We start from the raw sequence: 288,358 nt of genomic DNA, 5'->3' as shown, positions 1-288,358 counted from the left end.
TTGGGGGTTTTTAAGCATTTTCTCACAGCCTTGGCAACCTCTGTCTTATCACACCACGCTTAAACCTCCAGCAAATGGAGTGGGGTGACAAGAAGTTTAACCCTTCATTTGGAAAGTAAATGCCCAACCCTTATGATGGTATAAAGAAACTGAAAGAGTAAATACTGAAGACTAAAAGGAGGACCAATTCCTAAGGATTAAACCATCAGAAATCAAATTATAAGAGCCAAACTTTGCTATTAAAAGAATAGTATTAATACAAATGGCATTATTTTGAAGAAAACTCTTGCAGGAAGGGGCTGGCTGTTGGCCTTTGAATTTTGTGGAATTTTCCTCTCTCTACCATCAAACCCAGCCTTTTGTAACAAGTTCTGCCCATTCCTCCAAGCGCAGGGACAGGGTCTGGTCCGTCTTGATTTCACATCAAGTTCTCAACTTCAGACCATCAAATTATACCACTGGGTACCCAACGGGGCAGAGCAGAAAGCGCTTTTCCAGCTCCTGTCCAAAGTCTCAGGGTCTTTCCTAGTACTGCCCAAAAAGTAGCCAGGACCATAAGGACCCTGCCGTGCCTTTGCACTTATCCCAGTCCCATATTGTCATCGACACAGGTTTGCCACCGCGGTGGCCATGGTTGACTGAGACCAAAAGGGACCCATCCCACGTGAGAGCCCGACAGCAGGCGGGGGCAGCGGCTGGGCTGTGGTTCGAGGGCCAGAGAGCACACGCCGGACAGTGGGGTTGCACCAACATGCAGTCCGTTTATTTTTGAGGGTTTTTTTTTCCTTTGTTCTGTGGGGGTTTTTTATATCAAGTCACCACAAACAGTGAGTTGGCTGTCAGCATGAGCACAGAGACACACATCCCTGTACCCGTGGTAACTACATAATAAATTCCATCAAAACAAATTTAAAAAAATAATAAAGAAAGAAACATATTCCTTTTCCCACCCCCAAGCACAAAACACTTTTAAGTCAACAGAATTTAATCTAGTTTATTCTCCAAAAAAAAAAAAAGGAGGAAAAAATATGAAAACAAAACAAAAAAAGCAGGTCTTATCACTAGCAGTAAATAAATTTGTACAACCATTCAGTCTGTATAATAGGATGAAATAAATCTACATCTTTCTTATTTTGGTGCGTTGAATTATACATACAAACAACAATTACAGGAACTTGTTCACAATGCGTATAGACCTGGAGAATGGCTATCTGAAAACCCCTTGTTGGCAATGTCCGCATGTTAACACTGATTGCCTGACACCATTGGTACTTCCTATGTAAAAGGCCCGTGGCCCAAAATGAATGATCTCCCTACAGGTTTTATTTATTTAGTTATTTATTTAGTTAGTTAGTTAGTTAATGCATCATCAAAACCGTTCTAGCCAGCCCCCTCCCCCTCCCCGGAAACAAAAAAGAAACCGAAAAAAAAAAAAAAAACCAACCAAAAAAACCAAAATAAAAATAAAATAAAAGGAGAAGACATGACTGGCAGTTGGTCCATTTGTTCGTAAGACCGCGTTTCCTCTTGGTCTGCATTGTTTGTTTTTCTGGTTTTTAAATTGTCCTCCCGTCCTCTTTTTTTTTTTCTTTTCCTTTAAAAAAAAATCTCTCGGAGTCCTTCATGCCTTTTTCTTTACAGCTCTCCAGATGCAATAAAGTCTTCCTCAAATGTACAATATTTCTTACAATATAAGTTATATGCAATGTTCAGCGTTTTTTATTTTATTTTATTATTTTTTTCACAGCACTAGAGATCCTGTCCAATAGGGAATGCAAGTTCTGAATGGCTTATTCACAAATGGTATCCAGATTCAGTGGGTAAGAATACATAGACGCCATAGTGAGTTCCTTTAAAAAGTGGCAAACATCACTTTTTTAAAACTTTTTTTTTACTTTTTTCTCTTTTTTTCTTTTTTTTTCCTTTTTTGTGCTTTTTGTAGTTTTTTTCTGGGTTTTTTTTATTTTTTTCTCTCTTACGCCTTCAAATAACATTTTTATTTATCTTTTTTTTAATTCTTTTTTCCCCCTCCCATTTGATTTGGGACGTCAGACCCATAACCGCACGCCTGCAAAAATGCAAGTATATAAAGTAAATCTCATTTTGAGACCGTAAGCATTCAGCAGGGGAGTCTCTCGCTAACCCATGGCAGTGACCATACTGGAAGGATGGTGAGGTCCGAAGGAGAGGCTGGATGGAGGATGCATCGGTGTTGGTGTAGTCAGCATGTGGCTGGAGTGACTGAAAGGTGAAATGTGGCTGATGGAGGACATGTGTCTGGAGAGGGCGGCGGGGTTAAAGGAGCTGCTCTTGGGAAAGTCTTCGAGGTTGTCATGGACCTTTTTGCACTTTTTGGATTTGCTAGACATTTTTCGGTTTCTGGTCTGAATTCCTTCTTTCTTCATAGTCAGGGGTCTGTTAATCTAAACAAAAATCAATTATTTTTTTTTGTGCTTCCATTCCTTCTCCCCGAATCACCGCGGGATTCGTGTACCCCATGCCCAGGCAGTCCCGGGCATGTGCCCAGGACCAGCTGAATAGCCAGCAGCCCCCTCCTCCCCTTGTACACCCCGTGTGCCAAGGCTACACAACCAACTCCCCCCCATCCCAAAATTCAGATCCCACCAGGAAATCCCAAGTTCAGTTGAAATTTCTGAAGACAAGACAACAGAAAATTGCTGGCAGAGCTTCACGGGAGCAAAACATACCCAAATAACTCGCAGCGGCTGAAAAATTTCAGCTATCTGCACATTAGGTAATTGCACCGTGTTTAGGAACGAAACCAATCATTATCACCTTGAAATATTCCCCACAGACACCATCTCACCCCGAGGCTTCCTGACTGGTCTAAAACCATTAGCGGCAAGAGCTGCTGGGATGCTACGAGGGGTCTCAAACTTTCACAGCAGCATTAGGGAGCTGGGCAAACTCTTCACAAAAGTGATAAGTATTTGTCTTATTTTTCTTCTTTCAAAAGATTTTGCTCTGACCATCCTTTCAGGTTTACTCTAACAGATCTGATTTTATTTCAAAAGCCTTCTAGGTTTTTTTGGGGGTGCTGAAACAGGTATCTGTGCTGCCTGACAGAGCGTTTTCTACTTGCATGCAAACGTATCTGTAGGAAACCTAAGCATTATATTCTTCTGCATGGATATAAGCAGCTGCAATGACCAACCGTACACCCGTCAGGGTTGGGAAATGGTAGGAAAAGGTCTGTTGGACCTCCTGTAAGAAACTCCTGTTGCTACATGGAGAGCCAGCATCACAGGTGCCGTGAAAGCCGTGAAAGCCCCAAAGACCACACTTGGGAAGAGTTTTATGCATCCAACATCCATAAAAACCCTTAAAAATCTGGACTTGGGAGTCTACATGGGGAGTTATATAGGTCTTGCACTGGCTCCTCTGTGGAATTTCACCCATAGCAGAAGGCAGGAGAGCCCAGCAAACCCCCCAAGGCCGAGCACCGCTTTTCATAATAAATGTGAGCACACGGCAGTGCTGATAGATATTCTGCAAACTTGAGAAAAAGGAAAAAAATGGATCTGCTATCCGCTGGGAACTACTGTCTCAATCCCGGCAAAGGACAATGAAAAGAGGATCCTGCAAGGGTCCTGAGCAGATCTTCATCCATAAGATCTTACATCAGCGCAAAGGACAAAGCACTCCCTTCTTCCAGATCACAGCAAAGTTTTGCTTCTTGTTCATCAGCCACTGCCTGGTGCCTTTCCCCACATCCATTCATGGATTTCTCTCCCTGGGGAGGCAGGGATACAATAGCTCCCTGTTACACGTGGGGATGGAGGCACGGGGAGAGGAAGGACCAGGCTCATCTGCTCCAATTTAGGCATCCCAAAGTTCATCATCCCAGCCTGAATGAATGACCCCAGGCTCTCCGTACCAGCAGTGATGGGAAACTCCATCTCATCCAAAAAACGGGTGAATAAAAGGCTGATTCCTCTACGTCTGGATAAAGGGAGCCAGAGGGAGCAGCCCTGCTTGCTGAAGGTAGGAAGGAGGAATCTGCCCATGTGCAGTCCAACAGCAGCCCTGGGGCACCAACAAGCAAAAACCTCAAATGTCATGGGCTTCAAATACAACATCACCCGTCTCCGTGGCTTCCTGTCCTCACCGAAGGAACGGGGATACACACACAAGGAAGGCCCTTTGCTTCAGCTGGATGGCTGGGATGGGAAAGTTTTGCCTGACCTGTTTTAAGTCAGCCAGCATGGACATGTTGCCCAGGTTCAAGGGCAGGAGGCAGCCCCAAGTGAGCCCCACCAGGCAGTGATGCTAGAGGAGACCTGGAAGTCTCAATCCCTGATGAATCCAGCTCAGATTTGGGGAGGCACAGACAAGCTCCAGGCTCCACAGCTCCTAATGAGGGTTTGCATCATGACACCAAGGCTCAGAGGCAGACAGAACTGATTTCCAGGTGGAGCAGCAAAGGTGCAAGCTCAGGAGCTGGCGGTGGCAAAGTGACAACAGCCTGGTGCTGGGACTGGGACTGGGCTGGCTTTTGGAGCAAGCACAGGGTCCTGACCCCTGTGTTGCTTGGTGTCCCAGTGTTGCTTGGTGTCGTGTCCTGCAGGACAATGACAACTTCCCCAAAGCAACATCTCTCATGTTTCACTCAGTTGCTAAGAACACATTAGCCCAGGTCATGATTTGATGTGAAACTTAAGGACTGCAAAACCAGTTTTGCTCAAGATGGTGACAAAGCCATGGCCAGCCCTGCAACTGGGGTCAAAGATGCCATCCAAGCTGTTAGCCAGACACATCATCCCGGTGTATGTGGTCTCACCCTCCTAGCAGGTACCTGACCCAAGTGCCAAACAGATAAGGACTCAGATAAATGTCAGGAGGAGTGAGACCAGCACAGTCACAGCAGCAAGCTGGAAATTTTTTCCAGTGACTTCAAAGGCCAGTCACAGCAGAGTTAAGGTGGTCTCCAAAACATCAAAGCCATGGACGTCTCTGTTTCTGTGGTAGAGAAACAAGAGACCCGGAGGGAAGACCTTCTCCATGAAAATTCATTGTGATAAAAATGACAAACACATGCTAAATTAAAATTAAACCAGACCAACGCATGTATATGAAATTCATTAATTTCAGATGGAGCCAATTAATTATGGGCAGGAATTATGCTCTTTGTTTTATCATATGCAAAATACTGACTGCTCTGCTCTGCTCTTGGGACTTATAGCCCTGCTTTAGGATATTGTGAAAGAGAGGCCTTTTCCGAGGACTTTTACCAAAAATGACGGCAACTCACTCATTTCTATGGGCACAGGCCAGTCTGCTGTGCACCTCCAGCAAAGTACACTCCTGCCCATCCCTGAAGCAAGTGAAGGCTGATCCTGCTTCTAAGAAGGACTAAAATAACAAGGACGAGAACCTCACATTCAACAGATCAAATCCAGGGGATAGTCTTAGACATTGTAGGTCTGATCTTGCTCTGACTGAAGACAATGGGATTTTGCCATTGACCTCAATAAGGTCCTGTCACTGAAGCGGATTTATCCTTCAGACATAGTCATTACAATGTTGGGTTAATCTTCCAGGCTGGCTGTATCTTAGAAAGCACTCTGGGATGCCACAGGATAAAAGGCACCGTATCAATGTGAAATATTAGTCATTGTTAATACTGGTGTTAATGGAGCCGGCTCTTGTTGAAGTCAGTGGGAGAAATGCCAGCAGCTTCTCTAAATGCACCCCAAGACTATTATGATTATTGCTTATATCCTACTGACAAATGGGTTTGCTTAATCTGTGGGAATCAACAGTAAAACAAACTGATATAGCCCTATGAAAAACATAGCACCGTAAAAAAAATAGCCTTTTCACTGCAATCATTCCTGGTGTGGACTTAAAAACTGAGTAAGTTTCATCTTCAGATCAATTCATTAAAACACCCGAATAATCTGAAGGCACAAGAAAAATTCATTAAACCCAAAGAAAAGACAAAAGGGGGCGGGGGGGTATAAAAAAGCAGCCAGGAATTTCCTACAGTCCAGCCTGAAACAGGGTGAAGGCATCTTCCGAGTGGCCAAAGGACTTCCACTGGCATTGACACAACATCTGTGCAGACACACTCAGCTGCTTGGGAGGGGGGGACATGCCACGATGAGCCTCTCTATTTCTGACACCTCTCCCGATGGAGAACCGATGCAGATAAGATACACAAAAGGAGCAGGACCACAGCCTACACAAACAGGTCTTGCACTTTAACAGACCAGACCAGTTTGCACCAGCCAAGGAACCTCGTCCATGTGCAACCACCAAACCTCCTCTCTGACTTGAGTTGATTAAAGGATGATGCTGGTGCCATTCACCAGGCAGTTAGCGCAGCTCCCCAGGTCCTGCCTCCCAGCAGCCAAAAAGAGAAGGCATCTCTGTGAAGCTATCACCACCTTACCACTGGTTACAAAAAAACCTCACTCGTATTTGGCTTCTGAAGCACAACGTGGCCTTCGCAGTCACAGCCTCTAAAGCCAGTTGGGCTGCAGAATAATGCTCCAATGCTCTGCCATCGTGAACCTCTAAAGCTGAGAGTGGTACGTTCAAGGACATGCCTGTTTATCACCGCAGTCATAACTAAGCATCATCTCAAAAAAGTAAAAAAAAAAAGGATCTACCCGCTCATAGCCAGATTTTAGTAGCCTTGCCTAGTTATATTGCTGCACACAGTATCTCAGTCCTCTAGCGGTTTCATTTAAGCCGGTTCCATTAATGGAGTTGCTCATAAGGCAAGATGCTACTTGACTTTGGTAAGTAGCTGTGCTGAGCTTTTAAGCAGCTGTCAGTGTTTTTAATGAATGTGCAAATGGTTCCAATGTGCTCAAGGCCTGCCCCATGTCACAAGTTTCACAGCTGGATTGGAGTTTCCCTAAACAGTGGGTCTAGGGGTCAATTCAGGCCAACTACATTCAATGTTAGTGTGAAAAAGAAAAGGATGTGCTCTTGCAGGCACAGTTCTGGAGAACCTTGGCACTCAGACACCATTCCAGACACCTTAGGAGGGATTCCTCCAGTCAGATGTCTACCATGCAGGTAGACACATCTGAACTCATCATCCTGGCACCTTTTGTAGTCATGGGGAGAGACTACACTGTCTTCAAGGGTACAAGTCATCTCATCCAAACACAGGCATCTCCATCAGGTCCGATGAATGGCACCTGAGAAGAGCCTATTTTCTTCAAAGGGCTTTGCTGGGGTACAGGGGGACCAGCTCAGGTATAGGTATCCCTATAGGCCTCCGAAGCTACATGATTTAAATCCTACCACTGGTGGCTACAAGGCCAAAATGAAAACATAGCACAAGCATAGACTCCTCCAGTGAAGCTGGCTGACCTTGCTCCCTTCTTGCCATGGAAATAGCAAACAGAGAATACTTTCTTGTGACATTCTGAGAGTTTTCACTCTGGGTCCAACCCCTTTGTTTGCAGTGATCACACAGAGTTTGATGACAAGCTTTGCTTGCTACATAGCACTCAAAACGTGCTGAGACATCTGCCTACTAAAGGGTAAACACATTTTCCTTTTTTCCAAGAGAGATGCCTCTCACAGAACAGGTGAAAAATTACCCTTGTTGGGTTTTTTTTTTTCTACTTAATCCAAACTTGTTTACTCATCCTAAGAAACCAAAGAGCTTGAAATAACAAATGGAAGGGACTGAGACACCACAAGGGTTGGGTGCCCCATGAAACCCGATCTGTCTTTGATGTGTTTGCGTGGGTGGACATGAGGGCAAAACATAGCCAGAGATTTCTAAGTCAAACATAAAGCAAACGACCACTAGGAAAAAAAAAAAAGTTATATCAAAGCAAAGAAATTTAAAGTCTTTTCCTTCTTCTGACATAATAATTATTCTAATGCCACATGTGGAATGAGAGTAACAGGAGTAGCCTTAAGACTCCTTTATTAGCAGTATTATTCCGTAGAAGACTTTTCAGATCCCTTTAGCTCTTTCCCTGGGGCACATATCCCTGGTTCCTGCAAGCTGGCTTTGCATGGAGATATTAGATTAAATCTGCCAGCCATTTCATTTCATTTTTCCTTCCCTTCCATGACAGACGCTTTAAAATTCACATCACAGGTTGAGGAGACTCTGCAACCCGCTAACTAAATCAAGTCCTTTTTGGTTTAGGAATCGCTTGCGTCAACCAGGGCAAACACAAGACCTAAATAAATCATCACTGGGGACGGGTGGAGGGATGGGACAAAGGCAGCCACAAACCCAAGAAAGATCTAAATAGTTGCTGGCATATTTTGCTTTTTTCCCAGAGTTTGTATTTGCTGGAGGAACCAAGCTACGCGTAGAAGGGGTATCGGCTTGCAGGATGCTGTGTTGTCTTTTCCAATGTAATAATGTCGGATAATGTCTCTCTGTGTTGATCCACCCCTCCTTTCTTGGCTCAGGCATGGGAAAGCTCTAACACTACCCATGACCAGCCCTGTCTTAAACCTCCCCAGCCCAGACCAGCTACGTTTGAGGGGATGCCAACTCATCGCTCCAGCCCCCAAGGTCCCCAAAGGGATAAAGGAAGTCTCAGCACCACCAGAGACTGGAAATCCTTAAGTCAAGGAAGAGTTTGGCCCATTGAGCACGGAAACTGAGGCCCGGCTATTGAGCGTTACAGTCACACTTACATTGTGCAGCTTGTAGTAGAGCCCGCAGGCGTTACAGACGGGATCGCCGTTGGCATTTCTCCTCCACAGGGTGGTAGTGGTGGTCTGACAGTTCGCGCAGGACGTGCCCGCCCTCCTGGCTGCAGACTGCGGGAAGGAGGGGGAGAGAGAGGGGAAGAGAAGGAGAGGGAGAGAAAAACACCCGTGTTAAAAAAAAAAATAAAAAGCAATCAGCAAAATTGCTGAGAAAGAAAACATCAACCCTGCAAGACTGACGCACATCGGCAGAGGCCTCCAGAAACTGGCTTGTGAGAACAAATAATAATTCTGAAAAAAATCCCCGAGGTACTTTAATCCCAAATTATATATGAACTGAATCAGGTGCCAAAGGGCATCCTAAAAGTGAGTGCTAAACCTCTGATAGAACTCATCAAAATTAGCAGCGCTGGCACAGCCCATTCCAGAGGGGAAAATATTATTTAAATGCCAACATGTCTTTCCATCTTAATTCTCTCAGACCCCCCAGGGGTCTAATTCTGCAGTCAGGGCCTGAACCAACAATTGCCGGAGTCAACGGCATGAGTCACACCGGCTCCAGCGAGCGCCGGGTGAGACCCGCGCTGAGCTTGGTGGGCAGCTGCTCGCTGGGTCCGACCGCAAGCGTGGCCCGGTCCCGTAAATTCAGCTCAGCTTCAAAGGATACGGGCTCCAGATCGGAAATAACACTGTGGCAAAGAGCGAGAATCCCAACTTTTTAATTACACCCTTTTGCAGCCTAAACCTTCATGTTTATTTAAGGATCGGTAATGAGCCTGAAAGAAGCATTTACCATTTCATAAAGGGGGAGGGACAAGAAAAAAATCTACGTGTCAAGGTGTACAAAGAAGCTTTTTTGTTGGCTGTGATAATGATTGAACAAAGCCAAATTTAGCAAAGTCGCTCCCTTTCACATGCATGAATTCATGCTTATCATTTAAAAACTGTAACTTTAACAAACAAATTGTCCTTCTGCCACTGAAGGAGGAAAAGGAGTTTGCAGATTCCTACGTGAATGCGTATGCATGTTTGCCTGTGTGCAAGTGCCTACAGCTCCTAAAAAAAGACCTTTAGAGCCCCATCCTATCTCTTCTTCATCAATATGACACAGTCCCAGAGCTCTGATTTCATCCCAATGCGTTGCTTTCAATGGGACTGCTCATGTGCTTAAAGTTAAAACATGTGCTTAAGCGATTTGCCAGATCATAGCAATGCTTGGCACCTTGCAGAATTGAGCCTTTAATGCTCTCTTTTGTGCTCTTACTGTTTCAAATTTACCCCTCACCCCACACAGCCGCACACTGTAGCACATCCAACATTTAAAAAAAAAAAAAAGAATACCGCATCTTTGGATACCGTACAACAAACCCAAAATGCAAACATGGACACTGGCACAGCGCTAGCGTTAATACCAACTCTTGTTAGGTCATGTTGCAATTTTAATCATAATTGAATGCGGCGTAGGTGGAGAGAGGACGGGTTGGTTTTGTTTTAGATAGAGTAGGATTTTTTTTTTTAATTACACAAAAAGGACTGTCTAAAATCAAAATAATACGATGCCCATGAGCATTAGGAAGCACCACAGAGAGCCTGATCTGACAGCAAGGGGCTCTCACCGACTGCCCATGGGGACCATTCCATTTTGCCTGACCATAAACCATGCTGAAACGAGCTGATCTCAAGCCCGATGAGGTCTCTAGCTGACTTCTCCGTGCTGATGGCAAGCAGGAGCTGGGAATGGCACGCGGGTCTTTGCTTGCAAAAATCCCAGTGCCAGCAGGAGAAGCTGAAGCATCCCACCACGAACGGCAGAGGCTCCAACAGATGTGCGCGTATGCACCTCGGTCCTGTCCTCCTCTGGACCATGCCATGGTCCCCAATTTGGTTCCCATCAAAATCCATGGGTTAATACGCGTGCTTCAAACACAGCATGGACACAACAGCTTGCAGAGCCGGGCTCTCGCCGTGCCCCAGGGGCCGAGTCTGCAGGTCTCTGCCTCCCCCGGCTCCCACCGGCCGGCACGGGTGGCTCAGGGACTGGATTGAGTCTCTCGGTGGCAGCTTTGCCCTTATCAGACCCAAAAATCAAGCCTGAAGAAATTTCTAAAAACCAGTGATATTTGACTCAGCCCACACAGGGGAAACATCCCCTTTGAAGATATTTGGGGTTTCTACATGGCGCTCGCTGTAATTTCTCTTCCAGTAAGTGCATTTAAAAGACACGCCTGGTCACCACCTTGCTACCTTCAAACAAACTCAGGCATTAAATAAATGAATAAATCACAACGACCACTATCTTCTCTAAAACCTTTTCCATCTGCCACATTTCCCCTACACAAATTCAGCGTCGTTAGCTGAATATTTTAAACTCTGTGCTCTTTCAGTCCCAGACTGTACCTTTCATGCTGTACCAACTTATAGCAGAGACACAGGCAGTGGGCAGGAAACAATGAATAATAATGCCATTGTAAAAGCTCCCAGCAATGGCATCCACTGACGCTAATCACCGACGGGAGCCTGACCATGTAAGTAATGGGATGACTAATAGGGTGCCCCATATCATCTGTAGGACCAGACCCTGTGGCCCAGTTGCATGTGAGCGAGGGCACAACTTCAAAAGCGCCAGCAGTGACGAGAAGGTGGAATTGAGGCGGGTGCAGCAGGAACCAAGCGCTGATAAAGATGTTTAATTAAGAGAGGCATTTTCGGTGTCTGGATTTACACGGGGTACCCGGAAAGCTGCAAGAATCAGCTTGCTAAAAAAAGACTGCACGTGCATGGGCCTTCTGAGAAATCGACTATAATCCTTCCCAAAACCAGCATGGCTGGACACGGAAACGGAGAGCTCTGCATCCACATGGGCAGGGAAAGGAAGAAAATCCAAAGGAAGGTTTTATCTCAGCAACATCCGCGCTGGGGCTGCCACTGGCTTCGACGGGGACTGGAACAGTCTCCAAGAGGGCTGTAGACCTCTTAAGCAGAGCGGTGGCATGGTACAACCTGCTCATTCCTGATGCCCCTGCCAACATCTCCAGATCTTCCACGTTCCCCCCAAAGCAGACCTGTTGAGCCCCCTCGACCGGCAAGGCTCCATCCATCTCCCCTAAAGGAAGCCCTTACAAAGACGCCCATTGAATTTAATAAGGCTTGGGCTGGGTTCTCAGCCGCTAAGGATTTTTTTGCCTCCTCTCTCCAACCCATCGGAGTCCTTTCATTAGTTTCAGCGCGCCTGGGATCAGAGCCTACAAAACCAGCCCAAGGTCACGCAGGAAACTTGTGGCAGAGGGAGAGGAGCGTGCACTGGATCCCCACCCTGAGCCTCCATACATACGCCGCCTTCCCCAGCCCGCTCACCTTCGCAAGTCAGGAAAGCTCGAGTCAAGCCACAGACACGCACACATCTACATCTGTGCACACAAAATGCAAACGCAGGCCCAGCTTTAGTGCCTTCTGATTTTTTTTTTGGAGGTTAGCAAGGGAAATAAATATAGATGCAAACAGCATTAGAAATGTTTCTCTTTTTTTTTTTTTCCCCAGGCAGTGCTGGGAAAAAAATGTATAGAAAAATCAGAAGTTCCCATTTAGCAAAGGCCGCACTGAAAGAACGTGAACTTTTTGTAAGCTAAACTAAAATGCCCAAGATTGGAGTGATTATGCAAGACAAGGTCTCTCTTTAGCTTTTTTCTTTCTTTCTTTTATTTTTTTTCCCCCAAGAATGACCTTTTCCAATGTATTTATTTATATAGTTCATTTTACATGTGCCGGGCTGAGGGTGACTCGGGACATTCTTTCATGGTTCCATCAGACACTTTTTGAAAGCTCTCCCCCCCTTCCCAGCCGCTTTCCTATTCTGCCTCCCCCTCCGCTTGTTTGGATACGCTCAAGCTCCTGTGTGTTTGGGCTGGGGAAACGGAGCTGTTGTTTAGGAGTTATCTCCAGGGCTCAGATATCCGGCAGCTTTTTCCTAGGAAGTTAACTTTACACATAAAGAGAGAACGAGGGGAAAAAAAAAAATAAAAAAGAAAACAAGGTGTGTGTGTTTAAGACAGAAGGGCCGGGGGGAGGAGGAGAAGAGAACAAGAGAGCTGCCCAAAAAAATTAAAAATCGCAGCCCACACTTCCCTCCCTAGAAAGCTTTTCCTTTTTTCTAACAAGGCTATGAAAGACGAGGGAGACCAACATTTTCCTAGACGGGAAAAGCCCAGGGGAAGGCAGAAAGAGGTTTTGCCTGCGGGAAGTTTGGGGGTAAAGGAGCAAACCCACATCTTCCCCAAAACCCACACGGCTAGACAGAGCTGACGCCGCTGCCCCTCGCAGCGTCACCCCTCCCGGGGTCGTATCCTGCAAAAGCTTCCCAGCGCCTGTGGAAATAATACCGGTCCAGTTTTGCAGGCATCTCACATGTGAGGAAGCTAAACCCGTGCCTAAGAGTTGCCGGACCGAGGCCGTGAGCACCTTCACGGGGAACACGAGGCCAATGAACCACCCCCTGCCTGCCTGCAGGATCCGGCCATGCCGGGCACAAGCCTCACGCAACCGGCCGGATCCATCCATCAGCTCAGGAACTCCACGGAGAGGTGAGAGCTGCTTTTCCTCCGCATTTTGAGCGGCTCCCAGGAGCCCATCTGCGTCTTTAATCCTAACGAAACCAAACGTGCCTCGATTCGAAACATTCAATAACTTCTCAAGGAGGGAACATATTTTTTGCCTCGCTTGATATATTTTTTCCCCTTGTGTTTTGCCTGATTATTTGCCAAATATACTTCAACGCATTTATTAGCCATGCCCACAGCTTCCAGACCTTCTTGTGGCTTCCAGGGAAATTCATAAATAGATCGCTGGGGATGCTGTAATGTATTGCCTGTACATAGTACAGTCGTGAGGCTTGCAACTATTATTTCAAATATTTACCCGCGCATTTCATCTTCCTCCAATTTCTGTGGCCCCGGGCACGCGCTCGGCTTTGCACACTCACCGGGCTTTGCCATCCCCTACCTTGTGTCCTCGCTCACACAGAGGGGAATGGCACAATTTGAGACCCACGTGGCTCAGGTGCAAAGGGCCAGGCGAGGTTCAAGTGGCACCAGGACCATCAGCCAAGGGCTTTGCAGGACCAAGGTCCAACCGGTGCCCCAGTGGCACCAGCTACGGTGACCGGTACCCAGCTTGGGTCCCCCCTCCACGGCACCGCCAGCCAAGGAGGATGGAGACACACTTGGGAAGGGGAGGACAGCAGTGTGGAGAGCCCAGGAGAAATCCTGTTCTCCTGGTAATCTCTTTGGTCACTAGGAAATGATTACTCTGCCCTTAGCCCCTGGAAAGAGCCACCGTCCTTGGGTCACCATCCAGAAGCTCTGCGCAGAGGCATCTGCCCTGTTGCGACCTGGGAGAAAACTCAGTTCTGGTTTGCAAGAAGCCCTGGATCTTGATTTTTTTTTTTTTTTTTTAACCTGTTTTGCAGTTTGCAAGAGAACCAGACAACAGGCCTGCGGCAGCCGGGAGCATCTCTCCGAGCATCCCCCCCTCCCAGCCCTCTGACGCAGTGAAACCAGATTTTGGAGCTGGCTGAGCTTCCTTGTCCGTCCCAAGCTGCAGACAAGAAGCAAAAGTTGCAGAAGAAGGAAAAGAAAGAATAAAAAAGAAGGAGACTCACCAGCCTTCTCTTGGGTTTGATCAGGGGCCGGTTCTGCCCATTCATTTTGTGATAGAGTCCACAGGCATTACACAAATAGTGCCCGGTGCCGTCTCTTCTCCACAGAGGGGTTGAGGTAGCCCCACAATTTACACACTCCCTGCCTTCTGGAAACAAGAGAGCACATAGTTCACTTAGGGAAAGCAGAGGTAAAAGGGGCTGGGGAAAGCCCCCCCAAAAAAAACCCCAACCCCCTGAGAGACCCAGCCATGCCAGACCCTGCCAGTCCTCTCCAAGCTCAGGATGTCCAAGCAAGGGTCCAAGGCCATGGCCGAGTGACATCCCTGGCACAGGCTGGGGACCGCCCTGTCCCCCCCCAGCACCACCCCACAGGCAGCATCAGGCCTGTGTCTCAGCAGCAGGGAAGAGGGATGGTGACAATGACAACCCAAACCCCATGGTGGCTCGAGGGCTCCCTGGAGAAGTTCTCACCCCTCTCACGGGTCCCTCCTTTGTGTGCGAGGTGCTGACAATTCCCCCTCACCTCTGGATTAAGGGCTTCTGCAGCCCTCCAGACCCCGTGTTGCCATACGGACCAGGCAAACCTTGGCAGGCTTTGCAAGGAGCCTCCAACCCTCCCCCCCGAGATGGCTGGGTACCAAATTTAAGTCCATGCCCCCCTTTCTGATGTGTGTTTGGACCTCGGGGTCACTCCTGGAGCACTGCTCCAGCTCCCAGGGGGGTGCATGACCCTGGGGGGGGGGGGGGCGGGCCTCTTCCCTTGGCCTCAGGTCAAACCACATCAAGGACCCCCAAAATAACCACAGATCACAAACCAAAACACCTCCCCAGCCCCAGTCAATACACAACCACTCTGCCAATATCCGCTATCGATTGATTTGCAATTAAGCTTCCACCACCCAACTTGCAGAAACCCCCCTGGCTTCCCCACCACATCTGCAGCCTGACGGCCAAATATCCCCGATATTTGGGATCCCAAACAGCCCCGAGCCTGCCTGAGCCCTGATTAAGGTCTTTCTCTCCTTCTCCTCGTCCTTTTCGGCACCTCTCTATCCTCTCCCCAGCTATTGAGGGGGAGTCTCCCCCAGCTCACCCGCTCCCAGCTTGGAGGAGGGAATTGGGGGGGTGCGGGCATGCCTCTCAGCTACTTTCAGAGAGTTGAGTGGTTTTTTGTCGGGCGTTTGGTTTGTTGGGTTGGGGTTTTTTTCTTGCACCTAATGAGAGTCCCAGCCCATCCGAGAGCAGCAGCAGACCTCAGCCGGCCGGAGCAGAGCTAACTCAGCACAGAGCCGGCTCCCCGCTGCCCCAGCCTGCGCTGCGTTCGAGCAAGAGGCATCCGCGCTCTAACCACAAACGGCAACCGTTTTTCCAGGGCCTTTGCACTAAACCCCCCCAACGAAAAAAAATATAAAAGACATTTGCAGCCGTTTCTCTCTCTTTCATCCTGCAAAAACACCCCCTCCCTCCTTTTCCTCCAGCACTAGCCCCCTTTGTCTGCGAGCTTCCCAGCTTGCTAAAATCAACTTTAAAAAAAAAAAGAAAGAAAGAAAGAAAAAATAGGTGTTACTCCCGGGGTTGGTTTATCACGAACCGCAGCTGTCTCTCTAGAAGGTAAAGTAACAGAAAGTGGCAAAAGGAAAACAAGAGGCGGGGTGGGGGTGGGCAAGACGGTTTGAAAATACCGCGCAGCCGGTGCCCCGGCGGGAGCTGCGGCTCGGCGGGCGCCGGGGCGGCCGGGGGAGCGCAGCACCGCCCGGCTTGCACCGGGGGCGAGAATAAAGCGGTCCCTACCCCGACCCAGCGCCCGGTCCGCACCGGGGCTGGGCGGGGAGCCGCTCCCGTTAATACCCGGGTGGTTTTGTTCCCCTCTGGTTAAACGGGGCAGCCGCTCCGGGGCTGTTTGGGTCTCTGTCCCTCTCTTTTGTTTCACTCCATCTCTCTCTCTCTCCTGCTTTCATGTACAAAACATACAGGTCTGGGTTTTTTGTCACTCTAACCGCATCCGGACTCTATTAAAGTTCCTGGCGCTGGATAAACAATGCAACTGTCGCGTGCAGCAGTCTGAAAATAATTGGATTAGCTCAAACATATCAGCTAAATAGAGACAGTCCCTGCTCAGACAGACAGAGTAAATGTCACCCTGGAAAAACCCTGAAAACTGATCTCATTCATGCCAGGCAACCCTGCAGCAGCCTCCTCGGAAAAAAAAATAGAGGGGGGGGGGAGAAAGACACACAAAAAAAAAAAGTTTTGACTAATCGCCCTTTCCTCTGCACACAGACACACACACAAACACACACAAACACACACCCCTGGGCTCGCACACTACCCCTCGGTGCGCACAGACGTCCAAGCCCGGAGCGTTCAGCCACCGGCAGCCGGAGCCGCGCAACGCCCCCCCCCCCCCCCCCCGCTCCCGGGGTGCGCACAGCGCTGGGACCCCCCAGCTCCTCCCCGAGCCGTGCGGCCAGGGGGATGCTTTTGGGGTCCTGCCTTGGGGGGGGTGCTCAAAGAGCCGGGGGCTGCCTGGCCAGCTCCCCCCACGGCCCCGGGGAAAACCCTCCCCGCATCTCCGGGCGCCGCATGGGAAGAGGCCCTGGGAAGAGCGAGGCGGGGGGCAGGCGGGGGAGGTCGGCCGGGATGGAGTACCATTATTAAAATCGGGAGAGAGACACTAACGCTGCGGTTCCCCCGGTTTCGCTTCCTCCTCGGGCGCCGCAGCTGAGCACCCCGTAGGCGCTTGGGGTGGCGGAGGGGGCCGGATCGCCCCCGGGGCAGGAGCCCTGCGGCAGAGGGGCGGGGGGCGGTTTGGGCTCATGCCCGGCGTGCCTGGGGCTGTACCCCCAGCCCGCGTTGGACAGGGGGGAGTTCGGTTATAAACCTGTGGGGAAGGTGAAGTCCCCCCCGGGGGCTTCAGGCCCCGCTGCTTTCACCACAGGGATGCTCGTGCGCATCCCTCTGCGGGCGGAGGGGAGAGGGGGGCGCAGCCTTTCCCCTTTCGCCCCCCGCTTTCCCCCCATAGCTTCCTCTCCCGACCAACGGGGATGAAGAAGCCAAAAGCCCTACCTGTGCTTGACCGTGCTTTCGGTCGCGATTTACACCCGAACCCGGTAGGCGATCCTCCTAAGAGGCTACTGGGGGGAAAAAGTCCAGAGCCATATTCTGGGACATACGGTGGGTAGGTGGTGATGGGGTGATGAGCGGAGGAGGTGGCTCCTCCTAAAGAGGCCATGCTGCTCCGAGAGTGAGAGGACTCCAGCTTCATGGTATCGGCCAGGGACACCTGGTATTTGATGCATTCCTTCTCGTCCTGCCGGGTGGAGCCGGTGGAGCCGGGGGTGGAGATGGACGGATCCGGGGACACATCTTTAGGAGGGGTCGGTGGGAAGGTGAAAAGGTGCGGGCTGGAGTGGCCGGCGGATAAAGTGGAAGAGGAGGCGGGTGGGTAGACGGAAAGGGGTCCCGGTGAGCTGTGATGGATGGAGGTCTTGGAGAAAGGGCTGAGGTTCCAGGGGGAAGCGCTGTGGTGGCTGCTCAGCGCCTTGCTCCCGTCCAGCCAGGGCAGCGAGCCGTGCAGCAGCGGGGGCCGGCACACCTGGCTCCCTGCGCGGAGAAAGCACAGCGAAACGCCCGTTACACCCCCTTTGCCACCCTGGCAAGCCCCCCGCGGGGGTCCCGGCCTCTACCCCCCCCCCCCCCCCTTCCCAAAGGGCTCAGCATGCGGGGGGAGCGAGCAAAAATTGCCCCCGATGCAAAGCCCCCCGCTCCCCTTTGAAAAAGAACGTGTAAAAGCCGCGGTAGCCCGAGGGGGCAGCCCCGATCCCGCTCGGGAGCGGGTCTCCGGGTCGGCACCCCCCCAGCAGGGATGCCAGCCCTGGGACACGGGACTCGGCCAGCCCTGCTTCCCTCTCCCTCTTCCAGGCAATCCCACGCGGACTTTGAAGCGAAGATCCTGCGTGAAATTGCCAAGCCCCGACTGCAGAAATCATTTCTCAGCGGGAAAATAATTCCCCGGACGCAGCCGTGGGCTACAAACCCTGGGAATATTCTGGCCGAAGGAAGACGACCAGAAGATGCCCACAGATGTGATCACAACCTTTCCGACAGAGCTGCCAGACTTTGCAAACCGCCTGGTTTGTCTTTTTGTCTTCCACAGGGCTGCACGTAACTGTCAGGCGGCTTTTTCGTGGCGATACGGCACATGCAGAGAGTACCAACTGTCTCAAAAGAAACTCTCCATCCCCTCCTTATGACAGGAGACCCTTCACTTGTATTTTGAAATGCAGACCTGGGCTTTGCCAAAAAACCCCACTAGATTTACTCAGTCAACCCCTTTTTTATTTTCTTTGATTATAAACGTTCTTAAGGGATGGTACCTAATAGATGAAATTAATCGCTGCCCTTGCTAAAAAACAAGAAAAATGTATCCAAAGCAGCAAATCTACCCAAATCCACAGCAACTTGAGCAAATCGCTATAAGCTTAAAAAACGCAGTTATTCAGCTGGAAGAGAGCAAGTTTGTGCCTGCTAGTAAAGCCCTGGAAACGCATTGACATCTCGAGAGCCTTAACCTCTGTAGGTATCGTGTGTGTATGTGTCTAGAGACTGCTAAATATACAGAAGGAGAGATGCAAACACAGATCTATAGAGGCACAGATAGTTAAAGAGCTGGGGCAGCGTGGACACACGTATGTTTGCACGGCAGCTTGTGTGCGTCTAGAAAATCTCCAAGCTAGTTTTCACCGTAGCAGGCATTTGTGAACAATACTGAAAGTAACTGCTCGAAAGGAAGGGAAGGTGGGTTATACGAATAGAAAGGGTCAAGATTCATTATCTTCTCCAGGAAGTAGCATAGTAAATAATATTCAGGCTAGATCAGAGAGACCGCATTTCCACTTTCTGCTGATATATTGGAAAAAGAAGAAATGAAAAGAAAAGAAAAGAAAGAAAGGACAAAGGCTGCTGATCCTTAGAAATAATTGTTTTAAAGGGACTGATAGCAGAACAATGCAGTTACTGAGCGGAGCCTAATGCAGACTCGCACTCAACAAGTAGCTGAGGGCCGGGAGCAGCCCCCTGAGCCCGGCTCGGCTCCATCTCCACTTGCTCGTCCCACTTTCTTCTCCTTGATTTTGGGGTGATCTCCGCCGCAGACCTCGGGCCTTTTAGATTTCGCCACTACAGAGGTCACTGTCCGGCTTGGCAAATCAGCGTCTGCTTTTTTCCCCTCCTTTTTCTATTTTTCTCTTTTCCCTGTTTTTTAACTGTACAGGTAAATTCCAGCTACAAACACCGGGTCTCTCCAATTCTTCTTAAAAAGACAGGACCAGAACACCCATCCCTCCACAGACCTGGGCCGCATCGGCCCCAGGTATTTCACCTCCTCCCTAAAAGCTGTGACCCAGGAACAAAATTCACATTGTGGCTCATTACCTTCCTGCAGGACCCTCAGGAAAACACACCAGGTCTGATACCTAATTACACCAAGGGATTTATTTTTTTTTTTCTTTCTTTCCTGTTTTTAAGACACGCCGTGGCGTGGCCCTGGGTGCGTGTGCGAAACTTTCGACCCAAGGCTAACAAGCTCACCAAGTGCGAATGAACTAGCCCAAGCGTGAGGACAGCAGGGTCATTTTCACACCCCTGCTCTCCAGCTTGCTTTTCTTCTCCAGAGCAGCTTAATCGTGCAAAAACTAAACACCGTATGAAAACCTAAACTGTTAACCTAATTAAAGGGCGGGGAGGGGGGAAACTAAAGTGAAAGAGAGAGGGAAAGAGGAAGAAAACAAGAGAAAGATGAAAGGGAAAGAAAGAGAAAGGAGAGCAAGAGAGAGGGGGGAAGGGAAAGAAAGAAAGAGGGAAAGAAAGAAAGAGGGAAAGAAAGAAAGAGGGAAAGAAAGAAAGAGGGAAAGAAAGAAAGAGGGAAAGAAAGAAAGAGGGAAAGAAAGAAAGAGGGAAAGAAAGAAAGAGGGAAAGAAAGAAAGAGGGAAAGAAAGAGGGAAAGAAAGAAAGAGGGAAAGAAAGAGGGAAAGAAAGAGGGAAAGAAAGAGGGAAAGAAAGAGGGAAAGAAAGAGGGAAAGAAAGAGGGAAAGAAAGAGGGAAAGAAAGAGGGAAAGAAAGAGGGAAAGAAAGAGGGAAAGAAAGAGGGAAAGAAAGAGGGAAAGAAAGAGGGGAAAGAGGGGAAAGAGGGGAAAGAAAGAGGGGAAAGAGGGGAAAGAGGGGAAAGAGGGGAAAAAGAAATAGCGAAAGAAAGAAATAGCGAAAGAAAGAAATAGCGAAAGAAAGAGAAAGAAATAGAGAAAGAAAGAGAAAGAAAAAAGGAAGGAAGCCTGGATTTTGATTTATTTCCAATAAGCCAACCCCAAAATCCACCCGTGACGTAGTTTCCCCGCCGGCAGGAGAGAGAGGGTCTGGCCGGCGGCAGCCGGGCCGGCGGGGCCCGGGGCAGCGCGGAGCCACCGGGGCCGGGGCCGGGGCCGGGGCCGGGGCCGGGGCCGGGGCCGGGGCCGGGGCCGCCCCGTGGGAGCCGGGGTCTCGGCGGGGCCACTCACCGTGGTGGGCCGTGGGGTATCTCTGCACGGTGGCTCTCACGGAGTTGCCGTAATAGGGAGGGACGGGGTTGCCTTGTCCGTCGATATTAAAAAGTACATCCACTTCCTCGGCGAGAGGATACTGCGTGGGGTCCATGTAGGTATGGCCAAGCGTGGGGTGGTGCGAGTCCGGGTGCTGCCCATTGAGCACGGCCGGGTGGTGGTGGCTCACCCACCGCGGCTGGTCCGTGGAGACCTCCATCTTCCGCGCTCGCTGCTCCGCCGCTGCTCTTCCTCCTCCTCCTCCTCCTCCTCCTCAGCAAGGCGCGGAGGGCTTGAGATAGGAGGGGGAGACGGTGCTGGAGTTATGCAGAGGAAGGGGGAAAGTGCTCGGCGAGTTGGGGGATGTTTCTGGTTAGGTTTGGTTTAAAGTGGAGGGATGGGGGTTATGGTGATAAACGATCGATTCCAAAAAAAAAAAAAAAAAAAAAAAAAAGGAAAAAAGAGAGAAAAAAAAGAATATAATAAAAAGGGGAAAAAAGGGGAAAACAAACAAACTCGGGGAAAAAAAATCTCTACGAAGTGAGATCCCCTCGGTATCTTCCGCCCTTTTGCAGATGTTTCTCTTCTTTGATCACCTGTAACGAGAAAGAGGAAAGGGAAGGAGCAGAGAGAGAGAGAGGCAGAGAGAGAAACGTGCTTGAGGAGTTCTGAACTTTAGCACCTGACTTTTTAGGCAGGAGAAAACCCATCCCATCCCTCGGCAGCCATCCCTGGGAAGCGCCTGCTCTGCCCTGGACCCACCTCTCCCCAGCGCCTCTTTCTCTTTCGCTCTCTCCTCTCCCGGCTCGGAGCGGAGCCCGGCAGCTCCAGCCCCGCTCCTGCCGCCTCACCTCTTACCCTGGCTTTTTTGGTTTTTTTTTTTTTCTTGGCTTTTTTTTTTTTATCGTCGCGGTTGTTTATTTATTTGCTCAGTTTGCACCTGAGAAGCTCCAGCGGCTTGAGCCGGTGAGAACTTGTGCCATTCGCTGCTCCGCAGCCTGGAGTCACTTGGATTGCTCATTAATTATTATGCAAACCGAGACAGGGGGGAAGAGGGGGAAAAGAGAAGGGGGGAAGGAAAAAAGTATCGGGGGGGTGCGCAAAGCGATGGAGAGGAGGGTGGGGGTGAAGGGAAGGAGCGAGGGGGAAGGGGGGGGGAAGGAAAAAAAAAGCGACAAGTTGCTAAAGAAATTCCGCACAAACCTTGGTGGAGAAGCAGTGTGTGACCCAGGAGGGATGAAGCTGAAAGTGCTTGATCAGATCAGATTGTGCTCGCTCGCTCGCCCTATTTTTTTTTCCCTATTTTTTTTTCCTCCCTCTCTCTCTTTTTCTTTTTTTTTTTCCCTTTCTTTTTTTTTTTTTTTTTTTTTACAGGGAAGGCATTCTTTCTGAAAGGAGCAGGATGGCGCCAGCCGGCTCAGTGCTTACAGACAGCTGTGGCGAGACGCAACTTAAGGAGGTTCCAGTGTCATAAGCCCGGGGGAGGCGGAGCCTGTCCCCGCCTGAGGAGGGGACCGGCGGGGCGCACCGGCCGCCTCCGCGCTGCCCCCGCCGCGCACCCGCGGGAACCCCCCGTTACCAACTTCTTTTAACCCCCCCCCTTTTTTTTTTTTTTTTTTAGCTTTAATTCTCCCTTTATAAGGGGCAAAATAACTTTTCCCGCTGGCCGGGAAACTCTGCGAGCGGCCGCTCCGGGAGGCCGTGCGCGGAGGGGACCGGTTGGGTTCTGCTGCCGACACCCCGGGGGATGCGGAGAGGGACCGGAGCCCCCCCAGGAGCGAGACCGGGCCCAGCCGGGGATGTGCCGGCAGGTGCAGGACCCCCGGGGGGGCTGGCCACCTGAAATAAAGCTGCCTCTCCTCCCGCGCCGGCGGGTTCAGAGCTGCTCCGTCTCACCAAGGGTTGAAATACTGTTTTTTACGGGTGTAAGCGCGGAGGAGCGGCCGCGCCTGGAAACAGCACGATTTTGGGGTGGTTTGGGGAGTTCTCCTCCCCCTTCCCAGCTCCGCTGCAGATGCCAGCGGGGCTCCAGTGGAGACGGGGAGGCTGCGCGGGGCTCAGGGCAGGGGGAGCGGGAGGCTGCCCGCCCCAGGTGGGGCTGCGGGAGGGACCCCCGGGCGCCCCGGCCCCGGCCCCGCCGACCCCCCGCGGGCTCCGCGCCCGCAGCGCCGCCCGCCGCCCAGCGGGGGCCGCCGCCGCCGCGCCCGCAGCCAATGGGGGGCGAGCAGGAACTGGGGCGCCGGCCCCGGGAGGCGCTGATTGGCTGCCCGCCCGCGCCCCGCCGGCCGGCCCGGCCGCTGTGTTGAGCCAGGGCATCCCCTAGCGGCCCCGCCGGCACCGCCGCGCGGCCCGGGCACGGCGGGGGCCCCGAGAGCGGGCACGGCGGGGCACGGCACGGCCCCGGCCTCCCCTCCCCGGGGCACCGGCCAGGAGCAGCCCTGGGACCGGGGGACTAGCGGGGGGGGGGGGGGGGGGGGAGGGAGGAAGGGAGAGGGACACAGAAAAGGGAGAACGGGGGAGAGAGGGAAGAGGAAAAACAGAGCAAGAGAGAAAAGAGAGAAAGAAAAAGGAAGAGGGAGAGAGGGGAGGGGGAAAAGAGCGAGAGAAAGACAAAAGACGCAGAAGGAAAGAAAAGTGGGGAGACAGACAGAAAGCCAGGAAAAAAAAAAAAAGAAAAAGGAGAGGAAAAATAAAGGAGAAAAGACAGAAAAGGTAAAAAAAAGGAAAGAAAAAGGAAAAAAAGGAAAGAAAAAGAAGTAAAAGAGAAAGGGGAATAAAAAGAGGAATAAAAAGAAGAAGTAAAAGAAAAAGAAGAAGTAAAAGAAAAAAAAAAACAAGAAAAAGAAAAGGAGGAAGAAGAAAAAAGGAAAAAAGAAAAAGGAAAAAAGAAAAAGGAAAAAAGAAAAAGGAAAAAAAGAAAAAGGAAAAAAAGAAAAAGGAAAAAAAGAAAAAGGAAAAAAAGAAAAAGGGAAAAAAAAGGAAAAAAGGAAAATAGGGGGACGGAGAAAAGAATTAAAAAAAGAACCCGAAGAAGTCACTTACAGGGTGCCTTTGGGTGCTGGCTCCCCGCACGCCGGCGAGAGAGCGTCGGCCCGGCTGCGGGAGGAAGCGCCTCTCGGCAGTTTTTATACAGGGGCTCTAATTAAAAAGCGGAGCTCCGCGGCCGCGCCGCGCCGTTGCCGCTGCCCCCGCCGGGTGCCGCCGGGGCGGTCTCCGCTCCCCGCTCCCGCTCTCCGGGGCCAGCGCCGTTCCCCGCGCCTGGGCTCAGCCTGGAAATGCCGGGGCGGCCGGGGGGGTGCTGAGCCTCCCGATGGGTGCCCCGGGTCCTCGCGCCCATTTTTAGCCCGGTTTTAAGCCGCCGGTGCGGCCCATCCGCCGCTGGGCGTGGGGACGGAGAAGCCCCGCGGGGGTTTCACGTTTGCCGGTGGGGACGCGCCGCGGGGGTGCCGGTGTGTCTGATTATTTTATTGCAAAAAAAAAAGAAAAGCCGCCTGGGGCAGGTAGAAAAGCCGGGGAAGCAGCCGGGCGTTGGGGTCGGTGCAGCCCCGCCGGGGCCGGGGGGGAACGGGGGAAACGTGCTGGCTTGGGAGCGCCGGGGGGGGGGGGGTGGGGTGGGGTGGGGTGGACAAGCCGGGATGGGGGTGACAGGCCCGGTCCCCCCCCTCCCCGGGACTGACCGGGGAAGGGGGAGGCAGCGGCGGGGCCGGGCTCGGCGCTGCCCCTCGCTGTCCAGCCTCGCCGACGCCGCCGGGGCCGAGCGCCGAGCCCCGCCGCCCGGGGGGAGCCGGGCACCGCTCCCGGCAGCCCATTAGGAGGACGGGGCGGGGAAGCGGGGGGGATGCTCATGACCCTCCCCGAGCCGGGGGCTTTAACTCGCTCCGGGAAGGCTCGTGTTTCCTCTCTCCCCCCCCCCCAGTTAGACAGGAGCCGCTTCGCTGCAGCTTGGGTTTTTTCAGGGTGTCCCCCCCCTTTTCCCTACCCCAGTTTTTGGGGTGCACTGGGGGGGGGGGAGGAGGGGAACCAGCGGCATCTCTCCTGAAGCGCTTGCCGGGATGCCCCGCCGGCTCCCCCCGCACCGGGTGGCCCCACGGCCGCTGCCCCGGACGCCCCGGCGGTATGGGGGGGTGGCGGGGTGCCCCAGGACGGGGAGGAGGGGGTGTCCCTTGCCCACCCCCCCTCTGGGGGGGGGATTTCTTTGAGAGGAGGAGGACAGTAAAGAGGGGAGCATCGTTTGCAAAGCATTTATTTGCAGGCAAGAGCACAAACTTTCCGCGCCCCCCCTCCCAGCTTTAAGCGTTTTATGGACGTGAGGGCGAAGTGTCTCCCCGAGATTTGCCCCTTTATCCCCGCTCCCCAAATTTCCCCAGCCCCCAGGCAGATCCTGCGGGCGAGGGTGGTCTCCAGCACTTGGAAAAAGTAACTTAAAAAAAAAATCTCTGTTAACATCTGGGGGAGGGCGGGGTGTGTGTGTGTGTGTGTGTGTCTTAGTGCCCAGCCGGGACCTTTGGGCAGGTGAGCTGAGATTCCCAGTCCCCCCATCCCGCAGTTACAGCCCTGGGACCTACAGCTGTGGGATCCCAGGAGGGAAATTTTCGTCTGGAAGTCACAAAATTGTTAAGCCATAGAGCAAACGTGCCTTTCCCCCTGGCCGGGGATAGGGGAAGGCTCCCGAAACCGCTTTCCTTCAGCTGTTGGGGGGGGGGGGGGGGGCACGGAATGTTTAATGCAAAATAAAATGAATAAAGTAAAAAAGTAAAGTAAAAAAGTAAAATAAAGGAAAATAGAGTAAAATAAAATAAAATAAAATAAAATAAAATAAAATAAAATAAAATAAAATAAAATAAAATAAAATACTAAATCAATAGCTACACCAAGTCTGATCACTGGTGGGGGGGTGAAGAAGTGGGAACAGCCCTGAGGGCCCCGTCCTGCCCCGACGCGGGGGCACAGGGGGTGGCACGGGGGGGGGACCCTGCGCGCCGCCTCCTCCTCGCAGCCACAGCCCCAATTTCGGGAGAAGGACACCCTCTTTCAAAGCTGGTTTTCTCAGCCCGTCCCTACATTTTCACCCCGGCCTCGCAGCCGCGATCGCCCTATTCCCTTCCCAGCCTGGGGGAAACCGCGGGGGGAGGGCAAAAACTCAAAAAAAAGGCAAAAAAAGCGCTCAAACCCATCTTTTTGTCCCCCCCGTCGGATTAATCTGTCATCCCCGGGGGTTTGGCGAGGAGCGCTGGCCTTGACCGTCCTTTTCCCAGGCTGTGGCTGCAGATCCATCACCTCGCCCCCCCCCGCCCCGCAGCCCCAGCAGGTTTCCAGTGACAGCTCGGCGTTAATAGGAGCCCATTGTTGGAGCAATTAGCCCCAAGCTCGCCACCAGCCGCCAGATAAGGCCCGGGGGCTCGGGGGTTAATTCTGTCTCGGGGGGGGGGGGGGGCGGGGGGGCAGCGCGGAGAGGGGCTCCACAATCCCTCCTAGCTAGGGATGGGGCGCGGGGGGAGAGAAAATGGGGCTGGCTCCGGCGCTGAAAGGTGGGGGGAAACGCTTTTGAGCAAAGTCACTGCAAGTCCCAAAAGGGGGGGAATTTAAAAAAAAAAAAAAAAATCAAAAACTGCGATGCCACCCCCCCGCCCCCCAAACCCGGGGAGATGGGGCGGTTACCCAGCCTACCCCTCCCCTAAAAATGACCAGTCAAAGGGCACTAAAGCTGCACCCCCCCTTTTTTTTTTCCTCCAGGTCTTCCTATTAAAACAGATCCAGGGCAGGATTTTCTGGTGCCACCCGGGGCCACCCGCTGCCTCCGGCCCCCTCGGTGCCCACCGCTGCCACCGGCACCTCGGGGCGGGGACAGGCAGCAAAAGCCCCCTCCTCTCCCCCCCGCCCCCCCCAGCTCTAGCCCCCTTTTAGGCGACAATTGACTGAAAGCGGATTAAGTTACGGTTGCCGGGCTGGGTTTTTTTTTTTTTTACAGGGGACCAGAATAGCACAGGTAAAGCTGTACAAACAGCCGGGAGCGACGGGTCGGAGGGTTACGGAGAGGACACGGCCCAGGGCAGAGCTCCGAAGGGGCTTTTTTATTATTTTTTTTTCTTTTTTTCCCCCTGTATACAGCAGCGTGCTCCCTTGCCGAGGGAGAGGGACCCGGCGTTGCCGTCCCCGTGGCCGGGCCGGCGGAGGGAACCGGGCTCAGCCCTGCCCGCCGGCCGGGGCAGCCCCTCCCGGGGCGCGGAGCCTGCCAGCCCCCGGGGCCGGCCCCGGCCGGGGATGGCTGGGCCCCGGGAACGCTGCTGAGATCATCTCGGGTTCAGCGAAGGCGGAGAGAAGAGGCAATATTTTGTTTTCCTCTTTGGGTTGGGGTTTTTTTTCCCCTTCGTGTATCAGGCAGAAATTATGATCTGCTTCCCCAAGGGCACCCCCCTCTCTTTATCAGGAAAACGAACCACAACCAGCAAAATAATAATAATAATAATAATAATAATAATAATAATAATAATAATAATAATAATAATAATAATAATAATAATAATAATAATAATAATAATATCCAAGAGAAAGAGAAACGGAGATACTACACTGGCATTTCTGCGTCTCCCCTTTCTCATCCCATGTGAGCCTTCCCCTCCGCTTCGAAACCAGCCACATTGGGCGGGTTTTCTTTTTTTTTTTTTTTTTACTCCTTTTTTTTTTTTAATTATATGCATAGATATTTCCATTCTCTTCTAATAATTCCTTTATCTCTCCTTCGCGAAGATGGGGAGGAAACATAAACACGCGCAGACAAAGAAGTGCCGAGCCATGCAAATTCAGAGAGAGAACAGATCAACGGCTGATTACACCGGGTCCAATTTTTTTTCTCCCTTCGTGCACCACTCCCCCCCCCCAGACACACACACTTTTTTTCAGAGCAAATGATGCTATTTGATGGGGGGGAAGAGGGGGGAAAACCCTGCTCTGCCGAAGAAAAGAAATTCGAAGAATTAGAATTGGGAGGAGAGAAACTGGGACTTTTCTTTCCCCTCCTCCCCCCCCTTCTTTGAAGCAGAGAGGAGGGCGACTGCCCCGGGACACTGCAGGAGTTAAAAAAGAAAAAAAAAAGTCTGAGAAAGATCAAAAACCGGCTCCGCAAGTCCCAGAGGCGACCTCTCCCCCCGACACATTCCCCAAACTGCGCGGCAGAGACGCGGAGAGGAGCCGGGCAAAGGGGAGAAGGGGGGGGACGTGTCACCCCTGCTGCCGGTGCCCCGTCCTGCTCCGGGATGGGAGGCAGAGTCCAGCTCCCTTCCCTCCCTCCTTCCTCCCCTCCTTCCTCCCCTCCTTCCTCCCCTCCGCAGCACAGCCCCGCTTTCAAGCTCAGCCCGGTAAGTCCCTTTCCCCCCCCTCCCTTTCCCGTTCTCAGACAGCAAAGGGGTGGCTTGAAAAGGGGTTCTCCTTCTCCGTTTTGGTTCTCCCCCCTTTTTTTACCCCTTCCCCCCCCACCCCCCCTCCAAGCTGCGTGGAGCGGCTCCGCGACCCACCGCGCTGCGCGGATCCCCGCCGCGACACCGGGCATCGCTGCCGCCCGCCCGGCGCTGGGCTCGGGGCGGTGGGGCAGCGCTCCGGGAAGGCTTCTACCCCGTAAATTAAAAAAATCAGTGAAGAAAAAACCTAGAAATCCGCCTGAACAGCCACTCCGAATTAAGGTGAGGTGAAGTAAATGCGCATTAGCAAAAAAGACCCCCCCAAAACAAAGGGCGGGGGGGTCGTTTTATTTGGGGTTTCTCGGCTTTGCTTTATCGCCCAGGACCGTTTTGAGCGATGGATTTGAAGGCGGATTGCAGCGAAGGCAAAGCATCTTGCGGGCTTTAAACCCGAGCCGCGCCGTTTTCCTCGCACCCCACGGAGAAGGCGAAGCTGCCGTCGGGTTTAATGACTTTTTTCATTATTTTTATTTTTTTATTTTTTTTTCCCAAAAGCAGAAACTACCCTGGGACTTAGATAAAGCAGAAAACCCAACTCGCCAGGCGGTTGGCGTGAGAAGAGGCGGCAGAACTAACACCGCTTCCTCGGCCGTGCGCAGGGGCATATCCCGACCTCCCGAGATTAAAACCGGAGCGATTTACTCCGGGAAGCGTCCGGCTGCCGCTACTTTAGAGCTTTATCCCCGGCACCCCCCAAAATAACCCCCCCGTATCCACAAACACCCCCCCCCCAACGTATAACCCGGCGCGACACGGCCGCCTCGCACAGCGGCACACCCCGCTCCCTGAATGTGGGGTCACATTTACTGTCCCAGGCTCCCAAATTGGGGGGGGGGGGGGGGGGGGGGCAAAATCAGCACGATTTCTTTTCGCTCTAAGGAGGGGACTAGCTCACCCCAAATGCCCCTGAGGTGCCCACATAGGCACCCCTGAGATGCTGTCCCCCCCCCAAGCACAACGGAGGTGCTCCCCGCATCCCGGGGGCGAGCGGAGCCCCCAGCAGGGTCCAGCCCCCCCCGCCGCACCCCGCTCCCTGCGGGGAAGCACCTCCTCGTCTTTTTTTCCCCCCTTGAAATTAAAACACCCCCCTCGGCTCTGTAGAAAAAAAAAACAAAACACCAAACCAAACCAAAAACCAAACATCCCCAGGGAGAAGGAAGCGCTTTGCCCCAGGCGGGAGCAAAGAGCCGGGGGGGGGAAACTTCCCTCTCCCCCTCTTCCTTCCCGAGAGCCTATTTCCCGTGCCCCCCAGGCCGCCGGGACCCTCTCTGTCCCCCCCGCCCCGGCTGCCCCGGTGGCCTGGGGGTGCCAGCCCCGCTGCGCCCGGGGAGGGGGGACCGCTGTCCGCCCGGCCGGGGCAGCCGCCGCTGCGGCCCCTGCCCGCGGCACCGCCGAGCCCCGGCTGCCCCGTTCCGCACCTGCGGCCCATAAATAATGGAGAAAACAAGCGGGGCCGGCGGTTGTGAATTATCCGGTTGCGTTAAAACCCGTCACCCAGAGCCCGCTGCCTGTGTACGGACACGTGAAGGTAAGAGGAGCTGGGATGGACGGATGGATGGATAGATAGATAGGTAAGTAGACAGATAGATATTTTCTCCCTTTTCTGTTTTGAAGACGCTCAATAACAGCTAACGCGCATTTCTGGACAGCCCGAGCCACTTCCATTCTCCCTCCTAAAATACCCTGCGCCAGCGGAAAAAATTCCTACAAGGAGGGAAGGAGCTGAGAGACCTAAATCCAGGGGTGCCGGGAGAGAGGGGAAACTCTCCTCTCGTCCTTCGGCACCGAGTCCTGCCGGGGCCCGGCCCGGCCCGGCCCGCGGATCTCCCCGGGCGCTGCGGGCAGCGCTGCCCGGCGGGGCCGGGAGCCGCGGGGAAGGTGCGAGGTCCGGGCCCGGAGCGGAGCCATCCGCCGCCTCATCCTCCGGCACATCTCTCCTCCGCGGCTGGGATAGCTGCGGTTTGGGTTCGCGCGGTACAAAAGGAAGAATATCTGCGGAAAGGGGCGGAAGACGGCCCTGATTAGACCCTGTGAGAAGCACGGTGTGCTTGTTACACATCATACACTGTCTGCTTTTTACCATACAGACAGACAGGGCTAAGCATATATCGTGCCCCACACGGCACAGCCCGACCTAACGTGGTCGGATGAAGCCCGGTGAGCGGCAGGCGGGAGCGGTGCGGAGAACGGGCGTCCTGCCGCGGGCAGCCGCGCCGGCGGAGCTCGGCCTGCGCGGGCGCGCACGGACCTCGCTCTGCGCAGCCACAGAAGCGACACGCGTATGCGGGGCCCTCCATAGCAACCTATGTGCACACAGGTAGGGAGCCAGGCCCCGATCCCGCCTAGGCAGATGTATCCCTTCCCGTCCTGAGGTGGGTATTTCACATCCCGGCTGTGACAGCGCCGTGGCCCATCTCCCACCCGCGACCGTCCCAGCCTCGCTCCTTTGCCCCTAACCCCCAGGGGTAAATTAGCTTTTTCTCCGCCGCTTCCCCAGATTTCGGCTCCCTGCCGGGGCGGGGGGATGCCTTTCCCCAAGGTCACCGGGAAAACCCAGCTCCCCCGCCCCGAGGAATAAGGGGGGGGCGGGTTGAGTTCCAAGCCGGCGGCTGCTGCCCTCTGAGCCGAGGTCCCCGTCCTAATTCCCTCCACGTGGAGAAGGAGTAAGAGGAGGGGGCGAAGGAATTAAACAAAAAAACAAAAAGAAGACGAAGCAGAAGGGTGGGGGGACAGGACAAACAGACGCACGGACGGGAGTAGCCACTGACCTGGGCAGACGCCTTTCGCTTTGTCCCGCTCCGCCGGAGCTCTCAGGGCAGGAGCGCGGGAGGAGCGGAGCCGCGGCGGCGGCTGCTGGCATGTCGCAGGCTGCCAGCGAGGGGGAAAACCTGGGGGAGCCGCATCCTCCAACCGCCCACCCTTGCCCTCCTCCTCCTCCTCCTCCTCCTCCGGGCTGGGCTGAAGATCAGAGCTCTTCCGGGTTGGGAAAGGGCAGAGAAAGAGGGAGGCGAAGACGATGGGCCATCTCTTTACACAGCCGGCCCGGGAATCACATGGGGCGGGGAGGTGGGGCGGGGGGGGCACGGGGCAGGGCCGGGGGGGCGGCAGGTACTGGGGCTCGCGGCGGTGGGAGCGTGATGTAACCCGTCCCGGGAGCGACTGTCACTGCCGGCAGCCTGCGACGCCGGGGAGGGAGGGAGGGAGGGAGGGAAGGAGGGAGAGAAAATAATTAAGCGTATGATCATCCAAATAACGGCGGGGCTCGCTCCGCTCGCATCGAAAGCTTTCGAGGAAAGGCGGTGACATTAGCTACCAGGGGCTGTTTCTTCTCCTCTGTCCCCCCTCCTCCTCGGGAGGGACTTTTACTCACCCTAGTCTCCTTTATTTAATTTTTTAAATTATTATTATTATTTTTATTTTGTGTATTTGTCTGTGTAAGGCTCCAGGATCTGGAAAGGAAAAAAAAAAAAATATATATATGTATATACATAACCCACACGCATCCCCTGGCACTCTGACAGCGGGGGGGACTGTCCCCCTGTCCCCTTCCCCCCCCTCTTCATCGGGACGAGGAAGGCTCCCGGCCGCGGGCAGGAGCGCGGCACATCTACAGGGAGACCCCGACCTTGGGGGTGGGTCCCAGCCCGGGGGTCTGTGCCCCGGCCCCCCCCCGCCCCGGCTCCGTCTGTCCTCCCAGAGCTGGACGGGCTTGAACCCAGGGCCGATCTCCGTGCGGAGCTGCAGCCCCCTGCCCGCTCCCCAATCCCCCCTCCCTATGAAGACCTGGGGGCTTTCGAGGGCTGGGGGGGGGGGTAAAAGCCCCCCCCCCCCCCCCCCCCCGGACCTGCTATAGGGCCGGGGAGAAGCCTGACAGCCGGGCCACGCCGCAGGCTCCGGGGGATACCCCAAACCTTGCACCGATGAGAAAGAGATGGAGGGACGGGGCGGGGTGTGTGTGTGTGTGTGTGTGTTGATTTCCCACATTTAAGCCCCCACTCGTGTCAGTCCCCAAAAGTGCTGCCGTGCCCCCCCCCCCGCCCTTGATCCACGGGCAGATTTTCTCGCAAGGAAACTTCCCCGCGGTTTGGGAATGCTCTTTTTTATTATTAAGGGTGGGTGCTCACTTCTGCAAAGCCCCCCCGGGGTGGGTGGGGGGCTGTCAGCAAAGCCGGACAAGTCCCGGAGGATCAGCCGTGGGGGGGACATCGCCACGGAAAACGCGTCCTGGGGTGTCCACGCTGTTCCACCGGGGTGGGCAGCCACTTCCCGGCGTGGGAGAAGAAGTGGGGAGGGGGAAAAAGTGGGGAGGAGGGGGAGAAACACCCCCCCTCCCCTGATTTAAGGTCAAACCCCGCATCCCCCACTGGCGTGAAATGCTCCCACGGGAATAAACCAGAAGTTTTTTATTCCCAGGGCTAACCAAGGTGCGTGCAGCAGTCCCCAGGCCCCACGAGTGGGAGACCCACTCAGGCTTGGGGGGGGGGGGGGGTGCAGAGCTTCCCTCCCCGGCCCGTCTCCGCGGTACCCGGCGGAAATCCCGCGCATCCCGGCGGCTCTGAGTCCCGGCGCAACCGACGCTGCAGAAACGGGGCCGAAAATTGATCACTTAGGGAAAAAAAAAATAAAAATAAAAATAAAAATATATATATACACTCCCGGTCCTGGGGGGATATTGGGGTTCTTTTCTGCTGACGTTGGGGGTTCGCGATCTCCGCTTCTAGAGTGACTCTGTAAGGCGCAAGGTAACGCGATCGCCTCCCAATTCTATCTTTAGAAAACACATTCAATTAAGGGAATAACTTAAAGCTCATTAGAGCTGCGAAGGGAGCCTTGCCGCCGCGAAACACCCATGGAAAGAGCTCGGGCACCCCAACAGCGGGGGGGGTGGGGGGGGTTGAGCCCATCTCCCCTCGCCGAGAAATGTGGGTTTTTCCAGGGAAAGGCTTCAAAAAAAAAGAGTATTTTAAAGCCACGAGGCTTGTGTGGTTTGCACTGAGCCGAGTCGGAGCTAAATCCTTGCAGGGTACGGGATCAAAAAAGGAGAATTCGGCTAAAATCAGTCGGGGGGTGTGTTCCCCACCACCGGGCAGGGAAAATCCCTGGGAAATCTGCTCGCCACGATTTCTGCTGCCTCAAATAGTGCTGTGTGAGGGAGGCGAGATCAGCCTGGAAGAAGATGTTGTCGGATCCCTCCAAAACTGCCCAGAATAAAAAAAAAAAAAAAAAAGGGGGGGGGGGGGGAGGGTGCGGGAGCTGGATCTGGGATGTCTGAGCACATGGTGGAAGTGGGGAAACGAAAAATCAAGGATCCTCCTGCAAAAACCGCTTGGGAAGCCCATGGAGATGGAGCCCCTGCGCTGTTGTCTCGAATTCCCCCGGCCGGGGCTTGCTGGGGCGGGGGGAGAATTTGGGCAGAGGCGCAGGCGCACCCACACTCATACCCCCCCCCTACACCCCGCATTCACCCCGCACCGTGAAGTTCATTTCCAGCTATGATGGCTGGTGCTTCAAAGGTTAAACATAACTAATGAGGCTTTAAATGGCACCCGGGGCTTTATCATAAATATCACAGACCTTCCTCGATGCCTGCAGTTTAGGTCCGAATATATATTAAAAGCAGTAGTCAGGTAGCCAGCGGTCATTTAAATACATCAATACATGCATATAGATACACAAATAGATATTTTTCCTTGTGTGTGTGTATATATATATATGAAATATATATATACGGGGGGGGTGCGCATATATATATGCCATATATGGATATTTATATATATAAAATCTGCATTTTTGCCTTGTGTTTTCCAACTCACTAGGGGAGCCTGTGTTTCTCCCAGGGCGTGTGGCTAATCCCACCTCTTGCTCTCCTCCTGGCACACATTTAGACGCCTATACATCGAAAGAAATACCTACACACACACACACAATCGATTCCCCCTCCGCCCGAACCAAGATTTGCAGTCGGACCCTCCAGAAATAGAATCCATAGGTTATTGTTAGTGATAACCGCTCCGGCTGTTGCAGAAAGGAGGTTGGGGATGGTTTATTCGCTATAATTAAATTGCCTTGTCTGCTCTGGAAATAAACCCCCTTCTCCGCTCCCCCCCCACCCCGCTGAAAAGTTGTCAATAATCAATAATTTCCCCCTCCCCGGCTGCGAAAACACAGTGTCGGGTGGGTTATTTTTTAATACCATCGTTGCAATCTTCACTTCCATAGGAGGGGGAGGAAGCCCCCTCCGTCTTGATCTCCCCAAATCAGCCGGTTTGGCATCGATCCTGCGCTTTGTGTGTGCCGAGTATATTCGCTTTAAAACGATTTCCATTAAAGGCAGCCTCCGACATTGGTGGGAGCGACCTAAGGACTTTGTGTGAACGGTGGGGAGGGAGAGCGGGGCCGGGGGGGGAGCCTCGGAAATTAAAATAATCCCCCTCCCCTCCTTCCACCTCTTCCATTCACCCAAAGCAGGGACTTGGAAAGAAAGTCAAACCCAGAAGCCCAGCAACCAGCCCCAGCTGCAAATTCCTACCCATCACAGCCAAGGTGCAAAATGTATTTATAAAAATATATAAAGCACGTGGAAGTGGAGAATTTTAATTAAATCTTACTGCGGCTCTAACAACATCGAAGTGATATTTCATTCGGAGCCCGCCTCTTGCTTGTGTTTTATAGCGTTTTCTTGCCTCTGACTTTATTTAAAATATTAGACGAGGTACAGAATTATAAATGACTCTTTCCTTATCTGTGCTGCTCACATATCCAGGATCAGAGGAGCTGATTAAGAAAGAAGTCAGAGGCAACGTTGGATTCATAATGATTCGGAATAATGAATCCTTATCTCTGCTTTCCAGATTATCACCCTTTCAGCTCCCAATGTTTTGTTACATGGGATAATTTATTGCATCTAATACATCACAATGAATCTGATGGCGGAAAGCGATGGGCAACGTTGGGGAAAAAAAAAAACCCAAAAACAACCGGGGGTCCTTATTTTAGTTCAGTTTTATCCTGGGGGCAGCGAAACTGATTTTTTTTTCTTTTTTAAATTGGGAAAATAGAAGGTAAATCTGATAATAATAATAATAATACCAAAAAGAAGTTGGGAGGGAGGGATGAGGCGCTTTAATTAGTGTGTCACTTTCAGACTGAAATTAAGAAAATCGACCGGAGCTTTTCCTCTCGGTGGCTGCGAGATCCTAATTTTACATGATTTATTTTTTATTTAAGGGGGAGATAATGCATCATAAACATTGAATAAAGCAACGAGCCGGGTTAAGATAAAACACAATTTGCATCTCTCTCTATTCTCCCCCCCCCCTTTTTTTTTATTTAAAGGGAGGGCTGCCAATAATGTTCAATTTTTCTCCCCGCCCCGTTGCCAAATAAATACATGCCGAGCAAAAAATCGATAAGATTTCTGCTCGCAGTCTCTCCCTTCTCTCTCCCTGTGTCTCTGCCTCCCTTTTTTTTTTTTTTTTAAGGCATTTCTCATAAACTGGAGAAACTCCGCGGGTTGCTTTGTATGCAAATGAAGGCTGCTCTGTGTTTCTGGCTGCAGAAATGAAAAAGGGGGGGGACATAATTCACCTGAAATTATTGATATTCGTGTGCCTGAGGAGGGGAAGATCTGCTGATATTTTGCTGGATTTGAATGTATTCGTTTGAATCCTTGAAGGGAAAAAGGAGCCGGGATCTGCCTCCTCCCCTGCGCGGGGAAAAGGCGCATTTAATTTTCTGCGGCGAAGAACCCCCTTTAGTCCCCTCTAAGGGATGGGGGTTGGGGGGGGATTCCCATAGCAATAACAACTCAGCCCGAAAGTTCATCATCTCGACTGAACCATCGAGTGGGGCGAATCCGATAAGGGCTCAACACCTCCCCCCCAAAAAAAAAAACCCTACCGAGGGGCTGGGGGTGCTCCTGCCCCTCCTTAGAGCATCCCCGCTTCTTAATTTCTTGGAGAGAAAATGGTACCTAAAATCCTCTTCCCGGTCAATTTGCTGTGCCTGGCTGGGTTGTTTTTTTTTTTTTCCTTTTCTTTTTTGGTTTTTCCCCTTTTTTTCCTTTGTGTGCAAGCACTCCTGATGCTAAAATTTCTGGGGAGAGGTGCTGGCAACCCTGTTCTGCCCTGGTTTGAGCTTCCCTGGCTCCCTCTCATCCCTTCTTGGCTCTGACGGGCAGGGACGGTGGTTAATCATTACCCAGGTCTAGCACGGTCCTTGTTTTTTTTTTTTTCTTTTTTCTTTTTTTTTTTTTTTCCAGGAAACGGGAAACGCTTCTGAAACGGGGTTGAAAAATAACTTGGTTTTCCCCTTTGCCTAAAGGGAAAGGCTCTCTGGGGTCTTGAGTGGGGGGGGACCTTCCTCTCCCCCCCACCCGTGTGCGCGTTGCAAACGCACGTCTCCCTGCTATAGGGGCATCTTTTTATATGCGGTGTTTCCCAAACCCCAACCAAACGGTGACCTCTGCTTCCCTACTCCTCCTCCGCCGTATATTCCGTGCAATATTTGTCAAGGAATTTCAAGTATCAATTATAACCGCAATTTTTGACACCCCCCCCCCCCCAATTTGAAGTGTAGATGATTTGATAGGAATATCCATATATATAATACCGGTTCTCCCTCAGATGAATTTATTGGACCGCGTCCCACCCTCAGCTGAACATTCAATATTCCAGCATTATCTCCGCACTTAAACTCGCTTTCTCCAGTTCTGTGCCAAGATAAATTTGCATAATATTTGCAGTTGTAATTAGCTGATGAACATCTCCCAGCCTTCCCCTTTGTTTTCCCTGCGTTTGGTCTTCAATTGATGCCACTTTTGATCTTTAATATTACAGTATCCCGATAGAGTATTTTATATCTTATCTGCAGCGCATGAAAGTCGCGCAGAAAGGGAGCGAGGGGGAAATAAAAGGAAAAAAAGAACCAAAACAACTGGGGGGAAGGAGAGGGAGGAAAAGGCGCTGAACGAAGCTGAACTAATCGGAGTTTCGCGAGATGGCTTCGGATGCCTGAACCCGCAGTTACGGGGCAAAGGCGATAAGGGGTGGCATTAGAGCCATTTAAAATGATATAGGGCTTGAGCAGGTGAGGTACCGCCAGCACCTCTGCATCACCCCAGAGGGGCTCCGGGGGCTCCCCCGGCCGGGCCGGGGCTGGGGGGCACGGGGGGGCCGGGAGGGGGGGGGCGGCGTGTGTGTCCCCCCCCGCTCCGGGCTCGGGGGCCTCGGGGGGGAGGCGCCCCGCGGACTTTTAGGGACTCGAGCACCGAAGTTGGGGTTTATGGTTAATTCTTTTTTTGGGGGGTGGGGGGAAGATGCTTTTCTTCATCCGGCAATTGCATCAGGAGCAGCCCGGGCTGGCTGGCCGGTACCCCCGAGCCCCCCCCCGCCCCACTCCCCACCGGAGCATCTCGAGTGAACCCCCCCCCCCCCCGGGTCACCTCCGCTGGCAGAGCCGGGAGTAAAGGATGTTATCACGTCGGGAGGGTTATTAAACCGCTAATGAATGAGTGTCTGTGAGACTCTGGACGGGCTGGAGAGACTGCGGGAGGGGGGCTAGGGGGGGAGAGGAGGCAGAAAGGCTCGATCTTCATGCCAATCTCTGGAACAAATAGCTAACATTTAACGTTTACACCCTGCTTGGCGACGAACTGGCGCTCCACGGACCCCTGATCCAGGCTAAAATGTCCAGAAAGCCTTTGGAGAGAACAAGTTCCTAGCTATCAGGTTCTTCTGATCTCTCTCCTCCTTTCATAGGGCTTTGGTTTCAGGCTGGACTTGTCCAATGTCTGCTTTACCGCTGCGCGCTCCTAAATGAGTGTCAAGGAGGCGAATATCAAATAGCAGAGAGGTCAAGGCGATTTGGTTAACCGTTGGCTGGGCTGATGGCTTTAAACTTGTGTGGGAGGCTGGGGAGGTGGCGGGGGGGAGGGAAGGGAAGGGGGGAAAGAGTGGGAGCCGAGGGGAAATAAGCCAGAGAGAAAGGAAAGCAAGGAGGGGGGAAGGAAGAAGATGGAGCGTGGGGAGAGATGCGGGGCTTGGAGAGCCCCAAAAAGCCAGGGCCAAGGGTTTCATGGTGGTGGAGGGCTATGGAAACCCTTGGTGGAGGGTTTACTGGTGGCTCTGGCTAGGCTGGGGGTGTCCCTGTCCATCGTGGTGCCTGGGAGCGTTTGGGCAATGCATGTATTTTGATGGCATCTACGTTTGGGCTTGTGCGTGCTTGATGCCGGGTGTTTTATATGGGAGGCTGCAGGGTGCGGGTGGGCGCACCCCGGATGAGCGGGTGCAGCCGTAGGGGTTTGAAGACGCGGGGAGGGGGGAGGATTTTGTAGCGTGTGGGTGGAGGGGCCACACGGTGTCTGTGTGAGGGGGGAAACCCCAAAGATACACCTGAGAAGGTACGTTTGTGCAAAGGGTGCGTGCGGGCAGGGCTGGCCGGGAGGGCTGAGTCCCTGGGTGTGGGTTTGTGGGCCTGGGGTGATGCAGGGCACGTGTGTTTTGGCACGAGGGCTGTAAGGGGGCTTAGGGAGATGCCATATGTGTCTGTGCATTAGGAAGAGAGAGGGATGTATGGAAGCATTTGCCTGTGGTGATGGCGGTATGGCAGGATGGGGGCAGGTGAAGAGCCTGAGCACCTATGGAACATATAGGGGTGTTTGTAAAGCAACTGTGCCTGTAGCTGAAGCGCAAGGTGGGAATCAGCTGCGGGTGTAGGATGAGCTGTGCACGGGGCTCAAGCAGGGGTGCAGGACCATGGGTGCGAGGGGCCCGCGCTGTGCCGACGGGCGGGTGTGAGTGGCGTGTGCTGGGCGATGCGCACAGGGAGAACCCTGGGCTGAGGCGGGCTGGGTGATCCAGCGATGCTTTCAGGGGGCAAATCCCTTCCTTGAGTGCTCTTGCACTCCCCGGCGTGGGGGCAGCTGGCAGCTCAGCAGGCAGCGAAGACGCCAAAGAGAAATTTTACTTTCCCTGTAATAATCATCTGCTCAAAAAAAAATAAATAAAAAAGAGAGAGAGAATTTCCTGGAAGAGAAAGTTTTCTATTACCGAAGTGGCCAATGAACAGAACAAATACTCGAGGCCTTTTCCAGCCACACTCCTCAGCTCCGAAGCCGCAGAAGTGCTCCCTTCCCAGCAATTACATTTTGCTCCCGACATTAGCAGAAAACTCACTCTGGTCCCAGGTAATGTAAAGCTCGTCAGCTGAATCAAGGCAAACAATCGCCATAGGAAATGTGTGCACAGCTACACACGGCTGAGCAGCGCCGGGGCTTGTAACTACCAGAGAGTTTGCAATAGCTAAAACCAAGAGGGAGTTAATCGTGGGTTTAGTTCCCATGCCCTTGACCTACAAGTTGCAGGGCCCAGGAGTGCGACGCTCATGGAGGATATTCAGGTGAAGCCGTCGAGGCCCTCCGTCTAAAGCCACCGTCTCCGTATCGCCCTGGCTTTGGCATTTTGAGCGTGTTATAGGTGAACTGATTCCTTCTGCTCTCCCTTTTGGAGGCGCACAAGGGAATTCAGGGGGTTCAGCCCCTGGGCTGTCCCGCAGGAATGAGGGATGCCATCAGGGACACTTTAACAAAGCCCGGTGAGGACGGCAGAGAGGATGAGCAAATCTCAGGATCACATATGCATTTTGGATTATTTTAATTTTTTTTTTTTTTTTATTCTAATGGGTTTCATTTGCTCGGCTGCTCAGGGTAGCACGGAGCCCAGCGAGCATGGGGCCGAGCATCGTATAGGCATTGCAAAGGTGTGTCCCTATGGAGAGATGCCTCATGCGTGTGTTTGGACACGAACATATAGGTAGCGTGTGCGCAGGGGGTGCTTGTGCATGTGCATGCCAGTGCTCGCAGATATCTTGCGCTATACATATATAAAAATATATATATATCCCAGACGAGGCTCAGAGCTATACATCTCTCCATCATGCCTGCATACATCCACATACATACACCCACTAAGGTTGCGTTTCCGGAGACATTCTCAAATAGAGCAGTGTAATTTCTCCGCTGATTTTGATTGACATGCTGTCCCTGGGATCATGTGTTAATCCCTTCTTCACTCAAGCCTTTTCATAACTCATTTCTCTCTGCTAGATGGAGACTCTGATGGTTACCGAGGCAACGATGATAGCACTAAGCCATTTCCCTCTCTGCACGGAGACCATTATTCCGCATGCATAGGCCATTTGCAACAAAGGTCGCCACAAAGTCATCCACAACACAGCACACGTTTATTAAACTTTTATTCTTTTTTTTTTTTTTCCCTAACAGAGAAACTAGCCGGCACGTGTGCAATCTCTCTCCTTTTTTTTTTTTTTTTGGAGATCTCTGTAATATAGGTAACAATAACTGTAGCAGATATTATTGTACCCAAACTATATATCACAGAGATCAGGGGCTTAGAGTTCCTGGTCCAGAAAGATCACGCTTAGATGGCGAGGTTTTGCACCAATGATTCCTATTTGTCTTTTGTTCTCCTATCAAATAGTAACTTTAATAGCAGTTGGAGGAAAAAACAGCCAACAGCAATGATATGAGAGCAGCGTGAGGTGAATATCTGAATGTAAAACCCACATGGAGATTCGCCCTGCAAAACCAAGCGCCTCCCAAGCATGAATAACTAAATAACCATGTGCGATGACCACCCTCTCGCCGGGGTGATTTTCTTTTTAAGTCCAACTTCTACCTGGATCCTTACCTGGCCTTCCTGGCGCTGGGTATAAGTTATAGGAGGTCCTTCTCATGGTGTTAGGAGCTGGTTTAAGGCTGTTAAAAGCCAGCTCCGGCTGTAAGAGGACAACGGGTTAATGTGCTGCTGGAAAGGGTCCCTGCTAACCTGAGGTGCTCCCTCCCCACCAGCGAGGCTTTGCCCATATGGGGCCACACTGGTGGATTTTATTTCAGCCCCATCTTTCGCCTCTGGAGACCGAATGTGATGCGTCGCTTTGGGCTGGCTTTTAGCGAGCAACCCTTTCCCACCGGGAACAGCGCGGATAAACGCTCAAATGTGTTTTGGTGGATCCGTGAATTTAGCACTGAAGCCAGCCCCAACAAGTGTGCACATTCAGTATCCGCTGGCCACCAGCCCCACCACCTCTCAGCGCCTGGGATCACGAGTCCTTGGCCTGAAGTTATTTATCACCTCTTTCTGGCTTTGTTTGAAGGCAGTTAAATGTCTCTGGAGGTCTAAATTTCCGACCATGTCAGCACAGAGACCCCCACCCTGCTGCCATGGGTCTTGCAGCCGCGGTGCAGTGGGGACAGGCGAGGGCTGGGCGGCTGCTCGGACAGTCCTGCGGCACCAGGTCTGCCACGGATGTGAAAGAGGAGGAGAAGATGGCCCACGGTGATAAGCTCCCAGGAAATTTCTATGGTGCCTCCTACTCTTCTCTGTCCAGACAGCTCCAGCACCGCTCCGGGATCTTATCTCTTCATATTGCTGCACCTCTCTGGCCTCCCTCCTACAGTGTCCTGCTCAGCTTCGTGCAAAACACACTCCTAATTGCACCGGCCTGGCCCAAAGCTCTGATCCCATCTGCCCTCTCCGACTCCCGTCACTGGCTTCACTGGTTTTATCACCTATTTCATTTAAATTTTTGATGCCGCCTCTTCAAATCCAGGCAGAGGTCAGCCCAGCCCCAGGTCCTCCACTGTTTCTCCCTTTATTTTTAGTTTGGGAATTAAGAAAAAATAAGAAATTAACGACCTTTAAACATTCAGCTTCTTCTCTTGGATACACGGAGCCACTGAAATGACTGGGAAGTCCATGTGAGTACAACCTCTGCAAGTGCCTGAAGCTCGGGGCTTGGAGATCCACCTAAAGGAAAACATCTCCCAAGAGCAAACCATCACTTGGAGACAGCCACGGTGGTTTCCAAACCAGGCCGTGTGCTTGTTTACAAAGTTTCTGTTTTGCAAGATATTCAAATAATCGGAGACAAACAGGAGTTGGGGTTAATCCTCCCAATCTGTCATTTATCCGAAGAATCACTTTCCCACTCCGATGCAACCATCGCGGAGGAGGGTGAAACACCATCGGTCCAGCTGACACGGGAGCGTGGTTTATGGTGTGGGGTGAAGCGGCTCCTCTGCTGAGGTGGTGATTTAGCAGAAGTGTTTGAAGAAAGCGGCTGCCCTGGACCCTCGGTGGTTGGTGTCATGCCCACCCCTTTGAGCTGATGGTGAGCAAGAGCGAGGCTTGCTCCACTAGTGTGACATTACAGCGGGGGGACCCAAGAGGGGCTGGTCCTGCGGACAAGGTCTTACTCTCAGGATGGCACACCGTCTCATGGCGTATTCCCAAACCACATCCAGCCTTCCTGAACAAAAGCCTGTTTCCCTTTTCCCCATCCCCTCCAGCATCCAGTGCCCCATCTGCTCTTGCACCACTCCTTCCACGGAAAGTCTCCAGCCTGCCTGGCTTGATATCAAAAAAAGTGTGGAAAAAATATATTTACCACAATTTCTTCTCGTAACGAGCTCTCCCAGCTCACACAGGGATGCTCGAGGCCAGGAAACGCACAGGGATATTTGCTTGTGATGCAGCCCTAGGAGGGTGCTGGGACTTTTGAGCGAAGCGTGGCAGGTATTTCTGAGCCCCCTGCACTAATTGATGGGCTCTCTATATATCATGCCAGATAAAGGGCTCTTGTGCAGTAAATGCTGATGTTTAGAACATCCTGATAGTGTTTTGTTAACAAGAAGATAACGGGAGAGCAAGATACGTTTGTTTAGCTGCCTATAGATAAACCCAATAGGGTCTTTGTTAAGTTTTCATGACTGATGGCAGGTACTAAATGCGATAAATAATACCCCAGGTCCTGATTGGAGCTACTGTAGCACAAATTATAACCCACGACGCTGACCTGCGAAGGGGGGATGGAGGGGTTGAAGGCTACAGGAGTGAAGACCTGGGGTTTTTTTTGGGTGGCAAACTCTTGTTTCCGAACTGAAAGTGGTCTGCTAAGGCTTTTCCAACACTCCTGCAAAGTGGTACCTACCAGAAAAGCAAGGGATGACAAGGATGTTGGCAATAAGGTGTTTGTGGCAGCAGAGAGGCAGAGAGGATGCAAAAATTCACGGGGAGAGGGCGGCAGTGGACAGCCCCAGTTTAAAACCGTCGGTGACGTTTTCTCCAGGGCTCTTCACCAGCTCATCCAGCATGGGATGCCCCAAGAGTCTTTGGAAGCAGAGGGTGAGCAAGGCTATGTCGCAAAATCACGTCCAGCAGATCCCGAGCATCCTTCTCCCCTCACCCCAGGAGGACGCTGAGTCAAGGCAGCGTCCGCCTCCCTCCCAGGTTCGCCTTCTTCAGGGTGCTTATTAGCATTTCTCCCCAAACAACCTGCTAATTGCAAGGTGGGTCGCTCTCAGCCCTCTTACAAAAGACGGAATTGTTATTGAGAGGCGCTGTGGTCGCCTTGGCCCCGAGTCATGGGAGGAGAAGAGGGGCCACGGGGTCTGCCCGTGATGCTCCCGGGTGATGTCCCAAGGGTGTCCCCACCGACACAGCAGCCTGCGAGGCCAAGGCTCGCGTTAAGCCCGTGGCAGGTTACCAGCAGAGGGAGAGCTGCTCGGCAGAGGCGCTCCGAAGCCTACGGTTGCAAAACCTGCCAAGGTTTAGAAGTCAGGCCATGAAACAACCCAACTCCTCTCAGCTGTTGAAAGGGATTATAATTACACTATCTTCAGCACGATCTTCCCCGAGAAGTCAGTAATTTGCTCCCATTTTTTTGTTTAATTCTTCTCGTGTCATTTTTTTGTTTTATCCTTCTCGTGTCTTTTAGGAGAGGAGACTGCAGGAGCTGCGCCGGGGTGATGCTAAAAGCCTCCGTGACCCCCAGGTTGGCACCCTCCTGGCACATCCCACCGAGCAAGGGAACGAGGAGGGCTCCAAGCTTGCCTCCCTGGCCGAAAACATCTGGGATGTTGGGAGTCTCAGCTGCTTTTCTGATGGAGGTGAAACAAGAAAGCAGCCGTGGCACCTCCAAGCTGGTGCTGGCTTTGCACGAGAGCCTGCTGCCCGGCCTGACATTGTGTTTCAGCTCCCAAGGAACTGGGAAAGAGGAGCTCAGAGTCCTGGTTTCCACTTAAAAAAGGTGTCACCAAGAGGTGAAATGGGTCCTTGGGTAGGCTGTGCAGTTTGGGTTTTGTTTCTCCATCCCAGCTGCTCACATGCATATTTATTTATTGGGTTTTTTTAATCCTCTTAAGGAGGTGCAAAAGGCTAGAGAAGAAAGCAATGAGCCAGGTTTGTGTAGTGTCCCAAATTATTTATGTTAATACCTGGACCAGCCCCACTCCTTGCCCACGGAGGTACCAAGATCTCCCAATTTCTACTCCTGCATCACACACATCCCTCTGGTCCAGCACCGGGGCTGTCGCAACCCCCCCAGCCCGCTGGGCAAAGCTCGCTCCTGCTGCGGCGGCGATAGCGATCTGGCATTCAGGCAGCATCTCGCATCCCGGCGGGTCCTGGTGAGCGCCGCGCATGGGGGCTCCCGCTCGAAGGGCAAATGGTGCCGAGGTGATGCTGCTCTGGTTGAGCGATCCAGCTCGCAGGAGATGACTGGGCTGGAAACAATGCAGGGAGAAAGAAACGGGGAATTAAGCAAATTTTGGAGGATTTTTTGCCTTCTTTAGTTTTTCGGGTCATCAATAGCAATGGCCAGAGCACATCCATTCCCTTCCTCTGACCAGCTCCATTTTTGCAAGGCCAGCTGTAGAATTTGGCTGTAGATAAACCTACTCCTGGCACCCATATTAATTTCCAGCTATGGGTTCTCCCCAAGCAGAAATATTGAAAGAGGAGGGCGAGTTTGTACCGAAGGCTGGACCAGACACATTTAAACGCTCAGAGCTTGAAACTTTATGGATGGGGTAGAAACTCTGCCCCGTAACCGGTCGGGAAGATCCTGAATTTCCATTTCGCAACCATCTGTGATGCGGGACTCACCCCGCGCTCCCGAGCGAGCGTTCAGCCCCAGCGCCAGAGCCGGCCAAGAGCGATGGAGAGATGTAAATGAAAAACTAGTGGGTCTTCCTGAGAAAACTTTGAACAGGCATCCAAAATATGAATGTGTTTTCTTCTAATTAGGAGTGTTCGTTATATCTCATGGTGATCTACAAAACAAGCCACATGCCAGTTATTGTTGGTACAAGCACAACAATTCTGACTGTGGGAAAAAAATATTTCCAGGCATGTAGGACACAAAACGTACTAAAGGCATTTTAATGACACTTTAATTAATCTCTAGGCATAGGTTAAACAGGGAATATCTAAAAAGGTGTGTATGTGTGTGGGGGGTAATAACGAAAGTTAGGACTCAAATCAAAAGATGCTTCAGTACCTGCAAAAGCTATTAAATATAATTATATTCATTTAAAATATCCCCACGCACAAAAAATGGTAAACTGGAACGAAGGTTGCAAGCAAATCTCTGTAAATCAAGGCTTAAAAAAAATGTATCAAAAGAATGTTGTGATTATGATACGAACAAAAACAAACTTGAATAAATTTAGAGTTAAGGTGAGACTTAAAAAAAGAAATCCAAAGAAGCTAGGTGTGGAAAATTACAGTGGAGGCAGCTAAACCACTTCAACTTGGAGATGCCATACAATAACATAAAGAAAAAGCAAGTGTGGGTTTAGAAACACATTATCCTGACCTGGGACCACAGAAATGGAAATGCCTTTCTCAGATGTCTGTTGGCTGATAGAGTTTATCGCAACCCGTTGGGAGACTCTCACTTCCAGTTTGCTCACCAGACCACAGTCCTCTCTAGGTGCACACCTGAGACAAAGTGACCAGGGTGTCTGCAGAGACTTGTCTTTTTGTTCAAGAAATGAACCTGATTTGATCCAAAATCACCACTTCCTGCCCAGTTCTTGCAAGTGCTTTGCTGAGCTCGCCTTGCGTTGTATCCCGGTTGTGGCTGGGAGGTGTGTCAAGCCGCCTCGGGGGGAGCCCACGTACAGACATCTCCCCGTGCCTTTGGTTTGGAAGGACCTTGCAGAAGGATCCAGACTCCATCTGCATGTCTATTATATGGAGATCTTGGCAGCTGAGACCTACTTTTGGGATAAAAACTCAACTTAAGCTGGTGCCCGCAGTGATAGGTTCATATAAAGGTGCTTGGAAAAGTACCTGGAGAGGTACCCAAGGATGCACAAGGCTCAGAGGTGTATTTTGCAACAAATGTCACTATTAAAGCATGGATTAGCTGGTAGAAGGGACCTGAAACTTAGAAAGCAGAAGAAAGTTTCTCTTCTTGTATCATCAGGCAACTTTTCTCTGCAGGTACTTGGCCTCTTGGCCTCAGACGGCTCCGGCACCAGCCTTGTCTGCTTGGTGTTGAGGGGAGCTGGGAGCTCGGCGGTGCCCGTTCCCATCTCGGCTTTGCCCCTGACGTGCTCTGTGACCTAGCACAAATCACTTCACTGCCCTGCTTTGGTTTCGTTGTTCATAATGCCAGCAGAAAACAAATCAGTCCTTGTTCACAGAAATTGAGTGACGCTAGCCTGGCCCCATGATTTCTCCAGGCACATCTGATGGGAACTATCACAGCTTTTGAGTCCTTAAGCCATTAAACTAATATCCACGCTGAATAGTTATCTGTTTTTATTACCCTCTCCCAGCGATTGTTGGGGACATCCATCCACACGTGCCAACTGTAGGTATGGCATGGTGGGACGTGTTGCACCGTGATGGCAAAATTTGACTAGATGTCTCAGCAGGTCCCCTTACGTCTTAAATTCATATAAATAGTGACCAGTTATGTTCCCTGGCTGTAGAGTGTGTTGCCAGCAGGGAAGGGGCAGGTTGCTATCTGCTAAGGTCTGATCTCCAGCAGCTTCCATACTCCTGGACACCAGAGGTGTGGAAGGTGTATCTCCAGCAGATGACAACAGGTACTTGTCTTGCACAGAGGGGAAACATCCAGTGCCAGACAAGAAAAAGTGAGGGACCCATTGCAAGCAGCAGGACTCTTCTGACTGAGATAAGGATAACTCAAAATGGAGATAAACAGCTAAATTACTAAGTCCTTGCAGAGAATTGGAGTACCTTGGGGGAGGCAATGCCAGGAGCGTACTCAGCTCTGAAACTATTTTGCAACATGTGCATCCAAGGCTGGACTCATACCAGAGGTCCGAGTAATACTATTTGGTAAGTGTTAACTCCATGACCGGTGCATGCGCTCCAGAAGCGAGAAGAAAAACAAAGACGTGATGCAGCTCTTGAGCCCTTTAAGCATGGCTTTGGTAAACAGAGCTGGTATAATACTCACCGGAGCCTCAGGCACGGGCTAAGGCACTGGCTCCTCCCTCCACCCACCTGCACACTGGATGACTTACACAAAACTGGGCCTAGTGGGAGCCCTGGCAATTAATCTGGTCCCCCCGCGTCTCCCCACCGCCCTCCTTCCCAGACACCAAACCAGCACGCTCGGCTCTGCTTGTAAACACAACCAGACCATCAACCAAGGCCAACTGAAAATGAGGAGTCGGGCGGGCATCCCGAGATCTGTAGCCTGTTAAAAGCCCGGGGAACGTTTTCCAGCGAGCTGGTGGAGCGTAGCTTTGCCAACATGGGCACCTGGGTGTGGGAAGAATGCTGGCAGGGCGATGAACTCATTAAGGTGGAGCTCTGTCACCACCTCCTGAAGGAATCTGAGATGAGTCCATCACGCCGCCGTACCCTTGTGCAAGCGAGTGTAGGAAGGATCAGTCACTGGAGCTCTGCGCTCCCCTGCTCTACACGCCGAAGTCAATTCCACCAGGAGAAATAGGAGCCCTTTCCATGTAAGTGAACTGATCTGGCTGATATCAGGTGACTCATTAACGGCTTACAAAACTTAAGTAGACCATAGAGTTGCTCTCTAGTAGTAGGAACTTCTTGGCTTGAAAGGAGGATCTGATGCCTGCCAAAAGCTGACCTTGGGCCCAACCATCGTTAGCAATAGCAGATCTGCCCTTGGACCTGTTTGCAAGAAGTTGCAAACTGCACCTGTTTTAACTCTCAAGAATTAAGTTTTCCAAAGGTCCTGGGGACAGAGATGAGCTGGACCCGCATGGGCTAATGATAAACTCCAAAGCCTGCAACGCAGGCGATGAGGGGTGAAGGTGGAATTGAGCTGTTCTCAAGCTGGACAAATACGTCTACTCAAGCTGTGTGTTTTCTCAGTAGTTTACGACATTTCACCCTCTGCTCGCCCCTTCATCCTTTTCCCATCCAAGCCCCTCCAAAGAATGAAGATATCCCATGATGATATCCCACTTCATCCACAAACGAATCTCATTTTCTATATTTACAGAAGCCATGTGAAGAAAAATATGTCCATGCCCTTAGTGGTACAGAAGAAGCTGTGTTTGGCCAGACGTGGAGAAAAGACTCAAATTGCTGGGAAGGTCACTGCCGTGTATACAGAGAACAGCTGAAACTTTGCCACCAGCAATAAGGATCATATAAGAACTACCTGTTCCTCCTACACTTTTGTTACCACAATACTAAAGAGGAAAAAGGCACCACAAGGTCCTGAGCATTGGTTTCACCACGTAGCCAATGCTACCTGTGTGCTATGGGTGGAAGATTGAATACACTTCAGATTTACTCCTTCCAAGGCATATTTGCTTTAGCAGCTGCTAATCTAGAGGCTACCCAGAAAGGACAAGCTTGCCATGAGTTGCCTCAGTGTGCTGCTCTTGAGTACATTTCTGTTGTCCGTGGCCCAGGTGCATCCTTGCTTGAAAGGGGAGGTACATACATTGGCTTCCAAACAGCTGAATAGTCACCTTAAACACATCTAAATTGGAATTACTGTGACTTGGAGGCACAGGGCAAAAATAGTCCATCCTTCTGGCCCCCATAGCTCACGTAGCCAAATCTTGCAGAGCACAGAAATAACAGACGTAGAGAATCAAATGGAGCAGGATCAGCTTCCAAAGGGGGTGGTAGGCAGGAGATGTTTTCTCCAATTCTAAGGGACACAAGAGTTTTGCAAAATAGGTTGCTTGTGATCTGATTAAAATGAGTACTTAGAGTCTGAATAAAGGTTAAGTGGATGCACTGCAATGGTTGCTTGAGCTCATGGCTTTGCCATGTTTGCTATGAAACCTCCAGGTAGACTTAAAAAACATCCCAGACAGGATATACGTATGACACCTGAAGCTTAGGTTCAGTGAGTTTGAAAGACACTTCTCCATTGCAAACTGTCCACCAAACCAGAGCATCTCCAAGGGACTCTTTCGCTGGTTCAGCTCAAGACTTTGCATAGGTCATGGTTGTATTCCCTAAATGTCATCTCATGAATTAGATAGCTATGACACCTTCAGTGGGATCCTCAGCACAAAACTGCTGAACATCCTTGCTTTGGGAAACTCTTTTTTTAGCCAGGGCAGAGCAATTCTGAATCAAAAGAAATGCAACATTTAGCCAGTGGCAACTGGGAGGGCTGAAGGGATGTGCTTCCTCCTGAGCCGTGGCACTGCAAATCCAGCCTTTTAGAAAGTAGGTGGCACTAAGAGTCAATGGTCGGGCTGGGTTATTAGATACTGAGTCCAAGGCCTGGATTTTGGGCTTGACTGAGCATCTGTCTTTGCAGAAAATACAGAGAACAGCAGCATCACTTCATCCTCAGCATCTTAATACACGCCAACTCCAAGCACTCAGACATTTCACAGCCCACAAAGCTCAGAGAAGGCAGCTATTGTACAATTTATGAGAGGTGTATTTTGACGTCCCTGAAGTCATTTTAAGAAAGAAGATGTAAGCCCCACCAGATACCCCTGGAAGCAAAAAAGAGCTAGTAGCAAAATAAGGTCTCAACATGAGCCCAGACAGGCTCCTTCGACAGAAAGGCTCAAAACCAGCGGATGAAAAGAGGGTTGGATTCATGTTGGAAAACTTGTTGGAAGAGGGTCAACTAAAACCTGCAAAGCCAAAGGATCTGTCTGGTTCAGGAGTGTAGTAGATGGCTGCCAGCTCCCAACCTCAATGAAAACACAAGTGTGGAAGCGCAGAGAAAGGCTCATTGAGGAGCAGGTTCAAGGACAGACCCGGCAGTGGAGGAGATCCTAATAGTTCTGCAGTTTTATCCACCCCGTGCGAAGGGTGTTATTCTAGTTATTTAACCCGTGGGAAGGTCTGGGCTGTCTTTACAAGCTTCACATCACCTGGGTCCAAGGCTGAAGCAGAGCTGCCAGAGCAGGAAACGTTATCCTCCTCCTGCAGATGGAAACTGGGACACGCACCGATCCTGCGCCCAAAGGCACCAGTAAAGCCACGACAGAGCTGAGAACTGCGTCCGACTTTCCTGATAACAAGACACTGTTTCTCCCTTTGAATGCGTGCAATGGTTACCATGCAGGTAACAAAACCTACGAGCGGATGTATACCCTAAGATGACAATTCTTACAGCATTTATTAGAAAAGTGCTGTACATATCTCTGTTAAAAATAAACATTTGCACACTATTCTCTGCCCCTATTTGTTTCTGTCAAAGGAAAAAAAAATTTTTTTAGAATTTGCACGCCAAATTAAAAAAATCCACAGCAAATTGTGCCCAGTCCCACATCTGGGGAGGCATCAGCTTGACGGAAGAAGACTGAATGTCTCCTGCATGTAGCTAAGCAGTGGTGGTGCCGGAGGCCCCGGGTGACACCAGTGTGTCAGGCCAGTGACACCCCATCACACTTGTCATTAGTCCCACAGTAAGCAAACGACAGGCACAGTAAGTTGTCAAACCCACGCTGGCTTAGGGAGGAATTGACAGGCAAGACTTTCGAATTTGTAAAACAAATTCCTACTCATGACAGGCGATGAAACCTTCATTTTTGTAAATGTGTTTTAAGTGTCTTTCTCCCTCAGCCCCTCGTTTAGGCAATAAAATCATCTAAGTATTTTCTGTTTGGTTTTATAGATCTGTTTCAAAGTCCTCATGGGAACCCTCACGTTCAGAATGCAACCGGGAGCTGTGTATTCATTAGAAAGGACTTTCTCCTTGTGTTTTAAAAAATACAGGGAAGATCTTCCACCTATCTTGCGTTCACTTGACATTTTGCGTTTTGAAAAATCGGCCTTCTTGGTCGAAGCTCTAGGCAGCAATATTCCACCGAATCCCAACTACCAGCACCTGCCCGGTGCCACCACATTTGAATGCAAGTCCCCCTTTGTTCGAGGCACCCAACAGCCGCCGAGCTGCTGTGGTTTCAGCACTGGCCACCAGAAACCTGAGTTAAGGGTCAGGGTCTCCGGAGCAAACCAGGACTAGAAGGAAAATTAAGGGGGAGACTGCCACGGGGGAGCGGGCAAAGGGGGCATGGTGATCCGGTAGCCCCCGGCTCTCCTCCTCTCTCCCTGCGGAGAGTATCACAGCATTTAAAGTCCTGGTGCAAAAGGTCACTCCATAAGCACGAAGGGCGGCACCTTGGCATCGTAGAATGGTTTGGGTTGGAAGGGACCTTTAAAGGTCATCTACTCCAACCCCCCTGCATTGAGCAGGGACATCTTCACCTGGATCAGGGTGCTCAGAGCCCCGTCCAACCTGACCTTGAACGTTTCCAGGGATGGGGCATCTACCACCTCTCTGGGCAACCTGTGTCTCACCACCCTCATCGTAAAAAACCTCTTCCTTATGTCTAGTCTGAATCTGCCCTCCTTTAGTTTAAAACCGTTACATCTTGTCCTATCGCTACAGGCGCTACTGAAAAGTCTGATCCCCCTTCGCCCGGCGCAAACCTTGAACAGGCTGAAACAGCACCTTCGAGGGAAAGCCCACCAGGATCGGCTGCCATAGCTCACGTTTAAAGGCTTCTGCTCACATCAGCCAGGTACGAGCTGTTTGCCGGCCGTAAATCTCCCGTTACAGCCTCCTCTGCCATACAGCACACACGGATTAACAGCGGCTTTCCACTTTTTAGGTTACAGCTGATCCGAAAGTCCCCAGAAGAAAGGGAGAGTTTCCTAAGTAGCATGACTGACAAGACTATGAAGAGGGAGTTTATTCAGAGCATTATCTAATTCATTCCCTGGCGAAGGAAACTCATCTACTTTTGAGACTTAAAACTTCTAAAGAAAACTGCTATGATCTAAAGAGATTGGCCATAAAACTATTTGTATTGAAAACTTAGCCAGCATGCCTTTAGTGAACTTCATTCATTAACATTCTTCCTGGCAAGGTTTCCATATCTCAGCGTTCATTTTATACTTTAATTTGGTTAGTAGGTCTTTGTTTAATCGTCCTATTGAAAGGAGAACAAAGAAGGTTTAGGTGATACAGTGAAGTAATACACTATATTTTATCTCTGGAAAGCCCAGACAAAGTCAGCAGGCTCTGATACCCCCTGATTCGTTTTTTTTTCTTTTCCTTTCTCTTCCAGGACATTTGGAATCACAAATCAGTTGCGGAGCATAAAGATCCTCACTGTACTCAGCTGCGGACACCTTCAGAAGAGAAACACCTTGTCAAGCAGAGAAATGGGGCTTTGAGCACGACATACAGCCCCGAAGGAAGATTATCTCCGGAAAAGTGCATCCCCATTACTCCGGGGATGGATGCTCTGCATTTGTATCTCTGTCCTCCAATAAAAATCAGTGTCAAGACAGTTTCTTCCATTTCTGAGCTTGTGCTTACCATCTCGGTATTAACGTCATGGTTTTTTGCGGGTGCAAAACTCATTAACAAGTTGCAGTTTTGCCTAATGACTAACACGCTTTGCAGCGAGCACCCAGCACTGCCGTTTTCTCCAGCGACCTGCAGGCACAGGCTGCCCTAAAGGAGGATTTACAGCATAAAAAGGATAAAAACCCCACCTCGTTTCACAATAAACGGAGCTGCTCCCCAGCCCCAACGTTGGCCACACGAGCGGGCAGCTCCTGGGCTGGTGTAAACTGACACAGCTCCAACTGACTCCCAACTGACTCCAGATAATCATCTGGCCCCAGAGTAAAGGCAGGATCCAACAAGCTTTTCTCACGGAATAGCTTTTACACTCTTTTCTTGAATATTTGCTACCCATACTCGCTGTACCGCTTAAATCCACTACGTACGGTTCATCAGTGAAGGGGGGGAAATGGTATCTGTCTTCTCTTTATACTGCGGGCAGATGGCGAGTTGTCTTCTCCTCACTGAAATTTCCTTAATTCTTCACTTTCTAAACTTTTAACCAGTTCTACTCCAACTACCTGTGGAAACAGATGTTTTCCAGAGGCAGTGCTCACAACTGGCTTCCCTCTCGGATGAAGCTGCCCTCCGAGGCAGGAAAAGCATTCAGAGACACTGATGCTCTCCCATGACATCCAACGAGCAAACCAACCTGCAACCCACCCGCCGTGCCCCCTTCCCGTGGACGGTGGTGTCCAAAACCCAAACTGTAAATGGATTCCGAGGAATACAAATGCCCAACCATAAAATCCCGCAGCGAATCAAGGGAGCAGCCCTAACTCTGGTGGAGTTTATGGAGAAGCAGCACAACCCGTGAAGTTATAGCAGCAAATACAAACATCTGGGGAAGCAGCTGGGCTTGCTCAGCCTTGGGTGGTGCGAGGGGCTGTAAGGAAGGTCCGTGCCGCATGGCTGCTCAGGGGGTAACTATTTTTGGAAGCTGATTATTCTTTTATACCACCAATTCCTGATACAGACCAGTGTGAGCGAAAGGGGAGGCAGGCTCTGTATGGCTACGGAACCAAGGCTGGCTTCAAACTGATGACCCGGAGGTGAAGGGCCCCTTCTCCTGTTACTAATCCCGTCAGCCACACAAGCCTCCTGAAAATGATGCTTTGGTTTTATTGCCACAGGGGTCATTTATAAAATCATAAAACCCGGGGTAGGAAACAAACCCGGCGGCGGCAACGCACGAGAATGCATAGAAATAGCTGAATGGCCATCAAAATGGCCAAGTTCAGCCCTCCCAAGGCACCCTGAATAATTTAGTTGATTAAATGTGAGAAGTTCTGATTAACGGAGGGGAGGAGGAAATGGATAAACAACTTACCAAAAGCTAGTTCTTTATTATTGCAACCAGAAATGACCAAAGACTGTGTATTTTGTATGTCTGCACATTACACGTGGAAAAAAACAAGAATCAGTTTTGCAACATCCAACAATTCAAAATAAAATTAAAAAAAAAGTCAAACCCAAGAACTTTCTTGACTGGTAATTAGCAGGGACGGAATATAAATGAGGTGGCATTGAACAAAGAAGGTAACAGTGCACTTTTAATAAACCAATTTCATCCATATCTCCACTGATTTGCAATTTAACAGTTCTATCAGCAAAGCCTCATTTCCCTAACTAGACTGGTACTTTTAAAAACATGACTAATTCATTCTCATTAATATCAATTTGGATGCATTTAAAAAATAACTCTTAATACCTGCGCAACAGGTTAAAAGGCCATATTCTCAAACATCAGATGTTTCTCACTGTACAGTTTAAAGTAGAAATATCCCCGAATTAATCACTGAAGTCTAAAATCGCTTTGGAAACAAAAGGTATAAATCTTTTTCCAGACTTATTCTTGTATTTTATTTAGCTCTGAGACCCATTGCACTACAATATCTAATACTGCCTTATTTTTTTTTTTGCTCTGCAATTTCCCCCCTCATTTTCAATGGGGACTACAACTCGTATTCACTTTATTGGTCTTTCCAAGGGGATACACAAAGCAGAGCAATGCATCTTCCGCGTGACGCCATTCTGCATCTTCTCCATCTAAACACGAGCCGATTGTTTTGGCAAACTCGCTACCACTTGTTAAAAAAAAAAAAGGGGGGGAAAAAAGAAAAAACCCTCAGTTCCAGCTACGGCGGCTACAGATCAACACACCGTAGCTACCGTTAAAAGCGCAGAGCCCCCTGGCCTAAGCTCTCAATTCAGCAGGCGTTTAAGCACATGTAGAACGAAGTGTGGGAACAGGCTCCTTGAAGGCAATAGGATTACTCACTTCTTAAGAAGTTACCACATGTTTAAGTATCGGAATCGAGGCCTAATTACGGTGCTGGCCGACTCCTCGTGCGCGCACCGCTGGGGTGGATCTCGCCAATCCCTTAAAGCCATAGGGACAGGCGTATGTCACGCGGGCTTTTAATAGCTGCTAGGTTTGTATTCTCAGGCAAATGAAAATAAAAATCCTCAAGCCCTAAAAAATAATTAACAAAAAAAAAATTACTTTATAAATATCAGGTATTTACACGTGTGAAAACCTTTTAATGGGAAGTGTTTTTACACACCAATGAAATGTACAAGCAATGAAAAGGTACGTTGACAAAGACTAAAAAACCAAAGTATAAAATATATTACAGGTCCACCGAAATAAATTCACATGGAAGAAAAAAATCGACACAATAGAAACTTTTTTTTTTTTAAAAATAGAAGATATATCACAAAAGCTTGAACGTGTTTATTTTATGTTAGTACTAAAAATCAAGGAAAAAAGCTTCATATATTCTTGTCACAAAAATATTTACCGGTCACTTTTTATTTCCACATTATGATTATCTGGCTCAGCAGGAGTAGAGGCTGAACTGTATCCAGACTACAGAAATTACTCCAGAAGGTCTCCTCAGTTTACAACTTACTGCAATTTACATTTTCTCCTCCTCTCAGCACCTTACTGCAAAGGCTCAAGAGGGATTAATACCAAATCGAGAAAGAATGGGACAGATATCTGTATTTACAACATTCATCTTTGCTGCTGCCGAGCCACGGGAGCGGGAGCGGTACCGCGAACTGCCGAAGTCTTCATATCGCTCTGTGCAAATTTCCCTCGGTAGGTGAAAGACAGCATCAGAATGTACCAAAATCCAACGCCCTGGGCTCGGACGGTCTGCGAAAGGCAACAGCCCCCAGCGGAGAGCATCTCCTCGCCCCTGCTTCACTCCAGAGTCACAACCCTACCAGCTGGCGACGGAGGGTGAGACACGAGCAGGCTGGATCCCCCCTGCAAGGGAGTCAGGGCAGAAGGTGCCACGGCGACCGCACGACTTCGGTCCGCTGAGAAGTCTTCAGTGTGCCCTGTGCTTCCTCTTCTTGTGTTTTTTATCCTTCTTTTTGTTGGCACACTTGGAGCAGAACCATTGTATCTCTTCTGGGGGTGCAGTCGTAATCCCAACGCAAGGCCTGTGAAGGACAGGAAGACATCGTATCATCTCAGTGGAGTAACGCCACTTTTGTTTCTTACCCAAAGAAATGAAACTTTTCAGTGGGAGACGGGATCTGGCCTTCAAATAAATATAGCAATTATATTATCATTATCTTAATGAATATAATGATCGAACAGAAACCTAAAAAAGAACTTGCTTTGAAACAAAGAAAAAATGTATTGAAAGGACACTCAGATAAGAAACGTTATTTTAATAGAAAATACGAGTGCACTTTCAGGTATAATAGTCTAGGTTTAAAATAATTTCAAATGCTTCTTTAACACATCTGCAAAAAACCTTATGATTTTATGTAGCTGTTAAAGAAAACGCCTAAAAAGTGATTAATTCCCTCCAACCCTTTTATAAGAGCCGACATTTATATTACCGTTCATACAATGCTTCATAATTTGAAATGTCTATCTGTATACACTATGCTCATAATCCTGCAGTTCTCACAAAACTACCGGAATCAGCAATATTTCCCAGCAGTTTCAAAAACAACTGTTATCACCAATGCCCATTAATTAAAAAGTAACTCTCCTTCACAGCTTAAAATCTGCTTCTTCAAATTCCAGAGAAACAGAGATAAAAATATCTTCCAGATTATTAAATTGGACACAGTAAAGCCATTTAAATATTCCCAGCATCACGAACCATAAAAAAAAAAATGGTTTTTAATAATACAGCCCCAATCTGCCAGGGAACAGCAGAACAGGATGGATGAGAGCAACTTACCAGTGATACCAATCATCGCAGTCATCACAACCTATCATTGGACTGCCATCATCTGGCTTGTTACAGCCAGGACAGATCCAGATCTGGTTACCCCACTCGTCTCGGATCTGGTGCAAAGAAAAGGAAAGTTAGCTGGTTTTCAGGGCGAAGCAGGCAGCAAAATTGACATTTAAAAAAAAAAAAAAGTTTCTTGCTTATCTGACAAAGCTCTTCACCGGCCACCGTTGTTATTTATGTATTCTCTGCTCCTAAGTGCTCGGCATTATGTTTTAATTGATTTTCCTATACATGATGATAAACGCATGCATTTTTCTGTATCGTCCTGTAAACCAGTAAAGCCAGTTATACCACCCGACCTAAGCATAGGCATTCGCATATAGCAGCCAGGGCTTAAGGACACAATTCCTTCTCTGTCTCTACTATCGCGACTTTTTAAATTCTACCCTGTTAATGGCGAGAACGAGCAACGGCAGCCTCCCGCGTAAGATAACAGTCTTATATGCGTGTAAAATATACAGTACCATGTGTACATCTTGCCGTATTACTTATTAGCCAAAGTCTTCAACTTCAACTAGCTGATAAGATCAGGATATAAAAAAAGTTGTTACTGAGTAACTTTCCATTCCCCTTATGACATTTATGTCACAGTACAATTTACTAAAGGGTAAACGAAACAGCAGAGGCAGATCATTTACAGTATTAGGCAGCTGCTTACTGGATTTATCATATTCTGAGCTTTATGAAATTTTTTTAATGTTTATATCCTGCTAGACCCATTGTTTGTATTTTTCAATTTCAAGTGGTTTCTTTAACAGTTCTTCGGTAAAAACATACATGCAAAATGTCACAAAATCCACCCAAAGAAGTGCAATTAACAATACAAAGTACAAAATGTCTGGGTTACTACCCGGATTTCATCATTCCTTTATGAAGAGTCGCACATTATCACTGAATCTTAAAAACATAAACTGTTTTGTTCTCAGCTTTTGTGTATTAGTGCATTTACACATATCTAAGGCAATAACTTTTTGCTTACAAAAATGATATTAAAAAGTAGTGGATGAAAAGCCCCAAATGCTCTTAGAAAAATAAAAACCACTACACGGTGGTCTGTACATCTTACACCACTTCCCAAAAAATCAACAAGAATGTACCAGAGCTGCAACCAACGCACCACTCTTGACTGACTCCTCTTAAAGTCCTGATTTTTTTTTTGTGATTTAAAACTAGAAAATACAAAGCTCAGGAATATTAAGCAGGGAACAATCCCCTTCCCAACAGCAAAATGGAGTAGGCAACGTCATACAGTGAACTCGACTTTAAAGCTGATTGATTGCAATAATCATTCCTATCTACACATCTAATCTCACATCTGTAAAGTCTTTTTAAGTTGGTAGAGAAGCATCTGCTCTGCAGGTAAACCGTCTGCGCTCGGCGTGAAGAGGCCGTAGTCATTTCTGTGGGGTAATCCTGCTGGGGAAGGAGGAGATGCTGTGCCCCGGTGCTGCAGAGAAGCAATGCTGTGGGCTGTCGGGCTGACAACTACAGCGCTTTACGACCTGCTTGAGCAACCCGTCTGCACCGGCACCGTCCTCCGGCACGGGCACTGGCACTTGGCAGGCACCCCGTCCATGGGGCTGCCTCTTTTAGGCACCGGCGGTGCCAGGTGTAGGCACCGCTGCCTGATGTTTCCCCATTAGAACTTTCCCAAATTTAGCTTTTCAGGGGGGATGTCTGTCTGCAGAATACTTGTCTCAGGCTTTCAGGGGCTGCAGAGGGGCAGGGTGGTCTATAATCAGTGAAACTTCTGCCTCTTTGTTAAACAAGAAATTGGACTGCTGGATGATGATGTTAAAAATATTGCGTCACTTCTCATTCCTTAATGAGCCAAGGGTCGTGGAAGGAGGGACAGTATGTGATTGCTGAATGCTATTTTAGTACAAACCGCTGAGAGTTAATGATCAGAGCACACTTACTGAGATGCTATCTTAGAGGGAGATCCCACATCGTATCTTATTTTTTTTAAACTATAAAATCACCCTCCTGTCCTCCCCCGCAGAAGGGAGTTGCGCACCTCTGTCACACTGGCTCCAATCTTATCTCTAGAAGAGCTTTCTCGTGCGACCTGGGGAAAGCCGTTTCATCATTCTGTGTCCTGGATTCCCTTTGTACAAGACGCTACTGGCTATCAATTATTCCCTTCTTCCTCAACCTCTCTCTCAGCTTTTTGACTTATAAACGTCTCACATCACGAGTCTCTCTGCCTGTGCACGTAGCTGGATCCTAATGCAGTAAAGCCCTGGTTTCAACCATCATGTTGAAGAAAGAAAGAAATAACCTGGAGCCTACATGTCCATTCCTACATTCTCCACAAGGTGCTAAGAGTGTTACCACCAGAAGTACCTAGGTAAAATTCTAGGTTTTCTTTCTTTAAATTAACATCACCTCCAAGTTATTTGATGGTCACTGAAGAAAAACGGACGTAGGACAGTATTTTGGAAATGTTTCTCTCTTAGAGTGAATCTCCAAGCTTCTGGGCGCTACTGTAATACGTGAGCGACACTGCATTTACACCTGCGATACAGAAGGTGAGGATGTGTATCCTGCACCCTAAAGATATGCACAGCCTATATGAGGTCATCTAGTGCTGTAACCAACTCGGGAGTGAAAGGTAGCAGCTGTTTAAATAGAGACGGGTAACACGATACAACAGTTAAAGTCCAGCAGAGAAGAGCACCTTTTCCATTAGAAACGGCAGAGGAGATTTACACTAGGAATCATTAGAAAAACAGGAATAAAAACAGAGAGAAAAATCATGCATATGTTGCAATTAAAGCATAGGGAACTCTGCAATAAAAGCAAGTTTCAGGTGTTTTAAATGGTGAGATGTTTAAACTGCCACCCGCTACAGATAAGCAAGGTGTCACCAACCAAGCTGGAACTTAGCCAGGACAGGGAGGAAAACGCTACTGCTGTTGTTAATGGTATCTGCTGCTCTTCGATGACCAGAAACAGTCAGGACTTCCATTTTACATTGCATCTAAAGCAGAAATTTTCAGTAGCACAGCAATCCTAGTCCTGCCTAGAGGTATGTCCACGTCCTTTTAGAGAATGCAGTTCCTACATCATGTTGGATGGGAGACTTTTCTAAAGGAATGAAGAAGTCTCAGTGCTACCAGACAGAGGCCAAGTTCAGAGCATATGTCAAACAGGCTGATGAAATAGCTACAGACTTTCTGCAATGCACAAACATTTGCAATTTCTGTATGTTGAAGAAACCAGAAAAGAGATTAGTGAACTCTAGACATTTCAAATGAGGGCTAAGTCAAATCCTTGATGTTGTATGAGGGTTTTGTAGTTCACCTGACTGACAGCAAAATCTATGGCGAGTTTTGACATCTGAGGTTTCAATTCAGCACTTATAAAAGCATCTATAAAAAATCTCTACCTCCAAAAATAAATGCTCTTGCTCAGTTAGCAGAAAATACCAAGTGGAATATAACTGGACTTGTTAGAAGAAACTTAAACAATGAACTGGGAACAAAGAAAAATTCAGTCCAAGTAGTAGTGTTTTAATTAAGTTATTAACCCCTCAAAACGCGTGCATGGAAGCAAGGGCTGGATAAAGAGTAGCTTTATACAGAGCAACATCACAAGTCCACGCACCATCAGTTTGAGACAATGAGTCACCCAGGAGGTCAACAATTCAAGAGATGAATGTCACTGGCACTGGGACAAAACACGGCAGTGTGTGCTACCTACCACGTAAGTACTGACGGTCTCGGTCACCACGCTCCTAACCGGAGCTTTGGAGCCTCCTGCTGCGGAGATGGCTGGAGAGGGCGGTGGGATCAGGACTGGTGAGACAGTAGCCTGTGGAGGAGGAGGAGCTGGAGCTGGAGGAGGGGTGACATGAACGGGAGCTGGTACCGGTGACGGCACGGGTGGAGGTGTTTTGGGCCGGCTCACAGGAGTAGAAGGTTTGGCCTCTGGAGCTGGCACCACTTTGCTGATGACTCTGTAGGACCAAAAATGAGAATCGTTAGAGTTGATGGGAAAGAAAGCAACGATCGATCACCGACTGGATATAAAGAAAATATAGTTCAGCTAATTCACATCACCTTTGAGTCATCAAAGAGGCTGTTTCAACCCAATGCAAGGACTGTTGTTGCTACACCCATCCATTGGACAGGACAAAGCACAGAGCCATTAGAAAGTGAATGCCAGGACAGCCTGAACCACTCCACAGCTCGCTGTCATAGCAGTATTCTCTGTGGCTTTACTAAACCTTGTTTCATTAAGTTTTATTACATTAGCTCAATTTGTGGGAAATATTAGAAAGGAAAGTTAATCAGCTGTGAACAGCACTGATTTTAATCTTCAAACTGAGAGACGATATCATCCTCTTAAGATCCTACATTAGGGGGTTCTCCAAATATTTGCTAGTTTGGTATTTCTTTCCCCAAATGTTTATGAAATCAGCAGTGGATCTAGTCAGCACAAATAAATGACGCACACTATATACTCAGCAGTTAAAATATTGCTACTTACTCGAGTAGCTGAAGTAGACAGGATGTAGCTCTAGTAAATACACAGTATAGAATAATCTTGCCCAGGAAGGGGGATACATAGAGGACCCAACATTTATTAATGAATGTTGATACACAGTCTTATTGATGTGTATGCAATTTAATGGACAAGACAGAAAAAGCCCTTACTATAAGGCTCTAGATTAGAAACATAAAGAGAAGGAAAAGGTTGGTTTAGAAAACAAAACCAAAAAACCCTCAACTAAAACACAGGATAGGTCTATTTGTTTTACCACATTTTGGTAAATCATTTAACTAACTTATTTATATTTGAATGGTAACTGTGGGAGTGCAATTGATTTGTGACGGGACTGTAGGAAGAAGGCGATTTAAAGAAAGGTTAGACATTCCAGAGAGGAGAGTATCTGAAGAAAGCAAAAAACGGAGACATCAAGAGGAAAACCATGACAAAAATCAAATTCCAACAACTCCTGAGAATCAGGAAAGTCCAGCTGCTCCACCGTCAATGGGAATGTTACATTCAACTTTAGAGTTTACTCCAACTCTCTTATGATACTCAAAAGGCAGTATCACTGTGATCGGAGACACTGTCTGCATTTCAAGTCAATAATCTAAGCCACCATTTGAGAAAGGTCTGGAATTAAACAGCAGTTAATGCTTGGCTGAGACAACAGTGTTTTTCTCCCAAGATATGCCACTTGCACTACTACGTGGGAACTATGGCAAGTTATAGTAAAACCAGACTTAGTAAAAGGAAACGGAGCAACCTGCCAACTGCAGCATCACACCTACCTTCCCAGGCATACTATGAATGACTAGGGGAAGAAAACCAAACCCAAGGAAGTTCAGAAACTTCGAGTGGAGCAGCATCTAAAAGGCGTTAGATGAATCGCCATCAGCAACACTGAAGGCTTTCACACCACTTAATGTCCTAGTGATTGCTTCAGGTACCTACTCTGGGAGGTCAGGCTCTTTAAATGTGTCATTAAGGTGCTAGACTGTGAGTCGAAGTACAGGACTCGTAACTTAAACTGTCTGTGACTTGCAGAAGGAAGGAAGTCCTATTATCAGGCCATCCTGGGAGCAACCTACACATCAAATCCAGTCTCTTTCTCCTGTTAGCGGGGTACATCCGAAAACCCACTGTTATCTCCCACCAAGAAAGTTTTCTCTTTGACTCTCGAATGTCCATGATGTGTTTCTCGTTTAACGAAAAGTCTTAGTGCGCGGCTCCCTGGGGCTCCTGCCAGACTGGCCACCCCGACTCAGGTGCTTCTTCTGTGCCCTCTTCCTTCCACTGCTCCTGCAGAGAGCCCTGGCTCCCAATGCTGAACGCCCAAGACCTTGGTTGGCAGCAATACTCCCATGGTTTCCAAAGTTACCCTCACGACTTGAGAGCCACCTCTCAATAAAAAAAAAAAAAATCTTAGCAATAATAAAAGCAAGGAGAGGGCCAGACAGCAAAATATTTGGCACAGCAAAAGTCATTTGGACGGTTTCAAACATCATTACCCCTTCACTCCCCGCCTCCCTCTTCTACCCCCTCCAAGTAAACAAAGTCCTGCTATGAGTTCTTCAGGGAGTCAACCCTCCCTGCGTCTAGACTAGGAAATGTATTAGCTAATAGGATTTTAAACACAACTCTGCACACAGTGTAAACAGTTTTAAAGAAGTATTAGCTAATATAATTTGAATAGGAGTGATCATGCCTGGCTAACATATGAAATGAAATTACATAGTTTCTTGGTCTAGATAAAGCCAGGTTCTCCTCCTGGACAGGGTCTTTGAAGCCACTCTGCCGATAACTGCAGAAGCTACAAGGAACATCACATACGAAATCTTCCAAAACTACAAATATTCATTAGCGGGCGACACACACTCATTGATTGGCTGGGTTGCTTGAAGTGTGCAATTAGGACACGTTCAGTATATAGGGCAGCTTGTTTATCTTGATTTTAGAGCTCAGTTATCAAAACAGGAGATCGGCATTTCGGAGCACGCTTAGGCCTACCACTCCCTTGGGCTAATAAAGTTCAGAGACTTTAGACTCCACAGTGGAGAAATGAATGGCTTTGTGCTACACCATTAGAGGTGATGGAGTAATCTCAGCGAGGGTGGTTTAGCCTGTCCTCCTTCCTGACGAAGGGGCTGCATACATGGCAATATGGAGGTGGGGAGAAATCAAAGGGAAATAGCAGTCCCACGACTAATAATTAACGTTACTTCAGACTTGGAGAGAAACCTGATATCAAAACACTATGTAAATGATGGCAAGATTTATGAGCTCTATTTTATAGATGGGAAAAGTGAGGCACAGAGCACACTGCAAGTAGGCGGTACTTACTACAGCAAAGCTTCGATCCTCCTGGTACCTAGGTCCCTGCTAGGAACTAAACTCTACATTTGGACATCACCATACATACATTGTTACCTCCTTTCCCAAATGTGTTTTTCATAGGCTTCCAGAATCAGCACTGCAAGTACATTAAAAGTCTGCAAGTACAATACTAAATAAGACAAAATTTCACCTCCTTCCTCACCCCAATCCAAAAACTCTAAAACTGAGGCTGGATTAATATTTTTTGAGGTAATCAAATACAAATGAACATCAACCACCATCGATACACTCAGCGGCCCAAGACAAGAATTATACTTCTCTGCAGGCTGTTTGCCTGACAATATATCACAAACACCTTCTACACTGAAAGATAAAAAGTCAATTAAAGTTGTTTTTGAATCAAAATTGTTCCTCCAGAATGAATGGGTGTGAGAAAACCCTTGGAATAGATGTGGTAATAAAAGTCTCTATAAATCATAACTAAAGGCTACCACTCCCTTTAAAAAAAAAACCAGAATTAATGTAAACACTGTGTATCTGGTTGTGTCTAACCTAAATTCACTTCGGATTTCTTTTTAAACGCTAGCAGGAACTGTATTTCTTACAGAACCTTGATGCATTTATAATCGAATGCCTGTATCGATACACCTCTTCATAATGGTAGAGCAAATGAAAACCCATTTTCATCATTACCCTGGGGCAATCACCCCATTCACAGCTACAGATGCAAACTCAAACAGGATGAAAATGGAGTGTTGGCTTGCAGGCAAAGCGCAAATTCTACCAAGATTTTAAGTGTGGCGACAGGTCAGTTGGTTTGTCATCGGCTCTAACTGGCATCAGCTGTAACACGCTACATCTGGAGCAAAATGAGGCTCCAAGGTGTGAAATGGTTTCCTATCTTTGGAAGTAATTTATTTGATTTCATTCTGATCCTTACGGCTGAAAGCCCCATTGACTGCTTCATATAAACACAGGGAAAAGACATGTGCACCGAAAGGAAATGGCTTTTCAAAAATAGGATATGAGCCACAGGGCTGAATGATTGCTGTGGGTGATGAGCTCCAAAAAAATGCTGCATCAGTACTTCGAAAGGTCTAGTTAAAAATTACAGCAATCTTCGTTTCTCAGAGGCAAAGCTCCAAAGAAGCTGTTTCTTTGCCCAAAGGAAAAACAACATTTGAAAAATCCTAATTCTTTTCTGAACCCATTTTTAAGCAAGGAGCAGGAGCTAAAGGGGTCTTTGTACCTAGGAAAATGACACCATCAACTCACTGACATAATTAAAATTAGTACAACTCACTTGGATTATTATGAGTGATATTATTATCTATTAGTATTGATATTCCCTTATTAAGTTCCTTGATGCTAGAAAATTAAGTGGTGTAACTATTTTATTAATGAAAAATCTGAGAACCAGAAAAAAAATGAAATACTCTAAGACCTATGGGTAACAGTGTCAAAAACACCCAGGGGAATTAGGAAGATTTCCATATGGTTTAGATTCTTCACAGATTAGAGGTGATTTTGAAAATTTTATTCCAACCCTGGAGGAGAATCAGTGTAATTTAAGCCCTGTAATGTAGGCTAATTCCCGTATTACTTTTAGAAAGGGAAATTTAGTTTTTATCTCCTATGCCCTGCTGAATATTTTATTCTGTACAAACAAGTCATATTGGCAAATACAAGCTCCACAAACACACGCTATGACCAACTTGCGCGTTTGCAGAGTGCCAAAATGTATCAAACCTCCAGCAGAGCCCTGAGCAATTTTGCAAGTGAAAAGACTTCAGTACTTAAACCTGAAATTAAAAAAATATAAATATTTTCATGTGATAAATTGTCTGCAATGTGATATTCTTACCTAGCAAGGAAAATGAACTTTGAACACTTACTTCAAGTTATTATCCATTTTTGGGGACAGTACCTGGTCTCATACAAATGGCAGAACTTCCACATAAGTGTGTTGACCTTCAGTGGTGCACATGGAGCTCAAAAGCCCATTCTCCATTTCATCAGTATGGCAAAACCACGCAAATATCCCTTCCTGGACAAATGAGTCTAGTGATTCTGCAGGCATCGTGTCACCTAATCCCATTCACAAGTTTATTGAGCTTCGTCTTAAAACCGGTTAATCTTTTTGTCCCCACCATTACCCTGTTCCAGGATCTCACTGCTTTGGTGGCACAGCAACCTTTTCTAATTTCCAGCCTACATTCATAGCCAATTAATTCCCATTTGTTTTTGTGCCAACATTGTTCTTTAGCTTAAATTGCTTTCTCCCTCCAAAATGTTTACTCGCCTGATGTATTTGTAGCCAGCAATCATATCCCCTCTTCACATGCTAGACTAAACACACAAAGTTGCTCTCCTCTTCTATCATAACAGAGACTCCCCTATGCTCCCCTTAAGAGCGCTCCGAGCCCTCCTCTGCACCTGCTCTTCCCAATTCATCCTTCCTGAATACAAGCTGCCTTCAAGAACTGAATATAACATTTCAGATGAAGTATCAACAGGTTCTCATACGATGGCCCGGACACTTCCACTATCTCTGCTAAAATTACCTCTTGCAATGCATCCTACGGTCACACTTCTATCAGGTTGGCAACTCCGTCATTCTGTGATCAACTGATGATCCCTCACCCACTTAATGCACCTACCGTAGTGATACATCTACTAATCAGCTCTTTACTTCTGGCTCAAGTTTCTCTTGTTTAAACTTCAAATGCAAAGCCTTAACTGCAATTTTTCATTTACTGAATAAAATACCATTTTTTCCCTTCTATTCAAGGGGATTCAGTTCTTTCCAGACAATCGTCGGATCCTCATTTGTACTGACATGGTCCTTCAACCTTACTGCCAACAAAACCCATCAGCGTTCTACCTCCTTCTTTGACAAAATTCTAAAGGAAACTATTAAATCAAACCAGTCCTGAAATACATCCTTGAGTGTGTTCACTAGCAACCTCCTCTCCGGTTAGATAAGCTCTCTTACAACTCAGTTGCTTTGAGCTAGTTCCTTACTACTGAGCCGTTCCTCTGCTAATCCTGTCTTTGCCAGCTTCACTATGAATGTCCTCTGTGGTAGTATTAAGCATTTTCCTGAAATCCAGCTTGGATTCGCCATCCTTTATTCATCCAGAAGACAGCATCCCTTCTCCCAGTGGTAGGACAGATGTCAACTTTATTCCAGCTACGCACATGCGAGTGTCCCAGCTCTTCTCCACTGCAGCTGAGACTTCCCCTTGGAGGGCAAGCGATTTGATCCTGCACCCAGCGACTGCTTCCCCAGTCCAGCAGAAATCACTCAGCAGTGGGAGGTGGAGGCAGCTGCTCACAGCGTTGGTGGTGGAAACAGATACCCGAGATGCACGGCAAAAAAATCAGCCATTGCCAGCCACAGCTCTTGCAGGGACTGCCAACCAGACTAGGCTAACCTAGAAAATCAGTTGCTTTATCAAAGATTGATATCAAGCCTGTTGGTACGGCTCACTTCCGTTTTGTGTTTTATTCCATTACTTCCAAGCCTTTAATCAACCCTTCCTCCAAAATTTGTTTTATGTGTACTGCTGTCACCGGTTGTCTAGATTACTCTTCCTTTCTTCCCTTCTTCAGCACTTCTGCTTTTTCTATTATTTCTTAAAAAAAGATTTAACAAACATTGCATTTTAAAATATAAAGAAATGTATTAAAAATTACTTGTCACTGAGTCTGCAAATTCACGACCCAGTTCTTCCACAAGCTGGGAGAAAGATTCTCCTATTCCTCGATTTCAGTGCGTAAAGGTCCCTATATTTTGCTTCCGATTCATTATGGTAATTTCCACCACTGTCAACCTACTGCTGTTATCCATCTTGTCCTAGTAGTTCTCAGTAAAGGACAGAATGAACATGGGATCTTTCTGTTCTTGGCTCATACGGATATTATCCTTCATCTTCTCCCTGTCTTCATTTCCACAGTCCTCCTTCTTCCCTTCTTTTCCTATTTCCTCAACATCCTTCACAACATTTAATTCAGCTTGACTTCTGCCAAGCCTGACTTCACCTCCACAGTCTTTTGCCTTGAAGACGTAACTTCTTTGCTAACAGTCCCTTTCTCCTAGAGGTATGACGCTTCTTTCCAACATCCTTTTGGAAGGAGTTATTGCACAAGTCACTCTGTAGTCATTTTGCTACAAGTGCCCCCTTCCCACAGGCAGAAATCACCACTTTTGAGTCCATTAGTTTTTCAGTCCAGCTGACATTTTTAGCCAACTCCTTTGGTTTATGGACATTTGCACTCTTGAAATTGAATTACAGGTTTTCTACTGTTTATTTTTCCATTACTTTAAGTGAAACAGAGTTCTGCCCTTGGCCTCCACTCGCTGTATCTGTTACACCAGGGTATTTCTCCCAACAACCACAAACACCTTTCTGCCAATGACTCCTAAACCTCCCTCCCATTCTTTCTCACCATTCTGACTTACATCTCCGGATGGTTCATCGCCAGTCTGACAAAACAAAACTGAGCTGGTAGCGTGGCGTCTTGGTATCTTTCATCTTCTTTTCTCTCTTATCATCAATAACAAGCTGCTCAGAGCTTTGGTGTGAAAACCACCTGGCATTATCCGCTTCTGCTGAGCTCTCAACAGCAAAACCAGAAGCTGGTAAAACATGTTCATGCCAATGAGCTCTTTGCAAACTTTCTCTTACATGTTCCTTGCAAACTGCCCTTTATTGTCATTTGTTTTGGGAAATGTTATGGGACGCATGATCTAGAAGCTTGCCCGTACACCAGTCCTACATCTATCCTCTTTAATGGGAACTAGTGTAGAATATGAATTTTATTAACTACCAGAAAATTATGCCAGCATGGGTTTAGAAACCTCTAAAATAGTGATTTCCAGCTTGTTACCAAGACATGTTTTTGTAAGAATCAAGTGAGCTGCCCAGTCCTGAACTTGGAGGCTCTGTGCGGCTACAGATCAATTGCTCACAGGACAGCTTTACTAAATTCAGGTAGGACCATATTTTTCTTTTGTGTCTACGGATGGCTACTTCTCTACGGCCCTCTTGTCTACATCCAGCTCCCAGGAACTATAGAGTGAATAAAAAGAAGCACGTCTGTCAAAGACAAGAACAAATCAGTACCCTTCTCCTGCGGTCATCTTCTACGGAGGCAAAGTCTATTTTTTAAACAGAAACCCATCTGCCTTTCTAATCTTTCACACACATATTTGATCGGTTTCTGTTGTGCTTTATAAGGGCAGCTGCTCATGCCCATTTACACAAGCAATTCGCTTATGTGTCTAAACCTGCCTGAAGTTTTTTTTTTTTTTTTATAATTGCGGTATACAGTATACAATTTTTTTACTCTTGAGCAAGAAGCAGTGAAATCAAAGAATCTCACAGTATGTTGTTTTGTTTTCTAATGACTCAAGCCTTTTTATGGATTCGCTTTTGGAGTCATCACCCAGTGTGGTCAGCAGCAAAATGAAAATAATTTGCCACAGCCTACCACCTACCATAAACAGGATGAATAATTAGTTGGGGTGGCTTCAGTAATTACAAAAAAAAAAAAAAAAAGACGACAAAAGCTAAGGACTACAGCTGAAGTTGGAAATAACTCACAGTCAAGGAAGAAAAAACTCTTCGAAATCACCTCTAGAAATACAAACAAAAACGATCATTTACTTGTTTTGGTAAAAGGGATATGGTATTCTTCAGTTTTGTTTTTTTTTCATGTAAAGACTCCAATCCTGCAGCAAGGGAGAGGCTGAGGAACCTCCACCAAAGTGAACGAGACTTCTGGATGGATACAAGACCACACATGGGGATTTTACTGCAGGATCGGGGCCAATATGTTACACTCAAAAAGAACGATCGGGAAAGGGATATGAATCATACCCGAGACAATATCTTCATTAAAATACATCCAGCATTGAAAAAGGCATTGAAAATCAGTCCTCCAGCTCTTATAATTTAAAAGACTACAGAACAGAAAAATGCGGGTATGTATATACGCACACGAACACACACGCACAAAGATTCATGAAAGCTGTAAAGGTCACTGGAATTCCTTAAGCACACTTCTGCAGCCTTGGAGAGGAGCAAGATAATTTTCCATCACTCTGCCTCCTCACTTAGGTGGTCTATTGATCATATCAAAAATGATTTCACCATTACACGCTCTTTTCCGTCTTACAGCAAAAGTTGGGTTGACACCCAGAGCGTTAATTCTGTTAACGCACGGTTAACGCCGTCTTTCTCTACTAAGTGCTACACTGTAAAATAATTGGGATACCCATTAGTACTGCAATAAACACAGACTTTCGCTGCCCAGACTCTATTGTTTAATTTTCCCAAACAGTGGTTTACCCTTCTACATTTTTCTCCCTGAAGTATCACTTTTTCCCTCCTATTTAATTCCACAATAAGTTCTCCTCCAGAGCTTTCTGTTGAATAAGCAACGTCTCGCAGGGTAACCAACACCGCCCACAGCTGTGTCCCACAATAGCCCCATGCTGCTTGCATTACGTCTTTCGGAGGATTTGGTCACGGTGCCTTAACTGCTCCAAACACTGCTCTTATTCATGAAAACGTGCGGAAGGAGGGGCTTCCAGCAGGATTCCTTTACCTGTTTCCCCACCACAAAACAGTGAAATAAATGGAATGGGTCACGAGCTACTTGGCCGGTAATGCAAACCTACGGCTTGACAAGTCAATAAAAAGCCAATCCTTTCCTCCCCAGCCACACGTAGGGAGCTAGAGGCAAACAATTTGGATATGCCTACACAGGGAGGTTAATGAACCCCATTATTCAGCTATTGTGGGCAAACACTATGAAGACAGTAATCTAAATTATCAAAGTCTGAGTAGCTCTCCACTAAATAGCACCCAAAGTTCAAAAGTTTCTTCACACGGTCTGATTTATCCATACGAGAACAATCCCTTTAAAAATTAAAGCTCCTTGAATATCCACCAAAGATCATACTGTAAAAGTAAGATGCATTCTTGGAAACTACACAGGGCAGAATTCTAGTTTAATTGAAGGTAATAGCAAAGTCCTGTCTTAGATATCTAGCTTTTTTTTCCCAACTCCCAGGGAGTTTGAGCAGTTTTCAAAAAATACATAGTAATGTCACAGCACCAACTACAGATCCCCAGTGAGCTTAGGGGAACACCAACACAGTTCTTGCCTAATTTCTTGTCTTCAATCAGATCAATAAAAAGCGTATCAATGGATTTGCTAATACGTTCTTCTTCTTCTCCCTTGGTGCCATTACCTTTTTAAAGTCTGATTGTGTATGTGTGTGTGTGTAGTTTTCCCAAGCAAATTCAATCTCTGGAGAGTCTGCAGCTCAACTCTTACGTAAATTAAGCTCTTTGCAGATAGAAGATCCATCATTTAGGCATCTGTTTTTGGAGAACATTACCCTGTAATAAACTCTGCGGTACTCTGCATGCTGCGGGTTAGATAATAAAGTTTTACAGAATTTCAAAAGGTATGACTAAAGAACTGTTTTACTGCAATCCTGTTGCCCAACTGCAGTTGCACTTAAAATAATGAATTCTTGAGCAAGTAGCAGTGATGACCCAAACCATGTAAATTTAGGAAAAACAAACTCTTCCAACAGTCCAGCTGTGTTTCAGGTAGGGTTATAGCTTCAATGAGGAGATTTTCTCAAGCTACCTTTCCTTTCAGACTTCTACTTTTTCAGACACGTGCTATTTTGCCAGCCTATAAAAATGCATGCTCTGAGCACCTTACTACGGTAGAAGTTCTTAGATGGACAATCACAGAAACTTGGTGTAATAGAACAGAAAGCAACAGGACAGTTTCCCCTGTCCCCTTAGTCCCAAAAGTAGGCTTCTGGGTCACCAATATTACACAGAGAGGTCACAGCCACTGGTCACAAAATAATATGGTCTATATATATGCCACTTGGCCTTGAGATTCCCTACAAAGCGTGTCAGCTAGCTATGCTGGTGGCTTTTGTCATGGGGATATCATGCAGTCGAGTGAGCCTCCAAACGAACATAAGTTAGGCTTTGGACTGATAATATCCCTACCAAGCGATAAAAAGCTTTAGTGGAGTCAATTAAATATCTGGATAACAAAACTACTTCTATCCCTTAATCCTTTTAGGATTTTATTTTACAATCCACAGGTTATTTAATATACATTTTTTATAGACACATATCTGAGCATGTGTGCCATTTTGGGGGGAGAAAGTTACATATCTACTCACTTTAAAAATACGTAAGACAAGGGGCAACTTCATTAGAGTGGCAGGTCACGTTTACAAGTTAAACACTGTTAAAATACCTGTCTTTCCCCCTCTCATGTCTGGTTTCCAGCTTCCCTGCTGAAGGCAGAGCTATGGTACAATGCAGTACAAGTCTGGAGCAAAAGCCTGACATTTTAAGTTAAATTTGGAGACCTGATTTCACAAAAAATTCTATATCCTGCTTCTAAGTCACAGGAGCACTGAAACAGCAACCAGTGAATGGTACTCTGCTTTGTGGTCTGGCATTAGTGTCAGAAGCCATGTCGTTTTTCTTAAAAACTGTATTTAAATGTAGAATAAATTTATCTGAAGTATCAAAAATTACAGCACATAGTTTTGCTGAAGTTTATGTCAACTGTAGTAGTAGCTGGAATGTCTCATCAACAGATATGCTTTAAAAAAACCTTATGTGTAGGAAAAATTATTGTGCTTAGCAAAAATAACTAGACAAAAAGAAACCATGATGCAATCGAATAAAAGTATTAAAATCTGCTCATCATTTGCAGTTGATTTAAAATGTAGAAGTCTATACTAGCTATGTTTTTTTGTTTTTTTAAAAAAAGATAGCATCTCTAGTTCCTTCCTATTGCTAACTAACTCAGTTAGCAATCTACCTTGATAACACTGGAGTGGAAAAAAAAAACCCCAGTGAAAAACCCTTCCAACATATCATTCAAATCATATCTAAAAAGGTGGTCATAAATATTTTAGAGCACAAGCAAACTAATAAGAGCTAGGCCCATTAAGGATAAGATCTTTTACAACAAATTAAATAAAACAATTTATTGAAGCCTGGACTTGAGATAAACTAGATTTACTAGCTGACCTTTTATTCATTTAAAGAACAAAATTAGCTCTAATTGCATTAGAATGGAATCCAGTAAATTTCTTCTAATGTGGCATCCATGCAAGTATTGCTGTAATTGTTTACAACTAAGATGGAAATGGTTTGATTATAATCTACTTTCTTCTTGTTTTACTGTGCAGTTAAAACACTTGCAAAAAACCCTAAAGTAGAACAGTTTTTCCAATATTGGCTTCTCCATCCTTCAGCAACGGTACATTTTCATGTCTATTAACCAAACGTTATTAATAGCCATCTCTTTTGAACTGATGTGTGTTGTAAGAATATTTGGACACCAGACAAGCTCGAATGCAGAGATCACTTTGAATCCAGGAGCAATACATACTCGTATTCACAGAAACAAGAACGAAGGAGACTTCTCTGCCACTACCATCACCGCTTGCTATGTTGGTCCAAGCAGAGGAGCCAAGAAGCAAAATGATAGAGAGTAAACTGTTTGCTACACCTCACCGCTGCTGCATTATTTGAGTAAACTTGTGTTACCGCCCTTGTGCTGTGTTTATGGTGTGATGCGAATCTCCATTTCAAGCACCATCAATCTGACACTTTTTCTTCAGAGACCTGAAAGACACTGTGGCCTCACCAAGATCTGTAAGTACTTCCATTAAAGACAATGTTTTATATGATGTTACCCCAAAACAAACCAACCTCCAGTTGAACAGGTACTTAAGTACCTCCAAATGCCTCCAAACAGCTCTTCTTTCTAACAGTGAAAATCGATGTAACTCATTAGTCCATCTAGTTTTTAGTCATTAAATTCTATGAATCCCCAAAAACTTTTCTCATACCTTTCCATGGTGATTGGCAGTATTCTCAAAAAATCCGGTGCTAGTGAACTGCAGAGACATGATAACTGAAACACAATGTTTCCATATGATAATTACCAGATATTCAGAACTTCATTACCAACACAGATGAAACAAAAGTTTAACTTTCCCTTAACATAATACGTCACAAAAGCTTTTGTTTTCTGCCTGTTAAGAGCTACTTAGAAGGTTGATCACAGAATCATTATGATTGGAAAAGACCTGTAAGATCATCAAGTCCAACCATCAACTAACACACACCACCATGGCCACTAAACCATGTCCCACAATGCCACGTCCACACATTCCTTGAACACCTCCAGGGAGGGTGACTCTACCACCTCCCTGGGCAGCCTCTTCCAATGCTTCACCACTCTCTCTGTAAAGACATTTTTCCTAATATCCAGCCTGAACCTCCCCTGGCGCAACTTGAGGCTATTTCCTCTTATCCTGTCACTTGTCACTTGGGAGAAGAGACCAACACCCACCTCTCTGCAAACCCCTTTCAGGTAATTGTAGAGAGTGATAAGGTCTCCCCTCAGCCTCCTCTTCTCCAGACTGAACAACCCCAGTTCCCTCAGCCACTCCTCGTAAGACTTTATGATCCAACTATGGGCTTTTCAACTAGTACCTTTAAATAGAGGTCGCAGAGATTTCTGGTATTACTTCAGACGTCCAAGCCACACGCAGAGCTTTGCCTCTAAGCCACACCAGTCCTTTTCGTAATGATCACAACACATGAAAATTAAAATATGCTCTGAGTTCAGGCTGAATATTAATAGTTGAGGATGAAAGCAGAAGTATTATTTAGAGTAGGACAGCTCCACTGCAAGCCCTGCCGCCTTGGACACCAGATTGACACGCAACACAAAACAGTTCCCAGAGTCGCGTGGCGTATCCTGTATTTACTTGTGTAACAGCAAATTTCTTCCTGGATTTTGCCTCAGAAAACTATGACAAATCCTAAAAGCTATTACAAAGCTCCGTAAGTTCTTGTTTGCCATTAGTCAGAAGGTGCAACTGGGTGATACAGTCATTACAATGGGACAACTTTAGGGTGCCAGTATGGTGGGAAGTGAGGAGATAACGTAAAAAAGGCAAACCAGTAAGCAAATAGAGATGGAATACTAATGACTCAAACTTCGTTTGGTTACGCAGCCTAAAGCAATCTCAAGGACGAGTGTCAGGTGGAGAAGATGAAGCTCCCCTCCTAGGCCCAGTACAGATGCTGCAGAGAGCTGCAGCACAACTACTTTTTAGCAGTTGCTACCAGCTGCCTCCAGGACTCCCCCGCCCATGAAGATCTCAGCCTTGGTGTTTAATTCTCCCCTAATTTAACTAGAAACTTTGAGCTAAGTCAGCTTTGTGTATCTCCCATCCTGGAGGTCGGGGTTTAAATTCTAGGCTCTGCCATGCTAAGGATCACAACACCCGAGGTCTTCAGTTGGAGGTCAAGGTGCCACGATAGATGCACAAAGGAAAATGGAATAGAAGTGAGTTTCCCAAAAGGTGATAAACCAAGATGTCAGTATCTGTGACCCACTACGGGCTGGCAGGGCTGATGATGATGCACCCATATTGATTTGTAGCAAGCAGACGGAGTCTGAAGTCGCTTCTCAAAATGTGTGTGGGTATGAGAAAGACAGGTGAGATAAGATGGGAAGCAAAGTCAACTCTTTGGTGCTAAAATATGGCTTCAGAACTTTAATTTAGAAGTTCTGCCTTGAAAATATGACTTAATTTTCCCCATATAAACACCTGTACAGTCCTTGAAAAAGAGGAGTTCAAAAATATCCATAGCTCCTCAAGGGGGAAAATGGATTTGTGGGCTTTAAAGGGACAGTCTGTCCAGGCATGCACATTCAACCCATGCACAGCAGGACAGACAACCGTTCTGAGAAAGCTGGAGCTTTTGTACAGCAGTCTGAGCACAGAAATTTTAGATCGCTCTCAAATATTGTGAAAGGAAGAAAGCAGAAATGGTTGAAGAGCAGGAAAAAGCCCTGATATTTGGGGTGGAGGGGTCCCATAGAAACCAAGAAATGACTGAAATCCCACAGCAACTTCAAACCAGTAAAGCTCACAGTTACCTACTGAGGAGGAGTAGGACAGCACAGAAAAACAGAGTAACTATCAAAGATGCCATTTAACTTATAAAGCAGAAAAATTAGGAGATTTAGTTCAGAATTGCTATGAAAGAGAAACAACTATATTAGCGATATTTAATGTGATGAATGGAAAGGAAAAATCTGTTTGGTGCTCATGTTTACCATCAGACATGAAAGTATGGCCTGAGCCATTAAAAACATGAAAAACCTCATTAAAAGAAACCCTTCACATACAACATAGGACGAGCCTAAAAAGCCCAGTGACGCATGGTTTCCCCAGCCTCTCCAGCCACCTGCTTATGCTGTATGATCTCAGGATAGGGATCATCCTATTTACGCTCATACAGTACAAAGTAACTATTATTTGTACAACAGCACCCAATAATTAGGGAGCTAATGAACCAACACTTGAAATGCTTTAGGTACACTCATGAATAATCATCAACAGTTATAATAAAACAGATGCGTATAAAGGAATTTCAACTGTTATGTTTTAAAGCATAAAACAACTGTTAGCTGAAAAGCATTATGAAATTTAGCTGTAGGTTACACTAAGGATAACCATCCATTACGGAAACCTCGCTAAATGTCACTGGAGGCACCATACGAGTCTAAATGGAGCCTTGTAATCCATGCCCTAGAAAGGCATGGAGTGGGAAACACAGTAGGATGGATGGAAGATGGTAAGTCCCACTTGGAGAGTAGAAGAAAAAGGGCAAAATGTCCAAAAAGTTTCTGCTGGTAAGTGTTCTGCTTGATTTTTCATTAGAACGCTCAAAAGATGTCATAGCTTTATGAATACCATTTGCCACTAATTTTAAGTGTTTGCCACTGAAAATAAGAACTACCACAAGCGACAGAGGAAGACCTGTGGTAAGCATACACCTTTCAGGTGGATTTATTCGTACTTACATCTTGTCTTGGCCTGCACCCACTCTTAACGTCAGCCGAGGAATAACCGGTGATGGAGCCGGAACAACTGGTTCCACCTTTATCTGTACAAGGGAATGCAATCATCAATCAAAGACTGTAAGCAGACTCCCAAAATATATTAATTACATGAAAGCACTGATGGAGTTAACCAAATAGAATATATCGGCTTAATGAGACAGACCTATGACAGACTGATCACTGCTCTCTCACGCTTCATGCTGTAGCATGGACGGTCAGAGTTTGTTGGGAGCTCCCAGCCATAGCTAATCACAAATATGAATTCTAGACTAAAAAGTCAACTTGAAATTTCATTGCATTTGTACCTGCTCATACACTTTATTAACAAATCTTCCTGATTTAGTATTTTTCTAGAGACACAAAAAAACCCAATATGTTTCTGAACAATGACATGAAATGCTTCGACCTTAGTATTCAAACTTGATAGGTGCCCACTGGTGTTTCCACTTTTTTCTGAGATTTAAATTCAATTATTTCCCAGGTTCATCACATAAATGTACTGTGACCCTCCTGAATCAAAATTAGACACAGAGGAAGCAAATAAACACCAAGCACCAACACTGAATACTTTATGAAAGTGCTTATCCACATAGGTATAACAGAACCACTGCTTTTTAATGCAATTAGGCTGAGGTTTCTAATGGCTATTTTTCAAATGGCCTGGTTTCCAGCCTCAGTATCTGGTGGAGTTTATGTCCTTAAACTCTTTAAACCAGTATCTGCCAAAATTTTGAGCATGTGTGTCATCGTATTTAATAAAATAACCACTTAGCTGAATCTGGTCTAGGAACTTAAAGAGACAAAAGTAGTATACATACACTAAATGGAAACCCCAGCAACTCTCAGTGGGAGAAATCTGTTTTAAAAAGCTTTCATAAAGAAAAGGAGGGCAAACAATCAAGTCAAAGCACAGAAAGCAGTGCAGGAGAGAGCAGGCCAGACTGGGAGGACTCGGTTAGGACGTACATTGAGGAACGGTAATGACAAAGTCCCATGCCACGCACCTTGCCCAAAGAATCGGAGCTGCTCCTTAGGAGATGTCTACTCCAGAGAGAGCAAAGGGCTGCAGCCTGAGTAGTATTTCTGTTTTGACACAGTTAACCATGCTTTTCAATAAAGCTCTCCATGGATGTGTATTAGCCTACTTCACAGGCCTCCCTCTACGCTTTTGTTTACATAGCACAATTTTTTGCTATGTCATTCCGTTGGAGTGTTGCAAGAGGTTTTTTCCTCTGGAGCTCCTAATGCCTGCCACAATTTCACTGCCACTTGCCATAGGTAAGTCTCTTAACCGCTTTCCCGGCACCTTAACCTGAGGCATCGTCCACTGGATAGAGACACAGTACAGGAGGCTCAGGCACATGCCTTAAATTACCTTACCTCTTTTCCTGCAGGTTTTTCCTCCTTCTGTAGTGCCTATTTCAAATACAAAACTTCCTAGGACAAGCACTGCTACTCAGCTTCCAGCACACAGCACAGAAAGATACTCATGTCATCCATTCTTTGTATTAAGGTCTTTTGTATTATTGTTTGCATACCACCAAGATGTTCTAAACAATGGTGGTGTGGGCTCATGTGGCCGAAGAAAAGCACATAAACCACGTCTTTATGCTCAGATACCAACATCGCAGTCTGCTGTGAGAGGAAAACCGGGCTCCACGACAATCCTACATCTTATCCTTTGATACAAGAGGAGAGGAAACATCTCTCTACAACATGGGTTTGTGTGTAGGGTTTGCATGACTGGAACAGAGGGAAAATTAAGGAGCATTCACAGTTATATCCTGGATATCCTGGGTTTCCTCTACATCGACAATAGGATTTTGATTCACGAATAAGGGCAGGTTACTTTGGGGCATCTCCAGCAAGCCCTGCCCCGATGCAAGGATGGCTCTATTTCTCATGAAGCAGTGCCTCAACGACTTTAGTTTACAGCTGAGTGTATTACGGTTAGCTGAAACTGGGTCAGCAGCTGCTTCGTGAGCTGCTCAGTCACTCCTACAGCACGCCCGGTAATCTCCGTCATGGAAGTGGGGTGTAACTGCTTCAACTCTCTGCTTTTAATTCGGTGCTGCATGCAAGGCAGCAGCCCAACACTTACTGCGGAGCACAGAGCTGCAGGCAAGCCCTACGCAAAAGCTCCTCTTCCTCGGTCCCACCACCGAACCCTTCCAGCACGCAGCCCGCAGCTTCTGCTTTCTGCCATTTACGCAGAGTGTTGGTTGCTGTTCTATGTCTTCTAGCAGCTCGGGGCAAAATTACAGGGAAAACTTGATAAAAAGCTTCAATTCCCCAACAGGATGGGATGCACACTTAGGTAGTAACTACAACAATACTCAAAAATGGAAATATTACTGTTGAGTCACTCTTTTGTTTAAGTATAGCAATAATAGAAATATCCCATATTTCCTACTGGCCATCGAGAGCTGAAACCGCAGTTAGCCCAGGAACTCATCTTTCAGGTCGCACCTACGCCTCGGAAGCGGACGCGCCGTGGAAGGTTAAGCGTCCGAGCAGTAACTTGATCATTTGCTCTTACACCGCAACTGCTGGCTAAATAAGTCATTGTGTGATCTAAAAGCTAAATTAAGGAAACATGTACTTTTAGGGGTTAAAATGAAAGAGCAGCATTCTGGAGTAATACTGGGAATTGGGGCCAGCAGAAGAGCATTTACAGTGGATTACTAAGCTTCCCAAATCACCAAAGAGGTAAAGTCCAGCAATATAAGACTCCTTTGTAGCTAACTAAAAATACATTGTCAGTGGATTTGTCCAGTTTTATGTATAAGCAATACTTCTTTCACCTGAACTAATACTAGTAGTCATATAAGCCCCTTATTGCCATGTGCTGCATTTTTTTTGCTAATCTTCAAGGATTTAGCTTCTTTGCCATATACCTCAGGGCACCAACTGATAAAGCTCTAACTCTCCATTTTTCCAGGACACCAGCAGTGCGGCCTTGCAAAAAATGAAAATCGCTCAAGAGATTTAAAGGGGAAATTTATTTTTAAAATCCTGACTTGCAGCAAAGAGGTGGATTTAAAAAAAGCTTATCTATCAAGAATCAGTTTAAATTTTAATTCTATCTGGGGACTCTTTCATGCATTCTAGCTTTAAAGTTTATCTTTTGACAGGGACTTTTTGCCAACGTAATGGGCAGCTTTGTCAATTTAATTTGTCCAAGTTTTTATTACTGTTGAACTCCTTTTCCTATATATATATATGTCCAGCCTATACCGAAGCTTTACCAGCTTGTATTTGTTTGTGTATCTGTTCTATTGCTCTAAAGCAAACTACGTACAGAGATTTGCAGAAGAAATGCATAATCAAATGTAGGAAAAACAAGCAACTCATTGTCTCTAGTCTATAGACACATGTATTTAACTTAAAAAGAAATCTCTGCAGAAATTCTCAGTGAAATACTGACAAAACATCTCAGGCATGAAGGGCAGACAAACAAAATGGGGAATCCATGAAAATGTTGCTGCAGTCTAAAACTGGACAATAAATTAACATGGAGAACTGGAGCACCACCCTGTCGATCACCGACTCATCCACAGCAGACAAATGTTAGTTCTCCAGATCACCCGGATTCTGCACGGAAAACCCATTTGTCAACTTAAAAAATATGTCAAGTTTTGAAATCAGCAGTTTGTTTCAAGTCTGGCAGGTAGCACAACCGGGTACAGTGGCAAAAACGGAAAGTGAGGAAAGTCCCAAATTTGAGCTTGTACGAACTGAGTATTACATGCAAAGCAGGATGTAAAGAGCATCTTGGTCAAACCAGAATTTACACAGTGCTTCCTAATGCTAAGGACAGAGATTTAGGAAATCCTGTATCCAAGGTTATCACATATGAAGACAATCTCTTTCTTTTCTTTTCTTCTTTTTTTTTTAATATTAACAATTTAATGCGTATTACAAGGTGAAGTGACAAAAAATTAAGAGCAGACCCTGAATCAGGGGAGCCATTTCTAATGGGATTTCAAATCTGATAACATGCAAATATGCTGGTTTCATTTCTTAAATATTAAATATATTCTCAAGATTAGGTGATATTGGAAAGAAGAAATCATCTTTGCCTGATGAAAATCAGTAAGAGTTACAGGAGAGGAAGGGAGCTCAACCTACTTGAAAACTAGCTCTCTCTCTCAAGCTTAAGACTCAAAACGAAAGGTGACATTTGAACATTTAGACCACCATTTGAAAACAATTTTCTTACTTCAAACAAATTGGAGCAACAAGGGGGCGGTCTTGCTAAGAGAGGATTCAGCAGCTCTTCTGAACATCCGAGATAACTGGTGGACTTGTTTATTTGAAGGCAATCTGCTCCTCATTTCTGTCCACCTGGTAATTTACGGGCTTCTACAAGCTTTGAAACAGTAGACTTTTAGAAATTAAATTTAAAGTTTATATGGAAGGTATATGGTTGCTGGCCCTACTAGGGGAAATCTACAGAACAAAATTTGTGCATTGCAACACTACATACATATGTTGTGTGTGTGCTGTTGTTGAGTCTCAGCCCCAGCTTTTCACAGTGAAAAGTAAGTTGAAGAAAACCAGAAAGACAATCTCACATTTCAAATTCACAGAATTGAACTTCCATTGGTTTGTCTCCCAAAGAGGTGGGACAACCCCTGAAATTCTTGGGGAACACCTTCCTTGGAGCTGTTATTTTTAAAAAATACCAAACCTATAATCACACATCTCCTCAAAGCTCTTAAACAATGCTCAGCAGCAAATACAGGAATCCATGCGCATTTTTCAAGCAAGTATGCCATCTCAACTCATCTAAAGAGCTTACCTTTTCATGTTTGTGTTTCTCTTTTTCTTTCTCTTTCTTTTCTCTTTCTTTCCTCTCCTTTTCCTTCTCCTTCTTTTCCTTTTCTTTGTCCTTCTCCCTTTCTTTCTTTTTCTTCTTCTCTTTTTTGTCTTTCTTCTTCTCTTTTGGTTTCTCTTTGTCCTCAAACAGTTTTTCAGGAAGCATTGGAGACAAGGAAGGTAACATGCTGGGAAGCCTCATGGCAGTTGGTGTGCTGAACAAGGGCAAAGACATTTCTTTGGGAGGTAACACAAGAGGTGCTGATGGAGCCTTTATCTTATCTTCCTTACCCTTATCTTTAAGCTTCTCTTTGTCTTTCTTATCCTTGTCTTTTTTGCCTTTCTCTTTCTCTTTCTTTTTGTCTTTATGTTTTTCTCTCTCTTTTTTGGTATTGCCATCTTTCAACTTTACTTTTGTGTCAGCATCCTCAAAGTCCTTTAGTTTGAATTTATAGGGATCAAGATCGTCATCTTTGAGTAGTTCCTTCCACTGAAACTTTGCTTCCTTGTTTCCTTCCTTGTCTTTATCCTTCTCCTTGTTCTTTTCCTTCTCCTTATTTTTCTCCTTGCTTTTCTCCTTATCTTTTTCCTTTTGTTTTTCTTTCTTCTTCATTTTTGTCTTCAGCTCTTTTTTCAATTTCTTTTTCACTTCTACTGATGAAGCCAACTTGGTTTTCTCCTCATAGACTTTGAGAAGAGGTTCTGGAGTTGGTGGTGAAGCAGAAGGAGAGGAGAAATAAGTGAAGTTGGTAGGTGGATTAGAAGGTGTCCCCATGTTTGCTTTTCGAATGACCTCATCTATTGAGTCATCCATTGTCCATGAAATGTCTGAACTTGAAGTCCCACCTGAGGGAGGTACTGGAGTCGCTCCTGCCTTATTTGCATTATTGGCAGAAACAGAAGGTTTAGGAGTTGTAGTCTCTGAAATAGAAAGTCTTTTAGGACTGGTAAAAATTTCCCCTTCTGATTCGGAACCAGAGGAAAACTCAAAGGGATCCGGTTCTCGTTCTGCACATGCACGAGCAATCACAGCATCGATTGAATCATCAATGGTCTTGTCCATTACTGGTACTTTCTTAGTCTGGTTTTCAACATTTGGCTTGGTGGCAGGCTCAGGTGGTGTCTGTCCTTGTTTTACTTGAATGTTTTCCTTTCCTATCTTGTCACTTAATGCAGCCAGAGGGGTTCTACTTGGTGTTTCAGGCTTGACAGGTGGCTGGGGAACATGAGCAGGAACCTTTGGACTTTTAGGACTTTTTGGGCTCTTGGCGCGACCTGGTGACTTTTTTTCTTTGGATCCAGTTTTTGGTGAACGTATGGGACTTCCAGTAACCACTGGCGAGGGCGTAGTTTTAGGTGACTTTGTCTTCTGTCCTGGAGAACTTGTTTTGGACTTTGTTTTGGGTACGAACGGCTTTGCCTCTAAAGTTTTGGGGGTTGGCACTTGCGATTTTGCAATGGGAGCCAACATTGGTGGTTCTGGTGAAGGAGGGGCTAAGTCTGTACTGTCCTGAACATGAACTGGAGAAAGCATTGGTGGTACTTTTTGAGTATTTATTGAGCTAAGAGGCTCACGTGGCTCCAAAGCTCCGTCCAAGCTGTCCCCTTTGGAAACAGATAGTTTTGGCCGTTTCACAGGCGGAAATTCCTCAGCATCAGGACTTTCTAACGGTCTCTTGCTCAAGTAGTTCTCATCATTAATTGCCTCATCCTCTTCCATATCTCCCTCTTCTTCCAGTGGCACCTGCATGGCCTCTGCAGATGTACCTCCATCGGTAGGCACCTGTTCCTCTTCCTCTTCTGTAACAAAGAACATTTTAAAAAAGCATTAGGATAATTAAAAATGTGTTTTACAGAAACAAACAAGCATCAGAGCAAATGTTCACATGCATCTCAGCCCGTAAGAGATAACCGGCCACCTAACAGCTTCTTACTAGTCTACTTGGAACGAAAGCGTGGCATCTCCTCTGTCTCGCATCAGCCACCATCACAACTGGCAGGTGTCCTCATCGCAGTGGAACGTCAAACCCATGAGCAAAAGATATGAGGGTAGAGCTCACCAATGGTGGTAAACCTCGTGGAGCAGGTCCAAAGTGTCAGTTCTACCTAAAACCATCCTGATTATTTCTTACTGCAGTTGTTGGGATTACAGTAACATGAACCTGCTTCATTAATTTTAAATTAAGGGAGAGAGGTTGAAGCATTTTTTGCTGTAACAAAGTGGACTGCAAAGCATACATCAAAGTAAAAGTCCCTGGAATTAGCTGTCTTGCTTATATATCACACAATTTTGACTGCAGATTAACTACTAGGAAAATGTCTTCCTAAATCTGGTTTGTTCTTCCTGAAGCAGCACCATCTGAAGGTTAAAACAGAGGACTAAGCTCCATTCAACCTGTCAGGTTCTGTCTCTGACACCATCTTAAGAGCTTGCTGCACACGGACGTTATCTGTTACGATCACATGCGAACACCCCAGCATTGCCTGTGCGCGTGTTGGCTTGGATCAGGAGCACGCCTTTGAAATGCATCTTCCCATCATCCCCGCTTACTGTTGTTTTGTTTGCATCACGGAGCAATCCTGGAGTCCATACGCTGGCTTCCTGCTATAGTGAAACCAAAATGAAAGATGTGTTGCCAGAGGAATACACCTAACACGCTCCAGCTGCAACTGGGTGTTCGGGCTGTGAGACCAAAAAACCAGCTTTTGAAAATAAAATAAAGCATAAAACTTGCACAGCGTGGACATCGGGCACCACCTGTTTCAAGCCAGCGTGGACATCACCTGTGTGATTGCTCTGTTTTTTTGTTTAATAGCAACTTTTTTCCCCTACATATATGACCATCTTCAGTCCTACACACGTGACGTTATGGCACAGAGAAAGGAGAAAATTCTCTTGAGATCTCCCAGCAAATCCATGGCAGGTTTGAGAAGAAGAGAACCTCTGAGCTCCCCAACCACAGGCAAGCACTTTATCCTCTTGGATACACTTCCTCACTTTCAAAATGGAATTATCCAAGCAGGAAAAAGGATACTTAGTCTGGAATAAGAATGTCCACACTGGCGTTAACCTGACACATTTATATTTGCTGTAATTATGTCATTATGCCTATGCCGGTGAACATTGCTGCTTAGACAACCTCAGTTCACTTTACCCCATGTCTCTGTTTACCCACCTGCAAAAACGCATGACATTTTGTCTAGCAGGGTTTCTGCGGAAAGATATCAAGTGCTCCAAGATTCTCACATGAAATACGTAGTAAAAACCATTTATTATGACAGCGGATAAACCCCAACTTCTTAATGAGCAGGTGGTTTTAAAGAAGCAAACACCGACAAACTTATAACATTACACTAACACAATTTAAGGCTTTGTAAGACAGCATCTTTCTGAAATATCTTTTTGAGGCATTTATTTTCAGGTTTTCTGTGCTGGTGTTTCTCTACTGTAATGTGTCAATGCTCTGATTTAGAGGAGTTGAGTCAAGAGCCCTGGGCTGCAGCACAAATCTTGCCAGCATCACAAATTAAGTAAAATGAGCTAGCAAGTCTGGCTTTTGCCAGGGCCCAGAGGATTTACAGCAGCCAGCCCAGAGAGGAGACTTTGCCTGAGGATAAAGTCTTAGCCTTCCGTGAAAAACAGAAATGTTAGGGAGTTAGGTTTTGCCTGGCTGGGCACTGACATTAAATTTTTTAAAGTGCAAAGTTAGAGTATAACTGAGAAATCACTGTGGACTGAGCCTGCACCTGCTACGGGGGAAAAAAAATCTGCTTCCAGATCATGGAAGTCATTTCAATCTCTCTTTAAGCTGTTGCAGAAATCAGCTGCCTTCATCTGCTCAAAACTGTTTTGGGGATGAAGAATTAGCAGTCATCAGATGTCATACAGCACCGGTTGCTACCGAGCAATCCCCTCCCAATCCCATCCAACCTAGATCACCACTGAGAGTTTGTTTTCATTTAAAATTTTAAAGAGCGATAAAATTTATAACAAACGCCGTATTTAAAATCAGGATTTAGAGACGTCTTCTGCCTCAGCTACAAGATGAAAAGTGTAGCCAAACTCAAACGTTAGGAAAGACAGGGTTTGATCATGCAGAGTTTAGAGACAGCAACATAAACAAACCATTGTAATGTAAAAAACACGGGGGTAAAAAGAGTTAATAAAGTGGAAGAGAAATCACTGCAACAAACAGTAAAAAAACCCCCATTCACTAGAAAAATCAGAACATTTATCTGCTAAAGATTTCTGTCCCGTGTCCGCTTCAACAGCCACTCTGTTTTACCGTGTCTCACAGAAGCGCACCGCAATATTTCATATTTTTGTAACTCCTTCTCATCCCAAGGTGCTTCTCATGTTTTACCTACTCAGGATTGCACAAAACCAGCAGCTGCTGGATCAAAGGTGAAAAAACAATTTCAGAGGAGGTTGGGGGAAAAGGGACCGGAGTTTTGTACAATAAAAAAAAAAGAGCAATGCCTATTTTTTTTTTTTAATAAGGCCAAGTAAAGTTTGCACCAGGCCCACGAAGTTTCTGTGATCTTGTGTGGCGATGCCAGGAAAGGGCAGAAAAGGTTAAAGTGCAGTTTGTAGAGGTGAGACTAGAAATCGGGGTGTCTTGGCTCCAGCTTTCATGCACATTCCTGCAAGCCACAAAGACAACTTAGTAAGGAAGCAGAAGCATTACCATCCCTTTTATATGGACTTGGATTCCCCAAAACATCTGGAAAAAATTGCCTGGGTCAGTCCTGAACAATCCAGGGACTAAGGAAGTTCACGAGCACTTAACTACTGACACACATTCACCACTTTTCAGACATGCTCAGATGACAATCTGGAATCCTATCGTGGTCAAATGAAACCCAAATTTCTCTTGGAACAAGGCCACGGTCTGAGCCTCAGCGAGGACTGGTTTTCTGCCAGGCAGCGGCTTTCAAACCTGAGCCACCACAGCTGTGGCCATGGCAGAAAACAATACAGCACTTTTTTTTTTTTTTTGGGGGGGGGTTAATTAGAGAAAGCGAAATCTCTGTCTTACGTTCAAGAGCTACAGGCTCTTTTTCCTCCAGAAGGATTCACACCGGACCAGGAACCAAATATGGGAAAACACCAGCTTTTAAGCGTAATCTGCTTGACTTGGCGATGAGCATTTAAAACCATGCAGCCGCTTTTTCACCTCTGTCCATCTCATTCGCCACCCGGCACTCCTCGACGTGCAATCCTTTGTGCACAGGATTGCTTTTTAACTCTCTTTACTGCCATCTCTCCCTATCTTCGGCCACCTTATTAATGATCTGACTCTTGAGTTAGCATCTATAGGTCAAATGGATATCACCTCGGCCATCTGCCCTAATAACTCTCTCCTGTAATGAAAGGAGACTAGAGCTGTTTGGGAGGTTTCTCAAGATAACAGATACATTTTTTTTTTTTTTTGGTTGTTGTTAGGGAAGTCAGTGCCAGATCAATATTAATGCTGACATTACTAAAGCTATACAGAGCAATTGTTTATTATGTCAGGCAGCCCCATGCGCAGAGCCCGGGTTCAGCCGACGCACAGGTTACAGGAGGGATGGGCTCGGCCGTCGCAGCGCAGCCCCAAAGGTGAACTTGTCCGACGCTGAAATAAAACAAGCTGACAGCTGTTAGCACGCTGCTTCTGAGAAAACGCTGTGTTAAGACAGCGTTTCATACTGGAGCGCATTAAGATGTGTAACGTCGCCTGCGTCTATGTAAGGAGGCAAGTTCTTCGCCTTCATCAAAGGATGACTTCGAAGTTACGGAAGGAAGGAATCCGCTCCTCTCTTGACACGGGTCTGCAGCGCGATCTCAGGCAGGTCACACTACGGACTGTTGTCTTCCCATCTGACAAGCGATGATAATTTCATCTCACAGAGGCACTGTAAAAGTTGAACTTGATAAATACGTAGCTTCTCGGGATCTCTTCAGAGAGCATTAGAATCCCAAATACAAGCCGTGGGGATCCGTCACCACTTCAAACGCTGGAAAATTTCTTAAGCTGAATAGTTCAGGCAAGAAACCAAAACTGCTGCACCTTTTTAACAAAAAACCACTAAAGCAGCACAAAATTTCTTTCTCTGTACATCATGATCCTGTAGCACAGCAGGGACTCCAAAACCAAAGGCTTATTGAATATATACCTTCTTAATTTGGCCACGGCTCGGTTTCAGGACAGCAATACTCAACACTTCAGTAATGAACTTCCAAGTTGACGATGATCAAGGGACTGTTTGTCCCTAAAACTGACACAGGGGTACAAAGTAACAGAAATTCTGTCTTTATTGCAGAAAAAGAAGTGCAATCACCCGTACCACGCTATCAGGCTCTCCTGGCTGCCTCATTAGAGGAGGCTGCACGCATTGCTCTTTCAACAACAGGTCAGATGAAAACGAAGGCAAGAAAAAATAGATGCAAACCTCTCCTGATTGAAGAGAAACGCACCTATATATAGACATTCTTCAAGCAAGAAACCTATGGCGCACGCACACACACACACACACATATACATATATATAAAAACATATAAAATTAAAATTGTCATCGTCTTGGTCATTACCAGATTTTTACTTGGTAGCTTCAGAGTTAGCAGCATAAGCACTTACTAGACGATGTCCTAAGGAACACGGCACAGATTGGGACAGACAAGATCTCTGCTCAGCTCTTGACCTTGCCAAAAACTGTCTGTTGGCTGGTATTTAATGTGAGCAAAGTTCCAGTCTCTCTTCTGGAAACTGGATTAATATTTTCCTATGTCACAGGGTGGTGGTAGGATAAAACCATCCAGCTAAGACCTGGAGATCTAAGAATAAACCAGTGTTTCTTAGGTACAAGATCACAGAATCACAAAATCATTAAGGTTGGAAAAGACCTGTGAGATCATCAAGTCCAACCATCAACCCAACACCACCATGCCCATTAAACCATGTCCCACAATGCCTCGTCCACACATTCCTTGAACACCTCCAGTGATGGGGACTCCACCACCTCCCTGGGCAGCCTGTTTCAGTGTCTCACCACTCTCTCTGTAAAGAACTTTTTCCTAATATCCAGCCTGAACCTCCCCTGGTGCAACTTGAGGCCATTTCCTCTTGTCCTGTCACTAGTCACTTGGGAGAAGAGACCAACACCCACCTCTCTGCAACCCCCTTTCAGGTAGTTGTAGAGAGCGATAAGGTCTCCCCTCAGCCTCCTCTTCTCCAGACTAAACAACCCCAGCTCCCTCAGCCGCTCCTCATCAGACTTGTGCTCCAGACCCCTCACCAGCTTCGTCGCCCTTCTCTGGACACGCTCCAGCACCTCCATGTCCTTCTTGTAAAGCGGGGCCCAAAACTGAACACAGCATTTGAGGTGCGGCCTCACCAGCGCCGAGTACAGGGGCACCATCACTTCCCTGATGAAGCAGAGTCACAGACATGCTGGCCTAAAGATGGACACCACTTGCTGAAGAAAGCATACCATGATGTTAGTAACAGCAGCCCCTTACCTCTGATGCAAAGGCTAACGTAGTAATTGCACAAAGCTCTGGCAGGTAACAGTTCCTGTGGAAGCCAACTCTTGTTATTGTAATAATGCAAGATTCTGGCATTTGGTATTTGGTATTAACTTTAGCATGCCAGATAAACAGTATCAGCTATCAGAACAAACCCACCAAGGATACGATTCTGAATGAGCAGATGTTTCCATGCAACTCATACACGTCTATTTTCAACAGTTAAATTTCTTCCACAACCGTTTTCTTTTTAAACAGAATTCGAACATTTTATTTTCCAACAGAATGCAAACTGGCCAAATAAAGATCTATCAGTAGATCACGCATTTCTTTCACGCACAGCTCAGCTCATATCAGGTCTCTGGGCTCCTTTGCACTGCATGGTACCAAGTACCTACGTACGGAAGTTGAAAGCGTCAGGGTTTTTAAGGAAAATTAGCACTTATGAAAGGAAATACCGTGGCAGTGCCTGCACTGAAATCTTCAACCCATCTTTCTTTCCAAGCATATGCTGAAGATTTTATACACAAGCCAGCTCAGCCTCTCAAATGCAAGAAAGGAAGTGATCATTTACAGCATATGAAAATTTTTAGTGGAAAAAAAACCCCCAAATTTTCCTGCAGACTTCCAAAATAATTTTCCTATTGTCTAGATAAAGCATGAGATTAAGCCAAAGATATCTTTTGGGAAATTTTAAGTCACTAAGTCAAGAGCTTAACATCCCTATCGTATCCTAATAAGTAGGGGCTTTTGACTTCTGTTGAAAGTGAAAAGATTTTTTCTTATGCCATGATAGGTTTTATCTCTTTAACTTGTAACAACAATGGCCTTTTCCCAAAACAAACAGAAAATGTGCTTGTAGTCCATAAAGGAAATTAATGGAAGAGCGACAAAATTCAATCCTGATATCCTGCAGGCCAATATCCTCATACCCTAATGCAAAATGAACACACTAAGATTCCTGCAATACATTTTGAGCTTAAAATGCCAGATTTTATATAGATATCTGTGTGTGTATATATATGTTTTATATATATTATTATATATATAATTTCTCTGCCATATGAACACAATTGATCACTGATGTGACTTGTTTACCAAACAGGCGATACACCAACAGATTTCTCTTTTACTGTATAAAGGAGATCAACCAACCCATTACCAAACCCTGACATTTTCCAATTGACACTTTCTATGGGAAGAGAGCTGGAAAGAGAGCACCTTCGAGGAGCTCATCTTCCACGTGTCTCAAATTTTTCCACTGACATTGCCAGTGAGTTTATTCCAGTGCCTTTTCGGTATGTTCTACCGAGAAACCACAAATACATTAAAAAAAAAAAAAAGAGCTTTCAAGCGTGGCTAGTGATTTTGCATACATAACTGAAACACTGTAAAGAGGATGTTAAAGGTGCCTGAAGTTAAGCATCCAGGCTCATTAATCACATTGGAAAAGTTTGGCCCAAATGGTTGGGTGGTGCCTTCAACAATTGGTATTACTCTGGACTGAGCCTGGAGGTGTTCAGCAAGGCTGACGGACTTGGTGTACACGTTTATCAGTCTCTCTGCAAGTAGTTCTTAACCTGTCCAAACAGCTACATGTGGTCAACAAAACCCCCCTCCATCCCTCATGAGAAAATACATCCATCCACCTTGAAATACAGATGATAGCAATAATCTGGTTCACGACTCACAAATTTCCAGACCAATTCGGTTACCTCTCCACCCTGTTGAACAACTGCTTCACACTCTTGATTAGGCATTTCTCGGTATGAAATCAACGGAGAGGAACTTTTGAATACCAGCATGAGAGTAAGATATTGATAGTTTGCCCAAAACAAATCACAGCTACTAAAGCTGCAGTTCTACATCACAGCCTTGCTTTAAAACGAAACAGTCCTACCCTTCCTTTTGTCCTGGTTCAAGCATTTGTGCAGAATGAGGAACTAATTGAGGCTAAAATAAGAAAGATTATGTGTTAGTCTGAACTCAAATCACCAGTCTGGTCTGTCATGATACTAGTTAAATAAGCCAGAGGGAAGTCCTGCACCTCCTTTCTTACATCATCGTCTTGCCCCTTCTCCATAATGAAGTGACTTAACAGGCTAACTCAGATGGAAATATATCTGGGGGTAGAAGAAAAAGAAGAAAAGAGAAAGTATTTTTCTGTCCAGTTGGCAAAGTAAAAAGCCCACCTCAGGATGACACAAGCGTAAGGGTGTGGGGAAAAAGAGGAGAGAGATACGGAGCATCATCACTCTTCGGGCATCAGATCTTGGCTTAGGGTATAATGTACAACTACTTTGGCTTCCAGTGCTGCTTTAGGATACTGGATGCAATGAGAATAACACTTTTAAATACTTACTAGTGGCGGTCCTTATTCAAATACTTTTTAGAATATGCAATGTTTATGAAGCCAAACTACCCAGGATTCTTAAAATGACACACCCAGCTTCCTGCTGAAGGCAGAAAAACACAGTTGGCAGATTGTTATCAGCTACACTCACAATCTCTCTCTGACCTGACAAAACATCAGTCCTGCATTTGCGCTGCATACAGCAAGCAAAAAAAAAAGTCTAAATACGAAGAGGGAGACTTTATTTTCACTTTGACGTTCTAGTAGGGGCTCAACAGTTTTTGTAGATCACACATACATACACAAATCAATGCATGTGCACAGCAATGCTATGCTAATGTGTCTGGAGCTGTTACGCAGATTTTGGATGGAGAGTAAAAACAACCACAGAAGCATCTTTAGGAAGTGATGGAGCGAGAAGACGTGTGAGGATCAGCCAGCTCCCTATGAGCAGGGCAGCCTTGGTTCAGTCGCTTTGGTGTTGCTCTGAATTACCTGTGATTGAGTGTCTCCCCTGAAATCTGCAGAATGGAGCGTGACGTGAAAACCACTGCCATTCGATCAAAACATACAGCCGGAGACAGAAAAATTCTATAACAAAATTTGGATTAATCTGCATGCTTTTTATTTTACTTTTTACTCCCTCTGGGGTGTACGACCCTTAACAGAACTGGGAACTCGCCCTGAAGTACATGTGCAGGCATAGAGGTTTCCTCTTCAAAGGAACATTTTGACTTCTAAAAAATGAAATTATTAGCAAAGACAAGGTAATTAGGCAATGACAATTCATAGAGTACAACCTATCAATAACAGAGTACATTAGCAAGACTGACAGAGGTGTGAAGGCAATACGTTATAAATGGCTCTATACTGACCTGTAAAAATGCAGCGTTTCCCTAACATTCGGCACAATAAAAAACTAAAATGCTATATAAGCAAGCCAACCTGAAATGACACCTAGTATTATAAATGGCCTAATCTATATGTTAATACTGTTGTATCACATAACTGCAGCAAGACTAAGATAACAATATGACTTTGGGGTTTCTATGGCTACATCCTGGGCTAACGTGCCTGAAAGGGCTTGCTGCTGACACCACACAAGCTTTCTGAGTGCTTCTCTTTGGTTATTTATGATATGATTTATGATAACGACAACATCTCCTATTTTCTCCTCTCGTCAGATACAATAAATTGCCATCGTTAATCACCGTTCTTGCTTCAGCTATGATTACAATAGTATAATAGGGCCTAGCTATGGTAATACTGTGTATTAAGGTGTTTTTCCCCCCCTTTAAAGAAATATGCACAAGTAGATCTTTGTAGCCGATGTCAGTACCTGTAGTATTTTAATAATCTTCCTGGGAGTATTTCTGAATGAGAATTTCTGTTACAACTACGATTCGGCATCACTCCTCTTGCAAGGATCGAATTTATGATCTAAAGACTCGAAATCCACGTTGTATTATCTGCATCTAACAATTCTCAAATGTAATACGAGGGGTTTATCCCTATTTTTCTTGACAAAAGGAAAGCAGACGGTCAGCCTTTTCACTTTGCACCTCCGTATCTAATCTTCCTGGCTGAGCTTTCCAAACCAGCTTTTCAAGTATCACAAATCTTACTAAAACCAAAACCACGGAACCTATACAAACATTTGGAAAGATTTTATAGTGTTTTTCCTTTTATATATTATGGTCTTGTATAAGAAAATATACTGCTCTACCTTCAATAAAAGTCTGTGCTAAAGAAATCTCAGACTTTTACAAATATTTTAGGAAGCAACTATCTTTACCTCCTAGCAGAGGACGAAACGAGGTATTTATTACACTGTACTACCCGTACTTCTGCCATACTAATAATTTTTACCTGGCATTGCAGAATTTGTCCTTCACAGATTTGCAACCTACGTATGCTTTCGGGTACTTGGATTTGGAAGGGAGAAAATACAGAGCTAAAGAACCTGAAAAAACGTAGAGCATAATTGTCCCATAGACATCACTTATTTCTTTCACCAGCTAGTACATCAGGCCTCACCCTTTCTTCCCAGAAGTTTAAAATTTAAAGCCCAGAAGCTTTGCTTTCTGTGTAACGCACCCGTGACAGCAGAACTGTGGTTTAGGGCACGGGTGCTAGAACTTAAGAGTCACATCTCTTGTCCTCAGGAGTCTCAGAGACAGCAAGTAAGAGACAGCCAGGATGGCATGATGGGGTATTTTAGATTGTAATAATAAGCATATTTCTATTTCTATTGCTGCTATAAATAGCAAACATGCCCTTCAGCCCAGTGATCATCAGTGACCAGACTCGTTGTTGGTTTTGTGGCAAAGGTAGAAGAGATGGGAGGGGAGATGGTGGCAATACTGATCAGCGCAGGGAAGATGTTTGACGTGTAAGTGGTAGCATGGAAGAAATGGGAATATGAAGACAGTGGTCTCCTATTTAAGGATCAGCTCATCTCCAAGTTCGGGAGATAAAGACGGACACCGCTGTGCTAGGTGCGGCATAAAGTCCAGGTGGAGAGAGAACACCTCTGCCAGACGAGGTCTGCAAGCAGCTGCAATTACCTGTGATTTGCTTTACTCCCTTGAAAGTAAACCTGGGCTATTTTGGGTATTAATCCGTTATATACTTGCTCACGCGATGGAGCTTCTGCAAAAAAGTGTTACCAGAAGGATGCTTTGGCTCAACGCGACTTAAAGACCATCATTACTCTTGCTATGCAGGACAAAGATGCTGTGAGTGTTTATATCACCTTCAAATAACTTTTTAGTTCAACAACTCATTTGGCCATTAATTGCCTTTCTGCTCCTCTTCCTATAGCGCATTACTTGCTATTGCAAGGGCATGTCCTAAACCAAATGATAAGCTGCTCGGGGCAAGAACCGTATCTGTATTTTTCAAAGTGCTTTGGTTACTTCTGGGCACTATAAAAAAAAACCCCAAACAACAGAGCACGTATTTAGAGACTCTTCCATCCATTTGATTGTCTTCATTGGAGAAGAAAGGGAAATGAAGTATTTTCCCAGCAATAAAAAAATATTATATAAAAATGAGAAAGGACTGGGGGAGGGAGAAGTTTATTTTCAATATATGAATTGAGATGTATAAAAAGGTCAAGCAGAGCCTGTGCTCTAGAATAAAATGGGAGAAGTATGTTACACAAACCCCTGATCTGCGCTATCTATCCATAGTGGCACAGATGAACGTAAGTCACTGAAATTTAATAAGAATAAAAAAAAAATATATAAAAAAAGCCCTGCCATTGACTGGAAAGTCCCACTAATGCAAAAAGAGTTACGACATCTTCAAAGTAAAAAGAGGCATGTGTTCACCCTCTCTCTTAACAGATCTATGCCCACCATACCCAGAAGTATTTACCAAATATTCCAGCTGTTGGGAATGGGTATATCAGCTCATTTCTTTAAGGATACCAGCAGCAGTTAGGAACGCTTTTGCCACCCAGAGCAATGCGTTTATTTAAATACTTGCTAACTCAGACATACAAATGCAGCTCCACCCCACGACTTTGAACAGCATCCAAAGTCTTCATGAATATGTGCTGACAACGCACACCCCGGGACTTCAGTACTCTGACTTGGTAGTGGTGTGTCTTGGTACACACGTGAAAACCCACATTTGCTGGGAAGAATTCTGAGATACAATACGAATCCCATAACAAATATAATCTTCTTGATCTAGCAGAGAAGGATATCACTGATGATAAGGCTTTAATAAAGCTTGACAAGTCTCAAAATTAAATTTGCTGGGAAGGGTTCACCCCCGAAACAGATACTTTCAAGCTGTCTTCACGAAAGAAGCCAAGGAAAGACTTAGAGAGAGAAAAATGTTTACTTTAAGAGATTTTTTTTCTTATAGCTACAAATCCAATTAGTGACTCTCCTTGTCTTTCAGCCTCTCTGCTTTTAGTCTGTATGGGAGCACATGTGTGTCCCCGGCTCTCCCTGTAACCCTGCCCTGCAAAAGGTGCCCATAGGCAGAGAGAAAACTAATCAGGGCAGCGTGATCACATACATCTAGACAGCAGCACTTCTCAGGCGGCACTCAACAGCCATTTGAAACCGGATCGGACAGCCCTACGCTACGGTGGGTTCAAAATGCTGCTGTCAGCACCGCTGGAAAAAAAGTGCTACAAGAGCATGGGGTGACCGCGCTGAGTAATAATTCTGCGGGCGGCTTCCCACTCCAGCAAGGAGCCCAACTCAGGAGGCCGCAGGAAAATTTAAACCACATCCAATTTAAAACCTCTGGTTTTTTTCTGTCGACCTTATAATTTTTCAGGGACAGCTGCTAAAATCTATTGCTTCTTTCTGTAAGACCTCATGGATCACAGCAACATCTTCAAATAAATCTCACTTCCAAGGGAGCTCAAGAGGCTAAAAACAGAGCAAAGGGGTCTGTTAGATGCTCTCACCATACAAGAGCTTTTTGGGGGACAATTGGAAAGACCTCGTGGTCTTTTGCAAAGCCAAAGCCACAAAACAATCCTACGCTTCTGCAGTTGCTGCAAGCCTTTGTAGGACAGTTAAGCTAAGCAAAAAGCAGTGTAAAGAAAGAGAGAAAAAGAATAGAAGAGAGATTCAGATATCAGAGTCCTACTAGGACTACTACCCACTAGGAGATCTGGGGTGACAATCGCACAAAGGTGAAATGATTTGTGATACGCTCCTCTTGGGATCGCTTGTGATGGACGCAAAATAACAGAGGATGTTTTTGTGGAAACATTAGGCAAGTTTCAAAATATTGTCTCTGTTTAGAAACATTCCAACCCATTTTTTTAAGTAAGAAATTACAGCTCCGACAAGGACCTCAAAGCCAACGTTGGGTGATGCTGCACTTCACGCTCAACCCACCTTAGGTACGCAGCAGCCGTCATTTTGATGCAAGGTCTGCCCCAGTGCTCCCCATGACCTTGGCAAAATTCTTAAAACAAAACCAAAACAAAACCAAAAAAACACACAGAAAAACCTCCAGGACCTCAGGCTCTAAAGCTATTTTAGAATTAGCTTTGAATAATTGTCCCACAATAGGAGTTTTCTTGATTAATTGCTTAAGATAAGGCCTCCTTTTCCTTGCTGGCCTCCAGTGGCTCCCTCCACTTCCCATAATGACTTTTGTCTCAGTCTCCTGTTCACTGGGAACTGCTGAGAGAAAAATCAGAGCTACACCAACTCCATTACCTGAGGATTAGCCACGAGATAACCCTATGTATTCCATTACTGACCATTATTTGAGTAATTATTCAATCGAGTTTAGACCATGTGAAAGATGCGCTAATTGTTTTGCAAAGCTTGCCCAAGCTGTATATCTAAGGGATGCAACTTGTGTCCTTTAACAAAACAAAAATGATGTGCCCATCGCAAAGGAAAATGAGAAGTCGTTTTGTATCGAACACTGCTTTTGGAAAAAAAAACCTGATTAGGCTTAACTAGAAGTTAAGGATCTATTTTGATCAAGTTTCCGCATAAGCTGGATTGTATACATACTTGATTACAGAAATTTTGCAGGATATTGCTTTTCCATCTGAATTATTTAAAAAATGGTACTCTGCCATTAGGTTTCTAGCATTTTATGAGATAAGCATCCTGAATATAGGAAAAGCAGGGATAGTGGAGAAACAAACAAAGAGCTAGTAACCAGCAGGCTTAATTTAAACAAGAAACTTGTGCACGCACATCAGTACTAGACTCAGAGGTCTTGATACCCTGATTTAAACTGAATTAATGTCTTTTAGCTAAGTAATATTTTTCTTGGACACAAGGGAGAAATGAAAAAACCCTATGAAAACAAATTTAGCAAAGGAATTGGCTTCAGCAGGCAGTTTTACGTAACATTAACTTTCCACTCAGACACACACACACAAAAAATCTTTCATTTTAGAGTTGTCGAGTTCCCATGTAATCTTCCCGTTTCATGGACTCAAGACTGGTACGCTACCAGGTGAGGTCCTACCAAGAGGGAACTGACATTCCCAGGGACACCAGTTGGTGCTCTACAAAGACCCCCAAAGAAGCCACAAACTAAAGACAACTTCTTCATCTTGAGATACTAAACTTCCCTTAGCTATCAAATGCAGCAAAAGCATTTACAGCTGATGCAAAATTAATCTGTAATGATTTATTTGATCATGATCTTCTTCTTGCCACACTTACTAAACCCATGTTCTTAAAACCACCACCATCAAACAGAATCTACAGCCTTTATTTTTAAAAGCCCATCAACCTTCCAGCTCCAGCAGATCCCATGCAATACCTCATATAAGTTATTTTCTAGACATACGTTTCCTCGTAATTGACATTCTGGTAGATGGATATAACCAGCCCTTGCTAGCATCCGGAGGGGTAGTTTGGCAATTTTTAACCTAGCCTGCTTGACTGTATTCCAGCTCTTGGCTAACGCAGATAAAGCTTCCACATGGCTTCCATAAACTCAGACCTTTACCACCTCTGTCTTCATGAGTTTTGGGGGGTGGAGGGGAGATTTATCTATGGGAGTGAGCACAAACTGTTGGTATTCTTGGAATTCAGGCAGAACGAAGCGTGCTCAGCCGTGGCAAGGGAGCTCTTTCCAAGCTAGGATTAAAGCCAGTGGTAGGGAAGCTTGGGTTTTAATGGATAAATTGTTGCAGAGTACGCTCAGCCAAACACCTTTGCTGATGAACGGGACTTGAAATTCGGTGGGGAGGGGATTATCTTCCTGCCGTGACATGTAATTTTTAAGAACGCCCCCCTATTTATCTAGTTACGTGCCAAATAGTAAGCAGCAGTTTGACCCAAATCTTACTAGCAACAACAATCTGTCGTCACCTCCCTCTCCCCAAAATGAAATATGCTCTGGGATGTGTTACAGAGAAATAAATTGTAATGCGGAGGTTTTCTGCATTAATTTCTCCCACTTCCCAATTCAAATTGTAAATTCATGGGGCAGGGACCTGAATCATGTTTGTAAAGCACTACCTTCACCCACACTGCTGCATGAATAAATCATGAACAAAAACAACACTGAAGATTTGCTCTCCCATTTGTGTATGTCTTCTTTTTGTTCTGATTCTCTGTTTTCTCTCATCCTTGTATTTTCCTCCTTTTGTTTGGTCTTCATTGCCCACCCCTTCCAAAACTCAGAAAATGTTACAGTTTTTCTGTCTTTTTCCTGTCCCTCATTCTAAGCTTTCTCTTTTGCTAACATTTAGCAGAAATATAAAAACCAGAAGAGGCAGGAACATACTTGCTTTTTGTGTCACTCCGGATATTTTCGTGAAGGAGACTGGTGGCCAAAGGCAAGACTGAAGCAAAGGGTAAAGGACAAAACATCCAGGAAGCCCATGAAACACTGGTCTGTAAGTAGTACTAGAGAAGAAGGAGAGGAGATAAAGAGGAGTTCCACTAAATAAGTATTTCAGGGGCAAAATGAGGAAGATGGGATGAATAAGGATGTGGACACATAGTCAAAGTGACTGGAACAAGCCAGAATGCGAATGCGCAGCAATTGCTTACTAGTTTGGTTTCTCCATCATGTAGTGCTAAATCCTGCAAGTTTTGGTCCTCAAACACTCGTCTCGGGAGAGTCTCTTCACTCCCGAGTTCTTCCATCTCACACCTGCCACTGCAGATACTGTGGCTTCATTTCTTATGCACATCCAGAAAAATAAAAAATGCCTGAGGATACTCTTAGATAAGAAGCTGTTCAGATGTGACGTATCTCAGCAGTTATTAAAAAGTAATTACACCTCATATTCTCATGAAGCATTCATTACTTTCAGAAGGGATTTAGATATCTGACTTTTAGATATAACTTTTGCAGATCCTGCTTTATTATTCATATGTTATAGTAGAAACCAGGAATAGCTGAAGAATCCCAGTTTGGTCACTAAGTTATAGATTGTCTTGCTTAAAATGGTGAATTCAGCATCACCTTGCCAAACCATGATAATGTATCTGCCTAGTGCATTACAGCCAAGATGAATTAGCTTACAATCACTTGGGGTTTTCTGGTTTCTAATATAATGCTCAGAAGGATGAAGTTGCTTGCAATCAGCAGCAGCCTGGGACACGGGGTACCAACACCGTCTAACGTTGACTGCCTTAGAGCGTGGTTGCACGCTACCCTGGCTTCAAGCACAGCCATACTCTGACATTCGTCCCACAGCATCCAGCGGCCGTGCAGCCACAGGGCAGCTGAGTTCAGTGAGCTGAAGGAAAAGCCAAATTCTCCTCTCCCTCCTCCCTGAAAAAAAACAACTTTTAGCCTAATCAACTTGTTTAACCAACTCAAAGGAAAGGGGGAGAAACAAACAGCCAGAGATGAGAGCATGCCCGCTCTTCTTGGCAGTATCCCACAGCTACAGAAGACAAAACTTCCAGCCAGCACAGAGCATCCCATGTCAGACGTGGGGTATCAGTCCTCCAACTTAAAAGAACAGCACACGATGAAAACACAACGTTCAAGGTCAGTATATCACAGTATACATACACGATTTCTGTTGCTAACTTTGCTTTTTGTATTTTAGTAGACCTATGAGCCCTTTCAGGTGAGATAGAACTGCTTTCATCTTCTCTTAAGGGTAGATAGGGACGCTTGTGTACCGATTCAGCCTCTTGCTGCAGACGGAGAAAGTTCAGGAGAAGACTTATTCAGATCTCTTACTTTGCAGTAGGACAGAGGATTCCTTTTCCAACTGAGACAGGAAATTTATTTATTTTTCCTGAATGGCATCTCCGACTCAGCAGAGATCACTCCTCGATTTACCTTCTTAATTTTGTTTTGTTTCCCCCTCTTTACACCGTACCATTCCCTAATAAAGTGGGAGAAGGAAAACCCTTTCCTCTCTCCCTCCCGCCAAGAACTGTCACTGTTCCAAGCTGAAAGACAAACAGCAGAAGAACTTCAGATAACGTCTAGAAACCTCTCTCAAAGATGAAATATCACTGAAACGTACAAAAAGAACATGCCGCTACTTCTTTTACAGGGAGCTAAAGAGCCTTTAACAAAGAATTTCAGATCCACAAATATGTAAGTTGAGTTTGTTTCAAGTGCTTGATAAGACCCTGGCAGACATCAGATTCTTATTTTATTTCTGAGCTTCTTCCTCCTCCTCCACCATTTCTGGGCTAGAGAAACAAACACAAAATGTTGGTGTACTTTGTGTACACCCAGGAACTCATTAAGTTAAATCAACATGACCTCCAGAACTGTGGGATGAAGTAACAAGAAAAATAAAGCATTAGGAATTTTAATACAATAACTACTTGCTTCCTTTTGCCGTAATTTCTTTATGGGTCTCTAAGATACCTCTGCTACCGTGGGATAAATACCTTGTGCTCTGGCTATTAAAGGCTTCCTACAAAAAAAAAATATCTAAGATTTACTCAGCTATCTGCACAGAAAGCTGTTTAGAAAATCTAGGTGCCTTACGGGGAGAAAGAAATCTAACCGTCAAATTTGTGAGCAAGAACAAGGACACCTTCTTAATCCTCTAAGTAAGAAAGGCGTTGTCAGGACTTGCAGCTATGCCTTCTGCAAATTAGAAAAGAAAAAAAATAGTCAGTTATGGTCAAAAGTATAAGAAACTGGGAGGAGAAAAGACAGGTAACAATTTTAGTCAGGACACCTGAGAAACTGTAAATACATTATATCCATTGTCAGTACGCTACCACCGCAAGAGAATATTACCCTTGACATATACCAGACATGCTGAATAACAGAGTGGCAAAAAATATCATTTATCACAAGCATTATGATTAACAGGCTCTGTGACTGCTCAAGAATAGCAGGTATTTAGAGGCACAAGATACTTAATTCAGAATAAAAGTCTAAATTCATTCTTGCTCAGGAATAATATTTTTGCTAAGCCACTGTTTTGGGAATTTTCTATTACCAAGACCAGGTATTTCAGGACAACCTGCTCATGCCACAGGCACATATTTTTGCAGGCTCTTCATTGAGAAACGGCAAAGAATTTGCACAGACAAACAAAACCAGTGGTCTCCTCTTACAGAGGAAAAAACAAACACGGCTCAGAAAGGACAAACTATTTATGTATGCTCACTGTCACACAAAATACTGGCGGCAGAGCTGAAAATGAGAAGTATAGGATGAGTTTGGATATCTAACACAGAACCTACCAGTTTACCTTTTGCTTAAGAAAAAAAGTGTAATCTGGTTAATCAGTTTTTTTTATACAGTCAGAAGGAGAAAGAGTCCATCTCTCACTCCTTGGATTAGGGGACATGTCTTAAAAAACCAGGAAACGTTGGTGTTTGTTCATCTGCAGTATGATTTGCATCTCTGAAAGACACCATAAGTAGTTTCTTCTGGCAGAGAGAGCAGTTTCATTCCTTGCAATTCGTTAGCTACTTTGGTCACCAGGCTACGACCGACTTGGGAATGACCATCCCTTTGTGGTTGACACCCCATTCAGAAAAGGTACAGTTTTAAATTTTAAAATAAATCGCAAAAGGACTGTGAGATGGTAACATCCACACTTTGTACCACATCCTTCTCCCTGCCTCTGCCCCCCCCAGCGCGGATTAGGATGGGCAGAGGGATGAATTATCTCTGGAGAACTATAAAAGATAGAATTGATTTTTGGTAAGAACTCCAAGGAAGTTCTTAATACCGCCTTATCTTTGCGAGTAATACAGAAATGTTCCTCCGCTGAGTGAGCGCCTATCTTCGAAGCTATCCTTGCCAATGTTATCTCTACAGAAAGCAGCTTTGAAGGATAGAAAATAATATATGTTCCCCACTGGTTGAAATGGAGTTGTGTCAAAACTTGTAATACAGAGTTTAGGTTCTACACTAGATATTTCCATAACTTACGGGAATTCAACAAGTTCGCTGCTGTGACGCTAGCATGAGGCCAAGATAAGATTTGCCCATCTCGCATAATGAAATTTAATAACTCTGATGCACTTCAGAGCACCGGCACAAACCTAATGATGTGACATTGCCCAAATTCACAGAGTCTTGCACGTTAATGTTTTTATTACAGCGTGAATTTTTGAAGCTTCTTTAAATCTTAAAATAAATTGTAAAAATTCATCATCTTTAAGCATTTCTTGAAGAAAGGGAGCAAAGTCTAGGTTTTTAAGGGGAAGCAATCTCCTATTAGACTAGTAAGAACAGATGGTTTTTTTTAAAGAGATGTCATTTTGGACGCACAAGCTATTTGCCAAGACCTTGCCTGCTTGAAAGTTTTTTGTTTTGGTTTTTTCCTAACCACAACAGGAGGTCTAAGAGGAGATATTACCTCCTCCTTACAAGCTGTCTGATCCTGGCTGCAACGTCATCAACGCAAATACTGGACTGTCCCACCCCTAATAATTTAGGGTAGTCCCCCTACCCAACTTCTGAGCGTTTATGTCAAATGGTCAATTTTCTGAGAAACAGAAGTCTTTGATTCAAAAGTTCCTGTTTCTAAGACAGGCTCATTTAAATGTGCATGAACCTCTGAACGTCATCTTCTTGCCAGTCCAGGGTTATGCTTATGTATAATACTTTCGTCTTCATTTTCAGCTCTTGATGACTAACAAGGAGAATACATACAGAAAGCATCTTGCAGCTTCTCTGAAAACAATCCTCTGCTGCAGCCGAGCAGTCTCTCCTGAGAAAAAGAAGAACTTTTTGGTCATCTGCTCAAGCCAGTAATTCTGTTCTTTGGACTCCCAGGATTTCTGCTATCTGATGGAATATTTAAGCGGAGACTTCATTCCCCCGGTGGAGTGCTGACGGCTCAGCCACTCCACTCCGCTGCTCAATGAGCTCTTGTGTTCTATTACAGAAGAAATGCGATTTTCTGCCCAGCTGGAAAATGATACTTCTTCCTAGTGCAGAGATTTGTACCCCACTCTAACCCGTCTAAATAGGTCACAGTCACATTTTCACAACACTACCAATATATCCCTTCAGAAAATGCAAAAGCTTTTTGCACCCAGGGCAAAGACTATCTAACGTGGAATACAGCAGACTCTCTCTTAGCGAGGAAAAATAAATAAATCAAACTAAGGAACACGTCACATCTCTCTATAAAACGTCTTCCTCCGATCTGGGGGGTTTGGAAGAGCCCTCCTGTATCTCTTTCTCTCATCGACTTTCCTATTTCAAGCAGATTTGAAGGCCCCGCTCTGCCAGTGACCAGCTCAGCGGTGCCTGACAAGACACAGCTCTGCGCCTTACTCCCACCCTCCATCAAATGGGGATTATTGATATTTTTCCTCAAGTGCTTTGAGCTCTTTGAGTGTACTAGGAAGCCTGATTTAGTCATTTGCCTGCCCCAAATGGAACAAGCTCTGTCAGTCCTACTGGGCAGGATGCTATAGCGTTACTGTTCTACACGGTGCAAGTGTGCCAAAAAACCAGAGATGTCCAAAATTATTAGGAGTTTGAGGTCTAGGGAGATGTCTTGAGGAAACAATGCAAAAGTGCCATGTTGTTTAAGTTTATTTTCTTCTTCAGATGTCTCCTGTGCATGCTTTTCTTACGCTGCTTTACCAGTCAAATACAGAAATTAAGCAGTGGTTAACGTGCCCTTCAAAAGGACACGCTGTTCCCAGCTACCCTGGTGTAAATCTGGATTAAGCTTAAAAAAGCCGAGAGAGTTAAATCCTACATGTGAGTGGACTGAAACTTTCAGTGTCAAAATACATTCGAGGTAAAATGAATCAAAACGTGGAGAAAGGAGATGCTCGGAATTGATTTTTCCAACAAGGCATTTACAGACACTCCAAACACGATCTCCACTTCAAACATAAAATAGTCATTGTGCTGATTTGTTACAGTACGACTTGCTAATGTATTTGATTCCACATTATCTGAAACTCCTAGTTATCCGAGGTCTCATCTTCTTAATGGAAGGGAATGTACAAAAGCGGAGCACTCACTTTAACACACAATATATTATCTATACAAATTGGTACTCATTCAACAGACAAACTTAAAAACCAAATTATGGTTGACTATCAATTTGATACTCTGCAGCAGAAAACACTGCTTAAAGCCTGATAGCTTATAAAGCCTTTTAACGACATTTCTTGGCATTATAAAATACCAGATCTTGACTATGTGCTAGAACTCGGTAGAAAGCTCCCACGAGAAGAAAATTTTTGCTACTTGGTTGTTGCAGCTGAGATCTTCCCAAATATTAAACAGATACTGTACCGGGGGGCTAAGATACCAATATTCTAAAAATGTTTCTTGGCATAATACCCCACTGCTGTGTCAAAAGCGAAGATTCCTGCTGAAGCAACATGCTGGGTATCTCAAAGGAAATGATTTGGAAGCAAATTTCACAGGCAACCCTGCACCTAAGACACCAATCCAGCAGCCAGTGAATTTAAACTTTTACCTTTGCTTTGCCACAGATGTCTCTAAACTAAGTTGCCTGCAAACCAAATTCCGAGCCTTGCCTCAGTTTCCCCAATTTTAGAGCCAGCAGAACCTACTTGAGAACGATGAATTAAAACTCAAACATGGAAACATAATTCGCCAAACACGCATATGTGCACGCATGCAGGAATGCAAACTGCTTTTCCATTCCAACAAACTTTCTGCATTTAACAAAGTCAGATGCTAGACGTATCACTATTTATTCAGATATTTCTACGTGGTTGTAAATACTACTTTCTAAAGCACATGGGGTTTTGCCTTCAGCGTTGATACTTTTGAACTCAGGGCCGTATTCTCAACAGCGCTTCAGTAATCTAGGAATAACAATCCCAATAACTTTCAGCAGAAATACTATTTTGTATTTCTCAGGCACTCAGAAGAACCTACCTTAATTTGCCAACTCCTTTAATTAAAACTTATTAGAAGTTGAAACTTGCAATCAAAATTCTGTAATAAAAATGGTAAACCCCACATCTCATTCTACAGGTTTCCATCAGGATGTAAGCCAGATCCCAGTCGTACAGTATCAGCCATGCTATTAGCAACACAGCACACTCCACAGTTTACCGAATAAAAATTCAAGTCCATAGTACAGTGACAGATATTTGGATGCTACTGGGCAATTCATGTTATAAACAGAGGCATTTCTCTTGAAAGTTCAATAAGGTTGAAAGCCAAAACAGTGATACGGCATCAGGGATTTATCATCTAATAATAAAAGAGTGTTTGTTCTTCTGGATCTGCTCCTAACAAGTGGAGTCTCATGCGGAAAGAGCAGGTTCAGTAGGCATACAGCTTTTCAGTTGCACTCCTTATTGTATGCTTTATATTAAAGAAAGCAATTTAGCTTTTGAGGACAAGAAAATTATCTTGAAACTGAAGTCCTGCCTAAGCTCAAGGCCAAGCTAGAAAAGAACATATAAAATTATTAAAAGGTCTTCAATTATTACTATAGTTGGAACCCTCGCAACAGCTATAATTCAGGGTGCCTACACGTTTTAATTATAACCCCCATTTTCAGCAGGTTATAGCTTTCCCTATCATGCTAAAAATTATCAGGTCTGGCCTGTCATAGCCTTTAAAAAAAAAAGTTTAGGACATATTACTCACTCCTGCTCAAATTATGGGAAAGTGGAACAAAAGTTTAACTGCGGTTCTGCTGCCCCAAGGGTGACAGAGCAGAGGTGGAAACCACCCTCGTAATGGTGCGTTGGAGTTTTTTGGTGAAAACTAGGTATGGTATCGTTGAAGCCATCCATGTAAATTCAGTATAGTATAAAACAATGAAAGCTAGAATTTAACATGGCTGTCACAAAATCACAGAATCACTAAGGTTGGAAAAGACCTGTAAGATCATCAAGTCCAACCATCAACCCAACACCACCATGCCCACTAAACCATGTCCCACAATGCCATGTCCACACGTTCCTCAAGGGTGAGGTTGAAAAGCTGAAGACGTCAGAGGTCTGAAAGCCAACGACACATTATATAGAAAGCAAGCATAAGCAAATCGGAAGAATTGTTGAGAAATCTGACAAGGTGAAAGCTAAGATCATGAAGAGGAAGGCAGAGGGGGATGAATTATACAAGAGCTGTCAAAGCAATGTGAAACAGAGGGACACCATCCTCTGAGAAGCTTTGTTGTACCCGGCATGTACGTGAATTAATTGGCCCTACTTCCAACAAGTACAAATGAGATTTCCTACTTAAACAAGTCAGGGCTTTTAGATCTTTGCCTCACTCCTTATCAAGCAAAAGTGAACAAACTGGACTCTGCAGAAATTATCTAGGACAGCATTTTCTGGACCTCAACTTTCTACTCATGGACTTTCCTACAGCAGTAAAACCCCATCCCTATCCATGCACGCTTTGATGCAAGGCACAACTCTGGTCATGTACAGAACAGACCAATCTGCTAGTGTGCCGCCAAAATTAATCCTTTTTTTTTTTTTTTTTTAAATATCCAACAAATTTCACATAAAGCCATCCTGAGACAGTGTCAGGGATGCCTGCTAACTCTCGAAAGACCTGAAGTGCTCTGAGTTGAGTTATATATCTTTGACAGTGCAGATGGGCCCAGTTGATGATCTGCTGGTTGTGTATCTCTTGCCAGAACAGAAAAACCAATCTGCTGCCCGTTCTTCTACAGCAGCACGTCTGGGGAATACTTGGAAAATCAGAGCAGGCTGAATGACTTGCCCTGGCAAAGGCATCTCGCTCCCGTTGTTTTCTTTTCCTAGGTCTGCTCAGAAAGGAGCAGGGATTTCCTGTGCACAGAGGCCGGGTTGCAAAGGCACAGTCAGCTTTAAACTGGGAAGCACTGGACAAACTGGGCGTATACAGATCGCTTGTACTGGGCTTCAGCAGTAGGTTCATTCACATGATATACACTGAGTAAAATTTTGCTGTTCTAAAATGCTCCTCTGGATTCTGAAATATTCAATGTAAAGTATAATATTACAAGTGAATAAAATGAAAGCAGAAAAGAATTTCATACACACACAATGACAAGTACCTACAAAACCATACACCAATGACTAAAGTAGATATTAGGTGCCTGGATGTAAATATCAAGCAAAACTACTACATTGTAGTTTTGTAGATCCAGTTTGCCAAATCAAGCTCCAGCAAATCACTGCTCGGAGTACACAACATCATATCACAGAATCATTAAGGTTGCAAAAGACCTGTAAGATCATCAAGTCCAACCATCAACTAACACCACCATGCCCACTAAACCATGTCCCACAATGCCACGTCCACACATTCCTTGAACACCTCCAGTGAGGGTGACACCACCACCTCCCTGGGCAGCCTCTTCCAATGCTTCACCACTCTCTCTGTAAAGACATTTTTCCTAATATCCAGCCTGAACCTCCCCTGGCGCAACTTGAGGCTATTTCCTCTTATCCTGTCACTTGTCACTTGGGAGAAGAGGCCAACACCCACCTCTCTGCAACCTCCTTTCAGGTAGTTGTAGAGAGCGATGAGGTCTCCCCTCAGCCTCCTCTTCTCCAGACTGAACAACCCCAGCTCCCTCAGCCGCACCTCATAAGACTTGTGCTCCAGACCCCTCATCACCAGCTTCGTTGCCTTTCCTGTTTACAGAGTTCTGAAATGTCAAATATTAATGATATTGTACACTTGAGAAACACGTTGCGACTGCAACACAGTCGTGCAATGGCATGTTAAGATTCTATGTCCAACCTTACCACTGGTATTTCCTGAGTTTTTGAGCTTAACAGGTATAACCTCATATGTCTCAACGTTTAAAAGAATGATGTAACATAATAGTAGCTTTGAATTTATGATTGTTTTTATTAAAGAAGCATCTTGGAGACCCCAGCTAACAACAGAACTCCATTGTGGTAGATGCTGTCCAGACTTAACCTGAAAAGCCCTCAGTCAGAACAGTTTACAAATCAAATACAGAAGACATACCTAAGATGAAGGAAAGGAAATATTATTGTAATAAGACTGATTTATGGAGGAAGTGACCTACCTAAGGTCACAAAGCAAGTCTGACCCCAATCTTCCGAATCCCCGTCCACTGCACTAATTGCAAAACTGTTCTTCATCTTCCTCCTGAGATGAAGAATTGGCACAGCAAGGCTGGTGCTGCTCCCGGAGAGCTCAGGGCTCCAGTTGGGCAACGCAACAAAAGAGTTTTACAGCTGCAGACAACAATGATAATTTTAAGGATGGGAAGACAAAAATCTTTAGTTGCCTTCTCCCCTTGTCATTTTGTCTCACTTAATATTTTGGTTTGGAAAAATATAGCTCCAACAGTCTGTGCAGGCTCTGAAAGGGTTGTCTAAATGAGGTACGGTATCCTCAGTGGACTAAAAAGTTTTATTCTTACACAACACTCAAAAACCACAACTGTACTGTCCCTTCTGCATGCTCTGCGTCCGGAAAATTTAGCATATACCGTTGTCCTACCACCCAGCAGCAAGTTCTCTACACATAATATCCTATTTGTTTGCAGGATATACTAGTGTATTAAGTGCATTTTTTTAAGCATTACATCACACCCATTTCACAGGTGAACAAACTGAGATTAAATGATACAAGATGACTGCGTGCAGGATCAGCCAAAAGCTTGACACAAATTCAAAGAGTTCTTGAATTAAGACATTCTATACACAGTGACGAACTTGCAAGATGCGCAGAGAAACCTGTTAAAAACGCATTTTTAAAATGCGTAACAGGATCCACAACACAGAAAACAGTTACTGCAAAGGTAAGAGGTCCAAGACCTTCAACTCACACTGGCTGAAGCTGATGTTGAAGAACAGCAAAACAGGTCACCTTTAGGCTAGTGCAGAAGTAGCCACCCCTGCAGTGGCTCTTCAACTCTCCTGGATGCTGATATGGCGTTTGTATTTAAAAAACACAATAACCAAGGTATTTTAGGTCAGTCCAAAGGAATTTAAGTACAGGTTTCACTGGGAAGTTCTATATATTTAAGCTGTTAATGTAAATCATCATTATGATGATTAAACCGTAAGCATCACAACACCCTTTCAGCAGAGTCTGAAAACATCCCGAGTTTGCAAGCCGACAGGTGTCCTTGTTAGTTTATTTTTGTCTCCATCTCCTTGGAAGAAAGCAAAAAGCTCCCATTCTGGGTTAGCACAGGATCAATTAAGAGCCTGTTTTAATTGAGTAGAAGCCAAGCTTTCCCTCAGAGCTATACAGGCTGTGTATTCGCTGATCAGAAGAATTTCTCCCTTGTGTGATTCTTCAGGAAAGTTTCCTTGCGTGTACGCGGGAGCTGGAGAGACTCCGACGTCAAACCTTAATTGCCGGGCCAAGTTTTTCTTTAAGTTGATTTTTAGGTACCTTTCAACTTTTAATTTAAAACACTAAAAACAAATAAGAGGTCAACTCTTCAAACACAGTCCATGTTAAACGAGAGCATTTATAGGGTTACAACTAAGGAAACAAGCACATTTATAGGGCTGCAAGAGAAAAGCAACTTAAGCTTCTGCTAGAAATGAAAGGGGTGGGTGGGCAGGGAAGGGAATAACACGAAAGTTTTGGGCAGTTTTTGCATTACCTGCATATTTTGACTTCTGATTTTTCTGCCTATCAAACAGTAACACGCACAGACTCAACCAGTAAAGCTCATCAGGGATTGAAATCACCGCAGGAAGAAAATCCTGAAAATACAGGCCTGTTATCCTCTGTCAGAGCGGCTTGACTAGAAGACGCTGCCATGGGGGAGAAGAAAGGACCACTGTAGTTAGGAACCCAGAGCAAGTAATGCTGGTGACTCTTAAACTGCAGCTGGTCTGCAAGCCATGCACCTCACTGAGCCAGGAAAGCACCGGGATGTCCTTCCCGTTACCTGGACTAAAACCCGTTTCATCCAGGGCTACTACAGAACAAACCAAGGACAATCAAAATCAAAATCACACGCATTGTCCACCCCGTAAAACCCACAAGAAGTTTTGCTCTTCCCTTCTCCCTGCAGCCTGGCGCCAGGCTCGACCCAGGGAACAAAACCCACGTCCTAACGACTGACGTTTTCCGACGCGAACCCAATGACAACGCGCAGCCGTGAATACCTTCTCCTCTTACTGTAGGGAATGAAGAGTGGTCGGGTGGCGTTACTGCTTTTACCCAGTCGCATCCTCGAGCCTGTCATCGGGTATAGAAGAAGCCTTTATGCAGCAGTTGTACCATCCCATTTCCTGGCTTCTGTCAGGCTTAACAAAACCCAAGTACTAAACACATTTTATGCCTTGGAGTATCAAATGTTCTTTGCTATCAGTCGAAATGGAGCTCTGTTCATTTTCATTATTCCTTCATATGAAAATGTTAGCTCTATTCATACTCCATATTCAAGATGTTTAACCTGGGTTCACTGTATGAAAAGTCAATCATGTGTGCATAAATTCAATATATTTTCCCCATTTATCGCAGTACAATGAATATCTTACGGAGAGCAATGTTTGTGTACTGATTCAAAAATATTATCTCTTTCTTTTGCCCAATTTATTTTGTATTTATTTGAGGTGAGGCAGGTATATTTGGGTTAAATAAGCTTTATCATTGCTCAGGGTTTATTATGTTTAGCACAAGAAAGAAAGGCAGCGTAAGAGAAGGAAATAAAAAATCCATCTTCGAAATCATGCCAGCAAGTGGGAAGAAACACTTTTGCTGATAAACAGGAAATATTTTATTTCTAAAGTTAACATTCTTAAGTAAAAAAACAAACACTTCAGCTAAATTTGTGGGTTTTAAAACAAACTGTGGAAAACATTAAGGGAACTAAATAGAAACCATCTTTCAAGCTGGTAAAACTAGGACAACTGCAAACATGAGGTATTAAACAAGCCATGACAATGAACGTACACAACAGCCAATTTTAACACCAATTAAACATATCTGCAATCAAAACCTGAAAGAAATACTGTAAGAAACGTCAATCAAATTATTATACCATAAAACCTTTACATTATAATTTATATTTCAGGAAATAGCACACGCTCCAACTAGTGCCCAGTGTGTTCAAAGCATCCTACAACCTACAAAAAAGATAAACGAAGAGAATCCTTGCTCCAGAAAATGCATGGCAGACTCGATGCCTAGAGAGAGCTGGGGTAGAAGGGCAAGAGAAGAAAGATTAATTGATGCAACTCATCTCAGAAAACCAGCAAATGTTGGTAACGTCCTGCCTGGGTTCTGCTCTAACTCTGCAGAAGCACCGGTTTTGTGCTGTTCATGGGAGTTTTGATCAAGACGGCGACGGTACATACTGCTGAAATTGAAATAAAAAAAATACATAAGCAGAAAACCTTCAGTTTTCCCCCCCCGCCCCTTTCTGCAAGTTTGCTTGGTAATTTAAATGACAGATCTAAAGGGAGTTTTCCATCTCTGCCGCCCTGTGCCGAAAGTGAAAACTGGATTTCAGACACTCTTTAATAGATGAATTGTAAGGTTTCCTTCTGAATTGAAAAAGCAATTTTGCTGTATTTTTTTTGCACAGAAAAAAAAAAAAATCAACTACACACACGATTTCTTTCCATCAATCTGTCCATTCTATCAAGTTTTTCCACCTAATGGGTAAACCGACTGAGCCCAATTTTTGGAGTACAGATTAACATGCAACACGCAGTGACGGCAATCAACTGCCCATAACAGGCACAGGTTTCTTATGGCTAAACATGTTTTTTTGTGCAAGTAAAATTAAGATTTTTATAGTCAGCGTAATACAACACAGAGCACGTGCTAGGGTGCAAAATAAGTGACTGACGTCCGTCGGACTCCTGCCCACCAGTGCACCCACTCCAGGCACGCTGCTGTACTGCAGCAAGGACTGGGCAGACTGGGACGTTGGGGAGATCAATTAATGGGTGAAAAGTGCTTTGAAGCTGAAAAGCAAGAAGTAAGTGCTAAGTATTATATCCCGTTTCAGCATGTCATTTCAACAGTTGCTCAAGCTTACGATAAACACCAAAGACCTTGAAAAAAGGGCATGCAGGTAAGGAAAAATTAGAAATTCAGCCCCAAGTTTCTACCTGAACAATTCCTGATGCGATCGGACACCAGGCAGCCGTTGTAACCAATTCATGCTGTCCGGAATAGGCGCATGAGAAGATCCTGGAAGTGCTAACACACACCCAAACAAGCATAAAACTTTTCTTTAAAATATCGGGGTCGAGTCAGCAGCTGCGCATTTGCTTAAGCATGGAGCATTAAAAGCAACTTAATATTCTTGCAAGGAGAGGTGATACGCAGGAAGCACTGCTCTAATTTCTCTCTTCTGTTTAGATTCGTATACCAACGCCAAAACGTCGACGACTAAAGCAACACGAATATTATGCTATCATATTATTTACCTATGGTGGGGGAAGTAAAAGAGTTTTAACGGAGCGAAAGCAAGTAAGAAAACTTCGACTTCAAAGCAAAAACTAATTATGTGCTTTACTAATTACATTTTAAAAAGATACACAGGGCATTACCAACGAACCCTGCAAAACTGAAAACACAACTGTGTCTCAGGCTGCCTTGGCCTGGAAAAGAGCTCCCGAGAATTACCAAGGGATTCCTGCTTCCCGCAAACACAGCGCCACTAATATTCTCCAGATTTGCTGGCCCTGCTACGAACCATCTCAAGAAAATGTTTACATTAAAGTCGGGTTCAGCTAGGAGGTCAGCTAACTTTAAGGCTTTAAGAAATCAGCAGCCCTCTTGTCTCCCTAGCAGTGCAGGGGGATGGGGAAAGGTTGGGTGTTTTTTTTTTTTTTTTAAAAAAAAAAAAAAGAAAATCATTAACTTGCTGCACGGACAAAACCTCAGTTTTTCACTCCGTTTCATTTGCTGTCAGTGATGTGAAAGTTTTGGGTTTTTTTCTTTCCTCCCTGCCTTTAGGCGTCCATCAATAAATTGTCAGCACATCTCCACAGTTTCTGCATACTTTGAAGCTGCTTTTAGACGAAGCCATGACATCTCACGTTTTAAACCTATAATGAAAATAATAGGCACTATCTCACACAATTAGCTGTGATTTTTATCAGGTTTCTGACTTTCAAACTGCACGCGTATATCAAGTAAACAAGATAAGGGATTTATATTGTACGTATTCAGCCTTTATTCTTTAAAAATTGCTTCGATGAACACCCAGTGGATGTCAGATGATTTTCCGTTTCATTCTGTACCACACAAGAATCAATACAATCTGGTTTTATTTGAGCCAGGCTCCTAAGCTTACGTCTTATTTACATCTTGCAACTGATAAATGATAGCAATAAAAGTGTGGCATTCCACAGGAAGAAAGTGAGATTGCACTTCATCTAATTGTTTAAAGTAGGAGAAACAGCATTCCCACTCGGAAATAAATGCCTTAAAGGCTTCCATCGATATAATTGTATTGCAAAGGTCTAACAACTCAACGCTGAGCAAGAAGGGCTGCAAATACAACAATAAAAAGTCAGCTTTTTTTTTTTTTTCTAGCTGCGTATACACGTAAACATGTCAGAAAAACACAGCCTTCGTTCCAGGTTCTTAGAAACACTCAAAAAACCTCTGTGGCAGTGTCTGTGTAAGAGGCTGTTCATGTGCACTGGTAAATGACATCAGATGCACATTAGCAAAGAGCACGAAGGCAACTGTTAATATTTGCTTCTAACACGAAATGCGTTTAGCAGATCCAGGGTTATACAGAGGGTACAACTTACAGCAACTGTCCCACGAGATACGGACTTGCATTGTGGCTGATGGAATTTTTATTATTTTTTTTTTTAATCCCAGAACCAGTTCCTAACAGCACACAAACAGAGGGAAGGGAAATACCTGCCCCGTGTTCTGGTTCTGTCTCATTAACTTTAATTTATCTCTGTGTTAAGTGCAACTATTTTAACAAGGAAAAAAGCATGAGCACGCATGTGCGAGCTACACAGGTAAAAAGAGAGGTAGCAACAGACAAGCAAAATCCAAATTAGAAATAATTTGTGCACAGAAATAACCTGAGTAAGTTAAGAGATCGAGTTAGCACAAGGAACGGATGCAAAAAATTTTCGGAAAAGAATTGTTACTGTCCATTTTTAACTTGCGAATTTAGCCTTTCCGCAGGGTCTGACTCTTTCGAGCAACTCCTTTTCCTGCTCAATGAATCCCAAAATGATTGCCAAAGCTTTCACTCATTTTGACACAAAGGATACAGGAGACTGTTTAGACTCCTAATAAGCCAGGAGCCCTTAAAGCTGCACAGTACTGTTAAACACTGGATGGCGGCAGCCAAGAAAACAATTCCTCGGAGAGGAAAACAGCCAGCATGTGCCCTCGTGTAGGAATCACATACCAGAGGAAAAGAACTTCTCGGGGCTGGCGTGTGACGTGACTGTAAGATGCTTATTGTGCACGGAGGGGCTCCGTTTCCCTGGCATGTCCCTGGAACTGGAAAAGGGGCATTTATTTCAGCCACCCAACCTCGCCACCACCTGCCGAAGAGCCCGGTGCTTGGCAAGTCAACTGCTGTCAACTGGCAATTACTAATCAATGTTAGTGATGTAGTAACATTGAATCTTCTCAAAGTTATGCAGAGATTTGTTTCTAATTCTACTAGAAATGTTCCTTCCCCCCCCCACCCCGAAAAAGTCAGACACCCCTTAAGAGCTCCTTAGAGTGCATACGAAATTGCGCTCATCGAAAGTCCAATAATCTCTAACTATACCATAACAAGGGAAAGAGCCCAGCGCAGTAATTAACACATCACTACCATATTTCTTTCAATTCCGCAAATTTACAGCTGAAAACAATTCCGTGTAACCCAATTTCATTACATTAAAAATTATGCAACTTATTTTATTAAAACGGGATTGATTGCTCTACAAAGAATTTAGATCCAACAATGACCTTCTGTGCTACTCTAAAAGGTGTTCAAAACCCAATGAACATACAATGAAGGCTCTAAACCAGAAACTAATTAGCTCACAAGCAAAATATTAAATCTGTTTCACAAATTATGTAAATCATATAAAAAATGAGGTATAATACCAATGGCAAACTTTATAGTGCCAAAATGGAATAAGCTGTATGTATACCTGCCTTCAAATTAACTAAAGCAATTATACTGTAAAATCATTAGCCCAAGACATAGTTTAAAGTCAAGCTTTAATAACTTAATGCTACATGTATTTTCTAACCACAGAAAAAGCATTACATACGTTTACACTTCCCACTAAATTTAGAGGAGGTTATGCTGCATTAAACCAAGCAGGAAAGATAAAGTATTCAAAAAAAAAAAAAGAAAAAAAAAAGAGGAATGCCAAAAATGTTTATGGCAGAAAATATGCACAAAATCAAACCATCATTTCCTCTGGAGCTCTGTTTCCCCATAAGAACAACGCATTATTATGCTTTTTGAAACACTAGCACATTTATTATAACTGCTACCGTCAAAAAAAATTAAACAACTCTCCTGAACGATAGAAAATAAAACACAGTTTTACATGATCCTGGCAATACTTTTAAATGCCAATTATCTGGTCTCACGGCTCTGCAAAATCTCTTACTATTTCACATCAGGGTAGGTGGAAGAAACAGCAACGCACGGTACAAGCGTCTCTGCACCGCAAGGAGCGGTGCCACCTCCACAGTCCTAAGGGATGGGCTGAAATGTTTAATTTTTTTTCAGATGTGGAGTGCTCAGAGACCCTCGTGCGGAATCCTAATGGGATTTCCAACCTGCTCTTCATCCTTTTAAGGTAACTGCTGTGGAGCTTGATGCATCTACGTAGGAGTGAAGGGATTGCAAGGCAAAAGTAAACAAGCTTTTTTACTCTGCTCAGATGTTAAATTTATTATTGCAATTTCCACAACACTAAGATGTATAAGACAAAGTCCTTCGTGCCATCATGCAGGAGGAAAAAGTTTAGGCAAAGGGCTGTGAATCATCTACCTGTAACCTCTCACAAGAGATGGCTCTACTGTCCCTTCATGCAGCCTTATGCAGGTGTGATTTTTCAGATGCTTTGGGATTCCCTCAGCATAAACCCAAGACACTGCATGCGTGATTTATCTCTGAAAATGAGCACATACAACACCTACATTAGTTTTCCTGGCCTGATTTGAGATAACTGCATTTTGTGCTGAAGCACAACTGACACATGTGTGTACATGCATTAAAAATAAAGACCAGAGCTCAGCTTTAACAAATAACAACTCAGAACTTTTAAATTTTCTTCTAGCTGTTCACAGCCAAGGTGTTACTGTCAAACTTTTAATGGACAGAAACACTTTTTGGATCACTACAATTCTTTCTCATTTAAAAGAAAACAGCTTTTTTGTACATCAACACTAAGTCTGATATATTGTAAACTACACGAACTAAAATTTGGTGCTCCATACCCCTTCCGAACAGCCGGGGCAATGTACCGTCACGATACACAGAACCTAAACACTGCTCCAGGAATGGATGTGCCTTCGGTGTGAACTGCGGAGCATCATTCAAAAAATTGAGTAAGAAAGGGGAGAACTTTTCCTCTGTTTCCAGAATACCAATTAATAAAAAAGCAATTTCCGGAATTTGTTACGGAGCTTTTAATACTAGAAATCCAATGGGAGACTGACCAGCAGTGAGGTCAACTGGCCGAAGACGTACAACAACTATTTTTGTGTGTATACATATCTACGGTCACTAATGCCGTGTAATCAATACACACAGACTCCACATTTACTATGGGCTGCTATAATACTGTTTTAATATCACCTACCTACAAAGGAGACTATAAAAATGATGCGTATATGCTGCGAAGAAGTACTTGGGATGAGGGAGAGAATGGAAAGAATTGGAGAGGGAAGAAACTGGGAAAATCTGAGCCATATCTGGGCAAACCTGTAGTGAAAATTAATAACGTCCTCGCAGCCAACTGAGAAAGGCGGGCTGCAAGGCAGGATCGATGATTGAATCTTCTAATAAAATGCATTTGATTGGAAAAAGTATTTCCTTGCCTCAAAGTATTCTCACAGTGATTACACTACGATAGATGTTGTCTCCTAAATATCAACTGCCTCTTGATGTTGCATGACCACCTCCCTCACTCTCAGCCATATAAACAGTATGGTAATTACGGTGACTGATGACATGTAAATATTTAATACAGTTTAGTTTTTGTCTTTAAGATGCGTTTTAGAAAGGAAAGTAAATTAGTTTCCGGAGCTGACTCCGGAACTTAGTTATGGAGAATAAGCATTGAAAAGAAGATAGTCAAGGCAAGCCGTTTTGCCTGCCTGGCACTCTAAATTTAAGAGAAAAATACTTGCTGGTGTAAACTGTATCTCTAGTTTGTCAAAATAATTCAAAATTAGATCTTTGTCATCAAAATAGAAGCAACAAAGCCAGTTCCCTGACAATATTTTATCTGTGTCTTTTTGACTTATTGCTTGAATCTGCACACGTGCCAAATGCCACAGTACTTGCTAACCACTTAATCTGTTTCCTTTGAAACTCATCATCAAATGCTCATTTCTGTACGGTTAACGGCAGGGTCTTTGTAATGTGTTTTCTTTTTAAAATGTAAATCCAGTGTCTTGGGAAGGCTTTTTTTTTTTTTTTTAAATAAAAAAAACCAAACCCCAACACGAACCTATGAAGTCCCATTCCATGCTTTTAAACAGCAACGTTAAGTATAACACATTAAAGGCAAAAGATGTCACTGATCTGAAAATTCCTTAGAGAGTCACACTTCCCCTTCTACAAACTTCTAACATATTATTAAAAATTTTCTGAAAGAACAAAATGATAGCCTTTCCATCTGTTGTTTAAGCAGCCCTAAAACCCTCTTTCTCTTTAGCTTTGAGAAATTTATATTTTTAAGGGAAAAAGGGAGAGAGAGAGAGCGAGAATGAATGAACGGATAGGTCATGAAATATCCTAAAAATAAACAGCAAGAACAACATCATTTCGGCTGTATTACAGCTCCAATTTCTACTTACACCCCATTTTCCTGGGTTAGACTGTATCTTGATCAATGATATCCCAGCTGGTTTTAGTTGAAAAAGTTTCCATTTCTATCTCTACTAATGGTGCCGCTGATAAAGAGGGAGAAACCCATCGCGTCTGCTGCAGAACTGAAACTCCATCGAGGGATATATATTCATATACGCATGCATGAACTGAAACCGTCAAGGAACATATATATTTATGAACCCTTGTCCATACACATAACATTTAGAAATATAGAAATCCGAATGGGAAAGTAGAGTGCAAGAAGCATACCAGTGTTAAAAAATACGCCAGAAAAAGGACTACAAATCTTACCTCTCTAAATGCTGAATCGTTTCCACTGAAAGAGCAGTGGAAAGCAGAATGTTTCTGCAAAGTTACGTGAGAAACCCCCAGCTTTACCATATCATCCTGTAGCGCAATATTTAATTCCCACTTCCAATTTTTCTAACAGCACATTGTCTGCAGATACATATGCAACAGTTAGAGAAAAAGAAAATAATATATGCAAGGTTAAGCACCCTCGGGAAGTGACTGCTATAGCTCAGCTGAGCCCTACACTGTCCCTTTCCCTTGTTTTACTGCTTTTCCGATTTACAGTGAAGTACGGGTATAAAAATGCCTCCGGAAGGGTGGCCGGAGGATATTCTCCCTCCCTGCATCAGTACAACTTTGGCAGAGAAAGAAGGCACGACAAAAACGTGGTAACCTGTTTTAAACAACCAGTTTCCTCTTCTCCGCAAGCTGAAAGCCTTACCGAGTCGGTGCCGATCTCTGCTGTGCCTGGGGATCGAAAGCACAGCCGGGGACCTGCAACCGGACACAGCGAGTCGCAGCCGTGACCTGAAGCATCCCCATCCCAACCAGCGAACCCGCCTGGGAGCTCGGCACATCTCCCTGCAGCCGCAGGCTGCTCCATCTATAAATTTGCAACAACATTGGCGTAGGGGAAAAAAAAAAAATAATAAAACTCCAATCAAAACTCGTCTGAGGTTTTGTTCATTTTGCTTCTCTCCGCTTGTATTGAGGTTTTGGGGTGCTTGTTGCCTTTTTTTCTTCTTTTTGGGGAGGGGGCAGAGGGGAAGGCTTGGCCCGTGTTTAGAAACTGTACATAAACCATGAAAATATCTCACCACATGCACCAAGGCACTGCAAACTTTTGTTCTCTTAAACGTTGCTACTGCATGCTTAAAAGACAAAACAGCGGAGCTTGAAGCAAAGATTTGGCTAATAGGAGTAAGCTGGAAAGCCCAATTACTTTAACAGGGTCCTTTTCAAATTCACATTCATCTTCCAAGCAAAGCCAGTCTGGCACAGAGGCTTCAACAAGTTATATTGTAACTGGGTACTTGTGTGTTCTTAAAATAAACATTTCTTCTCCTTGCATGAAAATGTCATCCCTTTCAATTTACGTCTTTGGAAACAAAAGCCCCTGGAAAAGTATACAGAAAAAGCTGGAAAAACTCCATCCTAGTTTGCAAAACTGAAGTAAGATATACAAAGGAAATGAACCTGTGATACTATTGCTCTAACACAAACACTCACTGTCCACTGCCACATTTAATTCACGTTACGTGCTTTTTTTTAATCCCTGGTTCTTCAGTTTAGCAATGACGAGCCGCATGAAAAATGAAAACTTCAATAATGGCATTTTTGTAGATTGTGTTGTGTTTAAGGCCAAAACAATCTGCGAAACAAAGAAGGAAACGGCCTTTTTTTTTGCTAATGGATTAGTTTAAATCTCTGTTGGAAGAACAGGGTGGGAAGGAAAATAGGGGAGAATTAGAGATATTTGTATAATTTTCTTTAGACATTTAGTTTAGATATCCAGTGTGTTGAATCATCTTCCCTGTCTCTCTGTTCAATGGCTTCACAGCAATCTTTGGTTCCCATTTGTAATCACGTGTCAAACAACTTACCTCTCTGTCTTAGCCTGTATTAGCCAGTGTGAATATTCCCATATATGTTTAAAGTGGATCCTGAACCAAATCCCTCAACAGGAGCGATTTTGATTTTTTTTTTTTTTTAAAACATTTAGACCTAAATTTCAGAGCTGAAGTCTGCCTCCATATTCAATTTGAAGAAAAGTTAATGAGATTACAGTCAAGCAACCATATGAAGGCCTGAAAATACACTTTGTAGCTGAAATTACTTTGTTCAGGGTTTATTTTTGAATATATATTTCAACATAAACTCTCCTGTACAGGCAGCACCTTCCCGTCTATCCATCCCAAGAACTCTGTGCACAGGTGTTCCGCAGCCACAACCAGATTTCCCATCCATGCAGAGTTCGGTATACCAAAATCCATATTCATGTTACAACCAAAGCACAAAATTTAATTTGTGGACATTTTATGAACTACGTAGCCAAATTAAAACAGCTACCAAAACCCCAAGCCTGATGTCCTGCCTTTTCTGTTCTCGTATTTCTACCGCATCGTGTTAATAATAAAGTTTTTCCATTGGATTTCCTCTTGTCTAAGGAAGGGACCGACCTGCTATGGATCAGCCGTTCAGGCATGGCACAGTTTATTTGACCGAGCAACGTGAGATTCAAATGAAGGCGCTGGCTACGCCTGAATGTACTCACACGTGTACAAGATCACACGTTGAAATAAACACGGCGGGGTTGAATTTTGATGCGCTGAGCGCTCTAAAAAAAACCACGCTCCCATTACACTGGAGGTGAAGATCTGGAGGGCTACAACTTGCTGCATGAAAAGCTATTGTTTGGTGAGGAGGGAAATACGCACCACGAGCAGCCTGTAAACACACAATTTAGCATTAGTGAAAAACCTGGGAAAAGCCACTGTTTAGACCCAGAAGGAAGGAACCGTCCCATGCCATCACTGAGTTGAGGCTCTGGGGTTAAGAATAAGGAAGTGCAATCCAAGTGTTCTGCTTCTGCCCTTCAAATAAAGTTTTATGGTCTATAAACTACATTGCGAAATGGGATTCCTCCACCACAGTTACACAGCTGCATTGCTTTGGCACTAGCCAGACCAAGCACAGGGATGCTGTAACAAAAAATTCTTTACTTGGAGTTATCCCACTGGATAAACTTCTGGAAATTGATTCACGCTTTGTACTGCTACGGAAAAAAAACCACACCAAACCACATGGACATATAACTCATTCCAAGTACCATGAAAACCCAATTTTATGGTATATGTGTTGCTAAGATATTTTTATCATCTCCATTACCAGGGAGGATGCACCTCCAATCTGATTGATGTGGTGAGCAGCCACATACCAGAACCATTATTTGGGAATCTGTGGCAGCCTATTGCTATAGCAACTGCCAATAACTAAGAACATCAACAAAGTTGTTTATTCATCTGTTATAACTATGATTTTGCTTGTTTGGGCTGAGACCTCTGAACAGATGACTGCCAAAATGAAAAATATGCAAATATTATTTTTCTTATTAAAAACCCTAACAAAACACCAATTATTTCAAAATTATCATGCTCTTAAAGGTCCAGTAAGAGGCCAGGAATTAAGAAATCTTAAGTGCTAATACTAGTCTGGCCACTGATTTGCTACAAATTGACCTAAGCTGCCCCAGCATAGTCTGGGAATGATACCTGGTATTGCAGCGACAAATATGATGGATGATACCTGGTATTGCAGCGACATGTATTTACAGGGCAATCCAAAAAGATCGATCATTATATTAATGAAGTACCTTCTGACACTGTTTTGCTTTAACACAAATAAATGCTGATGTTGCACATATGGTAAAGGAAGCTTACCGGGCAAGCACACAATTTAGCAAACGCTAAATTAGCAAGCATCACTGGGACCATGAGGTTGGCTTTTGTCTAAAAGATGAAAACCCAGCGTAGCCTCCTTGAGCCACCACCACTGTGTCTCACGATGAAAACCCAACGTAGCTTCCTAGAACCACCACCACTGTGTCTCACGATGAAAACCCAACGTAGCCTCCTAGAGCCACCACCACTGTATCTCACAATAAAAACCCAGCATAGCCTCCTTGAGCCACCACCACTGTGTCTCACGATGAAAACCCAACGTAGCCTCCTAGAACCACCACCACTGTATCTCACAGGTGCCGCAGCTCGGTGCCTCTTTTTTTTCCCTCCTCGCTGCTCTCTATACATGCAACTTTCCAACCAGACTGTTTTCTCTGGTTTACCAGCACAGCTTAATGAAAAGGCATAGTCATTCGGATGAAGAAACTGAAGTCCACCCAGGGAACCTGGGCCAGGAAGAGAAGGCACACGAGTCGACCCAGTGACAACTTCCATGCAGCGTTACAGCAGCATTTCCAAATGGAAACTCTGGTTTCTCCCTTGAAAAGCTTTTGCTGTATCAACGTTTGGTGAAAACGTCACATTTTCCAGGAAAAAGCCAATGTAACCTCCTCCTGTTTCCCCTCCTCTCGTCCCACACATTTTTAAATGTTTTAGGCAGCTGCCGTCTCCATGCAGGCTGCTGCAAGTGGGACCAATAAGCACAGCTTCAGAGGAGAGAAAACAGGAAAGCACTGAAGCAGCTAAAGCTCTCGATAACAACTTTGGGGGCAAAAATACCCTGGGATCTATATTTTATTTTATTTTCTTCCTCTTCTGGGGTACAGGCAAAGGATAAAAAAGCAAGGACCTTTCCTGCTTTCAGTAAACCTCGCATAATGTTGACAGTTTAGCATTTAGTTTCCTTAGAAGTGATGAGAAAAAAAACTGTAAGTGGTCTTTGCTATCTCTGTATTTTAAAGCTGGTCAGAAAATGGTTTCCTGCGAAGAACCCTTCCCTACAAGAAAAAAAAATAGTGTTTTCCGGTTTACCACAAAAAGTCAATCTTCTACAGAAAGCAAAATCCCTTTCAAGAAAAGTATCAGTGCAATTGAGAAGCTCGTTTTCTGTTAAACAATAGCTTGCAAATTTTTTTAACCAGCTGTTGCAGTTAAAACTGTACAGAATTGGTCATCGATTACTGCTTCCTGCATTATCAAATCCTACATCTGATGCCCCAAGACTGAGTTTTCAGGGCAAAAGACCGCCCCTTTGTGTGCATACAAAGCACCCAGCAAATGCTTCTTGACCGCTAAGTAAGTTAGGGAACTAATGAAGTTATGGAAATATGAAGATAATGAACTCTTTCAAGTGCTATTTCATTTTTTTTTTTTTGCCATACAAAGCATCTATTTATGCCCTAAAACTCTACCATCTATAACTCTAAAGCAAAATATTAAGTTGTTAACATTTTCTCTATAATAGAAGTAGGCTGCCTGAATTGAAAAATACACAGAACAGTCACATTTACAGTAACAGCCTTTAAATCCACAGCGAAAGCTTAACCCTCTGAAGAAAACATCTTCTGAAATGCCAATATAGAATATTAGTTTCTATTTTACTGACATGCCACGAAAAATAACCACACAGTGTAATCTGATGCATTATCACCTCAGAAACTAAACGTGGTGTCAAATTTACTGAGCCAATTTAAATCTGTAGGAAACTGGAACTCTTTTATTATTATTATTATTAACACAGCTTCATTCTGGTTCAAGTTTCGAGCTCTGCGGTGTATTTGAGGTTCCTTCATACTGGCCAACAGCAAATCCTTTGGAAGGGAGTCAATGGCAGAGAGAAGATAGCATTTCGGTGGCTCTGATTCCTGGGATAAGCAAAAGGAAACGGTTTAAACCCAACGGCATGCTGATTTCTTTGCTGAAACGTCTCTGCTTCTCTCTCTCCCCACCTCCTCGGAGCCGCGCGGCTCCATTTGGCTACCCCTGCTGTTGTCTGGGCAATGCAAGGGACGAGCCAGCATGGAGCAGAAGCTAATCCTGTTAGTGGCAGCATTAACTTTTCACCTGGATATTCATACAGGGATGAAGGGGGTGTATCAATCTACTGCCCAACCTCTTCTCCCCCGGCAAAGCCCCTGATCTTCCCCGTGCCTTTGAAGGGAGCAGAGCAGAGGACCCCATGTCCAAGCTTAGGTCACTCCTTCAAAAAAGCGTCTGTAAAAATAAACAGTTATCAAACGCAACTCCAATACATCTCAAGCTGAGAAAATAATTAGTTCATGCTACAATTGTTACAAAAATGAAGAGGGAATAAATGACCTAATATAGCTCTGCACATGCACTGCTCCAACAACTGTGATCATGAAAAATATTCCTTAAACTTCTCAGTCTAGTATTAACAAGCAGCAGAAGAGGTAAAATGTCAAATTGTTCAAGAAAAATATACACTGAGGAAACAGGCTCCACATACAGTGCCAAGGTGTTCTTATATGAATTTGAAGGTGTCTCTTTATTTAGAGTACATAACTCTGGTCCCATTGCCAGAGGATCATTTAAATATCAAATAGCAACAAAAAAGTCATGAGAGACTGTCTCATTTTGGTAACATACGGTTATATACACGTGTGTGTTTATTTCTGTGTGCATATGTGTTTTGTTTTACCCTAAAAGACTGGTTACACCGTCAGCCCATCTGGGGCAAACCCCAGTTCAAGTCACTCAAACTTCACGTCCGTGGTATCACACACAGCTCCCGGGCAAACACAGCGGAGCACAGCGAGGCCTCGGTCCTGCCTGCGGCTGCCGGGCATTGCTCTGCCCTCGTATTTTAGGAAAGCAAAACAACTGGAAAGATGTGACTTCATTGTTCGACACCCATGAGGCCAAAGGGCCCTAAAAAGTAAATGTAAAATGCAAAAATATTAAAGCAAAACCAACAGGAGTTTGACTTGCACTCTTCTGAAGACTTCTGCATCAAGAAAACATGCAAAGAGCAGTTTAGCCTCAGAGGTGAGAAGCCCGTGATACCACACCAGAGGTGCTTTTAGCAGCTAGGGATCAGAGACTGCTGGGAGACTTAGCTGGAAATGACATACAGACTCAAATCCCGACCGCAGATCCGAACAGCAGAGCTGTGGATGGAGCAGGGAGCAGCTCCGACCCTCGGCACGTCTCGGTCCCACCTAGGTAAGAAGGAAACGCGGCGCCATGTAAGGGGGAATCAGCTTTTTGGAGCTGTTGACAGCAAAGCTAAAAGGCCAAATCTTGACCTGAAACACAATTATCAAAGAACAGGAGAACGAAGAACGCTGTGTATTGGTCAGGGGGACGCGCAGGACCTGGTGTATTTGGGCAAACTCTCATGGTCCCAAGGAATGGTGCTGACAAGCGGCTTCTGGCGAGCTCCCTGTTCTTTAAAGCAGCCCTGGCGTTACCTCCAGGCTCGGAGCAGGGGCACAACGCAACGGTGGAAGAGAACGGGAGAGGGAGAGGAGCCCTGAAGTTAGAGGAAAGGAGCAAAGGAGAAAAAACAAAACAGACGTAAGGAGTAAGCAACAGAGTCACTGAAGTGGCTTCAGTGAAAGGCGATCACCACCTTCTCCCAGCAGCACCTTTAATCATCCTTGATGCAATTTCACTAAAGCAAATTCTATTTAATTTCATTGTGCCTGACCAAGCAATGCAATTCCTACTAGCTGGACACTTTCTAGCCTTCATCAGGCTTTTGCAATAGCACTCATTCCCTCGAATTTATCAGTGCATTTATCACAGCGGTTCCAAAAGCGCCAGCTCCATGAGGCAGAACCTGGTGCTCAATACTTTATTTGTATTCAGCAGATCGACCTTTGCATTCTGTCCTGGTACGCTGATAATTTCCCCTGTTTCCAAGAGAACTCCTACTGCCCTGCCACGTAATCACTCCCTCGTTTGACGAGCAGAGCCCTTTCCTTCACATAAGCTCCGGCGCCTTGCATATTTATACAGCTTTTAGCAGTCCAACCAGCCTTAAGTTTAACCCATAGATACTTCATTTTGTTCTGCTACAAGAACAACAAAACTTGGCTATACAGATGACCAGATTTAATACCAAATTTAACAATTTTAGCGATCCTTTTGAGGAAAAAAGAGTAATAAATCATGTACGACAACCTAAGAACAATTTGAGGATCTCTACATATAGGATGCACTTAAAAAAATACCTATCTTGTAACAATAAGATTTATACTGCCAACCTGAAGGACAGGGGCACTCAAAAAAACCCCCAGAGAATCTTTCCCTTCCAATTATTTCAGTACGCAATCACTTGTTAGCAAGGCAGCAGAAGATTAATGGTGAAAGGAGATTATAAATGATATCGAGGTGTACAGAAATAGGTATGAGCTCTAAAAAAAAAAAAAAATTATTATTCAGCTATTGCTCATGCATTACTCTCAAAATATATCTCTCATCATGTCAACTCTTCCCTTGGAAGTCAATATTTCTTAAATTTTGGGGTTTACACTTGCACCATTTGCCATTTAACAGTAGAAAATGTGATCTATGTGGCATAATTCATCTTTAGCTTGGATTGGATCCAGGTCAAAGAGCTCTATATTTTCAGCCCATTAGTCATGGGAATTAGAAGTATTATACAGTTGCTTTTAATTGGTAGTTCATGCTCAACCACTGCAATCCAGTCTATGATTGCAAAACTAGCTAAACTATATTCTCAATAAAACATCATCCAGCCTACAAAAAAACCTGTCCCAAAGCAAACTACATCTCACATGCATAAGTAAAATATAACTAGCTCCACACTCAACGATCATGGGAAAAATGTTGATGACCAGCCACAACTGGCCGCCGGAGCAAAGCTCCAGCGCAATGCCACGTTCCACCCCAGCTCCCTTTCAAAGGAAAGTCGTTCTCAATGCTCGACTGGTCAAACACAACATTAAGTAGCAAGCACTAAAAAGTTAATTGAATGTTTGCCAGGAGACATATGCCCCGTTTTTATACTGGATAATTAATTTCTTTGTTTTTATAAGAATTTTAAAGAGTGACCAACACGCACCCTGAGGGTAATGATCTTCATTCAAGGGAGACTTCTGACTTTTTGTGACACGGGACTTATTTGTATTTGGAAACACTCCAAGATTATTCTCTTGTAGGTGCTTGCTTTTAACTTTATACAAACTCTTGCATCTGTTTCATCTTAAGTAGCTGGTATCTTCACACACCTCATCTAAAATAAGACCATTTCAGTTCAAGGATCTCGAAAATAAATTTGTTCTTAACACTGTTTTACAAGAAAGGTGAGAGAGGCACAGGTGAAGCACCTTAGGCTGGGGGCACACTGGAAGACTATGGATGGCAGCGGCGAAGGGGCTATCTCTGCTTCTCGTCATGTACTTTAAAATTACAAGACCCGTCCTTTCTCGTCACGATAGTCTCTAAACCCTATTACACACAGTAATGGGGCTTTGCTGTTGACAGCATGAGCTACTCATTAAGATAAACTGCAGTTTTGGGGTTTTTTTTTTTAAGAATTTTCTTAGCTTACTACCAACCCCATCAGGATTAATGGTTTTAAAGTATACTTAAACCGTCAAAACAGTTCCATTTTTAGAGCCAGAAAGGAAATATGGACTATTAGCATCTCACAACACAGGCCAAAGCTTCAACATACCCGCAGACTTCTGGTCTACTACTGTTTTGGGATAAAAATCCAGGATGATCTTTACCATGATTATGCCTTTGCTGCTTACGATAAATATCAATATAATTTAAAACCTTAATCGTTCCTAGACCGCTGCAATCTATGAATAACTTTTATTGCTTCTGCAAACAAGTACTTCAAACAGTCAATCCCCCACACTAAAGAAAATATTGACAAGTAAACAAGCAATATTGCGCCCCTTTCTTCAAACCCTCCCTGTGATGACTGTAGGAACTACTGCTGATTAGAGCTGTCATGAAAATATACTAGCTATGCACGTGGCATTTAACTTCTTTAGGCTTTGCCATTAAACGTGACCAACTATCAGAAGGACTGCAGAAACACCAAACTCCTGAACAAGCGAACTCTAAAATTTCTTTAAGCTGTCATCTGTTTTAAATAAAAGTTTGCGCAGTTTTTGGACTCTGAGTTTTGATTGTCATCCCAACTGCTATGATGAGATGACATGGTTTTTATAATGAATAGAAATAGAACCAGGACAGGAGACTGAAAGGGTAACAGGGCGATGACATGAGTTTAGCTGCTAACCTGGGCTAGCTCCTGCAGGTCTGAACAGGTCTCCGCTCCAAAATAATCAACAGGCATTCACTCTGCATGGGTACCTCCAATCTTCTTACTGCTATCACTACTAGAAGATCTTTAAAGAAGGTTTTCTTCACTGCCTGAATGTACAAGAATTGTACAATGCTCACTGTACAAGAGCAAATTTTAACTATCCACATCATAAAAGGCAAACTGGTGTAAAGGTGTTCGCTGATGAAGCATCTCGCTACTGCTGGCTGGACCTTCTTCTAACTCTCAGCTGGAATTGCTGCTGCCAAGAGGAGAGTTGTCAGCAAAACAACTTCTGCCGTCCACCTCCCTTTGGTCTGCTCATTCTCTACATTTCCTGTACGCTGGTTTGGGGTACAGTAGCTGGGGTACAAGCATTCACGCTGTCATGACAGACACACCTTCCAGTTTTATGACTCTTGGGATTACAATTGTCCTGCTTGAATGGAATTACCCTCAGCCTTTACAGTGCAGTAAAGGCTCCAAGTAAGCCAGAAGATCTGAACTGAAAGGCACAGTGGTGTCTCCGCTGGTGAAACTCTGATGATGGCACAAAGGTTAGCGTGGATATTCCCACAAGGAAGCCTGATCTTTTTGTCCTTACTTGCATCTGGAAATGTAGCCCACAGTTATTGATGTTGAGACAGACAGTCTAGGGCTCTTTCCCAGTCAGCAAACCCAGCTGGAGGAAAATTTGCTTGTCCTTCCAGGAGAGCAGTGGGGAGACACTGGAGCATCACCAGCACATGGATTGCTGCCTGCAGCTCATGGACGCATCCACACATCCCAGTCTGAGTGAAGGCAGCACCTGCCCCCCAGCAGAGCAGCCCAGTCCAGGGTAAAAGCACCTACAAATCAGATCTGCAGGTCTTCTGCATGTGGCAGAGGATTTCACTTCAAATCTACGTAAGGCAAACTAGAAGGAAAATCTCCTCTCTTTACACTACCAAAATGACAGAGAAGATGGAAACCTAGTGACTAGGTTTTTTTTCAAAGCAAGAAAAACCCGTACTCTGCCCTCTCCAGATCTTTGTTGACATGATGACAAATAAAAGAGAAAATCTACTGTTTCTTGTGGAAGCGGAACTATTTTTAATAATGTGCGCGCACACAAATACTTAGGAGCAGACAAAGCTGCGGTGTTCATGAGGGGCTCACGGTGTCCCACCACCAGCCCACAGCAATAACTCACTTTATTGTAGCATGTCAACTGGAAGAGCTGGAGAAGCTACTGGGCTGGTGGCAGCTTATGTCTGAGGTTGTAGTAAGCTCAGGTTTATACGCTATCTTCTGTTCTAAAATAAAGCACGCGCTTTATTGATCAAATAAGAATTACTTAAATGCAAATGCTTTCATAGCTGTAGCCTTTCCAGACACTGTACTACCATGCTATAACACTGCCATAGTCGAGTTAAAGCCGATATTCCACTCACCCTGGCAATTTTCCACTAACAACAAAACCAAGTCTAGTAGATGCAACATTTCAAAACGCATGTAAACTATTTAGATGAATTCTTTTTATTGACAATCCCAGGGGAATGGAGAGAAAATGATTTGTTTTACCCTCAGAGCTCAAAGCTCTCTTGGGAGGTAATTCAATTGAAATTTCACATTCAGTCTAGCCAGGCAGTGATAAACAGATGCTTAAATTAGCTGCATTACACCATAATCAAATATCTTTAGGGGGGGTGGGGGGGGAAGTTTCCAATAAACAATGGGGGTGGAGGGAGCTTCCCAGTATTTTTAGAAGGAATGTTTTTCATACCTCTCTAAAGCTCCTGCAGCAGCTAGCACTCCTTCAGACACAGAAGCATCTAACAATGCAGGGAATATACACACAAACACAAAACCAAACACGACTGGCATTGCACTGAGATCTCTAGCAGATTAGGCTACCTGCACCCCCAACACTTCCTTTATCTACTATACTTAAAAGACGATTTCTATCACAATGTCCTGCTACACCACGCTACCTCTTCTGCGATTTTACAAAAACGTTTCTCTTCTTTTTGTTTAAACAAACTGTTGCATAAAACATTCACGCACAAGGAGAACCAACCAGACCGGTGCTCAGATCCAAACACCTCCATACAGCCCTAATGATACTTTGCATCTCCATCCCCTGCTCCCACCACCCGCCAGGTACTCCCTCTCCCCCTTCTTGGTCCTTCCCCACCCTGCCAAGCAAAAAGGCAGCAAGAGCAAGAACGCCTGTGTCTTGCTCCTGCCCCAACTGTCAGGAATGAGAAATTTCTCCAAAAATAACTAAATGCTTTGTCCATGCGGGAGGGTCCCCTTGTTATTCCTGAGAAATCCCTGGAAGGGCATGAATGGTCCGGCAGAATATTAAAGATACAAACCGTATATAGTTCTCCCAACTAAACTTCCTAATCCAAGAAGTTAAGCGAAATAACAGAGAGGAAAAAAAACATATTAGAAGTTTCCTGAATTTTACCACTTTTCTTTTTTTTTTTTAAACCTGAGGTATTTACACTTCTTTCTGGACTTTATGTGCAGGTCCGTGAGACTGCATGAGTGATCCTGGCTTTCACTGCAAACATTCTCTAGTTCTCATGGTTATGAACGTAATGTGTTTTAAGCACATCCAGAAGTTTCAAAAAACAGAAGGAACAAAATAATCAAGACTATAAGCAAGATATTCCAACAATCAAGATGTAATCACTTAGGAGTTTTCAGTTGTGGGGTTTTGTGCTCACTTGCTGTGTTGCTGCAGACCCGCAGCCACCCCTTTGCATCCAATACAAACAAAATGCCCTGAAACAGAGGGTCAAGTTAGCAGAGGTCAAGCTTTCAAACACTGTGTGTTTTAGGTTTTATTTTGTTTTGTTTCTTTTGAAGTTCATTGTCACTTTTCCTTATCAGTAAGTGCTCCTTAGCCTGGCCCTGCCAGTGAAAGCATTTGCCTGCTGCAAGAGGTGCGCACAGGCAATATTAGAGGGGAAAATAAGATTTAAAATTCCAAACCTCCTGGTCTCCATATAAAGCAAGCCGATGAGAAATCTATGGCCTGTTATACTGAAGGTTGAAGTAAATGCTGTAATGATTCCTCTGGCTTAAAAAAAGAAACCCATAAATACATTAAGTTTGGTTGAATCATCTTGTGCATCATCACAACTGTAAAATCCAAACCGTAAATAGCTCCTTGGGTTTGTAATACTCAAACCCAGAAGGTACTAGTTCACAAAACTTATTTTTCATTGTTTGTCTTGTCTAATTTGGAAAGTACTAAGTTTTAAGCAAACCCAAATAGTAATACTGGGGGAAATTCTTCAAAAGGCAATTAGTCTGTCCTCCAGGTCAGCTACCATCTGAATTTTTAAACTCCCATTTGAACGAAGCATGTGTTTAGTATATGAATGCTTATAACAGAGCCATTCCTACAAAGATTGGATCATATTTTAAAGCAGTATGGAGCACCACAATCTGAAAAATGAGGCTAGGAGTTAGTAGTTACTTATGGAAAGCTGGGTTTTACTGTTACTGATTTGAACACGAAGTGAGCATCAAAAACGCATGTGCTGGATCAAATAAAACGCAGAATGTTGCCTCGAGTTTTTTAGTCAACTGTAGCACATCCGTGGTAAAAACAAGCTACATGTTAGACACTTAACAAATCCTATCGTAAGATAAACATGGCATGCCAAAACATATTTCTCTTTAAATCTCATTACTTCCCATCACAATAGCTCAGGCGAAGTTCTCAGCAGTGACTGAAACGGGAAGGTAAAAGCTCCTTCCGACCGGATGAGGCAAAACCAGCAGATGACATGTATTCCTCTTCTCTTTCGTGCCAAACGCACCGGGAAGGAGCTGCTTTGAAAACTCAGCGGCAGCAGCGGCGTGTGAGCCCGAGTCAGCAGCGCAGGGAGCGCCGGTTCACAGGAAAAGCTTGATAGACCTAACGACAGACCTAATGCTGCAGTTCAAGTTCGCCTGACCCTTGGGTTACCACCACACTGCAGGCGACGGCGGTGGCGTCTTTCTCTGAAACCCAATGCACCGAAGTTGGTTTTGGTTTTTTTTTTTAAGGGATAGCTGAGTTTCCAACTTCATTTACTTAGAGGGTTATACAGTAATTGCAGCAGATTAAAAAGCAGCAAGGAAGCGGTCTTGAATCAATCTCTCCTTCGTATTCCTATGCCTTATATCTTCCATCTGCGCTTCCGTAAACTAGACAGACTCCAAGTTTCTCATCTCCTAAAAAAAAAAAAAAATCAACCAAAACTCCCCAAACCCACAGCTTTCAGGCACCCAATGCTTTTTAGTGCTAATATTTCCAAACGGACCTCATGGCTTTAAAAGGCTCCATGAATTGGAATAATGACATGAAATCAGTAATTTAAATAAAGTAATATTTTAATTGATTCTGACATTCAGAGACATTTCTTAGCATTGCCACCTCTTTCTGACCTTTCACTCAAGTGTGTTTCACTGCAATGACAGGGACCAGAGCTATTTATTGCTGTCTTTGAAGTTATAAATGCACAGAAGCAAAAATCTGCCCCCAAAGAAATAAGGGGGACATTTCCCACTAATCTTATTGAGAACAAGATTTGGCTATGAGAAGCATAATAAAAATTGCTTGAGAATACTGTAGTAATGTACACAAACACATCCAGCAAAAGGGCTACAAAATCAGAGGCCTCTTCAATTACTGTGGTTTCCCTTTATAGGAGAGTCAGGAAAAAAATCATCATAATAGGTGGCTGTTACATGCCAAACAACATAATATGGCAATGTAACAGGGCAGCTAATTAGACCTGCAAGGGCAGAACTCACTGGCCAAAGCTGTCACAAAAGTATCTGGTCATTTTACATACTTGCTTAAAAGAAAAAAAAAAAAAAAAAAGCTGTACAAGTAGAGGTACAGAGAATGTAAAGATAAGTTAGGCATTTAATTCCCAAAGACAACAATATGAAAATGCATCTTTTTCTTCCTCCATCCCAAAAGGGTACCACAAAACGCAGGAAATGTATTGCCAAAAACTTCTAAAGTTTTTAACAAACTTGAAAGTATTTGACACATTTAATAAGACTAGCCAAAGTTCTAATAAAAAGAAAATTTCTAAGCCCTTGTGATTCAGCACACAAGCCTTGCAGGGAGAGGTAACGGAAAATAATTTTTTTCTTTGGGGTAGGATGTTTTACAGTTGTGCTCCAAAGGACATTTCATACTTTTCTGTGATATACTTGGAATTTACCTATCACATATGGGATAACAAACCAAATCCTCTATCAGGATACAGACCTGACATTACAATACCTGGATTTCTGCATTCTTAAAAGAAGTTAGAGATCTTTGTCATTCCAGCTCCTGCTGACTCCTATTTTCACTTCTGTTAATTACCGAATTCTGAAGAACTTTGTCAGCTTCTGACTCATCCTTTACCTAGTAGTCCTCCTCCTCCGCCAACCTTCATGTGACATACCTTCCTAAGTGCTGTCTAATGATTTATCATTTTTCTAATCATCAGCTCTCCGGAAAAGACAGAACTATATATAATCACACACAACAGTACGGACATTTTAATTTAAGACTTTGGTAGCCTGTATATACAATGTCCCAAGTGGTTCCGATACATAATACACTACCACCTTCAGCAGATTACTTCTTGAGCAAAACTACCTAACAGAGAAGTAATGTTTCCATGTTTTCCCAGAGTGAATATTTCTTGAGCGCAGTAAATTTTCAGAAAATGAGGCAACAGGGGCAAGAATTCAAGCAGCATGTATGAGAGCGTGAAGTCTGTGAAGGTCTGACAAAAGCATGAATGCCAATGCATACCTGAAATGCAAGAAGCTCCATGCAAGCTTTACAATTCTCTTTTAGCTCTCCTTTAAAAATAAAGGTTATTTTGAAAACTTTTGGTTTCTGTGCTGTTGTTTGTGAAGTCAATTGTTTGTTTAAGCAACAGCAAGTTATAATCCTAAATCATTTATTTGCAGCCATAAGAGTATTTTTATAAACTTATTATTATTTACAGTTCTACTTGGTTTTCCTAAACATCTTTTTCCAAAGCTGTGCAACATACCTTTTAAATCAAGCACACTTAGTTTCACGTCAATTAGATATAAGCAGTCCTGAAATTAATAGCTGAGCGCACAAACCCCTGTACTTCCACCACCCTACGACTGACGTAACCACCCTCGAACGGAAGAAGAGACGAAAGTTTCTCCCTCACCATCACATTTCTACCTTGTTTCTCCCTGCTTTTTAGAGTATCACGAGTCCTCCTATCTCTTCAAGCAATAGCAACATTCATTTTCACAAGCACGTGACACAAACAGGCACTTTAACAATCCTACTTTATATTTCTTTTACCTGCAACCTCTACTAGCATGCTTTTGAAGCCCAAGATTAAAATCAACCGTAAAAGAGAAAAAAATACAATGCAATTTATTTGTATATACCATCCACATGACAACGTACCTCCTTTGTCTAATCAACTCCTGGGGAAAAAAAGGAGGTCAGGAGGTGAGATCTGAAGAGAGGATGGAGCTCAGTGGGATGGAGGAGAGCAGAACGCAACACAAGTGAGATACTGTGGAACCACAGGAAGGGGAAAAGGAGAGACTAGAGGTCAGATCCCGGTGTTTTTGCACATCAAACTCGCACCAAGGCTGGTATTTTGCACAAGCAGTTTCAGGCTGCAATCCCAGGACACCAGAGTCGAGGCACACGGATTTTAACAAGGCATGGTGCTGTGTGAGGGGAGCGGAGCATCTCGGGATCTGCCCGAGCCTTGCCCTAAAGGGGTACGCAGTCAGGCAGGGGAAAGCGCGTTCTGCACAGGGAGCAAAAAATGGAAAAGAAAGCAAACAAGGACGAGAAATGGAGAAAATGAAACAGAAGAGCAGTTTGGCTCTTGCTTTCTGGCCTCATAAATCCTTACTAGCAGAAGAGAAGTCGTATGGAACAAAGCATAAATAAAGTATGAGGTGAGTTTTAACCATTTTTCAGGGCAGGGAGAAGGAAAGCTAAACAGACTGCACCTCTCCACCCTCATTGAGATGCAAACCACACAAAGGCGAAAAACTCATCTTGATGCACTGGTAGTTACGCATGTAAATTCCAGTGCAGGGAGCAAGATAAGCCCGAAGAATGCAGTTTCTCTTACCAGAAAGATTCAGCTTTGTGTATAATGCTGTAGTCTAACTACTGTAACCATCAGGACGACTCTGTTTAATATCAATAAAGTGAGCAAAGTGTTCACCTCGTGCTAAACAAGCAGAAAACCCAGAGCAACCAATTCCCACAACCTAGAAACACCCATATGTGAAACAGCATCCAACTTTGCTTCAATACAAAAAAAACCACCACCACTTCTTTCCACTTCAGTCTCTTCTTTCTTAACCGGAGCAGCAGAGAGGAGTGTGAAATGAGAGCCCACCTGTGCAGCGCAATGTCAACCTGCAGTCTCCTCTCCTAGTGGAAAATAAAGTTTTATTTTAATAAGACAGGCCCGTGACATGCCCTTGCAGGAGCGCTGTATGATAACACCGACAGTACCACTTTGCAACCTCTTTCTCTTTCCACTGCCTCCTCTGTGGCTAATTTTTTTTAGTTATTTTGGCAGCTGCAGAGCGTACAAATCTGCACACAGCAGAACACTAGCTTAGTTATCTAGATGCTAAATTTTTTATTTTAACTATTAACAGCAATTATGAAGCGTTTCTTTTGAAAGGCCATAATTAGGGATGACAGACAAACAGTGGATGTGGCAGAAAAAGATAGTACCAGTTCTTTGATAGTACAAAGCAAACCACCAAGGCAGCGTGATAGTACTAGTTTCATTCCTTTTGGAGTTCATCAGTTGTGAGCGATTGAATTCTGCCTCGTGACTGATAAATGCATATTTTGATTTGTTTCCCCTTGAAAGCCAAGTACTCTTTTATTGGCAGGCTGATTAAAGTCGAATTAAAATGTTCTCTGAGGAAAGAGGTGAAAACTTGTCACCTTTTCTGCAATGCTCTTTTTTCCCCCCTTAGTAGATAAGGGTTTTTCTGAGTCACAGACACCGGATACTTGGGGGTAAATTAACCAAACTAGTCATGTTTTAAAAGGACAATTGTTCTATTTTTAAAGCTGTCATTTTCTGAATATTTGATTAGGGCTGCGTTACAAAAGATAACTTTTGCAAACAGTCTGTTCTCCCCACACCCCCCACCCGTTATTAATTTTACATTAGATTTCGACTCTGTTCCAGCAAACCCCACGGTGACTCCCTGCTCCAGAGAGGCTTCCGTACTACAGCGATCTCTGCAGGATTTCAGCATGGCAGAGTTCAGCTACATCAGCAAACAGGCAGCCAGAAACCTCAGGACCCAAGCCGAAGTGCAGCTGAGCTTGAAAGAAATACAAATATTTAAAGACAGCGCAGAGAACCAATAAAAAGCAGGAAAAAAAAAAAATCAACTGAGCATTTACACGACATAAAGCTACTAGACTAAAATAAACGTGGCCCTTGTGAATTTGCTATACCAGAAGTTTATGCTTCCCTCAATTTAAAATTTTCAAATAAAGAGACTAAGTACAAAGCCCTGGAGAGAAAAATAGTAGAAAGTAATATAATTATGAGTGCAACATCAGCCATTGCGAGTGATATTGTTATTCTCCATCAAGGAAGCAATAACTTTGATGAATAATCCCCTTAATGAACACCAAGATGGGGTTCTGCCTCCCTAATTAAATTAAATTAAAAAAGTGTCAGGTATCAAACCTCCCTGGTAAAGACGAAGAGAAGCTACACAGCAGCTTCCAAACACGGTATTATCAATGCCGATTTTGAATTTCAAAGTATTAAAAATACGAAGAAGCAATCTTTGGGTGCTCTGGAGCCTGGAGGGGTAGAAAACATACCTACAAAAGACAACAACGGGACATTACTAAAAGACACAAAAAGTAGGCGACTGTGGAGAAGGTGGAAACTTTCTCCTTAACTTAGTCCTTATGCTACCATGGCTGCATCGCGTGGTTTAAAAGATCAACTACAGAAAACAGAGAAAGCAAAATGAGTTTGAGCGAGCCACGCAACCTTATCAACAAATTATCTTTACCGGATATAAGTCAGATCTTCAGTATTACTTTAGTAGGATTTTTTGTGGGTTAATTTTCTTACTCTCTATCTGATGCAACAGAAAAATACAAAGCCTGAAGGAAAATAATCCCTATAATTTGCATTTTTAAATGCCCCTACATAAAATACATATTTAAGTAGATGCATCATAATGGCTGGAATTATTAAGTTACATAAGTATTTAGAGAGATTATGAAATACTTATTGATTTAACTGCATAAATATGTACCTAGGGAAATTTATATCACAAATGAAACTGGCCTAAGCCACTCTGTCAAAGCCAAAACAAAGACAATTATCTTGTCAATAAAAAAATGGAAGGTAAAATTCCAAAAAACTATTACAGTGCTAAAAATAGAGCAACTTTATAATCGTAACAGGTAGCTTGGGGATAAGCCTCATACATACCCTATACAGGCACCCAAGTGATTGTGTCCTAAGAATCTGTTAGGATTTGGGGAAGGAGGAGCATAAAGCTCCATCCCTGTTAAAAAAAAAATGAAGCTGTATGTTTTTTATTTTTTAGAAGTACCTAACTATATAATTGCATAGGCCCCGTTACAACCAACCATTTAGGGCACCCACACTACTCTGGCCGAGTCTTACAAGCTTTAAAAATTCATTAGGATCTTGGCAATAAATATTGCCAATGTATTTTACTGTAACTGTATCGATCCTAATGCACTTGACTTATCTATAGAGATAAAACTTATCTTGACCTTGTCGAATACAAACAGTCTGGACTAAAAACCTGCGATAGCCTCTCATGGGGAAAACATACAACAGATAACAGCTACAGAGATGATACAGGAGCAGTACATCAGTATTAATGTTTCAGATGAAACAGGAATTTGCTTGAATATTAGCCTACCAAGCAGATGTAAGGAGACATTAATAAATAGGAAACGATATGAAAGAAAGCTTTAAAGAACAAAACCGTGCATTTAATTAGAGTCTTCTTGGGCACAATATTAGTCCCCTTAGAAAATACGTAACGCCAGATCGTTACAACCCGCTGCACAGCAATATTACTGAGCATGCTTTTTTTTTTTTTTGGAGGCAACTGCCTCTCTTTGTGAAAGTAAAAGCCAGTTGCATTGCACTGCACCGACAAAAAGCAACGCAACCAACTTTTGCTTTTGTTATTTCAAGTCGCTGTCTCCAGCTGCAATCCTAGCGGCGACTTTAGACAGCGGCATTGGCCTTGAGACACGAGTCCTGCCGCAGGCGGCTGGGCGGTCTGCGGACACGTCCTGCAGCGCGTGGGGCCCTCCGTTCCGAGAGACCCTACAGACCACGAAGGAACCAGGTCTGCAGCAGGATCAGGCCCCGACCCCCGGATTTCCTGTGGAAGCCCTAGAAGTGAAGAGCCGTACGGATCCGTACCATATGCTTTCATTTCAAAGTCTTTGGTGCTGCCTTCCTCGCAACCCTCCCGACTGTGTTTAGCTGTCGATAACTTAATTAACATTTTCAACTACCAACAAAAACAAAAATTCCCTGCTATTTCTAAGGCAACAGAGATTTTTGGAGATGATGTCTTTTGTGGTTGATTTTTAAATGAACATAAGAGTATCCTGCCAGGCAGCGACAGAGCACGTCCCTCGCTCTTTAACGCAAACTTCTCCAGGTTGTTCGTCTAACTCAACCAGTTACGGACAAAGAGTCACTTTCCGAAAGAAAACTAGAACATGGTTTTTGTAATTAATTCTGTACGTATTTGCCCATTTAAGAGCCAAACATATCAGAATATTAATAGACTTCCATCTTCCAAATATCTTCACTTTACAAACAGTAAGAGCATTCCAACGTAATGTAAGCATTAAGATTTAAGTTCTCTAGTACCACAGAAAATTACTTCTTTCTGACACAATGTTTTGTAGCTGGTCTTCATAGATTATAGAAAAATTAGTATGTTTACAGGTATTTGGACAAGCAAACTATTTCTAGGTCACAGTAATTACTTTGCATTTGCAATTAATGAAAAATAACTATGCCTGATCACTCTGTAATTAATATTTCAATATACTAAACAGCACCAATACAGTACAACTTCTTGCAAAGATACAGAGGAAAACAACTCAAAGAGGGAAAAAAAAAAATCTGCCAAATGAAATCAATAGGTTTCCCACATAATTAAATATTACGGGTTGCATATATATTTTTAACAACCCGCAAGTACTGACGATCCAAAAATATTGTAATACACATTCGGATCCAAAGGTAAAATTATTATGGCACATTATCTCTGCTATTTCCCAAGTCACGAGCAGGAATTTTAAAGATTTCCTATTTACTCTGACCAACTAAATGAAACTAACTACACAGTTTTATATTTCCACCTTTAAATACTCCTTAGCTTTGAGAGATAGCAATAAAACTTTCTATGTTTTGATAGGCAACAGTATTTTGCATTGACCGAAGGCAAATAGAGACAAAAATAATACTATCCACAGCAGTGGCACAAAGAATAAGGCTCCATTGCTAATTATACAGGGAACTGAATTTAATTACATGGAGAACATTAAACACTTTCCAAAATAAAAAAAAAAATATCAAGAAAAGCTGGAGATGAGACTTTCAAGTGCCTTTAATGCTACAACAGTGCCCTCTGCTGAGGCATCAAAATAATGCTGAATTATTGCATGAACACCGAACAGGACACAAAACCAGGCGTCGGTATTTTGGGATCATTTCTGCTTAAAATTAGGCACCCTCAAAAAACTGAATTAAGCCAGCTTTCCGCAGGACGAACAGGCCAGCGTGGCATTGTGGTAGGCGTGTGTTTTCCAAGGAGACTGCAACTAATCTTTTCAGAAGACAGCCATAGTTCAAAGAAATTTAAAAAGCAATGTCTGAGGTCTAAATTGTTTCGTGCGCATTCACAGGACCCATCTAGCAAGGATATTCCCGAAGACTAATCTGTTTAGGATTCCGTACTAAAGCACTGCTTTTCTTAAGATCCAACTCAGTTTTCTTATGCATTACAATGGATGTAGTTAGATGATACTAGAAAAGCAAACGGACTACGAAATAATCTAAACCAAACAAAAAAATTTGATTCATTATTCAATGCATTTCAACAAGAAAACTGATTTTTTTCCCCCCAGATGGTAAATACCCCCCAAATACTGTTGTCTGCCTCCTGACAATAAACCAGCCAAATAAACGCCATCCCAGGCACCAAGGGGAAGCTGGCACACGTTTTTCGAAATTCCAGTTTCAGATGGCCGAACAGAAAAGGGAAAGGGGAAACAGAAATGGGAGGCAAAGGATCTTAGCACGACTGAAAAGTAGCATGGAAATTTCTGCCAGCTCCCTCACCATTCCTTTTTTCTTGAAAAAGAAAAAACAAACAACACCCCCCCATCCCACCCCCCCATTACAACTGGGATTTTAAAAGGACCAAATAAAAGTAAACTCTTCCTGAAAGAGTGGATTTTCACAATCTGGTTTCAATGCAATTGTTCTAATTTTATGTGTTTGGGGGAAACTATTTCAGCAGCACAATTTTGTAGCTATAAAAAACAAGGTTCTCAGACATGAGGTAGGCAGACCCTCCCTTACACCCCTTGGCTTTCCTACCTTAATCTGGGAGAATAAAAGGAGCGAAGGAAGAATAAAAGGAGATCCCACTTTAATGTTTTTTTCTTTAACCAAAGTTTTAAGAATTTCAGCTTATACAAATGAACGACAGTTTTGAAAGTCCGAGCATTGCCTTTTCCCCAAGGTCACAAGTTATTCAACAGCTCTCTAACTCTTAACTCACAAATAATTTTTGTCACCTGCAAAAAAACCCTACAGCCACAAGCACCCAGATATTTTGGCTTAGATCGTAGGCATAAAATTTAGGTATGAGCAGACACTGCGCTCTCCGGGTACGCAGAGGAGCAAGGTGAATAGCATGAAAGGGGCAAACAGAGACTAGGTTAAAACTCCTGTCTTTCCACCTTGGTGACACCTTTTTTAAAACTGGGGCTAAATGGTGATCTTCCTGCTTTCATTTTAATAGTAGTAATAACCTCTCCCATCCTGCTCTTGAGAAATATGAAATTTATGTGATTTTAAATGACAGAGAACGTTCAATGTAAAACATAAATCCAGGCTGGCAGTCCTGAGGCGAGTGTTTTGCACGTACTGTAGATTACAGTAACTTTTCCACCACCTCGCAAGCGTCCTGAGAGGTGGCAATCTTTCAGACGCTCATCTAGATGGCGATGCTGGAGAATGAGAGCGGGATGCTCGCTCAGGCTTTGATATGGACACCGTCTTCTGCGATCTTTATCGAGCATGATGGTTTGAAATCAAGATGCTAAAACTAGGTATAAACCTTCAGGGTTGGGAGTACCTACAGGTGCTGCTAATTTCAAAGAAAGATAGGAGTTCTTAGCAATCCCGACAGCCTTTTTTATTTACTACATACTGTTACAAGCCCTGGGCTTTCTGCATCCAGATCTACCTCTCTTTTGCCTTTGTTTCACATCAGCGAAACTGGGATACTTTTGGTTAACTGTGCCCTGAAATAAAAGCAGAAAAATAGTATAGAAAAAGCTGAGAGATCAAAAGCATCTTTTTGAGGAGGCACCCTTCCTCACACACCACTTATTTAAATTCCAAATCTGTGTTTTGAGCCTAATTTTCACAAGTCTAATTTTTTATGAAGCTTTTTTCCGCCCCCCCCAAGAGACCACTGCACAGATCGCAGCAGGTGAGCCTCCGCTGGACATGTATTTAAACTCATGCGCACCAAAGGTTAAGTGGAGGTGATAAAATTACTTTAAGCCACCTCAGCGGATAAGGGGTATGTAAGCCAAGATAAGCACATTTAATAGGGAAAAATAATTGGATGTAATAGTAAATCTTCTATTTGATTAAAAAAAAATGCAGTTAGCACTGATGCAACAGTGTCAAAATAGATGTCAAAACTTTTTTCAATGTTAAGGAGACATAAACATTCAAACCTCTAAGATATGCTAAATCTGGACCACAGCAGCCATCGAGTTTGGCTATAACACCAGCCAGACAAATTAACCGTCAAAGACTCCTGCACTGTCCAACTATGCAAGAAAAACCCTTTTGCCTTTTCAAATGAACACAAACTAGAGAAATAAAAGGAAGCTCTAGTAAGAAAAGACTGAAAATTATTTTATATTTGTCTTTTAGCAAGAACTCTAGAGCAAAACATTTGCCTGTAAGGATGGTCACAGGTTACAGCCACATCTCCGTATCAGCAACCACATGCGGCTGGTCCCAAGTCCGAACCCAGGGCAAGTGTCCAGGAAGGCAAAAGGGGATGGAAATACAAACTGCAACACTTGAACACTTTAAGCCTCTCTCTCTCTCTGCACATTATGCTGAATTTTTTGAACTTCCTAGGCAGTTTCCATTTTTGGCTGCTTCTGCTCACTTAATAATATCTTCACATTTCTATAATAAAACGTGTATAGAAGAAAAGCTTTTTCAGTGATGTAGAACTAACATTCTTTTGTTTTGCCTTTTTTTTTTTTCATTCTGAATAGTCCTGGACTGTAACCATCACTAGCAAATTCCAGAATTATAAACAGCCAGTCAGTACCAAATGGTGCGCATCACGAACCCAAGAAACCTGTGTGTAGCAGGCAACATTGTTCTGATACTGCAGCGAAGAGCATCTGGATCATTTTGTCTTGCTGCTCGAGAAAATTCATGTCTCAAACTATTGTGCTGTCTCTATCAGGAGTTCACTAATTACTAAAGCTGCTTGTTATTACATGTATCTAATTAATATTATCAGTAAGTCCAGAATATACACACACTTCAAAAGAATGACCCTAACAACTACCACTTCAACCCATAACAGAATTAGGATGTATTAAGAAAAAAAACACTACAAGATTAGACAGAAAAAAAAAAAGAAAAAAGATAACTTGATCAATTTTCAGATTCTTCTGAAAGAACTACAAAAATAATAGATAACTGGAAACTATAATAGATGCTTTAAAGTTCGATATCTGACAGTATCACAAAATCTTACTTGAAAAGTCTTGGACAAAAAATTAAACATGCTGAAATAATGCAGACAAGTGGTAATGAACAAGCGGAGAGAGCTATCTAGGAAGGAACCAAAAGAATATAATTTAGGCATGCTTTTATTGCGGCATATTCTAAAACCAAGGATGATCTCATTTAATGAAAGCTGTCAGAAAGTATAACATTGAAAGTGTGGTGCAAACATTCATGTAAAACGACAGCTATGAGAAATACATGCATAAATAAACTATTATGCTTAGAACAATGTAAGCTGATCTCGGCATGCAGAAAAAAAATATTTAATGCATTTCAAGAAACTTGTTAATTGGAAAGAGAAGCACGGAATACTTCGGAGTGGTAACTACTAGTAAGAGGAATGCACTGGCAGTGAGAAAAGGCACAGCAAATTTGACCATAGCATTTAGGTCAGTCTTACTATTAGAAGACCCACAACACTGCATGGAAACAGTAAAGAACTGTACCTCAAAACCAGGTTCCAGTTTCCAGCTGGGGAAATTGCACACAAATTAGAAGGGGCTTAGGAAAACTGAAAATTCCAGAATGCTGGGAAGACTGAGCTTTGAGAAAAAAAAATTATTGCTAAACATTCTGGTTTAGCAAAGTAATACATGTGTAAAAGTTAAGATGGGGAAAAAGGGTATACAAGGTTTGCGAAAACACTAGCTAACACAGAAAAACAAAACTCACTGAGTACCAGCAGCACTCAGGCTTTTTTGTCCCTTTTGGTAACGTATACAGGCACATACATACAAGGTCTATTTTGCATTAAGAGTGAAGCATATTTAAATAAAAAGACTGCGAGATACTATCTGCTAGTTCTATTGAATCTATTTTATCTCCCCGAATGGTTTAACTATAGCAAATTGATAGTGACACTACGGTGAAGGCTACGATGCTATTTCCATTTTAAATCATGCCTCAGACATTTATAATTCTCAGGGGAAAAAAAACCCCAACCCAACTGTATCTATTAGAAATACAACATCTTATGCATGGATTCCACTTAGGAGCTGAATTTCTCTGAGTAAGTTGCCATAAGACTTCAGCTATTTGAGTTCACAAAATATTTCCTTCCACATTCCTTTTTCATTAGCAAATGCAGCTAAAATATAAAAAATGTTTTAAATCAAGGTTTATTGAATACATTATTGCACAGAATAACTAAAGCTTTTGTTGCATGTGAAGAAGTGTTTAAAAATAGCAGAACTTGCAGCTGTCTGAAAAACTACATGTTCAATAGCCTTAAGTCATAACTTCTCTCAACTTGAGGCTTGGAACGATGCTATAAAATTTTTGCACGTGTGGTATCTGAAGGTAGAAGAGTGATATAGACCTTTCGGGCTTTTACACCTCAGGATTTTCTAGCTAACGTAAAGAAAGCTTACTGTGCTTTTAAGTTGGAAATTCCTCTGAAAATAGTGTGCAACCTACGCATTTCTGCAGTGATTTGTAAAATATTACTGTTAGAAATACACTGATGCAGTTAGTGTGTAGAAGTCTGAACCAATATGACTACTGAATTTGCATTAAGCAACAAATGAGATACGATAACTATGGTGAAAAAACCACAGCTGTGTTATTTGAAAACAATTGATCTCATCTGATTGAGTTTCAAGAGGCAAAAGGAAAATATGTAATTTTCCAGGATATCTAGAAGATTGATGAAGAGAAAAACCAGTGGAACGTGTGTTTTCTGCATAATTTGCTCATTAACAGACTCCAAACACTGACCGACAGTGTGCAGACATGTAGCCCACTTGTTTTGCAGGGAGAAAGGACATCTCAGAACCTCTAAACTTGAGAGTGGTGTACCCACGTCCCAAAACCTTGCTCAGCTAGCAGAGCAACTGTAATCCCCTAGCACGGCACTCCACCTGGACGGATGTATTCTGCTTCTCAGCAGGGATTCCTGCTCTTCCTTAGATGGATCCGTCAAGGAATATCGAACAAAAAGACGTGGCTGCAGTGTCTGAATGAAGAAGTCCTTCAAGCAGATATTCCTACATGTGTACATCGTAGAAGGGTATTGTGCAAGCTCTAATCCAAAGCATTCTCCACCAAGTGCTCCCATTACAGTGCACCCGCCCAGACAGAGGTTCAGTTTGCCAAGCACAGCTGGCCTTAGGTTCTTCTCAACAGTGTAAATTGACCTGACAAAAGTGTCCTCTTAACATGGCTCTGCTGTTTCTAACATCCAAGTTAATTTATGTAGCACCATCACCATTATCTGTCACTTCAACAGACCTTAGGCACACACTTCAAGTCCTGGCTTACATCTCTTTTACATCACACACCAAAACCTCCCCTTACTGAGCTATACACCAGAACTACACCACCACCATAAGTCTGTGGGAAGGGTTTGGCTCCCTCCACGTCATCACCTCCCTTCCCCCAGTATTACCATGTCCTCAGCACCTCAAATTGACAGGGATGAAACTGGAGACAGGCTGTGGTCCTGTGATTTTCCCAGAACTGCAACAGGAATGGCGATGACGTTGCTGACAGCTTGGTGTGCCCTGATGGCTCTGGTTCAACTCAACCGCAGAACATGTTCCTCCCTAGCATGGATAGTGTATTAGTTGTTTTCCCTTTCCTCCAAACTCTAGCAACTGCTAGAGGCAGACCACTTTGGTGTGTCTTTTTTTTGGTCTCCCAAGGACAGAGATTGCTAGGAGCAAACCGCTGGACCGCATGCTCCAAATTGTGCCAGGTGTATCACACACTAAGCTCTTGTTCTTTAGTAGTGATTACTGCACAGTAACTACAAATACAACCTCCAGGAAGACACACCACAACTGTAATTATCTGATCTCCACTGCTCAGATCAGGCTGAAACATTTAAATTTTCTTTGCACGTGCTCGTCTAGCTCCTCGCGGCTTCCCTCCTGAAGCTTCCATGCTGAAAGCCAGCATGTAGTGTACAAACAATCACCCTCTCTGGATATATGCTGCTGTCTTTTGGAGCAAGAAAAGAGGCAGTGGTAGAAAGAGCTAGTAAGCAATTTCAAGTAAACTTAGAAATAAACACATTCAATTAATTTTAATTAAAATGCAGCAAATATTAATACTAGTCTTTTAATGATGCTAAATTTTCAAAACCTGCAAATTTTAACACAACACTTAAAATATTCCACTTGTGTAACTCATTTTATAGTCACATAATACGTAGCAATATAAGATGTTATATGGACTCGATTAGAGAAAGCCTTGATCTTTCGTATTATTTCCTTTGCCATATGTAACCAGATTATGCTGCTGTTATTTTAAGAACACATATTTTGCTATGAATGCTGTAAATGAGACATGCACATAAAAAGCAAAATAAAAGCTAGAGAGAAAGTACTTGGGTTTTGCAGAATAAAACTTTCACCCTTGACACTGCATCAGCAGAGTGAAGGTAGGAGTGATATAACTCAATATAGACAGCTAACATTAAAGAAATGTAAATTCTTGATGAGTACAGTATTAATATGTGCTCAAATAGAAGTGGGGGAAAAAAAAAAAATCTTTAAAATTTCCACTTAATATTTCTAACTTTCCTTACATTAAATCAGAAGGTGTGATGACAGAACAGTTAAGGTGCCTCACTCTGCAACAAGAGGCAACGAGGCTGAGTATTGCTCTGGATTTTTGCCAAATGTCATTCTTTGTCAGCTCTGCTGTAATTAGGAAACCGGCTCTTTGCATGAGGAAGCAAGACTTTTCTTTGCATACCGTTTCTTAAAGAAATTGAATTGCCTTAAATATGTTCATGTACCATGCTACCTATGACCAGGAGAGGTTCCTGGTTTAACAAAGCTTTGGCTTATTAAAATGAAAGGTTACAGCTGCTGTCTTAATGCTAAAGAAAGAAATGAACTACTGTTCAGAAAAAGAATGGCACTTATGCAGCTTCGGCTGCTCAAAAAGCAACCCCGACCTTTGCAAAATGCTGGGACCGTAAATGCAGGAAAGGAAACGAAGTTACCTAATTCTGGAGAATAGTGTTTAGCGTGTTATCCGATAGCTCGCGTGTTCTCTCCCTGTTAATGCGATACTAAGTGGACACGACTTCTTGACGGGATCTCTCACTCTGAAGCTCGCTTGTTCCCTCATCTCACTGCCCTTTCATAAAAGATTATCAGGGAAAGCAAAACTTACACCAATTAAGGCAAAGAAACGGCAAACCTGGATGTTTAGAGGCTGCAGTAACTCTGAGTAGTCTGAACTGCAGTCAACTCGTGACAATCAGAAGAAAGCAGGTTTTTAAACCACGTCTAAGCTTTTCCTCGTAAAACCAGCATCTGGAGTCTTTCCCTTGAGATACTACTACCAATATTTTTAATCTCTTCTAAACAATATTAAAAGGTAATAACAGCTTAATGCACAGATGCGCTGCATTGAGAAACAGATCTAAGACAATTAGACTGTAGCAGAAACCTCCTCTGCTGTTTAACAATACGGAATGAAAACATTTTCATTTATTTTCACTTAAAAAGAAAGTCAGAGTCCTGTGACTGCATTGATAGGAACGATGTACACATACTTCTGGGCGTATTGCCTTGAACTAAGGAAAAAGGAGCTGGTTCTTTCAGATGGAGTGGCAGTGCACAGAAGTCTTCGGCTCTGACTCCCTTTACTCTCGATAAAAGCTTGGAGCAATGAACTGTCAGGAGATTAGCGTACACACACACTAGCTCCAAAAACTTTAGGCAGCATACATGTTCCTTTGAGTCTTGTACATATGTTGTGTATAATGTGCTCTTTTTGATATTAAAAAGTTGCTAAGTTGTTCTCAAGCTGGAAAGGGTTTTCCATTTAGATAAGGCCAATAGCTACGGCATAGAATAAGCACATGTGTAACACCGGAGTCTGAACGCAGCACAAGTGTTAGCCGTTTTACCAGGGGCTGATAAGAATTATTCCATTTTACAAAAAACCTACTGTAAGTTATTTAACCCCAACATGCATCCTTCTGGTGGCACACACACCACTGCCAGCATCACCTTCCCACGTCACACGCCTTTCACAGCGCATTATAACCAGTTGTACTTCCACTTGGCTATTTGCATCTAATTACTCTAAAAGTCCACACACCTTTTCTATACATTGACTGCTAAAAATACCGCATGGAAATTATTATCTATATTACGCACAAAAGCAGCCTGCAACTGAAAGGAAGAAAACTATTTAGATAAAAGGAATCAACATTTCTGTTTATTTGCCTGAGTTTCTTCAGTATGTTAGCAGCACCTGCAGATCACATATGGTTCTCTCCTTTGCAAACACAGATTTGATACCAGGATGGGCTCTACTCCCTGTCCTGAAGGAGTGTAATGACCTCGCATTTATCCATCATCACGCATACATACAGGGCTAACACTAACCTAGAAAACGCACACACACTGCTGGATTTATCCTTAAAAAGAAAAAAAATGCTTGTGCATGCATTCAGTCGACAGGACCTGGCCTCAACTCAGCACCACTTCAATTATGCTAAAATGCAGTCATCTTGGTGGGAGGATGTGGCGGCTATTCAGCGGCACAGAACAGCGCTGAGCGGTTTCTCCTCCACGAATTTGAAACTGCTCGGGGCATTTAGGTTGGCAGAACTCTATAACCCAACTGGAACCACGCCAGCAGGGTTAGCATGCTGCTCTTGAAAAGTGAGCCACCGAGGCTTTAATCACCACAAGTGGCAAGGACTTAATTTTTCATCTCATTTGAAATATGCCAGTCTCAACAGCAGACCAAGCTTCTTATAAAATGCGATCTACTAATCAACACTATTTCCTGCTTCATTGGATTGCCTTGGATGTCTCCTGTTACGAGTACTGCAGCAACCCTACTTGGCTTAGCCCATGACCTAGGAAAATCATAGCCCGCTACGGCAGGGCACAGGACAGACGTCCCGCACACAGGACATACGGACCACTGATACTGCAAAATTTAAGCTCAAATTTCTTCTAATATTCTTCACTTCCTATACCAGTGGAAGCATTTTGTCTAGCAGGGCTAGTTTTTAAGACCGCAGCTTTACACTGGCATCCCATCTGTATGAAATTACACCAGGGGGTCTAGAAGATGTGTTGGGAGTTTGCCTCACCCAGCTCGCTGCCTCTGCACAGCAGAGACGAACCAAAAATACTCAGCTAGTGAGCTCACGTGAGAAGGAATGTCTGTGTGAAGGAAAATCTCCTTAAATAGATGGGCCATTTATAAAACTAGGGTTTTGAAGAAATGCAGGGTTTCAGCCTGAATCACCTTAAGTTCTAAAGAGATAATATACATAAGCTGTACTCCGTGAAAATCAGCCCATCTAAGAGAAGGTTGTTACCTGCAACATAAGATACTTACCACTTTTTAATTCACATAAAGTTTACTTTCCCCAAGAGTCCTAAAAAAAATACTGAATTGTGTCAGTATATGCAATTGGTGACAAACCCTTCATATGCTGCAGTTGTGCAACTGAACTATATAGCAATACTGTAACAATAAAATTCCACCTTGATTTTTCAGCTCATCACAACCAATGTGATTTTATATCATGTTGTTAAGGTCTCTGAAAAAAAAAAAGTTAATGTATGATGCTAAAGGAGGATAAACAGATGACTAAATCTCACCAAAAATCAGAAGATTTTCACTTGTAATTCTAAAGCTTCTTAAAAAAAAACCCATCCCAACTCAAGTTCCCTGGACAAGGATAGGTGATTTTAACTGTAGCTTTAATCTTAAAAAAAATAATAAATGAATATATGTGCATGTTTTGATCACATTGCAAATATTTGTTTTGTAGAATATTTTATACACCCCCCCCCAAAAGGTAACTGAATTACAATAAACCTTGCTGATCTGAACATGTAAAGCCTGTATTACAGAAAATTAAAACTGTTGCACGTAAGAATGGTAAAAATCCACCAATTCTCTTTAAAATAGCAAAAGAAACTAGTTATCTCAGAGATTACAGAAGAGCTATCACCTTCAGCAACATTGTGATTTGAAATATTCAGAACAGAAAGAAAGCCTCTTTAACAGATGTGTTAAAGTTTCTCATGCAAAACCAAACGCATCCTTGTTTCGTATTTAATTTGCAATAGGATACCCAGCAGCTGAGCTATGAGAGCTTTTCTGCCTGGTGACTAACTGCCTGCTGAGACGGGCTCCACACGTAGGTAGCACACGATTGAAGACCAAATCCTCAGAGCTGCATCTCGGCTCCCTTTAAAGTTAAACTGAACACACTGGACTCGAAAGGAAATGAAAAGTGAGTTTCTCTCCCTTCCTATGGCACCGGACTTCCTGTGGTTTAGCAATTGGTCAAGAAGTATTATTTCCTCCATGCTATTCCCAATTGTGACTGTCAGACGTAATTAGCGTTGTCCGCACACAAGCGCAAAACATTTGTTTAAATACGCCTGGAACAAAAGTCCCACATGCACAGAAACCTGGAGAAACGTGGAGAAACTTGGAGAATATTAAGATTCAAGTATGCTGTACCTGAACGAACATGCTGCTCTAAACATTTAGAAATGCAAAGTTCATTTGCTGAGATGAATATCCACAAAAATCTCTGCAAGATAAGGGGTATTAAAATTATTCACTCTCCAATTCAGGATGGATTATTTGGCCAATCTGTTAAGCCGTACCTCTCAGACGCACAGAATCAGTACCATCCTCCTCCCCTCAGGGAAAAGAGCTCATAACGTTTGAAGAAAAGTATGCTTCATCCCAACTGTAAGAATACACATGAAACGCAGAGTCTTCCTTTAACACAACTCTTTGGAATGGGAAAGCAGCAGACATCAACAGTGTGAACACAGAGGGCAAACAAGTTCACCAGAGAAAATAAATTAAGCAGAATGCTGCAGATTGTAAAGTGGCCAGAATAAAGGCCATTTAAGTTGTTATCGGACTGTTTTAAGCACACACACGCAGAGTTGAACTTCAATTTATCTCTCCATATGAAATACCACCTCTGGCAGCACGGCGTCATCACTTACAACCATGATTGAAACATTAATCTCAAATCAAGTCAGAGAAATTTGTGACTTACTGTGTTACCACCTGAAGACCCTATGTTTTCCAGCCTTGGGCTAAATACAAGCCAGATCCAGCCCTGCTCAAGTTTGACATTGCTTCTCAAAAACACAGGTATGCTATGGTAGCTTTTGCTTAACCGATCCAAACAATATACATTTATACACAACATGCAAACAGAATTACATTTTACCCAGTCACGCAATACACAGCTGTTCAAAGAAACGAAATCCAAACTAAAGAAATACATAAAAATACCATCTTGTCAAGTCATCAGAAAGCCACTAATGGGTGCAACTACAAAAATGAAAGATTCCAAAAAAACTCAGTTACAGATGAACTTTAGTTATCCAAGCACCTTGCTACATGAACCAGGGCCATGTCTCCAAGTGCCTTCTAACTTGAACTCTCCCTGTTATCCATCGGACTTTACATTTCTCAAGCTCTTGCAGAATGAAGTGAAACTGCCTACAAACAAAAATGAGTTATCCCTTCCTAATGACTTACCCACTCACTAATATTCCCTTTAGTTGAGAGTTGGAGAAAACAGGAACAGGTACTCAAAGGTGAAGACTGGAAGAAGACACTGAAGTTAAGAGCTGTACAGTAAAGTTATAGTGCTTATCTGTGTGTGGCAAAAGACAAATAATTCAAATGAGCTTTCTTAGTCATAATTTTAAAAATTAGAAGGCAGAGTTCCTTGGTCTTAACCTGGACTCTACCACATACTTGTCTGCAGAAGCTTGTAATGAGTCATTCACCTGATTAATGCAAGAGAGATACGGGTCCCGTAATCCACTAGTGATCTTTGTCTAGACAATGGCTTGTTCTGATGCTAAGATCAAGGTTAGGCTCAGCCACACTTGAAAACATGCGTGTAAATGCCGTGCAATGTCTATTCCTGAATAGCTCCAAGCATGGATATTTTTCACGGGAGGAAAGAAATGTTTCAGACACTTCAAAAGTGTTTAACCAAAAAAAGTTACTCTGCTAGTAACTCTTCTCCAGGCAGTAGCATTACTCAGAACAACTACCCAGAGTGCCAGCTCCTGAACTCCAGGCACGGACCCTTCCCCGTGTCCATGTAAATGCCACAGCTGTTAATCAGCAGTAGGAGGATACTGGCCTTGTTGGAGAAACATAAGGCCACAGGCCTCAAAATCAGATATACATATGAGGTCTCAACCAACATGTTCTACTTCCATGTCCTTCCCGAACGATTCTCGCAAACGTAGGACACAATTAAGGCTTGCTCGGGTTGTGAGCCGTTTCTCAGAAAGCTGGGCACAAATTCCTGTGCAGGGGGGTAACAATCTATTTTGTGGTCTTCCTCCCAGTAGCTAAAATGGTTTTTATTTGCTTCTTACAGGCCAGGAATTGGTAGTAACCACTAACATTTTCATCAAGTTAAAGCATCCTTGGTGGGAAAAGTCACAGGGAAAAAAATAAAAGCACTTGATGAGAAGAAAACCAGCAAAGGCTCCCTGCATGAAGCAAAAGCACTAAGAAATAATAAAGTTACAAGGTCAGCCCTTAAAATAGGCCAGTTGCACTTCTCTTTTATCCTGCTTTAAGTGGTGGCTAGACTTTCCATTTCCCACCCCCTCCCCTAGAGTCACCAAAAATACTCAGTGCAGTAAGGGAAAGTCTGAAACGCTTGAGAACAGTAACACACAGCTATCAGACGATAACCTAATTTGAAACTTATGCTTTCAAAGGCACAAAGGTGTCTGATAATCCAGATGAAATAAAATCCTCAAGTATAGTAGCAGTAGACAGCGCAGGAAGCAACGCAAGCGCTAAACAAAGTCATACATTGTCAGAAAAGGGAAAAAAATGATCTGACATGACGAGTCAAGACAAGTGACAAAAGTTTTGCTGAAAAAGGATCAGTAGGAAATTAAAATCATGACAGCATTTCTGTTCTAAATACACAAGACAATAGAATCCTTATATCATAAAGTCCCGTTTTCTCCTCCAGTTTTATTATAGCCAAAATTGCAATTTGCACATCACAGTGCAGTGAAAGAATCCATGACTTTCATTTCAATGTAAATAATTTACTGCAAAAGACTGGCTTTTATGAGTCAACTTCTGCATTGTGCAGTTTTTATTTTGAATCCTTAAGAATCACTAACAACTTGTAAGTTATCTAAACAGGTCTGAAAAACAGAAAAAACAACTTTGTGGGAAGGCTTTAAAAGGATGATATACCCTTGAAGAAAAGTCACTTTAACTTCATTTCATTTGCTATATGCAGCGAATAAAACTAGATAGCTAAAGCAGCTAAAGAAACACATTTTCACAATGCTGAATTTTTATAGTTAGTGTTACTAACTCCTCGTTATTACTTTTAAAAAAACTGGAGTCAGCATCTTTATAAAATATATTTTCTGATTTTCTGACAGCCAGGTTCCAGCTGGTTTATTTGTTTTGAAGGATACAACCCTTAAAAGACCCCAACAAACCAAAACACAAAACCCCATCACAAGCCAAGATGAAGATTTCCCCTCTCCCCAAAAACCAATGCAAACTCTTTTAATCCATTTCTTCGATTCCCCACTTTCAGCAGCCACTATCCTTCTTGCAAAAATAGCAAGAGGGTTTTTTCCAAAGACACGAATGATTAGGAAAAGTTACATACGAGCCTCCTATAGAATATAAAATAGCGTATGCCTCCGTCTGCACAGTCTACAGATCCCAGCTATGTGATTTAGTTTCTGCCACCGATAAAATTTTACTATGGCACTTATTACGTTGATTCCTCCCCCCCCCCCCAAGTGCTGCAAATTAAATGAAGCTCTTCACTGAAGGTCTATTTAGCTTCACATTTTAAAATTAAAAAAAAAAAAAATCTTCCTCATTAAATGCTTTCTTGCAGTATTTCACTGGAAATTATGCTTTCAATGATGATACAACTTCTTAAGAAAAGGTAAAGATACAGTTGTCTTCCCAATTACAGCTTTATCAGCATGCCTTCTATAAAAGAGTTATTTTTCTGTCTAATGGCAACATTTAAACCAGGCAGATTTTCTATACACGTTTTTGTTCCTGTCTCATATTTTCCTTTTTCTTTGAAACCTGCCTCTCCTATTGGCTCTTTCCCAATGCCTTTCTTCTGTCTGCATCTCAAGCTTGGCTGCCTTTCTCATTTTGTCTGTTTCTCCTGTTGCTTCTTCCTTCCTAGGCTGATACATACGTGAAGATTCATTCGCACAAAAGCAATCAACGTCTAACACTCAGCATAGTGCACGGACGGCTAAAGGATGCTTGCAAATACTCAGCAACCAGGCACGGTTAGCAGCCAGAAGCAAAGCGGTCACAGTCTGGCAGTGGTTTAACTCTTCAGACTGGTTGACTACATAGTACCTATTTGTTGATGGGTGGTGGTTTCCTAACCAAGTATAGTGGAAAAGCTCTGTTGAAAAGATTACTGCTGCTTTTAAATCATCGGTGCAGCTGTTAGAACGAAGAAGAGTTAGTCTGCGGGGTTAAACTAGATCCGGAGAAAGGCAGAAAGGCTTAAAACCAACAACAGCAAGATCTGTGTTATCAAAATGGCAAAGTTGATATCCCAGTATCCTTTTTAAAGTCCATCACGTGCTAATTTAGAAAGAGGTATTGGCTTTGTTTAACCCTTGAGGAAACCAGAGATCGAAATGACGCTGGTCTGAGATCCAAGGCTTGCTACACTCAGTTCTGGACCATAGCCAAATAAAGCACTGCTAGACGGAGGGGCCAGTGACAATTTTAAAATCCGATATATCTAGCCACTGGAGCTAGACACTAATGCTTTATACCATCATAATGCTTAATGCTTTATACAGTTACAATTCTAGCACTGGTAGACCCCAGATATCGGATGCAAAAATCATGTTATTTTGATTAGCACCTTGCTTCACATCCCACCCCCCATTCTCATCAATTCAAATGTGATTTTTAGCAACTAACACTGTATGAAACAACCAGAGATGATCTGAGATGATGTATAATCTGACAGCTGGGTTTCCACGCTTCCAGGTGGCTGCAAGTATCAGGTTTTGGTGGTAACAGGTCCTAACATCACATCAACAGCAAAGAGGGGAAAAGGCAGGACTGTAAGAAGATCAACAATTTTATGCTTTGATCTGCCAGGGAAATAAAATGCTCTGACAGAAAAGGCTACAAATAAATCTGAATTCGTACACCATGCCAAGAACTGGTCCTGACTTAACGATCAGAGATACAATGCCAGTGCTTAAACACACGTTATCAGGAATGAAAGACCACAAAACTTAATGCCTAGTAAAAATGACATTTGTTTCCAGATCATCTTCAAGGGAAAGGAGCTGAACCTCTATGAAGTGGGAGTGAAGTGGTATGAAGCAGAAGACAAAAAACATGAAGCAAGAATTGAGAAGGAAGTTTAACTCCCTAAAAGCTACCCCTCTCCCCACAAAAAAAAATCTCAACTACTGGAAAGAGACTCTCATGTCTTCTCCCTCATATCCTTCAGATGTACTCCAGCACAATTACAGTGTAAGAGAGGAATGAGGGTCTAATGCAAATATAATAGACTGTGAACAGTATTGCATGCACAAAAGCAACATGTTTTCTTCAGTCTTCCAGTGAGAGAAACATGGATGGACTACCTGTGACTTCAAAAAGTCAGAAAAAGGAAGCAGCTGACATAAAGTGGTGAGTTTTTTTTAAAAATTGTTATTTAAAATGAGGTAATAACAAGAGGCAGCAAGCACAGGTAGAAATTCATTCCAGGAAGCTTAAAAATAAGGTTACCATGGCACACGTAGGATTCACACTTCACTTTTCTTTGTTTTAATTATGGAGAATGATACATGTTCTTAAAGCATCAGGACCCAGGGCTCTCAACATCATCACAAAATGTAACAGTGATTATTATTAGCTGTGGAAAAGTATCTGGGCTTTCTCAGCTGGCCTAGTTTCAGCACAGTACTGTTTTGCTTCAAATGCAATCAACAAATTCTATGAAGTTGATGTATTATTGCAAAATGTATGTTCTTTTACATTAAAGCACAAGAAATAAAGCATGACCATCATGTTTTGCAACTAATTTATTTTTTTCTCCTTTTTTAATCTGTCTTACAAGTTTACCATGACATTTTAGTGACAACAGTGCTAAAATAACTCAAAAAAACAAAAAGGAGACTAATTAAAAATAGGAAGACAGTGAACATCATGATACATTGGCATAAAATTATCCCTTCAGTGTCCTTTGTAACAATACTGCTAAAAACCCAACATTTGCCATGGCAATACTGAGTCAGATTGTTTTATAAAATATTTAATTTTTTATGCAGATCCTTGCAGTGCAAGCATTTGGAATCTGCACCAGATCATTTAGTTAGTGCACATTACTGAAATGAGGCACAGCATATTTAAGGTGAGAAAACATTTTCTGCTTTCTTGGAACAAAACTTGTACCACTGAACTGAACTTCCAACTGACACAAATTACAGATCTTGAAAACCTATTTGCCTTCCTCCCTTTCCCCCACAACTTCAGAAATCATTCAGAGAGCTGTTTCAGCATTTCTTACTATTGAGTATATATGAAGGAAAGGGCTCCTCTCAGGCTGGACAGGATTTTTTGCTCTTATCAAGTCTTTGGCAGTGATAACTAAGACATCGCACAAGCTGCTGGGTAGATTGTATACTCTGAACACAACACCACCAGTTCTAGAGTAAGTGGAAATAAGAAGTTGGTTACATGCACAGAACTAGAGGACTTTTGAGAAGGAGGTTAGCAACACCTACTGGTCATGGTGCATACTGAACATTGTTCTTTTTTTAAAAAAAGAACAATAAAAAAAGCTTTTTCTTACTAAAGCACCTAGCTAAAATTACCTGTGAAGTCAGTTTGTCACCAGAGGTAATACCTCTAATTAGATCAAACTGATAAAACTAAAGGATATTACCTCTCCCAACAGGCCTTGTTCTGCTCATACCCTTAGACCGTTCACGGCTACATTATTGCTAAAATATATTAGCACTAGTAATTTCTGAATCCTTTCAGTAAATAAATATTCATAACATGAGCTGAGCTCTAGGCTTCCATATAAAATGGGACAGAACGAGTCTTCCTGACAGTTCTTTTAAGTGACTGAAAGATTTACATTATACATTGTAATGTGCATGAAGCCTTCCTTCATTACTGACTAATTATCTTTATTGCCTACTCAAAGCAACTCAAATGTTATGAACTGCACAATCTTAGCACCAGCACATTTTTTTTCTACTCTGTAAAGATCTGTGAACTATTCAAACAGCTTCTGCAATTCTTCAGTATTTCTACGATGCATTCCTTTAATCTGCAAAAATAAAAAAGTTTTCCTTCCAAATTTTACTTGGAGTAAAATACAACAAAACATATACAACCGAGTTTCTTGATCGAACTCACCCCTTCCAGAAAAAAACATAGGGCACAAAAATCACAAATAGCATTTTCAGAAAACATTTAGTTCAAAATTAAAATGTCCTCAACTATAAGTATTTTAAATCAGCTATAACAAACCTGCATTCAGCAGCTGTATTTAATGCTTGCTTGAAATCTCCATTAAAAAACCCAATATTGTAGTTTTTGAAGTTGTGTCTATAGGTCCTCTGATACACTAGCCTTAGGCATTAGAAGTTTTCCTGGTTCTCATCCAACTTTGGAAATAATATCTTCTTGCTTCGGGTGTTAAAGGGATTCATACATTATTTATAAGGACTGCTAAAATCTAACTCCTGGATCTAACTTGCAAGAGAAAGAGTATAAAAAGTTACATAGAAAAAAGCACACAACTGTCCCCATTTCAATTTTTAGCCTCTCTTTCTATGTCATATATCGCCAGACTGAGTCTGTAATACGCTCATCTCTTGCTCCCACCATGTTCAGATATTAGTTTACAGCCACTTTGAGCCTTGCTGAATTTGATCTTTCTTGCATATTTTTAAAGTATGATTTTCCAAGTAAAAAAAACAAACCCAAAATGCAAGACTGCTGGGTAACTTGTTACACTTCAAAGATGCTGAATTTCTCTGACAGAATGGTGTTTGTTTACCTCCTGAAAAAAAATCAGGCTAACGTGTTTCAAGAAAGTAGCCAGAACAGGGTAGCTACAATCCCTATTCACTTCTCAACATTTTCTTCCTCTATACTTTTCTGTTTTTAATGTTGTCTACGTAGATGATATTTACATTCTGTTTGTCTCTTCCTGGTTTAGGAGAGTTCATTGTTAGATTTTAAAAACAATCCTTTTAACAAACTTCACATGGGGGAGGTTTTAGTACCTTCTTATCAATCCAATAAAATATTTCTGCAATTCCACTGAAACCAGCAGTTTCACTTCCTGGGTTATATCAAGGCAAGACACATTAAAATGCTATTGAGCTATAACACAACTATGTATTCTATGCAATTAAAGAAAACAGAGAAGTCAGGTCTACAGAGCTTCAGAAATATTCATCAGCCTGAATAAGTCCTCACACTGTTACTGGAAATAGCATATTGGTTCTGAACCCACCAAAAACATTGTATTCGATAGCCCTTTACACTCCAGATACCTGTTCCTGACTACAGTTTCACTTTGGTGCAGTTACTATGTGCTCCAGTTAGACTATCTAGCTGAACGTGATGTGTGGAAGACTGAACCTACACTTACTACAGCTTACTAAATCACTGAAAAACTGCCCCATTGGACGTTTGTACCAGCACAGCACTGGATCTCGTTCACCCAGTAAGGTGATGTCACTTACATTCATCTTTACACTGGGCAGAATTTTTACACATATTTCAATGTTCAGACATTGAGACCTTAGTTTTTAAAAAACCCAATATGCATAATAGACCGTGATATCCATTCTGTCCCCACGGAAATTATAAATTAAATAAGTATCTTGTGAGGATTGCACACGTTCGTTACAATCTTCTGGGAAATAAAGTTCTTCTGTCTGGGATTATGTGCCCGGTCCACAAGCTTACATACATCTATCTCCCCAGAAAGTATTGTTGTGTGATGTTCGCTATTCAAAGAGAAAGTTAGACTAGGTCACATTTCTTCAAGGTTTATCTTATTAGCAATCAAGTCTCATGTAGCTGGAAAATAGAAAAAACAGTTTTGCTTTTTCCACTGCCACTGTTAAAATTCTCAGGCTAACTGCAGCTCGTAGCATTTGTTGGTTTCAGTGTTACAGGGATCCTCGACCCCTGTCTCCACGGACTTTTACACAAGAAAGGGAAGGAGAGCGGTTGGAACAGAGTGATGATGAAACCCTAATCAACATTAGCAAAAAGAATTAAAAGCGAACACCATGCCTCTAAATGACTCTTACTTCCTTATTTTAAATCTGACTTCATTTTAATTGGAAGAGGATTTGTTTGGGTTGGGTTTTATTGTTGAATTTTTTCAAAGGAAGAAGAAACCGCTGTCAGGAGCTGGGAATGCTGTGCCAGTCTCGCCAGTCTTCCTTCTTCTACCTTTACCAAATTATGTAAGCTCTTGCAGCACATATAAGAGGGAGGCTAACACATAAAAGGTAATGTAAAGCATTCATTTCTATTGTCATCCGAAAACTTAAAATTTAAATGCATTATAGAAGCGTGTATTAACATGGTGTATTTTGACACCAGTTAATCTTGGAGGAAAGTAAAAGAATCGAAAACAAACTTGCCACAGCACTGCTACCTGTTTTGAAACAATGCTTGTGTAACACCCAGCTAGTGCTTTCTGAGCAACTACTATGGGGCAGCACAACTCGAACTGCTCAAGGATGCAAACAAATACGCAAACACACAGGGACCAAAACTTAAAGCAAAGGATTAATTTCGCACCTTCTTGAGAGGAGACAATAGGTGGCATATAATCAGGGATGTACTCCTTCCTTTCTTCTGCATCTTTACTTCCCGGCTGGGGAAACTGCAGGACATTGTTCTTGCTGACAGGAAACGAAGGGATTTGATGTGCAAAAGTGACAGGTTCAATATTGTGTATATAATCTTCTAGCTCATGCAGGTTAACCCCCATAAGCTTGAAGGCATCACCTACATCATCCAAAATCGGATCTGTGCGGCCATCTGCAACAAAAAAACAAGAACATTTTTGCAAAAATCCAGTTTAAAAAATTGACCTGCATATCTACGCTTAGAGATTACAATCCACCACAGCTCATCACCAGTAATGGAGATTACTGTCCCACAGTTCTGCCAGGTTTACCGTTCATTGGGCTAGACAAGGTTTCAGGCTAAGAATGCACTCTCATTTAAAAGTGTTTTGTTTCGATCCATATCACTTTGTTTCAATTCATACCATTAAAGAACTGCACCTCAAGAAGCAAATCAAGCAAAACTGAGGGAGCAGCAACAGGCAGCTTTACTTGGCAACAGTCAATTAACATCGTGCAACACCACTTAAAATAGTTTTCAATTTCATAATGTAAATTCAAAGGAATGAAACAAGCTCTTAGTATGCAGAAAGTGCCCCTTTACCAGTATGTAACCGACCAAAAATTATTTTTCGACCTAGAAAAGGAACAATTTCATTTTGTTGAGCTGACTGTAGTTTACGGGTAGTGAAAAAAGAAGGTATCTGGTGTATCTCGCTTGATAACAAAAATACTTCACATAGTATCTTTCTCCCAGATGAAATCTACAGGCTTCATAAACTATGAGTCACTTTACCTACCGGTTAGATATACCTCCCAGATGAAACACAGGAATATTAAGTAGTGGTCTGATGAGGAGAGAATATTTTATACTAAACTTCAGGGGCTGATTTCCTGGGAGGTAATTTAAGTTTGACTCTACAGCAAAAATCTTTTCCTTACGAAAAGCATAGTGAATGAAACCTTACTGGCCAAGCAGTCAGGATCTTTATTTAATATGACCTCCAAGAAAACAGTCCAAGAGAGGATGCAGTTTGTTCTACACATGTAATTTGGCTCAAAGATTTAAAATATACAGTGTGGAAGTCCTCCAAGTGACTCGGTTTCCCTGACCTGACAGAGGGAAATCCCTCTGAAGGCCTCCGGAGGGAGGACTGGGCACCTGGCTTTGGTAGCCAAGGCAACAGTTTGAGTCTCATCCTAACTCTTCATAATAACAATAACGCAAAAAAAAGATGCCTTAAACCTCAGACATGATTTTTTTTAAATTCAATGAAATTATACTGAATTATTAAAACTCTGTATAGTTGGCTTATGAAGATATTACATCCCTACATGATGATAAGCTGTGATTTACTTTAAAAAGTAATTATGGGAAACCAGCCCATGCTTATTGAAGGAACACAATCGCTATTGTGAAGTCCCAGCTTCGGAGAACCGGGGGGATGCTCTTTTGTTTGTCCTTTAACCTAATCTCTTCTTGGTTTATCTTGAACCTGAAGCAGTCGAGCAGGCTGGTTCTCACATCACTGGATGAATTCAAACCCTCAGCCAACTCACGCCTGCAGGTACATTTAGAAAATAAGAATTTTGTTCCTAGAATTTCTCTTCTTAGTCTTGCAGTGAAGATAAGGGTAATACTCAGATTATGGTTTTGATTCCTAGCTCTGTAACACTGGCCTCTTGTGTGACTCTGGGCAAGTCGTTTGTGTTTTAATTCTCTCCACAGCTAAAAGGGAGATCAGACCAAGTTATCGCCTCTTTTGTCCGTCTGTATTTAGAACGTGAACTCCATACAACAAGAACCATCTCGGATTTTGTGTTTGTATAATATCTAGTACAAGTGCAATAATAGTTTCCCCTGCAGACTCTAGGGACAGAGAAACGTGGAGACTTACATAAACATAATTAAAGGAGAATATCACCACTCCGGAGTAGTTACGAGATCCCTATAGTTATTAGGCAGATGGAATTAAATTAAAAAATTAAATTTAGACAATTGACACAACTAAGTTTTGTGTTGTCACTTTTAGTTGCTCTACAAAGATACCTTTGAACCTACTGAACCATTTTCTAAGGTGTCAAGGCTTAACAGGTCCAAGTTGGACAGCCAGTTAAAAAGAAAAACTTGGGGAAAAACTTTTCAACAAGCCCAGAAGTAGAGCATGTGTATTCCCCAGACACTCCTGAAATCACTGGCTGTGCTGTTTGCAGGATGGGGGGATTCATGGTGAGCCTCACAGCAGTCATTCCCAGGTGGGCATTGCCTAGACCTGGAAAGCATACCGACTGGCACGGACACACACCACGCTCGTGTCCAGTTTCCCTTGGAAGAAAAATCAAGCACGCAGGCAGGGAAAACGCTGCAATAGGTTTCCCAGCTGGACAACCTGGGGTGCAGGACTGCAAGATGCACCACACCAGTGACCCCATTACTGGGGGTCCGTGAAGGTGTTTCAAGTACCTTGTTCAGTGTGTGCCTCTAGACACCAGCACCGTCATGTACTCAGGGTGAAAGTTTAGTCCAGTTTATCACTGCGATAGGAAAAAGTCTTTTCCTAGATCTGCACATGACCTTTTTAACCTATTAAAAAAGTGTACTAACATGATTAGCAAGTGATAAATGCTAAAAAGGACTTCTTCCTACAAGTGCTTATTAAGAACATGGGGCAGAGAAGCAACTACTAAGTGTAACTGAAGCATGGAAATATTTAAGCAACCATATCAAAAACCAATTATGTGTGTTAGAAAGCAGGTTCAAAAGGTGACCAAAAAAACCTGAAGAAGATTCAATTTTCCCATACCTTTGACATTTGTCTCCAAAGAGACAAAGCCAAGTCATAAGATTGATTAAAAGCTAAAAAAAATTTTTAAATCTGCAACTGTCACAGGGACAAAAAGACAGATCAGTTAACCTCTTGTTTTTAAGAAAGAGCGTCGTCAGTGGTAAAAGTGTGCAAAAAAAAGTTTCAGGTCTGTATTTAAATCAAAACACTTATCAGTTGGAAATATACACAGCACAAAAATGCATTAAATGTAATTTCAGGTGATTCACCAAATAAAGGCTTATACCTTTATACTTTTGTTTGAACAGTTTAGCATTCCCTTCTCTCTCTGGTTTAATAAAATTCACTAAAATAGCAGAAGCCAGACACATGAAAAAGAATGCTGACAAACACGTAATATACTCTTTCCTGGTCTTTCATTTAGGCTTAGGCTTTTTTCTGTAAGTAAACGATGCCAAAAAAAAAGTTTGATTTGTGCTATCCTCATTTTAAAAATTCAGATGCTGAAGCTTCCCAGGGAAATAATTAATCTAACGTCACACAGCAAGTCAGTGCCAGATCACAAACAGCTTTGGAGCTTTTGGTTTCCAGCTTCTTGCTGTTCCCTATACGATGACACTTCAAATACTATCTGTTGTCCAGGATCAGGAAGAGATGGAAGGAGGTGGGAATAATTCACCCAGCAAGTTACAACTCTCCTCCTTATCCCGCAAACAGTGAACTAAGAAAATAGCACAGCTTAAAAGCTTGTGAGAAAGATATCTCCCTGAATGGGAACTGTGCTCCAAAACTGATATAGTTGCAGCAAACAGCAGAACTAAATTAAGACCATTCTGTTTCCAAACAGCTCACCAGAAACTTGCGGGAATGGCCGTGCATTTGCGATACTCTCAGCTTCCCTATGCATGAGAACGAACACCAAGTGAGGAAGAATCTGCACACAGAAATGGATCCCAAAAGAAGTACAGCACCGAAACTATGGGCAAACATAATGCACACAGAGCTGAATATTTGTGTGGAAAGTTATCCAGCCCCCAACCCTGCCGCTCAGCATCACCTGCAGATAAACTTAGCTGTCCACAAGGTAAAACAAATCAAACAGAATGAGGGCAGTGCACTAACTCCCCTTCAAGCAGTAAAAGCTGGCTTTTGGTTTGTGGGGAAAAGGAATTTTCAGAAGCTACCAAAGCCTAGTTATTTTTGCAAACGTCACGAGAATTCCTCCAGCAAACAAGCTGACCAATGCTCATGTCATCCAAAGAAACTGGGAGGGGGTGGGTGGCGGTCAAGGAAAAACTATCTAACTTTCCTTAAATTCAGTCTCAGGAATAGCTGATTTGCTTTTGTCAAACTCATCCCCATCACCTCCTCCTTCCTGGCCCAAAATTCGTATGCATCAATGAAAAATATAACAAGCAAATAAGTACAGAACAGAAGAGCTTTTAGTTTCATGACAGTTTTTTTAAAGGGAGCAATTACAGGTCTGTAATAAATATATTGAGAAAAATTAATGAGTCATTACCCATGCAATCCGTACAGTCTATTATAAATGGCTCAGCATTCACCCTCACGTCTGCTCTAAAAGAGATTTTTTTTAAATTTTGTTTTAACCAGCAAATTATTAGGTATCGCTCCTCAGTAGCTTTATTACAGGCTCTATCACAGATTCCTTGTGCTCCAGCATGTCATACAACCCTGCCACACATTAAATACCCATGTCTCTATGCTAAATAGTTACTCCAGGATAACTCTTTCAAGCAGACAACACATCGCTTCCATCCAGCATCCACAAGAAAAGTCAGAAGCGTACACAGCAGATTATTTAATATTAAAAAGTATATATGCCTTACTTCAGTGCACTTAACTGGGGAAAAAGTGTCCTATTAATGTAGTCACCAGGCAGGCAAAAGCATCCTCTTGCTATTGCTGCTCAGAGTCTGCTCCTTTTCCTGGTAACCTCATAAACGTCAAGCAAAAACCCAAGTTGTCCTTCTTTATTGGTAGCCAGTGAGAAGTTAATTAGCTTAAAAACATCAACGTTTAAGCTTATCAGGACATAAAGAGGTACACTTCTTACAACAAACGTTATGGGCCCTGGATAGATACTTGTTACGACAGTCATTCAGCATCAGTATAGGGAATCAGCTCATTTAAACTGATCATCAAAATTTAACACTTTGTTAGACTTTATTATTATACATTGACAAGAGTGAAGGAACTAAAAAAAAAGAACAAAAATGAAAAAACATATGAGGTAAATTTGACATTTAATTAGAAAAAAAATATTTGGTTGATGCCAGGTCATTTCTCTCCACTGTAATAATTCCCAGTGAAAATATTGGTCTGTTGTTTGCATTCTCCAAAGAAGAGATGTGCTATAACAAAGTTAAGTTTTCCTTTACAGGAGATTTCGCAGTGACATTGGAACAGGTTTTGAGCCAGCTCTATCTTGGCAAAACATTTTGCAAGATCTGTCATTTTTCCTTCCCGTTACAATGTTGTGCTCACCAGATCAGAATCTGCCCTTTTAATATAAATGCAGTTTCATTATTAATATAAATTTTAATATATTTACTATTATTTATATTTCATAATATTTTTATGTATCTATATAATTAGCTTTAGGTAGTCCTGCAAGGAGCAGGGAGTTGGACTTGACCCTTATGGGTCCCTTCCAGCTTGAAATATTCTATATTTACATAAAAATAATCTTCACAGAAGTAGTCACACAACATGAAACTAAGGAGCAACTTTTGAACTTTATTTCCTCACTGTACGCAAATTTCAGCAGAAAGAATAAGAATAAAAAAATAATCACAGCCTATCCAAGCATATGCTCAACACTGAAATTTCAAGGAAAGAGCACTGAAACACCCACTTCTAGATCCAACATACCTCCAAGTTAATTATCTAGTTTATTACACTTCTAGTTTTAGCAGCAGATAATCTAAATTTGCCCTGCTGAAATAAGCCCAGGTGCCCTCAGTGATGATTAAAGTTAAGCAGCTTCTACCTGGTTCTTTTTTAAAGCAATGTAGTAGAAAAATCAGGCTTTTGGGGGCATAAACTGTAAATCCCCTCCTCATCCCTCTCATGAATTGCAACCACCCATGTGAATATACTGGAAACTGAAGTCTCCTACTGCATGTGCTAAGTTAAGAGGTAAAACACAAGGTATTCTGCATGTCTATAACCAACCCTCCCACTACCAAGATGCATTAGCTAAATTCATAGCAAATGAAGCAGATACCAGTCTGTCTTCACTGGACAGTTCCCCAATATAAAAAAAAAACCACCACCACAACGTATGCAAGAAAATCCAGAGCAGTTAACCCAAAGCACCAAAGCACCAGCTGTGCTGCCACCTCTATCAAACCACGTGAACCGTCAGTGCAAAACGAAGCGACACATAGCAGCAAACTTTTCCCCTCTGCTTAAAACAAACAGCAACAACAACAAAAATGTAGAACTCCACTCTCAGAAACCACACAATGTCAGTTTGTTTTGTAGTTCAACACCTTAATTACATACTCCAACACTGTTTTTCAAATACTTTATCTAAATTTTAGGATAACAACATGTGTGAAGTGTACAGCACATTGAATAGGCTTCCTCTTACAAGCTTTCCACAAATTTGAACAGCGTAATGTGGTGTACTTTAACAGGAAACCCCTTATTTTCTCCCCTGTAAGTTCACTCTCTCCTCCACCCCCAACACAGTGTTCAGAAGCATTTCACGGCATCAAACACATCTCAAGCCCGCTTTGCAAATCCTTTTGCCTTCTCTTTGCAGCTACAGAAGCTCCCATCAAATACAGCTACTGCAAATGCAAAGAAACAACAGCAGAAAAGTAACGAATATCTTGAATGTCGCTCTCCTAATGGGATGTAACAGCTGGAACAAAGATCTAACGTAGCTGGGAAAGCCATCATTTTCCTTTGCAACTGAGAAAATACGTGAACAGCAATGACATGCTTTTCAGAGCAATACCACACTGTCTCAATTACGTCAGAGTAAATCCATTCAGTTTCGAATACAAAGATTATGTCCCTCCAGCTGACAACCCTGCTAACTCAAACCCCACTGGTTTGACTCTGAGATAACACACTGACAATAAAGATGCTACAATTGGAATTTAATTAATTCTACTTATGCAAAAGCATGGCAAAATTCAGCTCATTCATCCAGAGCTGGGTTTGCACAGTAACTTATTTTAAAAGCAAAAGGAAACAATTCTGAAAAAGCAGCGAGACATCAGCTAAGCATTAAGATGTCTTTTTACAAACCTTTTAAAGAAATAAATACAGGGATCGTTTTGAGAGAGGTAATACAAGAAATACCATATCACTGGCATGAAAACAGCATATTCCCCTTCTCCTTCAGAAGAGAAAACAAACAAAATAAGACTGCGATATTTCCGTCACCATTTGAAGAGGGGGGGAAAAAAATTCCTTTCCCCACCTTCAGGAAGCACACCCAAAGCAAGAAAGGGATACCTTATTTCTATGCACTTCCAACTTCTCAAGCACTGAAAGGAAAAAGTTGAATTTTCACCATCTCTGGGTCTTTTCCTCACAGTCTTACAAACACTACGGTACCTGTAGCAGAGTCAGCTGAGCTCAGGGGGCAACGCTGCTCAACAACTCATCTCTTGCACAAGCAGTGATCTGGTTACAAAAGCATCTCTGCAAAATTTGTACTAATCATATCGAAGGACAGCTATGACCCAGCCTAGGTTAGCTCCCTTCTCACCCCATAACCCAGTTCTCCCAAACTCTCTATGTTGTCCCCTTTAATCCCTTTACAGATCATTTCTGTTTGGATTGAGATACAGACTTCACAGGTGCAGCAGCTGCACTGGTGCTGCTGGTTTAATATTGCACAGTCCCGTTTCCAGACTAACCATACACAGCTTCACATCCAACTAGCTCTCAAATTTGCTGAAAGCTTGTACGAGGAAACCTATTCAACCTAGAACTCAAAGAGTTTGCAGCAGTATTAACAAGTTCCTCCTAAGCTCAGTTACGCTGGCAGTGCCAGACTCGATGTCAATTATTCCTGAAATGACAAAGCAGAGGCAGGACCAGGTATCAGGTACCTTCAGCTCATCACTCTGCTTTATCAGGGGTCACTGCAGCAGTGAGAACTTCTGCTACAAAGAAGGGACATGAGCACAAGCAGCGGCACCTTCAAGCCATGGCTGCTTGTCTCCCAACCAAGCCGATCATGCCATGCTTCCCAGCTCATGGGTCTTTGCTCCACACACTCTCCAAATTTACTCTTGGAGAGGAAGATGACACCTCCAGCCTTCACAGTTCCTCTGACCTTGAAGCTGCATCCACCACCAGTTGACAGCAACATGCCTCTGATACTCCTCTCATCTGTGGCTGTGACACCCTCATTAGCACAGCTCCCACTACTTGGACAGAAGTGCTGGCGAACTTCTCCGTTTACACAGTTCAGAGCTGCCATCCCTGTTACCTCTTCCTCACAACCTCCCGCAGTTCCCAGCACATTCTCTGAACTGGTGGTGTCTACCCGTAGCCCCAAATCCACCACCAGTGAGTCACCCTCTCCTCAACCAGCACTTCAGGCAAGCAATCACATTATCCATCACAAATCCAACCCCTGCTTCCTCTAAACGCCTTCCTCACTGCCAGACCCAACCACAGCAGCTCTGACCTCTGCCCCAGGGGCTCTCCAGGACTTCCCCCTCCACAAGCATACACAGATAGGCAGAGCAGCAGCAGCCCACAACCCCACAGCTCCCCAGCACACCAAAAGAAGGGGTAACAGGGAACAAGTCCCTCTCGGTACAGGAGGCACAAGCAGCCCTGTTTCTCCATGCACTCACAGCCTATACCCACCCCTCCAGGGCACCCTTGCTCCCCCCCAGCCTTTCCACTATGTGAATCACCCTCAATACTTACAGATCCAGCAGCAGCACTGGCAGCCGCACCTCTGCACAAACATTACTACTGTCCTCCCCCGCCACGTTACACCCTCCCTGCCCCACACACAGGGCAGCAAAGGCCTCCGCACACACAGACTCATGACCCTCCAACCACACCAACTGCCTGAGCCTTGCTCCACATCCCCTGCAATACTCCCTGTGTTCAGACCCAGCGCTGACCCCAACAGCCTCCCTCTCCCCACATACCACCACCTCCCCACGCCCTCCTTGACCCAACAGGACACTGGCACCCCCTTCTTGATATTCCCACACCATCCTACCCCAGTCAGCGTTACTGACCCAGCAAGCAACTGGTCATCCCACCCTCCCACACCCCCATATTCTGCAGGTACCAGCAGGTCATCTGCCCCATTCAGTACCCTCACTGCAGGGACACAGACAATCCTGAGGGACACACAACATCACCCTCTGTCGCGCTCCCAGAGTCATCAGTGATACTTGTTCCTTCCCCATCCTGTCCACACACACACACTCCATATTCCTGTGTGACCCAGCCAGCCGTCCTTGCACTGACTCCCAGATCTCTCTTCTTTCCCTTCTCCCGCCTGGTGTAAACTCACCCCTTCCATGCTCCCACTCCAGCACAGCCGCACCCCAAATCCAGTGAGGCCGTGGGCATCCTGTCCCCCACCATTACTCCCAGCTCCTTCTGCACATGCCACGTCAATGGCAGCATTGGCTAACTCCAGTCCCCAAGATATCCAGACAAACTATGCATCCACATGAAAACACTCACACCTCATGTCACATGCACTAAAATTATCCCCAACCCCATCCCTCCATTCTCCATACACATACTCCACACCTCCCACATGCAGCCCCGTCACCCTCCCACGTCCTGTGCACTACCACTCCGCTGCCCCCAAAAAACGCTCTAGTGCATCCCTGCCTTCACACACTGCAGCCCCACATCCCTCAGACACACGTTCCCAGCCCCACAGTACCATCACTTCACCCTGTACGCACATATCCCCAGCCTCACGTATATGGCCCCGTGCTGCCCTTGTACATGTGCATCCCTGACACCAGGCATCACAGCCCCACGTCATCCCTATACACATACACCCCTAACTCCGCACAACATAGCACAAGTGCATCCCCTGCCAGGACTAAAGCCCCACACCTCTCCCTGCACACGTGCACCTCCAGACCACAAACTGCTGCCCTTACACGTACATACCCAACCCAGAGCACTGCAGCCTCAGCAATAGCATTTCCAACCACATCTCTCTCTCCCCATGCAGGTGACTCCACTCTCCCCAGGCACACCTTTCGGACCCCAAGCACTGCAGCTCCATCTCTTCACTACTTACACACACCCTAGACACAGGCACTACAGACCCAGCCATGGGGTTTAACACCTCCCCATCCCGTACACCCAGCCCAAACCTTGCATCCTACAGCTTCAGCACTTCCACTTGCGCCCACATCCTGGACCCTACACACACATCCCCACCTGCAGTGGGCCCCCACAGCCTCCTCAGCATTCCCACCAGGGCACAGACCCTGATCCAGAGGTGAGCCAGGACAACACAGCAGCAGCATCACGTCATCCCATGCATACACCCTACCCAGCAAGAGGGCTGGCTGCCCCTTCTCCCCTGCCAATATCGCCCCCACCCCGATCCAAAACACTACAGCCCCAGCAGCAGGGCCCACAGTCCAACCTTCCCCTCCTGTACACATGCACACCCTGCTACACTGCAGTCAGAGCAAGTGGGACAGCTGCTCCATCTCCCCACACCCCAGACCCACTGCTTCAGAGCTCCATTTCTTCCAAGACCACAGCCCCAGAGTCCCAACTCCTCACTCTTGCCCACACCCCAGACCCACAGCCCATCTCTCCCTCGCAGCAGAGCCCCTGTGTGCCAGCACTGTCCCATGGCTTCCTTCCTTGTCCTCTCAGCTCCCTGCACTGCTCCACAGCCCAGGTCCCCTTTATCTCCCCTCAGATAGAGTACCCCACAGCCCACCTCCCCACAGCCCGATCTCCTCCACGGCCCCTGCACTGTGTCACAGGCTGATCTCCCCCATGCCCTCACCTCCCTGCCAGAGACCATTTCACCCTGTTCTCTCCCTACAGAATTGCCCCACAGACCACCACAACACCGCCCCACAACCTGGTCTCCCTCATGCACACACCTTGCACCCACTGCCCCACACAACACAGCAGTGCCCAAAGCCCACCTCCCCATATCCTCCTGCACTGCCCCACAGCCCACATCTCCATGACTCCCCCCCTGCAAAACAGTCCCCAGCTCCCAACACTGCGCTACAGCTTCCCACCCCACAGCTGCCCTCCCCATGACCCCACAGCGTTACCCCACAGCCTTCCTTCCCACAGACTCCCCTCCCTACGGCCCACAGCACCGCTCCGCAGCCTCCCTTCACAGAATGGCCGAGGCTAGCAGGGACTTATGGAGGTCACTTAGTCCAGACCCCTGCTCAAGCAGAGCCACCCACAGCCGGCTGCCCAGAACCGTGTCCAGACCACAACGACTACGTTCCTTCCCACAGCCTCTCCCCACAGCACTATCCCCAGCCCCCGGCCCGGCCCGCACTCACAGAGCTCGCAGTAGCGGTGGCAGCCCCGGCCCAGCCCCTGCAGGTACCGCTGCAGCACGTCGGTGAGGAGGTCGCAGGCCGAAACCTGCACCGAGTCCCAACCCAGCGCCTGGCAAATCTGCGCCACCGACACCCGCAGCAGCCACCGCGAGTAGGTCTCGCACATGCCGGCTCGGCTCGGCGCGGCGCCGCCCGGGCCCGCCGCCCGCCCTGGGCCGGGAGGGCCGAGGGAGGCTCACGCACAGCCCGCCGCCGCCGCCATCTTGGCGCCGCGCCTCCCCGCCGCCCGCGCCAGGCCGCGCTGCTACAGCGCCGAGCGCATCGAGCGGGACGCGTCGCGTCGCATCAAGCGCTCGGCCGTCGGCAGGGCAGCGGGGCGGGCGGGAAGAGGGGTTGTGGCAGCGGAGGCGGCCGGGCCTCGGCGCGGAGCAGCTCGTCCCCCCCCGGCCCCAAAACCGGGGTTTCCTACAGCGGTGTGAGGAAAAGTTAGTCTCGGGCGGCCTTTCGGAGCGCTGGAGGCTGGTGGGCCCTGGGCTGGGCTTCCCCAGGGGCGCAGGACCGCCGCCTCTCCTCCGCAGGCCCAAAGCGGCTGGGCGGGGGCTGGGCCCATGAGGTGCTGGAGCAGAACCCAGGCGCTTCATTTAAACAAGCAGCAGTGCCACGTGTTACCAGAAACCTGAAAATTCTTGCTCAAAACAGTTCATCCGAAGCCCTGTTTAATTATTTTTATCTTTTTTTTTTTCTTTTCAGCTGGGTGGAGGAGGAAGATGTCAGCCCTCACCACCACTGGGTTTTCCCTCCGCTGCAGGACCTAACTCATCCTCAGGTGGCTCATACCTGCAGACATCAAATGTTTGCTGTCCAGACCTTGCCATTAAATCTTTTGGGTGAAGGCCTTTAATTACTCCTCATGCTAATCCTGTCAGTTGGTCACTTTTTGGTTTAGAGATTGCGGTTTCTGGCTGTCAGGTCCCACCTCATCACTCCACAGCTGTGTGGCCTTGCCATCCGTGTTGCCATATGTGTCACCCATATGGCCAACACTGCATCAGGTTTGTTTTGGAGCAACCTCCTGCGCTGAGGTGGAAGTTGCAGGATTAGGCCTGTGCTGTGAGGAATGGGAATCTGAGAAATGGGAGAGGACATTTGAGTGTAACAGAATCCTTTGACAGTGAAGAGACTTAAGGACACAGGAAGGAGGCTGATTTAAGACACTTTAAACCAAAATTGACTTTACTGCCAGAGGACTTGTAGATATTTCTTTTCTGCAGCAAAAAAGTCTGATTTGTTACATTTCTCTCTAATTTTAGTAATTCCTCCAGAGACTTTTGTGAATCTCTTCTGCAGATGCAGTTTTTTGCACATGGTGGAGCCACCAAAAAAAGTAATTTTTAAAAGCCAGTATGAGCCAAATTGAAGGGAAGTTAGGGGGATCTTTTGGGGAAGCAGAACCTTGCAAGGTCACCTGTATGTAGGCAGGCATATAAATAATTACATATAAGGCTGAGATTGCCTAGGCAGTAGAAACATCCGCTTTGGGAACAGATGTAGCAAAACTGGCAACAACGAGGAAAAAGTTTTTATGGGTGAGTTGTTTATTTGGGAAAAAAAAAAGCAGGGAAAGGATGAAACCGTCATGGCAAAAAGGAGGATCGAGAAACAAAAATAATGGTTACTGAGTGGTGTGGGAGGTAGAATGAGGAGCAATGGAGCTGTTACTCAGTGGTAGATGTCTATACACTAATACCACAAGTGCTAAACTGTAACTCAGTAATTGTGTGTAACTAATCAGAGCGTGAAGGACAGAATTGTAAATAATAGCGGTCTATTATTAGAAGTTAATTAGTTCACAAATTAGCTCTTTGATTTATGAGACCATTAGTAGTGTGTTGATTAGTCAATAAACAGCCCGGTGTCTTGTATCAGTCACATCTCGAGTCTGCAGCCTGAGGAGAGGGGAGCTGGACCCACGGCAAAGCCCTGCAGCTCATCATTTGTCAGGGCAGGCGGATGTTCTTTGCTCACTCCCTTCAATCCGTTCACAAGCTTTGGGCAGTTTTGAACTGGCACCACATTTCCCATCTTAGAAACGTATTTTTTGGAGTGCTCTAGAAAGCTGCAAATGCACGGGCCCCCTTTTTGAAACTTCGCAAGTATTCTGAAGGGAATTAACATGCAGTTTTGACACAGTCCCCCACAACATCCCTCTCTCTAAATTGGAGAGAGATGTATTTGATGGGTGGACTGTTCGGTGGATGAGGAATTGGTTGGATGGTCACATCCAGAGGGTAGTGGTCAATGGCTCAATGTCCAGATGGAGATCGGTGATGAGTCGTGTCCCTCAGGGTTCCGTATTGGGACCAGTAGTTCAGTATCATCATTAGTGACATAGACAGTGGGATCAAGTACACCCTCAGGAAGTTTCCAGACAACACCAAGCTGAGTTTTGTGGCTGATGTGCTTCAAGGAAGGGATGCCATCCAGGGGAGCCTGGACAAGCTCAAGAAGTGGGCCCACGTGAACCTCATAAGGTTCGCTAAGACCAAGTGCAAGGTTCTGCACCTGGTTCAGGGTAACCCCCGGTAGCCTTATAGGCTGGTGGATGAAGGGATTGAGCCACCGTGTGGAGAAGGACTTGGGGGTGCTGGTGGATGAAAAGCTAGACATGAGCTGGCAATGTGCGCTCGTAGAGAAAGCCAACTGTATCCTGGGCTGCATCACAAGCAGCGTGGCCAGCAGGTAGAGGGAGGCAAGTCCACCCCCCTACTCCACTCTGGTGAGACCCCACCTGTAGTACTGCATCCAGCTCTGGGGTCCTCAGCACAGGAAAGACGTGGACCTGTTGGAGTGGGTCCGGAGGAGGCCATGAAAATGATCAGAGGGATGGAACACCTCTCCTATGAAGACAGGCTGAGAGAATTGGGGTTGCTTAGCCTGGAGGAGAGAAGGCTGTGGGGAGACCTTATGGTGGCCTTTCAATACTTAGAGGGGGCTTGTAAGAAAGATGGGGACAGACTTCGTAGTAGGGCCTGTTGCAATAGGACAAGGGGTAATGGTTTTAAACTAAAGGAGGGCAGATTCAGACTAGACATAAGGAAGACATTTTTTATGATGAGGGTGATGAGACAGTGGCACAGGTTCCCCACAGAGGTGGCAGATGCCCCATCCCTGGAGACATTCAAGGTCAGGGTGGACGGGGCTCTGAGCACCCTGATCTAATGGAAGATGTCACTGCTCATTGCAGGGGGGTTGGACTAGAGGAGCTTTAAAGGTCCCTTCCAACCCGAACTATTCTGCAATTTATGAACATGGGGTTCAGGGACTTGGAAAGAACTTCCCTCTGTGGACACCCTGCTCCTTAGGTACATCGACCTCACCCAGGCTGCACATGAAGTACTCCTTTGTGTCTTGGAAGGGGGAAGAAGGGAAGGCTGGAGGTTGCAGGAAGGATTTCCTGGCCTATCTGACAGGAATTAAAGGACATGTTGGGGGGGGGGGGGGGGGGCAAGGAAGGGAACAGTCAGATGGGCTGGGGACAGCAGGAAGGTCCCTGATGGACCCAGCTGGCTTGGCACACTGCCGCTGGACCAGGCAGGTTGTAATTTCACATGGAAGAGAGCACAGAGGATGGATAAATTTACAGAGGAAAAGGGAAACACCCGCTTATATATTTCTGCATGTAAGATACATTTTGTAATGTAGAGCGCAGCTTTTAAAAAAATTATGTTTCAAAGAGTAAGCAAGTCAAACCCAGATATTTAAGACACCAAGAACATTTGCTCCATGGCCAGGCAGAAGGATTTGTTTCACGTGGGTGGTTTATTGTAAGAATTTACAGATTTCTGCGGCTTTACCACTTCTTCACAAAATAACAGAGCAGTCTTCTTAACACAGACACAGGCAAGTTAAACCATATGCTCAGAAGAGCTCTTCTTCACCTGTAAGGAAAATTGAAGCAAATTAAACCTCTTTCATTTATTTAATTAAAACTTTTATCTCCTCCAGTTTGACTACTTCAACTCATTAATATTCCTTACTTCCTCCCCCCACAAATTTTCTATCAAGTCTATTTTTCCCTGAAGTTTTAAATTTTCAATATGCTTATTGTGCTACAGAAACCTCTTTTGGTACAACGTCTTACACACAGACGTTTTTAAGTCATTGCGTTAAGGTCAGGGCACTATGAAAAAATTAAAACGGTAATTGCAAATGAATTCAATAACCCAGAGATGTTTAAAAAAGCCAGAGAAAATGATGTCAAATATGGATGTATGCTATCATAGACATATGTTGCTTAAAATTACTGGTGCTTAACTTCTTGTTCAGACACATTCAAACTAGCAATGGGCAGTTTCCCAGCAAAATGGAGAAGTTTCTCTGACCAACCACACTGAATTCCGACTTCCTTGTTTGACTTCAAGATTGTTTGTGTGAATTCATTTTAAAACACAATCCAGTTTCCGTTTCATAACTTTACCTCTTGGATTTGGCTGAACCGCTTTTTCCGATTAATCCCTGGTTATGGTATTACGAGAAAAAACAGAACAAGCAGGTTAAGGAAGCAACTCATGCAAATTCAGGCAAAACTATGCACATGTTTATGACTGCAAATGTATTGTGAGGAGCACAATACAGCAGGTAACTGCAACATCGTATGTATTCCAGGCATTTTGTAAAGACACAGGCTATTACCACATGTATTTGCATCTGAGTATAGCACAAATTTTTAGCTGTTAGATGTAATATGCATTAGCTACATGCAGTTACAAATTGTGGCCTGAGCCCACACATTTGTAACCTGCAGGACACACCTTCACAAAACATCTTTCTCAGAGAAATAAGCATAATACTGAACTTAAAGTAAAATACACATTCCGTATCAACAGACGCTAGAGATTCCCTCCTTCCAACCCCACCCTCAAACTCTCAGCTGCTGGCCACCACCGCTGGCTGATTTCTCCAAAAGCGTTTCAGCCAGAGCTGCACCCCCCCACACCCCCCCACTACTGGGCTGTTTAAGCAGACAGAGTAGGAGTCGTCCAGGTAGAAGGGAGGAGAGGGGAAATCCACTCAAAAGCCAAAAAGGAGGAAAACCACCGCCTGTTCAGGCGAGGATGTGTGTGGAGGCTAAAGATCTATTTTACCAGCTTTTTACCTTTACCTGGCCAAAAAAGACTACCAAACTTCACACTTGTTAGTAGAACTGTGCAAGCTGAAGAACTTGAGAGTCATGCCATGGACTGTCTTCCCATCGGTTTTACAACCCACGTGCCCTAACCTTCCCCGTGAACCTGACTGAAGCAGGACGTACAAGCATTACACGACTTTGCAACGACTCCTATTTCACATTTGTACAGGTACTCACAGAGCAGCAGCACCAGAGATGATCTCAATAAGCTCCTTGGTAATGACGGCTTGACGGGTACGGTTGAATGTCAAGGTCAATTTGTCAATCATCTCAGCTAGAAAAAATTCAGGTTGGAATTTAAACATAGAGTAAGTATTCAAAAAGAGAGAAAGAGAAGCTGTATGAACAGCATACCAAATAGTCTCATAAATCCATGCAAACGATCAAGAGGCTTACTGCACTTTTCTGTTTTTTCCCCCTACAGATAACACTACTAGTAGACAATCTAGCAACTTGATAATTGGGCTTAAGGCATCAGAATTAAACATCTGAAGAACAGCTGACAGGCTAGTGAATACCGTGGTATGACATCACTTATTTTACCATAACAAAGCATGCGCTATTTTGCTTTTAAATGAGATTTCACCGTCAATAACTACATCAGTATTTCCTTCAAGTTACTATTGTTCTGGTAAAGGGAGCGAGATTTTTCAAATTTCTTTTTCTTCCCTTTTTTTTTTTAAATGCAGAAGGTATCACCTCTCTCAAGATGGGGCAGTCAGTGGACAGCCACACCTACATTTCCAGGTAGCCCAACTGCATATCACATCGGCTTCACTCAGTCACCAGCATCCTTAATGCAACACTACCTTCTTAGGACTGAAGTCTTAACCACCATGACACATTTAAAGCTCCTAGCTATCTGCCACTAATACCAACTGCGTACTCTCTGCACTGCGCTCAGTTTGGACACCTTCCAAGGAATACCTGCATATTCTCAACTTGCTGCATGACAGGTGGTAAAGTATTTAACCACTGTTTCAGTTTCCCCACCTTTAAATTGGTGCAGTACTAATTACACTGGGCTCACAAGTAGGTACAGGTTTATAAAAATTTTGGAAATCCTCAGACCAGCCACATGAGAGGAGTGTAAAGAATTTTTGGCCATTACAAGATTAGTTTAGTATTTCAAATTCTTGGTAAGGAATCTGTTATTTCACTTCCAGTTACCTAGTCTTGTTTCTCATATACTTGACAGCAAACCCTCCTTCCAGGGACTAAATAAGGTTCCCATGTTCAGAAAAGAATCCCCGTTGAATTGGCTCAAAAAAACAGACTCAATTTGGAATTAAGAGAGAAACCAGCTAATTTCTTATCATTGTGGAAGCCAAGAATTACACAAAGGGAGGTCAGTACTTTCATGCTAAACTGCTGACGTCCTGGGAAACCCACAGAGTAGACTTACAAGCATTTTTGCTAGCGTTGTCCATAGCGGTCATCCTAGCACTCTGCTCGCTGGTGGTGGATTCTTTCAGGGAGTAGTACAGAATATTTGCCAGTGTAAATTCCTGGTAGTTTCTCAGCACATCAGCATCAATATCATCATAGATACTTAGGCTTTCTGTAAAATATGAAATCTAAGATATACTACTTCTAGCAAAACAATATAATGCCATGTGCAAGACTATTAGGCTAGCCTGTTTTTCTACTTAAGGCAGTGCGGAGGGATTTTCCCTACATACATAAATAGCAGAGAGATTAAGCATTTTATGTTTTTTTTAATTCAATTTAATACTAGGAAGGTCAGACTCTGACCAAGCCCAAATACATTATTGGTGTATTTTATTTAATCTTCCCATACAATATTGCAAAAACATTCTGGGGTGTTTTTACTGAGTAATGCAAAATTACTCAGTGCCCAGGCTATTCACTGCCGAAAACACTGAAACTGGCAGAGTTTGGCACATGCGTAATTCTTGCTTGAGAGAGAATCTCAAATCAAAATTAGTAAAACTGTTCTTTTTAACCTCCTTGCCCCACAGCACCTTGATAGGTCAGCCTTGGACTGCCAGGGTAAAACAACCTGTTAAACTTATGATACACACACCATAAAAAGACGTTTTAATACCGCATTCCCATATTCAGAATACTTTTTCTGTGATTTATCACTTCACATAACTGGTGGTTTCTAGTTTACTACTTACCAGAACCAGCAACTGTTTCAAGGGAGAAGATTGGTTTTTCATCAGTCTTATAGGAGATGACAGACCTGTATAAAAATAGCATGATAGGGTTAGTTGAACTGAAGAGCCAAAATTGAGTGTTTAAAATCAAATTAGAATAGACAACTTCTGGCCTTCCAATTCTACAAAGTTTTGCGATAATCCTGATGAAGAGGTCTCAGATACTACGTGGATATAATGACATGCTGACTGTAAATACAACAGCACCCACTGTACAAGTAAAAAGAGAATTCCAACCACAGCGATTAAAAAATCCCAGCCAAACCAACATCTCTTCACACACAACAAAATGCACTCACTCCTCAAGAAATAAAGTCAACATGCCAATTCACGGTCAGTTTTCATATTACTTCATCGGGCCAACATGCTCTTTGAAGCTGTCTACCCAGTATTTTTGCAGTGCAGTTTCAGTTTAATCTTACCTGAACCGATTGTAGATGACAGAGCCTTCATCAAATTCATACCCAGAGTTTAACAACTCTAAGGCAATGACTGAAGCATCTCCAAAGCTCGGAGGTCTCCGTCCCACTTCTTTGAATGTCAGCAGGAAGTAATTGCCATGTGTCCTGCAGTAACATCAAACCTGTGTTAGAACAAGTGGATGCTCTAACGTACAACTACATGGCACCAAGAAGCAATGAGTCCGGTAACCTACTAGTGTTCAGAACCAGGCATTTTACTGAATTAGGGTCTGAGACAAATTTTGCTTTTTTTCCCAGTTAAATTATTATGATAGCTTCAGTGATAAACACACACTTGTAACAGCGCTAGTGTTGCTAGCTTTTGGACTTTCATTTCAAAAATAGAATAGTGCTGTGCAGCAGTTTCACGAATGTCCCGAGGACCAAAACCCCTTTTAGCATATTTGCAGATTTTTTTTTTTTTAAAGGAACTTGAATTTAGCACAGTTCCATTAAATGCAATTGCCTGTGAAGGCCACACAGCTTTGCAAGCAGTCTTGAAATTTCTACCACAGAAAACAACAAAAATCACCAAACCCAACCCTTCTCCCTTTTACCTCTGAAGTAGGCCTCTGATCTTGTCACCTACTCCAACCACCATAACTTCTTTCCCTGCGTTTGAGAGGTTGGTAATCTCGTTCTTCAAGGTCTTAGCAATAGACGTATGGATAGCACCACACAGACCTCGGTCAGAGGACACACCAATAAGGAGGTGCTTCTTCTTGTCCTCAGGTGCCTTTATTTCTGCCTTCTCATAGAGAGCTAAAAAAAATAAAAAAGAAAAAAAGGATAAGTTATTCAAGGGTGCCAGGAAGCAAATAAGTCATATCAAAATACCTCTGACTTACTCTAACTAAACTAATATCTAAAGGGGTTCCAAATCACAGCCAGATGAATTTTATCTCCCTCACAATCATTCAAATTTGCACGTGATCTGACCAGAGGTGACAAAGAAACAATTCAAAGCCAGCCACATCTCTGCATCGGATATCACACAATCAGTGTCATTGCTTAGTTAAGTTTGCTGTGCGAGTCCACTGCCTCAGGAGCAGGTGCAGCCCAGGAGTTCACAAGAAGGTTTGGCAGTAGCTGTGCTACAGAGATGGGACACAATTCCATTAACAGATAGAAACAGGCCAGAAAGACTGAATTGTGGTGCTTTTATGGCTAACAACCACACAAAGTTAAAAAAGTAATCAGAAATCATAATGAACTTCACATTAGAACTCTTAAAAATAGCTATCCATATATTACTTGTAAGGAATACTCAAGGTGACAGTGGCCTAGCGATACAAATTCTTTTGGGAAAAATCTACTAAAAGGTTAAAAAAGTCTAGGCATTTTATCACCACCATGAAAGCCTTCCTCTTCTGTTCCCACACCACACAGTGCAAGAGCCTTCTCTCACCCAGTGCTCCTGTGCCATAGACTCTAGCAGGCTTCAGCTCCCTCTCAGCTCTTGCATATTTTGCTGCAGAAACCATCTTCATGGACTTGGTAATTTTCTGAATGTTCTTGATGGACTTCAAACGCCTGGTAACTACAAGATTAATAGTTGAAGGTCACGGGCCGTACTGGGCATAATGACATCAAAAACAAGCAATAAAATGCTAGCAATAGCCATCCAAAAATATCTTGCCAAGTTCCTCAAAGAAGAAAAAATAAGCAAACAATACACAAATAAACCTCATAAAAGACATGCCCTTAGTATTTACAGTAAGAATGCAACAAGAGTAGTAATCTGGCTAACCCAAATGCATCTTTACAACAGGTCTTTTCCCCCAGACGTAACATTTATTTAATATTTAGCCCAACATAAGATCTATTTACTATTCTTTTTCTTTCCACTTCTACCTGTTTCACAAATATACCATTTGAGGTATATTGTCATCCTTTCCTAGACAACAAGGTCTGTGGAGGGGAAGACCCAATACTATAATAAGACAGAATAAACTTCCTCCTCTTTAGTTTGTGGCAAAATAAGATTCATAAAAATACTGATGCAAAAAGAAAACAGAACAGGTGTCCTAAAAACAAGCACAATTCCAAGACAATATCCCTGTACAAAAACCTACGAGGAACATCTTAAAGAAGCATTATCAAAGTGGAACCATTTTCCCCCAATGCTGGATAAACACACAGGGAAATAAACATAACAGAAACCAACTTATTCTTAAAGGTGAGCAAAAAATCTGGTTTAGCACATATGCTAACGTTATTTTGAAACTGCATTTGAGTAAAACTATATTGGTTTGCTGAAATGACTTCCAAATTAGTGCTGCAAACATTTTAAGCAATGCCTTTTCTGAAGGACACTTGTTTAATATAAGAAGCGATGGAGGCTCATATATCAATGTTATGGTGTACCACAATTAGTTTATCCAACAGAGGCTAAACAAAACTGTATTTTAACATATGGTTTTCCAGCAACACTTCCCCTCAAAAGCGAACAAAAGCAGTACTTACTGTCTTTTAGAGTTGCCATATTCCTGACTTGGCCCCTGAAAATGAATGCAGGAGAAATTAGGATAGCTCACCAGCTCTCCAGCAAAGCAACACCTATCAAGGGCAGGTCCCTTTCAGAGGGATGAAAATTTAGGAACTGCTGTTCCTTAAAAAGCACCTGTAGCAGGGACAAGCCACTCTAAACCATGCCTTCCGTCCTTTCCCTCATCTCCTGTATCACTAAATATATTACCCACTGCCTTGGGTAATGGCACGATGTAAACGAGGGCGAGACAACAGGGCATCAGAAGGGTACAACTTTCAAACAATGTAAATGTTGTGTAAAAACGATTAAAACGAAGTAGACAAGGCTACACCATTTCCTGACAAGAGCAGAGTCTCCTCGCACCGCCTGTCATCTACGAAGCTGTCTTTTTTCATTCCTCTTGCCTCGCCCATTCGCCTCCCCTCGGCCGAGCGCCCTTTCCCTGCGAGCTGCCCTCTCCCCCTCGCCCCCCACCCACAGAGCCGCGGCTGAGAGGAGGGAGCCTCCGTCCCCAGCAGGTCACCGCCATGCCCCCGGGAGGCCGCTTCCCCCCAGCCTCACGGTCACCGCTCCTCCAGCCACACCAGAGCTCGCAGCACCTCACGGGCTGGGCCGGGCGGCGGCCCCGCCACCCCTGGGTGCTGCACGGCTGAGGGGAGCGTCGCCCCCTCAGCCCCCCGGGGCCGGCCTCAGCCTCCCGGCCGCCCCAAGGGACCGCCCTGCCGCTTGCCGCCACCACCGGGACGCATCCCCCCCGTCCCCACAGGGTCCCTCTCAGCACGCAACCCCGCCCGTTACCATTGCGGCTGGTAAAGGGCGACGGCGGCCCCCCGGGCGAACATGGCGGCACCTCCACCACAGCCCCGCTGAAGGTCAGCGCGCCCGCACCGCGCATGCGCGCAGCCAGGCCCGGCGGGGACGGGAAGTGCTTCCGGGGCGCGAGCGGCCATTTCCGGCAGGGGTAGGGACGGGGGTAGGGGTGGCGGAGGGTGAGTGCCACCGCCATGGGGAAGTCAGATTTCCTCAGCCCCAAGGCTATCGCCAATCGCATCAAGTCCAAGGGGCTTCAGAAGCTGCGCTGGTACTGTCAGATGTGCCAGAAGCAGTGCCGCGATGAGGTAAGCCCGCCTCGGTGGTGGCTGGGCCTGCGGCTGGGGAGCGCGGCGGGCCCCGATTCCTCGGGGGGGGGCTGGCGATCTTCCATGAGGGGGCTCGGGGGGCTCCGGCCCCCTTGTAGGGAACCCCAGTGCCCTTGAGGGGGGCGGTTCTCCTGGAGATAGGCAGCGGGGTCAGATCCCTTCGGTTGGGGTCCTCAGTCCCCTTGTGGGGGCTCTTATCTCGCTTGTAAACGTCCCCAGTGCCGTTGAGGGGCACACGGCGGCGGCTGCGATCGCCCTTGTAGGGATCCCTAATCCTCTTACGGGGGCTGCTATTCCTTTAGGGGATATGAGGCCTCATAACCTTCTTGTAGGGTTCCCCAGTTCCCTTGTGGGGGGGTACAGGGCTGGCTCAGATTCCCCTTGTAAGTGTCCCTAGTCTGTTTGTAGGGGCTCTGATCCCATCTGTGGGGTGCAATCCTTCTAGGGAGCATCCTGGTCTCACTTGCTGGGAGCATTGGAGAGGGTCCTTATTCTCCTTTGGGGGTCCTCACAATCTCTTGTGTGGACCACAGTCCCCTTGGGGGCAGATTGGTGGGACCTGGAGGGTTCCCAGTTGCTGGGGGTGGGGTGATCTCATTGGGATCCTCCATGGGAGAAGTCCTCATCCACTGTGGAGAAAGCATGTTGGCCCTGATCCATCTCTGGGGATGTTCAATCCCCTGCAGAGTGGCTGATCAACCCCGGGTGAGAGGGAGCACAGGATGGCCTCAGCCCCCCTGGAGAGGTTATTCCCTCATACATACCTTGAGACGGTGATGGGGTCAAGAATTAGGTGGCTACCATCTGCCTTAGGGAGGAGTTAAGGGTAGCCATGACTTCCCTTGGGGACAGGGTGGGTGCAATGACATGTCCAAGGGGATGCACGTCTAGGGTACTGTGAGGTCTTTTTTCATAGAATCATGGGATGGGTTGGGTTGGAAGGTATCTTTAAAGGTCATCTACTCCAACCCCCCTGCAATGAGCAGGGACATCTTCAACTAGATCAGGGTGCTCAGAGCCGTGTCCACCCTGACCTTGAATGTCTCCAGGGATGGGGCATCTGCCACCTCTGCGGGGAACCTGTGCCAGTGTCTCACCATCCTCATCATAAAAAATGTCTTCCTTATGTCTAGTCTGAATCTGCGCTCCTTTAGTTTAAAACCATTACCCCTTGTCCTATTGCAACAGGCCCTACTACGAAGTCTGTCCCCATCTTTCTTATAAGCCCCCTCTAAGTCTTGAAAGGCCACCGTAAGGTCTCCCCACAGCCTTCTCTCCTCCAGGCTAAGCAACCCCAATTCTCTCAGCCTGTCTTCATAGGAGAGGTGTTCCAGCCCTCTGATCATTTTTACGGTCCTCCTCTAGACCTGCTCCAACAGGTCTTTCGCGTTCTGATGACCCCTTCCTTCTGCTTCTGGCTCAGTTTCTTCCCTTCTTCTCCTGTTATGAAGAGATGCTTTTTCTCTGAAGTTTCCCCCTCTTCTTTTCACTTGTCTATTCACTTGGACCACGATGCCTGCGGGATGTGAGTGTCCTTCCTGATTTCCACCAGAGTTGTGCTCCAAAAGTACCTCCACTGGGGCTAACTGCTTTTTGTTTTCCATCCTCCATGAATATCCTCTTTAACGTGCCTTAGAGAAGTAAAGCATCCTGTGGATGTTTAATTGTCTCATTCTTCAGCTGTTTCTGCCCCCCTCTCCCTTTCACCCAAGAAGCTCAAATTCTGTTCTCTTCCCAGTGACTACAAGCAAAAAAGCTTCACTGCCTTACAACCAGATCTTTTTGTAAGAGGGAATGGGGCTTCCATGGAATGAAATTTGCTGTAGATTTAATCATACTGTGATGAAAGAGCATTATATAGACAAAAAAAGAATGTGGTTAAACGTCCTATGTCTGGGTCCTTTCTGGGGAGCTCTGATGACTTCAACCCTGTGTCAGAGGTGGCCAAACTATCACAGTCCATAGCTTGAGCACTCCCAGGACACCATCCCCGCCTTACACACATTTGATGTCAGTGTTGGTCAGGTAGGGAGCCAGCAAACATTTCCAGTGCTCTCACACAAGCACCTGGATGGGTCGTGGGTGGACCTGGGTGGTGCCACATCTATCCCATTCCACATGGGATGAAGAGGACTGCTGGAATGTCCTGTCTTGTAACCCCTTTCACAATTTGTCTTAAGGCTTTTGGCTTTGGGAAGAGTTTTGTTTCTGGCTTGCCCGGTCAGGAGGAACAACCACCCCGTGCAGGCTGTGGCTGAGTTAAGGTGTTTTCTGTGGAGCCTCCAAGAAATTTCATTTATAAAACATTATTTTTAATACTCAGCTGTGTGAGTGCTGCAAATTGAGACAAAGACAGACAAAGTATTTATTTTTATTTTATAGAATGGCTTCAAATGTCATTGCATGTCTGAGTCCCACCAGAGGCAATTGCTGCTGGCTTCTGAAAATCCTCAGCAATTCATGGATTACTTTTCTGAGTAAGTATACTATATATTCTTACCCAGATATTAATTCCTGTATCACATCTGCACAACCATACCTCTAAGGCCCAGTCATGTCCCATCAAAGACACTTTATTCTGATACATTTTAGTGTCGGCCCTTTTTTTAACGGCAATTTGAAAATTTAGGCGGTGCCACTTTCGAATGCATGTATGAGGTTTCAGGGAGCCATGATGTTTAATCAAATTTGGCAGTTTTATCGCGTGTCTGAGTCCTGTTTTAAGTTGCTCTGTGTTACAAAGTATGTCATCCTTCTGCCCCTGCTAAGTGACTGCCACACACGAAGAGTTACAAAGAGCTAAAAGAACCATTACAGAGAGATAAGAAGTCAGGGGTGTGACTAACGTCCCACAGTTACCCCCAGTCCTTTGTCCAGCTGACCTACATGACAGCTGGGTTGACTGGAGCTGTCTTCAGCACGAGTCTGAAGCGAGGCTTTATACTCAAGCCCTTGAATGAGCAGTGAGATGAGTGATCAGTCTACTCCATCTGCCACTGCTGCCCTTTGTCCTGCCCTGTGTTTTGTGTCAGTCAACCTGGGAAGATACCTGGTAATGAAATACCAGCAATTAGTGGGAAGTGTTTAGATTTCGTTCTTTCCATTTTATCCCTTTGAAAGGCTATTATCCTTTTGAAGATTTAACTTGTATGTGCAGGTATCATATTGTGTTTGTGTATATATACTGCATTTAATGCTACTTTACTGAAAAAGGGAAATGAGTGTGTGAATTTCATCACGCTCAGTTCAAACAAATACTCATTTTTATACTGCAGATACTTCATTGTTAATGACAGTAGAAAATTGCTTTGTAATCATTAATGTTTTACTAAAATACTTTCTTTTTATCCCCTGAGGGAGTTCCGAAATGATTTCCTAGAACTGCTCAGGAGGCGATTTGGTAAATATTTGTTTGTTTGTTTGTTTATTTTTAATGTCTTCTATTAGTTCAGTGCAAGAAGTGTTGGTTGGTTTGTCCTAGGTCCCACACTTACATTTAATAATAATAATTCTGTATTTCAGGAACAAAGAGAGTCCACAATAATATTGTGTACAATGAATACATCAGTCATCGAGAACACATCCACATGAATGCCACACAGTGGGAGACACTGACTGATTTTACTAAATGGCTGGGGAGAGAAGGTAAATGTAGTTGCTCAGGGTTGGGAAGTTTTAAAATCATTGGGTAATTGCATTGCTGATAAGTGATCAGTAAACATTTATGTTAGTTGTCCGGTTTCCTTTTTCTTTCTTCCCCTACCCTCCTGTATATATATTAACAGATGTCCAAACATATTTCTGCGCTAACCATTAGGGCTTTGCTTATGAAAAATGTCAGAAGTCTGGCATAAATGCGTCAATCATGAACCTTTCCTTGTTTCATTTGTTGGTCCATATTTATTGGAGGTATTGCTGAATTCTAAATGAACTTCCAAGAGTTGCCATTTAAAAATTAAAAGCTGTGATAGAACATTTCTTCTGACTATAGAGTCCTTCCATATTTAAGGTGACAAGAAGTGAGCAGTCGTTTTCATTCCTGGCCAAGTGAAAGAATTAAAGCTTGAGATCTGCAGTTTTGTGTTCGGTGGAAGGAAGAGAGATTAAATGGCACCGTGGTATGACAGAAAGTTTACTTTGGCTCTGATTGCCTGTGTCCTGCAGGATATGTTCATGAGTCATACAGTGTTTGAAAAGTCACTCGAGCGAGAGTTAGTAACAATAGCGTAGCATAGTACAGTTTCCTTTAGTACGATGCTATTAGTGTGTATTGCTTATATATGTTAGATTTCTGTTTTCTTCCTTGTTAAAACAGTGGGAAGGAAATATTTTCTTCAATAAGGAAGGTATTATAAAACACTCCACTTCATTATGTACTCTGGCCTATTTCCAAATAGAACTGGCTAGCTGAAGGGCAGAAACAGATATTAAAGAAAATTCAAAGTCAATTTTACCAGGCCAGTAAGGGGTACATTGTCTGTGGTAAAGTATTTACGTTGTTATAGTGAACAGGGACTGTGAAAATGATCGTGATACTTTCTTTGTCCCTTGCTTGCTTTTGTGAGTATTAATCTTACTTTATCTTTCATTGCCTTTTTAGGTCTTTGCAAGGTTGATGAGACTCCAAAAGGCTGGTATATTCAGTATATTGATAGGGACCCAGAGACTATTCGCAGGCAACAAGAACAAGAGAGGAAGAAGAAACAGGACCTTGATGATGAAGAAAAAACTGCTAAATTCATTGAACAACAAGTTAGAAGAGGTTTGGAGGGGAAAGAACTGGTGAGGAGAATTGTACTGTACGTCAATCTTCAGCTCAAAACTCCTCTTGGTTAAGTTAATGGTGAATTCAACGCTGCTGGGATCCTCACACTGGTATTTCCTTTGCAGTCAGAAGGTGATGAGTAAGCTTCATGCTTCAGGTTATAAGCTCATCACCAGTTCAAACTGGGGAACAGTGGGCATATTTGGCTGCGTTGCTGTTCTTTTCTAAGCCACAAGGAATAGTCTTCTCCCAGCTACTTCTGATAGCAGCCTTGACTGACTTGTTTTTGTTACATTTCCTTGACTAACCAACTTGGTGGTGGTTTTTACAGCTGATGAACATCGGGGTCCTCTATGGAATCACAGTTTCAAAAAACAAATAAATAAAAGAAAGCAGATGTTTCAGCCCCTTTTAGATTTGATGTGATTTTGAAATCTACTAGAAATGTATCCTGTGTCCCTGGTGTCTGATCCTGGCTGTTTCAGACTTTGATTTAGACCCTCTTCTTCCATACTTGGAATCACCACATCAGTTCACTTATGTTCTGAATTTTCTGCTATATGGTTTTTCTTAGATGATAACCTGCTCTGAGGAAAACTTGGAGTTACTTTGTACCTGGTTTGCTTTAGTACTAAAGGAGTAATAATTACTACTTTTCAAATGATTAGTGATTTTTAAAATCACTCTTGAATTTAGGAAGGGAGAGTAAACAATACAGTAACCAGCGCAACGTGTCTTCATTTATGGTATTTCACACCTTTTAGGGCTGCAAATAACAAGTACCTTGTACAGTGGGGAGGCTGAGGTAAATAACCAGGAGGCGGTGACATAATCAAATTTGCATAGTGAAAAGTTGTATTTTGATAGTGCTGGTGTGGTATTTGGGATCTGTTTATTTGGCCTCATTCCATGACTTCCATACACATTGTTGCCTGGGACTGGAACCTCCCATTTGATCCTGGGTATTGATAGGTACATTTAAAAGCTGTTGTAAACAATTATCTTTTTCTTAATTTAAAACTAATTGAAATTTAAATGGTCTGAGCCTTCGGTGCTAAAAATTTGGAAAGATTCCAGAATTTCCTTCTTTGAGTTATCAGTCTGTGCAGAAACCAGTCTCATCACGCTCGTTCAAATAGAGAAAACTGCTACAGTAGGGCCATTTTCCTTTCATACTGGAATCAAGCAAGTTTAGACAGCATCTCTGTAGAGAGTGTTAATTAGATAATTTTGCAGAGGAGCCTGTAATGAGATAATGTTTTCAATTTATAATCTTCTTATAATCAAGCCAGGTTGAATATTACAGTTACTTGTAATAATCTCACAGTAGTCTGTAAAACTGAGCTAACCAACGATCACCAAAAAATGATATCTTGGCTCAGTTTTCTGTTTGTCTCTTGAAATGTATTTTGTGGTTTTTTGGCAGGAAAAGCCAGTCTATACTGAACTGAACAGAGAAAATGAAGAAGAAAAAGGTAACCAGATTTTGATATATGTAATTTTCTAGAATCTACTGAAGCTGCTTTTGTGATTAAAATGAGATGAGCACTGAGGCCTGCTTGGTGCTTCGTAAAATGCTTTGAGATAAGTTATAAAGAGCACTGGAATATTGAAATACAGAGTATTCTTTCTAATAAAGTTTAAAGTAATTTATTTTAAAAACTGAACCAAAACATAGATTAGTAAATATTTGCAAATTTATGATCTTTTCCATTTGCAGATTTTTAATATTGTAACTTCCTCCAATGCAGTTATTTTTAAAGATAGAAATAGAGTAATGTCTTTTTATTTTTTAGTTACATTTAATTTAAACAAAGGAGCAAGTACTTCAATAGCAGCATCTTCTAAAACAAGGTGAGAAAAGAATTTAAGGGCAACCCTTACTGTTGCAAAGCACTTATGTGACAATGATATTTGTATGGGCAGGAAGATGTATCTTGTCCTGAAATACTTGGAGTCTACTATCTCATCCTGTCATGTTATTCAGGAGGGGTACTGGGTGACTTCATGTTTCCTTTTGTATTTAAAATGGATGAATGGCTTTATCTTAAATGTGTGCTGTGGGGAGCCTTCTTGAATTCATGGTGGTTCATGGCAAATGCCCATAAAGTAATAGGCAGTTATAGGTTCCTCTGAGTAGATACTGTTATATGTGAAAGGGTGGATAAGGGATCCAGTCAAAGCATTTGAAGTGAATGCCATCTAGTCCAGCTGCCTCCTGTGAATGGGTGTTCATGACTTGTTAATTTTGGTTCTTAAAAGGTTTGATTGCCTTGTCTAATTGCAGGTAATACTTTCTCTGATCATCATTTAAGAAGCTGAATCTACCTGATGTAAATCTTTCTAAAGCTCATGAATTCAATTGTCATCATATAACCACGAGCAACGCAGGACAAAAGGGATCAATAATGCAAACAATACTGATTTATAGCAGTCTGTGAAACTGTTTGATGAGCAGTACATCTTTTCATGTGAGGCAATATCGTAATTAAATGTATTGCAGGTAAAACGAAAGCTTTCCTTTCATCACAAGCTCTGCTCTCAGATAAGGTATCTGATGGGAGATATGCCAGGCAGAAAATGAGACAATAAAGTAGTTCTTTGCAATAATAGATACAGATTTCAGGCTTTGAGGAAAACTTGTAAATTATCCCTAAGCACTGAGTTGTGCTTAAGATGAGTCTGAAACTTAATGCAGACACTCACTTGAATACTTTCAGTGAGAAATACTTAAGGTGCTTGCTAAAATTTGGCTGAACGTGAAATCATATATCAAGTAGTCTAATTTTTTCATAGCATATGAGAGATACTTGTTTGTAAGCTTTGTAATGGTAGCACAGAAGCAAAATTAGGATACCCAGTTCACGGTAAAGTGACCAGACCGTGGTTTATGTGTCACTGGTGATTCAGGAATCACTTGTATATGGAAACTGCTTCCCTGGGTCAGTGTAAAGGTGTGTTCTGCAGCTGTGAGATACAATGGCTGTTAGTGAGGATCAGTTGAGTTTGAGTTGATGTCCAGTACCCCAGCACAGCGTGCAGCAGGACTTCCTGGCTTCCCACCTTCTATGCTCACAGCACAAGCTACAGAAACCTGGTACTTGTATTTCTTAGTGAGGTGCAGAAATAGGACCAGGAGATCATAGGTAGTGGATGGTGGAGTTTTGGGGGCATCTGGACACTGGTGGTTGGGTACAGAGATGGAGCTGGAGCCTTGCTGAGAAGGGGAATGAGAGGAGAGGTGTGCTTTCCCTTGAACATCCATGTGGCTGACATGGAGATAGGAGTCACCACTGCCGCTGTGGGCACGGCTTCTGATGCTGGCTGCCCTTGAGCAAACTGGGAGCCCTGGGCTTACTTTTTTCCCGCAAGAACTTACATCCTCAAATCCCTGCTTAACTCACTCAGTGGACAAGTAAGATTAGCATTACTTCTAATTAAGGAATGAGCAGAAGCCACTGTCGAGGTCAGTGACTCCTGTCTCCAGTTCTGCAAGTGTACCAGTGTACATTTCTGTCCACACACTGATGAGCCTCCATTGTACACAGTTAGGGTCTCCCCAGCCCTATAATCCCAAGGGAAGATCTTTCGAAACCTGTTTGCTCTGATGGTTAGGACCTTGTCTGTAATTTCCCAGGTAAATGTAGTCATGGACACTTCATACCAGATACTTTCATGATGCTATGGGTGTTTAACATAAATAGTTCTTTTTCTCCCTGGTGTTGGCTTTCTCAATGTATTTGTAGAGAACAGTTTTAGCCTCAAAGCCTTCACTGTGCTGTACAAGCAGTCCTGCACAGTGCTGGCCTCATCTCCCCATTCCCCTGATCCGCTGAATATCCCTTCCTTGTCCTTGTTCCAGTTCCAGCTAATCTTGAACAGGGGAACTGATCGAATTTGTGCATGCTGCAAATGAAACATCACCATGGCTTATACAAGGCACTAATGCTTGTCTGTCTTGATGCTTCCTAGGATTGCTTTTGACTCTTTCATGACTGGTCCACACTGGTAGCTGTCATCTGTGATTATAGCCAGACCCCTTTCTGCTTTTGTTGTTCTTAAACAGCTCCCAGTAGATAGAAGGTAATCAGAGTAAACTTTTCTGAAGTATGTGAGCTTGCATAATATGCTGTTGAATTTTACGGTTTTTAAAACATGGTTTTCAAGATAAACCAGTCCCTTCTGGTGTCCAGTTCTTTCTTGTGTCCTCCATATTGCTGACACACCTGAACAGTGGTTGGTGGTCTCTCACTCTTTGTCCCAGGGTCCTTAGTGAATATGTTAAATAAGATTTGTTTTAGTATTGACACCCAGGAATCCCTTAGTAACCTCACAGCTAGATATGTTTTCCTTCTTAAATATAGGCACTGCAGTTGTTACGTTTTAATTGTATGTTACTCTTTATGAGATGTTATTTTAAGTACTTGCTATTTGGTTTGTGATTTAATGTGCTATTTCTTCTAGAACTCTGCTATGGAGATTATCCAGACTTCTTCTGAAACACATTTTTTTCTCTCAATTTTGCTTCTTCTGCCATTTCTATGTCTTCATTCTTGTTATGTATCTTTCCTTTGCTGCTATATCCAACATCCTTGCCACAGGCAGAACATGTAATTTGTTCTAAGGCCGTATTAATATTGTCTTACTGTCCACCTCACAGCAGCCACCTTCATCTTTCTGGATGAGAGAACACCTAAATTTTTTTACTGCATTCAAATGTCTTTTGTAAAAATGGCTTAACTCAAGCTGCCTTTGAGCAGTTCTCACTTTACCTAGATGTTCCCTGATCCCTGAGATGTAACTTTGTGCTGATTGCTCTTTTCTTTTATAACTTGTATGCTGTTTGCCTATTTTGAATATGATTGTGAAGATGGTGTTTATCTGCTGGGTGTGGAGCCCTTTTCTGCAGATTCCTCTGTATTTTCTCCCTCTGCCAGATAGGTTAAGTATCCCTGTCTGGAAGGAGTTCTAGACGTCTACCATGTTTGAGAGTTGCTCTGTCCAGGTGGCTTCTCTAAAGCCACAAATTTGTCCTTTCAAATTTGAAAACCTTATTTGCAGACCTGCTTTTGTCTTCTCCATTGAACTCAAGTCCCCGATCAAGTCTTTGCTTTTGCACTGGTGAACTGATCATTAGGTTGTTTTCATTCTGCTGGACTGCTAGCAGCAAACGTCAGTGGACATGGAATTTAGACGTCAAGGAGATCAGTTCTAGCTGCCAAATGCAGTCCTAGAGAAGGAAGCATGAAGGGTCTGCAAGGTGAATTGCGCAACTGAAATTCAGTAGATCAGCAGGCCTTTTTGCACAACCAGCTCTTCAAATGCATCTTGGTAGAGGAGATAATGTAAGGTCTGCTGTGAAAACACCATCTTACTCTTCCAGCAGCGTCCTTGGACCAAATGCACTGAAGATGGTGGAAGGGGCAGTTAAAAGAAAAGAATCAGCTCATAGCTCTGGTCAGTCCAAAGAGAAAAAGAAGAAATCGGCACTGGATGAGATTATGGAGGTAATAATCATACAGGATCTGTGTCTTTATAACGCTATGCCTATGGCTATGTCCACTTTACCAGGGCGTCCCTTTGAAGTGACCTCAGACCTTCAGTTCATGTGGAATTCAGACTTTTGTATCTGATCAGGCAAAATGATTTCACTTCCCCGTTAAAACTGGTTTCTGCTGCTCATCTGTGCCTATTCCCCAGACAACTGAGATGCTGGAAGTAAAAGAATACAGATTTTGGAAGAGAAGAAAATACCTAGAAACACTTGATAAAAACATATATGAATCTCCATAATTTTATCATGGATTTCCTGGATCTCATCAGATTGATTTTTGTGCAGCAAGCACGCACTGACTTACCCTTATTTAGTTTTGCGGGGTTTTTTTTATTCCTCACTTGATGTGGGCCTGGAGAATTCATTTAGCTTTTCAAAGGCATGGGAATGCTGCAGTGAAAGGAGGAAGTAAATGGTGATTATTTGTTGTTGTTCTGTAGCTTGAAGAGGAGAAGAAAAGAACATCTCGAAGAGACTACTGGTTGCAGCCTGTAAGTGTCTTAAAAATTCTTATTATACTAAATACAACCAATTCTGCATCTCTAAAGCTGCTACTGATTTGTGTAAAGATCCAAAAGCAGATTCCAAACTAAATACACTCTTATTTTCCAAGCTGCCAAATGTGAAATACTGCAGTGTCTGGGAGGAATTACTCCTCTGGTTGAGCATGATCTGCAGTCTGAAGCCTGATCGTATGCCTGATCTCAGATCAGTGGAATTCTCTAATTAAAGAGTTGGTACTGTGAGTCTCTACAGATTGCATTTAAATCATGATGTTACTTGCAGCCCTCTTCTTTCTGCACTAGTAGTTGGCACACACAGACATGTAGAAGTCAACATCAGCTTTTGAGCTGAGAGACCTCACCCTCAGCTTCTGCTTACTGACTGGACTTCTAGGTCAAGAAGTCCTGCCTTTGACCCATTGTGGGCTGTCATGTTATATCCTGAATTCACATGTAACTGTACTTGTAAAACAAAAAAAAAGTCTTGAGAGGTACTACTTTGAGGCAACAATTTGAGGATAAAGACAAGTTCCTGAATGCTGAGTCTTTACTATTGTTGTTTCCTGTGCTGTGTTGCACAGTCTGTGGTTGGAGTCGGAATGACCTGAATGTGCAATGAGTTTAGATTGTGTAGTTGTTTGTATGTTTTGGCATTTTTTTTTTCTCTTTTCATCTCTTCCAGGAAATCATTGTAAAAATTGTAACGAAAAAGCTTGGTGAAAAGTATCACAAGAAGAAGGCAGTTGTTAAGGTAAAGTGTGCAAATGGAAGCATATGGCATTGGTTAGGTTTTTCTGGTATCAGATGGCTTCTGAAATTTTGTTTCATTGTGCAAGTTGTTCAGCCTTAAGTCAACGCAGGAAGGGGCTAAAATGTCACCTTGACTGTATTAGGACTTGATCTGGGCAGGGGATGAATCTCCGAATTGGTTTAATGTCATTTACTCAGTGATGCTTTCTTAAGCACTGTTTTGTCCTGCGTATTTTGTCCCTCTTAACACATCCGTCTTGGAGAATAGTCACTTTGTCAATGTGATATGACCAAGAGCCGTGCAATTGCATTTTAATCTCAGACTAGTCAGTTTTGCACTGATATTTAAGCAGCAGGCTGCCTTTGAACAAGATCCCATTTGCGTACAAAATCTTCAGGCTCTAAGCCTTGCTCTGTTGTTTGGAATTACTTTCTTTTAGCCACTGCCAGTGAAATGATGTTGTACTAGGTAGTCCAAGGCCCGACAGTCTCTGGCAAGAGTGCCAAAGATGACATCCAGGTGTGTTTTGAATGATCGACAAGAGATTGTATAGAGCTCAAAATCACAGCTTTTTTGGATAGGCATCTGGAAGGGTTTATGAGTCCCAGTGTTGTCTTCCATTGAGCTCTGAATATGAGAGGTTGAACATGGTTTATGCTAGGCGCAAAGATGATCAGTGACATTTTGCCTTGCTGAGAGGTAGTATCCCAGTTGTCACTGCGTGACTTCCAGCCAGCTTGGCCTCCCATGGGGGAAAGGAGCCTCTAATTTACTCTCCATCTTTGAGAGAATAGCTAAGATAGCTGACCTAAGGGTTGACAAAACCTTCAGACAAGGCCAACGCAATCAGTGGTCAATTAGACCAGGCACTGACGTTCGAGAGGAGCCCTTCTAATCTAGCCTTAACTTCAGAGTGGGGCCAGTGAGCAGTTTGTGATGCCTTTAGGACAGCTCAGAAGTTCTTGCTGCTTTTGAAAATGTAGAAGTGCAGACACGTGGTCCTGAGTTTGTTAATTTTGAAATGTAAATTTAGACTTTTTTTTTTTTCAATTTTTCTGATTGGCCTCTGCCTTTCGCAACAGGAAGTGATTGACAAATATACAGCAGTTGTGAAGATGATTGATTCTGGAGACAAACTGAAGCTTGATCAGACGCATCTAGAAACTGTAATACCAGCACCAGGTACCGCTGTTTTGTTCGTTTTTCAGCTTAGGTGTCACTGCAAAACTTAGATTCCAATTCTTTTAAACTATGATTCATCCACTTGAAAGTACCGTAACCAGAGGCATCTTGCTCTTGGGACAGCATTTCCTAAGCTACTCTGATCGTTTACCAAATATCCTCTGGTTACTTTCCAGGGAATTATTACATTGCTTCTGCTTTGAGTCTTCACAATCCCTTCTCGTAAGAATTAGATTCTTTTCTGAGAAGACAGAAGTGCTTTAGGAATTGGTTCATTTGACGAGATGAAAGCATCTCTCTTCAGCTGTCAGGAGGCATCTCTGGGAGCCCTACAGAGCCCTTGGTCATATTTATCCTGTATCGTCCCTCCAAAGTCATGCCTTGAATAGCTGTGGGTACTTGGCAAAGCTTACCTCATCTTCTGTTTGGTTCACTAGCGTTTCTTTGGCTGGTACACACTAACGTTTGTGTGTAGCATCTGATGAGTATTTCAGGGAATGGTCAGGGTAGCAGTAAGCAGAATGATGTCAGTGTAGGGGGAAACAGGATGTAGGATTTTGGGATTCAGTTTTTTCAGCAGACCTGATGCATTCTGCATTTCTGCAGCTGGTGAAGAGCTGGTTGATGGTGCTGGTGAGCGCTCTTTAGCATAATGGTACTTGTAGGTGAGCTCTGCCCATCCTGGCACTAGCATTGATGCCCTGAGGGACTGCCTGTGTGAGACAGAAGGCCAAAAAGAGGTGCACTGAGCCATTGGCATGGGGAATTCCTGCCCGTAGTGTCAGTGTAGCCTGGAGCAGTAATCTGTGGCGCGTTTTGGATATGCCTGTAAGACAAAGCTGGGTGCTGCTTGCTGGAGCTGCTGGGAGAAACCTTCTCTCCTTCAGCTGTCAGTGGAGTTGAACACAACTCCATCAAAAGAAGTTGGGAGCCCTGTTGTGTCGCTGTTTTCTTATTTCTCATTTCAGGCAAGAAAGTGATGGTATTAAATGGTGGTTACAGGGGAAATGAAGGCATCTTGGAATCTATCAATGAAAAGAGGTTTTCAGCGACAATAATCATCGACTCTGTAAGTACCAAACACTGCAAGATCTCATTTGCGTAGAGCGCTTTTCATTTGTACATTGGAGAACTTTCACAAAGAAAGATGGTATCATTAATCGTGTCTTACAGGTGGGATTTATGGTGTGCAAAATGCTGTGGTCACCCCCCACCTATTCCCAACCAGTAGGAAAACAGCCACATATACCCCACTGCAGGCTAATGCTCTGCTGTTTGCCTTTAAAAAGATGCCAGGATGCTGAATTTGGCAAGTTTTGCACTTGAAAGAGACTTACAGATTATTTTGTATGTTTATTTTGAATGTGGCTGTTGTACTATTTTGTGGGAAGGTAAAAAATGTGAAATATGCAAGGAGGTGAATTTTCTTGTGCCTTTTCCAAACTGAACATGGGGCTTTATGTGCTTATTTGTTGTCTTGTTTATGGTTAAAAATTACAGTTCTTTTGTTGTTGTTTTGGTTTTTTAGTATCACCTTTCTCTGGGCTAAAATTAGGCCATGTCATCATGTCTGTCTGTGTGGCTACTTTGCTTTCCTCTGCAAAACCAGTCTTTAAACCCATTGATACAGCAGAGAGGATATTGGCTCAAAGTCAAATTTCTTGAACACATCTTGCAGGAGAGAGACCCTGTCAGGATCCATTCAAAGACGGGCTGCAGAAATCCAGCCCATATTTGATTCTGGAGAATTTACTTGTGAAGAGACTGTACAGATGTCCTACCAACAGAAGGAGCTTTGGCTAAACAGAAAACTAGTTGTTGTGCTTTTACTGTGTGCAGCACCGAGTAAAAATGCTAATGCCTGTGATTTCCAGTGCTATTCACTTTGGTTTTGCTTCTTGAAAAACGCCTAAATGCAGCAAGTTTTCATACAGTCCCTTTAGCTATCTTACTTTAAGCTCCCTATTGGGAATTGAACAAACAAACAAGTTTGTATTTTGATCTTCTTTCTTACACTACGTTATTCTCCAGGGACCTTTAAAAGGACGGCGAGTTGAAGATATCCAGTATGAAGACATTTCCAAACTCGCCTGAGGTGCTGATTGTGGATCAGAGAAGATTTTGGTTCCCAAAAACATCTTTCTGGCATCTTGCAGGCAGACACAAGACTCTACCATGTCAGGGTTTTAATTGTGTGTGTGTATGTATTTATAATGTATATAGAAATTAACCACAAGCAAACTGGATTTATTTAAAGATCACTATGGATTTGTTACATAAAGTGTTTGTGGAAATCTTATCAGGGGAAATATTTCATCTGATTCTGTATCAAAGTTATGTTGTAATATTTGGTTCAAATTCCTTTTGTAAAGTACAGCAGATAGCTGCAAGCTGGAGTATTTTATTTACTGAAGTATGTTAGCAGTTCCGTAAGGAGAGAATTACCTACAAATAGCTGCTTGAGGCAGGCAGTGTGTGTCAGTGCCAGTGGAGTTTAAACAACACACTTGGCAATCTGCAGCCAAAATTGAGTTCTGGCTGCAGGAACAAGGAAAGGGATTAAGAGAATAGCAGGGAGGTAACAGTGCTGCAAGGGATTATTTTACTGGATGTTGCAGGAATGGTCGAGTTTATTAAGTGCTGTCACCAACTTATTTTTGGTTGGCACATCAGCGGTAGTAGAATCCAAGTCCTCCCTCCTCCGTCATCTTGTTTGTCAGGGTTCCTAATAATGCTAATATGCAATTTATCTTCATACGGACTCCAAGATGGATATTTCTTGTGGGGTTTCTAGGATGCCAGCCAAAGTGTGTGCAGATACGAGTTGGTGATTGATGTTTTGGTTTTCCAGAGCCTTTTCCTTTGTTCATGCTTCCATTGTTTCCCTCCTTTGCTACATGAGTAACATTACTCATGCTAAATAATGTAACATTACTTTTTAAATTTTTTTAAAAATGTCACATTTTGTACAATGTTTAATTTCTAAGGCATTTCAGGAATAAACATAAACCTTTCTTAGGTCAGTGTATTTCTTACCAGCCTCTTAAACGTGTGGGGCAGTACTCTTGGTTTATACCCACCAAAGAGCACAGTGAAGTGCCCAGCTGGTGCACTGCCTTATTTGTGTGAAAGAAAGATGCAAATCATCTCAGGCAAAATACAAAATACAAACTCTTGCCTGATGGTCCAGTCTGCCCCTTGTTGGGTTGTATGTGTCTGGAACCTGATGGGAAGAAAACCAATACTCCCTGTACCCTCCGGAGGATATATCAGCTGAAGGTTGAAGAGGGCAGGATGCTGTTGTGATGTGCACACCAGTTACGTTGCAGTCTAAAAGTTCAAGGTCGCTGAAGGCAACAGTCGCGGTTCCTTGTCCTTTTCCTTGCCTCAGAGGTTCACTGTCTTGTTTATTTGTGGTTTCCAGGGGACCCCTGCAGGAAAACTGAAAGACTGCAGAGGTTTAGAGAAACAGCTGCTGTCTGGAATAGCCTGAAATGACCTGACACAGGACATCAAATGGCTTTCCAGGGATCCTGGCTGTAAATGCAAGGCAGAGTCAGGCAGTAATGCAGTATTGAAAGAACGGAGAATTATGAGGAAGGGCAGTGGAGACAGAAGACACGCTTGTTTGTAAATTCAGGCTCTTTGAGCAGCCTGGATTGTGTAGACAGCTCTGCAGGAAGAACAGAACAGGTACTGCGTGAAAAGAGGTATGCAGGAGAGTAATGAAGATAAGTGAAAGAACAGAACAGCTTCTGTGTCACTGAAAATAATTACACAGAAAATTCTGGAGCCTGAAAAGTTAGAGTGAGTATGATAGATGCGGTAAGTTACAAATTCTGTGGAGATGAACAGAGAATGATTATTCACTGCTTGTTTTTACATACAAGCTAGGAAACAGGCAGTGGAATTACTGACGGGGATTTAAAACCAAACTTGACAGGTTTTTCCTCCCCCCACAGGGCCTAATTAAACTGGGGAACTCACTGCTGCAGGATGTTGTGGAGGACAAAGCTCATAAACGAGTTCAAAGAAACAGTGAATTGTTTGTAGGGAAGGTGCTTACACTCTGAGTGTTGCTTTGAAGACACTTAAAACACATTGGTCCTCTCACTCCTGACACCATGGCTGCAGGAAAGATCATGTACCGGCCTTTAGTTCATAGGTGAAGGAAACTAAAGTTCAGAATGGCAAGTAGATTACTTCAGTTCTCTTCCTAGATGAGGGCTGCTGAGAAGAATCTGGCCAGCATTTTTTTCCGAAGGTTGCCTGAAAGCAGAGTTTTAAATCTGGCTCTACACGTGTATATTTGTTTCACTAGTGATCTAATTCATTGTTGAATACTGTTGAAGAGTAAGGCACCTTTTGGGAGCTAATCCCCCTGGATGGGAAGTTTTTAGTACTGATGGTGAATTCTATGTAGTCTGAATATTTCCTGCTTTCCCAGATTTCTATCTTGGTGTGAACTCCACTGTGACCTTGAAATTTTCACAAAAAATAGGGTGGAGGATGTCTCAGACTCATCTAATTAATTTTCCTGCGGTATGGCAGCATCTGCTGTTTCAAGGACATTCCTCACCACTGGTTAACCCGTCCTTAAAGACTGGAGGCTCCTCGTGATACCCATTCCAGACCCCGTGTTCCCTTTCTGTTAGATTCCCCTTATGTCTAATGCATATCCTCCTGGCTAGGCTTAAAAAAGCCCATTGCTTTTTGCCCAGTCCAGCAGTGCATGAACTTACATTTTCCTGCACTCTGAAAAAGCAAAAGTGCAAGTATTAAATCTGGCCATGTCTGTTACCCACACTACAAGTCTACTCTGGAGTGTATATTACAAAATAGTTGAATTTTTTAGTGGAGTTCACTATCCATTAAATCGGACACGGCAAGTGCAAGATGCCTACTACAACCCAGCATGTCACTTTATTATAGATTTCATTTTTTAACAGAAAAGGGAGTTACATTGCTTTGAAAAACCAATAATTTCTAAGGCAAATGGTGGTGAAGTCACCTTTGGTCAATCCAGCTTGATAGGCTGACCGCCACCGTTCGGAAGGGTTGTTTGGGCATGAAGGAGCAGATAAGGATTTTTCGTAAGAAATTGGTTTCATGTTGGAGCATTCAGGGTTTCTTCAGAAAGCTGTACAGGTGGGGGACGAGGTAATCTTTGTAATGGCCATCTATGAAACCCTTCCCGCTGTTGTGCACAAACCAGCACTGCACATCAGTCCCACGCACGCGGTCTGTCCTGTAGTCCTTCTGCAATCCCCTGTGAGGAAGAGGCCACCCAAAATGAAGGTCGTGGTATGACAGGTAGACAAGAAGACATCGATAAAATCCTGCTCATTTGTTGTGCTGCTCTGCCACAGCGGTGAGATGTGTGTCTTCCACCAGCAGAGAGTGGAAACAACCGCAAAATGCAATGAATTTTATGGTTCTGTGACCTCATGGGCCCTTTTCGGGGGGGTCCCATGCACTTTTACACGGCCTGTCAGATGCTGGGCAGCTATACGGACAGAACTGTTCATGTGCAAATACGGAAGAACCCAACTTGTCCCAAGCGTTTTGCCAACTGCTAAAACTAGATTGTTAGCAGAGAGCAGGGGGATTTTTCTCCCCAAGATCCTTGAGAGTTAATAAGCCCGTAGTCACTGACATCATTAAAAAGAAATCAGATTTAGAAAGAGAGCAATAAAGCATGTTATTCTTACCTGGTAACAGTGAGTTTGTTTCCTTTCACTTCCATGGTGGCTTGTGGTTTCTCTGGAGCTTGCCCAGGTCTTTGGTGGTGGATATACACTTCTGGTTCAGACGCAAACTGACCTGATCAAAGAGAGGTTTAAAGTTCTTTGCGTGTCCTAACTTTTGAGGCTCTCGCGTAAGCTGCTGCCAGGCACTTTTGGAAAACCAAACTAGCTGCAGCAGGCAAACCCCTCCTGCATGGATCACAGGGCACCGTGTCTCCAGCGCTATCAGATCACCCGCACTGGGAGGGTGAAAAGCTCTGCTTCTGAGCCAGCAAACTTCTAAGAAAGCAGACTGGAGTTGCGAAGAGTATTTGGGAAAACAACCTCTGCTGCTCAAGATTCCCACATCTTAAAAGGAGCTTTGGGTGGGCCCAGAGCTTGGAGGGCTGATTTTCCCTATGAACTGAGCCCTTGCTTTTGTCTTATACCATTGCCAGAAAAGGGCTGTCATTCAGGGGAGAGCTGAAGTACAAATGTTTGCACAGAAGTCTACTCAGAAAGAAGGTTTGAAGGGTTTGTTTCAGTCTTTTCATTTTCAACCCGCAGCAGATTAGCCAGGCCGGGAAAGCCCCGTCACAGTGTCACCAAGGCTAGTCAGGCCTGTTTTGAAAACACCCTCCCCAGCTGGGATGAGGAATAATCTCCCGGTCCCTGAGGTTCTACAATGTCCTTGGGGCTTCCAGGACATTAAAGAAATCTCCCCCATTTCCTATTCAAATGCTTCTTCATGCCTTCCCCATCAGGACACAGACACCAACTAATTCACTCAAAGATCTAGCAAAACCCCTTCCTTGTGTCCCGCTCTTCCCACCGCCCGACCCGCAGCCCTTACCTATGAGTCCGTGGGCTGCAGGAGAGAACTGGTTTTCAGGGGGAATGTAGATTCCCAGGAAGTCAACATTAACTGGGTGATTCTTCCACACACGGTGCAGCAAAATCATGAAGGACATCTCCTCACCCACGGTGATAGTAATGTTGCTTGCTTTCTTCACGGATATGAGAAGCCTGGCAGAGATGAAACAAGAGCAAGGGCTCAGTTCAGCTGCCCACACATAAGCTCTCAGGCCCCTTGTGATGCTCTTGGTCATCCAGAACAACCTCACGGGGCTGGCAGATATCACAGAGGTTCCATCAGAAACCCACAGCCTTGGGAGTGGTACCCAGAGGTCTGGCAGGACAGTGCCTAATAGGACAGCCACTTCATGCCCATGTTCAGGCAAGCAAATCTTGCCCTACAAATCTTAAGCTCTTGCTACAATGAATGGAGATTTTGGAAGTGATTCCGTTGCCTAAACAGGTGTCTAGTGTTGTAGGGTGTCTAACGTGGCTGCTAGCTGTTAATCTGCAGGTGAAGGTCTTCTGGATGTTGTGGGTCGTGTCTCCCACCCGCCTGTGGATATCAGGAACCCTGAGGGTACCTCAAATAATATTAGGTGCTTGTGTTTAGGCAACTGAATCCTGCTCTTAGCTAATGCAGTCAGCAGAAAGGAGAGGAATTCAGCTCTTTCTACTTGTGTCTGGTCAACTGAATTGCTCTCTTGGCCCTACTGCCTAATTTTATTAATTACAACAAGAGCTCAGACATCTAGCTAAGATTCACACACCCATGTGTAGGCACCCTGCCACCTGGATCCCACCCGTAGCTGGGTCAGTCCACTGCTGTCTTGCAAATGGTTTCCATAGGGCAGACAACAAATGCTCAACAACTTACTGCTTCCGAATGATGTGCCCCGTGTCAGACCAGGTCAGTGTGATGCCATAAGATCCATCTTTCAGCGTTATCGTTTCCGTGGTGATCTCCACTTTCAGGCCTTTGTTTTTGAAATAAAACCCAATTTTGCCAAAGTATGTGTTGAGTTTCTTATTCTCTGTTTTCTTGGCCCCAATGAGCTGCCCGTTGACCACAACTCCTGTGAAGAGCAGAGAAGCAGACGTTGCCTGAATCTTGGATCACCACCTAGAAACTTGGAGTTCTGATCTCAGCAGGGAGTACCATGGGATCAGCAGAAACAGGGACCCCTGTGACCCCCTGTTTTTCTCGTCTTGCCAGCGAAGAAAAGACAATAATTTATTAAATCGCCTCCTGATACTACTGTTCACCTGTTAGCATATTACTCTGATGGGAATTGATGTTAGGTCTTGCTGGTAGCGTGAATTGATTCATAAGCCATTCAGTCCCTTGCTGTCTGTGAAAGGCACGGGGCGGATGGCCAGTGGAGGAATGGTACCGCATTCCCAGCCCAGCTTAACCTGCCTCCAAATGCTCATCGCTTTTCACATACATCCCAGAAGTTAAAGAAATGCTGATAGGCAAAGCCCTCTGAGAAGAAGAGGCTGATTCCCTTTAGTAGAGTTACACATTTTTTCTGCCAGCCACCAGGAATGCTTCCAGTTTTATTTCTCTTTGTATCTATCTACCACTTTCTTCTTTAAAAGTACAAATGAGAGAGGGGAATCCTCACCTATCATGAAGATTTCCTCACCTATCTTGGCTCCTTTCCCAGTGCTTGGCGATCCTCACAGTGAAAAAGTTTTTCCTAATAGCTCACTCCTACTCTGAATTTCACCTGTTGCAACTTGTTTCTGTTGCCTCTTGTCCTTTAGCTATGCATCTTGGAGATGTGTCAGGGTCCATCTTTACCTTCTGATTAGGTGGTTGTAGACAGCAACAAGATTCACCATGGGTTGTCTATTCTTAAGATTGACCAAACCCAGCTGGCTCAGCCTCTCCCTGTATGTCCTGTGCTCCAGCCCCATAATCATCTTGGTGGCCACCACTGAATTTGATCCAGTTTGTCAACATCTTTCTTGTACTGGCGAGCCTCAAACTGGCCACAATACTCCAGATGTGGAAGGAAATAACCACTTCCCTGAACCTGCTCATTCCTGTTTACACACAGTCTTCCCTGTAGGCATTTCCCATGCTTCTGGTCAAGCATTGGAAGAGGCTGCCCAGGGAGGTGGTGGAGTCACCATCCCTGGAGGTGTTCAAAAAACATGTGGACATGGTTTAGAGGGCATGGTGGTGTTGGGTTAATGGTTGGACTTGATGATCTTATAGGTCTTTTCCAACCTTAATGACTCTGTGATTCTGTGATTTTGTAATTCTGAACACCTTTCAAAACTGAGAGAAGAAAAGTGTGCTGTAAAGTAAACCATGCTTTATTCCCTTACCAGTACCAGGATCAGAAACTAAGTTTAGGATCTTTCCAGGCTCTGAGTTGATATTGAAGCAGATGTTCCTTTGGCTCCTGGGCAGGTGTATGATGAAATGTGGGTCATTGTCAACTGGAACGGAACATAGAAAAGAAACAAATGTGAGAAGCAGGCCAGTACCTGCTCTAGAGGACACAAAGACTGAGACACTTTCCTTCGAGGATTTTGAAGAACTTTTTGGGACTCCTCAGAGTAGGACAAGAGTCCTTTCCACCCCTACAGTAGCTAAGGAAGTTCTTAGATGCTCCTTACAAAAGCCCCTCAGACATTTTCTCCTCATATATGTCACCTGTTTAAGGAAGGGACATGACATTACTGGCTTGAGGAGCACTGCCAAGTGCAGTGAACTACTGGTTTAACTGGTCAGCTGCACACTAGGGTACCATAGGCTCAACCTGAAGTTCTAGAAGCTTCATGATGGAAGCCAGCCTCCAGGTGAGACCAAGGACCCATCTAGACACCAGACAGACAGGGACACATCTTTGAGGCCTAGATCCAGGAAAGGACCTAAGGTATAGAAAGCAGGACTTGGGTGACACCTCTGTTCAAAACTAATATCCAACCCCTCCATGCCCAGCTGTTGCCTATTTCTAGAAGTGACACACTCCCCAGACATCACTCTCTCAAACAGAAGCTCTCAGACACATCGCAACTCCATACCACCATATCTACGCTGGGTAAAGATGCATCCTGCCTACCAACTCCCGTGAGGAATACAATCCAGGACTTGTTCTCACAGTATGTTTAACACCCTGGTGGGATTGGGCCCCTCTGAAAGTCATATGTTAAAATTTTAATGTCTAAAATTTACCTCAAATAAGACAAACACCTGTACCTATTGCTGAAGGCAGCTGCCTCCAGTCTCCTCCTGAAGTGCAAAGCACTGCCCAGCTCTTGCTGGTTTGGCAGTGGTTGCAATCTCCTTGTCAACATTCAGAGTCATGCCCGTACTCCGTGTTGCCTATGGGGATAGCCAGGCCAGCTTCCACTCATTCACCGGTATTTCGCAACTTTTGGAAGCATTTAACTCTTCCAATGTACTAGACTGGAAGACCCTTGACCTAGACCCTTGACCAGGAATGTCTTCACTGGAAACAGTGGGGTAGGTACCCACCAAGGGCTGACGGAGCTTTTGAATGTCTTGAATCTTTTGAATACATTGAGTCTCTTGAATATAGCTGGCAATCATTTTTCCTTATTCTCACCGACTGCTTGATCTTCCTCAACTTGATGCCAAGGCCTGTTCTGATCAACATTTCCAGGAACAAAAAGAATTTCCAGTGCAAATGAAACATATAAGATGGACAGGTAACTTTGCCTTGCTCACCTTCTTTTCCAAGTAGTTTCCTGACAATCCAAAGTCTTAGATTAACCCTTGAGCTATGCTGAGAAGGAGTTTGATAGCTCTTTGTTTGATAGCTACATAAATACACACATCCGCATGCAGGCACGCTCCCAGAGTTATTGTAGTTATACTGTTTTTGTAGGCGATAGTTCTCACAGCTGGTTTGTTTAAGTAGGCACTAAACTGTGGCAAAGGCCCAAGCATTAACAGGATCCATCAGTCATCAGTGCTTTCAGAGATTTTTATCTACCACAGAGCATTCATCTGTCATTTACAATGGCAGTAACTTTACATTAGCTTTGCTACTGCAGAGAAGCTGAATGTAAGCCCAGTGAGCAGCAGAAGTGTGCAGCAGAAGATGGGGTTGCTGGGATCCTATTAGGATCTAAACTAGTCTCAGGCTTGTAACTTAGAGCATATTTTTACAGGTTCATCTATTCAAAGTCAAAAGGACTCAGTATTTCATAAAGAAAAGTTTAATCCTTGGGCGCTAGATGGATTTGCAAACATTTGACTGAGGTGGCTGTGATTTGGGATGCCCATGATTGTGCCCTGCTCAGACCTTCAGCAGAGGTTGTACTGAGGAACTTTCACACGGATGTCCTCTGCAACAGCAGTGAAGTAGCTTCATAAGCTAGTCACAGCAGTTGATTTATTCTCTTGTGGACTAGCCCCTAAATGAAGATACAGCTTTTACAACAGTTCAGAAAATTCAACAAGAAAAATTAGGACAATTGATAGACTCCTCTGTCATTACTGGGTTTAGCATCTTGTCACAGACGCTGAAATTCCCAAAGTGCCCAATAACTTTGGTTATATAGCCTTGATTTGTTTATTAGGTGGTAAGTGTTGCTGTCTGGTGTTTCTTTGCAGAGAAATACTGTGGCTTTTACCTCTGTTTATGCTCAGAGAGGATACAGGAGGACTCCTTTGCTCAGGCATGAAGCTGACTGGTACAACTGAGATGTTGGCCCAGGCTGGGATACCTTTGTTATTATTAGGTGCATTTGGAGTTAATCCTAGAGTACCTGTTAAATGACAGTCATAATTAGATTTTCATTAGTGCTGACGTATTTAATAGTGTAATTTTTAAAGCAATGCAGTAGATCAGAGCCTGATGTCGTTATACTGATGTAAAGCAGGCACAACACCGTTTACAACAGACAGATTTGCGTAATGAAGTTAGGATGGATTCACTCCAGTGTCTCCACCTGAGGAATACGACTTCCCAGGGAAGTTGAGCTAACCATAAGTTATTGGCAAAAAATGGAGCCTGACTTTTTAACTCTTACTCGTGTGAATAGGCCCCACTTGAGCAAAGCCCCCAATGCGAGGGCTTAAGTGTTTTGCCAAATAAAAAGCTGCATTTTAGATGTTTAGCATGTGGTAAAAACCTTTGCTGATTTGGGTCCTGAGTTTGGGGTGCCTGAGAAAAGGTAGGACTCTTTCTGCATGCCCTAGGATGACCCACATGCATGAAGGTTGGAAGTAAGTGCAAGCATTTAAAATACGATCCCCTGACGTGTCCCCTTCTGCTAGAGGTCTCCCTGCCTTTGCTGTGACAGAGGCAGGAGAAAGTAACATGTGCCCTCTCTCTCCCACTTAGATCATAAAAATATGATCTTAAATGATCCATGAAACTTGGTTTGTTTTAATATATTGGGCTGAAAACAACAAGAGCTGAAGTAAGGCACATATTCGCATCTGTTGGCCCTGCTCTGAAGAGGACTAAGGGCAAAAAGGAGCTGGGGGACAACAGCAGGACAGAATATTGCAGATCTAGATCTTCTACATCTCTGTCAGCATCTTCTTTCTTGAAGCCCTAATTCAGACCATAGGTTGTTTTTACACAGCAGTGTTATTTCTGTTAGCTCTCCTATGCACAGTCCAATTTTGCAATAAGTCTGTCATGATAAAAGAACAATTAGTCGATCCTTTGAAAAGTGAGTGATTTCAGTGGAAGACACAGCCTCTGTCTACGAAGACAGACTGTGCAGCTCTGATGGGAGTTGTGTAAGGACAGACAGAAAAATCTATTTCAGATTACCCGTTCCATGCCTTGTATATACAAACCTTTTAGTACAGCCCATGTGTTGCACAATCCTAAGCACAGGTTTACTTTGACATTATTTTTACAAGCTCTGCCCTTTGCTAAGGTTCAAGAGTCATGTCCCACTGCCCCTGAAATCCACAGCTGCCTTGACCCTGATTTCAGTGCTGTTAAGTTTTGACTATTCCATCAAACACAAAGACACAAGAACCTGTATTAAAATCACTTAAATCCTCTACATCATCTAAGTCAAGGTAATTGTGGTCTGAATTAGTCAGCTGGTGCCATGTATAATAAACTCACTATACATGAATGCAATACACACTATTTCTGTGCTGAACTGTTTGGTGTTGTGACTATGCAGTATAAATAACTATTTAATTTCTCTTTGGGTCTCAGCTGCAGACTTTAAAATTGAAAAGAAGAATAAATGAACCTTGAAATAACAATTGACAGACATAAGAACCCCATTTCGTTGAGCCAGCATCAGGACATTTTTATAGTTACCCAGGAGTGTGAGAACTGAGCATGCAGGACACGTGCTTGGAGTTTCAGCAAAGTCACAATCACTTCCAGTGGGAAATGCCAGACGGATGATGTCGCTTGCTGCTGTAATGTAGGTTGTTTCTTTCCTTCACAACCAATCATCAACTCTCCCATTTATTAATAGGTTTTAAATCAGCGGACTCAGTTGTTCAAGGAGTTGATCTTTTACTTTCAGTGCTTCCATTGCATTGCACTGGCAATGTTTTCCTGACAGCAACAGTTGTGCTTTTTCAAATTGCTGACTGGAGAGGGCACAAAATAGCTGCTGTCAAGTTTCATTGGAAGCACATGGCTGTGCAGGGATTACTTTGGGTCTGCTAGACACCCACGGATGTCAACAGCTATCGCTTTGAGACTGACTCTGTCATATAATGCCAGAACAAGCCAACCCAGCCTCATTTGGCTAGACATAAGGTTGCTGTAACAAGGACCTTGAAACACGTATTGAAGTAATTGATTTAAAGGAGAAATCCAGAAGTTTAGTTAATGAGGGACTCTCTTCTTGTTATGACAACTCAGCTTCCATGTAGGCTCGTGGCCAATTAATAACAATCTTAGGAAGCTTCCAAGGCTTAAAAGTGGTAATAAAATATGCTTTAGTCAGTTCTCCAGCTTCAGTGCAGGGAACTAGACATATCTGTCCCAGTAAGAAGATGTTCAATCTGTGATATTACAGGCTTATTGGAAACCTCATCATTACAATGTTGGCACATTCAGTCCTTACTGAAGCCAAGGGCTCCAAACAGCACTTGTGTAATAGGATGCTCTCAAAGTGGCTGAAGATTTGGTCAGTTTTCACTGAAAATACAGGCTATCCTATAAACACAAACACCTGGGGTGAACAATGAACACAGTTGTTCTTCCAACACAAGAACAAAGCCAAAATGCAAGGTAGAGTAATGGACAGACTGAGACACTGACCTGGGCAGCAGCCCCTTCTGGGGTCTTTGGGCTGGTCTGCCAGCATTATCTCATCCTTTTCGGCGTTCTCTATCAGCATGGCTGTGAAGGGGGTAACAATATGATGGTCAAGAGACATCTGTAGGATAGATTTGGTGATGTTCCTCTTCAAAGCTGCAGTGGGGGCTGTGTTTCTGGGTGGAAAACAGAACAGAAGGCATGGTTAGCAGCTCTACAGGGCAGCTGCCATGACAGTGCCTCCACAGAGCAGTCATAGAGCCAAACTGGTAGGTGTTGCAAAAAGGAAAGGCTGAGGGCCTGTGTGAATGCACACTCCATAAGAAGGCTGTTCTTGGCTTCTGTGGGCTTTGGCCTGGACTCAAAGAAGCTCAGTCCATCTCCTGGTCTCAGCAGGAGACCTCTTTCTGCTTCAGAGGGGATTCATCCTCCACACCTTTTACTCAGGTTCTGTAAGGCAAATCTCCCATTCATTTCATTCACTCAGTCCCACAGCCAGGTCTGTTTGACTCTTATTCCTCTAATTAACTGCTCCCAAACTCTATTCCCTGGTATCTGTGAGTGCTAAAAATAGGAGAAATGTGGCTGAAGATATCACCTACCTTTATTTTGATTTATTTACCTTACACATTTGAAACCCTGTGAGCAGCCTCATGGCTGTGGTCTCAGAGAGGATCAGATTGCTCTCAACCTTCACTTCCCTCCCATCGCAGACCACATTTCTCCTCACCTCTCTGCCAGCATCTGGTTGACAGTCAGATATGCCCACAGCTTCTTAGTGAATTCGGGATCTGCGTATTTGTCTTTCTTCATGAAGCCATCCAGTTCTTCAACATCTCGCAGGGTTTCCATGACAAGCTCTGCATTTGCCTATGCAATCAGTAAGAGATAGAGATGATGGAGGGTGATCCAGGAAAACGGGGTGGCTTTGAGTTTCCCTTTTGGCATGGTTGACATTAAGGACCCACTCTGGCTCTGCCCGTGGTCACTGCTAGGTCAGAAAGTCCCAGCACTGTTGGCCTGACTGCCATGGGGAGCTGTATCAAGAAGGTCTTCTGTTAAAGGCACTTTCGGTGACAGTGGATTAAAATAGGTAAAGGAGCTGTCTGCAGTAGCCAAAGAGGTGCTACCACATGCCAAAAGAAGAGACTCTCACCAGAGCTCTGCTATCCTCCCCTCAGGCTTTTTCACAACCAAATCCTACTGAGGAACAGGAACCAAATTCTACTTTCTCCCACAGACCCTTGGACTGCACTGTGTTTTAGCAGGAAAGAATGTTGAACGTGTTTGATTTTTCCAACAACAAACAAATGGCAACTCCTAAGCCCTGTAAGAGTGTGGATAATTTGGTTCCTCCTCAGAAAGACGGATCTGGATGTAGTATTCTACCCCATTCCACTCCACCTGGAAGAGCAGCCCTGAAACATGGGGAAAGTCTCATCACACATGCCACAAGGCAGAATATAAAAGGACAGTGCTAGGACTTGTCACACCGTAGACCCACCAGCTTGAATTACCCAACAGTGGGAGGTTCAGCCATGGAAGGAGCTACCTTAGGGGATCTCCCCTGCACCTTCACAAAGGATGAAGGACTCCACAGTCTCAGTCTGTTTTGCAATTGAATTCTGTATGGTACATTTATTAGAAAAAGTTCCTCTGGCAGGCTGCAGGATGCAGGGAGTGGCTATTCATGGCTGTACTTGAAGCTATCGTGAAACACTGTTGGACAACCCCCCCATGAATTTCCCCACGCTCCCACCCAGTACCCAAAAGGACAAAACGCTCTGCTGGCAATAACCTCCAGCAAGGACACTGTGCCCACAAGTGAATGAACCAGCCCAAACCCCAGCAACAGGTATCCTAGGGACACCTTCACTCACTGCTGTTGCTGTGACGATGCTTTCCAAGTGCTGCAGGTTTTCTGTGTCGACCTTCCCAGCCACTACTATCTCAGAGCCACCAAAATAGTTGTGGAAGCTGCTCTGGGTGACATCTGACACTGACTCCTGGGGGTAGTTGAACTGAATCTTCTTCAAGAGCGGAGTGGAGACCTGGTTGTAGAAATTCTGAGATGGAAGGAGACAGAGAAGTGAGTCTGTTGTACCTGAAGCAACCCTCTCACATGCGCCGGTCTTACTGAAAGGACAGCAGGTGACAAAACCCGGAGCCCTAATGGGCAACTGGGACTTCCCTTGTCCTTGCCTTTATACTTAGACCTTAGTACACTTGTAAGAGGGTACAGCAAGAAGGTCTGGCCCAGGTCTTGTGGAAGTCAAAGGATGGTCAGAAGCCCATGGACTGTGCTCTTCCTAGACCTAAAAGGCTTGAACACAGGTGTATATGGGCCTGAATCGATTATCAGGTTGGTCAGCTCTTGGCTGCTGTGTAAGACACACAGCTGCTTCCCACCTAATTCTTGCCAAAAACTAGACCTATATCTCACTTGTATTCACTTCTGTCCTGTAGACTCTCTACCCTTCTCTGACCCTTTGGTACCTGGCTGATGTGAACTGGGATGTGTGCGCAGCTGGGTTTAGCATATGGGACCAGAGAGGGAAAACAGGTACCCAAACAGTGCTATGGGTGGAGTCTGTCTCATACCGAGGGGCTGCACTCTCAGAGCTGCTCTGTTTGGCAGAACAGCGTGTAGCATGTCCTGGCACACTTGTGTGTGTCCTATCACACCTGTATTGGGAAAGAAGAAGTATGAGAAGCCTGCACGGGTGATGAAACCAGTGAACAGAAACAGAATAAGGATGTAAGAGTTTGTTCATCAGCAAATGCTGCTCACAGGTTTGGAGCCAGAGCCTCCTAGAATTGAACTTTTTCTTACACTGGAGAAGTTTGGATTATCATTTAGCATTTACATCTAGGCCTTTCGTTAGTGTTGAAGTGACCTGAGCTAAAATCCAGCCCTTAATTTTAATTCAGAAAATCTTTTTTTATGGTTAGGACTGTTTTATAGGATATTAATCCTACACAGAGCAGTAAAATATGTATTAGAGATACTACAAAAATTGTAACTAGGAGCACTTAAGCTAATGCATGATTGCCACCTTGCAGGACTCTCCAGAAGAAATGATGCTTTTTGTGACCTCACCTATGAACCTACAGTAACTCTACTCTTGCTAGTGCAGTTACCCAGCTCCACAGCTGTGACAGAACCGGACCCTCAGTTTCGGATGCAATGGGCCAGAAACGCACCTTCATTTGTGCAGAAGTCTCCTGATTTCCAAAAATCCTCTGGGCCATGCCACGGTTGTCAGTTGCGATTCTCTGCAGGAAATCGTAATCTACATCAAACCCAATCCCGAGGCAGAAGAGAGAAAATTCGTCCTTTATGCTCTGCTTCACGTTCTTCTGGATTGTCGTCAGCTTTAGTTCACCTGGGAGACACACAAAGGGTGACATCCATCTGAGCAACGGAAGAAGTCTCCAGCAAGGTAAGCGCATTCCTGCTCTTCCAGTGTCTCTGGTTCTCTCCTAATATGAGGGAAATCTAGACAACTAGCTCAGATGCCAGATCTCCATTTTGCAGTGCCAACAGTGACATTTGAGCTTCTCCTGGATGGAGGTTAACAATTTTTTTCCACTGAAGATGATTCCTTCAAACCCTTTTTCTGGTGTCTGATGCATATTCTTTGTATATCCAGTGCTCTTATTAACACATCTGGACTTCTCCCAGAATTACTGCTTCAAGCTCTCTGCAGACTAAGACATCTCCATAGAAGTTTTACTTTGTTTCTCTTACTTAAGATGTTCTCTGCCACCATTGGGACTGACTTTTTTTAGAACTTATTTTTAATGGCAACCTCTTCTAGGCTGGCATCTTGCAGTAAGCGGTTGCTTTTGACCTGAATTGAATCCAATCCAAATTAATTTGCTTTCTACTTTATTTTCCTGATGTTGGTGTTACACTTGGAACTGCATAGATCTGTGTGGGCTAAGGTCATTGGAAGAGGAAATTTTTTCTAAGGTTGTTGTGATTGCCTCTCCTACAGGACTTGTGCATCTCTATAATTGCAAGAAGAACATAACTTGTGTAACACAATCTGCTCGTCTTTTGAAAGCTTCTCTTGCAAAGCCCCATGGCACCTGTAGCACTTGGCAAAAGAGCAGCACAGGCATTGGAAGAAAGGCGAACAGAATTTTTTTAACTTACTCCGAAAGTGTCTACGTGTTGCATGATTTTCTCAGGCTAATCCCACTGGCTTTTCTTCTCACCTAAAGCAGGATCCTTACCTACTGTCGGGTCTCCATCAGACACCAATACGATCATGGAGACTGAGTTAGGGTCCAACATGCCTAAGTTTTGGGCTTCATTCAGGATGAATGTGGCTCGGAGAAGAGCTTCATTGATATTTGTGCCTGTCAAAGACACAATGAAGAAAACAAGTTTGATTCTTGTCGAGTCTCTTGTCAAATCCCGATCAGTTCTGAGATTCTAGTGGAATTAATCAGCATGGACGAGACCTGAGATCAAGGCAGCAAACCCCCTCCTCTGTGATGCTTATGGTACATCTGCTAACATTCTGGTTTCCTAAAGAAATAGAAGGTGAAATGTGTTGCATGTGGGTCATTGTGTTGAGTGAGAGAAGAAATTTTCTTTTCTGGTATGAGCCAGAAACAGCCAGCCTTGGATATCTTGATCGGAAAAGAAGAGGTGTGTGTTTACTGACCCTGTCTAAAGGTTTGGCTTGTGGCACAGAAGGGACTGAGTAAGAAATTAGTGTGAGAGGAACAGGAGTAGGAAGGCTGAGCAGTCAGAAAATAGGTATTTTGTTTGTCAAGAAAGGAAAACATTAGTGGCTCCAGAGGCAGGAAAATAAAATGCTGCATTGCAAACTGGCTTTGCTGGATGGGAGCAGGTCTCTTAGCTTGTCTGTCAGTTCATTTGGGGTCACAAAGTCAGGCTTATGAGGCACTCATATACTCAGCATGGGTTCTTATTCCCAGCACACTGATGATCTCGGACAAGTCTGTAACTTCATGTTAATCCTACCTTATGTGTTGCCAATGAAAGTTTCGGGGAATGAAGGTGGCACAGCACCAGAGGCTCTGATGTTGGGTAGAGCCTCTACACACTATTGGCGTACAAATAACTGAACAACTAAACCAGAGTTGCACTTCGGAGAGCAATAGATTAAAATGATCGTGAGCACTTTCTGTACAAGTAGCTCAAGCACTAACAAATGAATCATCCAAAGTGCCGTAAGGCTGAAAAAGGCAACTCTCCTTGTTTATCAGACAGGGAACGAAGGCACAAAAAAAAGATGAACAGTTTGCCCAGGGTGGCATGTAGTAGATCATGGTGTAGTCTACAATTTACAGCCCTAGAACTGGGCTGCTTATGATCGCCTTTACAAAGGCATGAGATGGTCTTGGTCTTTCAAGGACATTTGGGATCTGTGAGGCTGGAGGTAGGACCTATAGATTTAAAGCAGCTGTTCTATGGTCTATGTTCTATCTGTCATAGCTTATTCGGTAGAACGAAATGCCATCCCATCCCCTAACACAATAAACTGGAATCCTTGCTCTCCTTTAGCCCCAGTGCATGCTTTTCCCATCTTGGGAATCAGACTTTTTTTTAAGAATACTCTGCCAATCTGAAAGTTGTCTGAGGTACCCGTTCCTGTGATATCTAACTTCCATGAGCACCTTGCATTCAAAACCTCATACCCCCATTGGGATGGATTGTCTGGATGTACTTCTTAGCATCTTCAACCTGCGCTGGGGTGGCTGACACTAGATTGTCTCTCCAGCATCGGACATTGTGGTTGAAGTCGATAAGGGAGAACTGATCGGCAGCACGGAGCTCACTCAATATTGCCTTCATGGCTTCAATGGTCTGAGAAGAAAAAATTTAAGAAAAGACGAGTTTATGCTTCCTGTTGCTGAAAGCATCTTCTTAACTTGTGACTACAAGCAAACAGATGCCTCTGATGAATAAGAACATAAGCACTGGAATCCAAAATAGCATCTGCTATCCAAATCTTTCCTTTTTTGCACTTCTTGCATAAAGTTGAACTTTTCTCCAAAGAAACAGAAAAAAATGCAATTATCAAGAACAAACCCATGTTACTCAACCCATTCTTGCTTAAGTCCTGCTAACACAGAGTGAGGTGAGAGAGAGAAGCAGTTTGTGAGACATTGTGGTTCAGGAGAGAGGAATTGTTTGTATCAGCTCAGGAGACTGAGCTCTGTCTGCAATGCTGTCATTTCAGGCTGGGTAACATCTGTTTGAAGATGTGTGATTTAAACAAGTGACAATTAGCCTTTATCCCAGTTTTGCAGCACTGATTTTCCCAAGGAAGCAATCTACCAAGCCTTAGTATTCTGCTCCAAAGCAAATTCAAATATACCTAGATCATCCCTGACTAACGGATGTCTAGCCAGTTCTTAAAAACCTTCAGTGACACATGATACACAATATTCTGAACTCCCCTCTCAGCACTACAAAGTTTTTCCTCATATCTAATATAAATCTCTCCTGCTGTAAATCCATCTGATTCCATCTTATTCTACCCTGGGTGGGCATGAACGTCAGTTGATGAGTTTCCCTTTTAGAACAATTGTTCACATATTTGGAGGCTGATTATGTCTCTCCCAGTCTTTTCTTTTGCAGACTAAAACATCCTATTTTTTTGCATATCCTCCCCCCTCATGGGTTACGTTGTCTAAACAATTCTTATTGCTCTTCAGCAGGCTGTCAACAATTTGTCCACAACTTTTTGAAAGCAGGGATGTAGTATCCCCACTGAGACTTTCCCAGGATTCAGCAGAGGAGATTAGAGAACAAAGGGGTCAGAGCCTTTGCAAAATGTTTTGTGATCTGTCAATTAAAATTTTAATTTAGAGCTAAAATCCATCTTCTGATGGCATCACCACTTCTTTCAACATGGAAGGAGCATTACAAATAAAGAATAAAAAAATGAAGTCTTTGATTCACCAAATATTTTCCAAATTTATTGAGACTTTTGATGGAGTAAAGTGTAAAGAACTTAGCTGGCAATTTTGAGTCCCAGTCTGCTACAGAACTGTATGGTAAGACACATAGCAAAAGTTGGCAGGAGGTTCATTTTGCAATAGAGGTCAAACACTTACTTGTTTCATTTTCAGTCCCCACATCGAGCCACTGACGTCTATAACAAATAAAATGTTTTTGGGCAGAGGATCAAGATTTTCCGGAGCAAAGAAGTGAATAAAATAGCCATTAAAAATCTGCAAAATAAAATTAAAAAATTCACAGCAAAGTCAGCTATAGTAAAGATGTCAGAAAACTCAAGACAATAACAGAGCAGAAAATGTTATTCTTCTTTATGTTCCAAATCTAACTTTCAGCTCTGCAAGTCTCTGTATTTGTAGCCTTACACAATTTATACTCCATAGTCCTTTTATCAAGGAAAGCAGAGCCTGGTTCTCAGACAACTGCCATGCACTAGCATAGGGAGGAATGAAAAACGTTTTAAAAAAAGACTGTTCTGTCTGTAATAATTCAACCCCATAACTCTGCTTCATGTTAACATAAAAATAGGGATGTTCTGGTTGTCTCCTTGTGATATATTGGTACAACTTCCAATGACTCTGTCCTCTGATTCAACATTAAATCACCACAGTGCTGCTAGGTATAAAAGACATTGGCTTTTGGACAAGACAGGAATCTGCTCCTGACTATAAGTAGGACCATGTCTTAGTCATAAATTAAGTAAATCCATTCTGCCCACTTAAAATCTCTCTGTTCTTTCAATTGGATACAGAGCTCTTTCTCATGCTTGTTCTCCTGAACGATGAAGTTTAGCACAGTTTGCTTAATGACAGCAATTCTTGTATTCACAGACCTCTCATCCCAGTTAAACAGCACCACTTACTTCCAATTCTCCACCTGTGGTTTCTCTGTTCACATCATATTGCACCACAAAATTTCCATCTACTGCTGTGGATGAGCACGTGGGGCATTTTCGTTGCTGAGCCATCGTTGGCTTGAAAGAAACATGAGCCTTGAAATGAGAAGTGATCAGCAGTCAATCAGGTGTTGTGTGAAAGGTGGATCATTGAAACAAAAAGAGTTCAACTATTTATGAAATACCTTATTTCACTGAACACTTTTCTTCTTTCTTTGTTTGTACACTTAGTTTAAGCAGAAAACGGACTTTGTCACTTCAAAAGAAAAACAGCACTAAGGTTTGCCTGGATATGTTGATTCAGTAGTAGCAACTGTGACACAAACATAGTGACCTGTGTCTACAGCACCAAGTATTTTAATTAGAGCTGTGCAAACCATTTCTAAATGTTCATTTAACATTTTCCTAGTTGAAACTATCCATAATTTTATCAGCTTTTTTTAATAGCTTTTTAATTGATTTTTTTCCCAAACAAATGAGAGCTTGTAATTTGTAAATTGAGTACTAGGAATCATTTTCACTAGTCACATGATTGGTTATGCAGACTTTATGGTATTATTTCTCTGCTTTGACTGGATAACTTGAAATTTCCTGAGAAGATGACATAATATATATAGCCACACACTACCTCTGAAATAATTTGCTAAACTAGGAATGTGGGTGAATGAGGCATAAAGTTGAGCCTGGACGTCAAGAAACAATACTGCCTGATATATTATTATAGTAGTATAGACAGACTTTTTGGGCCTGGTTCACATATCCTGTATTAGATGACTCTGCAAGGGTGAGAAGGGTTGTACCCTCCCAGAATCACTGCTTGAAGTTTCTTGAGAAAATCTTCTCTACTGTTGGAGGGTTTACTTACACCCAGGATCTGTGCTGGAGAAAGCTAGGGTGAGAATATTAAGGAAAAGAGCAGTCCCAAAATAAGTTCCTATGCAGATGTTCTCAGCTGAAACTGAGATTGTGGAGTTATTCCAGAATGGTTATTCCACTTGATACTCATCACCTACCTTTTTCACATCCAGCAATCTCAGTGCATTGCTCTTTCAGAATTACAAATTAAAAGCTTTGCACAAAGATGGATGGACTACACACTATTTCTATACTGCTGTAGTATTTGAGCATCTTGTACATACATTCAGATATCAGTAATAAGGACAATGAATTTTTTTACCATATTTTTGCCATATTTTTCCAGCAGGTATGAAAGAATGCCATGCTGTTTCCAGTCTGTGACTGTTACCTTTTTCTCTCCCTTGGAGATGGTGGTGATTCCATCAAAATGATCTCCGAGCGAATTAGGAACGTGCACATAGCGAAGTCCCTGTGGCTCAATAATGCGGACATCCACCTAAAGGCAGGAATGGAGGACATTTAGTACAGAGCAGTGCCAGTGTTGTACCAGGATCTTATGAACCCTCCACAGGCAAACTCCAGCTGGGGTGTGGGTTGCCCTTGAGAATGGTCCAGTAGGACTAGACTCATTTGTGGTAGGGATCCATGCAATGATGAAAATAGACCATGATGGAAAGGCAAAAAAAAAAAAGTGACGAAAGAATAGAAAGAATTTGGTGAAAATGCTCATTTTTCCTCTCTTTCTCACCCCCTGGGGCAAGTGGTGGGATAGGAGTCAAGGGTGATACCATCGTTTATGCTGAAAGCACGAAAGAAGCATGAAGTGACTCTGCCTCAGTGCTGTTTTGGGTTAGGAGGCCAGGAGGAACACTTGGTAATGAGTTCTCTCCCTCTCTACTCATGCTATTGACAGGACAGAGAGTATTTTTGCTTTTGTTTGGATGGCTAAGGTGATTTGGAAAATAAAGGTTTTACCCTGTCAGCCTGAGATAAGCCCTTTTTCTTGTTGCATTTCTGAATAGTTAGTAAGACTACTAGGAGGCAGGACATGGTGTCCTTTTCAGTGGGACTAACTCAGGCCTTTGGACAGCTGGAAGCAGATCACAGCCTGCACCAAGGAAACGTGAGCAGCAAACTTTCATATACAGCTTGTGCTGAAGCCATGGACAGCTGAAGAAGACATTTATGAAACAGGAACGTAAGAATAGCCAGATGGAAATGTCCAGCTAGCCCTGTATCTTGTGTCTGTTGATGGATGACAGAGGACACCTTTGGGTGAGTAAGAAAGAGGGTAAGAATGAGACAGATAATTTTCTCACAGACAGTTGTGGAGGGAGTGTTATGCAGAGAACATCTGCTCTCATAGGACAGTATCGCATGAAGTTGGGATTATTGTGAAAAGCACTGTTCCAAATAAATAGCAAATACTGTTTTCCTTCAGTCAAGGCAAGTTTACACAAGGGTATATATAGGCCAAAGCTTGTTTGCCCAAGTGGTTCTGACGTGAATCAGTCATGATTCAGGAGATGCCCAACTGTGTTAGTACAAGAGGAGGCAGGACACATTTGCTCCTCACTCACGTAGCTACATAGCTCCTGATTTGAAGTGTCTCGTGCTGGTCTACACAGTGACCTTGAGGCTATTTGTACTGAGCCCATATAAAAGGAAGGAGCTGTAGATGAAGAGTCCTGCTGTGGGGCTCATAGGAACCTTGGCTGCTTTCTCAGTCAGGATTCAGCCGTGGGGTGCTGTCTACACACACGAGCTCTACTTTACCTCCATGTGCTTTGCTAAGCGTCCTGGCTTCACAGAGATGACGTGCTCATAGGAGCTCAGTTTCCTTCGAATCATTTCGTGATAGTGAAGTTCGAATTGGATCCTTGTCCCTGGGGGCACATTCACTTCAGTTTTGAAGTTTTCCATATCCAAGGCATTGCTCCTGAAAAGTCAGCTGTGGGGGTTATTTTGAGAAAATACAAGGAGAAAGAGAGCTTCTTTGCATTTTGGTTTTGAGTTATGCATTTGCTGGGTCTGATTCTAACTGTGACCTATACCAGGGAACTGCCATTGTCTGTTAGCACAATACGTTTTATCAAGCTGAAAGCAGGAACACAAGTTAAGTCCTTGACAATTAAATATCAGAGTTGCTGTAAGTAAGCAAAACCTGCCTTTTCCATGCATTTTCATTTCCAGGGTTCCCCCTCAGTTAGGTCCTCCTGGCATGGGTCACCCCAGTTCTCCTGTGAATAAGTTCAGTACAATATCCATATACCAAAGTCTTTATACCTTACTATTCCAGCAGCTTTGCCTTTGGCTTTTGCTTGAGAGTACATTTTTCTGGCTTCAGATTTTTCCCGAATTTTGCTGGTGAATGTTATACCATTGACATCCCTAGGAGAGAGAAGCACAGTCAGTTTGCAAAAGAAACAACTTTACAATCGTCGACTGTTTCTTCACTTTAGAAAAACATCAGTGACATCTAAGCTGGTGGGAAATGAAATAATAAGGCCTTTGTTTAACCCCAAAGTAATGAAGTCTGGTTTCCACTAGATCTGTATCTTTTTCCCTACCTGCTTTTTTATTTCAAGTAGCCAGCACTCTTGTACTCTGAGGAGGATCTGCTCTTCCCCACCTCCTTCACACTTTCCCCATTCTTTGAGCAGGGCAGGCAGTTACTGATGTCATGGCTGTTTTAGAACATGGATCGGGACATGTCTCCTAACCAGCAAGCTGGCTGCTGCCTCTCTGAATGGATACTGAACTAGGCTGGTTTCTTTCTGTTCTGTGAGGGCTCTGATTTGGGTCTCTCTCTCTCCTTTGATCTGGTGCCAACTTGCACAAGACCCGTAGAGCTTAGTTGATTTGAGACTTCTGTCCTTTTGTCAACTTTTATTGATGTTGGCCAATGGCCCAATAATTACTGGAGAGGAAGAGATGGACAGACAGACAATATTATGACATGAGCCTTGTTTCTTTGAGAAAGCCTGCTAAAATTACACTGAACCTGGAAAATAATAAGAGGTGTTTTGCTTTTACAAATACTTCCCTCCCACCACATTCTGCCACCATGCTGAACCCTGCGATAGCGCAAGGCTGATGCCTGCCCACTACTTACATAGTAAAGTTGTCAATAAAAGCTCCTTTAGGGACTTGTACATCAAACACTATGTGCTGGGACCGTTTAGCGTTATTCACCATTTTGGCTTGGATCATTGTGTTGGCCAACCGTGACGTTATAGTGGATTGAACTTTGTAGCTGTAAAGACCTATCTTGTCATCGTCCTCCACCTGTAATTGACAAAATTACTCTTTAAATTTAGGACGCAGCTAGAAAATGTGCCCTAGAGGGCAGTATCAACCCCTTTTATTGTCACAGTGCCTTTTTTTCAGCTGCTGTTCCTTACAATATGTCAGCCAGATGGGACATGAACTCAGGTTCAGGACACCTCCATATTTTACTTGGCAATTGTGGCAGCATACTCATATGAATATAGTTCATTATAACATTTCAGCTGAAAAAGGGAATTTATTAAGCTGGAATGTTTTCCTTGCTTTTGACCATTCAACCAGTCCTTGGAATGACTCTGTTGATGCAATCCAGCATAGAAGGGTACACAGTAATCCTCAGCATCATATACTGAGGAGGAGAGAGCTTATTTTTTCAATAAAAGTCCTAAATAAAGGAGACCTGAAGCATTGGTTACCAACCTAGTCTTGTAAATGGTTAAATCATAGCAGTGGGAGAAGAGTATTAAACTGGTACATTAAGATATTGTCTTTGTCTAATCACTTTTGATGCTTATTTCTTCATATTTACCATACCCTTCTCCCTCCAAGAGCAGTTGTACAAACAGCATTGTGCAAACAGTGTTCTGTTTAAAGAAAATAGGTTAATACCGAACCAGCAGTAAAAACAAGAAACTGAACAAACAAAAGGATTGATTTCCAAAAAATGGTTAACTAGAAAACCACTTTGTTCAGTATTATTTTCCACAGAGGAAGAAAAAAACTCACCAGATCTCCAACATACCCCCAGTCGGATGTGCTTCGCTGGAAAAGAAAAACATGGAGAACGTATTTCAGCAAAGCTAAGAACACAGACTGTGGCTGTTTCAAGACAGGGATCAGACAGTGGTAACATCTAAAAGCTGCTTTCCAAGATAATGAGAACTGGTTTGAGTTCTCAGACTTAGCGTGTGTATTTCTTTTGTCTTATTTTATATATTTATACATGGGATGTTGGAGCCCATGATCTCCCAGCTGTGACTTAGAGGCTATCAAAACGAGAAGGACAGCTCTCTGCCTCTGTCTTTTATTTTTTATAGAAAACATTCTCTTCTAGAACAAACCTATTCTTCCTGAAAGCAAAACCTGTTGGCAAAAAGTCGTACTCTGAAATCCTAGCTTTTAAGACAAAAATTATCTTTTTGTTTTTCTAGGAAAAGTGGAAAAACCTTAAACCCCAGACCTTTTTAGCTCATTTTGTTTTCATTTACAGTATAGAATCTATATTTATATTATTTTATTATATGCAATATGTATGTGTACAAAAACCTATTGTGTAATTGATATTACATTTATATACTTTTTTTTATATATATATATAGTTAGCTATATACACGCTGCTTAGAAGAGCTGAAAGTGCTCATTAATGGTTGGTTTTTCCCCTGCTGTATGAATAGTTCCATTTGGAAACGTCTATGAAGAGGTGGTGACATCTTGTGGCCATTTAAATAATTCTGTTTAATTCCCTAAAACTTAAACTCACATAGGTAGTCCTAGGATGGGATTTGCCTCACCTGGTTCTAGGGGGAGATGCAATTGTTTAATACAGATATCTACTTCACTAGACAAACTCAGCTCTTCACAGTCAATGGAGTGATCCCTTTCATCTGGAAATAGAGACCCCCTTTGGTTGAGTGAGTCCTGCCCTAAACCATGCTAACCGTACTGATTAGAGGAGTGGGTACCTAGTGCCACTGACGGTCCCCAAGGGTACCACCCTGGCCTTCAGCCGGGGCTCCAGGAGATCATGAAGCTCCTGTAGGTCTTGCATGATATCTGACACCCAGTAAGACGTCTTAGACACTGCTAGATCTGTACATGGCAACTGAACTGAACTGTTCAACTCCACAGATGATGAGCAGGAACTTAGGGAGACTAGTTCAAATACTGATGGCTAAATTATAAAAATGTACCAAAACATACCAATCTCATCTCAGGCTTCAGTAGCACTCGAATACAAGAGGACCCAAAACCACAGAAGATGCTCACAAAAACTGCATCAGTCGCATGGTGCATATAAGGCTTGCTATATAGTTACTAAGTTAATTTGAAGCTAATTAATATACTGTTACTAGGAAAATCTTGGGCTGCGTAAGAGATGATACATGCCATAACAAGATCATTTTAATGAGATGATTTCAAGGTTCCTTTAAAACCAGATAGAGAGACTGCAGGATTTCTGCCTGCCTGAGAACAAATGGGGGGTTTTATTTATTAGCTATACAGGCTCCACCTGAAACATTCAGAGTGGGATTTCAGGAGCTGGAAGTTTATGGCTCTCTAGAGACCCTCTGCAAAGCCCGATGGACTGACCCTTGCTCAGTCCATCCTGACACCTCATCAGACGTCACTGTACAGTGAACTGGACCCTTCACATCTAACAAAGAACCAGACGGTGAAGAATGACTGCTGTCCCCACACATGCCCTTGGCATAGGAAACATCACCAGCATAAACACAAATTAAGACTAAACCAACCTTAACTGGAATAAATTTAATTTTGAAAAGGTGAAGACCAAGACCTTAGCACAGAGGGGATTGTTTTTGTGAGGGTGGAGGAGAAAGGGGAGGCGTTGATGGAGATGTGAGCTTATCACCTGCACATGTAATGACTCCCACCGCTGTTGTAGAGGTCAGACATGGGGTGGGCCAACCATCCCCCTAGGATCTCAAAGGTTGCAGAGAGCAGCCCCTCCAACAGGTCAGGAGGACAGATCTGTAGATAACTATACTTCATGTTTGAGCGCTGAGGTGGTTACTGAGAACATGGGCTCCGTAGGGACTTCTGTGGCACATGAGACTCGTGCTGTTTCTGGCATGAGAATTCATGGCTGATCCTTGCCTTTAAACCACACCCAGAACTGCTGATGACCACACTGCATAGAAATGGTATCTTGTGCAATATCTAGCATGTGGCAAGTTGCTGATTAGGGTGGAGACAAAGTGCCTCAGGAACTGTTTTAAGGATCTGGTCTTGATAGATGCTGGGCCCTATCTTCAGGTACCAAGACCCATCTTCTCCTGACATCTGTGCAGGCTATTTAGCCTTCCATAATGATCTTTGTTCAAATCACTGTCCATGAATATTGCAACTACTATGCAGTCTACCATCAGGAAAATACTGGGTACTTCCATTAACCTAACCTAACTATTACCCAGGGCTGCTAACCCTGATTCCTCCTGCCCTGCCTGTGGAAGAAGCAGGCATGGTGTCTAAGGGAGGAATGCATTGCAAGAGGTAATGCTTTACAAGAGATTGCAGGTTTTAGGTCATCTATAGGATGCCTAGCTTACCATTGCATTCCAGTTGCAGTCCACAGGCTACTTCTGAGGTGTGACTTATTAAAATAAGGAAAGCAGATTCAGAGATGTTATACTGCATTTGAAGGAAATTACTTTTCTTCTGGGGCATGAAAATTCCTAGGGAAAGTCATAAGAATCTGTAAATTAAGAAAAAGGTTGAAAAGCAGATGACCAGCATGAGAAACTAGAAAGAGGATGAGATCTACCTGGCATGTCCTCCCAGTTCTTTAAGGTGCTGTTTCCTCATAGATGCACTTGTTTTCATGTGAGCCAGTTCTACCTAAGCAGTTTTTAACACACTGCAATTTCCTTGCAGCCTCTTCAGACTCTTTTTGGGGATCATGACCCTTACTGTGAGGTGCAAGAAGAGCAATTTCAAACCTAGGTCTTGGCAGAGTTTATCTTCACTGTGCTGAAGATGAATCCTGGTCTTTCTGGTCACATTTATACCCTGGGAGATGGGGGGATCTCCAGCCAGCTGATTCCACCCTCTCTCTCCTTCCATATCTCCTTCCTGGGCTGGTTCTCATGGAGAACAGTAAGGAAATAGGTGTGATCTCATCTGGCTCTGGACAGCCAGAGATCAGGACCAGGACTGGGGGACATGCTACAGAACATCTTGCCTCACAGTCTAGACATAAGCTCCATTATCTATCTCCAAAACAGAGATAACGGCAGTGCACCATCACACGGAGGTTCACAAGGTTACCTGCATTCCAGACCATGGGCTCCTCTGTTTCTGTGATCACAAGGACCATTCACATACCTGAGACATAGTATTTTTGGAATTACTCAGGAGCAAATATTTTTCACCAGAATACCTGATCTGGGCATAGAAAACAATTCTTTCTATTTAGAGCTAATCAGTAGGATCTGCAGAGGAGTTCTGTTGTCTTGTTGCCAATGGGCTAGTGACCTCACTGTAGAAAAACATAGTGCTAAAACAATAATTTGGAAGACAGCCTTCCTCTAGTGATCCATAGTAACTGCGTGCCTGCTGTTGGCCAAGAGCTACTGTCTCAAGATGTTCAGTTTAATCTAATTTATTAATAATTTATTGTGACTCAACTAACATAAGAGTAGCTCATCCTATAGATGAGAGCTTAGGTCTACTGGTTTGCAAAGACTCATCTGATAGGTAAAAGATGGGAAATAATATACGGGAATATAAGGAGTAACTGGTATAATAAAACCACTAGTAGAATTGCAAATTACTGTATGCATATGTCCATACCACTATGTATCCGGAAAGTTGAGGAACAGAGGCAACGTAATACATATGGCATTAATACAGACATGTTGGAAAGAAATGATGCCCTGAAGAAGTGCAGCTAGAGGGGATTTCTCCTTAGACCATGATTAAATTATTTAAATACTGGTCTGGCAAATGTGAGCTGGCTTGATTCATATTTAAGTTAAAATCTTCCATTTTTCTGGCAGTGTAATGGGGGCTTTAGGTGTCAGTAAGTTACAGCTACACACTGTGTGAGGCCCCTTTCAAAAAGCCTGAGCATAGAGAATAATGATGTTTGCCTGTGCTTAACTTCAAAGATGCTGGAAAATCCAACTTTATTCAAGAGGATCTTTTATTTTCACTATATTGAACAAGCTCAAGAAAGGCTGCACCAGAGCTGGTGGAGGACAAGGTCCACTCTGTTCATCATTTCTTTCATTCAGTGTAATAAAAGTTAATACCTTCAAATAACTGTTTTCATGATTATTATCATTAATTACCATTGCGTAAAACACAATAAAACTCCTGCAATACTGTTTTAAATGTTTCTGTTTCAGAAGCCAACAGAATACAATAATCTGCAACCCATCAGCATGCTGGAAATAAATTTTCTTCCCTGGTCTCAGACTCCACCAGCTCATTACTCATGTGACACTGTGCTGCACTCTTTTGATCTGAGTTAAATATGAATGAATGGACTACCTGCAGAACTGAAAGCTTTCAGCCTACATTGCCAGTGTCTGAAGTCCTTTTCCATTTTCTCATGGAAAAGCCATGTATCAATGGGATTTTTCCCACACATGAAGTTAGACCGACAAGTATCTCCATTGTTTAATATCTGTATGATCGTCCTTAGGAGCGCAGATATGGAACAAAGCCTTGTTTTGCTGGGTATTGCATGAAGAATAGTGGCAGTTCTTATCCTGACAAGAGATATGGAGGTCTCAATGCATATAAGGACCTGCTGGTCCCACCTGATTGCACACTCACAACCCTCAACATGGAACAAGCCACCGGGAGAGAGCTCCCAGGCATTCTTACTTCCCTTTTTTTGAAGCATTTCTGGGTACTGTACCTGGTACCTGCCATTTCTTGTCTTAGAACTTGAAGGAAATCCATCGATTTCTAGGTCAATCAGGTTTTCTACTTCCTAGAGGAGAAAAAGAAAGAAAAAGGGAGGTGTTGCATCTTTACTGTTTGATTTATCACTTGATTTATTACTAACACTCTAATAGAGTTCCAAAGGCAATTTACCTCCCCTTGGTGCAAATGGGGAGTAGAGGCACAAACCATCTCAGACCAAAATGCTGCATCTTCACACATTCAGTTTCCCTCTGTGGCCAGCTAGCTCTATATACTCTTATAAGATCATGACCTTTACCATCATTTTACAACCTTTCCTTCTGAAACAAGGAGTAATATTTAACACACTGAAATGCCCATAAAGAGGAAGAGGCAGATTATCAGTCCAGTAATGGTAATTACAGCATTTCAGATACTGATCTCATTTAAATAAACAAGTCCAGAGAATTTTTGCTCAAACCAGTAGAACATGTCTCTTGTTTTATACTAATATACCTGAGAACTAAATTTGTCCCATTGACAGCAAAGGAACATCAGGTCTTTTCCAAGTGCAAAGCTGCACTGATTCAATTAGAAGCATAGCTCTTAAACCACAGCAATAATCTTGATTAAAGTTTGTTAGAAGTTTAATTTATGGCAATAAAGAAGTTTAAGTTCATGAGTTGCTCTCCAACTTATATGATAGCATACACACAAAAGTTTGCACAAAATTAACTGAAACTGTTTAAGCACATTGATGTTAAACTGATACGGCATCTATTCCACAGGTCTGGAATATTTTTCCTGGGAATTACAAACTCAGGATAAAAAACTCACTGTGTCATCAAAAGTGCTGTAAGAAGAAAGAAAAAGACAATATCCCCGCTCACAAATTCTTTTTGTTAATCTTGCAAAGGAAAAGAAAGTGTCGCACCATCTCTGGTGATTTCACAGAAATATTGCAATATGATACTGTGGAAATGGGTATAGACACCCAAATCTAAGTTCACCTGAGTCCAGGGGTTTAAATTTGGACTCAGCTTCAGAGTCAAAGCTATAACTGTACTTATTTTCATCATTGTATTATCCTAAGCAATTACAAGCTCTTCTATAAATAACCTCATCCCTCTGCTAAGGAATGTAGGGTCAATAGGATCTTAACTCCATATTTGAATTCCTGTTAACAAAAACTTGAGTCCCTATGAAGCTTTGCTGAAGTTAATAGTGGTTCATACAGGACACCCCATCCACAAAGATATTCAGGTGCTCTGTTTCTGCTTATTCCAGGGAAACAGAATATAAAATATGCTGAAGGTCTGAGCATAGAAGCCTACTTGAAAGTTTAAAGGCTAAAAACACCAGAAAAGGCAAAGTTGAGGTAAAGATATGAATCCTGCTTGAAAAGAAACTTGGAGTTATCCCCACACTATTACAACTTTAATAATACTAAAAAAGCAACACTACGAATGACAGGTGAAAACCAATTATCAGAACAATCCCATTTACTGCTAAAAGTAGAAGAGAATTCATGAGATACAAGCAGAGCTGTGAAGCAATGACCCAATTCTGCTCCTACCGAAGCCAGCTGCAGCTTCGATGTTGACTTCAGTCTTACGGTTGGGCTTGATGATCTTAAAGATTTTTTCCAACATCAATGATTCCATGATTCTATGATTCAGCAAGGAAGGGAGACCTAGGCCCTGCCTGGAAATACTCACATCTGGGATTTCGTCGATAACAAGATCAAAGCTTCCAACTCCAGAAATGAGGAACAAAACCAGGAAGCAGAGAAGATGCTTCATTTTCTTCCTGCTTGTCTCCTGAGAACAGCCTGCATAGGTACTAAACCAAAATCTTTCCTTCTCTGAGACAAGTTCAAGGAAGTAGCTCAGGGTTATGCAGTATTTTGAACGAAGTTTTGAAACGCTGACTTTGTTTAGGCCATAGGTAAATATTTGCCTTGCAATGTAAGTCTGAGCTGTGGTGCCTGAGCAAGGGTTATCCAAACAGTGTCTTCACTTGCCTCTGCCCTCGATAACAGCTCAGGCTTGGATAGGCTCACTTCTTGCTTTTGTAGCTTCCCATGATGTTTGACTAATTTCCTGCTAGGCACAGACCTTGGAGTATCCAAAACTTTGAAAGATCAAAGCAAGAACTCACTCCTAGCTTATTTGTTTATAGTAAACGAGGTGAAGACTGGTTCTCAGAGCAATGGAGGCAGCAACATTGTGCTTCTCCAAGGGCCCTCCCACCCAGCCATCTCGCAGGGGTTGGCAGAGACCTTTGGGCTGGATCCTGACCCACACAAATACCCTTTTTCCACTCTGGCTGGGAAAGGATCATAGCTAGTGCTGGGATAGTTCTAGTTTTTCAAAGTTATTAATGTGAAAACATCTGGTGATATTTTCAGATGCATGTTGTATGGCTCCTGGGTGCTTTTGAAACTGTTATGGCCTCCCTCCCTCTTTGGATACTTCAAGAGCTTGGATGAGTAAGCCAGCAAGGCAAGAGGGGGAAAGAAGGGAGGAAGCAGGTTTCTTGCAAAAGGAGCTGGAGTATCCCTTCCACTTTTCAAGGAAGAAAGGAAATTTGCAGACATCTGAGCAACCTCAGTGGAAAAGACTGAATTACTATGTGGACCCAGCAGACAAAACAGCAGACAAGATTAGATTAGATTAGATTAGATTAGATTAGATTAGATTAATTATCTTATCTTATCCTATGTTATGTTACACTTCTGTGTTTCAGTAAAAGATTTCTGCAGCAACAGTCTGCTGTTACACATCTTTTCAACAGATTGTTTCTCAGGCTGAGACCTGAAACTTCATTCAGAGGTTCACAAGGGACACAAGCAGTGACCTTTCAGCTCACTGCCATTTAAGAGCTGCCAAAGGTGCTTAGGAGAGAACATAAGAAATGGAGCAAGCATGTAAGGTGTTTTCCAAAGACCATCCTACTCTCCAGCTACTTGTAGCTATGGTACATCCTGATCGGGAGATGGTTTCCATTTATTTAGTAGTCCTTAGTTCATCTATTTTCCAAAAACCTATCATCTCCTCTGAAGAGATTGGATAAAAAATTAGCATTCATAGCATCCTGTGAGAAGAAGGTCCACACTTAACTATAGGCAGAACGAACCATGGCCTTTTGATCACTTTGAACCTGTCACATGATAGCTCCATATACTGTTTCACAGATGTTATGCTGGAAGAGGTATTGAATAATTAGTCCTGATTTGCCCTCTCCCACAATCTTTTGGGCAGTCTTGGATCTTGAACTTCGAGATGACATAGCTCCAGATTTGCTAGAAAGCTTAGGAGCCTGTAGGCTGTACCCAAACTAGTACACTGCCTTCACAGCACATGCATTTTGCTTTTGCATTGATCCATCCACACAGTGGTTCCCCACAACACCTATTTATTACTTTCTCCCTAAGCTCTGGTTCAGCTCTGAGATGGTGCCCATGTAGAGCCTGCAACATTGCTTCTCCTGAAGAGACAGTTTCTGAATGCGGAGGTCACTCAATAAGCAGTTCTGCATCCCTCAGGCCCAACTAGCATGACCTGGCCGGTCTTCCCCTCCCCTGTGTTAGTCCAGATCATCTTCCATGTTGCAGCTTCCCATGGAGGTGGGGGTAAGTGATGTCCACAGAGGAGGGGAGTGTACAGAAGGAGAATGGGGAGGATGGGAGAAGGGTTTTTCTATAATCATAGAATCATAGAATCATTTAGATTGGAAAAGACCTTTAAGATCATTTAGTCCAACCATAAACCTAGCACTGCCAAGTCCACCACTAAACCATATCCCTCAGCATCACGTCTACATGTCTTTTAAAACCCTCCAGGGATGGTTACTCAACCACCTCCCTGGGCAGCCTCTTCCAATGCTTGACAACCCTTTCAGTGAAGAAATTTTTCCTAATATCCAGTCTAAACCTCCCCTGGCGCAACTTGAGGCCATTTCCTCTTGTCCTATTGCTTGTCACTTGGGAGAAGAGACCAACACCCACCTCTCTGCAACCCCCTTTCAGGTAATTGTAGAGAGCGATGAGGTCTCCCCTCAGCCTCCTCTTCTCCAGACTGAACAACCCCAGCTCCCTCAGCCGCTCCTCATCAGACTTGTGCTCCAGACCCCTCACCAGCTTTGTCGCCCTTCTCTGGACACACTCCAGCACCTCAATGTCCTTCTTGGAGTGAGGGGCCCAAAACTGAACACAGGTTTCGAGGTGCGGCCTCACCAGCGCCGAGTACAGAGGCACGATCACCTCCCTACTCCTGCTGGCCACACTGTTTCTGATACAGGCCAGGATGCTGTTGGCCCTCTTGGCCACCTGGGCACACTGCTGGCTCATATTCAGCCAGCTGTTGACCAAAGCAGCATAATGAGGGATGGGATTACCCTACGGTACATCTTTTTCTCCCTTTTTAGTTCATGGAAATTAATAGATTTTTTTCTGACCATATGGTGCCTGACTCTAATTACCTGCTGCACCATAGAATAGGATGCATTCTGCCCTTGCTGGGCACATATATGTCATGTACAATATAGGGAGTCCAGTCAGAGAGCTCAGAGGAGGACACCAGCTCTGGGGACATCTATGCTTCATCAGATATCCCCTACCTTAAGATAGCTGTTCTGGAGGTATCTGGGACCCTGGACAGGGAAGATAATCACTGCTGCTCTGAAGAGATTAAAAAAACCCTTTAAAACAGAATTTAATTTAAACATTAATTTTGTTACCCCTTATTTCAGCCCTCACATAACCACCAAAAGTGGCTTAATTTTTTTTGGTAAAAATAACAAGATTGGGAAATCAGTGTGACCACTAGATGGCATGAACTGCTCAAATATATTGTCCAAAAGAGTCCAAAAAGCTGAAATTTCCCAAGGAGAAGGTACAGCACATATACGGGCAGAACCAGTGCTGAGGATGCTCAGAGCCCTACCGTTTGCTATCAGGGGAGGTGAACTTCCCCAGAATTTTATGGGGAGGACTGGATCTCAGTAAGATGCTTTCTGGTATGTGTCAGTTGCGCTGTTTCATGACTCGTCCTCTCCATGGTTGGGATTCCTCTGGAAGGAAGTTTTCATGTGCTGTCCTCCCTGAAGCACTTGGAGTTACTGTTGGGCAGAGTCTGTCCCTCAGAATAATGAAATTATCTTAAACTGGCTTGCACCTGGGGAGAAATGCTCACAATTTCTGTGTCATAATGAGATAGCCAGTTTCCCCTTCCCAAATTGAATTTCTTATCTGAAAATTTCCAGTGATCCAGGTAAGAACAGGGTGTACCTGCGAGACAACGCACTTGCACGGGGTGCCTACTGCCCTGACATTCATCCCACCGCACACCAATCATTCTATAAAATTATATGTGGACATACCAAACAGGGTTTCTTTTGCTTCAACTTTAATCTCATTCTACTGCCATTCAACAGAGCCAATTCAGGTATCAGGGCCTGGTGACCTGCCTGTCTGACCAGATGACCTCTTCAAAGCATCTTTCACAGAAGCCCCCCCGAAAGACTCAGACATCCCCCACACTGAGGCCCTTTGGCAGAGAATTTGGGCATATTTAAAATTCTTATCCCAAATCAGAACAAAATCAGATTTTGAAGTTCTGAAGTGCTCTGCTGAGCCATGGCCCACAGAGCTAATGGCATCGGGGAGATCAGCAGTGATGGGGATCCCAGAAAAGACCTTTCAGGAACACAGGCACCTCCCAAATAGTGTCAGAACTGGGGCCCATCAGGTCCTATCCAGATGTTTCAGAGGAGTTTGAGTAGATTAAGACCTGAAAGAAAATATTTAATGTAATTCTCTGAACTTACACCATAATTAAGTTTACCTCTGGACATTTATGTATGTCTATGCCTGTGTAACCCTTTGGGACTCTTGCCAATTTCTTGATCAAATTGCTGGCTTTGAATGCCACTAAACTCTATAGTTTGTTAGTGCTTTGGGTAGATTTTGTTCCTGGTTCGGATACTTCTAGTTGGACATTTAAAGTAGGTGCATCTGCATGAGATGGGTGTCTGGTGTCCCATTCCTCTACCTAGAATCACAGAGAACTGGAAATCTTTAATTTATGAATCCACGCAGCCATGGCACTGATGTTATGACTAAATGCAACTCTGATCTTGTTTCCTCAGCTTCAGTCTAGAGTCTGGAAAACCCCTGCTCTCAAGCCAGAAGGTGCCAACATTTTCTTTAGCTTCAATGCTCCCCAAAGGGTTTATTTAACTAGTATGGTGAAAATGAGGAAGACTAGTCCTACCCATGAGCCTTGCATGGAAAAACAGGGTAATGCAGATGTGTGAAGGCAGAGCATCACCAGGGTGCATGTGTTTGTGTGTCAACACAGAGACATTCCTTGATATAACGTGATCAGTTCCAGGTGAAATGTGTGTGAAAGCTCAGCTGTTAGATCATGCCTCTCTCCAATGTCTCTGCTCATGCTGGCCGCAGGCATGCCAGGCAATTTAATTTGCTGAGCTCCCACCCAAGAACAGCTGCTTATCTTGCTAAGTCGGCAAAAGTCGTCATCAGACATGTCTAATGTGAATACACCTGAGTAACTGCTTGTCTTGGTCTCCAACAGCATCCCCAGAACAGTGTCTGTCGTGTTCGCCCCCAAAATCAGAAGACCATATTCCAAGGAGAGGGAAGAGGGGATAATGTGAGCAATCAAGACCCTAGGCTTAATGTTCACTCACCAAATTTAACCGCATCTGAACCATGTTAAAACACACCTTGGTCTTATTTAGCTATGTGCTGTGTCCTTATGTGCCCTTGCTGAGGAGAGCATGAGCAGAATTGGCTGCTCCTAATCACTTTGGGAAGGGCAGTGCTTTTCCCAGCTTATTCTCATGCCTGTTGGTTATCCCGTACCTGCTCTAGGGTCCTGTCTTGTTCTGAATCTTCTCCTTTCACCAGATGTACTTAGGATCAGCTTTATTGCAGTATCTTTGCACTGTCTCACAGTTTTGATTTACTCTGGCCCTCAGCTCCTCACCAGCGCAATGGGAGAAGCAGAGTGGCTGTAGAAACAAGCTGAATACTCATCAGGAGGAAAAGACTGATAGCCGGTGAGATTTGGATGTTTCTCCAATTGTTTCCTGATTGCCCAATGGTTATTTCAAACTGGCAAACATCTCCCCATCCTGCCCAGGCACCGCTGACACCTCTGGGGTTAGCAGGGTAGTTTTGACTTGCTTTTACAAGGCTGCCTTGGTTTCCTCTAGGTTTTTGCAAAACAGTAGGAAAATCATCCCATATGTATTGTTTTAAAAGCCAGTTTCCAGCATTTCTAAGCATATGCTGGAGAGCTGCAAGACTTTTATTCAGCCATGGCCCCTAGTTAGTAAAACATGGACAGAGCAGGTTGAGGAGCAGCCCATCCTAATGTCAATAGTGAGGGCACAGGAGGCTGCAGCCACGCTTCATGTGGAGCTCGGGAGTCTGCTTGTTTCTTCTGTGTCTGAGCTGGACAAGCCATGCAGAACCTGGAATAAAGTGGATCCAGCTGAAAAATACTTTAAGCCATTTTTTGTGTGTCCTTAAACCAGGTCTCAGCCTGAACCATTGCTTTGAAGTCTTTCTTGAACCCCAACAGGATCGCTGAGCTCTCTTCCATCTCCCTTTGAAATGGTGAGGAGCTGAGGGTAATGCCTTGACCATCTTCTGGCAGGGACTAGATCAGTACAGCAACCATTTGGGGTGCCTCTGGGAGCCTGAAGCTTCTTGCCCCAGCCTCCAGCTTTCTCCCACCATCTTCTCCTCTCCAGCCACATAAGCCCTCTGTCATTCCCTGCAGTGCCGCCCAGCTCTGCATCTGCCATCGGGGATGTGGCCACTCCAGAGGCCCTTGTACCTGCCGGTGGTGGAGTGGTCCCAGTGAGAAAGCGGTTGGCCAGGCTTTTGATTCCTTCCCTCCTGCTGACGGTGCCACAGGGGCCTGTGTGTGACCATGGTGTGGCCACAGCCTAAGCCTGGTCCACCGATTTGCTAAAGGGGAGTTCCAAAGGCGTCGACCTTGCTGTCCCTTCCCGTTACCCCAGCTCCAGCTCCCCTCATCCCTTCTGTATGGGGAGCAAGCACCTTCCTGCTCCTCCATTACACATGCTAGATTTGGAAGACATAATGCTCCCAGGACATAAGCTTTTAGTGGACATATGCTTTCAGGTGGGTGCACATGTGTCTGTCCAGAATGAGAAACTTCAGTGGCCCAAGGGTGTGTTTATACATCCCAGCAAGGCTGGAGAGACATTGAGCCACTCACTGGACTGTGACTGCCATGGATTGGAGCTGAACGAAAACAGCTTCAGTCCCTGAGGACCCAGAGCTGGAAAGGAAAAAGAAAATACTGTGGTTTGAATCCTGACAGGTTTGTGCATGCAGCACCTAGCACCTGCAAAAAAAAAAAAACCCAAACAAAAAGACAAAATTTGGGTCTGCTGGATTTAAGAAGTTACTGCTGGCATAGAAAAATGAAGTAAATACATCTGATCTGGGGTTAGGTGAGTGCTGCAGATGCAAGTTCCCAAACGCCTGGGGATGAGACGTGCCCGGTCAATGCCAGCTGGCACAGCCATGCCTGGGGAGCGTCCCTGGCAGCTGAGCGGTGGGGACCCAGCCTGCCCAGCCAGCGGCCGCCTTCGCCCTGGGGCTGGCCGGGGAGGGAAGGGCTCTGGGGAACGGAGGGAAGAGCAGGACGCTCACCCCAGCTTTGCCCAGCTGAGAAATGGAGTCCAGCCGACGAGAGAGAGGGGTGAAAGCATGGGTCTCGGCCGTCTTCCCCAGCAGGGAGGCACCTGGCTGCCGGACGGGGTGCCAAGGCGAGGGTGTGGAGGGAGCCCTGCCCTGTTCCAGGACGGTGGGCCCCAGGGCAGCTTTCACAAACAAACCAGGGCTCTCCAGACTGGTGAGTAGGAGAAGCTGTCCCTTCGGAGAGGGTGAAACCAGAGGGTTTTACCCTTCCTGGGTAAAGCCCCAGCCTTGGAGGGTGTCCCAAGGGGGTAGATAGAAGCGTGCTTTTTCATATATAAGCCATCCAGGCCTGCCCATTGCCATGGCTGACCCCATGAGGAGCCACCCCGGCAGCCCAGCGCGTCCTTCCAGCTCCCGCTGGCACTGGGCACCAGCCCCTCAGGCTGTGACAGTGGCCATCTTAGGCCCTGCCTCAGCACCCAGCCAGGTGGAGGAAAAGTCTCCTCAGCCTTCCCCCGCCGCCGAGGGCCACCACGGGGCTGGGGTGCTGCTGCTGCCAAAATAACAGGCGGCAGTGCCTCAGGGACCCCAGTGCCACCCCTCTCCACTGCACGAGGTGAGATGGGGGCTGAGGCTGAGGGCAGTGTCAAGAGGGGCATGGCAGTGGTTAGTGCCTGGTGGTCCACAGGACTCCCGGCTGAGGGGAGTAGCTGCAGGATGGAAACCCTGCGAGGATCCCCCGCAGCTCCGGGTAGCACGGGAAGCCGCCCTGAGTGGAAAAGGGGCCGGTCCCGAGCTGGGAAGGAGGAGAAGAGGGTGGGTCGTCTCGCCTCCTGTCAGCCTCCTCTCAGCCCGTCCGGCAGCGCAGGCAGCAGCTGCAGGCAGCGGGGCTTTCCTCTCACCTTCGGGGCAGGGAGCCCCAGCCAGCACTCCCCCTCCACCATGATCCTTTGGCTGTGGCTCTGCTGCGGCTTCTCCACCTCGGCAGGGCAGCCCGACTCGGAGCTGATGGCGAGGTACCTGGAAGAAAGTCTGATGGCAGACTACAGCATCATGGAGCAGGTAGGTTTAAAGGCAATCGTTGATCGGGACCATCTCGTGGCTGGAGCTGGCTTGTCGCCTCTTAACCATCAGTATTGACGTGCAGGGCAGGCTGCTAAAACCGTATTTATTGCACCCGTCCCTGCAGCGTGCCCATGGCTGCGGTGGCCGCTCAGCTCTGGGAGGCTGCTACCAACAAGCAAGGCAGTTGTTGGAGGTGCTAAGCCAGCACAGCACCAGCACCCTCCTGTGCTGGGTGCTACTGCTAGGGACGGGTTGAAAGCCAACATCCCGAGAGCTGTGCTAACGAGGCGTTTCGCAGGGACAAGGGAGTTAACGCAGTGTCCTGGCCGCACGCCAGTCTGAGTAATTCAGAGTATTTCAGGCTCGGAGGAAAGTTTTTCTGCCTATGGTTTCAGTCTTACCGTACTTGATTTTTAACTCATGCTGGATGAAATGAACCACCTAAGTTTCAGCTTGAAAAATGCTTCTTGACCAGGAGAGAAAAAAAAATATATTTGCAAGTGAGGGCTGTTACATTGTGTCATTGTGTGGCTTAGATTTTCTGGGGAAATAGGGCTGAAAGGGCAATGAACTTTTTACAAGTTAGCAAGAAAGTTTGGGAGGCTGTGATTTAAAAGGCTGAGCTTCACATCCTTCAGGTCCATACCAGCTACCATGTGTGACTTTGGATCACTTAGGGCATTGATCAAATCTAAATTTGATCAGATCTGAGAGGCTCTGTAGTATCTGAGATAACCACGTGGGACTGGCAGATACAATGCAGGATCTATGGAAGCCCTCTGCCTTGCTGGAGGCCAGGTGGCATACCCTAGCATGTCTAAAATGTCACTAGATGCCTGTATTTGGCATCTTCTGCCATACGGTAAGCGGGAAGAGTGAGACTCTTCATATGTATTCGTTTCAGAGTTGGTCATTCAGTTGCTCACCCCACCCATGCTAGAATGGGAAGAATTTCTCTCCAGAAATGCCCATCTCTCTCCAGCATGGGGACCTCAGCAGCTTCGTTGTTGATCCTGATTACTGGGAACACATATTCCTTGTTGGGGAATTCAGCCACAAACCAACATTGTCTTGCAGACCCATCTGTCCAAGTGGAAGAGAGCATCTCAACCACTGTTTTGCCAAGGGAGTGGTATCTGGGAACACTCGCTGACCTGCTTTAGGGGGAAAATCAGCTGCGAAGCTTGTGGCTCACAGTGTTGAAATAACCTGGCTGATCTTGATTGAGGCAAATAAGGGTGTTTTCACAGGAGCTGTGTTGCTGGCAGATGAGTGGCAGCAGGAACTTCCAACGGAAAAGCAGTGATGTATAAATAGAGGTGGTGATCTAGTCCCCTGGGACACCCAGATCTAGAAGAGGGCATCTGTATGGACAGATGTCACTGAACACATAAGGCAGATTAAGAAGAGGCCAGTGCTTCCCTAGATCAACATACTACATCCCCTATAAGCAAATCTCTAGCTTTGGAGAGCATATAAGGCTGTGTTTAACTGGAAGGATCTTCCTACACAAAGGCAAGTACAGACATGGGTCTTTGCGGGGTCATTGTATTTGCAGTGAGTGTGGATTACTTGTTGGCTGATCCAATGATTGACCACTCTGCTAAGGTAGTTGACAAGGTTGCTAGCTATTACCGTTGCACTAGAGGTAGTTCTTCTGGACAGCTCTTCACAGGTAGTTGGGTTGCTACTGCCCAGCTTATTCTCTGTATACCATACTAAGACTAGCAAATGGCAACAGCTATGGGGTCACTACTAGCAATTATTGGGCTTTAATGAGTGCTTTGGAAGGCTTTAAAGCTAAAGACTGATGGTAGCTTGGAAATTGTTCCATTAGGTGATGCTAGTGAAGCTGGCTGATTCAAAACAGTTCAATAGACTGATCAGTATCGTAAATCCTGCAGCAGTGCTTTGGCAGTAGTCATGAAGTACTAGCAAACAGATTACTGTTATCTGGTGATCCTTAGCTACTCACCGATGTCTACTGACTATTCTTAAGACTTCAGAAGGTAGCTTTTGAAGGAGCCAAGTCATACAACACTTTCTTATGCAAATCAGCAAGTAAACAAAATGGGTGTGTGGTGGTGGAAGATAAAACCAGTAACCAAATTTCCAGTTTCACCAGTTAGTCAGTAAAAACCATTGTGACCGTTCCATACAGGACAACAGGTGGATTTGTTTCAAAAGGTAATCCTTTAGTAAAAACAGTACTGAGGATCACTAATCTCTCATCCCTGCCTCTCCTCCAAGCAAGATCAACTTCACAGACATTTGTTTGGCTTGTTCTGAAGAAGCTACAGTGATGGAGACTCTGCAGCCTCTCACAGTAGGCTCCTGAGGTGCTTTACTTGCCTGAGATAATATACCCAGACAGAAAGTTTCTTTTAAAATTTAAACTGCAGAGAACTCCTCTCCTCTCCTCTCCTCTCCTCTCCTCTCCTCTCCTCTCCTCTCCTCTCCTCTCCTCTCCTCTCCTCTCCTCTCCTCTCCTCTCCTCTCCTCTCCTCTCCTCTCCTCTCCTCTCCTCTCCTCTCCTCTCCTCTCCTCTCCTCTCCTCTCCTCTCCTCTCCTCTCCTCTCCTCTCCTCTCCTCTCCTCTCCCCTCCTCTCCCCTCCTCTCCCCTCCTCTCCCCTCCTCTCCCCTCCTCTCTATTGAGAATTTCCCAAGGGAGCTGTTTTACTTTGGTTCTAATTTTACAAGACGTTGACTAAAATAATGAAGAAGGAAATAATAAGGATCCTAGCAGAGAAGACTGTTTAATTGCTCCATTGGGCTTTCCTTAGCTTTGCAATGCATGATATAAACAGACATAAAATCATCTCTTTGGCAAGGAGTGTTGTTATTTCAGTATAAATCAACAGAAAGGGCAAATCAGGTAAAAAAAATACCATTGCATTCCTCTGCTCTCTGGAGTTTCACCAACATTTTAAGTCACTTGGCTTCCCTCATTGACAAGAGACTTGTACTCTCTGTTTTGGGAGGGATTTGATTTGGAGGTGCTGCTAAGCTGAGACTTACACCGTGTGCAGGGAAGAAGTCAGAGGAGTTGTTGTTGTGAAGGGCAATACAGTGAGTACGATTGTGTTGTCATAGGTGAAACACTTAGTTTCATAATAAAATCTGTGGCTAAGTTTATATATCTTTATTCCCTTTTTGCACATAACTAGTGCTTTTCTGTCACTCTGCAATAAATCCACAGTACCTGTGGAGAGTTTTTAGGCAACAGATCTGCTGTTGAGGTACTATCAATAAAGCTGAAGCCGTAACATTAATTTACGCAAGTCCTCCCTTGGAGCAGGTCCACAGGTGCAGCAGAATGGGGTTATGCTTGCTAAGCTCCACCACACGTGTGCTAGGTGTTAACCTGGTCGCTGCTCAAGCTTGAAGCAGCCACACTGTGCTGAGCTGAGGACAATCTTGGGTTACTGGGCTTGTTGTGCCCTCAGCCCTCTCCCTGCCCAGGGTCTGTAACCCATGATAAGTACTGAGTGCTCTTGCACGGATGTAGACCACTTCTGGACTGGGGAATGGGCTTTGGCTTTTAGTCACCTGAGGGTGTAGATGGGTCCCGCGTGACATTTGATGAGCATTGTGGACCATTTAGCAGCCCTACTCATCATGTGCCATATACCATGCGACTCTGCAAAAACCATGACACAGAGCCTTTTTGTGACTCTCTAAGAAGCTATAACGGAATACACTTCCAGGGCCAAGACATAGCATCCAGGGCTAGGGCTAAAGGCTGAGGTTCCTGTCTCCATATAGAGAGTCTCGTTGACAAGTAGCATTTGCAAAACACACAGTACCTCCTCGCCTGCGAGAGCTGCATTCCGCGGCTTAGCTTTGATCAATGTGTCTGTTAATATAGAAGAGATTTAGGTTTTAATTTTAACTAGAGGAACATTTGAACCTGGCCATGGGTAATCAGTCACACAAACTCATGTCTGGATTTAAACAAGTGACAGGTCTTCTGTAAGTTGACTAGGCTCCATTAACTCCCTTAACTCTTTGCAGGTTGCACGCCGTGTTCCAAGACAGGCCAAATTTTTGCAGAGGCTGGTATGTATCACGCTGTGTCTTTATTTTACCTCATGGGAATTGCACTTGCTCTATGTATATATATATGTGTGTGCAACCCTGTGCCCAGGAATGAAATATGCCAGTAGTTCATTGGTAGGGTGAGACTCTAGGTAAAAAAATCTTCATTTTGATCAATGCAACAGGTACAGTTTCTTCTAATACTTCCCGATACATCTTCTCAACCCCAGATTTGGAGAGAGAATATCCAATGTTACAAACCTCAACCGTGCAGTGAACGTAAGCCTGATGAAATTTCATTGAATTTGAAGAGAAAGGGAGAGTTTGCTTTGAAATTTGAAGATCTCTGTTGTTCTCTGTTGATGCAGAGGCCAAAATTTACTGAAGAAAGGAAGAAAACCAGGAAGCCAATACCATTCTTTTGGCATGGGAACCTAAGCTTTAAGATGTTTACATGCAGTTGTGAGATGTACAGCAAATCTGTGAGATCTGGCTATATTTCTGCCCTGAGTTGCACAGCTTTATTCAAAACTTTGGCTAAAGAGGCAGCTAGTGAAACTGCTGTTCACAGCCAGTTATTTTTCTGTCTTTTCTAAGGTATGGGGGCTTTCCAGTTGAGAACTGGAGGAACTCATTTCACACACAGAGCATGTTAATAGCTTCTGGTTCGTTTGATCTTTGACAGATTTGAATCAGCAGCCTAGAGGAGAGCAACTCTCAGTCTTATTACCAGTTTATTACTTCTAATCTCAGATACGGTCAATTTGTTTTGATGAAAGCAACTGATAAAGGTAAAAAAGTGGAGTGCGTTTCATTGATCTTCAGCTCTTCTGTCTTTCCAAATATTTGATGTAAACAAGCATAAAATCATTTGTTTGGGAAGAAAATTTCAGCTACCGCTTCATCATAATCACCAGGACACCTTCATAAAACATCCAGCCAACCTGCCTCATAGCAGTGTGCTAATCTGCTCCCTTGGCATTCCCTAGCTTTATTTTTAATAGGGATAATAAATCACAGTAATAATAATATTAAACAAATGGTTTGTTTTGTTTTTTCCTTTGTGCTGCCTCTCATCTTCTGAAGGCCTTAATAAAAAGTGGAGAAAACAAACAGGCATTTGCGCAGCTGTAAGTCAGAGCATCAGGCACTGATGGATTGTGCAAGAGCTCCAGGGAATGCACAAGAATCGCAGACTGGAACTTGGGCTGCCAGCCAAGCCTGACCTAGAAACCTGTTTGGAAATTGCCTCTGCCCCCACCGTTTATATTTTCTATATACAAGGAATGGCAGATCCCTTCCAGGGATGGGAAGATGAATCAGTTCTTTCATCCTCAGTTGTATGTGATGCCCTTATTCAGTATTTGCTTTCTCCAACAGCAACTCCTATCCACCAGGAAGAGGGAGAGATGTTGAATGTCTTTTCTTCGTTTGTTTTTGCTGTTCCTCAGTCTGTGAGGATATCAGAGCTGGAGCTTGTTCAGTGGGATAGAGAGATATGACAGAGATCAGTTGAAGCCAGCAAATAGTAGATTCTGAAAAAAACCCTAAGCAATGTGGTTCTTCATATGAAATATCATTAAACTGTGGAACTCCTTGCTACAAGTTGTTTGGGATGCTAAAGGTTGACATGGATTCAAAAAGCAGCTGTGTAAAGTCCAAGAAAAATCCACAGAGGTTTACTAAGCACAAAAATACCACCCTTGGGTCAGGAGTTCCTTCAGCCACAAATTACTGAAAACTGAGCGAATATTTCTGGGTGGTATCAGTGCAGGTTGGACTGATTTTACACTCTTATGTAAGCATGTACTATTGATCTTTGTCAGTGACAGGCTATAGGGTTAGAATTGCTTTTTTTCTCACCCAGTACAACCATTCTTATGTTCTTGTCGTAACAAGGGCGAGTCCACGTCCTCTGTCACATTCTAAAGACTTTCTGACTTCAGATAAATCCATCACTGCATTCACAGTGTTAGACCCAGTGTCAAATCTGTCACTGCAGAACCACCTTGTTATCTCAAGTAAAAGGCAAAGGGCTTGATCATCTTTTGCTGTTGAGATGCCCACCATGTTTGAACCCACAGCTTATGATGAAATGCAGCACATGGGAGTAGATGCAGGACATCTGGAACCAAAGAATTTGCTGTAGTTTCAGATTCTTTCTTTTACTTCTGCTATTAAATCCCCTATATCTCTTGCTATGCCACAGGTCATTAGTGGTATGGAAGACTGAATGAAACATCAGCTTATTATATCTGGAAACGTTCCTACAACACTACTTCCAATCAAAACTCCCCACCCTCTCCACCTTCAGGATAATGAGACTGGAAAGCCATGCCTATGTATCAGGGAAGGTCCTAAGAACAGCAGGATATAGTTCTAATCAACAGCGGTTGAGTAAAAGCCACTAGTGGCCTAAGGGGGGGACATTAGATCTGAGCATATGTCTAGATCCATTGCACTGAGCAGTCTGAAGTCAGTGAGACGAATCACACCCTAGAAGTGCTAATTTCTTGCCATTGTGCTCCATGTGAGCTGAGCCTGTGCTAAGCAGGATGATCGTGGACACAAGAGCACATCACACATTCTCCAGCTGTTAAAGATATCTATCATGATTAGGTTTATTTGAGACACATTTATAAGAGTCTTTCCAAGGCTTGAAAGTGTAGGCAGGTGGGGCTTTATCTCCAAGTCTATTGACGGTTCTGTGTTTGTTTCCAGTGGATCCTCATTCTTCCATTTGCCTGGAATTCGCTAGCCCAGCAGCTAGGTTAGCTGGATGCTCACTCATTACTGCTCCTGATACTGTCAGCTACTGCAGAAATGTTCCTGTTTCATACTTAGTCATACAACCACTTGCTCCCTTTGTTAAGCCATTTGTCAAAATTATTTTTGTTCAGAAAAAAAGCCTGGAAGTGCAGCTGAAGAGCATGTTCTTGTCTTCACAAGTCTTATATGGCTGTGACTTTTTATCAACCTCAATAGGAAGAGTCTCAGTTTATTTGGCATAGTGAAGTTGCTCTGTACTTGCAATGCATTTTACTCTTCAGCTTCCTTCTGCTTTTGAGGGTTCAGTCTTTGATGGTTTAAGGCAACATACAGAATTTTTTTTTACATGGACTGTTTATGGTTAAATACACTGAAGTCTTCCAGGAAGAAAACTGTTGAGCTCCATGGAGATGTTGTTGTCAAAAAATCACGTTAGATTGGAGAAATGCTCCAACCCAGGACTTGTGCACAAAAACACATTCCCAAGAAGCAGAAATTGGCTTTCAGCTTCCATTGCTACATCATGTGTCATTCATTGCAGTCTCTGCTGCTTCTCTGCTGGAAGGAATCCAGTGTGGGCTAAAAGGCTTAAAATATTTTGCCTGAGATGTCACAGTGTCAGTGTTTCTTATTAAGTCTCTTCCATCCATTGGCTGAGACCTCCAGGATGGATTCTCAGCAGAGGAGGACTAAATCTACTCCATTGACAGGAGTCTTTCTGTTTGCATAACTTATGGATCTGATTGTGTGAATTTGAAGATGCTGTTTCATACACAGCGACCTCAGAGGTCTTACAATTGCTCTAATGCACAGTCCACAGGGCAGTTTCTCTGACATCAGTTCTGGACCCTATGGGGACATATTTTGGGCTTCTTTTCCCAGGCCTAAGGGACTGATCCTGATCCTCTCACACAGTCAGAGTTGAAGGGTGTAATTTAGGATACAGGTGGATTTTGTCAGTGTGTTTCACAACATAAAGGCTAGCATAATCAGACCTCTCATCCTTCCCAGACCCTTCCCAATTATTGGAGTATGACAGTGGCCTTTGCTCCTGTGCATGGACAAAGGGAGTGCCATGTTCCTGGTTTACTTTTTGCAGCTCACCTGAAATTTTGAGGGCAAGCCCACCTTGCCTGCTGTTGACTGTTTTTCATAGGCTGGTAACTTGCTTGAGTACATTAAGTATTAAAGCCATTGAAACACTGAAGGGGTGAGTTATCTAGCTGTCGGTGTTAATAGGTAACCTTTTGATACCTACAGGAAACCAGGCCTCGGATGTCTGAATTCACTGTGAAATCCACAATCATTTCTCGGTATGCTTTCACCACGGTGTCGTGCACCATGGTGAACAGTGGATCCGAGGCCCGCGAAGGTGTGTTTGAGATGCAGATCCCAGCTGCAGCCTTCATCTCCAACTTTACCATGTAAGTAAGTAATGCTGACAGCTGGGTGGACAATGGTTCTCCCATCCCACAGATAGCTCTCTCAGATTTCAAAAACTGGCTGATCTGCAGTAGGACTGTATCAAGGCCTTTTTGCATTTCTTCAGGAAAAATAAAACCACACACATGATATACTCCATCCGAAACTGGTCATGGCCCCAAAGCACAGAGCAAGTCCTTGGATGACAGGATGCTAAGATTCAAGTCCTCAATGTACATGGGGAAGAAAATGATTCTATTTCCCATTTGAGTGTCTTTTAACAACTTCCTTCTCCCCCTCTCTCTTCGATTTGGACTAAAAATATCTCTCCTAGCCCTTAGAAACATTTCCAATTAAAGTTTCAGCAACACTGGCACACGATAGTTATCTCGCCTAGTTGACTATGGTGCCTAAGAAGCTCCTTGTTGTTCCAGGTTCTCCATACTGTCAATGGAGGAGAGTCAACTCCAACTAGCAGATAGGTTCACTTGCTGCTGGAGGTGCTAGTCATCCGCTGGGGATAATAGAGCAAGTAGAGGGCAACCAAGCTCATATTGAAATGACTCACTAAGGAATAAATTAAGCTCTTGTTTTCAAAAACATGTTTGGTTTGGTCATGCTCAGTTCCCCCCTATGGGTAGATATTGGGGCCACAACTTCAGACCTGGCCATAGCAGATAGGGGACCAGGTCTTTTCGAAAGACTTCCATTTGGACTGAATAGCAGGAAAAACAATCTTTTGCCACTGCCCAGCCAAAATGTATGTTAAGGGCTCTTTTTTTTTATGGAATCCATGGCCCTGTAACTCATTCCCAGGGAGAAGCGTTTTAGTTAGGGAGGCAGCTAATTGAGAGCAGTCATCATGAATATCGCCATGTCTATTGACACAGATGGTGGATCTGAGACCAGACAAAAAAAAGTGCTCATTGGGATTCTTGGCAATTGCTTTGCTTTCTGGTTTGCATCCTTGTGCTTCGGAGATTACCTACTGAACTTGCATCTTAGAGTGGTAAAGTTCTGGACTAAAAATATACTCTGCTGGTATAACCAGCCAGGGAACTTCTAAGTCAGCTTCTGTCTCAGTGACTCGAGTGGACTCTCTGGGAGAGTTACAGGAGCAGCACACTTAGCCTATTCACATGTGCACAGTCTGTGAACCCTTCTACATCAAGTTGTACAGCTGTCACTGTATATGGGTACAGAGTGGTCATGCTGACATCTCTGGTCTCTCCAGGAGCATCGGCAACAAGACTTATTATGGGGAGGTCACAGGGAAAGAAAAGAAACATAGCAGTGATGACAAAGCAAGGCACAAGAAACCACCGAGCCCTACAGATGGAAGGTAAGTGTCATGCATTTGTCTGTGTTCTGGGAAGCGACATATTCTCCTCTCCTCTTTATTTTGGCTGCTTTGGCATACCCATCCATGGATTTACAGGAAGAAAGAACTAAATAGAATCTTATTCACACTGCCTGGTGTCATTCCCATGCTCCAAGTCATGTAAAATTTCATGTGGCCTTTTCTAGCCCTGTTACACAAAATTTTAACGTCCAAGATTCTCCAGGATGTACTTGGGAGGGAAAGAAATCTTGTTACTTCCTGAATAACAGGCAGGAAAATTAAGGCACACAGAAATGCAATGAGTTACAACTTCAAGACTACAAAATTAGTCAGTGGTAGAACCACCGGTAGTCTTTTGCGATCATGCTTACTTGCCCTGTTCTCAGTGCTTGGCTGTATTTAGTCCTCTTGGCCAAGCAGAAAGTGTCATCCCTTCAATAATCTTAAAACCTGCATGTTCACCTGAATGCATTTCTTCAGCAGCACTATGAGGTATTTTCCCCCTTCTAATTTCACCCAAATAGCTCTCAAAGATATGCACCATTGAATGGATTTTGCTGCTCTGGAAAATCCTGCACTATTCCCAGTTACCTGGGACACTAGCACTGTTCCAACATGAACACATGATCAAGAACAGCTAAATAGACGATGATTTTCAGACCAGAGAAATGATGAACTGTGGGGATGGGGAGGTCTGACAGAGATCTTAACCTTATGAAATTCAACCAAGGCAAGTGTAGGGTACTGTACCTGGGGTGGAATAACCCCATGCATCAGTACAGGTTAGGGGCTGACCTGCTGGAGAGCAGCTCTGTGGAAAGGGACCTGGGAGTCCTGGGGGACAACAGGATGACCATGAGCCAGCAATGTGCCCTTGGGGCCAAGAAGGCCAAAGGCATCCTGAGGTGCATCGAGAAGAGTGTGGCAAGCAGGTTGAGGGGGGTTATCCTCCCCCTCTACTCTGCCCTGGTGAGGCCACATCTGGAGCACTGTGTCCAGTTCTGGGCTCCCCGGTTCAAGAAGGACAGGGAGCTGCTGGAGAGGGTACAGCAAAGGGCTACGAAGATGATTAGGGGACTGGAACATCTTTCTTATGAGGAAAGGCTGAGGGACTTGGGTCTTTTTAGTCTGCAGAAGAGAAGACTGAGGGGGGATCTTATCAATGCTTATAAATACTTAAGGGGTGGGTGCCAGGAGGATGGGGCCAGTCTTTTCTCAGTGGTACCCAATGACAGGGTGAGAGGTAATGGGCACAATAGGAAGTTCCATCTAAACATGAGGAGGAACTTCTTTACTTTGAGGGTGGCAGAGTACTGGAACAAGCTGCCCAGAGAAGTTGTGGAGTCTCCTTCTCTGGAGATATTCAAAACTCACCTGGATGCATTCCTGTGCAAGCTGCTCTAGGTGACCCTGCTCTGGCGGGGGGGTTGGACTAGATGATCTCCAGGGGTCCCTTCCAACCCCTGTCATTCTGTGATTCTATTGTGTGATCTGAACTCATGAGTGGTATGTGGAAGGAGAATAAGGAATTTTTATTTTCTGTCTTTCATAGAAAAACTAGGGAAAATCGAATGAAATGATCAGATGCCAGGTTCAAAATGGCCAAAATAAGGTATTCTTCACAGAAATTGTGTTTCTTGACACTAGAAATTTAACGTGGGTTCAATAAGTGACTAGATGAATTTTTGGTAGGAAAAATCCATCAGGAACCTTTAGCAAAGGATGCTGTGTCTCAGGATCCAGACACACTCTGGCAGAACCTGGAAGAGTTCTGTATTTCTCTTGAAGCACTATATTTCTCTTGTAGCACTATATATCTCTTGTCCTGCCCTGTTGCATCCTCTTCTGTAGACGATTACTACCTGTCATTGTTAAACCACTGATATGACCCAGAGATGTCATTCCAACTCTCCTAAAGGCTAACATTAAAAAAAAATACATTTTTATATGCGTTATGTTTTATATGCTTTTATATGTGTTAGAGAAACCAAAGTCTCAAATCTGTTTCAATACTTACTGAATTGTGGGCATCACCAAAATTTCACATCAGTGAGTTCTGAAGTTACCCCTACATGGCATTAAAAGTTTCCATTCTTGTTATGTGGCTTTTTTATTTTCCCTTCACAAATAGGAGTGCCTGGCATCACATCATTGCCTGTATGGGAGGTAGAGCATTTTAAGTTATCTCTGTTTAACAGAGGGGCAGGCGAAGCCAATAAAAGCTAAAGCTGGGAATTCATCTCACTTCAAACTAGTGAACAGAAAGCTGACTGTCAGCTGTATGCTAGGTGACTGATGGCACACTGTGGTCAACTGGAAGAGAAGAGTCCTTTTAGAGAAGTGTCCAGTGGTGGAATTGTCTTAAGGGTGCTATTTGTCCCCGTTGAGTATGTAGCTATAAACAGCTAATACTAGAGAAGAAGCATTCATTTGTACTTTGCTTAAGATACTGCAGTGAGTCAGCAGTGGCAAAGTCAAGACTTAAATATGGGTGTTGTAAATCCTCTATGTAAGGAACAAAGTGACAGCCTTTCCTCTGGCCCTGCTCTATGTTATACATGTCTGTCATATTCCTCTCCATAAGAAGTCATCTCATCTTTTAAGACCTTTCTTCCTGTGGAAACCTCCTACGTGCCCAATGCTTTGTGAAACATGACGATGTTTTCTTTCTTGCTGGTTTCACATATTCAGTGATAGGAAATACTTTTATTGGACCAACAAAATCCAGATTCATGATTCACTGGAGGAGGTGGTGTCTGATGTGTATGGGGTATGAAGGTGTCTTTGAATTTTCCTTCCAGGGAGAATGGCTATGAGACATTCAAAGCTTCTGTCTTCATTCCTCGTAAGATGCAGGCCAAGTTCCTGCTGCATTATGAAGAGCTTTTGCAAAGGCGACTGGGAAAATACGAGTATACAATCAGCATCCGGCCCCAGCAGCTGGTGGGGAGGTTACGAGTGGAGGTGAACATCCTGGAGAACTCAGGCATAGTTTCGCTGGAAGTGCCTCCCCTTCGAAACAGCAAGCATAAAGGCAATGGGAAAGTTGAAGGTAAGGAGAGATTTTATGACCCATGGTTCTGTTACTCATGGGGCCTCAATCACCTCTCAAGAACTGGACTGGCAGTGTTGGGAGTTCTCCAAGGCAATCTTGGATAATTGTGTAGACTGGTGTTTTTTAATTCACTTTCCCTCTGCTCCAAATGAGGCATTAAACAAAACTCCAACATTGTATTAAAGCACCATTGTCTAGGATCAAGACTGTATTAGAAATTATAGGACACGTGTCATAAAGACAACAAGGAAAATGAATGCTAGCAGCTCATTAGGCATAAATTATTCTGGCAAATTCCAGCTATGACTTTATTCAGAAAGATACATTTTTTACTTTCCCTTCTCAACTCTTGCTGCACTCACTGTATGACAGGTACATTCCACCCCAGAGGTGGCTGCATTTGAGCGACAAGCAAGTCTCTAAGCATTGCAGGCCATCAGCAATTCCTATTTAGAAATCTCTCATTCAGTGGCAGGGCAACCTTCAGGTTCATGAAAGCTGGTATAATGGCTACAACGTGAAAGGGATTTCAGGATTATGAACTCTGTGCCGTTCAGTGGTGGGAATTCACTCATCATAAAGGCTGGTGGCTTTTGTTCTATTTTCTATAGATGACTGTGTCTATGTGATATCTGTGCATAAGCATGTGAGAACTTTGAAGCTGAATGAATATAGGGCTGATCCCATTCAACGCAATAGCATTTTTTTTTTGCTATTGTCTTTACGAGCTTTGAACTGGGCCTTCAGGCCTTGTGCTCAGCATTTGAGCAGGCTCTTCCCTGGCTCCACATCTCCTGGGAACTGTTTATTTTAAGTGAATTGTTTTTTCCATCCATCCATGCCAAGGCAGATAGGAAATCCTGCATTTTAGAACATGGGAAATTCCAAGAGGAAAATCCATGTTTTGCCAAAGCACTAAGTGCGGTCCAAGCATCTACTCTTACCCCCAACTGTCCTCGCTCGCTGTTCAGACAGTGTAAAGGTAATTTTACTAGTGTAAACTAACAGTGAGGAGCACAGGATACTGTGACTGCTACATGTTGACAAAAAACCCTCACCAAAAAAAGAGGTTGAGTGGGAGCTGGAAGCAGGATGCAGAGTCTTGTGGGACTTGTCCTCCGTTACTCTAAGTGACATAATGCCAGCAAAATCAGTGGAGCTGTTCATGTCTGCCAGGTAAAGACCCTAAAGCATGTGAACATGGAGTTAAACTGAATGCTCAGTGTGATCCTACTGATTTCAGCCAAATCACATTGAAATCAAGGCTGTCAGTGACTTGGACTAGCTTCAGGTCAAGCCTTATATAACTAATTAGTCTCTCTGCCATACATCCATGCACTGTATGATAAATGTGCTCTTCCCCTCATCAGGAGGGACAGGAAACCTTTTTCACCTGTCAGGGAGTATCATAGTGCATTGTCGTATATGGTTTCCCGCAAAACATCTGGCATTGATCAAGATGAGAGACAGACTAAGCAGAGCAGACACACTGTTGGTCTAGTGCAGTAAGGAAATTCCTGTATGTAAATGACATACAGGGAAAACTCTTGTAACTTGCTCTCCAAATGGCAGTCTGTGAGCGCTGATCATTCTTGGCACTGTGCTTCAGATTTCGAGCAGCTCATATAAAAAAGGGCCTAAGCTCTAAGATTCCATAATCCTCCCTAGCCAGTAAAATGTATATAAGATAAATGTCCCATTTCAGGATGGGTAAAGCAATGGAAACTCAGATTCCCTGTTCTTTATCCTTGCTCAGAATTCTATTACAGACCCTTTTTACCTGGAATCGCCCTATACAGTTGGTTAAAACTGTTTGCTGTGATGAAATCACTGCCATGGAAGTCATTGAAATGCCAAACACACTTTTGGGGTCCATTATGGGCAGTCAGGAGTGGGTTGTGTCTCTGCCAGATCAAGTCTTCATTGGTACTCGGGTGTGTGCCACTCAGATGAGTGTATAGTGTTAATGAGTTCAGTAGGTTTGCTGAGCTTCTTTCTGATCTAAAGCAAGACAAGGAGAACAGGACATTACCAGCAGCCAGACCAAAAAAAAAAAAAAACAAAACAAAAAAAACCCCAAAAAGAATTGGCAGAGTGTCTCCGAAGGGTCTAATATAGGTTGCAGAAAAGGACAGCTTGTTTTAGATAGAAGGGATTTATTGCTTGTGACCTCTTCTGGCCAACAAGATCAATCACACTCGGAGCAGACAACAGCAACTTCCTGACTTCCTAAACACATATGGAAACCACAAGGATATTCCTAGGGAGGGCAAGGCCAAGGCAAGGAGCATTTCACTTGGAAATCCACTCCGTTCCAGTCGGCTGTCATCTCTCAAGCTTGATCCAAAAAGCAAAACATCTGAGTCATTAGATTCTCCCTGCAAAGCTTTCTTGCTCATATGACACCTAAAGCCCCAAGAGCATGAGATCTGCCCATCCAGTGAGACCTCCAGGGAAGGCTATGGGTTTTTAAGTGAAGGACAGGTGAATTGCAAGTCTTATATTTAAGGTGCGGCTGCTTGGCAGACAGTCTGCAAACTGGGACTAAACCAGGAAAAAGACAGTGTCTGGTCTCTTCTTGGATTCCTGTGGCTTAAAACTCTCCAGTATCACTTGACTGGGGAGCATGGTAGCAGTCTAGTAGGTGGCCAGCAAAGGATGCCAGACCAGATGCTGCCATACTGTGCTACCTGTGGTCCCCCAAAGGAGAGGTCATGACTTAAAAAAATGACCAAATAAGGAATGGAGGCCTGCACATTGGAAAATGGTACTGCCTGGCTGGTTTGAGTTTGAATATGTCATGAAAACTCTCTTCCTCAATTTCCTGTGTCTACAAAGATGTCTATAGTATCTCATGGTTAAAGATAAAATGTGAGATTTTGATAACTGTTAATAAATTACCTTGAAAGTATTGGGTGAAAAATGTATTGTGACATCAAGTCATCAGTTAAATGGCATTCTGAGTAATATGTCCAAAGTGCCACCAACCTGAAACCATTATGGAGGACAGGATGTAACTTCACAAGTCATTTAGATACTTTTGATTTTGACTGACCTGGATAAGAAACTATGTTCTTTTTCTGAGTACAGGTCCTGAAGATCCAGTATAGGACAGGCAAATTAAGTTGAAAATCAAATAAGTTTGGCTTTGGAGTCATCCACAGCTCCAGATGATGAGCGCCAGCAGTGACTGATGTTCATAACTGAAATGCCAACCTGCTGCGGCAATAAACGCTGTTAGCAAAACTAATGGAAAAAATAATAGTTTAGATGACCAAAAGCAGAGGAATGGCTGATCTGCCTTTATTTCATGGGCCAATCCTCTTACATTCCTGCTGCTTTCTACATGCTATCCAGAGAGCCAATGTACCATGCAGGAATCATAGTGGAAAAAACAATTTCTCTGTTTAATGGTCGTTCAGAATTTGCACTTTCAACTCCAGCCAGCTGCTAGTATCTGTACAATCTGTGATGAACAGAAGAGGTAAAACTTAAAGACCTATAGACAGAAGAAGTCCCTTGATGAGAAAGAGTGAAGGACGCTTTTTTTTTTCCCATTTATAAAACAGCGCAGAAATCACAGCAGTATGAGCAGAAGCAGTAGAGAGTCCAATTCTGCCCGGTTTTGGCTGTAGGGGCCCAAGACACAAAGATTGGATTTGGTTCCACAAACTTCCAGTGATTTATGAAAAGTAACGCTGTGCTTTTCTACAGATAGAGGCTCTTGGAAAGTCCTGCGTACATCCTTTCTGTATATGGAACAGAGACAATGTCATGACAGGTCTTTCCAAGGTATTTCCTTTGTCAGTGATTCCTGCACACACAACTCCATCTGGGAGTTGTATTTTTCCCAAAGGAAGATATTAGGCATGTGAGTTTTGGAAAGTGGTCGTTTGGCATGTGCAGTTGTTGTCTTCTGTCACATACAAACCCCGGAACAGGAGACATTAAGGCCAATGATCCTGGCCTTCTCTGGTGACCTCAGAATGGAGCCATTTTCTGAATGATATCCTACCTAGCACCCTCAGGGATGACTGTCCTCATCCTTTTCCTCCAGTGCAGCAGTGTGAGTACTGGTCATGGACTTGGGCAGGGGGACACTAGGCTGCTTGAGAATGACTATTTCTCTTTGAAGTCATAGGTCTCAGAAAGGTTTTTATTTCTTATCACAGTTGTCTAGAAGTTTCCACATGTTAGCGGAGGATGAACTTTGCATTTAAGCTCTAATCCTGACTCTGCCAGTCTCAAAAATAATTTAGATTTAACTGTTCATCGTGTGAGGACTACAGTTTCATATGAAAAGTGCTCTTTCCTGCTCTGTTTACTTCTTAGCTGAATTTGGTGGAAAGTTTGTCTAAAGGCCCTATTAACTACCCCAGTGTGAGCACAGACCAGCTCAAGTCTTTGGAGCTCATCCATGCTCTGTACTTGGCAATATCTCATAGATTTTCCTCTCTCAGTCACCTCTGTGAAAAGAACTGGGCCAATAAACAGAGGACAGTAATTGTGATCCAGATATCAAGTGCTGCCTAAAAAAGAAACCTGGGGGAAGACATAGTAACACTAGTGAAATATATAAAAGGCTGCTGCAAGGAGGAAAAGAATACTGTGCTTTCTGTGTCAATAACAGAAAGAACAAGAAGTCATGGGTTTATAATCCAGAAATAAAAATGTAAATTAGACATTGAAAATGTCTAACAGTGTAAAAGTGAAGCTCTGGAAAGGACTGGCAAGGGTTGTTTCCATTACTGGAGGTCTGGAGTGTTTCCAGACCATGTCATAAAACCAAGTAGGAAGGGATTTGGTCTGGGAACATGGGATGAATCAGATAACCTGCCTTCCAGACCTGACTTCTATTATTCCAGGGGGAAAAAAAAAGTAATTTTGGACCTTTTCTATCTGACCATTTTTTGGTTTTAATCTCTGTCCTGGAGATGGGAGATGAGTGGCTATGAAGAAGATGGGAGAGCTTCCCCAGCTATTTTTGTCACTGACAATGGCTATGTGAGGCAGCCTCGGAAATCTCTCCAGGGATTCCTAAAGCACTGTCTATGTTACAGGGGAGTGCATTTCTCACCTCCAAAGAGTGTTTTGAGGAGTAATAGGGGAATGCAATGTGATCCACACGATCCCATCTAGATTCCACAGTGCTTTACAAAACTGGATACATGTGATATGCCCATTTAACAGGTGGGGAGACTGACACATGGAGTGGCTACCTAGCTCAGCTCATTTCAGATGGTCAGAATCCATAGAAATGCTAGGACTGGAACTCATGCTGTTGTGGTGCACAGCTTATTGTGCTCACCCATCAATGTACTTATGGCAGGCAAACACAGAAGTGAAGTCCAAAGGCCACAGCCGCAGATGTATATGTGCAGTAGGTATAAGGAGAGAGCTTCTGTTTCCAGCATGAGACTGACTTTCACTAACCCTGATGTGATGTGGTCAGGCAGCCTAACCAATGACAATACTTGCTTTTCAGCAGTTGTGGAGAAGTAACGTGAAACCCGCAAATAGATCAGAAAATATAAATGAACTGTTAAGCCATTTCTATGAATTCTGGACATTTCCCACACACTGGCAGCTAAATGGGATTTTGGAAGTGACAGAAGACAGACGGAAAATCCAGGAAGGCCAATACAAGCAAATCTGGTGCATTGTGTATTAAATACATATTACATCTGTTGATTCATCAGATTAAAGGGCAGCTATCAAAGTAAAACCAAATCAAGACGGAGGTAAAATCTTACAGAGCTATTGATTTATGACTTTTCTTTGCCAGGAGAAATCTGAACTGTACACAGATTTTAGAAAATATGTCAAAGTTCTGGGTTATCATTTTATAAGCCCCCTTTAAGATCCAACACTAGTGTCCTTAAGTGATTTCAGTGTACTGGCTGGGACCTCTTTCTCTGTTTCCATCCGGATGGATGGATTGGAATTGGCATAGTCAGAGAGGCCATGATGCGGAGTCAATTCTTGACTTTACTGAAATTGAGTAATATCTGTCATTCAGCCTCCTTGGTGAAGACTTTTGCTGATGACTTTGTTTCATATTCCAGGACCTCTAACTATAATTTATTTGTGTAGAAGTTGGGCCTATGAGAAAACCCTTCCCTGCCTCAGTAGTACACTCTTGTGTCTTGTCTATTCAAATGCACTCACAGGACAGCTATAAAAGTAAAGCCAAATTAACATGGAAGTAACAGCCTAGAGTACTATTGATTTATGACTCTTACTTTCATTCCTTTGCCTGGAGGAGTCTAGATTGTACATAGCACTTTAGAGTAAACGTTACAGCTTTGGCTAATCATTTTATAAACCCACAAGAAGCCTAGTCCCAGCATTTCTATCGACTTTGACCTGTGGGAAGTCAAGTGAGGTAACCACTCCATGCCTCCATTTTCCTACTTGTTAAATGGACATAATCATATGTATCTGATTTTGTAAATCACTGTGGGATCTGGATGTGAGGTGGATTGTGTTCAATGTTGCATGCAGGTGTCACGTTGCATTCCTCTAATGCTGCTCAAAGCACTTTACAAAGGTGGGACAGTGCCAGTCCTCATTTCATAGACAGTGTGATAGGAATCCCTGGAGAGGAGCTTTCCAAGACTGCCTGCACCTTCTCATTGTGATCAGTATTGTTAATGGGGTATAGCCCACAATTAAAATTATTCTAAAGCAGATATTTATGTCTGGCCAGATGTATCATACCCTAGTCTCCCCTGACACTCTTGACCTGAGTTCCATTGAGTGTAATGGGAGCCTAGACAATAAGCTCAGATGTAGGTACTTGTGTTGTGAACACCTAAACTGGAACTGAATCTCAGCCGTCTTTTCTTTTCCCTACCATACCACACACTTCTTGGGCCATCTTTGGCAAAGGTTTCAGACACGCCCCACCCCCCCACCCCCCCCAGTATAATTAAGCAGCTCATTCCACCAATTCTAACCAGCACATGAGCAGATATAATATAACTTCTCTGCCTCAGAGGAGTGTTGGAATAATCACTGTGAGAGTTGAAGCACCCAAGAAGAACATCAGTTGAGAATCTATTTTGGTGTTTTCAATAGCCGGTTAGGATAAAGGGGAAAGCCCTCAAAATCTGGGGAACTTCAAGGCCAAATCTGACCTTTGGTCAGTCTCATGTGAGGGTCCTTACAGAATTCAGAGGGAATGAACAGTTGGCACACCAAAAGAGAGTAAGGCGGGACTTTGGCCACACAGAGAGACAACAAGGAATCTCCATATCCCTCAACTTTAGAAAATGAACACAGCTAACAAGACAAGTAGAGGTTCCTTCAGGGTGACTCAGACCTAAAGTATTGTCTTTCTCTGAGATAGCCTCTGAAAGGCACATCTCTCTTCACTGACTCAGGAAGGGCTCTCAGAGCTTAGGGTGAGTTACATGTCAGGGATGCAGTTTGCATGACTGCACTAGCAAGTGTTGGATTTTGTCTCAATCAGTAAGACTGAAATTGCAGCGACTATACTGATAACTCTTTGCTGAACATAAAGGCAGCTAAGATGACTTGTTCAGATGTAGACATTACACATCAGACGCTTGTCAGATCAAGCGACCAATGAGTCAGAACAATCCCACCTCACATGCCTACGGTACATCTGAACAAGTCACCTCAAGAACGCTTTATAATCAATAGGGAGAAATCTGCTGTATGATTCATCTAATCCTGGAGAAGATGTTTAAACAGGTCAAATGAATCATACTTGCATTGACTGGCAGGATCTCAGCTGTAGGATCTGCATTCTAGATGTCTAGAGTCAGCTGGAATGAATACCACATACATGTCTGAAATGGTGTGTTATTTACACAAAGCAATTAACAGTCGTACAGAGAGTATCTGGCCTTTGAGTTCAGTGATGTCCAAACAGAAGTGAGCACAGGAATTCTGCCTAAACATTTATATCTCTGATAGCATTGAAATGTTGGTTTCAGTTTAGAATTAGAGTGGAGGGGTTATTAAGTTCTTATTTTACAATTGGTGAGCTGAATCTTTACTCTCAGTCTGTAACTATGCTAGTTGACCTGACTCCGTGGTAATACTGTGTGTGCTGTGCTTAGACATCTGTAAGACAGTGGGAAAAAATTGTAACATTGTGGTTTTATCTCAACAGGTGATGTTTCTCCTCCTCCTTCTACTGTAGTTGGACATACGAAAACCTTAGCTAAAGTTACATTCAATCCCAGTGTTGTCGAGCAAACCAGGATTGCCCGAAACGGCATTTTGGGAGACTTCATAATTAGATATGATGTGAACAGGGAGCTGAGTGTTGGGGATGTTCAGGTACTGTATACATGACTCATCTTTCCTGTTTTATTAGCTATACTTGAGATGGTTCAATTGTCTAGCATGCTCCAAATGTCCTGGAAAATGTTTTCCAAGTGAAGGCTACTTCTCCATCTTGTAAGAACTATCCAAAATAAAACCAGTCAGTTGGCAGCCACAAGATGGACTTAAAAACCACAGGTACCTACTTCATTGAGTTCCTTTTTTGTATCTGCTTTTCAGTTTCTCAGCATACCGGCTGTATATATCTGGATACAAGACCAGTTCCCCAAATGCATGTTACAGTTCTGATCCCTGAGTACATATGTTATATCCTTACTGCATTTGAAAAGAAACTCCAATGTCCACCATGGAAGGAGATGTGGAGAGCTCCAGTAGGCTCCCCCAGTCAGGATAAACAGGGGGCCAGGGTTAAGAGGGATACCATGGAGCACTTATATCCTCCAATGTAGACACAGACATTGAAAGCAGGATCAGGTGTGCCCAACCAAGTATCCATAATGATGTGTGTGGAACATTGCATCACGATCTGCCTTTGATTCCTGACTTCCTTGCTCTTCCACAGATTCTTAATGGGTATTTCGTGCACTACTTCGCCCCCACAGATCTTCCTCCACTGCCAAAGAATGTTGTCTTTGTGCTTGACAGCAGTGCTTCCATGGTGGGAACAAAACTGAAACAGGTGAGGTCTTTGCATTTGTTATAGACTGGTGGGCTGTAAGGTTGCAGAAAGCTTGGTTCTGACTTCGTCGCACTAGACGGGTTCTTCTGCAAAATGTTTGCTATCTGAGGTGAGAGGAGGCTCTGAAGAAACCTCAAGGCGAGATCATAGAATCATAGAATCATTTAGATTGGAAAAGACCTTTAAGATCATCAAGTCCAACTGTAAAGCTAACCCTGCTAAGTCCACCACTAAGCCATGTCCCTAAGTGCCTCATCCACATGTCTTAAATTCCTCCAGGGATGGTGACTCAACCACTCCCCTGGGCAGCCTGTTCCAATGTCTGACAACCTTTTCAGTAAAGAAATTTTTCCTAATATCCAGTCTAAACCTCCCCTGGCGCAACTTGAGGCCATTTCCTCTTGTCCTATCCCTTGTCACTTGGGAGAAGAAACCAACACCCACCTCTCTGCAACCCCCTTTCAGGTAGTTGTAGAGAGCAATAAGGTCTCCCCTCAGCCTCCTCTTCTCCAGGCTAAACAACCCCAGTTCCCTCAGCCGCTCCTCATCAGACTTGTGCTCCAGACCCCTCACCAGCTTCGTCGCCCTTCTCTGGACACGCTCCAGCACCTCAATGTCTTTCTTGTAGTGAGGGGCCCAAAACTGAACACAGGATTCGAGGTGCGGCCTCACCAGCGCCGAGTACAGGGACACGATCACCTCCCTACTCCTGCTGGCCACACTATTTCTGATACAGGCCAGGATGCCGTTGGCCTTCTTGGCCACCTGGGCACACTGCTGGCTCAACTTGGTGTCGTCTGCAAACTCACTGAGGGTGCACTGGATCCCCTCATCCCGATCATTGATAAAGATATTAAACAGAACTGGCCCCAGTACTGAGCCCTGGGGAACAATAGATGATTTACCTGCAATGACAAATTATCATGTTAGTGGGGATGGGATTGGAATAAGAAGTGCAGAGGACTTCAACACTCTGTAAAAAAGGTCAGAGCTAGGATGCTGCAGATAGGATTTCCTGGGTAGTTCTGTTCTGGGCAGCTTGAAGAGAGGCAGAATAGGGAGAATTCCCAGCAAAGTGCATTCAGCAGACCATTGTATCCAGATTAACAGCAGAGGAAAGATACTGCTGTCTTTAAATTACCTTGGCAAAACCCTTAGCAATGTATAACTCAATAGGTTCTGTTGAAAGAAAGGTCAATTTGTCCTGTTTGAGAATCTGAGTCTTCCAGCACAAATATCAGACATTTTTCCAGGGCACAGATCTTAACATGAGACAGCATACCAAGCTGAAGGGCACATCACCAATGCTTAAAACTGACCTTTGACATGGAGGGTTCAGGCTGGTGCCTAAACATTTTTGCTTCTTCAATTCTCTGAGCTGGATAGATGGAAACCATCTCCAATTCAGGAGACAAGTAGTTGGCTTGGAAGGGCACCGTGCCTGGGGGAATATACTCTTTCTCTCAGCACAGTATTATCAGTCTAAACTGCAGAGATTAATTAAGACTTCAATTCTGTTCTGAATGATTTGACAAATATATCTCAGGTCTGCACTCACACTGGAGAGGTAAGTCAGTTTCCATCTTTTATATTGGTGCAGAAAAGGAGAAAAGTCCTGGTAGGGCTGGTGTTGTTTCCTTCCATTTGAAACCTTGCCCTACAGGCATGAGATATGGAGAAGTTAGTTAGCTTATCTATGGTGGATGGCCATATCTTTACCTTCTACTTTCTTACTGTGGCCGAGCTAATGACAGTGGAAAGTGATACCTTCCACATAGGTTGACACCAATATGGGGCAGTTCCAGCTTGTATGGATGGTGCGATATTGTAACGCTACTAGAATGACTGAAGACCAATAGCTTGGACTTGTATCTTGGCCAGTTAAGGAGCTCTAATTAGCCCATTCAGGTTCCTTGGGTGCCTGCTTGGAACATGGTGATATTTCTGTGGTTACTGGAGAGCCTTTTTTATTTTCCCTTGGCCACCAACGCTAGCCCAAATGTCTTTGACAAACACAGACCATTGTCATTCTCTGACAGGTCTCTGTCCTTGAACAAGGACATTGAGGATATATATGCCTTTCTCTCTCTGCTAAAAACTTTACTATCTGGTTTCAATGGTGATCATAAATCTTAATTTAGAAGCAGTGTCTCCTATTAAATCAAATTATCTCCACTGTGATCTAAAATGGAGTATGACTTGTATGACTCCTAATTATATTCCCCAGTGACTGGAGTAGCAAACAGAGAGTTGTTAACAAACATACCTAGTACTACGCTGAATGAGGTCTTGAATGAAGATGCCTTTGAATCTTTACAAATTCCTGTGGACAGAGCCTGGCTCTTGACTTTCTGTTATCCTTCTGCTGAAAAATGACTGCTTTGCCTCACAGAATAAACAGATACAGCACAAATGCACCCAGTCCTGCATGCTGAAAGCAGTCAACGATAGAGCACTGAAGCAGGGAGATTAAGACTCCGAAGGGCTTTGGTGCTAGTGTGAGCTGCGCAAGTAGTGCCTTGGGTCAGCAGATTAACATTGTACTATGAAAGCTTTTATTCTCCTCCTGAGTGTATTAGTGTTTCTTTTTCATATACTTACTAGAAACACAGTGGCCATTAACCCTTGAAGGTCTACTTCATAGACTAGCCAGCTCCTTCTGCTAAACATACATGAATCTCAGGCTAATTAGCTACAAATAGGTGTCTCCCGAGCCTGAAGTGAGAGAAGTGTCTAGCCAGACCTTTGTTGAGGGTGTACCCAACTTTTTGCCTGTTATCTCAGTATACTCCTTTTATGGAGAACCACTGGTACATTCTGGAGGAGTGCTATGTGCAAGAAGCACTTATCTTCCTCTGATTTCGACTGCTCCAGAAAACAGAACTTCATGAAATTATGACGCAAATCATAAAAACCCCACACAGATTAGTCAAGGAAAGACCAAAATCTAGGACTGGCTGAATAATATGCCTCTTTTGGTACACTAAGAAAGTGTGATCAGTTACAGCCATGGCCCATGTCTGCTCAGTGGCCTTTTTACACAGTTGTTGTTGTTATTGTTTCTTAAATTACAGACATGTCCCCTGGTGGCATGATACATCTGAGCAGAGGAAATGCCCCCTTTTCTTCTTTTTTCTCGGACTCTTGCAGCTGTGGTGATCTATGGTGGCATGTAGAGAGCTGGGAATTCCCACGGGACTGCCTTTCCTCATTTCTCTCTACTGAGTCACATGCAAGATCAGCTAAAAATACAGTCAGCACTTGTAAGGACTGCTCTTGCAGGTCAGCTGCAGTAACTATGGCAAGGGACAGTTTTTAGGATTGTATAAGCATGGATGAGAAACATCAGCTGTGCACCCTTTTCTATAGTAACTTGAGGAGATTTTGTACTCTTCACTCTTCACTTACCTGCAAGTGAAGTTAATGGCAAAGTAACTCAAATGGGGGTCAGGATTTTATGCAACCTGCACTTCCCACAATCTAATTGTGAGTAATTTCTTCTTTCTTCTCTCAAGGTTTTCCTTTTCCTACATGAATTTTTATCTGTTCATGCCATCCTTTTCTTCCTAAGATATCTCAGTCTTTGAAGCAACAAGATGTCCAGACCCAGTTGCAAACACGTATAGTGGGACTACTTGATCAACTTAAATCAAATCATTAAGACCCTTAAGACATTGTCCTCACGTCACTGAGACATATATCAGCTTTGTGGAGAAGATCAGCTAATGTGCATATTCCTCCTGCAGTTTTCACAGCCTCTGAACTTTGGTAATTTCTAGCAGACTCAACTGCATTACAGCAGTCCACCTCTACTGAGGATCCGGGCCTTTGTGATGTTCACCTTCTAGCACTCACTGGTAGGGAGATAAAGTTCAGGAAAAGAAAACTCTTGAGCATCATGATAAAAAAATTCTTCATGTTTTCAAGACTTTGCACGTCATTACTGCTGTCCCACTGGCAAGGAAAACACTGTTTTTGTCCTCATGAGCTTTGTTCCTTCATTTGCAAAGAGACAGTAAGCTCTGAGCGGAATAGTTGTTTTTAACAGGAGCCAGAAGAGCCAGGTTATATCTGCAAGGCTTATTGGGAAGCAAAGCTATTTGCCCTTTGGGCAGCCTGACCTGAAAAGTACCTAAAGCCAAGTACCTTTGGCTTTAGAAGTGGAGGGGGACATAGCAGTTTTAAATTGGTATAACTAGAAGAGGGGCCAGTTATAGGTTCACCACCTTGTGATTACCATGATTATCCCCAGCTTCACTAAACATGGTGAAAAAGGACCTTTACCAGCCTGCAATTCAGTGTTATAGACCAGGCACGTTCCAAGCTATGAGTGTGCCCACAAGAGGATCGATTTGCATATGTTTTGCAGACATGCGGTAAAATGTAGTTGTTCCAACCACAGATTCATTTCACCTTACCTTTCCCACAGGCAATAAATGCCCACACACTCAGTTAAACAGTTGGCTACACCGCAAGCCTGGAAACTTGTCAATGGTAGTGTGCCAGACTGTAATTTTCTTTGAGGTTAATTGCGCTAGGAGGAACTCAACTGAAGCTGGGACCTGCTGCGTATTTGCAAATGCTTCTGTTTACTTGCCTGCATCCATCCAAGGGACACTGTTGGTACCCTTGATCTGTGACCCACACTGTCTAAGCCCTTCTGAGGGTTCTGAGACTCCCTCTAAGTGGTTTCAGGGAGGTGAGAGAGCAGACAAGCACCTGAACACTCAAAGTTCTCACTCAAAACTCCACTGACTTCTGCTGCTTGCTGCAGAGCTGGCTGCGGGCCTGTTGACTACAAGTCCAAATAATGGCTGCTGCTCAGGAGAACAACCTTAAATCACCAGGGGACTTTGGAAAAAATGCTAATTTTAATTACAGCCTTTAGTGATTTTAAAGCTACTGTGAAGAGAAAAGATTTGTCAGCTTTTCCATTTCTGTTGGAAAGCAACAGCGTGAGTAAATGCAGAGGAACTGTATGCAGTGTCTCCAGCACAGACAACTTCATGCAGCTGCCTCCTACTTGGGAATATACAACAGCAGTGTCACCTCAGTCCTCTCTGTAGATGTGAATATGGAATATAGGAACTACTACAGTAAATAAGACATCAGATCCATAGAGACCTTATTTCCCCAGCTTCCAAGAAAGGAGCCAGTACTGGTCATGCAGCAAAATAATCTGCCTTCCCCAAACCTTAAAACTTATAAACAATGACAATGTCATACAGAGAAACAAGTAACCTTAAGAGCAAGGGGCCCTCAGATGTTCAGGACAGAGAGCATCTGCTTCTGGTCTCAGGACTAACAGCCAACAATGCCCCCAGCTGATTTGTTCCATGCTGAAGCAGTAGAAGTAGAGGCAGAATCTCCCAGGAAAACCCCAGCCCACCTGTAAATGGCAAGTCCCTTAATTGGGTTCAGAGTAAATAAGATGCAAAGGCAAGTGCAGAGTTTGGCATGGAAACGCTGCTGAGGCTTGAACTGAAATCCCATGAAGACACAGAGTTCTTCCAAGGGTTTCAGTGGGACCTTTGCTGAATTCATTGAAGGATGAACTGAAAACAGGTTCTACTGAAGTGACAGACACAGCCCAGGGATCACCAGACAAGTCCACAGTGAAAAGAAAGGGGCTAAATCAAGCTGGGAAGTCAGTCCATGGATCACGGTCATTAAGGTCTACGACCAGGCATAGCTGTGACAGAGTTGGAGGCAGCTACAGCATAGCTCTTGGTCTGAGACTCAGAGTAGGACTGAGGGCCCAGGCTCAAGCTTAAATGGGCAGGAGTGTGGGTGGAGGCCCCAGGTGGGGCTGGTCAGAGCCATTAAAGCCTATTAGTATGCTCAAGGCCCTAGCATACATATGCAAGCCCATGAAGCTATAGATCTGGGTTTCTTTAATAGTCCTTTCCAAGCTGGAATTGTGTTTTTCTAGTTGCTGGAGTAATACCTGGAAGCCAGACCTGGCTTCTATTCATGTTTTCATCACGGATCTGTTATGTGAACTTAGGTAGGTTATTTTCTTTGTCTGTGCTTGTCTCTTTGCAGAGTCTTGTCTCTTTAGCTGGCAAACCCATGGCTTGGCATATGCTGTACAAGATCCCCCAAGTCTAAAAGACACTTGATCTTTGCCAAGACTTATGCTTTTAGTCTAATACTACTTGCAACAATGCTGATCTTTCTAAGTAAATACCCCTTCACCCTAATACGGGGTGTGTACTACTCATTGCTCAAATGGGAAAATCTGTTTCTAACTGTGAAGAGCAGTTGAAGCTCAGAATTGCTTGTGGGACCTCGTGTGGAAGCCTGCTGGAGTGAGGTCTTCTGTATTATATTACTGTATGAAGTCATCAAACAGTGTTCACAGGCAGTTCTGACTCTGAGGTCCACATGATGTAATTTGAGGTCCCTTAGGAATGAGGGATATGATACTACCTGTGTCATGAGGAGAGAGGTTTTGCTTGGATAGTTACCCCTGATGTAGTGACTTCATCTTCTCTGAAACATCTGCTCTCTTCTCTGTAGAGCTTTGAGCAAAGAGTTGGCCTGTGCTCATGTCTGAGGCAGTGGCTTGGGATGGAACTGGGCAGGGGAAGGGTTGGAGGCAGAGATGTGCAGGAGGGAGTGGGGATCCTGGAGCTGGAGGTGCTGAGGGGATTTGGAAATAGGGAAAATGGGAAGGGGAGCAGGTGTTGGAGGATTGTGAGGGCCCTGTAGCAGATTCTCAGGTGGGAAAACAGGCAAGTCTGCATTTTTTAAAAAACAGTTTAGTGCTCTTGTATTGCTTAATCCTAACCCTGAGCAAAAGTGCTGGGTCTTTGCTCCAACCAACCATTGTCACCATCCCTCACTCACTGAAGATGAAAACGGGGAAGTCGCATCTAAAAGTAAGAGGTATCACAGTTCAAGGAAAAAGGGCCAGGGCTCTGAGAGGAGTTGGCTACAGGTCGCAGCTTCTGCAGAGGGATAACAGATACTTCATTTCTATGGAAGTACAGAACTCCTTTTCATGGAGAAATAACACCTCCTCCCTGAGAAGGAATGGTGCAATGTCTCTTTGGTGAAATAGCGCAGATATTTTCTCCATGGAGAGGAAACATGTCCCTGTGAAGAAGCAACGCATGTCTCCTAGCAGGTTACGCGTGCAGGCAGGATGTTCTGAGAAGGGGCTAGAAAGCTTCAAACCTGGCAGGCTTCCAACTGCTGAGACACCCACTGTGAAAGAGTGGCTACATGATGAAGAATGGAGGCTAATCGACATGAACAGCATAGCAACCTGTGTCTCGGCCCAACTCCTGCAACGTAGCAGCTAATGGTTGCTGAAGTTGAGGGGCTGTGCTGTGGACAGCCTCTTGGGCATATCAGCTCTTTCCAGCACTGTGTTGGCAGCTGACCTGTGTGACAGAGAATGAAAGTCCCGAGTTGTTGGAACAGTTTTCATGCGCTGGAACTAACTCCATCTTCTGAGGATAGGCAGAGGGAGAGATATCAAGCTCTGCATTGAGGGCATGGGGCACTTTTCCCTTGGCGTTGACCTTCTTGCTGCCAGCTCTATGGAAATTGTTTGTCATGCTGACAGGTGGGGGTTTGAGTGTCCGACTGGCATGTTACGGGATGTGAGCCCACTTAAAATGAGCTAAGCACAAGATAAGAATGTGGCGTTCATACACTGCTGTGTCAGTCTGGCTGTCTGCCCGGGTAGCCCCGTTGTTTCCAGTGGGGTTATTTCAGAATGGTACTGTGGGGCAGCCTTTAAACTTTTCCCTTTGACTTATTGTACAGAAATATTTACTGCTCCTTATGTAATCCATACTGCACTGTTGATAAATGCTTGAAGTAACGATACTTGGTGCTGATAAGAGCTTGCCTCTTTAAAACTTTGTCCAAGCATTTATTTACATCCTCAACACTGCAATGAGACTGCAAAGACTTAGCATCTACTCTGCCCTCTGGGCACATGAAATTCCAGTTCCTGAGATCATCTTACAGTTTTTCATCTGTTTATCCTCACCATGCTGTTGGGTGCTAGAGAATTGAGTTACCCCAACTGATAGCTAAACTTGTCCACACCTTTGAAGACAGTTTTATCTTCCATTGAGCAGAAATCCAGTGCTTAAATGCTGTGGACAAATGTGGAGCTAAGTGATTTACCCAGTGTTAAGTGGAAAATCTTTTTCAGAAAATGCAAAAGAAGCAGTTGCTCTAAATGATGGAGTATTTCTTTTGCAGACTGGGAAACTACAAAGCAACTTTTTCTAAGGCCATATAGGGAGTCAGCAATGTTCAAGTTACTAGCGAGGGATCTGTGATGTTTAGGCGGGAGAGACTAGACCGTGGATTAGAGACAGGCCTTTGTTGTCCAGAACTCTACAACCAAACTCCCTCCCATCACAGACCAGTAAAACAAAATGCTTGTTGTCCAGAATTGTGAAGGAGTTTTCCTTGGTTACGCGATCAGTTTCTGCCAGGAAGAAAGCACAAAGATACATTGACAGGGAGAGGGTTAGTTGCAGTCCCTGAACTGCACAACGCTCCCTGCAGAGAAAGAAAGGGCAGATTGTCCTCCCCAAGAGGGGTGATGGAGGAAGGTAAAAAATCCAAGGATACGCTTCTAGGTTAAAACCCATTTCTGGTATAAAAGTCCCTGTTGCTGGCAACTGGCATCTGATCTGCACTATGTGGGCAGAAAGGAAACGGGGCCATAGAGGAAAGCAAAATTCACAGGATGTGGCTTCAAACCTTAGCAGGAATGACACTGCCCAAACCTTTGCTCTCCCTGTACCTCAGCTCCTTCCTGTAAAATGGCAATGGAGCTCACACCGCCTTTCCCTTGCCTACTGGATCCCAAGCCAAGTCTATGGCAGTACCTTGTCTAACCTCGTTCAGGTGCAACTTTGATGCCAGCCTTTACTTAACTCAGAGTATTAATCCCTCTGACAGACTATGGGCAGAATTGACTAGGTATTGCTGTTGTAGCTTGGAAAAGCCAGTTCTGGACCTTTTTATCAGCTGCCTGTATATGCTTGGAATAGGAAAGATATGAACCAAAGCATAGAGGATATTGAAGGGGAAGGGGGAGCCCTTCTGTTTTTTCTCCCTGTACCTCCTTGCAGTGTTTTGTGAAACAACATATTTACTTGTACTTTTCTCCTTCTTGCTGTAGGAGATCTTGTTTCTGAGCCCTTGGACAGCACTGTGGGTTCCTAATTCCCTTTGAGCTTACATCTTGCGCCTTAGCTCATTTCTTGTCAAATACAGACTTTCACAGGGGATCTGGAAGGACAAAGTAAAGCCTACTAAAATTTTGTCTTCTCGTTGTGGCATCCTTCAGTATATGGTTGCAGATGGTCCCTTGTCTGCTGTCTACAGACTGTCCTTGTGTAGCACTTTCAGCCAATGGGTACTGCTTTCCAAAGGCTTTGGTTGTGAATGCTTTTCTCTCTGCTAGCCATGCTCTTTAGACTGACTGATCTTGAGCCCACGCAGTTCCCTGGTGCTGGCTGAAGCTGGAAAGGGGCTGTGTCACTGGTGTCGAGGTCTCACTGCCCAGCCGTTGCGAGGGCAGATGCCAGCTGTGTTTGGGCATGCAGGGTGCAGACGAGGATTGCCAAGTGATCTCAGAGGCACTGGCAGGGTGGGTGCTGGGAGAACCCCCTCTGCATCTGGAAGTTGTTTCCAAGAGAGGTTGAGTTACACTACAGTGCTGCAGAGACCCACTATCCATACAGAACTGGATTCAGCATGAACTGAAAGTCTTTTGACTTTTTTTTTTATGGGCTGGCGCGAAGCTTGAGTAGAGGATGTGGGCCTGGGACGAAGCACTTACAAGTGCTCCTAGGCAATGGAAAGTGTGAATACGTGGGTTTGGGAAACGCATTATAATGAGGTGCTTGAATTTCCCCCTTGCTTCATAGCAGGGCCGATGTCTGGCAATGCCATGGCATCTAACAACCACACATTGTCTCCCTTGGTACTGCACAGCTTTAAGGGTAGCCAGGCTTCGCCCTCACCCTGCTCCTCAGACAAACAAGAGACTGTGAGAGAAATGTCACTGGGACTCACATTCCTCCTAAAAGGTGCCCAGATGGTCTGACATCATCCCAGATGTCTCTGAGGCAGCTCTTTGACCCAAGAAAGGGCTGAAAGCTCGCAGCTCTCCCATGGGATTGTGTCTCTTCCCATGCTTTGCTCCACCAGTGTTTAAGCTAAGTGGGGTCTGACAGAGCTAGCCCCAAGGGCCAGGCACAAAGGTGACACTTTACAGCCAAACTGGAGTGTAGATGAGGGAGCTCTCCTCTTCCTGCTGTTGCTGGGGGTTGTACAGCCCCGAATCATCTTGGCCGTGATGCAAGACCCTTAGCAAGCAAGAACCAGAAGAGCAGCAGTTGTGTTGCATGTCCAGGTATCAGTGTGGGGGTGACAACGAAGACCAGAGTGGTGGCTTGGAGCTGGCTTGTCTCTGACCTTGTAGGCTTGAGAAGACACTATCTGTACATCGGTCATTTAGATACTGTGAGCCCATCTTCAGCTTCTCATAATTTCTGAAGCACAGACAAAAACTGTGATCACTCCCTGGCAGCCATGGTCATCCCATGTATCCTCAGCTGTAGGCCATGACTCTTCTGCTCCAGATTTGGGGAATGGTATTTGGTAGCTCTGGCAGTGGCTGTTTCAAGCCCTAGGTTCCAGCTGTTCTGACAGCTCATTCACCAGCACAGCTTCTTGACTCAAATTCTCTGGAGTGGCAATTCAGTCTCCGCATTTCAGCTCAATTTCATCTGTGCTAACTTGGTGGAAATGGAGGAATCTTCCTCCACTGAGTTATTCTCTTTTAAATCTTGATTAAAAACTTGTCTCTGACAGCTACAAACCATTCTCAGCTGGCAAAAATGGATTTTTTTTTTTCAGCTGTTCTGTATTGTTACTTCCTGCCACCCTCTCCTTTAATCCTTGCTCCACCCTCCACACAAAAACATGTCTACCCAGGCAAACACGTTGGGAGAAGTGTTTCATCTTACAGCACCTGGCACAAGGGCGCTGGACCCTTAAACTGGTTTTCCTCAGTGTGAGTGGGTTAGATCCGTGGCCAGCTTACCCCCAAAATGAACCAGTGTCGTATGCACAGCCATGGAGGAGTGATCTGGCTCTCAGCAGGGAAGAAATGGTTAATTTTCTGCCTCACAGGAGAGTGCCTTTGGCAGCAATTTCAGTGCAATGACTCACTGGGGCCAGGAGTGGAAGTGCAAAGACCCCATCGGCAGTGGAGCAGCTTGGGAATCCCAAGGCAGCCTCAGCCCTTGGCTCCTCGGAGCCAGGAGAAGTTCCAGCTGTGGCCTTACAAGGCCAGAACAAGAAACCTGCTGCCGTGTCCCTGCTGAAGCCGCTGCCAGGCACTCTCTGCACGAAGAGCTTTGCAAATCCTTGCCCAGGGGCTGGTGGAGACTAGAGGAGAGGGCCGGGCTGGGCACCCAGAGCACTCAGTCGTAGCTGCGTACTTAAGGATTTCAAGCAGTGCACTTTTACCAAGATATTCTCCTTATTTAAAGTTGCTTTTGCCTGCCAGCTCCTGAATCATATCCAGCCCTCTGGAGGGAAGTCACGTCTCTCTCGCAACCCATTTATGGGTGAGGGATATTGGTAGCAAAGTGTGTGTTGGCACCCTGTGAGGACTGCAGTCTTCAGTACAAACCTGGAGGACCTTATGAGCTGGGAGGAGAGATGGAAACACATAGGATGAGCCAGGCAATTCAGAGCACTCTGGGAGAGGTGGAGAGCCAGTTCAGCTCCTTTTGGTACCATTAAGCACTATAGTGCTCAGGACTGGGCAGGGATCTGGTCTTGAGGTGAGTCCCACCTTCTCTATAGTTGAGCTACTCAGCCTCTTGGAGGCTATGCTGGGAGACAGGCACTTCCAGACAATGACTCAGCCCATCCTAAACCCTATCCAAAACAGATGGGATGGATTACTCTCTGGAGGTGTCTTCCCCTGCCTAGAGAAGGATTAGATGCAATGCCCAGCTTTCTGATGACCTAGTTGGGAAAGCTGAATCCCAGCCTTGATTTTTACTGGGGATGAGGTAAAAGGTACAGGAGAATGAACCATATGGCCTCCCTCATTCTGTTTGCTTTGGAGCAAAACCATGTGCACATACACACGCCTGTACATATGTTTGTATGTATATATATTGCGCAAATTCAAAGTTGGTGGTTTGTTTTTTGTTTGTTTTTTTTTTTAAATTGCAGAGACAAGCACATGACAGAGATGCCAGAATCCAGGCTGTCTGTGCATCTGCATTAAAATATGACAGAACTTCTTCCTGGGAAAAACTGCCTCAAAGTCCATGGAAATGACTTAACTGTGACAAAAATAAAAGATAAAAAGGAAAGAGAGAATGAAAGGGAAGAGAGAGATGGTCCCACCCCACATTTGGCCCATGTATGAGGGTGTGGGGAAGTGCTGTGTTTTCTAGGAAAGTCTGCTTCAGTTCCCTCCTGACCCCACTGCAATTCTAGTTTGGATGCTGTGTACACACAAACTGCACTGCTGCTCCGTGTTGTTTCTCCTTTTCTTTTCTTTTGGCTGAACACAGGCAAGAATGTCAAAAGGAATTTCTCAGCACACTGGAGGTGAGATGCATTGTCTCTGCAAGAAGGCCAAAGCAAGATTCTTTTTCCTTTTGCCTTGTTCTCAGAAACAACAGAGCTGTTTGGGCCCAATGAATCCCTCTGAGAAAAGTGCAGTTTGACAGAATTGCAAAAAATTTAAGAGGGGTTTTGTAATGGGAAAGGTCAAGTGATGTTAATTATAATCAGAGCTATAATATGCATAATGAGACTTGGGGAGTTTCCCTCTAAATCATTGCTTCTAGGCATCTCTGTTTCTCTCCCTTGCCTACCCTGTGGGGGAGTGGAGGAGGGATGTTGCACATAGGGAGCTGTTGCGATCTCATTGTTTCTCGCTTTAACATCCTGCCCAAAATTTCCTTCAGCAGAGATTGGCATGAAGGCCTGATCATGCTCACAGAGGAGAGAACCTTCTCCATTTTCACTTTCTGCTTACTTTGATCCCGTTTTTTGAGGGACAAATGCATGGGCTGCTCTTGTTATCATGAAATAAATCCAAGAGTCCTTTTCTCCACTGTGATTGTTGCTTTGCCCTTCTAAGCATGCATGGGAGATGGTTTGGCCTATTGGATTGAGAGCGGGAAACTCCAAGTTCTGGAAAGCTGTCCATTTGTGGCCTTGACATCATTACTGAAGAAGTCTGTGCCTCAGTTTTCACTTCTGTAAAATGGGACTGTGAATGTTTGAGTGTCCCTCTGAAGGGTGACGTCATGTATTATCTGATGCATTTTTACAATACAAAGGCTATTGTCAAAGAGGAGATGAGGGAGTATAAAACCTTCCATTCTTTTTCAAAAAACATCTGTTTAGCTCATCTTAGCAAGTTCTCTATGCACTGTTAGACTGGGGAGACAGCCCTCATGTTTGGGGCAGGCATTCATCTTCTTGAAGGTTTATTTGGTGCACATCATGATGTGAACCTAGTGGGGTCCTCCCCTTCTCTTTGAAAGAGCCTCTTCCACCAGCATTTGGTTTAGTATTCTTATCTATGAAACATTCATAAAATGCATGGTGGTGAGATGTGGAGCAATGTTCCAGCTAAGCAAATGGAAGGATGAATCCTGTGATCCCTACAGAGGAAAATGGTTTATACGGAGGACAGAAACAGACAGGGAGGGACTCCAGACCTGGCTCCAAAATGTTTGAAGCTATGGGAAATATTCCCCTTAACTTCATATGAACTGGAAGCCAGCCATGAGCTGGGAGGATTAGAGATTCCACTGCGGTGGGTAATTTGTTTGCAGTTGCATCATTGCATCATCAGCTTCAGTGCAGAATCCAGAGGGATATTAATGACACAGCTTGATCAGTCCTTTGAGCTCCTTTCCAAACTGTCTTTACATAGCAACATCAGGCCTAGAAACATGTGGTTTCCAGCACTGCTGATTACCTTTTGTATTTTTTCTGGACAAGCCCTTCACGTATTTCCCTGATAGGCATGACAGAAACCTTTAAATGCTGATGAGTCCACCATATTATTTCCTGCATAGCCTTCCTTGGAATTTGAAAGGCTTAATGGTGGCCAAAAAGGGGCAGAGCTGAGAAGCTGCTGATCCTTCTGCTTACAGATAGTGCCTTGTATTCCTCCCATGTGTTTTGCATCCCAATATAGGGTATGTTTGCGTGGACAGAGGCTGCTTTTGGGCATCTTCTCTCAGATGGTCTTACTAAGCTGAAGTTTGTCTCCATGCGAACACAGCTGCATGGCTGCTAAATCAAAGTTGGTCACACTGGGGAGTACTGGACACATCTGCACTCTTCCTGTTGACTTAACCTCAGTGGTCTGTCTTTCCCATCACAAAGGAACCTTAACCTCTCTCGCTATGAACTTGTCTTGATAACAGCTTTCCTCACTCTGGTTGCCTATATTTACATATGATGATGAACAGCAGAGCGATATAACGTTGGCATATTGCTAGAAAAATGACATGCCTGGGATAAAACTGACTAGCAGGTAGAATATGCAATGACTAGTCAGGGCTTCTTTTTATCTTATTCATTTGAACATATTAGCTTAAATATTTCTTAATTGCTGGAACTATTCATTGGATTATGTATATACCATTCGGTATCCTAATTATGAACAGAGCATGCGCATCCTTGACATATTGAGAGTTATTTCAACTTACAAGTAACCTTTTTAACCATATGCCACTTACAGCTTACTGCAAGTCTAGAGGGCTTTAGAAGAACTCCATGAGGCTTTTGGTATTAGTCAACATTATTCAGTAACTCTTAGGTCAGGGCATGGTTCTCCCAGTCACTGGGAGCTTTTATCCTAGTTGTCATGCATGATTTTTAAGCTTAGTTAGATCCAAGGATGTCTCACATCTTTGCAGGATCTTTCTTTTGGGCAAGAGTTGTTCTTTCATCTCATATTTACACTTGGCACCACATAGATCAGGCCTTGAGACAGGGAAGGACATCCCAATTTTCTTCATGAGCCAAACTGGCAGTGTAGTAATATCTGTAAGATCAGTAAACTTCTTAAGAATTAAATTCTTGCCCACTAAAGCAGTGACAGTTGTGCCTATTGGTCTCTTTTCTCTTCTCTTTCTAGACCAAAGAAGCTCTCTTCACAATTCTCCAGGACCTAAGGCCTGAAGACCACTTCAATATCATTGGCTTTTCCAACCGAATAAAGGTCTGGCAGCAGGACCGGCTGGTGCCAGTTACTCCAAATAATATAAGAGATGCCAAAAAGTACATTCATAATATGTCACCTACTGGAGGTATGATCCAAAGATATAAACGGGATTAATTTTGCTATCCAATTAACTACACCAGAATGGAGAGTGGTGAATGTGGTCCTGTAGCATGTAGCAATAAAAAGACATTGGGACTTAGGTTATGGGACAAGGGGGGCCCTTCCCTACTTCCACTTAGGGCTATGTGACAGAATGGTATGTGCCCTTTATCAGTGTACAGGATGGGAAGGTGTCCCCAGATCCAGTCATATGACCTGATATACTTATTAAAGTCAACTTTGGGCCCATTCTCCCATTTATCTGGTGAGACCCTCAGAGTGGGAAAGTTCCCAGGGTTATTTCTTGAGGACACAGGAAAAAAATACCACATCGTGGTGAAGGACACACAGGGCCAGTACTTGTGCAGTGTCGGAAAGCTGGTGTAAAAGCAGGCATGTGATTTTGTCTGGGCTGGAGACTCCAGGAACGGACTACCCAGCGTGGGCTATGAGATTGCCTTCTGCAAGACCTGGTTTCTCACCTAGTACTGTCATCTTCTTGTCTCTACCAAGGAGCAGCCAGAATGACATTTAAGAATTTCTTGTCCCTTTTTGCTTGTGCCTTGTCGCCAGGAGTGAAGAGGGGAGAGGAGGAGACCCCAGAACAGTGGCAGAGTGCAGGCATGATTTTGAGTGTGATTCAGTGGTCTCCTATGAGGCTATGGACGCTAGTATAAAAGAACCATAGTGAGGTTTGTAATCAAACATATTTTGGCAGCTGTGCCCGTCCTAGCTGAGCACTCCCCAGGTAAGCAGAGCGCTGCAAAATGACCTATGCAAATCCTTCCCCATGCAAGCAGTCACAGCTGGCTGAAGGTCAGATGGGCCCTTCCCATGGCTGCCCCTGAGCAGTGACCACTCCTAGCAAAGGAAACTCTCTGATGGAAAACCACAGCAAACAGGATGGTTTGCTGTACTGTTTGAATTGTGAGAGGAAGATTTTTAGGAAGTGGTCAAGGGACCTGCCCAGTTAAACAATTACCAATAGTGGGACTAAACTCAGAGTACAAACCTTTTTACTCCTGAAGTGCCAAAAGAGCTGTGCAGGAACCAGCTGAGTTTGCCCATGAACCTGCCAGAGAACAAAAATAAAAGGAAATGATTAACTCAGGTTCAACAGGAAGGTGCGGTGATTCTCCACCACAGGCCAGTGGTACTTTATTTTTGGCTAACTCTGCATTTTCCCTATAACGGTGCTGTTGCTTGAGTATCTTCCAGTGAACGTGAATGTACTCAAGCTCACAGATCACACACATAAAGAATGTGCTGTGCTTACACCGCTGCGTCAAACTCACACACCAAAGAAATGGGAAAAAAATATTGCTGCTAAATATTTGTGTATGTGGCAAAAGGCAGTTTTCAGTGCTTGGTAGCTCTGTGATATGGCTGGGTTTGAAATGACACACTCTGCTGCATGGAACGGTTTTCTTTTGTTTCTGGGGAAAGATGACTTTCTGAAATTTTGGATCTGGATGGAGACTGAGATACTATTAGGATACTTAGGTGCAGGGTTTTGGTTCAAAACCATCTTGCAAAAAACACAGCCTGGATTTTGAGGAGTTTTCTGAAGTCTTAGCCCCTTTCCTGTTTCTTGTCTTGCTGCAGTCACTGGAGCTGTGCACGCTGTTTCTCGGTATATGATGCATGGTCAGCCCTGCTAGCACATCCTTGCTGATAACCTCCCTAGAACTCCCCTTCTGGACCCCCAGGAGTCTGTTGTGTACGGCTCTTAACCTATTTCACCAGCTTTTTTTCTGAGAGCTTTTTTTTTAATTTCTGTTTTCTCCCTCTCTCCCCACTTAAGGCAGCTCCATTCTTCGTTAGGCAGTGTGCCCAGGTGGCCAAGAAGGCCAACGGCATCCTGGCTTGTATCAGAAATAGTGTGGCCAGCAGGAGCAGGGAGGTGATTGTGCCCCTGTACTCAGCACTGATGAGGCTGCACCTCGAATACTGTGTTGAGGTTTGGGCCCCTCACTACAAGAAGGACATTGAGGTGCTGGAGCGTGTCCAGAGAAGGGCGACGAAGCTGGTGAGGGGTCTGGAGCACAAGTCTGATGAGGAGCGGCTGAGGGAACTGGGGTTGTTCAGTCTGGAGAAGAGGAGGCTGAGGGGAGACAGAAAACACAGCCTGGATTTTGAGGAGTTTTCAGAAGTCTTAGCCCCTTTCCTGTTCCTTGTCTTGCTGCAGCTACTGGAGCTGTGCTGTCATCTTACTAATGGGAGCTTAGGGAAATAATTTGTACCACTCTTAGAAGGAGAAGTGAGCTAATCATTTTGGTACCTTCCCAGGGACTAATATTAATGGTGCTCTCCAGACTGGTGCAAAGCTGCTAAATGATTACATTGCTCAGAATGATATTGATGCCAGGAGCGTCTCTCTGATCATCTTCCTCACGGATGGAAGGCCCACTGTTGGGGAAACACAGTCGTCCAAAATCCTCAGCAACACCAAGGATGTCATCCGTGATAAATTCTGCCTCTTCACCATTGGCATTGGCAATGATGTGGACCACAAGCTGCTGGAGAGGATGGCACTGGAGAACTGTGGCATGACGAGGCATTTTCAGGAGGATGAGGATGCAGCCAGCCACCTCAAAGGGTTTGTTCCACTTTTTCTGTGCTTATATCTGCATTGGGTCCTCTGGGCAAGGGTTTTGGGAAGGAAAATCCTCTACAGAGACATCGCAAGAGATGGGAGTTTCTCTGAGGCTCAACTCTGGTTGAGAGAGGCAGAGTATGCTCAGACACTGAGGATGCCTACCCAGAAAGTGTCTCCTTCCTAGCAGACCCCCTGAGCTGTACTGGAGCTTCCCAGCCCCTCAGAACAAGGCATTTGTTTCCCTAAGTCAGATCGTTGTTTTGGGCATGTAAAGCTGGAGAGATGGGAGGCATGAGTGCCACCTCTCCGCAGGTGGACAGAGGGAGGAAAGGATGCACTGCTCACTTCAAATTGACAACATAAACAGCATGGAGGGGCTCAGGAATGAAGATCCCAATTAGGGGCATAAAATTATTTCTTTATTTTTTGAAAATGATAACCTTTTGCCCAAACTCCAAAATATTCAACTTTGAAAAGCACACAAAGGTCATTCCTGGGATGATCATATAGTTGCTTCATTCCCTCTTTCTTTGTGACCCAAACTCCTAACAAGTTTCCTGTAATCCTCATCATTCAGTAGGACCAGAGATTACACTCCTCTTCTGTGATGAGGGAGCTGTAGTCCAAAGGGAGACCCTAGTGAGGAACAGCAAAAAGATATCTGTCTGAACCACAGCTCTGTGTAAAATGTCAGGCAGTGTGTCAGTATTTCCAAGCAAAAATGTTTGGCTTTCAGTCCCAAAATGTAAATGTTTTGAACCCCAGAAACCAAAAAGAGTCACTGAGCAGAGACCTCTCACCTAGCTAGCGTCTAACTCATCTGGAGCAATGAAACCATGCACGTTCCACTAGAGCTTTTCTTTCTGTGGTGTTTATACATGGACACAAGTGTCTTCCTTTTAAACCAGATTTTGTAGATCCATCTGCCATTCTGCCCCTCAGAATCTGTCATTTGCTTCTCAGAACATGCATTTTGGATAGCAAATAGCATTCCCTGGCAAATGAAGGATGTGCTGATTGATTGGGCCACAGGAACCCAGCACTGCAAGTACTTGTTCAAACATCTCTATGTGATAAACAGCTTACTATGAATCAAGCTCAGAGATGGCAGACCCATTTGGCATCTGATGCCAAATTTATACAGAGAAGCACAATCACTTGCTGGAGGCCAATTCAAATAACTGTTGGAGTGAAAATCTGCGTGGGTGCCAATGTAATTTCTGATTTTTGTGGTCAGTGGCTTGTATTTTTACACAGATACTTCCTTGCATTGTACTATAAGACAGACTGTATCTCCCACTCCACCGTTTGTTACAACCCAGGACTTACTTCACAGAGAGTTCTCAGGTTTAATTCACTCATGTTTTAAAATGTGACGAGCTCTCTGCATCAAAGACACTGAGTGCTCAGAGAGACTTTAAAAGAAAGTCAACCAATTCAGGCTTTGGGTTTCCTTGGAGAGAGAATAAAACAGAAAGCGTGACTCTAGCTTCCAGACAATCTGTTTAAGCAGATGTGAAAAATAAATGCAGCTTGAACTAAAAAAGGGTTGAGGCCAATTCTTTGTTTATTTACCAAATTAGACTCAAATGACTTGCCAAGAGATGAGGAGTCTGGCATTTAAATGGGAAATATGGCATTCTTGGAGCAGCTTGGAAAGATCCATCACAAGCACATTGCTGCAGGGAAAACACTACTACAGTACTGTAAACTTAGGCCTTGACCCCTTGTAAAGGCTTTCTGGCCTGTCCAGTGCGAGGTATTTTCAGAAGTACGGTAGGTCACGTTAACAAGGCACTATAGCATTAAGCTCTCTGGTTCCACTCTCTGGTTCTCTCTTGCTCCAACAGAAAATCAGCAATAAGGTAGCAGCGAGTCGTCTTCTGCCAGGCCGCCTGTATTTAGTAGTTAGGATTCCTCCATTCCTTGGAAACGTCCTCATTTATGGGGGTATAGTGAAATTACTTCTTGATTTTCTTTCTCCTTTGGCCCTCAGAAAACTGTATTCCTGGCTGTCCTACGCTGACCATCCCAAACGGTAGTATCTAGGGCTCTTGCAGTAATACAGAAGCTTTGGTTCAGTTATTCTCCAGCTTTGGGGGTCCTAGCATCTTGGTCTTACAGTTTCTGGCTCCCGAATACCATGCATAATGCCACTAGAAAACTGTGGGTAACAGCATCTCTTCTAAGTACATTTTTAAATAACTAGGGTGCTTTCTGTGAGCCTGAGAGGCCAAGAATTTACTTTTAATGGGCAGGTTCTCTTAGGCAGACTTAAGCAATCACAAATATCTCCTTGCAGAGCTCTGGAATCATAGTGGAAGACAGGGGACTGCCAGGCCGTTCTGGGATGCTTCTGAACATACTTAAGAGACTCTGTTTAGATGCCTAAGAAACACTGAAAACTAAAATGAGGCAGAGAATAATTTTGGGTGAAAGGCACCCCAGGAGGTCATGTAATCCAGCCTTCTGCTCAGAGAAGAGGTACCTTCAAATTTAGGTGAGGTTCCTCAGGGCCTTGTCCACTCAAGTTTTGAAAATCTCTAAGGGTAGAGACTCCCGCATCTCTCTGGGCCCAGTTACAGTGGATGCAGTAGTTAAATTTGCGGCCTGGTAGCTCTAACTGCTCCTGAATGTCTTAGGAACCATATTAGCTAGTCTGACTGTATCCTTGGCCATGCATAAGTGCAAGAGTGTGTGCATACGCTTAGACGAACAATACTAATGGTGAGAAGTGTGTCTTTGTTTAAGGTTCTATGATGAAATAGGAACACCCCTTCTCTCTGACATCCGTGTTGATTACCCTGAAGACAATGTGGAGCAAGTCACCCAGAACTTTTTCCCTAACTACTTTAATGGCTCTGAAATTATAATAGCTGGCAAACTCATCAACCGCACCTCAGAGAGTCTCCACGTGGAGGTGACTGCTAGCAACTCCAAGAAGTACATCCTCCTCAAAACAGATGTGGCTATTGACCTGCCAAGCAGGAATGACATTAGAGGTGTCCCAGGCCTGGAAGATGGCAAAGGTGATAAAAATTACATTGAGAGAGCATGGAGTTATCTCACCATCAAAGAATTGCTTAAGTCCCGGTTGAAGAGTGATGACAATCAGGAAAGAGATGCTTTGATGGAGAAAGCCAAGTCAATGGCCCTTACTTACAATTTTGTTACTCCCTTCACCGTTCTGAAGATGAGAGAGGCTGGGCTCCATTCAGAACCACCTCAAGAGGAGTTTATCAGCCCTTCTACTGATGGCATTGGTGAGAAGTTGCAGAGCTTGCAGGGACACAAGGCACCACCAGGTACGAGAGAAAAATAACCATGTGCTGTAAGAAATCTTTTTGCATAGGTAATGTCTCATGGCTGACTTTATCAACAGGGATGACGTAGTCAATGAACCGAGGGGTGGTAAACAGAAAGCTGAGATTTTCATATTGATCTTGCTAATTGTGGGGTGGGTGACCTTGAGCAAAACTTTTAGGCATCTGACTCATCCCCTGGAAGGACTTACTGCTCTGTAGAAACTGTTGAAGAAAAATTGGTATTCTAAATGAAGCTTAAAGTAGCTGCAGGAATATGTCCCATAATCTTGCTGAATAATATTTTGGGAACATTGTTATACTATGGCTCTTTCTGCTGCTCAATAAGTAATTGTAACAGCCTTCCTTCCACACTTCTAGGTGTACGCAGACAGCAAGATAAACAAAGAATTAAAATCTCCAAAACTTCAGGTCAGTGCCTGTTTTCATGCCTTTAATAATCCAAAATAATAGTGATTGATTTATGGAAAACTCAGCTGCATGCCACTGTGGTATAACCATCCTGACGGATCAGCCAAAATCCTATTTACTCGATTTGCAGAGTAGAGAGGTAAGTGAAAACAAAAACAAAATACAGAGAAGATCAATAATGAGAAGTGTGAGGAAACATAGCAAGGCAGATGATTTACAACACTTGATTCTCATGTTTGAGACTTTTGTAGATTAGGGGAGAACAGGAAACATGTCCTCTCTGTACTAGAGCGAGTCAAAAAACATTTTCTAAAGTAATGTTGCTGAAGCATAAACAGTGCTGTCGAAGGGAAAAAAAAATACAATTCCATAGTGTTTTACTATTTTCCTGTTGGTTCTGCACCTCTACTTAACATCCTTTTCATACATTAAACACTGAAGAATGAGCCCAGATCAAGAATTTAGACTTGAATTTCACTGGATAAGGTCAAATTTACCTTAAAAACTAGGGTTTTGGCTTGTCTTATTATTAATGACAGCTATCTGGCAGTTGATGATAGGTCAAGGGTTGTTGAAAAATTAAGATTGCAGGATTGTTTAATATCTGCTGTTGACTGCTCCAATCTGATATTGAGGACCAGGAAGGCTCAGTGTGAGGTGTGCCCATGCAGCAGTCCTTGGTTAGAGGATACGTTTTTGTGTGCTGTGGGGGATGTAGCCTGCCAACAGAGTATGGAGAAGAAGATTATAAAACACCTGCATGACAATTCCCATCAATCACTGAAATGATATTCCAGGAAGAAAATATCCTGATTTTCACCTGGACTGCTTTGGGTTTTAAGTTTTCATTGAAAACCCAACCTCTTCTGTGAGAAAACAAAACGAAAATAAAACACTCTTTGTGAAAAACAAAGCAAAACTTGGCATTTCCTGGCAAACTCCATCCGACCCTCTAAAACAACAAATCAGGAGGTCTTAGAAAAAACAGGGACAAACACACTTTGAAAAGCAGTTTTGTTACATTCTTGGACACTGCAGTTTTCTGTCAGTCTCTTACATTTGTCTCTTTTTTTCCATGTCTTCTCAGCGGATGGAGACCCTCACTTTGTCATTGATTTTCCCTCCAGCAAGTTCTCTGTCTGCTTCAATATTGACGGAGAACCAGGGGACATTCTCCGACTGGTCTCTGATCACAAGGAATCTGGTGAGTAGCCAAGCAAAGCAGTTGCTTGTGGAAGAAAGCTGAAGTGCAAGGCCAGCTCTCTAGCAATAAGACTAAGCACCAAGGTGCTTCATAGGCAAGAAAGTGAAAGATAAGTAGAAAAAGTTGCTTTTCTGGCCAGGCGATGGAAAATTGGTGCACACCAGTTTTCTGGCTCTAATCACCTGATTAGAAGAGGAGGTAAACTGTTCACTTGCACTTACTGACCTCCAACTTCATCATGGCTTATGGGTAAATTCACAGCAAGCCTAAGCAAAGAGAAGGCCTGGCCACTATTACATACACAGTTCCTCTACGGAAGTGTTTGTCAACAGAGTAGACCTAATCATAGAGAGAACTGGCCTTTATGTGTATCCAAACTTCCTAGTTCAGGTCTTCATTGACTGGAATCAAGGGAGCAGCAATCACAGAATCACAGGATGATAGGGGTTGGAAGGGACCTCTGGAGACCATCTAGTTCAACCCCCCTGCCAGAGCAGGTTGACCTAGAACAGGTTGCACAGGAATGCGTCCAGGCGAGTTTTGAGTATCTCCAGAGAAGGAGACTCCACAGCCTCTCTGGGCAGCTTGTTCCAGTGCTCTGCCACCCTCAAAGTAAAGAAGTTCCTCCTCATGTTTAGATGGAACTTCCTATGACCAAGTTTGTGCCCATTACCTCTCGTCCTGTCACTGGGCACCACTGAAAAAAGACTGGCCCCATCCTCCTGGCACCCACCCCTTAAGTATTTATAAGCATTGATAAGATCCCCCCTCAGTCTTCTCTTCTGCAGGCTAAAAAGACCCAAGTCCATCAGCCTTTCCTCATAAGAAAGATGTTCCAGTCCCCTAATCATCTCTAGCCATTTGCTGTACCCTCTCCAGCAGCTCCCTGTCCTTCTTGAACCGGGGAGCCCAGAACTGGACACAGTGCTCCACATTTGGCCTCACCAGGGCAGAGTAGAGGGGGAGGATAACTTCCATCGACCTGCTAGCCACACTCTTCTCGATGCACCCCAGGATGCCTTTGGCCTTCTTGGCCCCAAGGGCACATTGCTGGCTCATGGTCATCCTCTTGTCCCCCAGGACTCCCACGTCCCTTTCCACAGAGCTGCTCTCCAGCAGGTCAGCCCCTAACCTGTACTGATGCATGGGGTTATATTTACACCTTATTACATGTAAACAGCCAAGAGAGCCACTTGAGTGCATGAGGACCTATAGCACCCCTTCAGTCCAGCTAGATTGGAGAGCTCAGTTCCTGATCATCAGTCCCAGTATGGTCTGGGGGTTGCACTTGACCAGTGCTACAACAGCCACAGCTAAATGAACAGCCACAGGCATTTCGCATACCGCAGGTAGTGTTTGTATAAGTCATGCAGCCACCTCTGCGCCGAGAGATTACACAGGGGATTCAGCTTTCTGGTGCAGAGGCAGTGCATTTCTTTGATGGTGCAACTTCATCAGCTCTCTTAGTTACAAAGTCACAACAAGCAAATAAAAGATTTGGACTCACCAAAATGGCTCTGTTATTGGAACTTCACTTTTTACTTACAGTGCTGTTTGCTTCAGGACAGAGCACGTTATCCAAACAGGCTAACCAAGCACTGAGGCTGTTTCACTGAAGGGACCACCAAACTGGTTACCAAGTCATGACAGCCTTGAGAAAACCCCCACAATTCAGGATCTGCTTTACCCAAGCTGGTCTGATCCCCAGGGGCCCAAACTGTGGTCTGATCTGATCTGGAATTCTAAGCAGGGCAGTTTATAAGCAGATTATGTCCTGAGCAGGGAAGCAGTGGGAGGAAGGGGTGTCAAAACCAGAAACAATGCACAGACTTGTTTTACAAAGAAGATAAACAACCCCACAATAAAGTTATAAGAATTCTGTTCTATGTGGTAGTGGTCTAGCCTTCGTATTTCTGTGTTCATGCCTGCCTTAGTGAGTAAGATCCAGCTCCTGGCAATGTTTCCCTTAAACTTCTTTCACAGACTGTGTTTGTGCTACTGCTTGAATGATTCTGTGGCTCAAATGCAGAATGAGCTTGGGGAAAACAGACTCTGTAGCACTAACAAGTTGAGTCTATGAAGACAGAAATGAGAGATCCCCTCGGGAATGATGGAATATGGAGATATTTCTTCTCAGTGTTGATGGCTTGGTTCTAGCTTGGGTTAGCAACAAGCCTCCTCCTTTATTGTAACTGTCTAGTAGCTGTTCAGAGGGCTGTGGGAAGTGAGACACTGTCTTGTGGACAGCAAGTCACAAAAATCATTAAAATTATTGGGAATCTTACTGTGGACATCTAGGCTTTATTTGACTCAGTGGAATCTGCATCTTAGACTACTCAAAAGTGGTTCTTTTGGGGCAAAACTGAGGGAAGTGGAAAAGGCAGCACTGGTGAAGCTGGAAATAACACAATGGGAGTGCAGAGTTCAGGGTCCTCTTCTGCAGCGACACAAAGAGAAACTGAATTTCTTACACTGCCACCTGAGGAGGTTCAGCACTTCGTCTCAGACTGTTGCAGGTCAGCGTATTCCCTCTACAGGTCCTGCTCAGTCTGTAGTGTGTCGGCCAAGGTAGTAACCCTTACTCTGTGGCTTCCCAGGCTAATTCTCTTCTTAGGAGTCAGGTAGAGAGGGACTTCAAACCGCAACTGTCTACTGCCCTAAGATTCTCTGGGACAGCAGCATTCAAATACACCCAGGTCCTCTTCCTAGGAGTTCAGTCCCTATGCCAGTTGGTGATATGAGGAAAAGCAGGCCTGCCAGCAGCTTTTCTTAGTCCTCCAAGATCTGGTATGTTTGCCCAGGTTTGAGTTACGCATCAACAAATAGGTAGTCTGGGTAAATCATACCATGGTTGGTCAGGCTATAGCAGTCAGGAAAATAAATATTTGTCTTATGTGGCTCAAAATCCCTGCACATCATTGTCTCGATCACAGGTAGGTCTAAGGTTGGCTGGAGCTTAGGAAGTGGTGGTGCTGAGGAGCAGCTGATCCTATCCTGTAGCACTGTGTACACAATGTTAGGACTAATGGGGCTGGGGGCACCTGTCTCCAAGGAAGGCCAGTATTTCTGAGCTTGGGTAAATTTAGGTGCTCTGAATAAGGTAATAATTCTATAACAGACTGGTTATACTTTTTTGAATACTGCTAGGTGAAATAATCGAGCACGAGGTGGTGAATCTGCATGTCCTCAGTTGCAAGGCTTGTATCTCTGAGACAATAGACCTATTCTTGGTTCCAGCTTTCATTTATTGATTATTTTCCTGCAAGGTGTAACTGTGAATGGGCAATTAATTGGAGCTCCTGCACCACCCAATGGCCACAAGAAGCATCGGACTTACTTCAGCACCATCACTATCATCAGCAATAAGCCAGAGAGGTCTTACCTAGAGATCACACCCAAAAGAATTATCCTGGATGATGGGGAAAGACTTCTTCTGTCCTGTGATCGGAGTGCTGTTGTGCGAAGCAGCAGCCTCGAGGTGTCCATCTCTGCCAATTCCAACATCACCGTGACGATAAGAGACACAATCAGCTTTGTCATCCTCATCCACCATTACAAGAAGCCGGCCCCATATCAGAGGAATCACCTGGGGTTCTACATCTCCAACAGCAAAGGCCTCTCTTCTGACTCGCATGGGCTACTGGGTAGGTAACAGGTTCTTAGGTTCAGAGCTGTAAACCAGACAAAAATGATCCTTCCAAATAGTTTTAAGGGACAGAGACAGGAGGTAATGAACAAAGCAAGTGGGGAATTAAGTTCCCGGGTGAGACTTTTACATCCACTCTCAAACAACTTCTCTATGGCTAGTATCCCCAACTCCTCTTCCATCTTTTTCTGTACGAGCTATCTCCCACTGTCCTAGCTATGTGGCTGTGCCTGTTTTTCACATTTCCACTCTTTTCATGATTGTTTAATACAATTGTCAATAGAATACACATGCTCGATGCTCCCAGTACAGAGACAGAAACCAAATATTGTACAAGAACCCCGAATAAGCCACCAGTAAGAGATTGTCTAACAGTAGTCCTAATTCTGAATAGCCCAGCTGCTAACGTGCTCTCAGGGACATAGCAAAGTAGGGTCTGAATCCCTCTAGGCAGAGAGGACAGTCAATGGGGGCCTTGCAGATTCTGAAAGAGAGCTCTAGTCATAGATTGAGCACATTGCCAGAGATGATTGACTTAGCCTTCAAGTACTGCACTTGCACATGTCCAGAGGGACTGAGGACTGAGCTGTTTACACCTGAGCCTGACTGAGATCAAGAAATGCTGGTACTTTTTGTGGCCCCTTTCTTTCAAAACGTGAAGTGAAAGGAGAGCCATCCCCACATTTTGAGAGCAACTAGGCTTTAGGTAGGCTCAGAGAATGTTTAGATGGTTGGGTTCTTTCAGCCAACGAGAAGTAGTGATGTTTATGGCCATGTACAGGTGCAGAACTCTAAGACTGAAGCCATAGTTTCCATGACATTCAGGCACCCCCAGGTTAAGCAGGAGATGATCCCTCAGGACTGGGGTTTGTGGATTCAGGCTACATGCATGCACAAACCTCTAAATCCACATTTAGGTTTGGCCTAAAAGATCTTGCCCCCAAGAACGCAAGGGAAGAGAACTTGGAGCTTCAGGCCTAGATCTTCTTTGTGCTTGCTGATGGGCATTGTATGGGTTATTATCCTCTAGTAACTGTGGCCTACAGAATGGAACTTAACTACTAGCAGCTCAAAAAGTTCTTTAGCTCAGCTAATGTATCTTGACGAGTGAAAAAGAAGAAATAGGGTTTTATTTTTATCTCTATGTTTGTGAGATTTAGAAAAGAATTGCAGGACCTAGATCCACCCTGCTGTTGCAGAGAAGCCCTTTACAACCCCATACGCTAAGAATCCTCAAAACACAGCCTATTAAAAAAAACCCTCACACAACCAACTTATAAACAGGTACAAAACAGACAGTCATGGACTCTGTTTTATCTTGCCTTGCAGGTCAGTTCTTGAACCATGAAGTTAAACTTCTTCAGGAATCTCTAAACACAAGTCGTCAGGAGGTTGGTCAGAACGAAACTGAAGCATTAAACCCTACAAATACCCTGAAAGTGAAGGGACGGCTCGTTCCTGTTGTGTGGAAGCAGAGGAGGATCTACAATGGCCAGCAGGAAGTTGACTGCTGGTTTGCCAAAAACAATGCGGACAAACTGATCGATGGGAGCTATAAAGACTATTTGGCTTCTCATCCTTTTGACACAGGGACCGGCATTGGGACGATTAACATCCTTTAAGACCAATCATAGCAATGCATTACAGCAGCATGCGTGACAGCGGTTCCCTTCTGAAGCCTCTAGAGCTAGGCAACTTATGAATATTTCTTTACTTTTTTGGTGCCAAAGAAACCAAGGCTTTTTGCCCCTGGAAATCAGCTGTCTCTCTTTCATGCTAGATGAACACTGTTCATCAAATTCCTGAAGACAAGGTGGTTGGGGGGGAGGGTTGCGGACATGGTTAAAGACATGATTGGTGCTCTCTCAGTGGGAAGGGATGGAGAAATGGGCCAGCACTCATATCGAACAGTGCAGAGAGCTGCTGGCCTTAAAATAAACCCATTCAGGGATCTGTGCAATACCCCCAGGGGCTGATGAGTCACCCAGTGAGAGGCACAGATCATAGGGCACAGTGTCTATCTGGACAGACACCCTTGGGTGACACGCCTTGCAAAGAAGTGACTTGGAGCACCTGCTCCAACCATGGTCCGTGTGGAAAGACGTGGGTGGATATTCATCCGCAGTGACCCATTAGAATCAAAGAGGTAACAGAGAAATCAAAACCTTAAAACAACAGGCCACAAGAGGGTATTGCTTTCTTGGTTATTGGGATGGGGTCTGGATTTGCCGCTTAGCATGATGTTCCCTGAACCACTACAGACCCTTAAAGCAGTGGTGAAAACCTTCATGTGGTTTATTGCTGCCTCAGTGTATAGGCTGCATGCTTAAGAAGCACCTCTGGTCTTCAGCAGCAACAGCAGTGGTGCAGGCTCCCCTTCCATGAAGCATTTCATTTAAATAACATAGGTTTAGTAATTTCTTGAGTCTTGACTCCCTCAGAGAGAAACAAAGCTCCACCCTGAGCTTCCGACAGACCTGCCACCTCCTTGAGCAGAGCATCGCTTCTGCTTAGCAGAGATTTAAATTCTCTAAAGGATGATGAACCAGCACCCATGATAGCTTATAACCCTACAAAGCAGCCTCTTGAATTTAGACTAGACATTTCTAGCTGCTTTTCTAATCAGGGAGGAAGTGTTTATTTACTCCAAATTGTCAAAAATTTTTCATCCCAATTT

The 288,358-nt window shown here is 44.2% G+C and overlaps 6 protein-coding genes across 9 annotated transcripts; 2 read left to right on the top strand and 4 right to left on the bottom strand.

Moving 5' to 3' along the window:
* Positions 1-2,138: 2,138 nt before the first annotated feature.
* On the bottom strand, positions 2,139-21,109 carry GATA3 (GATA binding protein 3). Of its 2 annotated transcripts, none has more exons than XM_059817014.1 (5): positions 20,869-21,109; positions 17,384-17,920; positions 14,318-14,463; positions 8,650-8,775; positions 2,139-2,423 (listed from the first exon to the last, which is right to left on the bottom strand). In XM_059817014.1, the coding sequence occupies exons 1-5, from the start codon at positions 21,107-21,109 to the stop codon at positions 2,139-2,141; spliced, it is 1,335 nt and encodes a 444-aa protein (XP_059672997.1). The 2 variants fall into 2 exon arrangements, with proteins under 2 accessions (XP_059672997.1, XP_059672998.1); XM_059817015.1 differs by having other exon boundaries at positions 14,318-14,460.
* A 34,520-nt stretch (positions 21,110-55,629) lies between these two features.
* TAF3 (TATA-box binding protein associated factor 3) lies at positions 55,630-172,220 on the bottom strand. The gene is made up of 7 exons (XM_059816451.1): positions 172,055-172,220; positions 160,679-160,921; positions 81,918-83,734; positions 77,075-77,157; positions 60,989-61,244; positions 57,227-57,333; positions 55,630-56,468 (listed from the first exon to the last, which is right to left on the bottom strand). The coding sequence occupies exons 1-7, from the start codon at positions 172,218-172,220 to the stop codon at positions 56,354-56,356; spliced, it is 2,787 nt and encodes a 928-aa protein (XP_059672434.1). The 3' UTR covers positions 55,630-56,353.
* A 3,603-nt stretch (positions 172,221-175,823) lies between these two features.
* Positions 175,824-183,250, bottom strand: ATP5F1C (ATP synthase F1 subunit gamma). 2 transcript variants are annotated; one of them, XM_059816549.1, is made up of 10 exons: positions 183,176-183,250; positions 182,353-182,387; positions 181,295-181,426; positions 180,444-180,648; positions 179,848-179,991; positions 179,387-179,451; positions 178,648-178,803; positions 177,420-177,516; positions 176,532-176,569; positions 175,824-175,992 (listed from the first exon to the last, which is right to left on the bottom strand). In XM_059816549.1, the coding sequence occupies exons 1-9, from the start codon at positions 183,217-183,219 to the stop codon at positions 176,563-176,565; spliced, it is 885 nt and encodes a 294-aa protein (XP_059672532.1). In that variant the 5' UTR covers positions 183,220-183,250; the 3' UTR covers positions 175,824-175,992; positions 176,532-176,562. The 2 variants fall into 2 exon arrangements, with proteins under 2 accessions (XP_059672532.1, XP_059672533.1); XM_059816550.1 differs by lacking the exons at positions 175,824-175,992; positions 176,532-176,569 and having other exon boundaries at positions 177,416-177,516.
* A 131-nt stretch (positions 183,251-183,381) lies between these two features.
* Positions 183,382-199,250, top strand: KIN (Kin17 DNA and RNA binding protein). Of its 2 annotated transcripts, XM_059816521.1 has the most exons (13): positions 183,382-183,495; positions 185,899-185,993; positions 186,873-186,916; positions 187,039-187,161; positions 188,117-188,298; positions 189,708-189,756; positions 190,078-190,135; positions 193,665-193,788; positions 194,276-194,326; positions 195,021-195,089; positions 196,172-196,271; positions 197,240-197,340; positions 198,303-199,250. In XM_059816521.1, the coding sequence occupies exons 1-13, from the start codon at positions 183,382-183,384 to the stop codon at positions 198,363-198,365; spliced, it is 1,173 nt and encodes a 390-aa protein (XP_059672504.1). In that variant the 3' UTR covers positions 198,366-199,250. The 2 variants fall into 2 exon arrangements, with proteins under 2 accessions (XP_059672504.1, XP_059672505.1); XM_059816522.1 differs by lacking the exon at positions 186,873-186,916 and having other exon boundaries at positions 183,469-183,495.
* Positions 199,251-200,921: 1,671 nt separating this feature from the next.
* On the bottom strand, positions 200,922-229,537 carry ITIH2 (inter-alpha-trypsin inhibitor heavy chain 2). Its single transcript, XM_059816970.1, has 21 exons — positions 229,454-229,537; positions 227,749-227,823; positions 222,867-222,902; positions 221,968-222,140; positions 221,139-221,243; positions 220,629-220,791; positions 219,241-219,348; positions 217,962-218,090; positions 217,198-217,314; positions 215,773-215,941; positions 214,336-214,461; positions 213,298-213,479; positions 211,974-212,159; positions 210,824-210,963; positions 210,097-210,269; positions 207,473-207,607; positions 205,193-205,306; positions 203,730-203,928; positions 202,851-203,023; positions 201,983-202,094; positions 200,922-201,540 (listed from the first exon to the last, which is right to left on the bottom strand). The coding sequence occupies exons 1-21, from the start codon at positions 229,535-229,537 to the stop codon at positions 201,393-201,395; spliced, it is 2,847 nt and encodes a 948-aa protein (XP_059672953.1). The 3' UTR covers positions 200,922-201,392.
* A 7,776-nt stretch (positions 229,538-237,313) lies between these two features.
* On the top strand, positions 237,314-287,480 carry ITIH5 (inter-alpha-trypsin inhibitor heavy chain 5). The gene is made up of 14 exons (XM_059816583.1): positions 237,314-237,504; positions 241,522-241,566; positions 245,575-245,738; positions 246,971-247,078; positions 249,880-250,130; positions 258,277-258,446; positions 259,015-259,131; positions 274,313-274,484; positions 276,788-277,097; positions 279,849-280,402; positions 280,781-280,831; positions 281,919-282,035; positions 285,302-285,679; positions 287,011-287,480. Exons 1-14 carry the CDS (start codon positions 237,385-237,387, stop codon positions 287,301-287,303), a joined length of 2,850 nt encoding a protein of 949 aa, XP_059672566.1. The 5' UTR covers positions 237,314-237,384; the 3' UTR covers positions 287,304-287,480.
* The last annotated feature ends 878 nt before the right edge of the window (positions 287,481-288,358 follow it).

Source organism: Gavia stellata, chromosome 4 (assembly GCF_030936135.1).
Source record: "Gavia stellata isolate bGavSte3 chromosome 4, bGavSte3.hap2, whole genome shotgun sequence".
Lineage (NCBI taxonomy): Eukaryota > Metazoa > Chordata > Aves > Gaviiformes > Gaviidae > Gavia > Gavia stellata.
The sequence above is the reverse complement of the archived record's forward strand: the minus strand, read 5'-3'. Positions and strand labels throughout refer to the sequence as shown.

What these genes read in the sequence shown, in the direction of transcription:
- GATA3 (XM_059817014.1), bottom strand. Translation starts at nt 21,109, where the DNA reads ATGGAGGTCTCCACGGACCAGCCGCGGTGGGTGAGCCACCACCACCCG. An exon ending in ATACCCCACGGCCCACCACG is followed by an intron (nt 17,921 to 20,868) that starts GTGAGTGGCCCC and finishes TTCTCCGCGCAG; the next exon opens with GGAGCCAGGTGTGCCGGCCC. An exon ending in TCTACTACAAGCTGCACAAT is followed by an intron (nt 2,424 to 8,649) that starts GTAAGTGTGACT and finishes ATTTTTGTTTAG; the next exon opens with ATTAACAGACCCCTGACTAT.
- TAF3 (XM_059816451.1), bottom strand. Translation starts at nt 172,220, where the DNA reads ATGTGCGAGACCTACTCGCGGTGGCTGCTGCGGGTGTCGGTGGCGCAG. An exon ending in AGACCGTCAGTACTTACGTG is followed by an intron (nt 57,334 to 60,988) that starts GTAGGTAGCACA and finishes TCTTTGCACCAG; the next exon opens with ATCCGAGACGAGTGGGGTAA. An exon ending in TGCGATGATTGGTATCACTG is followed by an intron (nt 56,469 to 57,226) that starts GTAAGTTGCTCT and finishes TGTCCTTCACAG; the next exon opens with GCCTTGCGTTGGGATTACGA.
- ATP5F1C (XM_059816549.1), bottom strand. Translation starts at nt 183,219, where the DNA reads ATGTTCGCCCGGGGGGCCGCCGTCGCCCTTTACCAGCCGCAATG. An exon ending in TGAAACAGTTGCTGGTTCTG is followed by an intron (nt 178,804 to 179,386) that starts GTAAGTAGTAAA and finishes CATATTTTACAG; the next exon opens with AAAGCCTAAGTATCTATGAT. An exon ending in CAACGCTAGCAAAAATGCTT is followed by an intron (nt 177,517 to 178,647) that starts GTAAGTCTACTC and finishes AATTTTTTCTAG; the next exon opens with CTGAGATGATTGACAAATTG.
- KIN (XM_059816521.1), top strand. Translation starts at nt 183,382, where the DNA reads ATGGGGAAGTCAGATTTCCTCAGCCCCAAGGCTATCGCCAATCGCATC. An exon ending in GCAGCATCTTCTAAAACAAG is followed by an intron (nt 190,136 to 193,664) that starts GTGAGAAAAGAA and finishes TTACTCTTCCAG; the next exon opens with CAGCGTCCTTGGACCAAATG. An exon ending in CGACAATAATCATCGACTCT is followed by an intron (nt 197,341 to 198,302) that starts GTAAGTACCAAA and finishes GTTATTCTCCAG; the next exon opens with GGACCTTTAAAAGGACGGCG.
- ITIH2 (XM_059816970.1), bottom strand. Translation starts at nt 229,537, where the DNA reads ATGAAGCATCTTCTCTGCTTCCTGGTTTTGTTCCTCATTTCTGGAGTT. An exon ending in TTATCGACGAAATCCCAGAT is followed by an intron (nt 227,824 to 229,453) that starts GTGAGTATTTCC and finishes TTTCTCCTCTAG; the next exon opens with GAAGTAGAAAACCTGATTGA. An exon ending in GCTTAGCAAAGCACATGGAG is followed by an intron (nt 219,349 to 220,628) that starts GTAAAGTAGAGC and finishes TCCTGCCTTTAG; the next exon opens with GTGGATGTCCGCATTATTGA.
- ITIH5 (XM_059816583.1), top strand. Translation starts at nt 237,385, where the DNA reads ATGATCCTTTGGCTGTGGCTCTGCTGCGGCTTCTCCACCTCGGCAGGG. An exon ending in ACTACAGCATCATGGAGCAG is followed by an intron (nt 237,505 to 241,521) that starts GTAGGTTTAAAG and finishes AACTCTTTGCAG; the next exon opens with GTTGCACGCCGTGTTCCAAG. An exon ending in GGGACACAAGGCACCACCAG is followed by an intron (nt 280,403 to 280,780) that starts GTACGAGAGAAA and finishes CCACACTTCTAG; the next exon opens with GTGTACGCAGACAGCAAGAT.